General features: G+C 37.1%; 1 protein-coding gene and 1 non-coding gene across 8 annotated transcripts; one reads left to right on the top strand and one right to left on the bottom strand.

Annotated features, from left to right (window-relative positions):
- Positions 1 to 8,014: 8,014 nt before the first annotated feature.
- Positions 8,015 to 212,346, top strand: UBR3 (ubiquitin protein ligase E3 component n-recognin 3). 7 transcript variants are annotated; one of them, XM_027558090.1, is made up of 40 exons: positions 8,019 to 8,618; positions 44,512 to 44,651; positions 47,609 to 47,764; positions 53,323 to 53,466; positions 54,025 to 54,074; positions 65,308 to 65,374; positions 70,779 to 70,909; positions 72,102 to 72,330; positions 78,957 to 79,136; positions 79,705 to 79,838; positions 85,960 to 86,046; positions 91,145 to 91,210; positions 91,302 to 91,391; positions 91,746 to 91,874; positions 92,611 to 92,663; positions 92,765 to 92,898; positions 93,228 to 93,313; positions 97,734 to 97,875; positions 99,846 to 99,942; positions 110,397 to 110,538; positions 113,799 to 113,903; positions 115,274 to 115,447; positions 115,866 to 115,898; positions 117,488 to 117,948; positions 126,424 to 126,512; positions 140,424 to 140,573; positions 147,367 to 147,500; positions 152,587 to 152,697; positions 160,674 to 160,886; positions 162,672 to 162,808; positions 169,185 to 169,270; positions 185,512 to 185,617; positions 188,051 to 188,154; positions 196,799 to 196,923; positions 203,370 to 203,477; positions 203,608 to 203,733; positions 206,532 to 206,711; positions 208,685 to 208,894; positions 209,495 to 209,634; positions 209,934 to 212,346. In XM_027558090.1, exons 1-40 carry the CDS (start codon positions 8,074 to 8,076, stop codon positions 210,049 to 210,051), a joined length of 5,712 nt encoding a protein of 1,903 aa, XP_027413891.1. In that variant the 5' UTR covers positions 8,019 to 8,073; the 3' UTR covers positions 210,052 to 212,346. The 7 variants fall into 7 exon arrangements, with proteins under 7 accessions (XP_027413898.1, XP_027413891.1, XP_027413890.1 ...); XM_027558089.1 differs by having other exon boundaries at positions 47,606 to 47,764; XM_027558091.1 differs by having other exon boundaries at positions 47,606 to 47,764; positions 160,674 to 160,874; positions 209,934 to 212,333.
- Positions 212,347 to 238,454: 26,108 nt separating this feature from the next.
- On the bottom strand, positions 238,455 to 238,562 carry LOC113881547. The gene has a single exon (XR_003508059.1). It is a non-coding gene; the product is annotated as a U6 spliceosomal RNA (small nuclear RNA).
- Positions 238,563 to 247,343: the final 8,781 nt, after the last annotated feature.

Here is a 247,343-nt window from a genome sequence, read left to right as displayed (position 1 = left end):
TGAAGTCTCTCGTTCAATTTTCTATTGGGATGATTCATTTCCTTTTTGATTGGTAGGAATTCAGTATATAGCCTAGAGGCACATCCTTTTTGGGTCAGACATGTTGCAAATATTGTCTCCTACTCTTTAGCTTGCCTTATTACTCTTAGTAGTCTCATTTTATTAACAGCTTTCTTGAGATGTAATTCACATGCCATATAATTCACCAATTTCAAGTGTACAGTTCTGTGGTTTTTGTTATATTATGCTATTACTTTTTAAAAATTATGCTAAGATACATATAACAATTTGCCATTTTAACCATTTTTTAGGGTAAAAATCAGTGGTAATAATTATGTTCATGATGTTCTTTAACCATCCATTTCCAATTTTTTTTTAATCATCCCAAACAGAAAATTCTAACTCTTAACAGTATCTTTAAAGAACAGAAAGTTAAAATTTTGTAACTCATTTTTTTCAGTCTTCTCTTTTGCTGTTAATACTTTTTGTGTCCATTACAAATGTTTTCTCATGTCAAGATCAGAAATAATAATTATAGCAACAGTAATAATGTATTTGTAGATTAGATAACAGTTCATAATACGCTTCCATCGGTCTATAAACTCTGTGGCAGGAGCACTGTGTTCTGTGTGAATGGTGCCCCCTGGAGTTGTGTCATGCCAGGCCATGCCATGGACCATGTCTGTTTTGTTCACAGTACTGTCCTCAACTCTTGCAGAGAGCAACTGGTAGTGTCTCAACAGATATGTGTTGAATATTTTGTTGCATGAATAATGCAATGAATTTGTTGCATGGGTGAAAATCTTACAGTCTTTAGTAGAGGTGCATGGAAGGAAACTTTTCTTTGTTTAAAAAAAGAGGAGGAGGGAATTAGGACAACTTGTAAAGGTAGTAAGTGAAGTGAAGTTGCTCAGTCTTGTCTGACTCTTTGTGACCCCGTGGACTGTAGCCTACCAGGTTTCTCCGTCCATGGGATTTTCCAGGCAAGAATGCTGGAGTGAGTTGCCATTTCCTTCTCCAGGAGATCCTCCCGACCCAGGGATTGAACCCAGGTCTGTAATGGTAGTAAATGATAATAAAAAAGATCACAGAGAGTTGATAAGCATTTATAACCTTGGAAAGACCTGTCTGTAGAGGAGCTAATATAGGTCAAACCCTTTATGTACTGTCATTCTTTTTTCCCCAAAATATTTCTAAAGGATGAGTTGAGAAACTTGTTAAAAATGGCCTTATTTCAATACTAAGCAAATGAGAGAATCACAGTTACCTACAGTTGCAAAGTCTTCAAGGACTCAGTTTTGAAGGAAGGAAGGGAGGGAGGGAGAGAGGAGGGGAAGGGGGTAGAGTGGGTGAAAGAGGAGAAGGGAGAGACAGGCACATGTAGGAACAATGAATGGATGCTCTCCCAGGGTTCTTTTTTATGTCTTGAAAGCTATGAAATGAAGAGTATCATTGCTATTTATAAAATGGGGATAATGATAATTACTTCTCAGGGTTGTCATGAATCTTAAATGTGATCAGCTGGCAGAATTCCTCGTACATAGTTGGCACAGTGTTTCTTATGGTGTGAATTTCAATAATTGTCATTAAAGCTGGTGAACTTGCTGTGCATATATAGAGAAAGTTTGGTGTGTATTAAGATGCTAGGCAGAAATTTAGCAGTTAATACAGTTGTAGGTATCTTGTATGTTTTAATTTCCCAGCAGGTATCTCCTCCTCTTACTTCTGGTGATAAGGGTGGCTTCAGCCTTGAGTGGGCCATGAGTTCTTTCCCAGGGTTTTAAGTGGATCTGGCAAAGAAGAGACCCTTTTTCTCTGTTGTGAGGTTGTGGAGATGTGACCTAGAGCTGGGGACAATGGAGCTAATGCTCACTGAAAACAAATGTGGAGATGCATCCAAATTCACTTTTCCCTTCCTTCCATTGTTTATATGATCTAATATGATGCTTTTTTTGGCTTAAGCTAATTCAAGTTTTTGTCTCTTGAAACCAAGAGAGTCTGGACAAATATGCAAATAACTTTGGAGGGCATTCCCTGGCAGGCCTGTGGTTAGGAGTCTGTGCTTCTACTGCAGGCAGTATGGGTTCTACCCCTGATCAGGGAACTAATATCTCGCATGTAGTGAGGCCAACAAACAAACAACAACACCAAGAACAAAAACCAACTTTGAGAGCCTACATTGATTTAAATTCTCTTTCAAGGGTCCCTAATTTTGGAAGCAACTGTTATTTGTTATTTATAGCCTTTACCTTATGTGTGTGTGGTTTATTTTGATTTGAAAAGCCAGTTTAGAAATATCATAAGATTCTTATTTGCACAAATTAAGATGGGATATATAAATACACGTAGTTTTTAAGATATTATTTTGTGGCTTTTTGTAATGCAGTATGTTGCATTTTTATTCAATGTCTTCTGTAGAGTAACAGCATGATTCAATGTAATCTCATAAGGTATAGCCTTTAAATGTATTTAAATGAGCACAGAGTTTTCAGCTGAATTTCAATTGGCTTTCCCTCAAGGAAATATGATAGTTGTAGGAATTTCTCATGACACAGCACAGTGACTTGAGAGGTAATTTAGAAGAGTTTTTATTTTACACTAATGAGTTGAATAGCAAAGAATAGCAAGAAGAGATAAGAAAGCCTTCCTCAGTGATCAATGCAAAAAAATGGAGGAAAACAACAGAATGGGAAAGACTAGAGATCTCTTCAAGAAAATTAGAGATACCAAGGGAACATTTCATGCAAAGATGGGCTCAATAAAGGACAGAAATGGTATGGACCTAACAGAAGCAGAAGATATTAAGAAGAGGTGGCAAGAATACACAGAGGAACTGTACAAAAAAGATCTTCATGACCAAGATAATCATGATGGTATGATCACTGACCTAGAGCCAGACATCCTGGAATGTGAAGTCAAGTGGGCCTTAGAAAGCATCACTACGAACAAAGCTAGTGGAGGTGATGGAATTCCATTTGAGCTATTTCAAATCCTGAAAGATGATGCTGTGAAAGTGCTGCACTCAATATGCCAGCAAATTTGGAAAACTTAGCAGTGGCCACAGGACTGGAAAAGTTCAGTTTTCATTTCAATCCCAAAGAAAGGAAATGCCAAAGAATGCTCAAACTACCGCACAATTGCACTCATCTCACATGCTAGTAAAGTAATGGTCAAAATTCTCCAAGCCAGGCTTCAGCAATACGTGAACTGTGAACTTCCAGATGTTCAAGCTGGTTTTAGAAAAGGCAGAGGAACCAGAGATGAAATTGCCAACATCCACTGGATCATGGAAAAAGCAAGAGAGTTCCAGAACATCTATTTCTGCTTTATTGACTATGCCAAAGCCTTTGACTGTGTGGATCACAATAAACTGTGGAAAATCCTGAAAGAGATGGGAATACCAGACCACCTGACCTGCCTCTTGAGAAGCCTATATGCAGGTCAGGAAGCAACAGTTAGAATTGGACATGGAACAACAGACTGGTTCCAAATAGGAAAAGGATTACATCAAGGTTGTATATTGTCACCCTGCTTATTTAACTTCTATGCAGAGTGCATCATGAGAAACCTGGACTGGAAGAAGCACAAGTTGGAATCAAGATTGCCGGGAGAAATATCAATAACCTCAGATATGCAGATGACACCACCTTTATGGCAGAAAGTGAAGAGGAGCTAAAGAGCCTTTTGATGAAAGTGAAAGAGGAGAGTGAAAAAGTTGGCTTAAAGCTCAACATTCAGAAAACTAAGATCATGGCATCTGGTCCCATCACTTCATGGGAAATAGATGAGGAAATAATGGAAACAGTGAGAGATACTATTTTGGGGGGCTCCAAAATGACTGCAGATGGTGACTGCAGCAATGAAATTAAAAGACACTTGCTCCTTGGAAGAAAAGTTATGACCAACCTAGATAGCATATTGAAAAGCAGAGACATTACTTTGCCAACAAAGGTCCATCAAGTCAAGGCTATGGTTTTTCCAGTGGTCATGTATGGATGTGAGAGTTGGACTGTGAAGAAAGCTGAGCACCAAAGAATTGATGCTTTTGAAGTGTGGTGTTGGAGAAGACTCTTGAGAGTCCCTTGGACTGCAAGGAGATCCAACCAGTCCATTCTGAAGGAGATCAGCCCTGGGATTTCTTTGGAAAGAATGATGCTGAAGCTGAAACTCCAGTACTTTGGCCACCTCATGCAAAGAGTTGACTCATTGGAAAAGACTCTGATGCTGGGAGGGATTGGCGGCAGGAGGAGAAGGGGACGACAGAGAATGCTGGATGGCATCACCGACTCGATGGACGTGAGTCTGAGTGAACTCCGGGAGTTGGTGATGGACAGGGAGGCCTGGCGTGCTGTGATTCATGGGGTCGCAAAGAGTTGGACACGACTGAGCGACTGAACTGAACTGAACTAAATGAGTTGAAAGAGAAAAATGGCAAACTTTCTGGATCCAAACAATCCAAACCCCAGACATCCTAGGAGAGGCAAAGATTTGAGAGCCTGTCACATTGATTTTGAAAGCTAAAGCAGTAATATAGTTTCCACCTGGACAGAAATTTTATTATTCATCTCAAATAAGAAGTAATATTAATTATATTATGAACTTTTATTGACGTATGATTTCATACCATAAAATCTACCTACTTTTAGAGTAGAAATAAATGATTTTTAGGAAATTCACATAGCTGTGCAACCATCAACATAATCCATCTTTAAAACATTCCTGTCATCCTACAAAGTTATCTTATGTTAACTTGTAATCACTCCGTTTTCTTAACTCCCAGCTTAAGACAACTGTTAGTCTATCTTGTGTCTCTATAAATGTACATTTCTGGACAGTTCAAATAAATGGGACAATACAGTACATATTTTTTGTGTGTCTGATTTCTTTCATTGACATAAGATTTTTGAAATTCATCCAGTATTGTAGCATGCATTTCGTTTCTTTGTATCGTTAAATAGTAACCATTATACGAAAACATCACATTTGGTTTATCCATTTACAAATTGATAGAGCCTTGGATCTCTTTCAGGGTTTTTTTTTTCTTTCTTTCCAACTGTGAATAATACTGCTGTGAGTATTCATCTACAAGTTTTTGTTTGGATATATTTTAAATTCTCTTGGGTAGATTCCTAGAAGTGGAACTGTAGAGTTCTGTGGTAAAGTTATGTTTAACACTGTAAGTACATAACTGCCAAACTGTTTTCCCAAGAAGGTGTACCATTTTACATTCCCATCAGTGTTGTATGAGGAGTCCTATTTTTCTATATCCTTGTCAACATTTGTTATTGTCTCTCTTTCTGATTATTGCCAATTAGTGAGTGTGTGTAGTAATATCTCATAATTTTGACTTGCATTTTCTTAATGAATAATGATGCTTAGAATCTTTTATATGTCTATTTTTAATGTCTATATTTTTTATATGTTACATATATTTTTATGTGTCTGTAATCCCATAACAAATAAATTCAAGGGATTAGATCTGATTGTCCACGTATATATTTTCTTTGGTAAAATGTCTATTCACCTTTTTAGCCCATTTTTCACTTGGGTTATTTCTATTTTTGTTATTACTAGTTATTCTTAATGGTTCTTTGATGTTGAACATATCTGCTATCCTCACAAAGTAGGTGGGAAATCTGGCAAATGTCCAGCTTTCTGTATATGCATGGCAATGTCTATATAACTAAAATAGGGGGTGATGTTTAAACTTTTTTTCATTTGTTTTTGTTACAGAAAAAAAGGAGGCACTGATGACAAGTTCTGGAATTTTGTAGAAATTTCGCAGAGCATGTGGAGACCACTGAGGCATAAAAGGCTTCATTTGCCAGCATGCATCATCATGGTCAAGCAGAACAGGCACCTTTGTTATTCCCCACAGGCAAGCCATCCTGGAGAAATACCAGCACACTTCCTCTACTGCCAGAAACCAAAAACACTGATTAGTGAATAGACACTAGTTCTACCTTCATTTGAAATGTTTTTGGATTTTATTTGGTTTACAATTTGGTGGTTCATAAAGGGAATTATTGAATTATTTGTCACTGTTAAATGATTGTAAAACTGCTTTAGTAATGTAGAGTCTGGTCCAGATGTGTGAAATAGTATGTTTTTGTTATGTGAGATTCATTTATATCTCTGTTTATGAATTGGAAATACTCATTCTACTTCTTTGGATTGCTTCTCCTCGAGTTTTATTCACTCTTGGTTGTCCTTTGTTATATATTCCTAAATTACTTTTAATAATACATCCAGTCCTCTGGAGATGAGCTATGGAAACTTAATAAGCTGTAGTTTTTTGTTCTGGAAGGACTGTTAATGACAATCTCTTTTAAGATTCAGATTTTGCTTGATAGGACAGTGTAGTTTCTGGAGATTTTGATACCTTGGGTCTGGGGTAGAGCCTGGGAATATATTTTGTGGGTAAGAACTTCAGGTGAGTCTTAGGATCAGGAAAGTTTGGGAAGCATTGATATGATAGATAAAGTACGACTTTGGATTCAGATGAACTTGGTTTCTAGTCATATTTAATCGCCGGTTGTGTGTTTTTGGGACACATAAACTACCTCTGTAAGTTTAATTTCTTTATAGGATTATTGAGTTAGTTAAAATAAATAACATACATAAAGAATGGGGCACAATAATTATGCAACAAGTTATCTATTCTAATTATATTCTGTTTAATGACAATCAGATCAGATCAGATCAGTCGCTCAGTCGTGTCCGACTCTTTGCAACCCCATGAATCGCAGCACGCCAGGCCTCCCTGTCCATCACCAACTCCCGGAGTTCACTCAGACTCACGTCCATCAAGTCGGTGATGCCATCCAGCCATCTCATCCTCTGTTGTCTCCTCCTCTTGCCCCCAATCCCTCCCAGCATCAGAGTCTTTTCCAATGAGTCAACTTCGCATGAGGTGGCCAAAGTACTGGAGTTTCAGCTTTAGCATCATTCCTTCCAAAGAAATCCCAGGGCTGATCTCCTTCAGAATGGACTGGTTGGATCTCCTTGCAGTCCAAGGGACTCTCAAGAGTCTTCTCCAATACCACACTTCAAAAGCATCAATTCTTCGGCGCTCAGCCTTCTTCACAGTCCAACTCTCACCAGCCAAATATTTGAACACTTATGGACAATGATGAAGACTCATTCTTTGCCCTCAAAAAACTTACCAATTAGTAGTGCGGTGGGGATGAGGTTTTTTTTACAGTGAAAAGCAATGTTATATCATCAAATAAGTTCAAAACCATTTTCTTTGGAAGAAGGGAAATGAAACAGGCAGACACTGCTAGGAGTGTAGGGTGATTTTATGGGGTGGAGCATGGGTGGCACTAGGAGCAATCCAGGGCAGGGGCAGGAAATAAGAAAGCATCTTTCAGAAAACACTGAAGAGTCCCATTGGTTTCTTTCAAAGAGCAAAATTAGAGTAGCACCAGGAAATAATGATAGAAAGACAGGTTGGAGGTGGACTTTAACAGAAGATTCAAGTAGTGTTTGACTTTTGCTTCCACTAAAGATTTTGAACAGGAGAGATAGTAAGAATATACCCTAGTCCTCTAAAAAATGTATTAGAAGTTTAAACTGATAATAGTGTGAAGGTAGGAATTGATTCGGGGAGGAGGGGAGTTAGTTTTTTTTTTTTCAGTAATAATAGTAAGTCAATAGTAATTAAGGGTTTGATAACAGTGGAAATCTGTATCTCAAAACGAAATAAAGATGCCTAAAATACACCTGTAAGATGCTGTCGTAAATAAAGGGGAAAAAGGTCCATATGAAAGGTTTTCCATATTACTCATATCAAATTTTTAAAAAAGTCGTGTCCCTTCTTTGAGTGGCTTTCAACTACAAGAGAGCCAAAAGGTTGAAGAAAGAAACAAGAGGACTGTCCCAGACTAGAGGGTCGGGAAGCCAGCACCCTAACGGGAGGGGGCGTGTGCATGGGCGGGGATGCAGGCGGAGGTGCGCGGCAGCCCCGGGGTATCGCGAGAGTTGGGCGGACGAGCAATCGCAGCAGTCAATTCCCCCACCCTCCCGGGAGGAGCCGCCGGCCCTGGACTCTCCAAATTCTGAGCTCTCATCATGGCGGCGGCGGCCGCTGCGGCCGTCGGGGGGCCGCAGCCACCCCAAGCCGAGGTGCCTGCTCCCGGGCTGGCCCTGGACAAAGCAGCCACCGCCGCGCACCTGAAAGCGGCCCTCAGCCGGCCGGACAACCGGGCAGGTGCTGAGGAGCTGCAGGCGCTGCTGGAGCGGGTGCTGAGCGCCGAGCGGCCGCTGGCAGCGGCTGCGGACGGCGAGGAGGCGGCGGCGGCCGGCGGCGGGGGCGGTCCGGGGGCGGCCGAGGAGGAGGCTCTGGAGTGGTGTAAGTGCCTTCTGGCGGGCGGCGGAGGCTACGACGAGTTCTGCGCGGCGGTGCGGGCCTACGACCCCGCGGCGCTATGCGGCCTGGTCTGGACTGCCAACTTCGTGGCCTACCGCTGCCGGACGTGCGGCATCTCCCCCTGCATGTCGCTTTGCGCCGAGTGCTTCCACCAGGGTGACCACACCGGACACGACTTCAACATGTTCCGTAGCCAGGCCGGGGGTGCCTGCGACTGCGGAGACAGCAACGTGATGCGGGAGAGTGGGTGAGTGGAGTCTTTCCCGGGGGCGGGGGACACCGCGGGATTGTCCAGGCCGAGTCTGAAGAGGCCTCGGGGAGGGGAAGCTCGGAGCCGACTCCGAGCTGTCAGGAGAAAGAAGTGGGGGAAGGTGCAGCCACATGGGGATGGAAGTGACTGAGCTGTCAGCGGTGAAAAGGGGATGGAGAGGAGGGGAGAGCGGAGAGCGTATTTAGAGAACGAGGCTGGGAATTTCGGGGAAGCCGGGGCGAACGAGTGATTGCGAGAAAAGAGCCAGTGCCTAGAGTAGGAGCGGAGAGAAGAGGAAAGGATACTTGGGAAATCTGGTGTCGAGCTGTCAATTGTGTACTTGCTGGGGAAGGCTTTAAAGCCTCTCGTTTCTTGGGAAGAAACTGATGATGTGATTTGGATTATTTGGGAGAGCGATGATAATGGGGACTAAATTGGGTCGCGGGATGATGAGAGTGGGGGAAGTGGTCTTGCAGCTGCAGAGGAGGACAGCTTGTGGAAAGGGACTTCTGAACTGTCAGTGTGTCAGTGTGAGGGAAGGAGCTCCTGAGCTGATGGGGGTTGAGGGAGGAGGGAAGGGGAGGGGCCTGAATGAAAAGTGACTGTTGAGCTGTCAGTGGAGTATTTGGTGTGCTGGAATGACAGCTAGAATTGAGCTACTGAGCGAGCAGTCAGTTATAGAATACCCTCCATACCAGAACAAGCAAAACACTGAGCGAATTAGGAATCAAGTCCTAGGTCTTCTCTAGTTAAAAGGGCACTTTATTCATGGACTAATACGCGAACCTCTATCTAAAAGGAAACACTCAACAGATGCTTTTTCGATAGGAATGTTGTACCAGGATGTTGGGATTTGCCAAAAGACATTTCAGAGATTGCAGGGAGTTAAAGAGTTGGTACATGTTGTGTCTTGGCTTGGGATATGATGTCTAGGGAAGTCCTGTGAGAAGAAAAAAGCTTAGTCAAAGAGAGCTTTTTGGTTGGGTAGTATCTGAAAGAATGTTAGCAAATCCAGTTATTCAAGTTTTTCGATTTTCAGGTCTTATAATTAATGATAGAGTATTAGAAATGGTCTCTGTTTTCCTTGGAGTAGGTTACTGTTACCTGTAGGTTACTGTTACTGCAAAATGTTTGTATCTATTAGGTACATACATGACCTATGTCTTAAGCAGCTTATGCAAGAGTAGAAAATGGTAAGTTCCTTAAATAGTCTGGGAGTTAGAGGAGGCTTCTGTGCAGAGGGAGTAAGAAAAAGCTTCAGAAAGGAGCTTGCTAATAATGATAATACTTGTAATTCTGCTGCTGCTGACGACAATAGTAATAATTGCAGCTAACATTTGCTAACTTTAGAGTGTATGCCTGACACTTAAAAATACTTTCAAGATTGATAATTAAATAGGTAAAATTTTTTTAGCTAAAAAGCAAAAAAATAAAAATATACACAGTTTAAAGTTTCCCTCTCATCCTGTCTCCTGTCTGTCCAGTTTCTTTCCACTGTTTTTAGTTTCTCTTAGTGTGAAAACAAGAGTGAATATGTATTTTGATTTTTCAGTCTCTTTATATCATATACATTAGTCTATGCATTTGCATTTTTCACTTAAGAGGTCTGTCAGTAAATCAGTGTACTCTGTTAAAAAAATCTGCATAGTGTTTCATGTCATAAATTTGCCATTCTTAGTCATAACTTTTGATGGACATATTGGTTCCAATATGAAATTACAAGCTGATATACCTTCTTTTCACACCTGTGCAAGAATATCAATGGGATAAATAAAGTGAAATTTCCAGATTGCCCCCCCATAAGACTTAGTAGTAAGCAGAGCACGTGACTGTTCTACAACAGCCTCATCAACAGAGTGCTATTAAAATTTTGAATTTTTATCCACCTGTTTGGAAAATAATGATCAAATATTAAAACCTGCTTTACGTGATTAGCTCATTTAATCAATAACTCCAAGACTGTTACTCATTATCCCCATTGTACAGAAGAGGAAAGTGGGGCGCAGGGTTTAAGACACTTGCTCAGGATTATACAAGTAGTTGGCTATGCATCTTGATGCCAGAGCCTGACAGCTTCACCATTCTCTCTATTGCCTTTACAAATAACATTCTTATTGGTACTTCCATTTGTTACTATGTTCCTTTTTTTTTTAATATGCCATTCTTAGTTAGGCCTTTTTTTCTTTTTCTTTTTAAAATCTTACCTGTTAAAAACATTTAAGAGGGATTTCAAAACAGAGGAATTGGAACAGTGCCTTATTGATCCTTAGACATTTTTACTTCTTAGTCAATGTTAACATTTAAGAAACCCGCAGAGTACGTGAAAGTAGGAGATAATATTCTTTCCTGAATTTTAGAACCAAATGGCATAATTAATTATCAGGTTCATTTGGATGAGATGCATATCTGATATCTCATTGTGATGCTTCATTGTGGGAACAGAAATATCTCAGTGAGTTTCTTTCAAGGTACTTGTACAGTTTTAGGGCATCTGGGCTGTAGCCGGTCCATATCTTAATCTCATAGCATTTGCCTTCACTGACATCTTGCAGATTCTTATTTTTCCCCTAATCAGGCAAGCCTCCCTTTATCAGATGATACATGCCTGCGTGCTCAGTCGCTTCAGTTGTGTCTGACTCTTTGTGACCCTATGGACTGTAGCCCACCAGGCTCCTCTGTCCATGGGGTTCTCCAGGCAAGAATATTGGATTGGGTTGTCCTGTTCTTCTCCAGGACGTCTATAGTACTTAAATAATTATTGTCTGTCTAAAATGCATAGCTATTGTCTGTACATGCCAGCCGTTGCCATGCTGTTTCACGATGGGCAAGAGTGAACAATAAACAATATTATGGCCATGTGATTATTCTGAAATTTTTACAACTCTTTGGGTTGGACAGGATAATTCTTCTGGGCTACGTACCTAATTACTGCTTTGAGAGACACAGGATGTTAGCCAGTGGTGCAGGTTGAAAGGCTGCCTCTGGAATCTTTTTAGAACTGGGAATCATTAAAAAATCCCTGGTGGGCAAAGCTGGACTACCCTCACATGGGTGGAATATAACTTTTCTCAAGCTTTTGATGTTTCTTAAAACCTTTTTGGTTGCTAAAGATCGAAGATGTGTTGATTTTAGTGTTGTTTGTTATTTTAATTGTCATAGAAGTTTGTATATCCTATTCAGCAAATTTTAAAGGAAGGATTCTATTGTTCTCTGTATCTTGTTCTTAATAAAAGAGAAGAAACCCTGCTGTGCCTTAATCCTTTCCCCAAGTGTCTGACTGTTTTGGGTAGGATGTTGTATGATTGGAGATGGGAAGAATCAAATATTTGGTCCATCACAACCTGTATTACTGTTTAATTTTCAGATTTATAATTACAGAAATATGCAAGGAGGATTCAGTTTTCTTTGATTAGTAGTAATAAATGTGGCGTATTAACAGGTATACAAATCAAAGGAAGAAAACAGCTGAGAACTCATTTGTAGTAAGAGATTACAAAGCCTATAGAAACTGTGTATTAGTCATTGTGTGTTTGGACTTCCCTGGTGGTCCAGTGGTTAAGACTCAATGCTTCCAAATGCTAGAGGTGTGAGTTTAATCCCTGGTCAGGGAACTAAGATTCCGAGCTTTGCAGCATGTCCAAAAATAAATAAATAAAAATAAATTTAAGTAAAAATTTAAAAGATAAATTTTAAGAATAGTAATGGAAAATATAAAATAATGTTTGACTGGTTTGGGGTTCTGATGTTACAAACCAGAAATTGGAATTTTAAACATTTAGTTTTCAAATTTTGATGCAGAGGATGACCGTTTTCATATTCTATTCTGCATTACAGATTTTTTTTTGCTACCTTCCTTATTTTCCCTCACAGATTCTAAACTCTTTAAAAATTAGAAAATTCGTCTTGCTATTATTAATCAAAGGCTCTTGTGCTTGCTTATTAGGTAGATAGTATGTGTTGAATTAAACTGGATAAACTAGTGACTGTTTTACCTTAAAATTTACCCTGAAGTCACATTGCTTTAGTTATTCAGGAGGTGGCATGGATTATTAAATCCAAAGCATCTTTTTTTTTTTTTTTAGGAGAAGAAATTTTATTTTCAAGGATTCGTGCAACAGTGGTGAATAAAATATTTTATTTCAGCTATAAAAAGCTGACTTCATTCTACCCTGGCATACAGGGTTTATGGTGTGCCAGTTTAAATCTGAGGCAGTACTACTATCTCCATTCTTCTACCCCTAACAGACTCTGTTAAAGGAACAACTTCCTACGATTTTCATTCAAAAATATGACATACCAACCAAAGCATCTTTTTTCGGTGTACTTCAGGAATTGTTATTATTTTTCAATTTCAAAAGTAATACTTACTGGTTATAACATAAAAATAGGTGGATAAAGTAAAAAGTAAAGTTTCCTCTTTCCTCCATCCCACTTCTCAGTGAGAGATTTCCCTTTCTTTTGAGCTTAATTTTAACTAAATTATAACTTAAATTATAATTTAACTTATAACTAAAAAGATTTTAGTTATAATTTATTCAGCGTTTCTAGATGTTTTGTTGTGGGAAGTTTTTAGGTTATTTGGTGTGTGGCAGTGCTAGAAATACTTTGGCCACCTGATGCAAAGAGCTGACTCATTTGAAAAGACCGTGATGCTGGGAAAGATTGAGGGCAGAGGAGAAGGGGCGACAGCGGATGAGATGGTAGGATGGCATGACCAACTCAGTGGACATGGATTTGGTTAGACTCCGGCAGTTGATGATGGACAGGGAGGCCTGGTGTGTGGTTCATGGGGTCGCAAAGAGTCGGACATGACCGAGTAACTGAACTGAACTGAGTGCTAGAAATTGAAGCCGTAGATGTCTGGTTGAATAGTGTTACACTCTCTGTACCTTTCTTTTCCCCCTGAACATACTTATTGAGACTGTCTCTTATTAGTACATGGAGAACAATTTGATTTTCTTTTTAAATTGTATTCTATTGCATTTTGATATTTTTGTATTTTACTGTAATTTATTCAGTCAGTTCACTACTGATAGACATGTAAATTAAGTCTTAGGCTTAATATAAGCGTAACTGAAGTCAGTATTCTTGTATACACGTCTTTGTGTGTGTGTGTGAGTATATGTGTGAAGATAAACTCCCTGAAGTAATATCTCGGTTAATGGAAATGTGCATTTTAAACTTTTGATAGCGCCCTCCAAAGAAATTAATTTACACTCTTACCAATAATGTACAAAAGAGCATGTTTCCCAACATCTTGGCCAGTGTATATAGTGTTAGCAGTTTTTCTGATCTTTGTTAATCTGATAAGTGAGAAATGATATCTTTTTCATCTGTTAGTTATCCCTTCCCCCACTCCCCTTTCCTCCCAGACTGGAGTATTTTGAAGCAAATCTCAGGTATCTTATAATTCAACTTATAAATATTTATGTATTTCAGTAAAGAGATATGAACCCTTAAAAATGAAATAGAACCCAAATGTCCATTGACAGATGAATGGATAAACAAAATGTGGTATATTCAGCCTTTACAAGGAATGACATTCAGACATGAGCTACAATATGGATGAACCTTGAAAATCTTAACGCTAAATGAATAAACCTGATGTAAAAACACAAATATTGTATGATCCTATTTATATGAAGTTCTCGCAATCGTTTAATTACCAAGAGAGAAAGTAGAATGGTGGTTGCCAGGGGCTTGGCAAGATGGAAGTGAGGACTTGTTTAATGGGTAGAGTTTCAGTTTGGGAAGATAAAAATGTTCTTGAGTTGTATGGTGGTAATGGTTGCATAACAATGTGAATATCCTTAATACCACTTAAAATGGTTAAAATGATAAATTTTATGTGTATTTTATCACAAAGGATTGTAGTACTGTTACCACAATTATAGTACCTAAAATATTCATAGTTATTTTTTGATATCTTCAACTATCCAGTGAGTGTTCAGATTTTCCCACTTGTCTCATAAATGATTTCTTAGGGTTGATTTAGGATTAGGATGCAGAGTTCTACTATTGTACTTGGTTTTCATTTCTCTGAAGAATCTTAATTTATACTTTTCTCCACTCCTCCTCTTTTTTCCTTCTTTCAATGTATTAGTTGAAGAAATCAACGTTCTGGGATTTAATGATTGCAGCTCTGTGATATTTAACTTGTTCCTCTGCCCACTATTTCCTGTAAACTGGTAGTTGGATCTAGAGTCTTGATCAAATTTTAGGTTCTGTTTTTGGGGAGGTGGTGCAAGAAAACTTAATAATGGTGTCTTATACTTCCTGTTGAATTGTAGCAGGAGTCACAGAATATCTCCTTGTCCCTTCTTTAGTAAATGCTAGGTTGATCAGTGCGTTCAGGTTTGTCAGCCCAGTCCATACGTCGTCAAGTTCCATATCATGTCAAAGATTTTTGCAGCTATTGACTATCACTGTCTAGACCCATTATTTCATTACAGGCTGCAAAATGGTGATACTCTAATTGTATTATCCTTTCATATATTACTGAGTTCTTTCTAGAATACTCAAAGTTTCAAGGATCAGCTATACTTACTTACATCTGTATCTCTAGACATGTTTTACAGAGATCTTCTACTGAGGGGTGTACTGTGGTCAAACAAACTTGGGAAATACTACATGTTGTATATTCTTGGCTATCTGCAATGTATAACATTAAAAAAAAATCCTGTAGTAAAGAAATCTGTAAATTTGAACAATCACAGTTTCATTGATTAAATCTAGGAAGCTATTATTTTTGAGTCATACCAGTTTGGAAAATTTTGTCCACTTGACTACCCTTCCATGTCTAAAACTGAATCAGCTGTATATATCTCTCCAAAAAAGATTTTCCTTTTCTTTCTTTCTGTTTAAATTAGTTTAATTTCCCCTCCTCGTCAGAAATCCTAGCTATTAGTGGCTTAAACTTTGAAGCATTTATTGTTTTGCATCTTGGGACTAGTTCAGTGTTACAGGGACACAGGCTTTTTATAAACTTTTGTTTCATCACTCAGTTTGTTTATATTTTGTCTTTGTTGTCTCATGGCTGGGGAAAAACAGAGGAATGGATTTTGGGTAGATATCTAACAGTGTCTGCTTGTATCATTATTGATTCTTTCCTTTTCTTCTCCTCACATGCTTGATACTAAGACCTGTTCTTTTGTTTTCTCTTAGATTTGTTCTTTTCATTCTCTGCTGTTACCTTAGGCCAAGCCTTCATGACGTAATAATCTATTCCATGATAATTACTATTTTCCTGCCTGTAATAATTTCACAGTTCAGTCTGACCTTCACTCATATAAAATTCTGCTTCACATATGTCACAACTTTGCTTAAAATAACTTCTCATATTTTATAGGCTAATGTCTGAAGCCTTTAGCCTGGCATCAGTGTTTTCCACAACATGGCCTCTACGTACATTGCCAACTGTACGTCTCCATTGCAGTAGGATCCTCTCTGTTACTTTTTTAAAAATTTTAGTTCACTGTTTGTATTCCTGTCCTTGAAGTCTCAGTTGTATCCTGTGCTGCAAAGTCCGGTTGCAAGTTTTATTTTTACTGTCAAGCTCATGTGTAAGGGCAGCACTCCTATAGCATATGTACAGTGTGAAACCATACTGCAGGATTTGATTTTCTGAATTACAGGTTTTTGTTTTTTTTTTTTCATTTTTAGTTTCTATCCCTACAGATAGCAAACTTTCAATAAAAATTTTATAATGAGGACCTTGCCATATATATCTCTTTTATTTGTGTTTTCTTTGCTCATATTCAGAGTTTTATTTATGTATTTACATGGATTTCTTGTGAAATTTTCTTCCCTGTGAATCTGGAATTTTCTCCATAGCAGTATCCATCTAACTCAAGTCACAAATTCAAACAAAGGAGCACAACATTCCTCCTGTACTGAGAGCTTGAAGGAAGAAGAGTTAAAGAAATCTTTGTTCTCTGTTCTGTGTTCATTGTACTTTTTGTCATTGCTAATTTACTAGAAATAACTGCTTAGTGGAGAAGATTCTACTTGAGCTGAGTGTAATTTCTAGTCATCTTTATTGTTATGAGTTTAACTACAACAGTAGTGTGGAAGTCTGGTTAAATTGTAAATTTTTTCTAATTTGTATTTCATGTTAAAGTCTAAAACTATTTTCAACTATGAAACATTTTCAATATACATCAAAGTATAAAAATATAACAAGTACTTTTGTACTCACCATTTAGATTAATAGAGGTCAACTTTGTTATAGTTGCCTTTTTTCAGTCAAAAAACTGAAGGTCATGCTCTTCTCCCTATATCTTTTCCTCCCTAAGAATTACCATTATCCTGAAATTCCTGTGTCATATGCATGCATGTTTTACTTTTATATTTATTCAATATGTTTTACATTTGCTTAAATGTACTACATTTAAACTATATATATGTTTATAATTCTTTTAGTATGGAAAATTTACATGAATTATTTTATATTAATCCTTCTGCATCTTGCCTTTTTCATTTACCATGTTGCTAAAATAGACTAGTTCATTAATTTCTAATTACTATTATACATTCTATAGTATGCTTAAACCATGGTTTGCTTATCTATTTCTTTGCTGAGGGGACAGTTAGATGCTTTACATTTTTCATTGTTTCCAAAAGGGCTTCAGTGAACATCTTTGTATGTATCTCCTTGTGTAGATATACCAGAATTTTTTTTAGGCCAGAGTCTGAGAAGAGGGATTGCTGGATCATAGGGTGTGCATTCTTCAGCACACCTTACTAGATAGCTGAGAATTGATTTCCATTGTTTTATCCAATTTACTTCCAATTACTCTTCCACCAGGAAATTGAGTTCCCGTTTTTCTGTTTATCAGGAGTTGCTGATATATTAAAAAAATAAAGAATATATTTGAAAAATTTTGCCAATCTGTTGGTTATAAGCAAGCATGTTTTCACATGTTTTTAGGTCATTTAATTTCTTCTTTTGTGAACTGCAGGCTTTTCTCTAGCTGTGGAGAGCAGGGGCCTAGTTACGGTGTGTGAACTTCTCATCGTGGTGGCTTCTCTTGTTACTGAGCACGGATGGGCCCGCACAGCAGCAAGGACCCAGCACAGCTGAAAATAAATAAATAAATAAAATAAAATACAGTTACTATCAATTAGATTAAAAAAGAAAAGAAAATCTATAGGCATTTTTTAAAACAAAGGTAAAGAGGATTGCTTTAAAATACACAAATAATACAGACTAGAGTGGACATTTGTGTGGTTTTCTATTTTAAATATAACAGTGTGTTCCTGTTAGTCCCAAACTCCCAAAATGTTCCCCCCCCCACCCTGTCCCCCACTCTGGTAACCACAGGTTCATTCTCTAAGTCTGTGAATTTATTTTCCTTTTGTTAACAAGTTCATCTGTATTATTTTTCGTTTTCAGTTTGCACAGATAAGTGATATCATATGATATTTGTCTGTCTCTGTCTGACTGACGTCACTTAGTATGATAATGTCCAGGTCCATCTGCGTTGCTGCTGATGGCATTATTTCACTGTTTTCAGTGGCTGAGTAATACTCCATTGTGTGTGCCACATCTTCTTTATCTATTCGTTTGTCAATGGACATTTAGGTTACTTTCATGTCTTGACCACTGTAAATATCTGGCACCATTTATTAAACAATCATTTTTTTCTTCATTGATCTTACTGCCACTATATGACAGCTCTTGTATCAGTTTCCTGTATATGTCTTAAACTCTTGTATTGATATGTCTCTTGTAACAATATCATATGTTTTAATTATTACAACATTAGAATAAATCTCAATATGGTAAGATTTCCCTTATTGTTCTTCAAAAGAATTTTGGCTCTACTTGGTCTCAACTTTTTCATTTCAATATCAGGGTCATCTTGTCAAGTTCTGTGGAAAATTCTGTTAGTTATTTATTGGAATCACATTACATTTTAGGGCACTGCAGAAGGAGGCTCTTACAAGGATATTCATTATACTATTTGTAATAGGAAAAAAATAGACACAATGAGATTAGTAAACTGTGGTTTAATCATGCAGTGGAATTCTTTTCAGTAGAAAACACACTTTGTTAAAAGTAGTATTAAATCTGCCTAACCATGAGAGTAATCCAAATTGTTGTTTCTGTAAGTAAAGTATTCCTCCATAAATTGTGTAGCTTTTGTTATATTTATTCCTGGATAATTTATTTTTGTTTCTACTATAGATAATATCATTTTAAAAATTGCTTTTTCCAATTTCTTTTTTAATGCTTTTTCCTAATATTTTGTATTATAAAAGTATTCAAATGCTATTAATTTTTAAATATTGATCAAACCATCTTTGAAGTCTCTTCTAATAGCTAATCTGTGTATTACAATAATCTGTGTGTATATATATAAAATGTATTTAAGATTTCTTTATTTTTTGGGTGTGGTGGGTCTTCGTTGCTGCACATGGGCTTTCTCTAGCTGTGGTGAGTGGGGCTTCCCTGCAGTGGTGGGCTCCTTACTGCAGGGCTCCTCTGGCCGAGCACCGGCTCTAGGTGCGCACAGGTTTCAGTAGTTGCAGCTCCTGGACTCTGGAGTGGGATCAGTGGTGGTGGCACACAGGCTTAGTTGCTCCGTGGCACGTGGGATCTTCCCAGACCAGGGGTTGAACAGGTGTCCTTTGCATTGTAAAACGGATTCTTAACCACTGGACCACCAGGGAAGCCCCTCGAATAATATTTTAACTGCGTTGAGACTTTTAGTTGACATTTGTTTTCCCTTACACTTTGAATATACTTTTCTGTTGTCTTCTGGTCTCCGTTGCTGAGAGGTTATATTCCATCTGGTTGTTCTTTTGTAATCAATCTGCCTTTTTAATTGGTTGCTTTTAAGGTTTATTTTTTGGTAATCTGTAGTTTCACTGTGATGTGTCTATTTGTCGGGCTGGTTCTAGATGACGATTTGTGCCTCATCAGTTCTGAAAATTCTCGACCATCACCTCCTTGAATTTTGAGTCTCTACTATCTTTATTTTCTGCTTTGGACACCATGTTATGGTATTTGTTGGATCTTCTCATTCTGTCTCCTAAAGAGAGCTCACTCACTTTCTATCCAGTAATCTTTTTTTTTTCCCCCTGAATTGAGGGTAATTTCCTCAGATCTATCTTCTTGGTAATCCCTTCTTCAGTTCTATGTGATCTGCTGTCCAGTGTGTCTATTAAGTTTTTAATTTGAATGAATGGAAATTTCATTTCTAGAAAAATCTTTAAGGAAAATTTTACAGAGAATTTGAGTTTTATCATTCGTCCAGTGTCGATTTTAAAAATTAATTTTTAGTTTGGGGGTTCCAAAGCCGCAAGAATAATATAAATCCCAGACTTGGCATGAAGCCTAGATTTGTGGTTTTGACTTCTTAAGGGAATTTTAAATCTTACCCATTGCTCAGGTAGAGATAATTCTGCTTGTAGGTGATTTTATTGGGAGAGTGGGGACAATTTAATGGAATATATTCTTTAAAGAATCTCGGGAACATCTAACCTATGATAATGGAAAGAATTCCTGGAATGCTGGTTGGCATGAATATATTACTATATTTCTGATTTATTCACTACGATATTTTCATTATCACAAAACTCCAGTTAGCTTATCAGTCATCTCTGAAGAACCCTCATATTTTGACAGGGGACCTTTGATGTTGGTCTTGCTAATTTTCACTTTAGAATTTGTGAGAACATACCAGACTGTAAGGATGTGTTTTGGTTGCTCTTCCCAACGTTTTTGTCTTTTTGGCCTTTGGTAAATCATTTAATTTTCCTAGGCTGTAGTTTTTATCACATGTAAAATAGGGATGGTAGACAGATCAAAACCTGCCTACTTCAATTTTTTTCTTTTAAACTAAATGTAACACTAAACACATAAAATAGAATGGTATTATTCCAATTGATTGCCCAGGACTATGAAACATTGGCGTGCTGTAATAATACTCTATTATGTTAGTGCTCTTATAGATAGAACTGTTAAGCATACCCTTTTATCAAACTGTTGGATTGGAATGCTTGACCAAGGCAGTTGCATATGATTTTGAGGGCATGTTTTTGGAATAGCTTGAATAAAGAATAATTGGCTCAGTGGTAAAGAGTCTGCCTACCAATGCCGGAGACTCAAGAGCCATGGATGGGTTCTATCCCTGCGTTGGTAAGATTCCCTGGAGAAGAAAATGGCAACCCTCTCCAGTATTCTTGTCTGGGAAATCCTGGGGACAAAGAGGAGCCTGGCAGGCTACAGTCTATGGGGTCCCAAAAAGTCAGACTCGACTTAGTGACTAAACAACAACGATAGCAATAAGTTGCACAATTTAAAGTACAATAAGTTTTCACATCAATTTTTTTATGTGTACACACACACATACCTGTAAAACTGTGATCTCAATCAGGATAGTAAACATAGCAACTGCCTGCAAGGTAATGCCTTCCTTCTGCCTTTTTCTGTGCCCCTTCCCTCAGCAACCACTGATCTAGCAACATTCTGTTGCTATAGATTTATTTCCTTTTCTAGAGCTTTATATAAGTGGAATGTGTGTGTGTGTGTGTGTGTGTGTATCTTGTGATGTTAAACCATATTTATAAGTATAAAAAATCATTCACCAATAATACTCATATGGTGGCTTTAAAAAATTTTTTCCCAAAACCTAATTCAGGGCACCATTTTTATTTAAAAATGAAAAAATTAAAAAAAAGTTATTTCATTTTTTGGACCCCTTCAAATAACTTTATTCATACAAACATCATTTAATTTACAAAGCCTCAGCAGGGCACCATTTTTAGATGGCCATTAGGAAAACAGCAATGCATAGAAATTGGTAGCCTTTCTCATTGATAACTTCACCATTTTATTTTTACCTTTTACCCTTGAATTATTCAAAAGCTGATACATTATTGCTTCAGTTATAGGAGAAAAACAGCTATTCTTTCCCCCTTTTCATTATTTTCTTACTTTGATTTCATGTTTATCAGAGCATCCAAAACACTCATTCTCTCTATTGTTAATTCAGCTTATAAGGCATCCTCAAAGACAGGGTAGATTAAGTCATCCTGGCATGGAAATATGTATATACATATATTTGATCTGGTGTTCTACACTCAGCATAACCATTTTAGGTTCATTCATCTTGTTGTATGTCACTAGTTCATTCTTTTATTGCTCAGTAGTATTTGACCATCAGGGTATGACACAATTTGTCTATCTGTTAATCTGTCAATGAACATTTGAGTAGTTTCCAGTTTTTGACTATTACAAATATAGCTGTTATGAAATATTCATATTCAAGTCTTTATGTGAATATTAACCAGTTTTTATATGGATACTTCCCTTTGGTAAATACCTAGGTGTGTTATGAGTGAATCATATGATAGATGTGTGTTTAACTTAAAAATTTTTTTAAACATTTTTATTGTGGTTTTTTATGTATATATATAAAATAAACTTTGACATTTCAATTATTTAAAGTGTATAATTCAGTGGCATTAATTACATGATGTGTAGCTTTTAAAGAAACTTTCAAAATGTTTTCCTATGTGGGTATTCCATTCTGCATTCCTACCAGCAGTATGTGAGTTCCAATTCTTCTGCATCCTTGCAAATGATTGCTGCGGTTAGTCTTTTTAATTTTAGCTGTTCTAATAGTTGTGCATCACTATGAACAAAGCTAGTGGAGGTGATGGAATTCCAGTTGAGTTATTTCACATCCTAAAAGATGATGTTGTGAAAGTGCTGTAGTCAATATGTCAGCAAATTTGCAAAACTCAGCAGTGGCCACAGGACTGGAAAAGGTCAGTTTTCATTCCAGTCCCAAAGAAAGGCAATGCCAAAGAATGCTCAGACTACTGTACAATTGCACTCATCTCACATGCTAGTAAAGTAATGCTCTTCTTCAAGCCAGGCTACAGCACTACGTGAACCATGAACTTCCTGATGTTCAAGCTGGTTTTAGAAAAGGCAGAGGAACCAGAGATCAAATTGCCAACATCCGCTGGATCATCAAAAAAGCAAGAGAGTTCCAGAAAAACATCTATTTCTGCTTCATTGACTATGCCAAAGCCTTTGACTGTGTGGATCACAATAAACTGTGGAAAATTCTTCAAGAGATGGGAATACCAGACTACCTGACCTGCCTCTTGAGAAACTTATATGCAGGTCAGGAAGCAACAGTTAGAACTGGACATGGAACAACAGACTGGTTCCAAATATGGAAAGGAGTATGTCAAGGCTGTATATTGTCACCCTGCTTATTTAACTTATATGCAGAGTACATCATGAGAAACGCTGGGCTGGAAGAAACACAAGCTGGAATCAAGATTGCTGGGAGAAATATCAGTAACCTCAGATATGCAGATGACACCACCCTTATGGCAGAAAGTGAAGAGGAACTAAAAAGCCTCTTGATGAAAGTGAAAGAGGAGAGTGAAAAAGTTGGCCTAAAGCTCAACATTCAGAAAACTAAGATCATGGCATCTGGTCCCATCACTTCATGGCAAATAGATGGGGAAACAGTGGAAACAGTGTCAGACTTTATTTTGGGGGGCTCCAAAATCACTGCAGATGGTGATTGCTGCCATGAAATTAAAAGACACTTACTCTTTGGAAGGAAAGTTATGACCAACCTAGATAGCATATTCAAAAGCAGAGACATTAGTTTGCCAAGAAAGGTCTGTCTAGTCAAGGCTATGGTTTTTCCAGTGGTCATGTATGGATGTGAGAGTTGGACTGTGAAGAAAGCTGAGCGCCGAAGAATTGATGCTTTTGAAGTGTGGTGTTGGAGAAGACTCTTGAGAGTCCCTTGGACTGCAAGGAGATCCAACCAGTCTATTCTGAAGGAGATCAGCCCTGGGATTTCTTTGGAAGGAATGATGCTAAAGCTGAAACTCTAATACTTGGGCCACCTCATGGGAAGAGTTGACTCATTGGAAAAGACTCGGATGCTGGAAGGGATTGGGGGCAGGAGGAGAAGGGGACGACAAAGGATGAGATGGCTGAGTGGCATCACCGACTTGATGGGCGTGAATTTGAGTGAACTCCAGGAGTTGGTGATGGACAGAGAAGCCTGGCGTGCTGCGATTCATGGTGTCGTGAAGAGTTGGACACGACTGAGCGACTGAACTAAGTTCTGGTAGTTCCTTATCTATTGTGGATATAAACCCTTTATCAGATACATGATTTAAAAATATTTTTTCCTGGTTTGTGGCTTTGTTGTTTAGTCACTAAGTCATGTCTGACTCTCATATCTATATTTATGAGTCTCCTAAGTGGACTTTTCCCCCTTTATAAAGGGACTTAGTTTCTTTGAAATCTGCATGAATTTGTGTGTGTTATTTGTGTATATATATATGCACACATATATATGTGTGTGTGTGTGTGTGTGTGTGTGTGTTTGTGGAGGAGAGAGTAAGGAAGAAAGAAAAAGAGAAATCTATTAAATGTGGTCAGAAGATCCCCTGAGATATAGTTTATTTTTTAAACAATAATAGAAAACCTATAAGATAGGTGTTCTTTATCTCTGAAATTATTAACTTAACGTGTTATAGTTTTGTTAATTATATTTCTCATCAGGTATTCAATTATCCATCTTGCAATTTGGTACTCTGAGAGAAAAGTTTATTTTGGTTTGTATAAAACTGAAATTTAACACTGACAGTTAAGGTTAGAAAGAAGGAAGTGATGCCATGGCTTAGATTTATTTGAAGTAATACTGAGTATTACTCAGTATTATGAGTATCTGTATCAGTAAGTCTTAGATTTTTTTATGTTATCAAATTTGCATACACAGGAACTTATATGTAAAGTGTATATATATAATATAAATAATTTTAATGGGAACATTCATGTGGCACTATCTTCATTAAGATATAGATCTTTAAGTATTGATAAATATTTTATATTACTGTAATTTTAATAGAAAATGAATTCAAGTTAGTATGAAATTAAGGTGATGAATTTTTTTTTTTAAGACTAAAAAAGGCTATAGAGAGTTATTAGGATATTAGGCATTGAGATTAGGAACAGGTTAGAGAGGATTAGCCTTAATCCTGATATTAAAATACTATATATAATAGATTCTTAAACCAATATAATTTCTTATTGTCATTTGATTAGAAGGACCATGAAGCCTGGTTTTTCCTCTCTAGCTTTATTGAGGTATAATTCACAAAATTATATAAATTTAAAGTATATAACATGACAATTTGATACATGTATATATTACAAAATGATTATCACAATAAGGTTAGTTAACACATTCATCACCTCATAACCTTTTTTCGTGTGTTAAGAACTTTTAAGAACTACTTTCTTAGAACATTTCAAGTATATAATACAGTAATGTTAACTGTAGTCACCATGCTATGCATTAGATCCCCAGAACTTATTTATCTTATAAGTGGAAGTTTGTACCCCGTGACCAACAATCCGTTTCCCCCATACCAAACCCCTGACAACTACCATTCTACTCTCTGTTTCTGAGTTCAGCTTTTTTAGATTCCACTTACAAGTGAGATCACACAGTATTTGTCTTTCTCTGACTTATCTTCCTTAGCATAAAGCCCTCTAAGTTCATCCATATTTTCACAAATGGCAGGGCTTCCCTCTTTTTATGGCAGAATAACTTTTCCCATTATATATAAATGTATATGTATATATATGTGTGTATATATATCTGTCTCACATTGTTTTTGTCCGTCATCTGTTGGCTGACACTTGTTTCCATGTCTTTGCTGTTGTGATAATGCTACGGTAAACATGGGGTGCAGATATCTCTCTGAGATAGTGACTTAATTTCCTTCAGATATATCCAGAAGTGAGGATTGCTGGATCATATGCTGCTGCTGCTAAGTCGCTTCAGTCGTGTCTGACTCTGTGCGACCCCATAGACGGTAACCCATCAGGCTTCCCCGTCCCTGGGATTCTCCAGGCAAGAACACTGGAGTGGGTTGCCATTTCTTTCTCCAGTGCATGAAAGTGAAAAGTGAAAGTGAAGTTGCTCAGTCGTGTCCGACTCTTAGCGACCCCATGGACTGCAGCCTACCAGGCTCCTCTGTCCATGGGATTTTCCAGGCAAGAGTACTGGAGTGGGGTGCCATTGCCTTCTCCGATCATATGCTAGTTCTGTTTTTAATTTTTGAGAAACCTCATACTGTTTTCCATAATGCTGTAACAGTTTACATTTCTGCCAGTGAATGAGTCCTCTTTTCTTCACATCTGTTTTAACGCTACTTCTCTCTTGTCTTTTTGATAAAAGTCATCCTAACAGATGTGAGGTGATAATCTCATTCTGGTTTTGATTTACAGTTCCCTCATGATTAGTGTCAAACCAGTTAGTCCTAAGGGAAATCAGTCCTGAATATTCACATTGGAAGGACTGATGCTGAAGCTCCAATCCTTTGGCCACCTGATGCGAAGAACTGACTCACTGGAAAAGACCTTGATGCTGGGAAAGATTGAAGGCAGGAGGAGAAAGGGATGACAGAGGATGAGATTGTTGGATGGCATCACTGACTCGATGGACATGAGTTTGAACAAGTTCTGGGCATTGGTGATGGACAGGGAAGCCTGGTGTGCTGCAGTCCATGGGGTTGCAAAGAGTTGGACACGACTGAGCGACGGAACTGAGTAATTAATGATGTTTAGCACCTTTTAATGTACCTGTTTGTATGCCATCTTTGGAAAAACATGTATTCAAGTCCTCTGCTCATTTTAAAGTCAGAATTATTATCTGTTTTTTTGCTATTTAATTGTATGAGTTCTTTATATATTTTGAATATTAACCTTTAATTTGGTTTGCAAGTATTTTCTTCCATTCCTTATGTTGCCTTTTCGTTTTGTTGATTACTTTCTTTGCTGTGCAGAAGAAACTTTTTACTTTGAGATAGTTCCACTTGTTTGTTTTTGTTGCTATATTTTTGGTTTCATATAAAAAAAAATCATTTCCAAAGCCAATGTCAAGAAGTCCCCCCCCCTCAAAGTTTATGATGGCCTACATTTAAGGGTATATAATTTATTTTGAGTTAATTTTTGTGAGTGTCTGCGTTAGGCATCCAGTTTTATTCCTTTGCATGTGAATATCCAGTTTTCCCAGCACCATTTATTGAAGAAATTATCCTTTACCCCTTTGTGTTCTTGGCTCCTGTGTCAGATTTTAGTTGACCAATATGCGTGAGTTTGTTTCTGGAGTTTCTGTTCTGTTTTATTGATCCATGTGTCTGTTTCTATGTCAGTATCATTCTGTTTTGATTACTATAACTGTATAGCACAGTTTGAAATCAGGAAGTGAGATGCCTCCACCTGCCTTTTTTTCTCAAGATTACTTTGGCTATTTGGAATCTTTTGTTGTTCTGAATGAATTTTAGGATTGTATTTCTGTGAAAAATGCCTTTGGAATTTTGATGAGGATTGCATTGAATCTGTAGATTGCTTTGGGTAGTATGGATGTTTTACTATTAATTTTCATCCATGAACTTGGAATATCTATTTATTTGAATTTTCTTCAGTTTCTTTCATTAGTATTTTGTAGCTTTTAGCACACAACTCTTTCATGTCCTTTGTTAAATTTATTCCTGTCTATTTTTTTATTGTTTTTGATGCTATTGTAAATGAGATTTCTTTCTTCATTTCTCTTTCAGGTAGTTTACTGTTAGTGGATAAAAATGCAGTTGATTTTTGTATGTCGATTTGTATCCAGTAACTAGTAGTAGTAGTTTTAACAGTTTTATTTTGGTGTAGTCTTTAGAGTTTTCTAAATATAATGGCATGTCATCTGTGTACAGAGTTTGTTTTATATCTTTCTGATTTGGACACCTTTCATTTCTTCCTGTTGTGCAGTTGCTCTCGTTAAGACTTCCAGTGCATGTTGAATAGAAGTAATGAGACTGAGTATTCTTGTTCTTGGTCTCAGAGGAGGAACTTTCAGCTTTTCACTATTCAATATTATGTTTCTGGACTTGTCATTTATGGCCTTATTTATGTTGAGGTGCATTCCAACTGTACCCAGTTTGTTGAGAACTTTTATCAATGTTTACTGAATTTCGTCAGACGCTGTTTTTGCATCTGTTGAGATTATCATGAATTTAATCCTTCATTTGTTAATGTGGTATATCACATTGACTGTTTTGTGTATATTGAATCATCCGTACATCCCAAGGATAAATCTCACTTGATTCTGGTGTCTAATCTTGTGGTGTACTGTTGAACTTGGTTTGCTAGCATTTTTTTGAGAATTTTTGCATTGCTATTAGGGTAATGCCTCATAAAATGAATTTGGAAGCATTCTTTCCTTAAATACTTGTAAGAATTTGAGAAGGATTGATATTAATTCTTCTTTAACTGTTTGGTAGAATTTGGTAAGAGAATCTTAATCTCTTCTGCTTTTGTTAGGTCCTTACCATTTCTGTCCTTCGTTGTGCTCGTCTTTGCTTGAAATGTTCCTTGGTATCTCCAGTTTACTTGAAGAGATCTTGTCTTTCTCATTTTATTGTTTTCCTCTATTTCTTTGTCTTGTTCACTTAATGCTTTCTTATCTCTCCTTTCTATTCTCTGGAACTCTGCATTCAGTTGGGCATATCTTTCTCTTTTTTCCTTGCCTTTTTCTTCTCTTCTATTCTCAGCTATGTGTAAAGCCTCCTCAGACAACCGTTTTGCCTTCTTGCATGTCTTTTTCTTTGGGATAGTTTTGGTCACTGCCTCCTGTACAGTGTTACAAACCTGCATCCATAGTTATTCAGGCACTCTGTTTACCAGATCTAATCCCTTGAATCTATTCATAACCTCCTCTGTATAATCATAAGGGATTCAATTTAGATCATACCCGAATGATCTAGTGGTTTTCTCTACTTTCTTCAATTTAAGCCTGAAGTTTGCAATAAGGAGCTTATGATCTGAGCCACAGTCAGCTCCAGGTCTTGTTTTTGCTGACTATATAGATCTTCCCTGCAAAGAATATAATCAATCTGATTTTGATATTTTCCATCTGGTTAACAGTTACTAAAATTATGGTTATTTTTAATCCACTCATTTTTTGAACTTTCATATGAGTTGAAAGTGATTTACACACCACTTTTGCAATATTAGAGAATATGACTTTGACTATATATTTACCTTAACTGGTGAATTTTACACATTTATAGGTTTTTTAGGTTATTAGCATCTTTTCATTCCAGTTTAAGAATTCCTTTTAGCATTTTTTTTGTAAGTTACATCTACTGATGATCTCCTTCAGGTTTTGTCTGTGTGTTTGGGAATATCTTTATCTCTCTTTAAATTCTGAAGGCAGTTTTGCTGGGCATAGTTTCTTGGTTGGCAGTTTTTTCTCTCAGTATTTTGAATATCTCACTCTACTTTTTCCTGGCTTGTGAGATTTCTGTTGAGAAATCCCCTTGCAGAAATGGGAACTCCTTTATGTGATGATTCACTTTTCTGTTGCAGCTTTCAGATTTCTCTCTTTGTCTTTGGGTACCTTAATTATAATGTGTCTCAATGTAGCCCTTTTTGGGCTTAACCTATTTAGGAGCTTTAGGGTCTCATGAATCTGAATGTCCATCTATTTCCCCAGCTTGGAAAGTTTTCAGCCATTGTATCTTTAAACTTTTGATCCCCTTCTCTCTCTCTTTTTGTGATTCCCATAATCCACATATTTGTTCTTTGAATGTTGTCCCATTCCTCCTTTTGACTTTCTTCATTAGTTCTCATTTCTTTTTGCACTTCTGACTGGGTAATTTCAGGTGACTTTTCTTCAAGTTCACTGATTTCTTTTGCTTCATTGAAGTCTTCTGTTGAAGTTTTGTCTTAATTTTTTTTAGTTCAGCCATATTGTTCAGCTCTAGGATTTCTGTTTATTTTAAAAAGTGGTTTCCATGTGTTTATTTATTTGGTTGTGTCAGGTGTTAGTTGCAGCACATGGGATCTTCGTTGCATCATGCAGGATCTTTCATTGCAGCACACAGACTCTGTAGTTGTGGCACGTGGGCTCAGTAGGTGTCACATGTGTGGGCTCTCTGTCTGTGGGGCATGGGCAGTGGAGAATGTGGGTTTAGTAGTTATAGCACACAGGCTTAGTTGCTCTGTGGCATGTGGGATCTTGGTTTCTGGACCAGGGATCAAACTTATGTTATCTGCATTGCAAAGAAGATTCTTCACCATTGGACCATCAGTTATGGTTTCCATATCTTTTTTTTTTAAGAATTCTTTCTTTCTTTCTTTTTATTTTTGGTTGCCCTGAGTTTGTTGTGCACAGACTTTCTCTAGTTGTAGTGAGTAGGGGCTACTCTTTCTTGGGGTGCACCGGCTCCTCATTGCCATGGCTTCTCTTGTGGCGGAACGTGGGCTCTGGGCATGTGGGCTTCAGTAGTTGTGGCTCATGGGCTCCTGCATGCTGGCTCAGTAGTTGTGGTGCACAGGCTTAGTTGTCCTGTGGCATGTGGGATCTTCCTGGACCAGGGATTGAACCCATGACCCCTGCAGGTAGATTCTTTACGTTTGGTCCACAGGGATGCCTTCCGTATCTTTTTGAACTCATTTTATTCATGTATTTCTCCTCTGTTTTCACGTAATTGTTTATTTGTATTTTCTATAGTTCACAAAACTTCTTTAAGAGTATTATTTTGAATTTCTTATCATTCAGTTCATAGATCTCCGTTTCTTCAGGGTCCATTATTGGAGCTTTATTAATTTCCTTCAGTGGTATCAGATTTATTTGATTTCTTCGTGATCCTTCTGTCCTTGTGTTGGCATCTGTGCATTTGAGGAGGTGGTCTCCGCCTCTAGTCAACCCAGTTTGGGATTCTGGATGGGCCGATTGGTAGTGTATACTAGCAGGCAGCATTTGCTTTCAGCATGTCTAGTGAGGTAGGACCGCAGTCCTTACTTTGAGGTTGGGAGGGGCCTGCTGGCTCGGTCCTGTGGTTGGATGAATTTACTAGCTAGGCTCCCTGGGTGGGTGGGGCTACTGGCTGGGATTCACGGTCTAGCAGGATCACTGTCTGGGCTCCATAATTGCTTCTAGTTAGGCAGGGTCACAGACTGTTCCCTGGCTGGAAGGTGCAACTGTTTGGTCACTGATTAGGTAGGGTCACAGGCTGGATTGTTAATCACCCCTGATTAAGTGGGTCCCAAGGCTGTGCTCCCTGGCCAGTTGCCAGTCTAGACTTACTGTTGGATCAGACTTTTTGAATTAGCCCTGCTTTTGATATTCTCTTTGTTTCTTAAAACCATTGAAAGCTAAGGGAATTACAATATTTTATTATTTTGGCTGGCTTACATCTTCCAGTTTATCTCTTTTACTTGGACAGCATATGAGAATTCTTTCTTTTAACTGTGGTTTGAGAAAATGTCTTCACAGGTATGGTGGATAAGAGCTCCAGATTAGAAATTAGACTGTCCTGATTCTAACCTGTGGATTACTGGGTCAAATGGTTGTGTGTTTATACCTTTAATAGTCCTCATATTTGGTGTGTTACTTCACACCTTTCCCAACAGTACAGTGAGGATGTCTGTCGCTTTACCACCTGACCAGGGCAGTATATTATCAAATATTTGGTCTTTGCAAATACTATAAGTTTGAAAAAATTGTCCCAGTGTAGTTTTATTTCTTTTTTGGTCCATGTGTTATTTACAGGTGTGTTATTTAATTTCCAGATTTGGGGGACTTTTTTAGATATGTCTGTTACTGATTTCTAGTTTAATGTGTGGCCCGAGAGCATACTTTACATGGTATAAGTTTAAAATGCTTCAATTCCACATAGTTGGTAGGACCCATATATTCTTTTTTGATATTTTCTGCTTGTCAGTATTGCCATGAGTCTTTGGTCTGGACTAATTTCAGTGCTGGCAGTAAGCCTGGCTCCATCGTGTGTTCAGGGAATCATGTCTTAATGAGGGTGTGTAGTAGTCTCACTGCTGTAACATGTTACCACAGACTAGGGGGCTTAGATAACAGAAATTTATTTCTTGAGGCTGGATCAAGATGCTGGCAGGTTTGGGTTTGATTTCACCTGAAGCCTCTCTCTTTGGCTTGCAGATGCCCGCTTTCTCTCTGTGTCTTCATATGGTTTTTCTTCTGTGTACCTGTATTACTGGTGTCTCTTTTTCTTCTTATAAGGACACCAGTCTTATTGGACTAGGGCCCCACCCTATGACTTCATTTAACTTTAATTACCTAGCCAAAGGTCCTATTTCCAAATACAGTCACACTGGAAATTAAGCCTTCAATGTATGAATGTTAGGTGACCTCATTTCAGTTCATAACAGAAGGGGCATGGAGAGTGGGTATATGCATTAGAAATATATGTCTTGTGCTAATTCTGTGCAATGTAGTCAATGTATATGTTGATAAATATACATGATTATTTAAAAATACTGTCTGATGTTTAAGTTGGTTTCTGGGATCTGTTGGATCATAGGAAAAGCAAGAGAGTTCCAGAAAAACATCTATTTCTGCTTTATTGACTATGCCAAAGCCTTTGACTGTGTGGATCACAACAAACTGGAAAATTCTGAAAGAGATGGGGATACCAGACCACCTTACCTGCCTCCTGAAAAATCTGTATATAAGTCAAGAAACAACAGTTAGAACCGGACATGGAACAATGGACTGGTTCCAAATTGGGAAAGGAGTACGTCAGGGCTGTCTATTGTCACCCTGTTTATTTAACTTCTATGCAGAGTACATCATGAGAAATGCTGGGCTGGATGAAGCATAAGCTGGAATCAAGACTGCCGGGAGAAATATCAATAACCTCAGATATGCAGATGAAACCACCCTTATGGCAGAAAGCAAAGAAGAACTAAAAAGTGTCTTGATGAAAGTGAAAGAGGAGAGTGAAAAGACTGGCTTAAAACTCAACATTCAAAAAAGTAAGATCATGGCATCCAGTCCCATCACTTCTTGGCAAATAGATGGGGAAGCAGTGGAAACAGTGGGAGACTTTATGTCCTTGGGCTCCAAAATCACTGTGGACAGTGACTGAAGGCATGAAATTAAAAGACACTTGCTCCTTGGAAGAAAAGTTATGACCAACTTAGACAGCATATTAAAAAGCAGAGACATTACTTTGCCGAGAAAGGTCCGTTTAGTCAAAGCTATGGTTTTTCCAGTAGTCATTCATATATAAATATGAGAGTTAAACCTCAAAGAACGCTGAGCACTGAAGAATTGATGCTTTTGAACTGTGGTATTGGAGAAGACTCTTGAGAGTCCCTTGGACTGCAAGGAGATTAAGTCAGACAATCCTAAAGGAAATCAGTCCTGAATATTCATTGAAAGGACTGGTGCTGAAGCTGAAACTCCAGTACTTGGGCCACCTGTTGCAAGCAGCCGACTCATTGGAAAAGACTCTGATGCTGGGAAAGATTGAAGGCAGGAGGAAAAGGGGACAACAGAGGATGAAATGGTTGGATGGTATCACCGACTCAACGGACATGAGTTGAGCAAGTTCTGGGAGTTGGTGAAGGACAGGGAAGCCTGGTGTGCTGCAGTCTATGGGGTCGCAAAGAGTCGGACACGACTGAGTGCCTGAAATGAACTGAAGTTGGTTATATAATTCTGTGAGTTAATAATATCCATTTGCTTCTTAAAAATCTAAAAAGAAATTTTTGAGACACATTTTATGAGCGGTGAGATGAATGTCCAGCTGCTGTAGGGTGTAGTGTTCTGTTAGGTGTAATTGATTGATAGTATTTTAATAGTTATCTACTGCTCTGTAACAAATCACTTATAAACTGAGCAGTTTAAAATGACAAACATTTATTATCTTATACTTTTTGTGTACTGAGGATTCTGAAGTGGCCTAGGTGTGTGGTTATGGCATTGTGTGTATAGTATCTCTCAAGAGGTTGTAGTTAAGATTGTGACTAGGGTTATAGTCTTCTGAAGGCTTCTTGGGACTGAAGGGTCTACTTCCAAGATGAGTCACTCACATGCCTGTTGATGGGAGGGTAAGTTTTTCAAAATATGGGCTTATCATAGGACTGCTTGTAAAATTTAATTAATTTTATAATGACAATGAATTCTCCTAGACTTTGTCTGAAAAGTTTTTATTTCTAAGTTTTGAAAGTTATTTTATGTTAAGAATTCTGGATTTGCAGGGCTATTTTGTTTTAGCACTTTAAATGTGTTTGTCCATTGTGTTCTAGATTCTGTGATTTCTGATGAAAAGTCTGCTTTTATATACTGGTTGCTTTGTGAGTTCTTAGATCTGTAATATTATGATTTTCAATACATTTGGAAAAAATTTGACCATTCTTCACATATTTGTTCTGTTTCTCTTTCTCCTCTTTTTGGGATTCCAGTGTAAGGCAATATTGCTTGTTTTTAATCCCACTCCTCACTGAGATGCTCTTTTTTCTCAGTCTTCATGAATTATTTTGCATAATTTCTTATTGCTTTGCCAGTAAATTATTAATCTTCTCTTTCTAGTGTCTAATATACTATTATCCCATCAGGTGTATTTCTTTGCTACTAACATTATTTTTCATCTGTAGAAGTTTGATATGGGTCTTATTTATTATCATGGTGTAAGATTTTAGGAGATGCTGTTTCCTGCCCCTAAACTGTCTGGTTATTCAATTATCTCAATACCATTTCTCTGAGTGAGCCAAGTTTTTCTCATAGATTTGAAATCTACCTATGTCATGAATTAAATTCCACATATATTTGATTCCGGAGAAGGCAGTGGCAACCCACTCCAGTACTCTTGCCTGGAAAATCCCATGGACGGAGGAGCCTGGTAGGCTGCAGTACATGGGGTTGCTGAGGGTCGGACACGACTGAGCGACTTCACTTTCACTTTTCACTTTCATGCATTGGAGAAGGAAATGGCAACCCACTCCAGTGTTCTTGCCTGGAGAATCCCAGGGACGGGAGAGCCTGGTGGGCTGCTGTCTATGGGGTCGCACAGAGTTGGACACGATTGAAGCAACTTAGCAGCAGCAGCATATTTGATCCATTTTGGGAGTCACAGTAATTAATATGCCCATTGATAATATCTTTTCATGTGCCAGTGCTGCATTGTTTTCTTTCTGCCTTCAGGCATTCAATTTATAATTTATTTGCTATCTTAAAAGTTAAATATGTGTACATCTTTAATTTTACCTTCAAATCTTCTAATCTTATATGCCTTCTTTAAGTAAATTAGAACTTTTTTGTTGCTCAGGCACTCAGTCCTGTCCGATTCTGTGACCCCATGGAATGCAGCATGCCAGGCTTCCCTGTCCTTCACTATCTCCTGGAGCTTGTTCAAACTCATGTCCATTGAGTCGGTGATGCCATCCAACCATCTCATCCTCTGTCGTCCCCTTCTCCTCCTGCCTTCACTCTTTCCCAGTCTCAGGGTCTTTTCCACTGAGTCAGCTCTTCACATCAGGTGGCCAGAGTATTGGAGCTTCAGCTTGCATCAGTCCTTCCAATGAATATTTAGGGTTGATTTCGTTTAGGATTGACTGATTTGATCTCCTTTCAGTACAAGGGGCTGTCAAGAGTCTTCTCTAGCATCAATTCTTTGGTGCTCAGCGTTTTTTATTGTCCAGCTCTCACATCTGTACATGACTCCCCGAAAAACCATAGCCTTGACTAGATGGACCTTTGTTGGCAAAGTAATGTCTCTGCTTTTTAATAGCTGTCTAGGTTGGTCATAACTTTTCTTTAAAGGAGTGTCTTTTAGTTGCATGCCTTCAGTCACTGTCCACAATGGAGTCCAACAAAATAAAGTCTCTCACTGTTTTCCATTGTTTCCCCATCTATTTGCCGTGAAGTTATGGGACCAGATGCCATGATCTTAGTTTTCTGAATGTTGAGCTTTAAGTCAACTTTTTCACTCTCCTCTTTCACTTTCATCAAGAGGCTCTTTAGTTCTTCTTTGCTTTCTGCCATAAGGGTGGTGTCATCTGCATATCTGAGGTTATTGATATTTTTCCCGATAATTTTTTTTTTAATTTAATTTTTAATTTTTTAAAGTTTATTTTTTATTGAAGGATAATTGCTTTACTGATACCAGTAATCTTGATTCTGGCTTATGCTTCATCCAGCCAAGCATTTCATATGATGTACTCTGCTTATTTATAAATTAAATAAGCAGGGTGACAATATACAACCTTGATGTATTTCTTTCCCAATTAGAACTTATAATTTTCATTAATCTTTTGCTTTTTTAGTACTTTAGGCCCCAGTAAATAATATTAAACCTATCTAGATGGAATTTAAAATGTTTCCTTTTATTTCTTAACTATTCATGTAATATAACAGTTTTAGACATGAGGTTAATCTGTTCTTTACTGAAGCCACGCCTGTGAAAGATGTAGAAATATAGAGATACAAGATACGAACGCATATAGGTGAATTTCTGTCCCAACTCTCTCTTTGTTTATTTTATAGTTTACTTAATTGCATTTATCATTAATGTCTACTCTCTAGAATGTAAACTGCCTAAAGGCTGGACAGCAACACTGTTTTGATTATTCTAACCTTAAAATAAATTAGTACCTGATAAAACTACTCTACTCTCATTACATTTGTTTTACAGAAGATTCTTAGCTTTTAATTTTCCATTGGAACTTTAGAATCACCTTGTTTATTCTTTATTGATATTTTTACTGAGGTCATATTATGTATGTAGATTTGTTGCATACCATATATATCTTTATGATATGACTTTTGTGATCTTCAGGAATCTTTTAGCAGTTTTATTAGATAGGTCATTTAGTGTTTCTGTTACTTCCCTATCTGTAAAGTGAAGAGATTATTTCAGGGGCTTTTAATTTGGGATGCATGTCTTTCTAGGGATCTCTATAAATTGTCGTTGTTTAGTTGCTAAGTTTAGTTGCTAAGTCGTGTCTCTATTTTGTGACCCCATTTATTGTAGCCTGCCAGGCTACTCTGTCTCTGTGATTTTCCAGGCAAGAATACTGGAGTGGGTTGCTGTTTCCTTCTCTAGGAGATATTCCCTCCTTCTCTAGGAGATATTCCCGGTCCAGGAATTCAGCCCGGCATCTCCTGCATTGTCAGGCGGATTCTTTACCACTGAGCTACCAAGAAAGCCCTCTCTATGAATTACCTTAGATTATATGTGAAATTATTCTTTGTATGTGATTTGTGCTGAGTTAGGAACGTAATGTACATGCCACAGTCTAATTTTTAGGGAGCTTATCTCAGATGCTTTTCTAATTTTTGAAATATGTGGTTGAGTTATTTGAGCTGGCTTCTCCTTGGCCTTCTTCCCCCCAGCCAAATCTTAGTAATTTGCAAATGGATGACCAAAATCCTCTGGTCCTTTTCCTTTCTTGCCATCCTATCCCTTTCCCTCTTGTCCTGTTCTGCCCCCTCTCTTTTTTTCAGCGTATAGGAACTCTGTTTTCAGTCATTTAAATTTGGTATTAGGGGAATCAGACGGAGGGTTTCTGGGATGCTGATAATATTTTGTTGCTTGATCTGATTGCTGCTAGCATGGATGTGTTCAGTTTGTGATACTTCATTGAGCTGAACACTTTGCTTTTGGGCAATTTTCTGTCAGTTCAATGAAGATTTTTTAAAAAGTTGAGGTAAAATAAAATTTGGAGATGCTATTTTATCAACTGTTTCCACAGTTCTATTTGACTATCCTATTTATTGCCATAACATCCTGCTTCACTAAGAAATATTTAACCTTTTTACTCATTCAGAACTGTTGGGTTCCTTGAAGAAAAAAATCTGTGACCTGTGAATTGCAAATGCAAACACATTACTTCCTGCCATTTTTCCTTTGGAGCCATACCGATTGTCTAAGAGCCCTCTTTCTATTCACCTGGGGAGAGATCTTTAGAACCTGATTGTATGTAGTCTCATTTGTCATACCTCTTGACAATACGCCCAACCCACAGAGCTTTGTATGCCTAGCCTAGCTCCTTCGTTTCATTTGGTCTGTAGCCCAGATGTCAAGTCTTCAGAAAGGCCTTCCCTGACAAACCCAATTTAAAGGTGCCTAATGGATCCGTTCTATAAATCAGGCTGTGGTATTATTTTGTAGAGCTTATTTTTCATATTAATTTGTTTTTCTATCCTCTGCCTCAACCCGCTTCTCCCCTCGAAAGAAAGTTAGCTGCATGAGAGCAAGGCCTCTATTCCTAAGGCGTAAGTGCCAGGCATATAGTGGTTCTTAAAAAGATGTTTGAAAACTGGAATTATTAAATGAATTCTGTTTTTTCTTTAATTGGATGCCCTTGAAATCATTTTTGGAATTCTACTATTAGATTAAATCTTTGTTTCACCAAACCTTTATTGAGCACTTGCTGTGTAATATGTAAGATGCTTTAGTTCCCCATATTATTTCTCAGACTAAAATGCAAAAACCAGTTTTGTTTGTCAATCTCATAGTTTCTTATTGGAGAAGGAAATGGCAACCCACTCCAGTATTCTTGCCTGGAGAATTCCGTGGACAGAGGAGCCTGGTGGGCTACAGTCCATGGGGTTGCAAAGTCGGACACGACTGAAGTGACTTAGCACACACTCATAGTATCTTATAGTTATTTTTGTAACCTCAGTTTCCAAGTTGCTTAGACCATTCTTGCTGTTCCTTCACCTTTGTTCCAGGTTGAAATGTTATTCCTCAATTGACACTGACCTGACCTGCCTCTTGAGAAACCTGTATGCAGGTCAGGAAGCAACAGTTAGAACTGGACATGGAACAACAGACTGGTTCCAAATAGGAAAAGGAGTACGTCAAGGCTGTATATTGTCACCTTGCTTATTTAACTTCTATGCAGAGTGCATCATGAGAAACATTGGGCTGGAAGAAGCACAAGCTGGAATCAAGATTGCCGGGAGAAATATCAATAACCTCAGATACATAGATGACACCACCCTTATGGCAGAAAGCGAAGAAGAACTAAAGAGCCTCTTGATGAAAGTGAAAGAGGAAAGTGAAAAAGTTGGCTTAAAGCTCAACATTCAGAAAACGAAGATCATGGTATCTGGTCCCATAACTTCATAGCAGATAGATGGGGAAACAGTGGAAACAGTGGCTGACTTTATTTTCCTGGGCTCCAAAATCACTGCAGATGGTGATTGTAGCAATGAAATTAAAAGATGCTTACTCCTTGGAAGGAAAGTTATGGCCAACCTAGACAGCATATTAAAAAGCAGAGACATTACTTTGCCAACAAAGGTCCATCCAGTCAAGGCTGTGGTTTTTCCAGTGGTCATGTATGGATGTGAGAGTTGGACTGTGAAGAAAGCTGAGCGCCAAAGAATTGATGCTTTTGAGCTGTGGTGTTGGAGAAGACTCTTGAGAGTCCGTTGGACTGCAAGGAGATCCAACCAGTCCATTCTAAAGGAGATCAGTCCTGGGTATTCTTTGGAAGGACTGATGTTGAAGCTGAAACTGCAATTCTTGGGCCACCAGATGCAAAGAGCTGACTCATTTGAAAAGACCCTGATGCTGGGAGGGATTGGGGGCAGGAGGAGAAGGGGACGACAGAGGATGAGATGGTTGGCTGGCATTACCGACTCAATGGACATGGGTTTGGGGGAACTCTTGGAGTTGGTGATGTACAGGGAGGCCTGGCGTGCTGCGATTCATGGGTTCGCAAAGAGTCGGACACGACTGAGGGACTGAACTGAACTGAAGTGTTCTTCACTGTCTGTTCAGTAGCTCTTTTGAATTACTTTCTTTTGTAAACAGAAAGCTTTCTGTTTCTACATTCATGCTTATAAGCACTTCAGTTAAATTATATTAGGTTTAGGGGAGAATTTTAAGTTTCTTTGATTTTACTTAGATTTTGTGTACCCCATCTGAAAGAAGTTCTTAAGTTCCTGCTGCTGCTAAGTCACTTAAGTCGTGTCCGACTCCGTGCGACCCCATAGACGGCAGCCCACCAGGCTGCTCTGTCCCTGGGATTCTCCAGGCAAGAACACTGGAGTGGGTTTCCATTTCCTTCTCCAGTGGATGAAAGTGAAAAGTGAAAGTGAAGTTGCTCAGTCGTGTCTGACCCTTAGCGACCCCATGGACTGCAGCCTACCAGGCTCCTCCGTCCATGGGATTTTCCAGGCAAGAGTACTGGAGTGGGGTGCCATTGCTTTCCCCATCTTAAGTTCCTATTTCCCTTTAAATAAAGATTTAGACTTTTAGGTGTAATGAACAGTGAAAGTGAAAAGTGAAAGTTGCTCAGCCCTGTCTGACTCTGCGACCCCATGGACTATCCGGTCCATGAAATTCTCCAGGCCAGAGTACTGGACCAAGTAGCCATTCCCTTCTCCAGGGATCTTCCCAACCCAGGGATTGAACCCAGGTCTTCCATATTGCAGGAGGATTCTTTACCAGCTGTGCTACCAGGGAAGCCCTTAGGGTGTAACTTAATTTTTTTTTTCCAACTTTTTTCATTCTATGATAAATATGGAAATGATATTTGGATGGGAAACAAAAGCAGCTGAGGAGGCTGTTCAGACCCTGCCTACCTATCTGTGTGAGGACTGAGGTAGTCTACCTGTCTCTACACTATAATCTGTTGGCCTGATGTTTTTAAGCTCTGCTTTAAGGGTAGATAAACTTAAGTAGTATGTGAACACTCTGTTTTATTTTTGTATGTTTGTGTATTTTTTTTCTTAAGAAAGAGTTATAACTTTCATTAGATTCTGAAAAGGGTCTATTAGCCAAAAAAGGTTAAGAATGAATGTTCAAATTGTGGAACTAAAGCCAAATGAATGACATACCTTATTGTTCATTTTCGGGGTAGGTTTTTTCCTTTTGATTATACAGTTATACATATATTTATCTTACAGAATTTAAACATTGTAGGTACAATTAATGTAGACAGTAAAAGTATGCTGTATCCCATTTTCAGTTAATTTCTACCAAGTTTGGTGTACATTTCTCTAAGTATTTTTCTTCCTACAGATGTCATTTTCTTTTCTCTTCTTTTTCCAAAATTTTATTTATAAAAGAGGTTATTATATATATATGTACATATATATGTATGGTATGCAATTCTTTTCTCACTTATTTTAGATATAATTCCACTTCAGTACTTGTTGATCTGCCTCATTCTTTATAACAAATTCAGTGTTTTTTATTGATCTACAAAATTTTGGTTAATCTTTATTCTATTACATGAGTAATTCCTAACTTTTTTGCATTGCAAACTGTGGTACAGTGAATATATCTGTAGATATATTTTTGCAAATTTAGAATTATTTCTATCTAATTACAAGAAAGAGAGATGCTCAGCTAAAGTTATGAATACCTAAAGTGTTAATGCTGTGCTGTGCTTATTTGTTACTCATTTGTTGCTCATTTGTGTCTCTTTGCCACCCATAGAATGTAGTTTGCCAGTCTCCTCTGTCCATGGGATTCTCCAGGCAAGATTACTGGAGTGGGTTGACATGCTCTCCTCCAGGGGACCATCCCAACCCAGGGCTTGAACCCAGGTCTCCTGCATTGCAGGCAGATTCTTTACCGTCTGAGCCACCAGGGAAGCCTCAAGTATTAATTGCTATTGCTATTGCTAAGTCACTTCAGTCGTGTCTGACTCTGTGCGACCCCATAGACGGCAGCCCACCAGGCTCCCCGGTCCCTGGGATTCTCCAGGCAAGAACACTGGAGTGGGTTGCCATTTCCTTCTCCAGTGCATGAAAGTGAAAAGTGAAAGTGAAGTTGCTCAGTCGTGTCTGTCCCTCAACGACCCCATGGACTGCAGCCTTCCAGGCTCTTCTGTCCATGGGATTTTCCAGGCAAGAGTACTGGAGTGGGATGCCATTGCCTTCTATTGTTAAAATGTCATCCAAAACTGGATCTATTTACCCTTCCACGTGTATGATAACAAATTTCTGAACATGCTTTCCAACGAGTTAATAAAGTGAATTTTCCCTAATCTGCAAGATGAAAAAACATTTTTATGTTATCAAAAATTTCAACCATACACAAAGTTAAAGATAGAACTTTGAACCTCCATAACCCATCATTGGAGAAGGCAATGGCACCCCACTCCAGTGTTCTTGCCTGGAGAATCCCAGGGACGGAGGAGCCTGATGGGCTGCTGTTTATGGGGTGGCACAGAGTCGGACACGACTGAAGCGACTTAGCAGCAGCAGCAGCAGCAACCCATCATTGGACTCAATGTTTATCAAGATTTTTGACTCGTTTGCCTCCTTTGCCTTTTTTCTGTTTTGCCAAAGTGTTTTGAAACAAATCCCAAACATATTTGATCACCCCCCAGTATGCTTCAGTATTCATCTTTTAAAAAATGCATTTTCTTTCTTAAAAAATTTTTTTAGCCTTTTAGTGGAGAAAATTTCATACAGGTCTAAAAGCAGTGAGTGTCACTTAATTGATAACAATATTTTATTAGGAAAAAACTCCTTTGGTGATGTTTTGTTAAGGACCAATTAAAACTACATTCTTTTTTCTTGATGTCTTAAAAATCTGAAAGTGGTGGTACTTTATTGGCTTTGACACTGGCCCACATTCTGCTTAATAAGTATAATATAACAAAACCCCTTATCAGTCTCCCAGTTTCTACAGTTAACAGCTCAAGCTGGGCTTTGTATACTCCTACTTATTTTCCTTTACACAATCAAATTATTTTGAAGCTAATCTCATACATTGTAGCATTTTATTCATAAACATTTATATAGAGGTATGTAAAAGATAGGACTGTTCTATTCAGTGATAACCACAATGCTGTTGTCATACCTAAACAAAGTTAATTCCTTATTACTGTTAAATATCCATCAACATTTACTTACATAACCACAATGCCATTTATGTTACCTAATAAAATTGTTTAACAAACTAGTACTCAGTTCTTAATTGGACTTCTGTTTTCTAAAAAATGCCTTTTTCAAGTTGGTTTAGGTTAGAATCCGTTCACATGTTACATTTGGCTACTGGGCCTTTCAAGCTCTTTAACTGGTGCTCCTTCTACCTCCTTTTCCTCTCAGCCACTGACAGGTTGCTGTGATCAGTTGCAGTGGAGTCAGTTGTCCTATATAATGTTCTACTTTCATGATTTTTCTATTTGCTTTCTTACGGTGTCATTTAACTTATTTCTTTATCTCTTAGCTCTAGAGACTTCACTACTTAGCTCTAGTGTCATTTAGGTTCAACTTGTTTGGTAAAAACTCTTTGTAAATGGCACTGTGTACTTCAGAAGCATCACAGCATCTGATTTTTTTTTTCCTCTCCTGTGGTGATACTAAGATTGATATGGATGTAACAGTCTGTTCTCTAAGTGGTAAATTTTTCTTTAAGCCTTTCTTTAATGACTCCATTCCATGGGTCAGTTATTTTATAGGTATCACAAAATGGAGATTTTCTAATTGCTCATTTTTTGTTTTAATAAACTTAATTCATTTGATTACTGCAGAACTTGAACATCTTTTCATATGTTTGTTGGTCATTCAGTTTTGTGAATTGCCCATGACCTTGGATGATTTTTTTATGAATTACTTTCTTTTTAACCCATTTTTCAAGAGTTTAAAGATCATAGATATTAATCTTGTATATGTTATAAATGTTTTTTCCAGTTTGTAATTGTTTTCTGCATAGAAACTTTTAATTTGTGTAGCCAATTTTTATCTTTCTTCTATGACTTTTGTTTTTAAATCTTACTTTGACTTTTGTTCTTTGAGATAATATAAGTAATAGTTTATTTTCTTTCTGGTAAATTTTTTCCTGCTTGATTTTTCATCTATGTGGAATATAGTTTGTATATGGTATAGGATAAGGATCAAATTTATTTCCTGCGTGTAATCAATTAGTCCTTTAGCAATTTATTGAAAATCTTCTACCCCCCCACATTAATTGACTTAGGCATTACATAGTCTGTTTCTGGAATCCATTGTGGTTTATTGATAACATAATATCACAGATTTTATTTTGTTTTTATTAAAAAATTCTTTTATTGGAGTATAGTTAACAGCAAAGTGAATCAGTTATATATATATGCATATATCCACTCTTTTTGATTCTTTTCTCATATGGGTCAATATAGAGACATTACACATATTTTAAATTATATTGGATTTGTCCTATGTTTTAAAGTGTAGGTCACTGTCATTAATCATTTTGTAAGACGTTTTACTTATTTTCTTTCACACATATGATTTTCCATTTGAACTTTAGAATTAGTTTGTGATTAGTCCCATTGAAATTTAAATCTAATGTCATTGCGTTTGGTGGGAGAGACTTTTTTTTTTTTTTAAGGGAATGTGGTTTTTCTCTGTTCAGATTTTTTATGTTTTTCAGCTAAAATAGTTTCTCCATCTGTTGTAATAAGTTTCTTTCTAGGTATGTTTTATGTTTAGTGTGTTTATTTTGTGTTTGGTCACAAAATAGCTTATTTATGACTACCCAGATTATAAATATAGTTTACTTCAGTTTTGCTCAAATATACCAGTCATACTTTAAAATTAGTATAAGATCAGAAGAAATGTGCATACTTAAGTGTATATACTTTTCAAATAAACTTTAAGTATTTGTATCACTTATCTACTCATTAATGCAATAAGTTCAAAATAGTTAAGGAATGAAAAATGCAAGTTTTTAAAATAATTCCAAGTTTATAATTCCCAAGTTTGGGAAATAATCAGTTTGTATTTAATGATTTATAAAGAGTGAAAGTAATAAATTAATCCTTGAAACTAATAAATTGCAGTTAAAATGTATAAAGTCAGTAACAAGATTTACTTTTTGTATTCTAGTTGAAATGTAACTGGTATGATGTCTTATTAGGAAGAAATCTTCCTCAGTGCCAATTTTTATTTAAAGACCAGTTAAAACTATATTCTTTTAACTTGGTGCCTTAAAATCATAAAAAGAGTAATACGTTCCTTTTGATATTGGCCCACATTCTTTTTATGGATATTGTAAATAGAATTAATATATTCTTAGCAGATTTGACAGCACCATTAATTTTTTTTTCTTTTTCCTATTACAGGTTTTGCAAAAGGCATCAAATTAAATCAAGTTCAAATATTCCTTGTGTCCCCAAAGACTTACTGATGATGTCTGAATTTGTTCTTCCAAGATTTATTTTTTGTCTTATTCAGTATTTAAGAGAAGGCTATAATGAACCAGGTATGTTTAATCCACTTTTTGTTAGTACTCTTTTTAAGTTCTCAATTAATAAAGTTTAGCACTAACAATGAGGTGAATTTTTTCAGATACCTTTTTTTTTTGGCTTAATGTTTTTTATGTGATAACTATGATATACTAAATAAAGGCACACTAAATATCAATTATATGACTTCATAGATACCTTGTAGTAGGCAGAATGTGGCAATCTCTTTTGCTCGGTTGTAAATGTCTCTGATCAAACTTATTTGGCCTTCTGGAGAAGAGGAAATAATTATTTTATGGGATTGAAGTGATTTAATTTGTGATTATATTGTGATAGAGCAGAATTAAGAAGTCCTGAAAGTGTTTGACTTTAACTTAGATTTTTAGGAGATAAACTATTTCACCAATCTCTTTCCCTCCTCCTTTTTTGTAGAGGTATATATATTTATTCCCTTCTGTATATAACAACTTAGGGAACAAATTGCTTATTCCCATATTGTTGGTAGAATGTATATCTGTGAGCATCCTGATTGTATTGAAAAGAGAAAAGAAACATGCAAATTACCAATATTATTCTTACTTTTTAAGATGTAGTCACAATCTTGATTAATATGCTTTAGTTAAATGTCTCGATTTAGATATCATTTATTAAAGTTCTTAATCTGACATTGTGAATTACAGGTATCAATTAGTGGTATGAACCAAACATTAACTTTTTATGATGTCTTTTGCCTTTCTAGAGATACTTGCATTTTTATCATTTAAAGGACTCCATTTGCATTACTTTTAGAGCTTTTAGATTATTTAATACTGTAAGTAATCTTAAATCCAATTTGAAACTATGGCACACATGTTTATCTTCTCTCTTGCATCTAGAAGTGTGAAGAATTATAGTATCGTCAGCATTTCTAAAACTATTATGTTATTTGCATTGTGAGCAAATGCTTATAGTTCCTCACTTCTACATTTTAAGCAGAATATACAGTCTTTTGTCAAATACTTCTGGTATGCATTAAAATAGAGAAAGGAATATTGTTTTGATTTAGTCCCAAACTGCTTTCTCTTTGGAATGAAGGAACTGGAGACCAGCAGGGTTATTGAAATTTCTTTCCATTTTATTTCACATATGTTAGTTAACAGATTTTTTTGGATATTCACATTTTATGCTGCAAGTGTCCTATTTTAGAAAAATAATAGGTAGAAATCACATTATGCAAATCTTAAAGCTTACCATTAGTTTAATCAAAGAATAATTAATATAAGAGTATATATTATATTTATATTTTCCTTGGTGACACTTAGCAGTTACAAGAGGTGGATGACATGGGTACATAGCTTTGATAATTATGTTACCATTACCCGAAAACATAAAGGAATGAATGGAAGCACTTTTTTTGTTTTAAGATGAATTTTGTGAACTTAGGTTCATGAAGTTTTCCTCTCTGTATTACTGCTTGTACTCAGCATTAATTTCTTATGTCTGTGCAAAAGTAAACTACTGCATTCATTTGTGTATAGATCACTGTTTGAAATTAAAGAGAAAAAAAAAAGATAAAAGAGAGTACTTGAAATCATCTAATGTGAGATAATGGAAGCTGAGATAATTTCATGGTTGGACAGTTACCTGGAGTTCTATTTTCCATTTCACCCTACCATCCTTTCTGTCAGAGCCTGTGTTAGAGCCCCTGGAAATAAAAAACAAATGTTAATTAAATTTCTACTAATAAGTCATTGGGGAGAACAGAAAGAAGAATAATACACAGTATGGTTTTCCACTGAGAAAGTAAGGTTTTTGGCTTGGATTCCATGACTCAGAGTTATCTGGAATTTTATTCACAGATTATCTTTTAACTAGGTTGAGGGTTCCTTGGGGTTAGGAACAACGTCTTACTTAGTTTTGCTTCTCAGTGCTGGTCATAAAGTAGATACTCAATAAATGTTTAAAGAACTTGATATCTCCTTTTTTGGGCACAGAAGCCCCCTGTTAGCTCCCTTATATGCATTCTTCTTTTAACCAGTTATGATTAAGCTCTAAATCTCTCTCTTCATGTCTTTCTTTTAGACCTCAGTTTTTCTAAGACATCTTTTTTTTCTTTTCCTCTTAACTATTCTTTTTAAGTTGCTAGATTTCTAGATTTCTTCTCTTCCCCTCTTACCAGCGTATCTTGCCTGGTATTTTAAAATTGTTTTAGTAAAAACATTCATATTTTTCTAATTAGTTGCTTTGACCTTTAGCTAACATGAGTCTGTATTTTTGGAATATGATAAAGGATGGGTTATTTGCTACACAGATTTTAATTTAGAACTGACATATTTTTGTCCTAATATTCTTATACTATCTGAATATATTTGATTTCTGTCTTGTTTTGTTTTAGAGAGTAATCTTAACTTTTTCTTGAACTCTGTTCATCTAATTTTGAGATGATCTTTTGATTACATGTATATATCTGTTAAGTATAGAACCCTAAGTTGAATGCATTTTACACAGATTAAGTGATTAATACTTTGTGAGTGAGTGAGTGAGTGAGTGAGAAAGTCTCTTAGTCATTTCTAACTCTTTGTGACCCCATGGACTGTGGCCCACCAGGCTCCTCTCTCCATGGAATTCTTTAGGCAAGAATACTGGAGTAGGTTGCCATTTCCTTCTCTAGGGGATCTTCCTGACCCAGGGATTGAACCCATGTCTCCTGCATTGTAGACAGATTCTCTACTGTCTGAGCTACTTGGGACATCTAGTACCTTATGAAGTCATCTCTTTTCTCCATCAGTCTTTTCTTAGAGGACTGAATTCCTAAACAAGTCTGCCCTAGCTAGGTGCTGAGTAGGTGCCTGCTTTCTGAAGAGTTCTTAAATTAACTTTTTGATTATAAAATGCTGTTATCTGAGTTACTGTGTTTTTAAGGGAATAAAATATTATTCTTAGCAAAATATTTTAAAGAAAATTGATTGCTTTTTTTTTTTTTTTTTTTTAGCAGCTGATGTTCCATCAGAGAAAGACCTTAATAAAGTCCTTCAGCTTTTGGAACCTCAAATTTCCTTTTTAGAAGATCTAACTAAAATGGGAGGAGCAATGCGATCTGTTCTTACTCAGGTTTTAACAAACCAACAAAACTACAAAGATCTGACTTCTGGTGAGTAAAATTTCAAAGGGAAGAAAGTTAAAATTTACTTACATTATTATAATAATGAAAAATTATGTATTTTAAAACTTAAAATGTAGATTATTTTAGTAGAATGCTAAAGCTAAAAGTTATTGAGAATACTTCTTATATTATGGATAAAGAAACTGAACCCCAGAAAAATTAAATGACCAATTCAAGACATCACAATTAACTGATTTTGGAGTTGGGACTAGAACCCAGACTTCCCAAGTTTGGTGTGACATATTTGTAATTATACTTTACCTCCCTTTCTCCAAACAATAACAGCCATCATTCTTGTGTCTTCATGTTTGGTATCCCTAAACTTTTGTGTGGGATTTTATAGTGATGTAGAAAAACCCCGGAGTTTATAGTGATGTAGAATTTAAATTATGAAACTTAAAGTTGTTAAATATGTTTGTACTGTAATATAAAATAGTTTTTACATCTTGGTAACTTAGCTCAAATTTGTCGTTTGGTAAATATATCAATTATTTTAAAATCTTATGAATATTTTAAATAATGTTCTTTGTGCTTTTAAATAATGTTCTTTATGAACAGCATGTTTTGAAAATTGAAATTTATCTTCCTTCTTTAGAGTGGTGAAGTTTTTATGTGTATTGTTAATTACATGTTATTTATAGATAGTCTCATCTGATTGGCTTTGGGCTATATATTAGAGCTTGGGTGGGGAAGGTACATAGTAAACCAAATATTCCTATCCCTGCCCTTACAAAACTTATGGTCTAGTGAGGGGAGGTGACATTAACAAAACCTCCATACCAAAAAATTGCTAGCCCTTATGTCATAACATAAAACTGGAAAAAAAATGTGAGGCAGTTGTTTTCAGACATTAGACAACAGGAAACACAAGACTGTAAACCTTTGAGAGAAACAAAAAGCAAGAGGTGGGCCTCACAATTCTCTGAATCTCTCTCTGGGGAAAACTTTCTGACTAACGGGGAGGGCTGGCATTGAAGCAGAGTGTGGTGGTCCAGCTGAGTTAAGGGGGCAGAGGTCACAGTTTAGGGCAGCTGAAGCAGTTGGAGCCTGTGGAATCTTTGGTGCAGAATAGCAAGAATTTGTGGGTCAGATGTATGAGGAACCTGAAAGTGCTTGGCTGAGAACTGAGATACACACATACAGGATGAGACTACCTAAGACTTACTAAAGAGGGCTGTGGGGTTAATGGCAGATAGTGAAGATAAATATAATAGAGATAATGGAAATTAGGCAGTGTTGGGAGACACTGGAGTATCAGCTCAACCGAACTGGAGAGACCTTATTAATAAGCTAGGCATCAAGTTGACACACCAGAAGGCCATATACCTTAGAGTAAGTTCTACTCCAGGTCAGTCTTAATGAAGCCTAGAACCCTGACAGAGTTTGGAGATTATTCCTGCCAATTTACAGGGCTTTTAAAGAATCTTGAAAGTGAAAGTGTGAGTTGTTCTGTTGTGTCCGACTCTTTGCGACCTCATGGACTGTAGTCTGCCAGACTACTCTGTCTATGGAATTTTCCAGGCAAGAATACTTGGGAAAGAAAGGGATTGGGTTGCCATTCCCTTCTCCAGAGAATCTTCTCAACCCAGGGATCAAACCCGGGTCTCCTGCATTATAGGCAGATTTTTTTACCATCTGAGCTACGAGGGAAGCCCAAAGAATATTGGGCTTTCCATAAATTTGCCCCTTCAGTTCAGTTCAGTCTAGTCACTCAGTCATGTCCGATTCTTTGCGACCCTATGGACTGCAGCACTTCAGGCTTCCCTGTCCATCACCAACTCCTGGATCCTACTCAAACTCATGTCCATCACTTCGGTTTTGCCATCCAACCATCTCATCCTCTGTCGTCCCGTTCTCCTCCTATCTTCAGTCTTTCCCAGCATCAGAGTCTTTTCCAGTGAGTCAGTTCTTCTCATCAGGTGGCCAAAGTATTGGAGTTTCAACTTCAACATTAGTTCTTCCAATAAATATTCAGGACTGATTTCCTTTAGGATGGACTGGTTTGATCTTTTTGCAGTCCAAGGGATTTTCAAGAATCTTCTCCAACACCACATTTCAAAAGCATTAGTTCTCCGGTGCTCAGTATTCTTTATAGTCCAACTCTCATTCCGTACATGACTACTGGAAGAACCATAGCTTTGACTAGATGGGCCTTTGTTGGTAAAGTAATGTCTCTGCTTTTTAATATGCTGTCTAGGTTGGTCATAGCTTTTCTTCCAAGGAGCAAAGCATCTTTTAATTTCATGGCTGCAATCACCATCTGCAGTGATTTTGGAGCCCTCCAAAATAAAGTCTGTCACTGTTTCCACTGTTTCTCCATCTATTTGCCATGAATTGATGGGACTGGATGCCACGATCTTAGTTTTCTGAATGTTGAGCTTTAAGCCAACTTTTCCACCCTCTTCTCTTTCACTTTCATTGAGAGGCTCTTTAGTTCTTCTTCACTTTCTGCCATAAGGGTGGTTTCATCTGCATATCTGAGGTTATTGATATTTCTCCTGGCAATCTTGATTTCAGCTTGTGCTTCATCCAGGCTGGCATTTTGCATGATATTCTCTGCATATAAGTTAAATAAGCAGGATGACAGTATATAGCCTTGACGTACTCGTTTCCTGATTTGGAACCAATCTGTTGTTCCATGTCCAGTTCTAACTGTTGCTTCTTGACCTGCATGCAGATTTCTCAGGAGGCAAGTAAGGTGGTCTGGTATTCCCATCTCTTTAAGAATTTTCCACAGTTTGTTTTGACCCACACAGCCAAAGGCTTTGGCGTAATCAGTAAAACAAAAGTAGATGTTTTTCTGGAACTCTTTTGCTTTTTTAATGATCTTGGCAATTTGATCTCTGGTTCCTCTGCCTTTTCTAAATCCAGCTTGACTATCTGGAAGTTCTCGGTTCACGTACTGTTGAAGCCTGGCTTTGCGAGTTTTGAGCATTACTTTGCTAGCGTGTGAGATGAGTGTAATTGTGCAGTAGTTTGAGCATTCTTTGACATTGCCTTTCTTAAGGATTGGAATGAAAACTGACCTTTTCCAGTCCTGTGGCCACTGCTGAGTTTTCCAAATTTGCTAGCATACTGAGTGTAGCACTTTCACAGCATCATCTTTAAGGGTTTGAAATAGCTCAACTGGAATTCCATCACCTCCACTAGCTTTGTTCAAAGTGATGCTTCCTAAGGCCCACTTGACTTCACATTCCAGGATGTCTGGCTCTAGGGGAGTGATCACACCATTGTGGTTATCTGGGTCATGAAAATCTTTTTTGTATAGTTCTTCTGTGTATTCTTGCCACCTCTTCTTAATATCTTCTGCTTCTGTTAGGTCCATGCCATTTCTGTCCTTTATTGTGCTCATCTTTGCATGAAATGTTCCATAGGTTATCTCTAATTTTCTTGAAGAGATCTCTAGTTTTTTTCCATTCTATTGTTTTCCTCTATTTCTTTGCATTGATCACTGAGGAAGGCTTTCTTATCTCTCCTTGCTGTTGTTTGGAACTCTGCATTCAAATGGGTATATCTTTCCTTTTCTCCTTTGGCTTTCTCTTCTCTTATCAGCTCTTTGTAAAGCCTCATCAGACAACCATTTTGCCTTTTTGCATTTCTTTTTCTTGGGGATGGTCTTGATTGCTGCCTCCTGTACAGTGTCACGAACCTCCATCCATAGTTCTTCAGGCACTCTGTCTCTCAGATCTAATCTGTTGAATCTGTTTGTTACTTCCACTGTATAATAGTAAGAGATTTGCCCCTTACAAACTAAAACTGAGTCTTCAGAAATTCTATGTGATCAAGCTGTAAGTCTTGCAGAATTAAAATTAACACTCTTCAAAGGAAGATAGCAGAACCCAGAATCTTTGATAATGTGTCATCAGAATGTCCAATATACAATAAAAACTGTTAGACATACAAAAAAATAAGAAATTGTGCAGTGTAACTAAGAAAAAGGACACTAATAGAAATTGACCTTGAAATGGCCTAGATGTTGGATTTAGTAGATAAAGAGATTAAAAAACTATTACATATATGTTCAAGAAGTTAAAGGAAAATATGTTCAACTTAATTAAGAAATAATTAAAGGAAAGTTTGTGTGCTTTTGGCCACACTGCATGGGATGCGGAATCTTAGTTCCATGACCAGAGAGTGAACCTGCACCCCCTGCAGTGGAAGCAGGGATTCGTAACCACCGGACCACTAGGGAAGTCTCTGAAATATATTTTGTTAATTAAAAGTATTGCAAAAATTTCATTTATTGTTACCGAGATAAACACATGATTTTTATTATTCAGAAGATATTTAGTCATTTCTTATGTAGGACCCTTGAAGTCCTTTATTTTTTATAAACTGTGGTTGTTTTTAATTTTGGACTTGAAGGATAGATGTATTCGTGTCTAATCTGTGCTGAAAGTTTTATTTTCATTTTTGTTTTTTTTTAAATTAGACCAGAGATTGGGCAGAGATTTAAATAAACAAAGCTATTCTAAGTGTTGAGAGTAGCAGAGAGAGGAAATTGAGGAAAGCTCAGCAAATATTAAACAAACTCATTTACTATATATTTTTATAATCAGAGAGATTGAAACCTTAATTAAAGATGTATAGTCTCCGTGTGTGTGTGTGTGTGTGTGTGTGTGTGTGTGTGTGTCTGTTTGCTTAGTCACTCAATTGTGTCTTGACTCTTTGTCACCCTATAGACAGTAGCCCGCCAGGCTTCTCAGATTAAGAGGTGGCAAATGACATGGTAACTTGGCTTTCAGAAAATAATTTTTTCTTTTAAAGAACTTTTAAATGTCAGTATTTTTCTTTTATTATTCTTCTATTCTCCATAATATATTAGGAATCAAAGTAGAAGACAAACTTGGCATTAATATGATCAAATGCTAAATGAAATGTCTAGGATTGTTAATTCTAGAACCTAAACTTCTCAAAATTTTGGAATAAATTTGTTTTAAGTGATACTTCTGTACAAGTTATGCTTTTAATTACTTCAGTGTCATTATAAAAACATTTTATGCTTGGCAAAACAGAAATTAAGAATAGTCTCAGTTATAATATTTGAAAATTCCACTCTTTTTCCCTAGGAAGCCTTTCCAAAAACTTTGCTTTGGGTCTGGTTGCATGGTATTATAAGAGCACAGATTGTGAAACCAAATGGTGAAGTCTGCTGCAGATTTGTCACTTAACCATATTATCTGCCTTTCTGTACAATAAAAGTTCCTTGAAGATAGGAATCATGTTTTATCAATCTTTGAACCCCCTGTGTTTTGTATATAATCTCTGGCATCTTTAAGATGCTCAACTGCTTACTGGATTTCATTATTTGCCATAAACATGCTGTACATAATTAATGCCAAACATGAGTACAGAAATGTCTGATAGCTATTTTATATTATTCATTCTAGGGTTTCCCCTCCAATTAGAATAGTCATCTAAAAAAAAAAAAAAAAAGAATAGTCATCTATTTTATATGTGTATACATTATTTATTGAGGTGGCTGTATTTATGTTTTGAATGGAATATTTTTTTTTTCTGACTTTTAAATGTACTTTAAATATTAGGTCTTGGAGAAAATGCTTGTGCAAGGAAGAGTCATGAAAAATACCTTATAGCTTTGAAGAGCTCTGGACTTACATATCCTGAGGATAAACTTGTATACGGTATACAAGAGCCATCTGCTGGCGCTAGCACTCTGGCAGTTCAAGGTTTGTTTAAATATTTAATTTGAACAATGGTAACTTTTCTGTATTAAAACAAGAAATCCCTCAAGCTTTACTCATTGAAAAAATTTAAGCGCTGTGTCATTTTTTGTAAGGAAAGTAATAAAAGTAGTAAAAATTTGTAAGCAAGAAAGGATAGATTAGTCAAAGAAGATACTTTGTTTTTCTTCAAAGGGATTCAGTTAGTTTATCAAAGGTTCTAGTTTGAACTCATGAAAAATATAGCACTTGCTATTTAGGAGTACCCCAAAACTTTAGTAGTTCAATATTTTAGTAAACCATGGTTTAAAAAGAAAAGAAAGCAATCCTTCTGAAACATTATTTGTCAATATTAAATCTGTGTTTTCACTGGAGGTTTCCTATTGAAATATAAACTGATTGGGCCCAGATTTAAAGATAAATGTTAAATTCCGCCAAGATAACTATTAGAATGAGTTGTCTTAACAAAACTTTAGCTTTTGATATTGTTATGTTTTAAAGTAATTTTAAGGTTAAAGCAATATGTAACAGTTATGAAGGGAAACTTTTTTCTCCTTTCCAAAGGTTTTGCAAGTGCAGCAGGAACATTGGGACAACTAGATTCTTCAGATGAGGTGAGTTAACATTTGAAACATTTAAAAAGTAGTATTTAAAAGTTTTAGAACTACCATACAAATTTGTGGATATTTTGTAGTTGAAATTCTTCATTTTGTAGGTATGGACACTGAAGCCCAGAGTGGAATAACTTAGTCAAGGTCACAGAATTACTTAGTGACAGGATGAGGACTGCAGCTAGATTTTTACTTCTTATTTGTAAATTCATTTCTGTTTTTATAGTTTAGAAATGAGAGCTAGAAAGGCATAGATATTTCTCCTATGAAAATATCCTCAGATTTATCCAAAAATTAGCTAAGTCTAGAATAATTTGCTAGAAGAATATGAAATGTGCTTCTTTTCTAATCTCATAATAAAGTTATATCTTCTATCCCAAGAGTTATTAAAAAAAGCAAAGTACTGAGAAATAGACTGTCAGTTTGAAATGTCAATTTTTATAGTTTATTAATAATATTTCTAATAAATTACATATAACATTCCTGTAGTTTGTTAGTATGTGATTTATAAGGAAAAATTCCTTTTTGATCTATATTTGTTTATAATCTTGATTTTTATAAAACTTAATTTTCATGTTTATTAATTTATACATTTAATGTTGGACATTTTAAAAACTAAATTGTTTTTAAGCATTTACATTTTTTTCCTTTGAAAAAACCCATTTTGATGTGGTAATGTCATATGAACTAAGCCAAATATCTTTCGTTTGAAAGCACGATTTCTTTTATGGATATGTTACAATTGATCTGATGCCTTATAATTTAGTTTTTAGTAGCATATTTCCCCTGTAAGAAGGCTTCCACAAAATGTAGTATTTTGTGGAATCTCATTTAATTAACAATTAACAGGAACTTGTTAATTTTCAACAAATTGGAATAGCCAGAGGTGCCTTAATTGTACATAAGTACATTGTAGCAACACCGCATTTTATGGTAGGGTGCTGGAAGGAGATCCTTCTGTGTGAGTGTGCACCCAGGGTTGGGGGGTGGTGCTTTTGAATTTCTTCTAGAAGTAACTTTGTGAGGGGTATGAGAGGATTTGAAATAGGGCCTTTCTTTGTTCATTACCATTGCTTTTACTCTGTTCTTCTTTAGGCCCTCTCTGTGTTCCTTCTGTTCATTTCTCTTGGATTCTTTGTTTCAGCAACTTCTATGTGTAATATAATTTATATAATCATTTACTCCTTAATTATGATTATATTTCAGTAAATACTTGTTGATGGTGACAACTTCAAAATACTTCATTTTAATTTGCATTCTCATAAAATGCTATTTTTGTGATAGTAGCTGAGACCACCTAGAGTTTGTGAAGTATACTTAATATTTATATTTAAAGACAGTAAGATTTTTTTGATCTTTAAATTGTATTTTATAATTAAACTTTTAGTTTATTTAAAAGTACTTTTTAACTAGCAATAAAACCTATGACCCAGCAGTCCTGCTACTGGGCATATACCCTGAGAAAACCATAATTCAGAAAGACACATGCATCTCAATATTCACAGCAGCGCTATTTGCAATTGCCAGGACATGGAAATGACCTAGATGCCCATCGACTCATCAATGGATAAAGAAGTTGTGGTACATGTATACAATGGACTATTACTTAGCCATAAAAGGGATGAGTGTGAGTCAGTTGAACTGAGGGGGATGAACATAGATCCTGTTATACAAAATGGAGTAAGTCAGAAAGAGGGAAAACAAATATAGTATATGAACACGTATATGGAATTTAGAAAAATGGTACTGATGATCCTGTTTGTAGGGCAGGAATAGAGATGCAGACAGAGAGAATGGACTTGTGGACGCAGCAGGGGAAGGAGAGGGAGGGATGAATGGAGAGAGTAGCACTGACATATATATACTACCATTTAGTAAAACAGAAAAGCTGCTGTATGACACAGGGAGCCCAGCCCGGGGCTCTGCGATCACCTAGTGGGGTGGCATGTGACTGGGGTGGGAGGGGTATATATATGTGTGTATATACACTTACGGCTGATTCACTGTGTGGCAGAAACCAACACAACATTGTAAAACAGTTACCCTCCAATTAAAAAAACAGTACTTTTTATACTTTATGTATTTATCATATTCTTTAAATGGGATGAAAATGGGGTCATTTGGACATCTGAAAACTTAAGAATTTGAAGTAGAGTTTTTCAGCTGGATATAAGTTGAAGGGATACCCACTTTGGTTTTTCTTTAAAAGGAACTTGAGCTTTTGTTAGACAGATCTGAGTTTGAATATTGCCTCATAGTATCGCAATGCTTTCTGCCAGGTTTTAAGCTTCTTAATATGAATTTTCTCATGAAAAAATGGTGATTATTCTAGTGTTAGGATTAAAGGGAATAACATATGTATTACCGCTCATGAACCAGATACAAATTACACTCTTGATAAATGTTTTTTGTCCTAGTGCTTTGTATGTAGAAGGTATTGAAATACTGAAATTTTCAGCTACCATGGGTCATATGATAGACATTTTTGCTTGTCTTTCCAGAGAAAATAAGTTTATTAAAGCATGGATTAAGAGTAATGAAGTTTATCTTTAAACTTTTAAATTGAAAGTTTACTCAAATATTATACACTGTGGTTGTTTTACCAGTATTCTGAAATATGAATAAGCTACAGTTTATCCAGTAATTTTTATAATTTCCAATTTTTTATTATAAGATACAGTGCTTGTATTTCTTTTCGAACAGTTAACTCTCTAAGATACGGAATTGCTTGACTACAGGGTGAAAGTAAAAGTGTTAGTTGTTCAGTTGTGTCTGACTCTTTGGGACTCCATGGACTGTAGTCTGCCAGGTTCCTCTGTCCGTGGGATTTTCCAGGCAAGAATACTGGAGTGTATTGCTTTTTCCAGGGATCTTCCTGACCTGGGGATCAAACCTGGGTCTCTTCCATCTCCTGCATTGGGAGGCAGATTCTTTACCACTAGTGGCATCTGGAAAGCTCCAGACTATAGGGTTGCTGCTGCTGTTAAGTCACTTCAGTCGTGTCCAACTCTGTGCGACCCCATAGACAGCAGCCCATCAGGGTCCACCGTCCCTGGGATTTTCCAGACAAGAACACTGGAGCGGGTTGCCATTTCCTTCTCCAGTGCATGAAAGTGAAAAGTGAAAGTGAAATCCATGGGATTTTCCAGGCAAGAGTACTGGAGTGGGGTGCCATTACCTTCTCCAGACTATAGGGTAGGCATATCTTAAATTGTATTAGGTTATATTTTTTTGTTAAAAAAAGGCACACACACTTATTTAAGATGACAAGTATGGAAAACTACAAAGATAAGACCATTACCCAGGGCCAGACATAGAAAGGTTTTAGTGATAGGAAATTTTCTATTTTAAGACTGCAATCATAATTTTTTTAATCAAAAAATTTCATATATGTTTTATTGACTTACATACTAACAAAGTCAAATCTTGAGCTAGAAATAGAAAAGTTGTGTAATATAACAAGACAAAAATGAGAATCAGAAGGAGGCAATTTGAAGGTTTAAAAAATTATGAATTCTGGAGCATTCCTCTTGCCTAACTTTCTTATAGATGAGGAAGCTGAATTTCAAATAATAAACTGATCCACTGGACAAGTGAATTCCATCTTGTCAGTAGTAGAGTTGCAAATGGATGCTAGGTCTCCTCTCTGCTGGTCTCGAGTTTTTAGTGTAAGGTGGATAAACCCAACCGTTCTTACTATTTCTGTGCAGCAAATTTGTCTTAAACTTTGTTGCTTACAATTACCATTTTTTGTTTTGCTAACAATTTTATGACTCAGAAATTTGGGAATGGCAGCTGGGCGGTTCTCACTTAGGTTATCTCACGAGATTCCTGTTATTTGTTGGCTGAGAAACTGCAGTCATCTGAAGGGTCAGCTGAATTGGAGATATAAGATGCTTGGACGGGGCTACCAGTTGATGCTGGCTCTGCACAGGGAGCTCACCCTGCTGGAGACCATCCAGCAGGGTGGTCTCAAGTTGTTGGGCTTCTCATATAGTTGTGGCTTTTCCCAATGTGAGTAACTCAAGAGCAGCAGCTGCGGAGCCTTTTCTGTGTTAGTCTTGGAATTTTACATACTATTACTTCTACTGCATTCTGTTCCTTATGAGTTGCTAAGGTGGGTTCAATGCAGAAGGAGGTAAATTCCACCTCTCAGAAGGTAGGGATGTCAAAGAATTTATAAACATGTTTCAAAATTTCCACAACCAGGATGTGAAATTTGCCATTCTTTTTCCTGGATTCTCTTGGTAGCCTAGAAATGACTGGTGATTATAGCTAAATACAGTACAGTAATTGATTATGTATTTTCCTGTCTATTTAAGTAGTACTTGTCTGTTGGGAAAAACTATAACATGATAATGAAATACCACTTTAGCCAGAAATGGCAACTGTAGTGTTTTAAAGAAGATCAAAGTTTTCTTTAGTATAATAGTTATATTACTACATCTCAAGAGAATGAAAGCTTATATTTAAAGTTATAAGAGAGTTTTAAAAGAATTGATCTTTACCTTGGTAGAATGAAAAGGGACATATTAAAATTTTACTAGGATTCATTGCAGCTTAAGGAACAGAATATAGTTTTGAATCTGATTAAAATGGAAGCTAACATTATCATAACTTTTCTGCTAATCTCTACTTGGGATCTCTATTGTGCTTTTATTTCTTAATGATAAACATTATTTTATTAGGACCAGTGATTTGGATGGAAAAAGCTTCCTTTTGTGCCTAGGTAATTATAAATAATAAGTAAGTTAATTGAGTTTTAATGTGATATATTTAGAGGGAAAATATAAGAATTTCCACCCTCTTTCTTTTTTTTTTTTCCACCCTCTTTCTTAAAAACTTTATTGTAGTATATTGCTTTACAATTTTATATTATTTTCTGCTGTACAGCAAAGTGAGTCAGCCATGTGTATATGTTATCCCCTCTTTTGGGGATTTACTTCCCATTTAAGGCACCACAGAGCGTTAAGTAGAGTTCCCTGTGCTGTACAACGTGTGCTCAGTTGCTCAGTCATGTCTGACTCTTTGCAACCCCATGGAATGCAGCTTTCCAGGCTTTTGGAAATTTCCAGGCCATGAAATTCTCCAGGCAAGAATACTGGAGTGGGTTCCCATTTCCTACTCCAGGGGATCTTCCCGACCTAGAGATCAAATCCATGTCTCTTGCATTGTAGGCAGATTGTTTGTCTATTGTGCCACCTGCGAAGCCTAATGATGTTTGAAAAAACTGATTTAAAACTATTTTAAATTTGTGTTATAGTTCTTTTCAAAGCATTTTTACATATATAAATGATGAAAATGCAAGCAGTAATTTAATAAGGATGGAATAAATAAAGGAGAAAGTAGATGAAAGGATAAGGAGATGGAAAATGTTAATAGAAGTGTGCCAGAATTGATGCTTTTTAACTGTGGTGTTAGAGAAGACTCTTGAGAGTCTCTTGGACTGCAATGAGATCCAACCAGTCCATTCTAAAGGAGATCAGTCCTGAATATTCATTGGAAGAACTGTTGCTGAAGCTGAAACTCCAATACTTTGGCCACCTGATATTCCGAAGAACTGACTCATTAGAAAAGTCCCTGATTCTGGGAAAGATTGAAGGCTGGAGGAAAAGGGGACGATGGAGGATAAGATGGTTAGATGGCATCACCAAATCAATGGACATGAGTTTGAGCAAGTTCTGGGAGTTGCTGATGGAAAGGGAAGCCTGGTGTGCTGCAGTCCATGGGGTCACAGAGTCAGACATGACTGAGTCACTGAACTGAACTGAGATACAGATGTTCTTGAACAAATATCTATTTTATGCCATTTAAAAATTTCGTTAAAGCTTTTAAAGCCATATTGCATTTTATTTTGCAACTGCAGTCACAAATTATATGTTTGCTTTTAGCATTTATATTTGAAATTTAGTGAAGAGCTGAATATGGCTTAAGGATTGGAATTTCTGCACCCTTACTCTACAGGCCCATAGGGTTATTGAACAAACCCCTTTTGTGATTTCATTCTTACAATTTAGCGAAGTATATGAAAAAGGAGACAGGATGAGAAGAGGGCAATGACATCTCAAAAACTGCTATAGAGAGGGAATTATAACAATTAAGAAAATGTTGTAAGTTAGAATTGGAAGAGATCCTAGGCGTAGTCTAATTCTGCCAATTTGAAAAATGAAGAAACAAGTTTGAAACTCTTTAACAGCAGCAAGATTTTTCCTGTTTAAAGATTTACTTGATGAGCATACTGCTGTCTACTTAATTTTATTCATACAAGTTGTGTCAGATATTTGTCCCTGCTGTCCCTAGAGTAACAGAACATTATGTACTCAGCAGGGCTATTTATACACATGACATTCTTCATACTACTACTTCTTACTTTTTTTTTTTTTTTGGTGTGTGTAGCTAAAATGTAATAGGAGTTTAAAATGTTCTTTGTCTTGAATGAAGCTGAAATAAAATAGAAACACATTTTAACTTTATGAAGTACTTTAAAATGTGAATTTATGTTTATTCATTTTTTGTTTAGATTTGTTCAGTCATCAGATAATTCAGTTCAAAAGAAAATTATCTCCAGTATTATATGTACATGGATGTAATAGAGAGTTTCTTAGAGAAACTAGGACTGTTTAAATCAAGATAACTTTTCAAGGAAAGATTATTTTCACTGAGGCTATTACCATAAGCAGTGTCCATTTATCTATGTGTATTGACCAGATCATTAATCTTTGTGACTTTGATACATTCTAGCTGTTAATACAAATTTAATAAATAAATAAACACATTTTTCCCCCTGTGTAACCATAAAATTTGAATGTCCATTGTTGAAAAATTGACAAATAGAAAAAAGAAAACACTTACCTCCAGCTGTGCTCTCCAGAGATTACCACTATTTGTTAATTTGTTTGTTTGCCTCTAGTCTTCTGTATTTCATACTCTTACATAAGAGAAATGATCACTTAACAAAATAAGTTACTATGTACTTGTTGATAGCTCTAATTATTAGGAATCTCTTCTTAATACCATGTTAAATATTATAATTTTCCCACCTTTCTTCTTGTTTCTCCCTATGGAAACATTTTAATTTTACTTCATTAGGTACCCCTTTAACTTTTTAGCTTTAGTTACACAGTATTCTCTGGTATTCATAGCTCTTTCACCTGTTCATTCCTTTTTAAAATTATGATCTGATTTTGGTACAGAGTCACAAGGATAGCTTATCGTGAAGCATGTTATGGCTTCCTTTAGGCCTAAGGTTTTTTGTTAGCATTTTAGCAGCAGTGCTAAACTGCGGTAGAAGCTCCAGTGGTCAAATGAAACACTCAGGTCCCTCACTCACTTACCCCTTCAGATTTACAGCTGACAAGTTTGAGAGCTCCCTCTCTGCTTTGTATTTGTAAAATTGATTTAAAGCAAACAGTATCATGTTACAGTGGCTTACATAAATGTTTTCATTTTATTTTAGTTTCGCAAGATCTCCTTTGGATTTTATTTTTATAATCTGCTGTGTTAAATGTTTTAGCCTTGTGTATTTTGTATTAACATTGAATATTTTTTTAACCAACTGTGAATTTAAACTTGACTTCTTTTTATGGAGCTCATATTTTTTCATCTGTCCAGTAAATCCATCAAAGAAAGAAAGGTTAATTTGGGTTGAAAAACTACCTGTAAATTTTACAGGCTAGGAGTTTGAATCTGTTTTCTGGGGAGTTGGCAGGGGGCAAGGTGGGGTAAGGGTCTTCTCTGATATTGGACATAGATATCAAACTCAGCTAGGAAGGGAGTCTCCCTGTGTGGGAAACACACATGCAGTGTTGTCTACTTCTCTACTCAGGAACCTAGTTAACAGTTTCTGAGAGTGTTTCTGAGAGCTGTATGAATGCTGTCTCAGTTGAGGTTGTTTATTTCCTCTCTTGTTCACTGGACCCATTATTTTCCCCCAGGGTTCTATACTGTTTTCTCGTGGATAAAAGGCGAAGAACTCTAACTCTCCATCTTGAGTTTGGGGTGGGGTCTTGTTGTCATGATAACTAAATTGTTTTCATTTTCCTTAATGCCTGAATATCCCAGCACTGGAAGTTATTCCTGTTTGTTGAAACTTTTGTTCTTGGTATTTGCCTGGTGGTCCAGTAGTTAAGACGCCATGCTTCCACAGCACGGGCGGGTATTCCATCGCTGGTTGGCGAACTAAGATCCTACATGCTTCGAGGAGCGGCCCAAAAAAATAGAACATGAAATAGATAACACATTCATCCATTATCTTGAGTAGATTGTTGTATTTAGGATTGAAAATCATAATTAGTATTAAAAACATTCATTAGCTTAAAGCTATAATTCATTGTCATCATTGAATAAATAGAAAATTAATATTAGCAAAAAGATGATGAAATTACCTATTACTCTATCACTTAGAGGTGACTTACTCTAATCATATATATTCTAACAGATTTTATATATGGTATATTTTAGAGACTCCATGCTATATATGCTATTCTGTAACCTGCTTTCCTTACTAATGGTAGTTTTAAACATCTGTAACAAAGAGTATATTTTAACATATTTTATTTGTGTGTGGTATCACTACTTAAATGGTTTCATACTCCATATGCTATCCTTCATAACATGCTTTTTTTTTTTCTAATTTATAGTAATAGTTTTTGAACATTTACCTGGTCATAATGAATATGGAACTCTAGTCTTGCTTTTCTTTAAAGAGTATATTTGTGCTATAATTTATTTCCCTAATTCCCTGCTCTGCTGTTGGAAACCAAAGGTTTTTTTTTTTTTTTTTTTTTGCCATTATAAATAACATTGTGATGAGTGTTATGCAGATGGTCCCTATTCACTTGTCTGATTATTTCTTTAAGATAAATTCTTAGAACTGGAATTTCTGTTCCAGTGATAGATACACTTTAACGACTTTCCATATATGTATTGACAAATTGCCATTCAGGAAAATTGTTCTGTTATGTACTCTCTCAAGTGTAGTACAAGACTACACGTTATCCCACCTGTTTAAATGGAGGTGGACTCCCTTCCTAGCTGAGTTTGCTATCTATGATGATGTCAGGCTAATCTTTGTTTCTAGACTTTTGTCTTTGTGCCTTCTTGGAATGACTTTCCTCTCCCTAGCTTGACTAATTTTACTTGTCCTTTAAAGTGTAAGTTTGGAAAATTTTTAAAACTTTGTATTGTCATGGCCACTGCTTGACCAAGGATACACTTTTCATAGGAAGTTTTTATTTGAAATTATGAAATAATCCTAACCTGGAATATAATATTAAGTTTTTTTTTTTTTTTGTCTTCTGCCAGGAGAACAGTTTCATAAATGACTATTAGCTAAAATCTCAAATTTTACAATCTTCTGGGTCTTGTGGCATGGTTTACATTCGTATATCTGTCTTTTATGGCTCCAAATTTCATACTGGCTGAGTTTCTCTTTGGACAAGGTGAGGGTGGCAAAGAAAGAGGGAGTATAGTTTGTTTGACTGTCACTATTGCTGCCGAGTAGATGACCATAGAGGCCTGGCTTTGGTGGGGGTTAACAGAGGGCATATAGAAGTGCTTAGTAAATGCTGAATGACTGAGCTATGAAGTATCTTTCAGAACCTCCAGACTGGTCTTTAGGGCTGATGCTGGACTTGTCAGAAACTTGCAGTTAAGTCTTGGTATGTAGGCCAAGAATACTACAACCAGTGGGTTGAGCCATAGTATAAAGCTGAGGCTTTTCTGCTTTGGAGGTTTGATTTAATTGAGAAAGTGTCTGGGAATTTGTACCATGGTTCTATCCTGCCATCAGCATAATTGGTTAGCATAACAGACAGTATGCCAAATACTACCACACATAGCTTTATAATACTAGTTGGCTCATACATGTTTGGAAAATAGGAAAAAGATGTCAGTATAACATGGAAGTTTTGGTTTCCTATGCAATTTTTCCTGAACTATGCAATAGTTCAGGAGATCTGGGATAATGGGGTACAGTCATGTCCTTTTTCTGGAGAGAAACACACCCTCATCTGCAAAGGGAACAGGAACCTTTTCAGCAACATTTGAAGAAAATTAGAACTGAGCACCTGCACCCATGGCTTCCTGCTTTAGAGGCACATTCCTAGCTTCACTGTTGGCTTCACTACTAGCAGGCTGCTTCCTTTGCTCCTCTTCCCTTTATGTTGTCTCAGTCAGCTAGCTTCCCACTCTGTTGTGGTGGTATGTTGTTAACATCCCATGAGACATGCTCAAATCACTCCAAGATGTTTGCCTGGGCATCCAAATGATCTCCCCAGGTACCAATTATTGCTTTTGTTATTTCTTTGGGTATACACTTTCTTGGTTACAGAATAGGTTGTGAATGGTCTGTCCCTCACTCTTCTATTCCCTATAAGCCTTGTTATTTTTAATGTGAGGATTTTTTTTCAGGAATGGATATATCACATGTGAGCAGAAATACATATATTTTCTTCTTGGATTTTTTTTCCTAGTGAAAGTGAAAGTGAAGTCACTCAGTCATGTCCGACTCTTTGTGACCCCATGGACTGTAGCCTACCAGGCTCCTCAGTCCATGGAATTTTCCAGGCAAGAGTACTAGAGTGGGTTGCCATTTCCTTCTCCAGGGATCTTCCCAACCCAGAGATCGAACCCCAGTCTCCCGCATTGCGGGCAGATGCTTTACCATCTGAGCCACATAATAATTTGTTTTATTAACATTTTTTTGACCATCAACTCCAGCTTCTAACATGCTGTGCTTATTTTTCAGAACTTGATCTCTTGAACTCATTTGTTTGTATTAGACTCTTCAAAACTTTTCTGCTATTCATTGCTTTAACCCCCTTCTCCTTCTCCTCTTCCTTCCTGTGCTAATCTTTTCCCTCCTCCCCTTTAGCTTCTTTGTGCATTTAATATTTTGTTTATAAGTTAGGAAGACTTTTATTTTGGGATTTTGGGGCATTTGAGAGTCTTTCATTAGAGGCACAGATTAAGTTTAAGAACTTTTGCATTTTAATCCTAAGAATTTTCATGATATATTTAATTATAATGCTAATTTTAAATTTAATTTTCAATTAAAAGTTATCAGTATTAAAATACATTTTATTATAGCAAATACATGAGTAAAATTATTGATTAATAATATGTAAGCACACCTGTATTTTATATTTAATATAATTTATAAGCATATTTAAATTTACATAAAACATATAAATTCATGACTAGGACTACAGATAATGCTAATTTTGTTTTTCTCCAGGAGGATCAGGATGGGAGTCAAGGTCTGGGCAAGAGAAAGAGGGTCAAACTAAGCAGTAACACCAAAGGTATTTATATTTTGTTTTTTTTTCTTGTGTTAAAAAATGCTTAATTACTAAGAGCACTTGGTTGGGTGGCCATCAAAGCTCTTTGAAGAGAGTTATGTTATTAGATGTGTTCAATATGGAGAAAGAGTTGTTAGGGGATGATTGTGGGAGACCTCAATAGCAAGCGAAACCCTTACTGTTGGAATTTTTATTCATAGTTTTCTTCATAAAATGAGCGATATTATATTTGAGCCAGAAAAATAGTCTTTTCATTGAATCTTTTAATTTGGATCCAGCGTTTTTGGTATAAAGCTTAAATTTGATTTGTATCTTTTTGTAATCCGGGGTATGCAATTTCTAGAATGAAAAAGGATGAGCAGCATGGAAGTGGTGTGGATATGTATCAGAAAAAGTAACAAGAGTGAAGGAAAATGAGAATGAATGGCACTTAACAAATATTAAGGGCTCAGTAAGGACTCAATATATATTGATGCAAAGGAGAAGTAGATATGCCTGTAGTGAGGGAATAGATTAGTAATATTTATCGAACTTTTGTATATGCTAGACATAGTGCTAATCACAGCATGTGCATTCTGTCATTTAATTCTCACAGTAACCATATGTAGTAGGTTTTATTGTTACTACTGTTTTATGAATGAGGAATGAAGGCATGTTAGGCATAACAGCTAATGAGAGGTAGGTCTTTAATTCAAATTCCAGAGTTTAAATGCTTTATCACTATATTTTCTTGACCCTCCCTAAAAGCTTTTCAAGAGTACTTGTTATTAGTTGGTAGCCTGTGCTCCATTTTTGAAATGGATTTCTAAATCTTAGCATAGTCTTATTTTCTGGGTTAGTATGATCTGTTAGAAAGTCTTCAGAGGTTAAAATATTTTCATGAAAAGATTCTTTTTTCTACTGCCAAGTGTGTCTTTTGGAAAGTTTAAGACTGCTTGGAAAGGTGGAGCAAGCAGACAGTTTTCGTTGAGGCTCATTTTGTAAGTCTGTTCTTAGTTACTCACGTTGCTGCATTCAACTTATGGACTGTTAGCAGAGGGCATGAAATTTGATTTGCTGTCCAGGACTCACGCCTGCAACATGTTCCCCTTTTTCTTAGCCCTGCAGAAAATCTGTAATGCCTGAAAGAAATTAGAAACCCATTTGGCTACCTGGCTCTTTGACTTAACCAGAATTATGCATGTGCTTACCTGAGTCCTTGAGATACATCTGAGTTGGAGGAGATTGTTAGGCATATACTTGAGTTTAAGCTTCAGGGATGTTCAGAAAATACCTCAGAAAACAATGTTAAGAGGTCATTGTTTTCCTTCAGCCTGGTCAGACTCTGGCTTAAGACATTTTTTATGCAGACTTCATGTTGAAGTTTCTTTTATACCTGAATTTTTTTGCATTTGAGATAGATTGTTGTCTCTTCCTTCCTTTACTGGTAAGAAGTAGTAAAGAGATTTAAGACTTGATTAGTTATCATGTTTGGTTTGAGTATGTACATTGAAGAAATGGCTTTTTCAGTTAGTAGAAACTCTTTTCAAGAAGTGATTGTTGCTTTTGAAAATGTCTGAAGTCCAGAGTGGTTTAGTTTTTGTAAGAATTTGATTCAACAGTTTGAAAGCGAGCTGAAAATAAAATATGTAATGATGGACAAGAGGAGAGGCACTGTGCTAACACATCACTGCCTATTTCAAAAGTTCAGTTTTAAGGATGAAAAAGCTTAGGCCTAGAGGACTTCAGCTAACATGGCCAAGATGAGCTGGTGAGTTGCAGAGCCTGGACTGTGCTGCCTAAATTAAAAGCTGTCATTCATTTATACCACATACTAATTCAGAAATTTTGTTTTACAATTTTGCTTGAAGTGGTTTTAGGTGTTGTGAAGCTCATGATAGTTTAATCAAGATTTTAAAGGTAATAATCATACATAACTAATGAAAGCGTTTCTAACCAGATTTCTATAACATAACATATAAAACACATAGCACATGCTTTAAATATCTTGGGAAACTGGTGTCTTTTAAGAATAACAGTGAAGACATTGTGGTTCACCCCCCACCCCCACTTTTATGTCTGAAGATAGAAAAATTGGATTGTACTTAACAGCAGCTATTTTCATTTTAATAGAAGGCACAGCTTTTCTGGGGTATTCGATTATTTTATTTATTAAAACAAAGTTAATATATCTTCAATTTTTAATGCTTGATATACAATTATGGTAGCTTCAGGCTTTTCTTTGGCTAATACAAACTTGCAGAGAGTTATAAGTATGAATTTAAGAATAAATACTACTAGTTTAAAAAAAAGAATAAATACTACTAGTTTTGTTCAGCTTTGTAATTATTTTCAGAAGCACTTACCTGGCAGGGGTATTTTTTTGGTAGTCCGTGAAATTCTCAGTCATGTTGGTACCAAGTGAATTTTGAGAATTAAATTGGCTTCGGCAATCTGTGCTGTAAGTTATATTCTGATTTTTAATTATAATCCTTTTATTCCTGTCACCTAATTCATTTGGCCCCTAATTTTGTTACTTTTTGACTTTGAATCTGTCAGTGTGACCTTTGAATATATTTTACCTCATTTCTTGCAAAACTGGTCATTTCTCTTTTAAATCATTGCTATATCCTGGAAGTGGCAGGAGGAAGAGATTTCTGTTTTACAAGTAGAAAATTGTGTGATTTGAAAAATAAAGAATTTTTATTTCCAAATAAGAGCTGTATATTATAATTGTATTTCTATTTTTAGTCCTTCTGCATATGGCTTATACTGAAGGCTCCACTGAAAGGGAGTTAGATGGGGGGGATTAGCAGATATTTTTGTCTCTGTATAGTTTAAATTATAGTGTTTCTAGATTAATGAAGTTGTTATTCTGAAAATAGTGGTTGTTAATTATTAATGGAAAATTGGATTAAGGTTATATCTGATTTAAGTCTTATTAAACTCAGTGTTTTATGAAAAAATCAAGAGAGTGATTAAATACTGAGGTTACTCTTTTAGACTCATTACCTGAGGAGATAATGATGTTACTGTTTAGTCACTAAGTTGTGTCTGGCTTTTTTGCCACTCCCTGGACTGTAGCCCATCAGGCTCCTCTGTCTATGGGGTTTTCCAGGTAAGAATACTGGAGTGGGTTGCCATTTCCTCCTCCAGAGGATCTTCCTGACCCTGGGATCAAACTTGCCTCTCTTGAGTCTCCTGCATTGGCAGGAGGTTCTTTACCACTGAGCCACCTATGATATGAACGTATTACTCAATAATAGAAGAACTGTAGCACGGGGATAGGATTGGGATAGGGTTAATTAAAAATTCTGCAAGATTACCCTGGAAGACTACTTGACATGTAATTAGTTAGGGCTATACCTGAGTATTTTGATTCATGTGATACTGGTTTTTCAGATCTCTCCTCTAACTCTAGTTCTTGCTTAAGCACTGAACCAGTCCATAGTTGACACTTAATGCCCTTATATAGAGTTGATGATTCAGAGCAGTATCACAGGATAGTTTGCTCTAGTAAAGATTAATAGAATTTTCTAGTTCATTTTGAGGGGTAAAAGAGAACTAAAGTATTAAAAACATTCAATTCAACTTTGCTGTACACCTTGAAACTAACACAGCATTGGTAATCAAATATACTCCAGTGTAAAATTTAAAAAAATTCAGTTCCTCATGTACCAGTTGAGACCTTTCTGTTGATTCAGCAAGGCAAGGAGGCAGAGATAAGCGGGAAAGAGCCTAACCCTCAAGAAGTGGCACTTGGCTTTAGAAATAGGCTTTCCAGGAGATAATTCATTCCCCCTTCGAATACCTTTTAATTCAAAACAGACATCCATTTCCTGTTTCCTCTATGTATGAAGAGGGCATCTTGAGTCCAGTGCAAGTAAACATAGCTAACATTCTATATGTTTTCTGGTATGTTCCTACCAGAAGAGAGTAGATGCTTTTGTATATTAGAGTAAGCAGTGCACTAATGATTATTTTCTCTAGTGAAGTTAACATTTCATTTATGAAGGATAATTTTAAAGAAATAGATAAATTATCCTATAAAGATTTTTCAAAACAAAATTGGAGTTAGTCCTTAGTAGTATGTTTTTAGTTTAAAATTACTACTATTTAAATTATGTGCCATGAATATTGTTCTTGTAAGATAATTATTTTAAATCATAGTAGAAGTTTTAGATAAAGGGCTTATGCTTCAGTTCAGTCACTCAGTCGTGTCTGACTCTTTGTGACCCCATGGACTGCAGCACTCCAGGCGTCCCTGTCCATCACCAACTCCTGGACCTTGCTCAAACTCATGTCCATCGAGTCGGTGATGCCATCCAACTTTCTCATCCTCTGTCATCCCCTTCTCCTCCTGCCTTCAATCTTTCCCAGTATCAGGGTCTTTTCAAATGAGTCAGCTCTTCGCATCAGGTGGCCAAAGTATTGGAGCTTCAGCTTCAGCATCAGTTCTTCCAATGAATATTCTAAAGGACTGATTTCCTTTAGGATTGACTGGTTGGATCTCCTTGCAGTCCAAGGGACTCTCAAGAGTCTTCTCCAACACCACAGTTCAAAAGCATCAATTCTTCGGCTCTCAGCTTTCTTTATGGTCCAACTCTCATATCCATACATGACTACTGGAAAAACCGTAGCTTTGACTAGATGGACCTTTGTTGGCAAAGTAATATCTCTGCTTTTTAATATGCTGTCTAGGTTGGTCTTAGCTTTTCTTCCAAGGAGTAAGTGTCTTTTAATTTCATGGCTGCAGTCACCATCTGCAGTCATTTTGGAGCCCAAGAAAAAAAAGTCTGTCACTGTTTCCATTGTTTCCCCATCTATTTGCCATTAAGTGATGGGACCGGATGCCATGATCTTAGTTTTTGAATGTTGATTTTTAACCCAGCCTTTTCACTTTCTTCTCTTTCACTTTCATCAAGAGGCTCTTGTTCCTGTTCATTTTCTGCCATAAAGGTGGTGTCATCTGCATATCTGAGGTTATTGATATTTCTGCCAGCTTGTGCTTCATCCAGCCTGGCATATTTGATTCCAGCTTGTGCTTCATCCAGCCTGGCATTTTGCATGATGTACTCTGCATATAAGTTAAAATAGCAGGGTGACAATATACAGCTTTGACATACTCCTTTCGCAATTTGGAACCAGTTCATTGTTTCATGTCTGGTTCTTATGTTTAAGGACAAGTAATTATTTTTCTAGTAACTACTTTATGTTGAATTATAAGGACTAAGTAAGTATTTTATTGTACTGTGGATATTATAGAAACAACTTGATATTGTTAGTATTATCATTTCAATTATTGAAAGGATAGCCTTGATTTTTAGGCATATTCAGATGTTTGAGGTTGCTGGGTTGTTATAGTAAGGTTTAAATGAGATGAGCAACTTAAATCATTAGGGTGATAAATTTTATTTTTCTTATGTAGATCAATCCATAATGGATGTTTTGGAACATAAAAGTTTCTTAGAAGAGCTATTGTTTTGGACAATAAAGTATGAATTTCCGCAGAAGATGGTGACTTTCTTACTCAACATGCTTCCAGATCAAGAGTATAAGGTATTTACATTTTTTCCTTCTTTCCTGAACTTTGGTCACCTTTCTTTGCCTTGTCAACATTAAATCTTTTTGATGTATTTCTCAGCTCAGTTGCCAAAAGAGGGCCTACATAAAGCACAGTATTTTAGATCTGAATCAAAGCACTTTTACAGAGTGGGATCCTTAGGGTTACCGTTCTGCATGAGACTTGGTCCAGAGAAATTGCTGGGGAACAAACAAAAGCACAATTACACAAATAAATATGTAGTTAAAAATTATAGTAAATTCTCTAAAGGAGAAAGATGCAACATGCTTTGAGAAAATGTTTAATGGGGACAACTGAATTTAGATTGTGAGATTCAGCATGGGAAAAGCTCAGAGTTAGTAGCTTCTGGCCATAACTGTTAAGACACAATAGTATTGACTCATGTACACATGTAGATGAGTGAAGTCTCTAGTCTCAGAGGGTGTGGACCCACCAGTTACTCTTGTATGGTTATGGCAAAGTTATACAGCCTTGTATCTGAAAAGACAGTGAATCATGGGTTAGCTCTTCTTATGGTTTAAAAAGTAAAGCCTCTTTAGGAGTGACACTTTAATAATGCTGTTTTGTGTGTTTATGTCTCCTTAAGAAAATAATAGATGAAGTGTATATGGTACACAAAAAAGAAAACTTAAATATTGGTTGGCTTTCAGATCAAATAGGAAAAAATATCATTACTTTTGGAGTAGTCACATTGACTCACTTATTGTTTAGTTGTGTAAACAACTTGATGATTTTCAAATGAGACTTTAGATTTTATTGCTAAAGTAGTTAGCACAGGACAAAGACATACTTTGACATTAGTGAATTGATACCTTTGTGCAAAGTGAAGATTTGTGTTTTTAAACCATCTTTGTAATTGCTTTAAAACATTAATAATTTAAAATGCATATTGAATATTTTTTTAGCTATCAAACTATTTTGCAAATTTTCAAAAAAGGGACAAATTTACATTTGTACAGTGACTACCGTCATTGAAATTACTTTTCCAATTGTCTTGGACATTGTCATAAGCTAATCATAGCTTAGTTTTATAAATTTTATACTTTATAATTTATACTTTTTACTTTATACCATTTTATACTTTAAAATGCTAATAATATAATACGTTGAAAATGTGCCAGCAAAATTAAACTGTGTTTTTTTCTTCCTGTTTAAAACATTTTACAGGTTGCTTTTACAAAAACTTTTGTTCAGCATTATGCTTTCATTATGAAGACACTGAAGAAAAGTCATGAATCGGACACTATGTCTAACAGAATTGTGCATATTAGTGTTCAGTTGTTCAGCAATGAAGAGCTAGCCAGACAGGTAACAGAAGAATGTCAGCTGCTGGATATTATGGTCACTGTGCTGTTATACATGATGGAAAGTTGCCTTATTAAAAGTGAGCTACAAGGTAAACTCAGAATTATTTTCACTGGTTTTATAAGTACACTTTGCATAACTAGCCTTAAAAACTCTTTTTATGCTTAAAAGTAGTTTTTAAAAATATTATAAAATAATACATATTTGTTAAAGCTTGAAAAATTTTAGCAAAATTTAAAGAAAAAACTTTAAATACAGTTCTGTTATTCACAAATAACTTGTTAACATCTTGAGATGTTTCATTTCTTTTTGTGAGCTGAGTATTTTTATAGATAAGAATATGTGCTTTAAAATATTCTGTCAAGTATACACATTAAGAACATGATTTTTAATGATTGCAGATAGTAATATCATATGACTTTACTGTAACTTATTTAACCATTTTCTTATTAGGTATATTTCTATTTTTGCAGTCATGAATTTATTATTGTCAGCTTTAGACATTTTATATGTATATACTTTTATAATTTAAAAGTTGAAGTAAATCTTGCCTTTTATATGTTCCTTTAGTGTGATCTGTAATTTTCTTCCTTTATGCCTTTTCATATTGCCATAACATTTCTAGGAATTCCTCCCATTCTTATTTCTTTGTGGTCTTTCATCTTGACTTTACCTTCTCATAATAATTTATATTATTTGAGTATTTGCTATGTACTAGGCACTGTGTTAATATTATTTATACATTGTTTCAATTAAATTTCTGAACAACTCTCTGTGTATGCTCAGTCTTTCAGTCGTGTCCAACTCTGTGACCCCACGGACTGCATTCTGCCAGGTTCCTCTGTCCATGGGATTTTCCAGGCAATATACTGGAGTGGGTTGCCATTTCCTATTCCAGGAACAGCTCTCTAGATTGGTGTTATTATTTTTTCCACTTGAAAGATGAGTAAATTGAGGCTTAGAGAAATTGAGTCATTTGTTGTAGAATATATAGTTAGTAGATGACAGAACCAAGAAGGACTTTGTATCTCCTGATTTCAGAATCTTTGTTCTTAGTCACAGTATAGCCTGGCCAATTTTAATAGGACTTTGTCTTCATTTGTCGGCACTTGGAGCTAAATTTAAAAAATAATAACAAACAATGCATCAAATTTAATCTTAGGACCTTTCCATTCTCTGTGAATGGGAGATCTTACGCTTGAAACCTGCCTTCTACTGTTGTCTCCTTTTGCATACCAACTCCTGTTTTCTCTTTATACTGAAAGTCTGCCTATTCTCAGGTGCAGTACCATAGCCTGAAAATTTGTATAGGGATCAGTGCAGGCATGGTGCCTTCTATGTAATAATAACTACTACTAATAATGATAGCTCCCATCTTTTGAGCACTCACTGTATACCATGGTTTCTTTCCCAGTGCTTTAATATGTTTTATCTAATTTAACCATCAGCAATTCTGGGGAGTAGATACTGTTTTTTCCATTTTATAGGTGAGGCAACTATGAGGCAACTGTGGCTTACGAGTTGAGAAGTCAGTGATCTATGGTTTAGCTGTGAGTGTAAGTCTAGGTGTCTGACTTCAAAACTCATACTCTGCCTCACTATGTACAATAACTCTGACTTCCCGTTGTAAGTATAATGGGAGAATAATATATTATTTACATAAAGCAGTATACTTGCTTACCTTTTTAATGGAAATATTAAAAACTGCTTTGCATTATTTTTCTATCTTTGTGTAGGATGCCCTTTTCTTTATTAGATACTTAGCTGTGTATATTCAGTTCAGTTCGGTCGCTCAGTTGTGTCCAACTCTTTGCAACCCCATGGACTGCAGCACGCCAGCTCCCTGTCCATCAGCTGTGTATATTACTCTTTTTCTTTTTTGAAGTAGTATCTGTCATCATTGAACTGTATCAATGATATTTTTATACATAGAATTATATAATTAGAAAAGGACTTTTCACAAATATAGCATTTTTAATTTATAAACTGACAAACTTGGAAAAATGAAAAGTATCTACTCTTTTCGAAAGAATTGAACCTTTTTTCTTGACTAAGTGGTTTAGCTATGCTTATTATGTACGGCTTGCGTCTTAGAGAAGAATGTTTGGGAAGAGGATGTATATGAGTCTGCCTCCATTTCTTTTTCTAGCCAGCTTTCCTGAGAGAGCTTTTGTATTTGTTTCCTTAACTTTTAGTCACTCGTTAACCCACCTCCATTAGTGTTTGTTTCTGTTCTGTTGCTTCTCCAGAATTGTCCAGGACTCCATTAGCTACATGTCCTACTTTTCCTAGAACTGCTCCAGGTTATGCCTATTATTTTGACATTAATTTTAATACAGTCTTTTTTACTCTCAAAAGTGTTCCAGTTTATAAAATTAATTATATGGTCACCCTTTCTATGACTACATGATAAGGCAGCTAGTGATAAAATGCTGGACCTTATCTTGCTTGATTTTCATTAGCATTTCACACTGTTGATTCTCTGTTGTTTGTGTGGTGTGAAATTATTTTCTGCTTATTCTGTCAATGTTGGTGTTTCTTGGCACTTGGTCTTGCTATCTCTGTGTTTTTTACTTTTCCCGTATTTTCTGAAATTGTATTACATAGTCTTCATTGCTTTCTATGTATACTTTCTTCTATTAGTCTGTCCTGAAAATTCTTATGCAGATTGAATATTCCAAAAGCTAAATAGCTACAAGTAGCATTGCTAAGGTCTTTAAATATAAATGTATTTTTTCTAGCAACAAACTACATAATTTCTAAGCCAAGTCTAACACTATCTTTAGCTCCAATGCTGTTTTTGTTTCCTCTTTCTAAAGTATGTAACATTTCATGGTACATATTTACTGGTTTTCTAAGAACACCATATGTTTTTCTTGTTTTTACATGAAGAGTATTGGAATGAGCTTTAAATATATTGAATTAGCTAGAGATATTACCCAAGTTCTCTATGCTTTTTAGTTTGTAACAGCCTCTGTCTAGCTTTTGTATGCATTGTCATTAGACAGTGTTTGAAAATTTTGTCTATACTGTTAGTAAATGTAGGAGCTGATACAATGAGTATTCACATGGCCACAGCAATAACTGAAGATTAAAAGGAAAAAGCCTCTAGTAGTACTTGACCCCTTCCTTATACTTTTACTTTCTTATACTTTTCCATATCCCTGAAATTTTACAGTTTGTCCTGTGAAATTGTCTGTGTAGAATGGAACTTTAAACCGTGTGTTGCATAACTGTAGTAATGTCTGTAGTTGCTCATAATGCCAGATTGATCATCCTTCCTGAATATTATATTATTTATTGAACTATATTCTTTGGATGTCCGCAGGCACCTCACACACACAATGTCAACACCAAAAACTCATTCTCTGTCTATGAAGTTCTGCTTCTTTCCTATTACCTGTGTGTGTGTGTCTATAAGTTTGTGTGTGTTAGTGCTCAGGTTGCTGTTTTGGCACCACACTAACCATCTACAGAGCTGCCCAACCTAAAACCTAGGAGTCAGTTTTGACTTCTTACTCTTTATAGATATAGTGACCATCACCAGGTCTGTCATTTAAATCCTTTAAATATATTAGAATAACCAGTTCTTTTCATTTCTGCTCTTTATGCCAGTACCGTAGTTCAAGCCATTGCCATCTCTAGACCTTATATTACTAGTCATCAGCACTCTTCTATAATCACTCTCCACACTAAACATCTATTCATGTCCTCTCTTGCTTAAAACCCCCTCTGTGGCTTGCCATTCTCGTCTCATGAACTGCAAACTGCTAAGGCTGATTTATAAGGCCATCTAGACTCACTGGTGCCACTTAACCTCTGCATTCTTTGTCCAGTAGTTCCAATCTTTTTTATACAGCTTCCTCTACCTAGAATACCTTTTCCTCCTCATGTCTAGTTTGTTTGGCTAATCACAATTTCTACATCATTCTGTAGAATGATGTATAATCTCAGTATAAACATCATTTCATCAGGAAACTCTTTTTCCTAAATTGTAGACCAGCTTTATTTGTTCTTAGGACTTCTTGTACTCTTTCTCTTACAGCCCTACCATGCTGTATCTTCTTATATTAATCTCAGCAGAGAAAGAGACTGTATAAAATCTTGATTTACTTTCCACTTTATTTTCAGAGCTTACTAGAATGCTGGACTCTCGGTAGGAACTCAGTAAATATTTGTTGCTGAGTGACTGCAAGGAGATCCAACCAGTCCATTCTAAAGGAGATCAGTCCTGGGTGTTCTTTGGAAGGAATGATGCTGAAGCTGAAACTCCAGTCCTTTGGCCACCTCATGCGAAGAATTGACACTCTGATGCTGGGAGGGATTGGGGGCAGGAGGAGAAGGGGATGACAGAGGATGAGATGGCTGGATGGCATCACTGACTCGATGGACGTGAGTTTGAGTGAACTCCGGGAGTTGGTGATGGACAGGGAGGCCTGGTGTGCTGCGATTCATGGGGTCGCAAAGAGTCAGACACGACTGAGCGACTGAACTGAATATCATCTAACACCGAATCACTGCTGTCCCTGTATCTATATTTGGAAAAGTATCAGTTGGATAAAAATAGAAGTTCTAGTCATTTTGTTTCATTATAGATTCCAAGGTATTTTTCACAAGGACAGTAGTGTATTTAAAGCAGTGTCAGGAAAATAGTGATTTTGATTAATTGTATTTTGCTTGTTCATCCTCTGATTTCAATTAAACAGTGATTCTCAATGTTTATAAAAGTTAAAAAAATCTCGGCATCCCTAAGCACTGTCCCATCAAAATCAACTGCTCACTCACTCATAATGGCTGTAGCTGTCAGAGAACATTTCCAAATCTTCAGTTCAGTCGCTCAGTCGTGTCCGACTCTTTGTGATCCCATGAACTGCAGCATGCCAGGCCTCCCTGTCCATCACCAACTCCTGGAGTTTACTCAAACTCATGTCCATTGAGTCGGTGGTGCCCTCCAGCCGTCTCATCCTCCATCGTCCCCTTCTCTTTCAGCCCTCAATCTTTTCCAGCATCAGGGTCTTTTCAAATGAGTTAGCTCTTCGCATGAGGTGGCCAAAGTACTGGAGTTTCAGCTTCAACATTAGTCCTTCCAAAGAACACCTAGGACTGATCTCCTTTAGGATGGATGAGTTGGATCTCCTTGCAGTCCAAGGGACTCTCAAGAGTCTTCTCCATCACCACAGTTCAAAAGCGTCAATTCTTTGGCGCTCAGCTTTCTTTATAGTCCAACTCTCATATCCATACATGACCACTGGAAAAACCATAGCCTTGACTAGACGGACCTTTGTTGGCAAAGTAATGTCTCTGCTTTTTAATATGCTGTCTAGGTTGGTTATAACTTTCCTTCCAAGGAGTAAGCGTCTTTTAATTTCATGGCTGCAATCACCATCTGCAGTGATTTTGGAGCCCCCCAAAATAAAGTCTGTCACTGTTTCCAAATCTTAGGTGTAGGTAATTTGTAAAACCTCCCTTATCTCCATTTCCTCATTCAGCTATACCCTCTCTCATTCTATTGTGGGTCCTGTTTCATATGTTGTTAAGTTTGAGTTCGGTAAAATAATTTCATGGAATGAAACCTAAATTTAATTTATAGAAATATGGAGTCCAGTAGAAGCCCTCTTCACTGATGAGTTTGACAATAGGGTGGTTAGTTAGAAAGTTGATTAGAGTGAGGAATTGTTTAAAAATGATACATAGATATCTGAAACAGAGGATTTTAACTTAAATCATAAGAATGGTTGTTTGTTCTCCAGTTTTTTCATTTTGGGCAAAGCATTTGTAAGTTATTGTATTCTTTACTGGAATTCTCTTTTATCCTTCTTGTATATACTACATTTGTAAAGCAGGACCTGTGATTTCCATTTTCAGTTTCTTTAAAGTAGAATAAGAACATAAACATTTTTATGAAACAGTCTGAGTTTTGAAAGTCTTCTGTACTCTTATGATTTTTCTCCTCCAAGATTTTCTTAAGCACTTTTATTGTCTTTCAAAAGCTTATGATCCAGCTTTTATAATAGCTCTATTTATGCATTCGCGTTTTATCAGATTATGTACTTGTGATTTAAATTTTATGATTATAATGCAAAGAACAATTAGTATGAACAGAAACAAAACAGACTCTGGATAAGCATATACCTTGGGTCTTGTGTAGTCTGGAATAGGCTCAACTTTGAGCATTCTTTGTATTATGGGTATTAATGTGTTTTACAGTAGGAACCGGGGGCTTGTTTGTCCAGTGAATCAGTTAAGGTGGAATAGGGAAATAGGTCAAGAGAGCTAATACATACATGCTATAACTTCTAATAGTAAAGATTTTATACAAGCCTAATCCTCCCCATCGCTTCCTTCCAATGATGTGTTTAAACTTTGAGGCTTTTTTTTTTTTTAAGGCTTAAGAAGTTTATGTATGTATTTTATAGTTTCATAACTCAATATTGTGTAATATGTTTGACAGGTAATAATAATTGTAATGATGTGCTAAGTGTTATGTTAATGTTTCATTTAATTGCCTTAATATATGTGTTTTTTCCCCATTTTTATAGGTGAGGAAATTGATTCAGAGTTATGTAATATACCTGAAGCCATATAGGTATTAAATGTCAGGTTGGGGTTTGACTTTAGGTGACTCTGATTCTAAAATATATAATCTTTATCATTGATAATCAGGCTATTTTTTTTAAGCTGATTTTTTTTGGGTGTATGTGTTTGTGTCTGTTTTAGATGAAGAAAATAGTTTACACGTTGTAGTGAATTGTGGAGAAGCATTGCTGAAGAATAACACTTATTGGCCTCTTGTCAGTGATTTTATTAATATCCTTTCTCATCAAAGTGTGGCTAAGAGATTTTTGGAGGACCATGGTTTGTTAGTGACATGGATGAACTTTGTATCTTTCTTTCAAGGTATGAATTTCAGTTTTTTTCTTATTTATTTATTTTTAGTTTGCAAAATTACTAATAGTAAACTATCAGACACTAATTAAAAGATAATAAATAGCACATCATTCAGTTACACGTGAAATGTCTCATTTTAATTGATATTTGTAAGTATTAATAAAGTGCTCATGAAACATATCAGAGTTATGAAAAAAGTCAAACTATTATATAGGAAATAGCAGTGTAATTTTAAAAAGCATTTTAAAGCATTAATAAGAAAGATTGTTAACACTTCCATAAAAAGTTCAACCAGTGCCAATTAAAATAGTTTTGAGTTTATTTAATATATTCAATTATATTATATAAGAAAGAGATAATTCACAAAATGTTTTTAAGAAAGTCTAGTTTATAAAGAATTCCGAAAGGACCAGACTATTTTATTTTTAATAATTTATTAATTTCTGTACATATTTTGTCATTTATGCCATTTGGGAACATTAAAATCTGTTTGGTATGAGGAAGTATTTTACTTAATTTTGAGTGTAGGTGTTTGTTTCCATTCAGCATGGTTTATATCTGTTTTAATTTTTGTAAGGTATGAACTTAAATAAGCGAGAACTAAATGAGCATGTGGAGTTTGAATCTCAGACCTACTATGCTGCCTTTGCTGCTGAACTTGAAGCCTGTGCACAGCCAATGTGGGGACTCTTATCACACTGTAAAGTTAGGGTATGTTGAAAATATTTTTGTTAATTTCTGTATTTACCTTTAAAATAATTTTAAGAAGAAGATTTGTGGAAACATTGACTTGTTTACTTGTATGTAATAATATGCAGTGTTTAATTTTGAATTCAGCTCTGTGAAAGTTGACCTAAGACAGTAATTATTATTCTTAGGTAGGTTGGACTTGATTTATGTAAATGAATTATCAGATCTTTCTAGCCTTCCCTTACTGTAAATAGTCTTTGTAGCTTCACATTCATCTTTATTGTTTCATTTTATCCATTATCAGTTAGTTACCTAATGTTTCTTATCTTTCAAGGGATGAGGATAAACTGCAGTAAAGTTTACACTTTTAAGATTCCAAGAACAAAATCAATATACATTTCATGCAATTCCTGTTTGTTTGTGAAAAGAACCTAAGAGTATATAACAACAACATAAATTCTTATAATTGATTAAGAAACGTGAAGTCCCATCTGACTCTTTGAGACCCCATAGACTATAGCCTACTAGGCTTCTCAGTCCATGGAATTTTCCAGGCAAGAGTACCGGAGTGGGTTGCCATTTCCTTCTCCAGGGGATCTTCCCAACCTAGGGATCAAACCCCTGTATCCCGCACTGCAGGCAGGCGCTTTACCGTCTGAGCCACCAGAGAAGCCTGGCTCACTTATAATTGCATGTGTTTTTGTCTTTCTATAAAAATACATATATTTACCTTTGCATTTTAAAGTATTGGTTTGATGGGTCTCCAGGATCCTTGAATAGTTCAGAAAAATGTTATCTCCTGGCCCTATGAAACTAAGGACTTAAGATTTTGCTGTATGGATCGCGTGAAGTCCTACCTGCTAGCCTGTACCAGTAAGCATGCTGCAAAAGATTGTATAGTGCTTTTGGTTCTGCCTCTTTCAACTTAGGTGACTTGGTCAACTCATTTAAAACTATTTGAACTTCTCAGACTTTTTCTTTTAAAAACCTAAAGGGAACAAAACAGAAATGGGACAGCAAAGCCTGCTCTTACTCACAGGGTTATTATGAGACTCTTCTACATATATTCTTTAAATGTATGTGTTTCTTTAAGTGGCTTTCTATTTTCTCTCATGACTCCAGCTTTCTCTTAATACAGATGACTCACAACTTTGTTACAGGCTAGCCAGGTTCAAATTTCCAATAGCTCTGGTTATTCAGTGTAGAATGTCAGAATATTCTGGTATTCTCCTTATAGGTACATGAGTTTTTTCAGGTTCCTAACTAACTTTTTAAAAACATGTGTCTATACTGTGTCCTTTATGTCATTTTATGTATGGTGTTATAAATGATGCAGCTTTCCAATATAGAAACCTCCCCAGCTGTGTTCAAACTATAATCAGATACCGTGAATTCTCTCTTTTGTCCAGAAATGTCTCTCTCTACCACTTCTTTCCTCTGTTTTATTTATGTCAGTATTTAAAAAATCTGGGTTGTTAAGGTAACTTCTTAACTGACTTTTCTGCCTCTAGAGTCTTCCTACTCTAGTCTTTCCTAATATCTAAGTTACTTCTGAGCTCTGTGCTTATTTCTCCTTTGCTTAAAAATCATTCACATTCCTTTCTGTCTACAGGATAGTGTCCATATTTCCTGTAGAGGGATTTAAGAACTTCAACAATTTGTCTTCAATGTATTTGTCATAATTTGCCTTCCTATACCCTATCTACCTCCATACCTTCATTGGTTTGATTACTATTCCTCAGCATGCAGTTCCTTTCTTGATTTCAGTGCTTTTGTTCAAATTAGTCCTTTTTTTTTTTGACATATGCCCTCATTCTTTCTGCTTAGTCCAGTGCTTCTCTTACATGAGAATCATCTGGGAAGCTTAAAAAATATATGTGCCTAAGTGTCACTGCTACAGATTTTGACTTGTTTGGTGTACAGCAGGATCTTAGCAGCAGTTCTAACTGGAATGAAAAGCCATTAGTATTAGCTTTTCAGAGGTTGTATTCAAAGACTCAGCTGACATGTAATCTGCTCATTTTAACTTCTTTCAGATTTATGATTCTAGTCTCTGTTTTTGTAGTACCTCCTTTAATCTCCATTGTAGCATTTATTAAAAAAAAAACCCTGTCATCTAATATGAGATTTGTTTGTTCATTTATTTGAAAAAAAAAAAAGTCTGTTGAACGCTGTTCTATGCCAGATGGTATCTAGATGTTTGGGTTTTGGGTGTCAGACAAATCAAATAGATGTGGTTCTTGCTCTATGGAGCAGTCTAGTAGTGGAGATAGACATTAAGTAAGTAAGCACGTAGACTTGTTTTGTAAGCGTTTGTAAATATTCTACAGAAAAATATCAGGTTACTGTGAGAATGACGAGTGTGGAGACTGATGGATTTGAGGATCAGGGAAGGCCTTTTTGAAGAAAAAATATGAAGAAGCCAGCTATATGAATAAAAGTGGGATTAGGGCTGGTAGTAGGGGAGATGGTATGAAATAACCTACCCCCAATAAGAAAGTAATTGGTCTTTTTAAGGAGTTTGTGGCTGGAGCCAGAGAATAAGATGGGATTGGAGAGATAGGCAGAGAGTAGATTATTAATGCAGGTTCTTATAGATCATGTTAATAAGCCTTGGCTTTAATTTTGAGGAGAAGCCAGTGAATATTTTAAAGTAGGGGTTTGATGTGATCAGACTTGTATTTAAAAGTTCCTTCTGTTTGTTTGGAAAGACTGGATTGAGGAGAGTATGGGGAGCATCAAGACTAGTAGCAAATAGACCAGTTAAGATGCTGTGGTAATATTCTAGAAATTTCAGGTTTGAAATTCAAGATGTATTAAAGGTGCATTTTGAATGTTAAAGATGTATTTTCAAGGTAGAACCAAAAGGGCTGGTGATGGAGTATATGTTATTGATGAGTTAGATAAATTTTTGAGTAGCTATATATGGAGATAATTTTACAGAGGTGAAAAAGATAATAGAAAAGTAGGTTTAAAGTTTTCAGAGTTAGATATGTTAAGTTTGAGATGCCTCTGAAACATCCAAGTGGAAATAGTAAATAAGCAGTTGGATATATGAGTTTTGTACTCAAAGAAGTCTGGGCTGGGATATAACTTTTAGACCCTTGGGAATAAAAATGGCATTTACTGCCAGGGGATGGAATGCAGTCAAGTTGGGAGAAAAGGGAAATGGACTTTGAAGAAAAAGTTAACATTTAAATGTCAGGAAGGGAAAGGAGAAAAAACCAGAAGAGTGCAGCATCATATAAGCCAACAGAAAAGATGCTGCCTTTGGAGAGAGGATTGATCTGATGTTGATATGAAAAGATCAGTATTTTAGGAAGATTATTCTGACAACTGTTTAGGATGCATTTGGATTATAAGACTGAAGCTATGTTTCTGTGATGAAGAGAAATCATTATTTTCAGGCAGTAGTAATTTTTCATTTTTGAAGGCCAGGATTTCATTGTATTTTGGGTCCCTTAATCTAAGAAGTGAAGATGACAGAGAGAAAAATGAGCTCATGTTATCTTGTAATACTTAAGAGAGGAGTTTGTCAGCTAAAGGGACATCTGGGTCCTAGATAAGATGTTCTCTTGTTGAAAGCCTATACTATGCCAGACTTTATTCTTATACTATATTCCTTATGTTATGTTCTTATCTAATCTTCATAGCATCTGTTAAAAGTAGGTAGTATCATCCCTTTTTTTTCAGAGGTTGAACAACTCGTCCACATTTACACAACTACAAGTAGAAGCTTGAGTTTGAAAACAAATCCATCTGATTTCAGAACCAGTGCTTTTTATCACTTTGCTATAATTGTCTCTTAAAGAGGAATGTCCAGAGTTTTTAGCAGCAGTGTTGTGAGGTTTTAGAACTGTAAACTAGAAAAAAAAGTATTTGAAAAGCTGTTTGTTTATATTTTTTAATTATAAAATGTAAAACTAAAGGATTAGCAATAAAAAAGGGAACTTCACCTGATAGCTTACTTTCTTTGTATGATTGCCTTGTATGCTATTTGGTTCTTAAAAGTGCTAAGGGATCATTGAACAAGTTATACTAAATTAATAATAGATAGCTTGGATAAAGGGATGGCACATTTCTAGAATGTCACTAGTTTTTGCTTTCTAAACGGGAACAAATAAGCTGTGAAATTTCCATCTAGTGGCAAGCTTTAGATTACTGCAAGCTAGACACAAGTTGAGTCTGGCCATGACTCTTTGGAGCACTTAACCAGCACTTGTCAGATACAGTGCTAGAGCGTGACGTAGAGCATTGTAAGCACATTGTTTTCATTTGCTTCTTCACAACAGTGACCTGTTTGACAGTGATGGTACCTTTTGTTGACATTGATGCCCTAAAATGTTTTTCTAAAAAACTTTTTATTGAGATAAAATTCTCATAACATGAGGTTCCCCATTTTAATCTTCTTAAACTATACAGTTAAGTAGTTTATAGTATATTCACAAAGTTGTGCTGCTGTCACCACTAATTCCAGAACATTTTTAACCCTGTGCTCCTACCCCCTGCCAAAAAAGAAAACTCAGCCTCTCAGTTCCAACCTTGTCTCATTTCCTGGAAGCCACTAATCTCCTAAATAGTATTCCATAGCATAGGTATATCACACTAATTTGTCCATTCATGGGTTGATTTCAGGTTTTGGCTGCTGTCAGTAATGTTGCTGTGAACATTTGTATAGGTTTTTGTGTAAATACATGTTTTCAACTCTCTTGGGTATATGAGAGTAGACTTGCTTGGTCATGTGGTAACTCTGTGGGCTTCCCTGGTGACTCAGCTGGTAAAGAATCCACCTGCAGTGCGAGAGACCTGGGTTCTATCCCTGGGTTGGGAAGATGCGCTGGAGAAGGGAATGGCTCCCCACTCCAGTATTCTGGCCTGGGGAATTCCATGGACCATATAGTCCATGGGGTCGCAAAGAGTCGGACATGACTGAGCACCTTTCATTTTCACTTTCATGGTAACTCTGTTTAACTTAAAAACGGCTGCACCATTTTATATTTCTACCAGCTATGTATGAGAGTTTGTTGCTCTATATTCTTGCCAACACTTATTTTACATTTAAAAAATTATAACCATCCAAGTAGGTATAAAGTGGTATCTCATTGTGACTTTGATTTGCATTTTCCTAATGACTGATAGTGTTGGCATCTTTTCTTGTGCTTATTCGTCATTTGTAGATCCTCTTTGGAGAAATGTCTATTCAAATCCTTTGCCTACTTTTTTAAAGAGAGGCTATCATGATTTAATTTTCTGTGTAACTTAATACTTTCCCATTTCACTGAATCAATTTCTCCATAAAACATTACAATATTCTTTCGTGTGTGTGTGCTAAGTCACTTCAGTCATGTCCGACTCTTTGCGACCCTATGAACTGTAGCCCGCCAGGCTCCTTTGTCCTAGGGATTCTGTAGGGAAGAATACTGGAACGGGTTGCCATGCCCTCCCCCAAGGGATTTTCCCGACCCTGAGTCGAACTTGAGTCTTTACATTTCTTGCACTGGCAGGCAGGTTCTTTACCACTAGCTCCACCCAGGAAGCCCACAATATTCTTCCACAGTACCCTTATTTTAAGGGGAACATAGTCGTTTGCAAGCTAAGATATTCACAGGCTGTTTATAGAACTCATATGTTCTGCCCTCTTTTTTTATTGTGGCAAAATATGCATAACATAATTTTTCTTTTTTACTGCTTTAACCCATTTTTAGGTATGCAATTCAGTGACATTAAATACATACATTCTTAGTGTTGTGCAACCATCTATTTCTGGAACTTTTATTTTTATCATTCCAAAAGAAACTCCACCCAATAATAACAGTAGGGAACTTACATTTTTAGGATCTCTTGAAATGGAATCCAATTTACATCACATAAATTTATTTCAGCTTTGATTCATTTTCAGGAATATATTATATAGAGGGTGATATATTGTGTTCTTTAATTTTTATGACTATCACTAATTGTTACTATTAGTTTGTGAAATGATGATTTCTTGAAATGGCAAAGGTGGTTATTTTGAAAATATGTATATTTTATTATTTTACATATATATAATACACATAACCATTTTTATACATTGCATATACTTTGAAGTTGAGCATATATATATTTATATACTGTAAATTTATAAAGCTTATTATTTTAGGAAACTCAAGAATATACCCGAAATGTTGTTAGATATTGCCTTGAAGCTCTTCAAGACTGGTTTGATGCTATTAACTTCGTAGATGAGGTATGTATATTTTTGATTATGTAAAAGCATTTAAGAAAAGTGTTAGATCTCATTTAACCTTGAAAATAATGAATGTCTTTTCATGGGATAAGGGAAAGATGTCAGAATAAGCATAAAATCACTAGGCTTTACAAAAGTGGGAAGTAAGAGACCAATCATTTGTTATTTAGGGGATTCTACAGTACATTAACTATTTGCTTATTTCCTAGAGAAGGATATATTTTTAATGTTATTAAATGTATATTTCTCAGGAGTGAATATCAGTTTCTTTCAGGGAGGAAAAAGTGACAGTGCAAATGTGAATAGAATAGAGGAGATTGATGGGAAAGGTACCACAACTTTATTAATTGGTCAGTGTTCTGTGGGCATGAATAAAAGTAATTGTTATTGATAATGAACTGAGAAGAATTAAGAATTAAAGAAAAAAGAATAAAAGATTAAATAGAATTTGGGAATCAAACAATGTGTCTTTTACGATGTTTAAAAGTTTCTTGTTTCTTAAAGTGCTTTGACATACTTGTTTCTGAAAACAACCCTGGTTAAGTAGGGAAGATGTTATTATCCTTTCCTTTTTCATAGATGTAAAATGGAGATACAGAGATATTAAATGACTTGCCTGTAGTTGTATGGCAAACTACTAATAATTCTGGGTCCAGAGCCTACATCTCTCAACTGCTTGTCTGGTAGTATTTCAGCTATACTAGCTGTTGGCAATGGAAAGAGCTTTAGAGTTAGGCATACCTGAGTAAAAATTGTTGCTCTGTCACAAATCAAATAGCTGTGTCTTCTGACAGTGTTTTTGTTTGTTTTAAAGCATTACCGAGTCTCTCTACTCATTTTTTTAAGATAATACTATTAGCCAATGAGGATTGACTAAGAGGCATGGATTTCATATGTGATAAATATTTGTTCTGTCAGCCTGAGAATGGAGGTCAGAAGTTATTGCAATAATCCAGCACAGATGAAGTAAATAATAATTTTTGAACTGAATTAAGACAAATCAAACAATCACTTAGAACACAGGATGGAATAAAATTTTCCAAAAGTGTAGGCCATTTAAGAATCCTGAAATTCTAAATATCATTTATGAGTGTATAGCAGAGGAACATTTATGAGTATATAGCAGAGTAGTTAGAGTCTTCTCTCATGAGAGGAAAGTAGAACATGTGTTCACCCAGCAAATATTTATTGAATGTTTACTATGTTCTAAACACTGGGGATACAGTGATGAAAGGGTTCCTAATTTGAGGAAATAGAAGACAAGTAAATGGCTAATTTGATCAGAACGCTTCTGTATAAAATTCTGACCAGGGTGCTATAGGGGAGAATAGAGTGGAGCATCTCATTTACCCTGAGGGACTCAGGAAAAACTTCCTAGTAGAAATGTCATTTCAGCAAAGTCTTATGGTACGTTAATCCAGTGGGAGCAAGAATATATAGCATTTGAGGCAAAGGGAAAAGCATATACAAAGGCTCTACTTACAGTGTATGAGTTTATATGACAATAGATAAAGCCAAAGAGTCCTAACAAGAGTTGGACAGTTAAAGGAGGTTAAAACTATAGGGAGCCATTAAAAGATGATAAATGGATAAATGATAAATAGGGTTAAAGTAATGTTTCAATAAGACTACCTCCTGGCAGTATGAAGATTTAATATGCATTTAAAAACAGATTTAAGTAGATGTATTAATTAAGCTTCTTTTCAAAACACTTTTAAGGCAGTCTGATTTAAAGGAGGGATACTTTATTATGAGTACAGAGAGATCGTTCAGGGATCTTATGGCATTCTGGACTTCAGGAACTGAGTGGAAAGCTGAACAAGAGCTCTTGTCTCTTGCTTTTCCTTGCTCTTTCTCCCTCATTCTTTTCTTCTCTTTCTGTAGATTGGTTTTTCTGTGCTTTTTTTTGCCTGTGTTGAACATTATCTTCCTATAATTGCCTTATATTGCAGTTTCAGCCATACTCCAAGAATCTCCACAGATGTCTTTAAATCCCAGTTCAGTTTTCAAGTGGGAGAGAACCTCATTGTCCATGATGGGATAGGGATCCCCTGCCCTGATCTAATCAGATGTGACTACTCTAAACTTGACTGTCAGGCTCCAATTCCTGTGTGTATGTATTTGGAAAGTGGGGAGGAAGGGACATTCTGGGAATAAGAGGGAGGTTTGTGAGCTAGGCAGATACCACAAAAAGCTTCTTATAGAGGGTAAGGATAGAAGCAAAGGTTAGCACTGAAATCTGGGCACTAAATGTTGAGAGCCTGAGCTAAGGTTGGTTAGAGGCAATGTGGAAAGAGAGGAAAAAGTAGAGTTAAGAGGTACTTAGAAAATCAAACACACTTTGACGCCTTATCAAGTGGAGGAGATTCGAGAGAATCTACATTTCAGATTTGTATTACTGGGAATTTGCAGAAGAAACACTGAGAAAGATTGAGTTATAGGGCAAAGATGCTGAGTTTGGTCTGGACACAGTGTATTTGTGGTCCCCACAGGTTGTTAATTAAGTGTTGATGTTCAGTAGATACTTGAATGTAGGGTTTGGAGTTCAGGAGTGAGATTTCTGCTGAGATTTAGTAGTCATCTTGTGTTGGCAGCCAAAGCTATAAACTGAACAAAGTGTCTCAAATGAGAAGAGTAGAAAGCTGAGAATGGAATCTGAGGAATACCTCAGTATATTTGGAAGGAGTGTTAAAAGAGTTTTTCAAGTAGCTTATTTGTGACATTGGACAAAGGGAGATTATGGAGTGTAGAACTGCAGAAGAATGTGTGTTTAGCATATGCTCAAGCCTTAAAAGACAAGATAGAGCCTATGGCTTAGCAGTTAATAGAAATGTGTGTTGGGTACTGTGTTCTTTTACTTGATCCTCACAGTTGTCCATCTGCTTATTATCTTCACTTTATGGATGAGGCAGCTTAGGCATAGTGAAGTAACTTGTTCTCAGTTTTATAGCTATAGGTGGCAGAGTCAGGATTTGAATGCATGCAAACCCAGCTTTTAAGAGCCTGCTCTTCACCACTGTTCTTGATGCCTTCAAAGAAAATTGAAGGAGATTCTGATTTAGCTAGTTGGTATATGTTATGTTACTCAAAAGATGATAGTAATATAGGGCAAACTTGTTTGATTTTTATTTTTGATTATGGTGAAATGCACATAAAATTTACCACCTTTTAAACCTTTTTTAAAGTATACAGTTATTCACATTGTTGTGCAACCAACCTCCAGAACTTTGTTTAGTAAAACTGAAACTCTGTTCCTAAGAAACCCAATAATCTCATTTTCCCTTACCCCCAGCCTCTGGCAGCCATCATTGTACTTTGTGTCTCTATGATATTGACTGCTCGGCATACCTAAGTGAAATCATACAGTACATGTATTTTTGTGACTGGTTTATTTCACTTAGCATAATGTCTCGAAGGTTCATCCACATTGCAGCATGTGTCAGAAATTCCTTCCTTTTTCTGGAAGTCAAACATTTATTAGAACAACTTTCTGTAGATGTTTATTCACATGTTAAAGAGGATTTTATTCTCATACTGGTTTTGGAAAAAACTCTTTCATAGATGGTGACATATTTCAAATCTTTATGACTCAATATGATACTATATTAGCATAATTATGAGAATGTTTTGGCTAGATTTTTTTTAACAGGAGAAAACTTTACTAAAAATTTATAGAAGCATTAAAAACAAATGATACCTTTTAATGTTTCATTTTTCTTGTTTAAGAAGGACAACTATTTGTGTTTGCCCTTTAGCAATAGTGTGACCCATGGGAGTCATAGATTTAAAATACACTTTTTATAATATCCACAAGGATATCAAAGATCTTTGACATGTACTGTACTAAGCTTTCCTATAGAGACTGTGTGTTCACCACTGATACGGGGAGCATCTCATCCAGCTAGGTAAGCCGTTTAACTGCACTTCAGGATAGGGCTGTAGTCAGACCCTCAGATAATTCTGAATATAGCAGACTAGCTTCTCAGTTCACTACCTGTTAGCTTTAGGAAGTTATTTAAGTTTTTTAAAATTGAATTTCCCTATTCATAAAATTGAAATATTCAGACCCCATAGAGGTCTCCTAGGATTAAATTAAATATGAATAAAGTGCTTATCAGCACAGTGACCGGCACACTCAGTGAATGTTAGCTGTGATTATTGTTTTTGTTATTATCATCACATTTGTTGTGCATGCATTTGAAGATTCTAAAATGGCCGACTGTAAAGGGAAACATCTTCCATCCCTTGTTCTGTACGAGATGTGTCAGAGGATTGAGTATGTAGTTTGAGTATATAGTTTCTGTCTTTAAGGAACTTGCATTTGGGTCTTTAAATTGGAATAATTTTTTCTACAGTGGGTTTTTAAACTATAACTTCTAGTGGGATCCAGCAATCCCACTGCTGGGCATACACACTGAGGAAACCAGAAGGGAAAGAGACACGTGTACCCCAATGTTCATCGCAGCACTGTTTATAATAGCCAGGACATGGAAGCAACCTAGATGTCCATTAGCAGATGAATGGATAAGAAAGCTGTGGTACATATACACAATGGAGTATTACTCAGCCATTAAAAAGAATACATTTGAATCAGTTCTAATGAGGTGGATGAAACTGGAGCCTATTATACAGAGTGAAGTAAGCCAGAAGGAAAAACATCAATACAGTATACTAACGCATATATATGGAATTTAGAAAGATGGTAACAATAACCCAGTGTACGAGACAGCAAAAGAGACACTGATGTATAGAACAGTCTTTTGGACTCTGTGGGAGAGGGAGAGGGTGGGAAGATTTGGGAGAATGACATTGAAACACGTAAAGTATCATGTATGAAACGAGATGCCAGTCCAGGTTCGATGCACGATACTGGATGCTTGGGGCTAGTGCACTGGGACGACCCAGAGGGATGGTATGGGGAGGGAGGAGGGAGGAGGGAAAAAAAAAAAAAAAAAGAAACTGTAACTTCTAAAATCTTACTTTTTGATAAAAAAAAGTGTAGGCCAGTAAATCAAGGTGAAAGTGTTGTTTTAGCATTTCAAAACCTTCTTTGAATTTGATAAAGTATTATTTGACTTTGGATTTTCTTTCTTTCCAGCCAGCACCTAACCAAGTTACTTTTCATCTGCCACTACATCGTTATTATGCTATGTTTTTGAGTAAGGTAAAAGTTTTCATTAAATACTCTGTTCATCTGTTTTTGAACATTGGGAAATATGTATTCAATTAGTAACTTTTTTTATAACAATTTTTAGGCTGTGAAATGTCAAGAACTAGATTTGGATTCTGTTTTACCAGATCAGGAAATGTTAATGAAACTAATGATTCACCCACTCCAAATTCAGGTATGTATTTAGGCTTTTGGGCTGGCTGGAGTCCCTAGTGGCTCAGACGGTAAAGAATCTGTCTGCAATGCAGGAGATTTCATTTAAGGGTTCAGTGAATATTATTATAAATGTACCCAGGAGTCATCATGGAAACTTAGCTCATATATAAGCTCCAAAAGAAGAAATATATAAAATATAGTGATTATTTTAAAATTATATATTTGAGCTGAATATCCTAAATACTGGACAGAAGATCAGGCTTATGCTATGATTAAGCTGTAAAATATTTTGAAATGATTGTTTATCATAACATGATTTTATAAAGGTTGACTTTAGATGACTTCTTTGTTCAATTAATTTTTGTTTTACTAGGCAAGTCTTGCTGAAATCCATAGCAATATGTGGGTAAGAAATGGTCTGCAGATCAAAGGACAAGCCATGACCTATGTCCAGTCTCATTTCTGTAATTCCATGATTGATCCTGACATTTACCTGTTACAGGTAAGCCAATCTAGTGATGCAGATATTGAACTTAAGAAGTATCTCATTTGTACCTGTGGGATTTTAATTTATAGAGGTGACTAAATGAGGACACAGAGGTCAGTGCTATTGAAAGAATTTTATTACTTAACATTTCCCAAAGGAAGAGAGGCATGCCATGCCACGCAGGACCAAAGGGGAAGCATTAGATTTTTGTCAGGAGACAGAAGGAATGAGGGGCAATCCTAGATCAGAAGCTTTACTGGGGTTTCCATAGGAAAGGCAAGGCAGGGCTATGGAAGTAGTTTAGCATGGCTGGTTTGAATCATCTTGGTGAGCTTTAGGGCATAAAGGCTATCCCCAGCTATCTGGTACCTGCCCTGGCCAAGGGGCCTGGGGGTATATTGGCTTGGTCTGTGAGTTAAATAAAGGGCAAGCGTGACTTGCATATAAAAGACTTGCTTCCAGGTAAGCTGTTGAACAAATGCGATACAGAAAATAAGAGGAATGATAAACACAAGAAATAAAACTGGGGAATTCCCTCATGGTCCAGTGCTTAGGACTTGGTGCTTTCACTGTCAAGGGCCCAGGCTCAATCCCTAGTTGGGGAACTAAGATCCTGCAAGCCATGTGCATACCCAGAGGGGAAAAAAAGGAAGAAAAAAAGAAAAAGAATACTGAATAAATAAATACTGACTACTGAGAAATAAACTTTGTGGGTTTTATTTTTATTTATTTATTTATTGATCTTTTAAAGGTTTGTGCATCTAGACTTGATCCGGATTATTTTATTTCATCTGTCTTTGAAAGGTAAGCATAGTTTTATTAATACAGGTATTAGGAAGTATTTGGAATTTAAGTTAATTTTGTCTTAACTTTAAAAAAATCTGTCTCAAATATTTTTTTAATAGATTTAAGGTAGTGGATTTGTTGACAATGGCTTCACAACATCAAAACACAGTACTTGATGCAGAGCATGAGAGATCCATGTTAGAAGGCGCTCTTACATTTCTTGTGATTCTTTTGAGTCTTCGTTTACATTTAGGTAAAAAGCACTAATACAAATACTTGGGTACCTCCCTTTCCTCCCCTTACCCTGTGGTAGTAACTGGTTATGGAAAAAAAGGAAAGGATGCATTTCAAACTCTTGACACGATATGTTTTACCATTAATACTCCTTTTAGAATATTCTTTGAACCCTTAAGGGAACTGCAAATACGAGGGTAGTTAAACTGCAGTTATATTGGGGCATTGTTTTCTTTGCCCTATGATTTTTGAAGCATCTCATTTTGGTAAAATAACTTAATTGTGTGGTAAGTTGTTTCTTTATAATATATAAATATTCAGATATATTAATTCTGTTTTTAATTTTAGGAATGTCTGATGATGAGATTCTGAGAGCAGAGATGGTAGCCCAGCTGTGTATGAATGACAGAACACACAGTTCATTGCTGGACCTCATATCCTTTCAAGAGTTTAATTTTCTTTTAGTTGCAGGATCTAAATTACAAGTAATATTTATGGATTAAAGATATATCACTTTCTGATTAAAACTTTTTTTTTTTGAGGTTGGAAAATAATTTGGAAAAAAACTCCCAATTTTTTGTTCAATTCTGTGTTCAAGACCAGTGGCGGATTTGCCTCTAATCATCATCTCTCAGGGTGCTCTTGTTAGACTTTGCTTAAGCATCAGGACTGTTTGCTCTGGGCACCCCGGAACCTGACCTTCTAGGATAGCAGTAGTAAAAGGGAGCTGGACACTTGGTAAAAGGCAGCTAGATCTACTGTATTTGTATAACCAGGCTGGAATTCATCATTAAAATTTAGAGTTATGTCTTATAATTATCAGAGTTTTAAACATTCTGAGTATTTTTTCCTGAGAATTCAGTTTTAAACCAAGAGGCTTTGAAGGGCAAAGGCTATTGTCTACAAACTTTAAAACCTTAAGGTTCTCTGTATAGGACTGAGGATTCAGTGAACACTTTATTATTTTTTTAAGGTATTAATAAAGTTTTAGACAAAGGTTATCATGTTATTTAGTGGTAAAATTTGCTTTGTGAATTTTTGACTAAATTTACTTTGTACATTATGATTTTGTTTGAAATAATTGACTAAACTTTTATGAACTGGCTCCTGTTAGAAAGTCTGTTTGATAACCTTGAAGATTTTCTTAAGCAGACAACAACTTGATACTGTTTGATGATTTCATTCAGCCTTTATGTACTGTGTATCAGTGCTGTAAAAGAGCAAAAGAATTCTCCGTAACTTTGAATTTAGAAAATATTATATAGCTTTAATGTGAAACCAGTAGGAAAGAATCTAGGATTTTCTGGTTTTCTTCTTTTTGAAACATTTGCTTAGTATTTTTTCATTCTTATTTTGAGGAGAACATTTTGCGTCTTTTATGAAATAATCTTTGCTCATAAAAATCTGGGCTGATATTTAGTATACTGTCTTTGATTTTCGAAGACGAAGTATATAACATTATTTGCAAATTGTTGAAAATGGAGATTAATTTTAAAAGGTTTTTTTTTTTCATTTCCTGAAACCGTATTCATTTTTGGGGGGAAATATACATCAGAACTTCTTCAGCATATAATTTATTAGTAGGCTATTAATTAAGCTATCTTAAAAATAAGCTATTTTAAAAATTAAGCTGCCTTAAGCTGTTTTAAAAAATTACAGTTAATTATTGAAGTTATTATTGAACTGTTGTGTTATGTAGCCCTCTTGTGGCCAGCTTTATATATTACAGCCGATTCAGTTCAGTTGAGTTCAGTCTCAGTCGTGTCAGATTCTGCGACCCCATGGACTGCAGCACACCAGGCTTCCCTGTCCATCACCAACTCACGGAGATTGCTCAAACTCATGTCAATCGAGTCAATGATGCCATCCTACCATCTCATCCTCTGTCATCCCCTTCTCCTCCTGCCTTCCATCTTTCCTGGCATCAGGGTCTTTTCCATTGAGTCAGTTCTTAGCATCAGGTGGCCAAAGTATTGGAGCTTCAGCTTCAGCATCAGTTCTTCCAGTGAATACTTAGGACTGATTTCCTTTAGGATTGACTTTTTAGATCTCCTTGCAGTCCAAGGGACTCTCAAGAGTCTTCTCCAACTCCACAGTTCAAAAGCATCAATTTTTCCATGCTCAGCTTTCTTTATGGTCCAACTCTTATATCCATACATGACTACTGGGAAAATCATATCTTTGACTAGATGGACCTTTGTTGGCAAAGTAATGTCTCTTTTTTTTAATATACTGTCTAGGTTGGTCATGGCTTTCCTTCCAAGGAGTAAGCGTCTTTTAATTTCATGGCTGCAGTCACTATCTGCAGTTATTTTGGAGCCCCCCAAAAATAAAGTCTGTCACTGTTTCCATTGTTTCCCTATCTGTTTGCCATGAAGTAATGGGACTGGATGCCATGATCATAGTTTTCTGAATGTTGAGCTTTAAGCCAACTTTTTCACTCTCCTCTTTCACTTTCATCAAGAGGTTCTTTAGTTCTTCTTTGCTTTCTGCCATAAGGATGGTGTCATCTGCATATCTGAGGTTATTGATATTTCTCCCACCAATCTTGATTCCAGCTTGTGCTTCATCCAGCCTGGCATGTTGCATGATATTCTCTACATATAAGTTAAATAAGCAGGGTGACAATATACAGCCTTGACGTACTCCTTTCCCTATTTGGAACCAGTCTGTTGTTCCCTGTACTGTTCTGACTTTTGCTTCTTGACCTGCATACGGATTTCTCAGGAGGCAGTAAGGTGGTCTGGTATTCCCGTCTCTTTAAGAATTTTCCACAGTTTATTGTGATCCACACAGTCAAAGGCTTTGGTGTAGTCAGTAAAACAGAAATAGATGTTTTTCTGGAACTCTCTTGCTTTTTCCATGATCCAGCGGATGTTGGCAGTTTGATCTCTGGTTCCACTGCCTTTTCTAAATCCAGCTTGACCCTCTGGAAGTTCACTGTTCACATACTGTTGAAGCCTGGCTTGGAGAATTTTGAGCATTACTTTGCTAGCTTGTGAGATGAATGCAATTGTGTGGTAGTTTGAACGTTCTTTGGCATTGCCTTTCTTGGGGGTTGTTTGGAAAGAAAACTGAGCTTTTCCAGTCCTGTGGCCACTGCTGAGTTTTCCAAATTTGCTGGCATATTGAGTGCAGCACTTTCACAGCATCATCATTTAGGATTTGAAATAGTTCACCTGGAATTCCATCACCTCCACTAGCTTTGTTCATAGTGATGCTTCCTAAGGCCCACTTGACTTTGCTTTCCAGGATGTCTGGTTCTAGTCCAGTGATCACACCATCGTGGTTATCTGGGTCATGAAGATCTTTTTTATATAGTTCTTCTGTGTATTCTTGCCACCTCTTCCTAATCTCTTCTGCTTCTGTTAGGTCCATCCCATTTCTGTCCTTTATCGAGCCCATCTTTGCATGAAATGTTCCCTTGGTATCTCTAATTTTCTTGAAGAGATCTCTAGTTTTTCCTATTCTGTTGTTTTCCTCTATTTCTTTGCATCGATTGCTGAGGAAGGCTTTCTTATCTCTCCTTCCTATTTGGAACTCTGTGTTCAAATGAGTATATCTTTCCTTTTCTCCTTTGCCTTTCGCTTCTCTTCTTTTCACAGCAATTTGTAAGGCCTCCTCAGACAACCATTTTGCCTTTTTGCATTTCTTTTTCTTGGAGATGGTTTTGATCACTGCCTCCTGTACAGTGTCACGAACCTCCATCCCTTGTTCTTCAGGCACTCTATCAGATCTAATCCCTTGAATCTATTTGTCACTTCCACTGTATAATCGTAAGGGATTTGATTTAGGTCATACCTGAATGGTCTAGTGGTTTCCCCCTCTTTCTTCAATTTAAGTCTGAATTTGGCAATAAGGAGTTCATGATCTGAGTCACAGTCAGCTCCTGGTCTTGTTTTTGCTGGCTGTATAGAACTTCTCCATCTTTGGCTGCAAAGGATATAGTCAATCTGATTTTGGTATTGACCATCTGGTGATGTCCATCTATAGAGTTTTCTCTTGTGTTGTAGGAAGAGGGTGTTTGCTGTGACCAGTGTATTCTTTGGGCAAAACTCTGTTAGCCCTTGCCCTGCTTCATTTTGTACTCCAAGGCCAAACTTGCCTGTTACTCGTTATCTCTTGACTTCCTACTTTTGCATTCCAGTCCCCTATAATGCAAAGGACATCTTTTTTGGGTGTTAGTTCTAAAAGGTCTTGTAGGTCGTCATAGAACCGTTGAACTTTAGCTTCTTCAGCATTACTGGTTGGGGCATAGACTTGGATTACTGTGATATTGAATGGTTTGCCTTGGAAACGAACAGGGATCATTCTGTCATTTTTGAGATTGCACCCAAGTACTACATTACAGACTCTTTTGTTGACTATGAGGGCTACTCCACCACTTCTAAGGGATTCTTGCCCGCAGTAGTAGATACAATGGTCATCTGAGTTAAATTCACCCATTCCAGTCCTTTTAAGTTCATTGATTCCTGAGATGTCCACATTCACTCTTGCCATCTCCTGTTTGACCACTTGTAATTTACCTTGATTCATGGACTTAACATTCCAGGTTCGTAGGCAATACTATTCTTTACAGCATTGGACTTTACTTTCATCACCAATCACTTCCACAGTTGAGTGTTGTTTTTGCTTTGGCTCCGTCTCTTCATTCTTTCTCCACTGATCTCCAGTAGCATATTGGGCACCTTCTGACCTGGGGCGTTCATCTTTCAGTGTCCTATCTTTTTGCCTTTTCATACTGTTCTTGGGGTTCTCAAGACAAGAATATTTTAGCAAAGAAAGTTGGAAACTAATACCTTAATAAGATTATAAATCTTAGTTATTAATTTTTTTTCTTGACACATGCATCATATTCCAGAAAATCCAAATCCTAAAAGTGGTATTATTCCTGGAAGTTATAGCTTTGAATCAGTTTTATCAGCGGTAGCTGATTTTAAGGCTCCTGTTTTTGAACCTGGAGGTTCTATGCAACAAGGCATGTATACTCCTAAAGGTACGTTGATATCTATGAATGTATTTTTTCAAATATCAGGTTTTTTTGAAGGTTTGTTGTGTATACTGAAACAAAATGTTTGCCTTTTATTTCCTTAGCTTTGGTTTTCCCCTTCAACTTTCTTAAACATGTATGTTTGTCTTTTTCAGTATACTGTGATACTGGTTCCTTTTATTTAAAAATCTATGATTTATGTTATAGTAAGACTTCTGAGATGAGTCCAAATTATAAAGGAACTTTATCTATGAACACCAGTTTATGTTTGTAAGTGAATGAACTTGAAATTATGACGTAAAATATATACTTAAAAACACTCTGAGTGTATTTGCCCTTTAAATTTGATTTTGAAATAGTTGTCACTACCCTAAGTTTAATTTGAAACAGTTAAAAATCTATATGGAATACTGATAATGTTCTCATATGTTTTAAACCTTTGTAAATACATAGAAACCTTTTCCTTAAATGATTGGTTTTCTAAGGTTTTCCCCCTGGATTTGTAGAGACATGCTTGACAAAAGCCAGAAGCAGGTGAAATTTTGATCCATGATCTTTTCTTCTTCACTTTCACATATTCATTAAATTAAAATTTTGGAGAAAGTAGAGGTTACAGGTTTCTTGCACCCCTGACCCCTGACGCTTGTTGTCTAAGTGAAAAAATGATGTCTACTTTGAAGTTGTAAATAACATGTACTGTGTTTGATAAAAGGCACCAAAATAAGCCTTATCATATGGGAATTTTCAGAGAGTTCACAAAGGTAGCAAGAACAATCCAGAATCTCTGGTTGGAATGTATTCCATTGGAAAAGCACAATATTTCTTTATTGTAGAGAACACTTTGTATCTAAAATTTAGATGAGCTTAGAAGTATAATGATGTTCTTGTATAGTGCTATGCTTATTAATAACGTGTGATGTGAGCGTTGCCTTTGTCAGACTTATTCGTGTTGGGGTCCTTATTAAAATGTAATTTTCTATGCCTAAACCCCAATCTGCTCTCGTCTAAATTTCTGGGAATAGATTCTGGAAATCTGCTTTTTTACCAATCTCTATAGGATGATTGTTACATACAGTACATTTTGAGACTCTGAGGCGGAGCACTGGACATTTGAAATTAGAATCAAGAAATTGAGTGTCACATTCATATATAATACTGAATTGTATCAGCTAGTTGTGTGATGTTGAGAAAGTCAGTTTTTTATCTTTGGATTTGACTTCTTCTTTGTAAAATAAGAGTTGGAATGTATGAGTTGTTTTTAACCTTTTTTTAAAAAAAGTGTTTAAAATAAATTTGTAGTTTTGGGGAATTAAGCCTTAAATGAATTTATTATACAAAAGCAATAAAAGCAGACCTACTCTTGTTAAAATGAGTGTGGGTAGTGGACATAGCTTCTCATTTGTTTTACCATTTCCTTGCTCCAAAAGTTGTTGTTTGGTTGCTAAGTTGTGTCCTACTCCATTATGATCCCATGAACTGTAGCCTGCCAAACTCCTCTGTTCATGGGATTTCCAAGGCAAGAATACTGGAGTGGGTTGCAGTTTCCTTCTGTAAGAGATCTTCTCAATCCAGGGATTGAACCTGTGTCTCCTGCATTGGCAGGCAGATTCTTCACCCTTGAGCCACCAGGGAAGTTCAGTCAAATTAAACTTTACCATCTTTTAAATTTAAGATATACTGAAATGTAATTAGTTATTAGAGACTCAATGGTAAAGAATCACCTGCCATGTAGGAGATTCAGGAGACATGGGTTCGATCTCTGGGGAGATCCCCTAGAGGAAGAAGTGGCAACCCACTCCAGTATTCTTGCCTGGAAAATTCCACGGACAAAGAAGCCTGGCGGGCTACAGTCCATGGGGCTGCAGAAAAGTCAGATACGACTGAGCGACTGAACATGCACGCAGTTAGTCATTAGAGATTGACTTGATTCCTAAGAAGTCATCAGTGTTTTCTTTCTTCTCTCTTTTGAATGATAGCTGAAGTCTGGGATCATGAATTTGACCCCGTCATGGTCATTCTTCGAACAGTTTACCGTAGAGACGTGCAGTCTGCAATGGACAGATACACAGCATTGTAAGTCTGTTATATGGATTAGTATAATAATGAATGTCTTCTGTTTATAAAAAAAATTCAGTTATAGCACAAATGTGATAATGCTCTCATTAAAGTATACTTAAAATCTTTAGAGGAAAGAAATATTTTAAGATTAAAAAAGAATATGGCTGAGATTTATGTTCTCTAGATCTTGATCCAAAATCTGACATTAATCTGATAAAAATAAATTATAGAAAATATTAATAAGCATAAAAAATAAGAAACTTATTTACTTGCTATTTGACCAGTGGATTGCAAAGCTTGATTTTGTGTTGTTCTACTTTTAAACCAGTAGAGGAGGCACAAGTTAAAAGAATAAAATGGTCTCATATCAGAGATGATGGGTAACTACAAAAAGTGTGGTAACATTGCTCTGTTCTTAACAACTGGGAAAATAGCCACAGTAAAAAGAATTTTCTATGTAAATGTTTAACAAAATAGTTAAAATGTTGATAATTGCAGAAAAGTTTTGAGGATATCTTTTTAATGGACAATTCAGTTTTATATATTATTGTTGTAGATTGCTTTTTAATGTATTATTGTATTGGCCAAAAAGTTCATACGAGGGCTTTGCTGCTGGTCACTAGTTGAGAATCTGTCTCCAGTGCAGGAGATGTGGAGATGTAGGTTCGATCCCTAAGTCAGGAAGATCCCCTGGAGGAGGAAATGGCATCCCCCTATGGTATTCTTGCCTGGGTAATCCCATGGACAGAGGAGCCTGGTAGGCTACGGTGCATGGGTTGGCAGAGTTGGACATGACTGAGCAACTAAACAACAGCAACAACAAAAAGTTTGTGCAGGTTCTTCCATAAGAGTTTACAGAAAGACCCGAATCAGTGTTTTGGCCAACCCAGTATTTCCTCCTGTTTTTATTTTTATTTTTTCCTCCTGTTTTTAAACATTAAATGGTTAATGTATTGTTGAGCATTATAGAATATCATCTTTTATTTGTGCTAAGTTCATTTGTGCGCAAACGTTTTGAAAACAAGTTTAAAATGATTTAAATGTATTTGAACTTGAGAAAATATTTGTTCATATAACTATTAAAGTGTAAATATAGATATTGGGTATAATTGAAACTTCTCTTTGCCAAGACTTTGCAGTAATAGATATATGTTGAATTTAAGAACCATCATAGATACATCTGAAGAAAGTTTATAGTGTAGAATTTTAGCATGCTCTTCACTCCCCTACCCCCACCCCAAGAAAGACAAAAACAAAAAACAAAACTTAGTTTGGCATTTCTCTCTACTTTTCTCTAAAACTCTTGGGGAGATAGCCTTAGATTCTCCTTTCTTAGCAACCTCTTTATATAGTTTTTGTATAGTTGTGTAACTATTTGTTTGCTTTTTACAACTATTTTTTTTTTGCTTTTTTTGTTATTACTTGAAGGAAGTTACTTTTGTCTCTCTCTCTTTTATATCTTCAGAATGTATCTCAGTGCTGGCACATAATAGACATTCACAGTATTGTTCATTGAGTAAATAAATTTGAAATTGTTCATGCTGAAAATGAAAGATGGGTGGGAGGAAGCATTTCCATGGAAAACCTAGTCTGGCCTTCATAAATACTGTTTGTTGTCTTAAGTGGGTCTGCCTTTTTTCAGGGGGAGTGCATGGTAGCTTGTCATTGAATATATAAGAATTAAATATATAGTTAATTTTATTATTCTGCTTTACTTTATAATACATAGCAATTTGGACTAGGATTGGCCTGAAGCTTTCCAGGCCTTGAAAGAGTCATTAAATACTTAATGTAATCAGTTTTAAAAGTGAAATTCAATTTGACAATGCACATTTATTGAGTAAGGGCTTCCCAGGTGGCTCTGTGGTAAGGAATTCATATACCAGTGCAGGAGACGCAGGGCATGTGCATTTGAATCTGGGGTTGGGAAGATCCCGTGAAGGAAGAAATGGCTACCTATTCCAGTACTCTTGCCTAGAAAATTCCATGGACACAGGATCCTGGCAGGCTACAGCCACGGGGTCACAAAGAGTCAGACGTGACTGAACGCACACACATGCATTTACTGAGTGCATTATTATATACCAGGTACTCGGTAAAGCAAAGAGAACTGTGGTCTTTTATTTTTCAAATAGAAGATTTTTACTTGAGCTTTGAGAAGTTAATTTCCTTCATTTAGACCAGTGGTTCCCAGTCAGAATGAATTTTGTCCTTCAGGGGACATTTGCCATTGTCTACAGACTTCAGAGGGTTAAAACTGACATGTAGCATAGGCTAAGTCTGGTCCCCACAACTAAGAATTTCTGGCCTCGAATGTCATTAGTGTCAAGGTTGAGAAAGCTGGTTTAAACCTATACTGACATACAAGTAACCTTTTCTGTTTGTAGGTACCTTGTATTTTTGACTTATTTTGTGTTATTAGTTGTTTAGAACCATGTCATATTTTGACTTACAACTGCTTTGCATAGAGAAAACCATATTCTTAGAACTGTTTTTATTAAATTTCCTCTCTCCTATTTTGCTTTATATTTTTTCTCATTCTCTCATTCTCCTCATTTTGCTTTTGAATTCCTGTACAATGCCTTTATAGTTTCTTAGAAATACTTCTGAAATGTTGTGATGTTTCTTGACAGTTTGAAAATCTTTGTTTTAAAGAAGTTTGTCTTAAAGAAGTATTAAAGAAGTATTCTTTCATTTAAAATGAAAGAATAATAACAGAGAAATACACGTTAGCTTCATATTAAAATCATTTTCATGTAAATCTGTGAAATTTTATGCATAAACTATAGTAACCCAATAATATTTTGTATATTTAAAATAAGTATGGATATGAAGAATATGTTTGTTTCTATGTAAAACTTAATTGTTTTGAAATTTATTTTGTATATGAAATATAACATCTCTTTCTTTTATTGATATGTCTTATATGATGGCATAATTGACTGGTTCACTTCTTATTATAACACAACTGGGAAAAGTGTGGGGCTTATTGGCTATTGGTCATTTTCATCTTCTTTTAGTTTTAAGGAACAAAAGTGGTGAAACTGATTTTACTTAGTGTGATCTTTTTTTATTTCAAGAAGGTAATAGAAAGGTGTTTTGAAGAATTGTGGAGAAAATGAGTAGGTAAATTAAGGCTGCTGTGTCTCCAGAATCTATCTGGATACTAGGCACTTTGTAGACAATCAGTAATTGCTAAATGAATGAAAAGTAAGTTTCTTAAATTTTTTTGTGCAGAGAGTTTTAAGTGAAAATAAGCCATTTTCTTTGTGTGATGCTTAGATCTTTGCTGAAAAATTGCTGGAAAAGCCCTTTAAGATCTTCTCTCCAGCTTCTGTAGAAATGTCTTGGGGGCCATCACTAAAGGAGGGAGCTGGGCAATAGCAAGAGGAGGGCTAAAAAAGTGAAGGTGGCTCATCTCACTTTCCTTCAGTTTAGTTCAGTCTCTCAGTCGTGTCCGACTCTTTGCGACCCCATGAATCGCAGCACGCCAGGCCTCCCTGTCTATCACCAACTCCCAGAGTTCACTCAGACTCAACGTCCATCGAGTCAGTGATGCCATCAAGCCATCTCATCCTCTGTTGTCCCCTTCTCCTCCTGCCCCCAATCCCTCCCAGCATCAGAGTCTTTTCCAGTGAGTCAACTCTTCGCATGAGGTGGCCAAAGTACTGGAGTTTCAGCTTTAGCATCATTCCTTCCAAAGAAATCCCAGGGCTGATCTCGTTCAGAATGGACTGGTTAGATCTCCTTGCAGTCCAAGGGACTCTCAAGAGTCTTCTCCAACACCACAGTTCAAAAGCATCAATTCTTCGGCACTCAGCTTTCTTCAGTCCAACTCTCACATCCATACATGACCACAGGAAAAACCATAGCCTTGACTAGACAGACCTTTGTTGGCAAAGTAATGTCTCTGCTTTTGAATATGCTATCTAGATTGGTCATAACTTTCCTTCCAAAGAGTAAGTGTCTTTTAATTTCATGGCTGCAGTCACCATCTGCAGTGATTTTGGAGCCCAGAAAAATAAAGTCTGACACTGTTTCCACTGTTTCCCCATCTATTTCCCATGAAGTGATGGGACTGGATGCCATGATCTTCATTTTCTGAATGTTGAGCTTTAAGCCAACTTTTTCACTCTCCTCTTTCACTTTCATCAAGAGGCTTTTGAGTTCCTCTTCACTTTCTGCCATAAGGGTGGTGTCATCTGCATATCTGAGGTTATTGATATTTCTCCAGGCAATCTTGATTCCAGCTTGTGTTTCTTCCAGCCCAGCGTTTCTCATGATGTACTCTGCATATAAGTTAAATAAGCAGGGTGACAATATATAGCCTTGACGTACTCCTTTTCCTTGTTCCATGTCCAGTTCTAACTGTTGCTTCCTGACCTACATATTTCCTGGCATACAGATTTCTCAAGAGGCAGGTCAGGTGATCTGGTATTTCCATCTCTTTCAGAATTTTCCAGAGTTTATTGTGATCCACACAGTCAAAGGCTTTGGCATAGTCAATAAAGCAGAAATAGATGTTTTTCTGGAATTCTCTTGCTTTTTCCATGATCCAGCCGATGTTGGCAATTTGATCTCTGGTTCCTCTGCCTTTTCTAAAACCAGCTTGAACATCAGGAAGTTCATGGTTCACGTATTGCTGAAGCCTGGCTTGGAGAATTTTGAGCATGACTTTACTAGCTTGTGAGATGAGTGCAATTGTGTGGTAGTTTGAGCATTCTTTGGCATTGTCTTTCTTTGGGATTGGAATGAAAACTGACCTTTTCCAGTCCTGTGGCCACTGCTGAGTTTTCCAAATTTGCTAGCATATTGAGTGCAGCACTTTCACAGCATCATCTTTCAGGATTTGAAATAGCTCAACTGGAATTCACTAGCTTTGTTTGTAGTGATGCTTTCTAAGGCCCACTTGACTTCACATTCCAGGATGTCTGGCTCTAGATGAGTGATCACATCATCGTGATTATCTGGGTCATGAAGATCTTTTTTGTACAGTGATTCTTGCCACCTCTTCTTAATATCTTCTGCTTCTGTTAGGTCCATACCATTTCTGTCCTTTATTGAGCCCATCTTTGCATGAAATGTTCCCTTGGTATCTCTAATTTTCTTGAAGAGATCTCTAGTCTTTCCCATTCTGTTGTTTTCCTCTGTATCTTTGCATTGATCGCTGAGGAAGGCTTTCTTATGTCTTCTTGCTATTCTTTGGAACTCTGCATTCAGATGCTTATATCTTTCCTTTTGTCCTTTGCTTTTCGCTTGTCTTCTTTTCATAGCTATTTGTAAAGCCTCCCCAGACAGCCATTTTGCTTTTTTGCATTTCTTTTCCATGGGAATGGTCTTGATCCCTGTCTCCTGTACAGTGTCACAAACCTCATTCCATAGTTCATTAGGCATTGTATCTATCAGATCTAGTCCCTTAAATCTATTTCTCACTTCCACTGTGTAATCATAAGGGATTTGATTTAGGTCATACCTGAATGGTCTAGTGGTTTTCCCTACTTTCTTCAATTTAAGTCTGAATTTGGTAATAAGGAGTTCATGATCTGAGCCACAGTCAGCTCCTGGTCTTGTTTTTGTTGACTGTGTAGAGCTGCTCCATCTTTGGCTGCAAAGAATATAATCAATCTGATTTCAGTGTTGACCATCTGGTGATGTCCATGTGTAGAGTCTTCTCTTATGTTGTTGGAAGAGGGTGTTTGCTATGACCAGTGCATTTTCTTGGCAAAACTCTATTAGTCTTTGCCCTGCTTCATTCCGTACTCCAAGGCCAAACTTGCCTGTTACTCCAGGTGTTTCTTGACTTCCTACTTTTGCATTCCAGTCCCCTATAATGCAAAGGACATCTTTTTTGGGTGTTCTAAAAGGTCTTGTAGGTCTTCATAGAACCGTTCAACTTCAGCTTCTTCAGCATTACTGGTTGGGGCATAGACTTGGATTACTGTGATATTGAATGGTTTGCCTTGGAAATGAACAGAGATCATTGTGTTGTTTTTGAAATTGCATCCAAGTACTGCATTTCGAACTCTTTTGTTGACCATGATGGCTACTCCATTTCTTCTGAGGGATTCCTGCCCGCAGTAGTAGATATAATGGTCATCTGAGTTAAATTCACCCATTCTAGTCCATTTTAGTTCACTGATTTCTAGAATGTTGACATTCACTCTTGCCATCTCTTGTTTGACCACTTCCAATTTGCCTTGATTCATGGACCTGACATCCCAGTTCCTATGCAATATTGCTCTTTACAGCATCGGACCTTGCTTCTATCACCAGTCACATCCACAGCTGGGTGTTGTTTTTGCTTTGGCTCCATCCCTTCATTCTTTCTGGAGTTATTTCTGCACTGATCTCCAATAGCATATTGGGCACCTACTGACCTGAGGAGTTCCTCTTTCAGTATCCTATCATTTTGTCTTTTCATACTGTTCATGGGGTTCTCAAGACAAGAATACTGAAGTGGTTTGCCATTCCCTTCTCCAATAGACCACATTCTGTCAGATCTCTCCACCATGACCTCCCCGTCTTGGGTTGCCCCAAGGGCGTGGCTTAGTTTCATTGAGTTAGACAAGGCTGTGGTCCTAGTGTGATTAGATTGACTAGTTTTCTGTGAGTATGGTTTCAGTGTGTCTGCCCTCTGATGCCCTCTTGCAACACCTACTATCTTACTTGGGATTCTCTTACCTTGGGCCTGGGATATCTCTTCTTGGCTGCTCCAGCAAAGTGCAGCCGCTGCTCCTTACCTTGGACAAGGGGTATCTCCTCACTGCCGCCCCTTCTGACCTTGAACGTGGAATAGCTCCTCTAGGCCCTCTTGCACCCGCGCAGCCACTGCTCCTTGGACGTGGGGTTGGTCCTCCCGGCTGCCACCCCCTGGCCTCGGTCGTGGGGTTGGTCCTCCTGGCCGCCACCCCTGACCTCAGACGCGGGGTATCTCCTCTTGGCCGCCGCCCCTGGGCTCAGGGGGTGGGTAGCTTCTCTAGGCCGCCGTCCCTGGCCTTGGGCGTGGAGGCATGGGGTAGCTCTTCCCGGCTGCCGCCCCTGACCTCGGACGTGGGGTAGCTCCTCCCGGCCGCCACCCCTGACCTCAGACTTGGGTAGCTCTTCTTGGCCGTTCCTGTGCCCTTGCAGCCTGGCACTCTCGGCCGCTGCCCCTGACCTCGGACGTGGGGTAACTCCTCTTGGCCACCGCCCTTTGGTTACGGGGTCCTCCCGGCTTCTGCCCCTGACCTCGGACGTGGGGTAGCTCCTCTTGGCTGCGCTTAGTGCGCCGGTCGCTTTCCTTACTCCCTTCCAAAATACCCTTTAATGGACAATTCAGCTTTTAAAGTGAAAAATAAAACCCAATAAGAACAAACCAACAGTTGGAAAACCATTTATTCAATTTAGTATTATATTTTATATACGAGGACATTGTGATCCAGAGAAGTTCAGTGAAATATGTTTGTTAATGGCAGTGTTGAAACTATTATCTAGGCCATTTCCAAAAGACAAATGTGGTTTTTATATAGTGGTTATTTTAAATTCAGCTGGAAAGCAAATTTTTTTGAACTCTTAATTTCTGATACTTATGTTGCTTCCCACCTTGAAGGTTAATGGTTGTTGGCCTATGTTTTAAAGTACATTGTATGAGTTTATATGTGTCATTTTTGTCTCAAACTAGTCAGTAATTTGGAGAAGGAAATGGCGACCCACTCCAGTATTCTTGCCTGGAGAATCCCAGGGATGGGGGAGCCTGGTGGGCTGCCGTCTGTGGGGTCGCACAGAGTCGGACATGACTGAAGCGACTTAGCAGCAGCAGCAGTCAGTAATTAGGTGTTGGTTTGAGTCACTTAAAATTTTTTTTCTGTCATGTAGCTTTTTGTTTACATTATTCCATTAATGATTTTGAAAAGAGCAGTCAAATGATGTTACCTGCTGCCTTAAACAAATATATAACCTTTATGTCAGAACACTTTATTAATCTAAACATTGCATATTTAGGGGCCTAGTGCTTAAAGCAAACAAAAGCTAAAAATTGCTTTTCTATGCTAAGTGAAATATAATAATTAAAACATTTTATTATATACTATTGGAATTATTTTAAAAATTATGCTTATATGTAGCCACTATAGTATTATATAGAAACCAGTTTTTTTCCTTTTTTTTTAAGCAATGTAATGACACCCTCTTCTTGAATCATAGATGCAACTTATTTCTCTGGTATGTTAATGGTAATTTTTTTTTTTAAGCAGAGAAGGGTTTATTGCAGGACCAAGCAAAAAGAACAAGAGGCTTCTACTCTAAAAAACCCCAAATCCCTGTATGGTTTTTAGGGAGAAGGTTTTATAGGCAAAATTTGGGGAGAGGGCTACAGGGTATGTGACTTTTTTCTGATTGGTTGGTGGTAAGGTAATAGGGTGGTGCCCCAGAAATCTTGAGCTCATCCCAAAGTCACCATTCTCCACTTGGGTGGTGGCCCCAGTTCCTGGATGTATGGCTGTTGTCTCCATTTCCTTCACGTCCCAGGGATCCTTCTTTTGCTCCATAAAGCAAAAGAACCATGTAACCATGTCTGGCTTACAGACAGGACCCAGGGAGACCAAGTATAGTTCCCGTTGCGTGAAGAGGCATTCTTAGGATATCTATAATTCTGGCTGCTTGTGATGAAGAGCTAGCTCTCAGTGCCTTGGTGGATGTTGTGGATCCTGAGCTTTACTCTGGGGTGATTTGAGCAAGCAGGTTTGTTGCGAAGCCCCTATGTTAGTCTCTTTGAAACTTTTTTGGTTTGTAAGATTTCTCAAAGAAGTATTTTCAAATATTGCCCAGAATATAGTGGTCTGACTGCCGTTATTCGGTAAATGAAATGGAGTCAAAGCCTAAGTATTCTGAATCAAAATGCATTTGATGACTTTAACCGCATGTCCTCCTACCCTAAACCGTGCTTGTGTTTTACCTTCTTCAGAGATGAATTCTCCAGCTAGAATTCTATTGGGATGGGATGAAGCAGTTTCATCCAGTCCTCATTTTAGCCTCCTATCTCCTCAACTCCAGCTTCCTAAGGGCTCAGTGGTAAAGAATCCACCTGCCAGAGCAGGAGACAGAGGAGATGCGGGTTTGATCCCTGTGTTGGGAATATCCCCTGGAGGAGGAAACAGCAACCCCCTCCAGTATTCTTGCTGGGATAATCCCATGGACAGAGAAGCCTGTCGGGCTACATACAATCCGTGGGGTCGCAAAGAGTCAGACGTGACTGAGCACGCAAGCACACGCTCACCTCCCAATTATTGAGGTACCAGGTGCTTCCAGTTTCTGAGCTTTTTAAGGATTCTGCAGAGTAATTGGGGTTGATTTTCAGCCTTCCCCCTTGCCTTCTTGTGATTTGGCTTTCTTAGGTTTACTAGAATCATCCACATTGCCATTTGCTTTCCGATTAACAAAATCTTCGTTCTCTTTCCCTTTTTGGATTTTCCTCATCCTGTGCTTTTCATTAAAAAAAAAATACTGTTACTATTATTGTCATTGGAGTTTTGAGTGAAAGTAAAATTAAATATTTATGTTCATTATGTCATTTTAACTTTGAATGCTGAATGTATGACTTACATTCTCTGGATTACTGGGTGAAATTGAACCTTTAAAAAAAAACTTAATTTCCCTTCATGATTCTTGCATTGAAAGTGGTGTATGGATTATCTTTGATGGCTTTTTGGTTAGATTGTCTAAATTTTATTAGTTCTCAAGTTTTATTTTTTTATATTTGGATCTCTAATCCACCTGGAGTTGATTTTTATAGAGTGAAGTAGTGATTTATTTTTTTTCCCCCTGCAGAAAACCACCTCCAAGACTATTTACTGAAGAATCCATGCTTTTCTCACTGATTTGTAATGCTAATTCTGTCATATACAATTGATCCTCATTATTTTCAAATTCTATATTTTCTAATTTGACTACTTGGTAAATTTATTTGTAAACCTTGAATCAATACTCAGAGCACCTTACTGGTTATTTACAGATTTGTGTGGATGTGCAGAGGGCACCTAGATTCAAGTGGGAAAAAGCAAAACTCTGCCCTCTTGTTTCAGCTCATACTATAGACAAGGGTCCTCTTCATGGTCAGTTCAGTGCTGTGTTTTTGAATTTTTGTCCTTTGGTGATTTTGCTGTTTAGAATGTCTCCCACATGGAGTACCAGAGCACCATGTAGTGTTGCTGAGGGCAAGAAGGCTTTGATGTGCCTTACAGAGAAGATTTGTTGTTAGATAAGCTTTGTTCAGGCTGTTACAGTGCTCTTGGCTGTGAGTTCAATAGTAATGAATCAATAGTATGGTATATCCAGAAAAAGGTAGAGGAAATTTACTGGTCTGTACATAAAGTTATTACAAAAAGTGCTAAAGTAGCATGTATCGTATGTGATTGAAGCTATGGAATCACCATTTAAATCACAGTTTAATCTTGTGTCTATCATCTAATTTTGGCTTTATTTTATTTTTATAGTTTAAAACAGAGTGGAAAATTCCCTGGAAATCCTTGGCCACCCTATAAGAAAAGGACACCACTCCATCCCAGCTATAAAGGTCTCATGAGACTTTTGCACTGTAAAACTTTACACATTGTGCTATTCACTCTGCTTTACAAGGTACAGTAGTAATTTGACTAAGAAGACTAGATTAGAGTTTATTACCATAATTCTTAAATAAAAATGCCAAAAGATAATATGAACATAAAAGTACCATTTATAAAGCAAAGTGTATTTATATATTTAAGATGTATGAGGATATGTCATAATCACATGTATGTGAGTTGTATTCTTGTAATTTCAAATCTAAGTTGGAAAATAACAGAGCTACACCATTTGTTATGGGAAACTATTCATCCTATCAGTTTCAGACAGGAATTATTATACAATTAGATATAAAGAAAAAAAAAACTATTGTTTCTTCTAATTAGAATTTGAAAAATTAAAAATTAACTTAAAAGTAAAAAGTATGCCTGTTAACAAATTTCCAACCACTACATATATATTATTTAAATTATTTAAGAAAATTAATATATTACATTTAGTTAGCAGACATTTTTGTTTTTTTCTTAATGTTTGAGATACAAACAAATACAGCTTTTAGACTTCTATACCTTCTATTCTTTTTAACTCTACCCCATGATCAGTTTTTCATTTTACTTGCAAAAATTACTCCTGTTAAAATTTTAGACATGGGCCTCAAAAAAAACCAATTGAATGGTTTATTTTCATTCATTTCTAAGAAAATTATTCAGTAAAATAATTTAAAATGTTCTTTTTTTTAATTAAAATAGAATATTTTTCTTATTAAAAGGATATTTATAGTTTTGATCTTTTATAGACATTTTTCAATGTTTACTTAGTGCCAGATTTTGTTTCAGATGCTTTGTGTACACATATATACATTATTTTAATACTAGTAGAAATCCCTATGAGTGACAGTTCTATTTTTATTCTCATCTCTCAGATATGTTTTTTTAAACATTTTATTATGTAGTTTTGGTTGCACTGGGTCTTCATTGCTGCATGTGGGCTCTCTCTAGTTGGGGCAAGTGGGGACTGTTGACTGTGGTGTGGGGGCTTCTCATTGTGGGGGCTTCTCTTGTTGCAGAGCACAGGCTCAGTAGTTGTGGCTCATGGGCCTAGCTGCTCCACAGCATGTGGAATCCTCCTGGACCAGGGATCGAACCTGTGCTCCCTGCATTGGCAGGCGGATTCCCATCCTCTATACTACCAGGGAAGACCTCAGATATGTTTTTTGAGTTTTAGAGGTTAAATAACTGAATAAGGTTAAATAAGTGAATAAGTCAGTAAATCTTGATTTAAAAATTAAAGAAGACTACTGCAAATGATTTGTGTCCTTTCAAGTTATATTTTTTCAACATTTTCGTTTGCTTACTATAAGAATAATATTTCCTCAAAAATAGAAAGGCAGTATTTAGTTGTTACAAGATTACTATGACCGAGTTTTTAAAAATCTCAATTTTGTAATATCATTCCTGACTTTATGATAATAGAAGAACCTTTAATTGACACTGCGTTGGCAGGTTAGCTTTCTAAAAATCAGTGTCAGTAAACCATTTCATCTCCTGCCATGTTTAATATTAAAAAACTTTAATATAGAACATGTTAATAAAACTCTCCTGAAACCATCCTCTCTTTTATTGTAGTACCTAAAAAAGTTTTTTTGCTTCCTTAACCTTAAAGTTATACATTTGAAGCTGTAAGATGTAATACCACAGGTTTTCAAGCTAGAATTTATTTGATTTTAGCTAATAATGCTCTATTTATTAAAAGGAGGCAGAGTTGTAACGGTATGCAGTCATTGGAAGTCTGAAATCTGTGTTCTAGTGTTGCTTACGCTAGCTGAGTGTGTGGCTGAACCTTGGTTTCCTCCCTGTAGAGTCTTGGGTTAGAAGGATTACCTCTGTTGCCTGTCAACCTTCAGTCCCGCCTTACTGCTCTCCTGTTCTTCCCACCACCCGTCTACGCCACCTCCCTACTATTTGTTGAACACCAGTTGCTAGATATTATTTGAAGCAGATTAAAGATGTTAATTGTATAATCCTCACAATAATTCTGGGCTATTATTCCAGTTTTAAAGATGAGGAAACTTAAGACCAGATGTTGTTCAAGATCAAATAACTTCAGTATATACAAAATTTGTATAAAAACTCAGGTTTTTAAAAGGTTCTGAAAGTCTGTTCTCCTCACCATTGTGCCAGACAAAATATGAATGGAAAAGTCTTCTCAGTAGTCAGATGGAACATTAGAAAATCAGTGAACTGGAAGTCTTAATTTTTTAGTCACAGTAGATCAGCTCCTAAGTGACTAAGGCTTTTCCAAGCCCTCTCTGCTGTTTGGGCAGTTTCTAGGAGGCTCAGCCTAGACTGGCCTCTCTTTGTTCTCCCTAGTCTCCCCTGCAGCGGACAGTGCCACTCCCCACAGAATCTCTCGTTTGACTGGCTGGCTTTTTTTTTTTTTCTTTTTAATAATGAAGACAACAAGATGGCTACTAGGCTGTTTTTTCCTTACGGTATTTTATGTGTCTTCTGGTTAATAGTTTGTTGCATTATACTGAATGAGTGATTGGTATAGGTTAGCCCACCGAGTCCTGCATAAAATGTGTAAGGCTTGCATAATCCATTTATAAGGTCAGATTTGTCAGTGTTTCCTCAGCGCAACCTGTCTCCTAACCACTTTATTCTTTTTTCCTTTCTTGTATAAACCACGCAGTGCATACACATGTACACAGTGTGTGCACAGAACTGAACACTGAACACTGAGTGCAGAGCACTCAAGCTCAGGACTATAATTTTAGAGACAGATTTTAATAATATTAATGTTCCATAAACAATTATTTTGCTCCCAATTATATACCAGGTGGTGTGCTAAACACATTTGCATGAACTATCCTATTTAACAAACATTTATCTGATATCCTTGTAATCAGGAGAAAAGTGTCAATAACTTAGGATGTAAAATATTCCTGTTAAATTACTTTATTAGATACTGGTATTTTTATAATAATTGTTTTAGTGGATTATTTAATGTGTTAAACTTTAGGTGATCAGTGAACTAATGATTCTGAATATTGCTTAAAATACTGTGTAATCCTGGGAGGGGAACCTGTTTTTTTGGTTTTAGTTTGTCTTTTCACCAAGGTATATGTTTACTTACTTACATATCTGATTATGATATGTATAACACACATATGTATATATGATATGTATAACATATATATATATTATAACATATATATATAAATAACATATATATTATGTTACATTGGTCTATAAGGTTAAAATACTTTTTGATATTTAAGTGAAATATGTTTTATGGAAAAAAGTAATATGGGGCATTTTTTTTCCTTTTTAAAGATTTTGATGGATCATCAAAATCTTTCAGAACATGTACTCTGTATGGTTTTATATCTGATTGAATTAGGACTTGAAAATTCAGCTGAAGAGGAATCAGATGAAGAGGTAAATAGTTTATTATATTTTTAAATGTTAAAGTTGTGATATGCCTTAATAAAAGGTTGCATGTCATCTTGAAGGTATTTATTTTGTCTGAGTATCATATTTAGAAAAAAATCTTCTTAGGAACTTAGAAAGGCCCTTTTAAATCTTCAACTACATATGTTCTTTTAGAGATTTCACTAATATATAAAACTCTCATTTAGAGAATTATTGAATTTGAAGTTTGTAATTCATAATATGTAGATCTAAGAAAAGTTGTTAGTGCATTTTTTGCTGTGCTCAGATGCTCAATTATGTCCAACTCTTTATGACCCTATGGGCTGTAGTGTGCCAGGCTCCTCTGTGCTTGGGATTCTCCCAGCAAGAATACTGGCATGGGGTGCCATTTCCTCCTCTAGGTGATCTTCCCAACCCAGAGATCGAACCTGCATATCCTGTGTTGGCAGGCAGGTTCTTTACCACTAGTGCCATTTTTGTAGTTACTGGTCAGGAAGATCCCCTGAAGAAGGAAATGGAAACCCATTCCAGTATGCTTTCCTGGAAAATCACATGAACAGAGGAGTCTGGCGGACTACAGTCCATGAGGTCAGAAAGAGTGGGACATGACTGAGCAATTGAACTACACACACAGACACTGGTAAATAATTATGTTAGGACTTCAGTCTAGACATTCTAATAATTTCATTAGGGATTTTATTTTTGAATAGCAAATTCTTTCTGTAAAGATTTTAAGTTAATAGAGTAAGATTTGTTGTAAAGAAGAATGTTTACTTGAGAATATAAGTTGTTAATGTGTTTCAGGACTGTATAAGTATCATTTCCTTGAAAGTAATTGTTAGTTACTACAAACTGATTTTACAGTTAATTGATATTTTTCTCATTCTCTCCATACAAAAAGACAACAGCAATAGACAGACAAGTGAAAAGGCTAGGCAGTACTTGGTAGTGTTAAGCTGAGTCAACCTATATTCTTTCATAGATATTAAAAAGATCATTAATATTCCTCTAAGAATAAGTCAGACTTTTGATAGATTTTTCAGACTTCCTTCCACAGTTAGTCCAAATTAGTGTTATTTGACTGTATTATGAGTTATTTTTAATGGGTGATGAAAAGTATCCTGTACTGCATATTTCCAAATTGAAAAATGTATTTTCTTCTGGAGAAGTTTAGCTGACTTCCGTATTAGCATCAAGCAGTTTGTTTTTAAATTTTGTGTTTGCATTTGGTTTTATTCGCACTTCGTAGTTGGTAAATGTGACTTTAAGGGATTAAAGGATATAACAGGCAGTGAACCATTATTTGGGCTTGTTACATCTCCATTGTATCTTGGACCTCACTGACAAGATTTGTATTCATTATGTTTATGTTTCAGGCATCAGCATGTGGACCTGAACGTTGTCATGACAGTTGGTTTCCTGGTAGTAACTTAGTATCGAATATGCGACACTTTATAAATTATGTTAGAGTGAGAGTTCCAGAGACTGCTCCAGAAGTGAAGAGAGACTCACTTGCAAGTACCAGCTCTGATAGCTTGGGATCTTTACAAGTAAGTGTAAAAGTGAGAACAAAAAAGGCAAAGACTTCATTATATTAGGATGTGTCATTTAGATCATCTTATCATATCCTAGGACTTCCCTGGTGGCTCAGTGGTAAAGAATCTGCCTGCAATGCAGGAGATGTGGGTTTAATCCCTGGGTTGGGAAGATCCCCTGAAAAAGGAAATGGCAACCACTCCAGTATGCTTGCCTGGGAAATCCCACGGACAGAGGAGCCTGGCAGGCTGTGGCCTATAGGGTTGAAAAGAGTTGAACATGATTTAGCAACAAAACAACAACAAAAACAGTCATATCCAAAAGAAACATAAATGTGATTATAGATAACTTTAAATTGTCCTTTATATCTAAGCAACTCTGATATATCTAAGCAACTTCTTCCTCACCCATCTTTTTCCTTTAATCTGCCAGAGTTCACGTCGGCCTAAAGTTCTTCAAAGAGAGGTAGATGTATGTGATACTTGCATTAACTAGCAATGTGGCTTTAACTGGAAATGGGGACAAATGCTGAAGTATTGTGTGTGTATGTGTGTGTTTAATTAATATGGTTACAATAAAAAAAAACATTTAATGTTTGTGTGCATTCTTTTTAAAATGCAGTAATTTAGGCTTTATTTTTAAAGAAAATCCACATTATTGAACTTAAAAAATAATACTGCATATTTAATAGTGAGCTTTTCTTAGTAGTGTTGGTATTTTGGGCCAATTATAAGACACACATTTTGTTCTGTTTACATTTAGCATTGTTACTAACATCTTAAAAATGAATGTTTCTGAAATCAAAATAAATTTTATCTTTAGTTGCTGGTGGCATGCCATTCACAACCCCCCTCTTTTTTTTTTTTTGCTTATATGATAGTTAATTAACTGATAAAATAAGCCCACAAAAAGCTTAAACTTCTTATGTTGTGTATTTGGACTCATTTTAAAAATAAGCTCTCTTATTGCATGTAGCTTAATTAATTTATAAAAAGCAGAAATTAAAAATCTTGAAATGACATGGCAGACAACTAAACCTAGATACTTCTAATTCCTACAATCTAGATTTTTGCAAGTAAAGAACATTGAATCGTACATTTCTTATTGAAACGAGTTCATTTGTAGGAACTTTATCTTTGACAGTATGCTTTTTCTGTGAACACCATAAAGAATTTTGAATAAAATATTGCAGTCTGTAAGAGGCAGCTTTTGCCTCTAATGCTGGTGGAGGGAACTTGACAAACAGCTTGGACATTTAAAAAAAAATGTATATTAAGCTCAGAAAAGCTCAGCTGATTGAAACATTGTTTCTATGCTTGCTTTAAAAAATTTAGTGAAATCTATTAAACTGACTTGTATCTTAATTAAAAGATGATTTCTAAGAGCCCTAATGTAGTTTGACTGCTTTAGCAAAAAGGCTATTTTGAAGATAAATTATTGAGAAAAATAGTTTTAAAAAATCTGTTCAAATAAATAGTTATATTAAATATGAAAGATTAATTTTTAATCTTTTATTTCATTTTAGTAACTTAAAGCATTTATGTTAGAAGTAATTTTCAAACTTTTAAAGTTCTTTAAAAATGAAATTAATTAGCAGTTGAGATTCATTAACTTGGAAAAAATTAATTTATAATTTTCTTAAGTGGATGATATTGTGGTCTTCTAGAAGTTAGTCAGGAGTGTAGTATTCTTGATGAATGTCGGATAGCTTTGATTCCTTTAAACTGATGAAAGACTTAGTTTATGATTCCTTTTGAATATGGCTGTAGATACTACTGAAGCTTTGTCTATTTTCCCTGATAGGCTTAGGGGGCTTGCAAAAGAAGTTTACTGTGGATAATCTCCTTTTTCCTCATTGTTGTTTCCAGATTGAGTGGGACTAAGTATATTTGAGAGAAGTTAAGGGACAAATTTACTTAACAAATCTATTAAATAAGTCTTTGGATGAAACTTTGAACATATCCTTTGGAAAATGTAATTAATGCTAATATATTTTAAAACTGACCCTGAATAACCTTCTCTTGATTTTTCTTTCTTTCTCATTTGAATGGTAGAATTCTGGTACAGCTCAGGTTTTCAGCTTAGTAGCAGAGCGCAGAAAGAAGTTTCAAGAGATCATCAATCGCAGTAACAGTGAAGCAAATCAAGTGGTTCGTCCTAAAACTTCAAGTAAATGGTCTGCACCTGGTTCAGCTCCACAGTTAACTACAGCCATTTTGGAAATTAAAGAAAGTATATTGTCTTTGTTAATTAAACTTCACCACAAACTCTCAGGAAAACAAAATTCCTACTATCCTCCTTGGCTTGATGACATAGAAATTTTAATCCAACCAGAAATTCCTAAATATAGTCATGGAGATGGTATAACTGCAGTAGAAAGAATTTTACTAAAAGCTGCATTGCAAAGCAGAATGAACAAACGCATCATTGAAGAGATATGTAGAAAAGTGACCCCTCCTGTACCACCCAAAAAGATTACTGCAGCAGAGAAGAAAACACTGGACAAAGAAGAAAGGTAATTTTTATTTTTAGTGCTTTAAACTAAAGTATGATGCAGTTGAAGATTTTATGTTACCACCCCCACCCCCACTTTTGGTCATCTGAGGCTAGCTGTAATCATAACTGAATAGTTTGTAAGAAGAGGGGAATCAAAGATAGTCAGTGCTTGTACGTTTAGCATGCTTGAATTGGTTGAGTTTCTGTTCAGTGGCTCAGTTGTGTCCGACTCTTTGTGACCCCATGGACTGCAGCAGCGCGCCAGGCTTCCCTATTCATTGTCAGCTCCCGGAGCTTGCTCAGACTCACGTCCATTCAGTCGGTGATGCCATCCAACCATCTCATCCTCTTGTCCCCTTCTCCTCCTGCCCTCAATCTTTCCCAGCATCAGGGTCTTTTCCAATGAGTCAGTTCTTCACATCAGGTGGCCAAAATATTGAAGTTTCAACTTCAGCATCAGCCCTTCCAATGAATATTTCCTTTAAAAAATATTTAGGAAATAAAAAAATTTAGAAGAGGACTGATTTCCTTTAGGATTGACTGGTTTGATCTCCTTGCAGTCCAAGGGAATCTCAGGAGTCTTCTCCAACTTCACAGTTCAAAAGCATCAATTCTTCAGCTCTCAGCTTTCTTTATAATCCCATCTCTCACATCCATACATGACTACTGGAAAAACCATAGCTTTGACTAGATGGACCTTTGTCAGCAAAGTAATGTCTCTGCTTTTTAATATGCTGTCTAGGTTGGTCATAACTTTTCTTCCAAGGAGCAAGCGTCTTTGTATTTCATGGCTGCAGTCACCATCTGCAGTCATTTTGGAGCCCTCCCAAATAATATCTCTCACTGTTTCCATTATTTCCCCATCTATTTGCCATGAAGTGATGGGACCGGATGCCATGATCTTAGTTTTCTGAATGTTGAGTTTTAAACCAACTTTTTCACTCTCCTCTTACTTTCTTCAAGAGGCTCTTTAGTTCTTCTTCACTTTCTGCCATAAGGGTGGTGTCATCTGGGTATCTGAGGTTATTGATACTTCTCCTGACAATCTTGATTCCAGCTTGTGCTTCATCCAGCCTGGGACTGACCCTGACATTAAATTACTACTCTAAACCTGTAGACCCCTTTGGAAAAGTTGCTGTTTTTTCTGTGGGGAACCTAATAATTCTCTTGCTGTTTTTTTTTTTTTTTTTTTAAAGTATTAATTCAACTTTAAGATCTTCCCTGGTAGCTCAGACAGTAAAGTATCTGCCTGCAGTGCAGGAGACCCAGGTTCGATCTCTGGGTTGGGAAGATCCCCTGGAGAAGGGAATAGCAACCCACTCCAGTATTCTTGCTTGGAGAATCCCATGGACAGAGGAGCCTGGCGGGCTATAGTTCATGGGGTCACGAAAAGTCAGGTACAAGTGAGCAACTAAGCATGCATGCGTAAACCTGTAGACCCCTTTGGAAAAGTTGCTGTCTGTTACTACTGTGGGAAATCTAATAATTCTCTTGTTATTTAAAAAAAATATTAATTCAACTTTAAATGATAGTAGAAAATAAAAGAAAAATTTTAATAATCCTTACTTTAACTATGGACATAATGTGATTTTTAATTTTGATTCTGATTGTTTTGTTTTTGCTGTTTGCTCCCTGCATCTGTAATTGTATAACTGGATTTGTTTCTAGCCGCATGAAAGCTTTTAAGTTGCAAATGGTTGCTTAAACTCCTGCTACTGCTGTAGCTTCCTCCAGCTACTATTTGGGGCCCCTGGATCATATATCCTCAATATGAGGATTAGGAAAATATGTTGCCTCACCAATTTAGGGACAACGCCCCTTGTCAGCTCGAAAGTAGTTATGGAATGAGAACGACGCCCCTTTTCCCTAGGCAACATAATTCTCCTAAAAGAAAAGGGGGGAATGAGAGAGTCAGTTCCTAGGCAGGTTGATAGGGAGTCTAGGGGTCCCCAAGGAGAGAGGGGTCTGGAATTCTCAAGGAGGAAGAAAGGACAAACTTTTTTTCTTTCTCCACGTTCTTTAGGATTATATACCAATAATGTATCCTGCCTAAAGACAGTCTTTGGATTCAACTTTCTGTTATCTTAAAATGTTAATTATGGGAGTAGACCTGGTCTTTACAAGGATGTATCTTGCCTGAGGACAGTGTTATCTTAAAATGTAAATTATGGGAGTAGGTCTGATGAGGTCTTTACAACCTCCAGATATTCTTTGGATTATATAACTTCATTGTTAACACTAGCAAGCGGGTACTCTTTTTGCTGCCTTCTGATGCCTATGTCAGAAGCTTTCTCTGTCTCCTTTATACTTTAATAAAACTTTATTACACACACACACACACACAATTTGTTTTGGTTTCTTCTAGTGCTTTCCAGTCTTTCCTATATATGATCACAAATTGTTAAACAAGCAGTGTTTTAAAACTTTGATGGTTTTAGCTTTTGAAGATTTAGGTTGCTTTTAATTTGTTGTTGAATCATATTTATAAAACCTCTCCATTTTTCTTTAGACAGTGTTCTGTTTACCAAGATAAAGGAGGATAGGTGGCTCAGGATTAGCGGTAAAATTGACTTGCTCAGTTTTGTATGTTACTGAGTTTAAGGAAGGCATCCAGGTGAAGATGTTCAGTTGGATACAGGGTTAGAGACTTAGGTGAGAATTCTGAGTTACAGCTACAGATTTAGGCATATAGGTAATAGAGCCTTGTATATGGAAGAATATGGACAATAAAAGATGAGAACACTTAGTATAAAACTCAAGGGAAAAACATAAAAGAGATTAACTGAGGAAGGAGCACCTATAAAGGTGACTCAAAACGGGATGGTTAGAGTGAAATAAGAGGAAAACTGCAGAGAATGGCATTAGAGAGGCATAAGAGGAGGAGATTCAGAAAGGAAGAAAGATTGTTAAATGTTACAAAAGTTTAGGTAAGATTGGCAGTCCCATTTGATTAGTTAGGAGGTCATCCTTTGGTAACTGTAACAGAAGCAGATTTAATCATACATAGGTGTTCTTCATTTTTGCCGTAATTTTGTTACAGATAATTTACAATAAAAGTATACACAAAACTTTTATTACATTAAAAATTTAGGAGAGTTCTTACTTCTCACAGTACTTTATAAATAGAAGTTGTTATATAATAACATAATTTAGGTGAAAGTCCATTAACTTTGAATTGGTAGACACCTAGAATTTAATAGATAAAATTGGAAAGTTAAAAATGAGGCACATTTTTTTTGTTGTTAACTAAGATTAGTCCTCTTCTAAATTGGTCACCTTTTGTTTTGGTTATAGAATAATGTCTATCTATTTTTTCAGGAAGATAAAAACATTCAGTGAATCAAAATTTATTCTATTTGGTTAAAGGCATTTTGTGATTATTATTCATAACATATAGATACTAGAGGACATAGTTCAGATGCTATTTTTTTTTTTTTTTTTTTTACAAAGGCTCTAATGCTTTTGTAATAAATAGTGACCTAAAAATTTAAGGCTTTTTTTGTTATGGGCTTATTTCCTTTGAGCGATGGTAGTATTGACAAGGACTTGAAACTAATTCTGTAGCAGATAGGTAACGATTAAAATGAATCAGTTTGAATCTCGCTATGTGGCTCACATTTTTTTCTCAATTTATTTTGGGTTTGGGGTTAAATGTCACAATAAAGGCAGAATAGTTTATGTACACATAATGATCTATTCCCAGGTACCTCAGCTGTAGACAAACTTGACATCACTTTCATAATAGATTGATGGTAGTTTAATCCCTAAGTCATGTCCCATGGACTATAGCCCACCAGGCTCCTCTGCCCGTGGGATTTCCCAGGCAAGAATACTGGAATGGGTTGCCATTTCCTCCTCCAGGGGATCTTCCCAACCCAGGGATCGAACTCGAGTCTCTTCCATCTCTTGCACTGGCAAACGGATTCTTTACCACTGCACTGCCTGGGAAGCCCTCATAACCGATTAACTCCATAGAAAACTAGGTACAGATAGAAAACTCTAGAAGGTTGTAACCGTATGCAACCTTAGTATGTCCACTTCTTAGGTCATAATGGAAAATTGCTGAGTTGTATGAATGTGCTAGAACTTGTGTCTTTTTGTTAATGGTCTTTATGCACATTTATGTCCAAGTTTAGAAAGGAATAACCTAAATTATGAAAAAATTCACAAGGGAAAAATAACAACACTCCTTTTCTAGAAATCATAGACAACTACTACAGAAATGCATTGTTAAGAACACAATTTAGCCAGTTAGAATGGCTGCGATCCAAAAGTCTACAAGTAATAAATGCTGGAGAGGATGTGGAGAAAAGGGAACCCTCTTAACACTCTTGGTGGGAATGCAGACTAGTACAGCCACTATGGAGAACAGTGTGGAGATTCCTTAAAAAACTGGAAATAGAACTGCCTTATGATCCAGCAATCCCCCTTCTGGGCATACACACTGAGGAAACCAGAAGGGAAAGAGACACGTGTACCCCAATGTTCATCGCAGCACTGTTTATAATAGCCAGGACATGGAAGCAACCTAGATGTCCATCAGCAGATGAATGGATAAGAAAGCTGTGGTACATATACATAATGGAGTATTACTCAGCCATTAAAAAGAATACATTTGAATCAGTTCTAATGAGGTGGATGAAACTGGAGCCTATTATACAGAGTGAAGTAAGCCAGAAAGAAAAACACCAATACAGTATACTAACGCATATATATGGAATTTAGAAAGATGGTAACAATAACCCTGTATACGAGACAGCAAAAGAGACACTGATGTATAAAACAGTCTTTTGGACTCTGTGGGAGAGGGAGAGGGTGGGAAGATTTGGGAGAATGGCATTGAAACATGTATAATATCATATATGAAACGAGTCGCTAGTCCAGGTTCGATGCATGATACTGGATGCTGGGGGCTGGTGCACTGGGACGACCCAGAGGGATTGTATGGGGAGGGAGGAGGGAGGAGGGTTCAGGATGGGGAACATGTGTATGCCTGTGGCGGATTCATTTCGATATATGGCAGAACCAATACAATATTGTAAAGTTTAAAAATAAAATTAAAAAACACAATTTAAAACGATACCCATTTAATTTTCTTATTTCTGTTGAAGTCACCTGGTGTGTCTGAGTCTCTGCTCAGAGTCTCACAGACTAAAGTGACAGACATAAGTATCTATAATTTACAGTAATTCCAGAACAGAAATGAATTTTATTAAAAAATTTTATTTATTTATTTATTTTTGGTTGTGCTGGGTCTTTCATTGCTTTTCTAGTCCAGAGGGTAGGGGCTGCTCTCTAGTTGTGGGTCATGGACTTCACATTGTGGTGGCTCCTCTCGTTGTGGAGCACAGGCTCTGGTACATGGGCTTTAATAGCTGTGACTCGCAGGCCCTGGAGCGAGGGCTCAGTGGCTGTGGCACAGGGGCTTAGTTGCTCTGCGGCATGTGTACTCTTCCAGGACCAGGGATCAAACTCGTGTCACCTGCATTGGCAGGCAGAATCTTATCCACTGTGCCACCAAGGATATCCTCGAAATGAATTTTAATACCAGTGCCAATCAATTTTCTTAGGAAAACCTCAAATATAATTGATTGGCACTGGTATTAAAATTTATTTCTAGGACTTCCGTGGTGTCACAGTGGATAAGATTCTGCTTGCCAGTGCAGGTGAGATGAGTTTGGTATTCAGATTTGTTACTTGAAACAGTATTTTGTGAACTTGTATATTCTAAATGTAAATGTACATGTACATATTTAAAGGTCAACTGTAGAGTGCATAACTCATTGTTTTAATTAAAGAAACGGTGAAACGTACTAGTTTATAAAGGAGTAGTATGAAGACCAAACACATATTCTATCACTGCTGCTGCTGCTGCTGCTGCTGCTGCTGCTAAGTCACTTCAGTCGTGTCCGACTCTGTGCGACCCCATAGATGGCAGCCCACCAGGCTCCACCGTCTCTGGGATTCTCCAGGCAAGAACACTGGAGTGGGTTGTCATTTCCTTCTCCAATGCATGAAAGTGAAAGTGAAGTCACTCAGTAAGTGTCCGACTCCTAGCGACCCCATGGACTGCAGCCTACCAGGCTCCTTTGTCCATGGGATTTTCCAGGCAAAGAGTACTGGAGTGGGGTGCCACTGCCTTCTATCACTGCTATTATTATTTAAATGTTTTTGGAGGTCTCCTAGGTCTTTGAGCATCTATAGTACATTTTTGTTTGTTTCTGTTTTTTCCTTAGTGACAAATTTTAGTCCTTTGATAATGGGTTTAATTTTTAAAACCTTTTTATTTTGAAGAAATCTTAAACTTAAGCAATGTTTCAAGGATAATACAAAGAACTTTCTGGATCATTTCAGAGTAAGTTGTTTTACAGTGGAATGTTTTAGTAATACTTTAGTGCATAGTTTTTAGAAATAAGGGCATTTTCTTATATATTCACAATATACCTTTCAAAATAAAGGAATTAGCATTTTACTTAGTATGATAAAATCCTTAGATCCCAAGTTTTGACAGTTGTTCCAGTAATGTTGGTTATAGCAGAAAGATTCTGTCCAGAATCACTCATCGTATTTTGTTGTTGTATCTCTTTGATTTCCTTCAGTATGGAATAGTCTTCCCCTTTTCCTTTATTTTCTTGACCTTGGCACTTTTGAAAGTTACAGAGCAGTAAGCACTGTAGAATATCCCTCAATTTGGGCTTGTCTACTTTTCCATTATGCTTGGATTTGGATGATACATCTTTGAGAACAATATCAAAAAAGTGTTGCTGGGGAGTTCCCTGGTGGTTTAGTGGTTAGGATTCTCGGCTTTCATTGCTGTGGCCCAGGTTCAGTTCCTGGTTAGGGAACTAAGATAACACAGCCCATGTGGCCCAGCTGAAAAAAAAAAAAAGGCAGAGGGGGAATGTTGCTGTTTTGTTTTGACTGCATCCCATCAAGTTGTCACATGATTTTAATTTGTTTCATGACTACTGATTAACTTTGATCACTTGATTATGGGGGTATCTATTAGACGTCACTGTCAAGTTACTCTTTGTAAATATCCTCCCCTTCCTCACCTTTGTAATTAGTGTGTGTTAATAATTTGTGGAGAGATACTTTGAGATGCTGCAGTATTCTATTCTTCATCATTTCAGTTCATTCATTTATCTGCTTGTATCAGTTTAGAGTTACAGATTTCTATTTTACTTTATGAGCTATAATCTGCTCATTACTCATTTTGATGCTCAGATTGTTTTAGATTTGACCAGTGGGAGTCCCTTCAGGCTGGTTTCTGTATTCTTTGTATTTCTCTCCCCATCATTCTTTGAGCATTTTCTTATTTTCTGGTCTAAGAAGATAGCCCAGGTTCATCTTGCATTTTATATTAGACATTTGTCCAAAGAGTCTTGGTTACTTGTAGTAGAGAATGTTACTTAGAAACCAGTCTATGCACTCATTCTAATGAGCTCATTCACAGACTCTCTTAGTGGGCAAAAAGTGTGTGCACAAGAGTGGGATATAGTGAGGGGAGAGAGAGGTATTAAAAACTATGACTGTGAGTTCTACCTGATAATCCCAATTCTAATCCAACACCATAGGATTTATTCATCTTTTCTCTCTTTTCATAATTACAATCTCTAATCCCACAGTGAGAAACCTGACCACTATAATCCTTTAATAGTATTAATTTTTTTATTAGTTCCCTCATATGTAACCAATTTCTTATAACTTTTCCCTGCATGAATGCCCTCCTTTGCCAGGCTGTTGGGTCTTGACACCCTGTCCTAGGCCACAGGCTTCCTGGGGAAGCCTATCTCCTGTCTTTGTTAGTTTACTTTTTTTTTTTTATACCTAGGTTACGCTCTTTTTTTTTTTTTTGCAGTTAACCTCAGATTAAAATGCTCTTTGGAAGTAGATAAGGGATAATTAATAAATAGAATAAAATTTTATTGATTTTCTTTTACTTCAAACAAAATAAGCCAAATTTGTACTATTGTGTAGTAGAAACTAGAAAACTTCCTGGCTTTTTGTTAATCCTCTTTTAGGAGAGACCTTTTCTTAAGGTAACAGTAAATCTGACTATTTTTACCTTTTAGATTCTATTCATAGCTTAACATAAAAGTTTCTTCTAGCAATGAGCTTGCTATTATTTGTACCTGGGGTTAAATTATGAGTTTTAGCTAAAGCTCTTCTTGGTCTTGCAATGAACTGACATATACTTAGGAAATTGTGTAGTTGGAAAATTTTTTGTCTACTTAAATTATTATTTCACATTTTAAAGTAAATTTTTTCTTTAATTTTTACCTGTTTACACCTAGTGGTTTTCAGACCATTTTAAAGCAGCAGAATCCTTAAAGGACAATAAAACTTTACATGAAATTTAAAACATGGTACAAAAATTTGGTTGTTCTTAACTGTGTGTCAGGGACCCTTTCATACATTATATACTCCTGAAAGATAGTAGATACGTCTTAAGTGTGTCTGGTACTTAATACTTTATTTCTGTTTAATCTAGGCGACAAAAAGCTAGAGAAAGACAGCAGAAATTGCTTGCAGAGTTTGCATCACGACAGAAAAGCTTCATGGAAACTGCCATGGATGTTGGTAAGTCAAAATTTATTCGTTTAGAACACTCATACTTACAGTTATTACCATAGTACTTATCCAGTCCAATCATCCATCAGTTTTTGACATTATAGACAGATGATTTCTGGTCTTTATTTGAACAGTGGAGTAATGGAAGATCAGACCAAGGTGGTCCATTCTGTTGTTGAGTTAGCTGCAGTTGTTAGAAAGTTCTTGATGGTGGTAATACAGTAGTATTCTGCTGCTCTCTTCTCTTAAACTGCCTTTTAGATTTATAAGATTCATCAATACGAACTTACTTATTCTGATTTTTTCCTATGAAATTCTTCTAAGATCCTTAAAATAGTTTTCAGATACTTTGAGTTTCTCTTGCTGTTTATACGTTCACTGTTTCTTAAAATCAGGTGCACCTCTCATTTCCATTAGGATTAGTATTAGCCTTTTACAATGAGAGAGGATGCCATTTTCCTGTGTGATAGTAGATTGCTATGAGTAATCTTTTACAGACGTAGGAGATATAGATTAACTCTCGATTAATCTGTCTTCAGTTAACAGTATACTCCTTTCCCTGATTACTTCTTGCATTTCAGTGATTTCCCTCTCTCTTTTTTTCGATTTTAGACAAAAATGCTGAAATAAAATACAAGAATGTATGTTCAAACATGCAAATACATTCTCATGCACATAAGCACACATAACTGATGTTCAGAAGAGGAGGGTCAGTCCAGATTAAGCATAATGTGTTCTAAACCATCAACAGTGGAGTTTATGTACTTTGATGTAAAGTATACTAAATTCTGTTTGTTGGATTAACCAATAGCAAATCGGTTGACTTTCTTGTATGAAAGATGACAATTTAGTTCATGATACTGCTTTTCCTTTTTCTATGTTTTCTCTTCCTCCTTCTTTCCAAAAATGGATACTTAAAATTTTTTGGTTTTTACACATTAAAGATAATGTCTATTAAGTGTTCTATCTATAGCCAGTTTCTTCATATCTCTTCATATAAAATTAACTAATAAGCACCCCTATCTTTCATTTTTCTTTTCATCATCACTACCTTCTGCTTTTTAGAAGTTACATGTTTTCTTTTTCAACATATCTTTTTATTTATTTATTATTTTCCTTGTGCTGGGGCTTTGTTGCTGTGTGCTGGCTTTTCTCTAGTTGCAGTGAGTGGGGTCTGCATTATGATGCCTAGGCTTTTCAGTGTGATGGCTTATCTTGTGAAGTGTGGGCTGTAGGCACACGGACTTCCGCAGGCAGCCTCAGCAGTTGCGACCTGGCAGGCTCCAGAGCGTGGACTCCGTAGTTCCGTTCACAGACTTAGTTGCTCTGCGGCATGTGAAATCTTCCTGGACCAGGGATCAAACCTAAGTGCCCTACATTAGCAGGTGGATTCTTATCCACTCTACCACCAGGGAAGTCAACTTGTTTTCTTTTAAATTAACATTGCCAACATTTTATTTTGCAGTTGCAGTCAAATCTTCCATTCAAAGATTTATTCTAAATGTTGAAAAACATTCAAGATAACTTTTTGAATGCTGTTGACTTCAGGGCTAAATAATAGCCTGCTGCTGCTAAGTCACATCAGTCATGTCCGACTCTGTGTGACCCCATAGACGGCAGCCCACCAGGCTCCCATCCCTTGGATTCTCCAGGCAAGAACACTGGAGTGGGTTGCCATTTTCTTCTCCAATGCATGAAAGTGAAAAGTGAAAGTAAAGTCACTCAGTTGTGTCTGACTCTTCACTACCCTATGGACTGTAGTCTACCAGGCTTCTCCATCCGTGGGATTTCCCAGGCATGAGTACTGGAGTGGGGTGCCATTGCCTTCGAATAAATAATAGCCTAGTATTCATTTATTTTTTTGGACTCCAGTGACCTGACTCCTAGACCACATTAAGGAGATTGTATTTAGTAAATAGCCTCTTTTCTTACAGTCTTGGAATTGCTTAAACTATATCACCCTTTACTCATTTCTATTTGTTATATTGTCTTTTGTTTTTCCTGAAGTTTCCAACTACCTTTTTTTCTAACTGATATGCCTTTATGATATCCCTGTTATTCTGCCCACTTAATCATACTGTCCTTTGCATAGAATTCTGTTCCAGTCTGGTCCATTTGCTCCGTAGGCATGCTGTACAGCTATTACCTTGGAATTTTCCTCTTACAGGGTTCATCTGGTGTTTCCTGCATCTTATCTCTTTTTGGAGGTCTTGTTTTATTGGAGTGCAAGTATATTGCCAGAAATGCTTGTGCTGGAAGTTAAACTTTCTGATTCTTTTTATTTCCAGATGGGACCCTGGTTTGCTCTCATGCTTGATTGTTCGTTTGGATGAATGTGATACACCTGTTAATACACATTTTTTTTTACACCTGATAAAGGACTACTCCCTTGTCTTTTACCATTAATTTGATAAGAAGTGTGGTGGTAATTCGGAGAAGGCAACGGCAACCCACTCCAGTACTCTTGCCTGGAAAATCCCATAGATGGAGGAGTCTGGTAGGCTGCAGTCCATGGGGTTGCTAAGAGTCGGACACGACTGAGCAACTTGACTTTCACTTTTCACTTTCATGCATTGGAGAAGGAAATGGCAACCCACTCCAGTGTTCTTGTTTGGAGAATCCCAGGGATGGCGGATCTTGGTGGGCTGCTGTCTATGGGGTCTCACAGAGTCGGACATGACTGAAGCGACTTAGCGGCAGCAGCAGTAGCAGTGGTGGTAATTTGATTCTTATTTCTTTGTGAGTTAACATTTTTTTCCCTTTCCTGTGACACTTTTATAACTGTTTGATTCTTAGAGATATGAAGTTTTATGATATGTATCTAGGTGGATCTTTTTCATTCTCCTTAGTACTTTAATGGACCTTTTCAGGCTGAAAACTCGTGTATCAGAAGCTCTGAGAAAAATATTTCCTATGATTTTCTTGACAACTAGTATAGCCACCTTCCAAGATGACCCTCCATGATCCATACTGCCTAGTTTTTATGCCCTGCGTGCTCTCCTCTGATGTTGTGTCAAAATTGGTATTCATGATCACTGGGGCATGGCAGAAGTCATTTCTGAGATTAGGTTATGAAAGATATGGTGCCTTCTATCTTGACTGCTTTTCTGTCTCTCAAATTATGTATTCTGGGGAAAGCCAGCTGCCATGTTGTTAGCAGTCCAGTGGAGAAGCCTATGTAGGTAGGGACTGAGGCCTCTGGCCAACAGTCCTATAAATGAGCCTGGATGTGAATCTGCCAGCCCCATTCAAATTTTTAGATGGTACTGTCCAGCTGTTTGTTTAATAGCAGTCTCAGGAGAAATCCTGAGCCAGAACCATCAAGCTAAATTGCTTGCAGATTCCTGACCCTCAGAAAACTATTGTTTTAGGCCACTGAATTTTGGGTAATTTGTTAAACAGCAGTAGAAAACTATTACAATACTTTTCTCCATATATTTTCTTTATTCTCTTTGATGGGACTCTGATTATTTGGATATTGGATCTCTTAGATTGATGTTTTAGTCTTCTCTGTCTTTTTTATATCTTTTTGCTTTACATGCTTAGAGGTTTCTTTTCTTTAGTATCTTGGTCTTTGTCAGAAGAATTTGTTCTAAAATCTTTCTGAATGTGTTAGCACTCTCTCAATTATCCTTTATCCTTCTGAACTGCTTAGAAATTTAAGTTACTCTTTTATGTTGTTAGTTTCCTTCGTTTGCCTGATAATTCTTGATTCCTCTGGAAAGATCGTCTGTTACCCTGCTGAGGCCTAAATAGGTTTGATCCTAGTAATTCTTTTTAGCCAATGTATGGATGAGGCGGGTTGACTCTCAGACTTAGATCTGGGTGGGAGGATTGCCACCTACTCTGTTTGGGCCCCCAGACGTTAACACTCAATTAGAAAACCCTCTTACTCTCCAAGCAGCATGTTCAGTTCGTTTGGAGAAAGACAGTCATTTTTTTTTCTCCTTAGGGTAAATGCCAAATTACCTGAGTGCTCTATCAGTCAAAGTTGGGGAGGGAATGGGGTGCTGAGTAGTGAAGTTTTGTACATAGACTTCTGATTATTCTGCTTTCAGAATCACTTAATACTTAACTTAAGACTCCTATCCTCTGCCTCACTGACTGATTCTGAGCCCAGATTTGACATTCTTCTAACGGACCTATCAGTTCTTCCTTTCTATAACTTTCTCATAATACATACATGGTTGTAGCTATTACGATTTTCTTGCATTGTCAGCGTGTCTCCATCTCCTCTAATCTTTTAGAAATTTTACTGACATCTCTTATTTGTTGGTTGGTGAAACTCTTTCATGACACCATCATTTTTCTGTATTCTTATGGAAATATTTCTTTATGTATATCTTTGCTTTTATTTCAGTGATTTTTTTAAAAGGAGTGGAGATAAAAGTATGTGCTCAGTCTTCAGTCTTGATTAGCCACTCACTAATATTTGCTATTATAATGTATAAAGTTAAAATTTCTGTTATTATAAAAGCATTAAATTTTTATTATGGAAACTTAGAAAACACATATAATCAAAAATAAAATAATACTATATTTTTACTATCAGATTTCCTAATCTAGGCTATATCCTTACAAATCTTTTTCTGAGTATATTTGTGTGTAAAGGTATTTTTTAGCCAAAATGAATTAATTTCATACATGCTGTTTATTCTTATGAAAAATTTCAAATATACAGAAAAACTGAAGGAATAGTATTACAAATTACCATGTACCATGTCACCTAGTTAACACTTTTCTTAATTTGTTCTTTCACTCACTCTCTTCCTCTACTAGATGAAGTAAGTTATAGACATCATGATACTTTACTCCTAAATACTTCAACATACATGTCCTAGGATTTAGAATATTCTCCTACTCAAGCACAATACACCATATGTAAGCAAATTACTTTTTCTTTCCAAGTAAAGAAAATAGCTTCAAAATACCAACCTGGGTATTATATTAAACAATGAAATTGTTGAATTAAAATTTAAAAAATTTAAAATTGTTTACAGACCATTTTATCCTTTGGTAATTCTACTAAGGGTAATAGTCAAAAGCTCTGTGTTCTGAAGTCACTTGAGAGCAGCATTTTTGGGGGAGTTAATATAACGGTTTGATAAACAGTTTGATTTGTTTCTTTGCAACCTTAGGAGCTAAGACAAAAAGCTTAGTGAATACTGTTTTTAGAAATTGTTTTTATCTGTTGCCTCCCACTCCCAAATGAGATAAAAACAATTTTCTGAGGAATTGATTAAGCAAAGTATCCAGAAAAGGTTAGGTAGTATTGTCTTGAATAGGAGAATGGCCACCTCATTCCCTGAGCAGACGCGAGAGGAGAGGGAAAGCGTGGATGGAGATAGAGGTAAGTTCCTTTAGGGGTAGGGAAAGTGGGAACTTCAGGTGATCACTCAGTTGCTTCAGTTCACAGGGCCAAGTAAAAGGTGAGTCTTGCTGAGTGAAAAGAATACCATCTGAAGTTTGGAGAAGTTGCTAATGAAAGTGGGAGATGTTGCTCATCCAGGCTAAGTATAAAAATTGATAGGCAATGCTTAGGGTCCAGTTACGTTCAAGATCATAAATTCGAATGTCATTAGTCTGCAAAGTTATTGACTTGCTGTCCTAAATCTTACTACTTTTTGGAAGGTTTGATCTTTTTTTGGCAGTAGCCAGGGCACAGGAACAACAATTGAGGGATCAGGCAGACATGATTGCTAGCAAACAGAGGCAATTCACAGAAGCCATCAGGATAAAGGGCTCCGCTCTCTCCTAGTCCCGGTTCTTGCATGCTGCAGTGGTGACAGGTGAGGTAATAGAGATTCATGAGCATTTGGTTTATTTATGTTGATTATGGCCATGCCAGTGGGATTCTGGACCATTCAGATTTGTATATTCCTTTTATTTATAATTCATTCCCTTCCCAGAGAGATCTGTTTGACCCCCTAAAACCTGTTTGAGATCTCATTTTCATACTTTGCTCAAGATAAAAATTGCAGTTATACGTCTCACTGCCTCTGATTACTCTCCCCATTTACATGTGACATATATATTATTATTAACACATGAAGCAGGGTCCACACCTGAGGTAATATTTATCTTTAATATAGACACAATTTAATCTCAGTCCAGTCTTCTGCTTTGTCAGATGCCTTTTGTCTTTTTGCCTTATTTCCCATCTGTGTTACTAATGTAAGCATTCTGTAGTTGTTTCTTTGTTATTTTGGCTTTATTTTTGTGTGTGAGAGATCTTCTCCTAAGATTTCTAGTCTTGTAACTTAGTATTTAAGTATTTCAAACTTATAACATGCAGTACTTTATAAATCCTCAAATCAGTATTGTACATTAGTAGGTAAAAAATTTAAGGACACTTTTCTCTCTGAATGCAACAGATTTCTACTTTGTGATTAGTATTCTTACTTCTCTGTTGATAATTCCTTTTTGCAGTTATCAAGTTTCCTATATGAAAAGACTCAACCTCTGCAGTTCCTTCTCTCCTGATCACTGTCCCCCATTGTTTATTTTTACTCGCCATCTAGGTATAGACGTCATGGGCTTCCCAGGTGGCACAGTAGTAAAGAATCTGCCTGCCAGTGCAGGAGGTGCAAGAGACATGGGTTCAGTCCCTGAGTTGGGAGGATCCTCTGGAGCATGAAGTGGCAACCCACTCCAGTGTTTGTGCCTGGAAAATTCCATGGACAGAGGAACCTGGGGGGTGGTCTATAGTCCATGGAATCACAAAGAGTCGGACATGACCTGAGCACCATTACCACCACATGTGTAGAAGTCAGGATGTTAGACCTTGATTTCATTAAGGTTTATCAGACAGATACGGCCAAAATCCAACATAGTTGTTCAAGGGAGTTTAGATGCTTAATATAGAGTAAGAATGTATTTTGGAAGTTATTTTCTGATCTTGAAGTGAAAGTTGGTCAGTCATGTCTGACTCTTTGCAACCCCATGGACTATACAGTCCATGGAATTCTCTAGGCCAGAACACCGGAGTGGGTAGCCTTTCCTTTCTCCAGGAGATCTTCCCGAGCCAGGAATCGAACTAGCATAGCAAGCAGTTTCTTTACCAACTGAGCTGTGAGGGATCTTAAACATACAACATTTAATCGTACAAACTATACGGTACAGAAAAACATGAAGAAGGATGAATTTTATCCCTAATCTCACCATCTGGAAGACATATGTATTACAGATGATACTGTGTAATACAATTTTTTATCATGTCTTTTTGCTCAACATTTTAGCATAAACATGTTCCTATATTATTATTAAAATTCCTAGTAACTGGTTTTACTTCATTGGAGAGGTAGCATGTAGTGGTTATGATCATGGACTCTGGAGCATTACTGCCAAGTTCATATCACAGCCATTCCATTATCTGGAGTAATTTACTCTCTGCATTGGTTTCCACATAGTTAAAAAGAGATCATTATACTACCTACCTCATAGGGTTGTGGTGAAGATTGAATGTAATGGTATACATTTCAAACATTTAAAACAGAGTGCTTGGTGCATAAGTGTTTTTAAGCATTGGTTATTACTATTATTACTTTTATTCTATAATTTATTTAATCATTTCATCATAATTGAACTTTAGTTTTTTAAAAAATGTAATTATTATAAACATTGTGTACACAAAACCTTTTCTGTATTTGAGTCTGGGTCTAATAGTATGAATTTGGGGGGATGATGATGAGATATATATATATATATATATATATATATATATTTGTATGTTAACTATGTAACCAGCACTGTGCTAAACACATTCTGTGTATTGACTTATTTGTCTTGATAGACACGAGATAGATGGCAGTATTCCATACCTAAATTTAAGTTAAGAAATTTGTCTGAGGTTATACAGTAGTAAATGGTGGAGTCTGGGCTATTGATCAACAAGCTTTGCTTACTCTTTACTATTTCTCATATGTGAAGCAAACTGAGGAGAGTGAAGTCTCTCCCCTACTTACTCCCCCAAGTTGGTAGCCTGGGGACAGAAAGGGACAGTTATGAAAATAGTTGCAAAGTGAAAATTAATAGACTGACGATTGATTGATGAGGCTTAAGGTATAAGATAGAAGGATAATCATTGTGTTTGGCAAGTTTTATTTATTTTTAAATTAGAATGAAAAGAATACTTCTTTTCAAATAACTGAAACAAAAATCCTTGGTGTGACTCTATTAGTCTAGCCTGATTATAAGGTTAGCTCCACTCCAGTCATATGAATCAAAAGTGGTAATGGTATGATTCTCTAAGCAAAAATTTAGTCCTGCTGTTAACAGATGAGATAATAAATACCAAGTAGATAGGCTTCCCTGGTGGCTCAGATGGTAAAGAATCTGCCTGCAGTGCAGGAGACCCAGGTTCTATCCATTCAGTCCCTGGGTTGGGAAGATACCCTGGAGAAGAGAGTGGCTACCCACTCCAATATTCTTGCCTGGGAAATCACATGGACAGAGGAGCCTGGCAGGTTAGAATCCTTGGGGTAGTCACAAGGAGTCCCACATGGCTGAGTGACTAACACTTTCACTTCGGATAGAAATAGTAACTGTCTACAGTACCCATCCTTTAATTGGAAAGTGGGGTAGTCCAAGCTTGAGCTGGCGTGTGTCAGGATTTGGTTGACTTTTATTGTTGTTAGTTATGGAAGGAGCTGTTTGTTTCATTATTTAATAATACAGTTTAATTTGAGGTTTATCCTTTCATTTTTTTTAACAATTTACATAAGAAAAATAGAGGGTTGGGGATATAAATATATATATTGAAATATAAAAATATTTGCATCCCTAGTGTCCCCTTCTTAGGTAGATGATAACATACTATGTACACTTCTTCTGCCTTGCTTTCTTCACTCAACGTTATATCCTGGAGATCCTATCATGTAGCGTATAGAGATATTCTTTATTCTTTTTTCTACCTGTATGGTAGATTCCCACCCCCACCTCCCCCATCAATAGTTTATTCAAATGGTCTTCTATTATTGGACATTTGGGTTATTTCCAGTTTTTTGCAATATAAGTTGTACTGCAGTAAATATTTTGTGGCATGTATCTTTATATATTTTGGTAATATATATGTAAGATACATTTCGATATGTGGGATTGCTGGGTCAGGGTAAACACACATGTAATTTTGCTGCTGCGTTGCTTCAGTCGTGTCCGACTCTGTGCAACCCCATAGACAGCAGCCCACCAGGCTCCCCCGTCCCTGGGATTCTCCAGGCAAGAACACTGGAGTGGGTTGCCATTTCCTTCTCCAATGCATGAAAGTGAAAAGTGAAAGTGAAGTCGCTCAGTCGTATCCGACTCTTAGCGACCCCATGGACTGCAGCCTACCAGGCTCCTCTGTCCATGGGATTTTCCAGGCAAGAGTACTGGGGTGGGGTGCCATTGCCTTGCTACATATTGCCAAATTACCCTTTTAAGGGTTATACCATTTAGTATTCCCATCAACAGTGTGTCAGAACAGCAATTTACCTACATCCTTGTCATTAGAATATGTTGTCAAACTTTTGTATTTTTGCTAATCTTGTTGGTGAAAAGAAATGGTATCTGGTCTAGTTTTAATTAGCATTTCTCTTATTATGAAAAAGGATGCTCTTTACATCTTTAACTGCTTCTTTTTCCCTGACACTTTTTTTTTTTGCTAGTTTAGAGTTTGGTTGTATCATAAACTAGCCTCTTTTATATTCTTATATTTTCTTGGAATCAGGCACGGTTGTAGACTTGCTTTCTTTTAGGTAAGACCAATCTGCTTGTGGCGTTGGAATGCGTATAGTGCACTAGTCCTGTGTATCTATTGCTGTTGCATCTATGTTATTATTTTATAAATTACTATAAACTTTGCTGTGTCACCTTGTGAAGTTCTTATTCTCTCAACTGAATAGAAATGAATTGAATTTATTTTCACTTAAATTAGAAAGCGGATCTTGTTGAATACTTTTGTATGTTGGTTGTTCTGATCATAAATTTGTTCACTTTTAAGGGATAGTGCTGTATCTGTCATTTTAAGTCAGTCATCTGTGATGTGGTGTATTAAAAAATACAACCCACAAATATAAATTATGTTTTGGTTATTTGTTCCATAAATAAAACACGCACTGATATCAAGCCAAAACATTTTAAAATGTATATGCTTAACATATACAAAGCTGTATGAAAGCAAAGCTGATCATTTCTTCCTACCTTCTCTTTTAAACCTCAACCGTTTGGGATAAACCATTATAAATAGGCTTTCTTGCTTCATATGAATACATATAAAAATTATAGAAATGGATTTTGTTTCTATTTGTCTTTCCTGAAATAAAATTTTACTATATATAATGCTATGCAGTTTGCTCTCCCCAGCCCCCTCCTTCTTTTTTTCTCCAAGAGGCAGAGCTTGTGGGATCTTAGTTCCCTAACCACAGATTGAACTGCCACCTGCATCAGAAGCAAGGAGTTTTAACCACTGGATCACCAAGGAAGTCCCATGTTTCCTTTTTAAAATAATTGAAATATAGTTGGTGTACAGAAGCATATTAGTTTCACGTCTGTGTATGTGTGTGCATGCTCAGTCGCTCAGTCATGTCCGGCTCTTTGTGACCCAATGGACTGTAGCCCGCCAGCTTCCTTTGTCAATGGGATTTTCCAGACAAGAATACCGGAGTGGGTTGCCGTTTCCTCTGCCAGGGGATCTTTCTGGCCCAGAGACTGAACCCACATCTCCTGTGTCTCCTGCATTAGCAGGGAGATTCTTTACCACTGAGCCACCTGGGAAGCTCAGTTTCAGGTGTACTACTTAGTAATTTGGTATTTGCATACATTATGAAATGATCATAATGCTACCCAAATGAGACAATCAGCATCCATATAAGCAGTAATTGATCATATTAATATTATATACCATCGATACGATGTTGATGAGAATGGTACTCTACCTTAGTGGTCCTCCTCACTTACAACCATAACCTCAGACTAATCTTGAGAAACGTATCAGGCAAGTTACAGTTGAGGAATGTTATACAGAATACCTGATCAGTACTCCTCAAAACTCTTAAGTTCATCAAAAACAACAGTTTCTTGAGAAACTGCCACAACTAAGAGTAGACTAAGGAGACATGACAACTAAATGTAATACGCTGTTCTGGATGGGATCCTCAAAAAAAAAAAGGGCATTAGGTAGAAACTAAGGAAATCTGAAGAAAATATGGACTTTAATTTATCAGTATTATATCAATAAAATTGCTCAATAATATATCAATATTAGTTCATTGTGACAGTCATATCATGCTAATGTAAGATTTAAGGGGAAACTGGGTGTGAGGTTTATGAAAACTCTTTGTAGTGGCTTCAAAACTTTTCTGCAAAACTAAAATTATATTTAAATGATATATTTTTTAAAAGGAATGAAAAGTCCCTCTCTATACCAAGTTAAAAAAAAAAAAAACCAGAGGAAAGCAAGAATGTTAGTAGTAAAAATGATGACCAGATCAGGACAGTACTGTACATCTTTACCAGAATTAATGATACTGCTCTGCAGGAGTTTTGCAGTTGTGGCCATTGTCACAGGCTTCTTAGCGGAAAGCAGTAGGGCCAGTAGCGTGTTTAGTTTATGAGTAGTAATTCACCTAGTAGGATCCGAGCAAATACTCAGTTGTAGTTAAAAATTAAAGTGTATTATATGTTCCTAAAACCAAGGATCAGTTTATGCAGTAAAGAAGATTCTCTGTGCCTACTCCTAGGCTGCAGACCACACTTTGCCCTGTGATACTTTTTTTTTTAATTGGAAGATAATTGCTTTACAATATTGTGTTTGTCTCTACTGTACATCAACATGAATCAGCCATAGGTATACATACGTCTCCCTCCCTCTTGAATCTCCCTCCCACTTCCCATCCCATCCTACCCCTCTGTGTTGTCACAGAGCACCTGGTTGGAGTTCCCTGCGTCATACAGCAAATTTCCACTGGCTAGCTATTTTATATATGGTACCATATGTAAAATGGTGCTCTCAGTTCATCACCATATTACCATATGGTAATGCTGCTCTCAGTTCATCCCAGCCTCTCCTTCACCCACTGTGTCCGCAAGTCTGTTCTCTCTGTCTGCATCTCCATTGCTGTCCTGCAAATAGATTCCGCATATATGCGTTAATGTACAATATTTGTTTTTCTCTTTCTGACTTACTTCACTCTGTCTAACAGGTCCTAGGTTCATCAACTTCATTAGGACTGACTCAAATATGGTCTTTTTATGGCTGAGTAATATTCCATCGTATATATGTACGATAGCTTCTTTATGCATGAACATGCGTTGTTTCGATGTCCTAGCTACAGGGAACATGTGTCTCTTTCAGTTATGGTTTTCTCAATGTCTGTGCCCTGTAGTGGGATTGTTGGGGTATTTGGTAGTTTTATTTTTAGTTTTTTAAAGAATCTCCATACTGTTCTTCATAGTGGCTGCATCAGTTTACATTCCCACCAACAGTGCAAGAGATTTCCCTTTCCTCCAGATACTTGTGTTTTGCAGTTGTCTGTTCCCAGCGTAGGCATAATGTTTCCAAGCAAAAACATATTTCCCATGGTTCTGAGGGCACTAAATATATCATCCCTACATCATTTTCCCATTCTTTTCTCCTTTCATCCACAAAACTCCATAAACACAAAAACAAAGCATGTTCCAAGAATGATCTGATGGTTGGTTGGGACTGGCCTGAGCTGGTAGGACAACTGGGCTCTGTTCCAGGTGGGCTGTCTCCTTCTCCAGTAGGCAATCCCAGACTTATTCTCAAATAAGTGGTATGATTGAGAGGGAGAGATAGATACTAGGGGAGAGCTACTGAGGGAGAATATACAAGACCACTTTAAGCTTTAGATCTCTTCATTGGCTTATTTAAAATTTCCATTAATTTTGAGCATTATCCAAAGTTCTATTTTAGGTTTCACCCCTTTTCCTCTCAGTCTTAATAAATATCTGATATATGTTTATCTGCATGAATCTTATTAAAACATATATAAACTTGACACCTTTCTTTTTCTATTTTGTCTTTTTTTTTTACATATTTATTTAGATATGCCTCCATCTCTTAAACATGCCGTAAATCATTTCTGCTTCTTTGATCTTCCCAATCTCCTCTACTCCTTTCCTTTGCCACTATGGATGCCTCTATGAATTTTTATCTGAAATGGTTATTGACTCAGTATTTTATTTCTTGCTGTTAATGACATATCACCAAAGGATTGCTGTTATTTTCTATTATAGTTTTGTTTTATTATATGTATGGTCATATAGAAATGTTTATCCTACATAAATACATATTGATAATTATTATCACTAAAATATAATCACTACAATTAAAAGAAAAAAGAAAAAATTTTTTACCCTTTTATCTCCTAGTAAATATTGCCATTTCTTTACAAGAGCTGCCATGTTATTATAAATTTTCCCTCTGAAGTGCTTCAAAGAAAACTAAAGCAAATGACCTCCCCCTTATTTCCTTAAATTATAATATTAAAACAATATTTTTAGATACAAATACCTTTGCATCTGTGTTTTTTGTTTTAATTTTACGTATGATACAACATTAGAAGAGTTGTTTTAGTCGCTAAGTCACATCCAACTCTTTGTGACCCCATGGACTGTAGCACACCAGGCTTCTCTATCCATGGGATTTCCCAGTCAAGAATACTGGAGTAGGTTACTATTTCCTCTTCAAGGAGGTCTTCCCAACCCAGGAATCGGAAGTCTTTCATAACATCCATTCTTTGTAATTTTGTCTTTTATGAGAAAACATTTTATTTTGGTGAGATAATTTTCCCATAGTTTTATTACTATATAATTTATTGATACTAAAGTTCCAAATTATTTGAGCTTGATTTTTTTTCATAATTTTATTAAAGAGAGATTTTCTTTTCAGGAATTAAGATTGCAACTTTTTCTCCTCAGATTCTCCAGAGAGTGATATTCCTATGGAGATCACCACAGCAGAACCTCAAGTTTCTGAGGCAGTATATGATTGTGTTATTTGTGGACAGAGTGGGCCCTCCTCTGAAGACAGACCTACGGGATTGGTTGTCCTGTTACAAGCATCCTCAGGTAAAAATCAAAGTAATTTTTAGTGGGAACATTTTTAGAGATGAAGTATTTGCAGCAGATTAGTAAATCCCTCAAATAAAAGCTAGATTTTTGTTTAGGTATAACTGCAGATCTGTATAGCAAGGATCTTTATAGGTTTTTTTTTAGCAAAGATTCTTAATCTGGTTTATCTCACTTTCTTGGAGTGTTGAAAGAAACATTTAAGAGAGATCTCTCTGTATGTTACATAGTCTTTTTCTTTAGAGTGTGATGGAATCTTACCAATGCTGGGTGGCCAAAAACTGAGTTCATCTTTGTTGGCAACTTGATTGTTCTAATATCTAGAAACATTTAAGTCCAAAAATAGTCAGTTTAAATATTTTAATTATATAAGACATATTCAGGTTGTTTTGCCCTTGTTTCTTGAGCATAGAAGCAGTCACTCTTGTAACAGCCTGCCAATTGACGTTTGCAAATCTTAGAGTTAAAATAATGTTTTTAAAAATTTGAAGGATTTGTCTGAATATTCTCTATTCTCTGCCATACTGAAGTATTTTGAGGTAGTGATAAATATTACACTCCAGTTCCAATGAATGTATCCTTTTTCAATAAGAATATGTGTGAAGTGAAGTAAATAAAAGACTTACATATTTCTCCAGGGCATTTTTTTTCTAGGGTGTTTACTCTGAATTAGTAGAGTAGAAAGAGTTAGATATAAGAAATTCCTCAGAATTCAGATACAGGTTCAGTTCAGTTCAGTTCAGTCCAGTCGCTCAGTCATGTCCGGCTCTTTGCAACCCTGTGGACCAGAGCACGCCAGGCCTCCTTGTCCATCACCAACTCCCAGAGTTTACCCAAACTTCATGTCCATTGAGTCAGTGATGCCATCCAACCATCTAATCCTCTGTCATCTGCTTCAGTCTTTCCCAGCATCAGGGTCTTTTCAAATCAGTCACCTCTTCACATCAGGTAGCTAAAGGATTAGAGTTTCAGTTTCAACATCAGTCCTTCCAATGAACACTCAGGACTGATTTCCTTTAGGATGGACTGGTTGGATCTCCTTGCAGTCCAAGGGACTCTCAAGAGTCTTCTCCAACACCACAGTTCAAAAGCATCAATTCTTTGGTGCTCAGCTTTCTTTATGGTCCAACTCTTACATCCCTACATGACTACTGGAAAAACCATAGGTTTGACTAGATGGACCTTTTGTTGGCAAAGTAATATCTCTGCTTTTTAATAAGCTGTCTAAGTTGGTCATAACTTTTCTCTCAAGGAGTAAGCGTCTTTTAATTTCATGGCTGCAGTCACCATCTGCAATGATCTTGGAGCCCAAAAATATAAAGTCTGTCACTGTTTCCCCATCTGTTTGACATGAAGTGATGGGACCGGATGCCATGATCTTGGTTTTCTGAATGTTGAGCTTTAAGCCAACTTTTTCACTCTCCCCTTTCAATTTCATCAGGAGGCTCTTTAGTTCTTCTTCACTTTCTGCCATAAGGGTGGTGGTATCTGCATATCTGAGGTTATTGATATTTCTCCCGGCAGTCTTGATTCTAGCTTGTGCTTCATCCAGCTGAGCATTTCTCATGATGTCCTCTGCATAGAAGTTAAATAAGCATGGTGACAGTACACAGCCTTGACGTACTCCTTTTCCTATTTGGAACCAGTCTGTTGCTCAATGTCCAGTTCTAACTGGTGCTTCCTGACCTGCATACAGATTTCTCAAGAGGCAGGTCAGGTAGTCTGGTATTCCCATCTTTTTCAGAATTTTCCAGAGTTTATTGTGATCCACACAGTCAAAGCCTTTGGCATAGTCAATAAAGCAGAAATAGATGTTTTTCTAGACCATTCAGGTATGACCTAAATCAAATCCCTTACAATTATACAGTGGAAATAAGAAATAGATTTAAGGGACTAGATGTGATAGACAGAGTGCCTGATGAACTATGGACGGAGGTTCATGACATTGTACAGGAGACAGGGATCAAGACCATCCCCAAGAAAAAGAAATGCAAAAAAGCAAAGTGGCTGTCTGAGGAGGCCTTACAAATAGCTGTGAAGAGAAGAGAAGCCAAAAGCAAAGGAGAAAAGGAAAGATATACCCATTTGAATGCAGAGTTCCAAAAAACAGCAAGGAGAGATAAGAAGGCCTTCCTCAGTGATCAGTGCAAAGAAATAGAGGAAAACAATAGAATGGGAAAGACTAGAGATCTCTTCAAGAAAATTAGATACCAAGGGAACATTTCATGCAAAGATGGGCTCAATAAAGGACAGAAATGATATGGACCTAACAGAAGCAGAAGATATTAAGAAGAGGTGGCAAGAATATGCAGAAGAACTGTACAAAACAGATCTTCACGACCCAAATAGTCACAATGGTGTGATCACTCACCTAGAGCCAGACATCCTGGAATGTGAAGTCAAGTGGGACTTAGGAAGCATCACTACAAACAAAGCTAGTGAATTCCAGTTGAGCTATTTCAGATCCTGAAAGATGATGCTGTGAAAGTGCTGCACTCAATACGCCAGCAAATTTGGAAAACTCAGCAGTGGCCACAGGACTGGAAAAGGTCAGTATTCATTCTAATCCCAAAGAAAGGCAATACCAAAGAATGCTCAAACTACCGCACAATTGCACTCATCTCACAGGCTAGCAAAGTAATGCTCAAAATTCTCCAAGCCAGGCTTCAGCAATAGGTGAACTGTGAACTTCCTGATGTTCAAGCTGGTTTTAGAAAAGGCAGAGGAACCAGAGATCAAATTGCCAACATCCACTGGATCATCGAAAAAGCAAGAGAGTTCCAGAAAAACATCTACTGCTTGACTTAATCTGGCCAAGTTTGTTGCTTTCTTTTAAATATAGAGATAATAGTGACTTTTGAGGATTGTCATGTTGGTTAAGTAATGTAATATAGGTAAAAGGATCTAATATGGTGCCTGGTACATTAGTTTTTTTGTCTTATTACTCTTGTTAAAATTTGAAATTGATCTGTGAAACCCTCACTGAATAAGACAATAGAGCCGTCTAGATGAGAAGTAACTACTATAATTAAAAGGAAATGTGTTGGAGTACTGACCCAATTTCACAGCTGCGTATCTTTTTCTGCTCTTTTAAGGAATTCAGTTTATTAGATTTTTGCCTCTTACTTGTCCCTCTATAACTTCTTCACCAAGTACTGTATAATCATCAACTTAATGTTTTATTTTATTCATGTATTCATTTCACATGTATTTATTGATCATCGCTATTACAATAAGAGCCAAACAAAATAATATCTCTGCCCCAGTGAAGCTTATGTTATTATTTTGGACTGTTATTTGTTCGTTGTTTTATATTTTTAAAGTTGCTTTGACTTGTTACTTCATTTAATTCCCTTATAGCAATTTTTTACACTAAACTAGTTAATATTAGATAATCCCACTGTTCCAGAGCTCTTTTGTGATTTCAAGATAGGAGGAAAAATATAAGAAACTAGTATTAAAAGCTATTAAATCTCAAGAGTGATTTTAATTAGGAATTGTAGCAGGGAAAATCTCTGGCTGTTTCCTTTCTTTCTGAGCCTCACCACCCTCTGACATCCTCTCACCTTTTACCCCTCTTTACTTTTTTCTTCTGAATTCTTTATTTATTTTTTCTCTTCTCTCTTTCTTTTGTCTTTGAATATGGAAAATTTTAACTATGTGGTGATGTAAAGAGACTAGTAAAATGTACCTCCATGTCCCCATCAATTTCTAATGTCTCCGTCAATCTCTAACAGTGATTAACTTGTGACTAATTTTTTCTCCTAGAATTATTTGGAAGCAGATTCCAGGCATCATTTTATTTCATCTATAAGTATTTCACCATATCTGCTGAATAGAAAAGACTTATTTTTTTAAAGACTTATTTTTTAAAACCACAGTCACTCCTGAATAACTTAATTCCTCAATATCATCAACTATCTAGTCAGAGTTCAAAATTCCCCAATTGTTTCTTATTTATTTTATTTTATTTATTTATTTATAGTTGTAGAGACTCCTTATAGTCTTTTATTTAATAGAGTCCCATCTTATCTTTTCCTGTGCCTGTCATTTCCACCCCGCCGCCCACCCCAAATGCACTTTGCTATTTGAAGAAATTGGGTCAATGAACATTTTTTTATTAGTATCTTTAATTAAAGTATAGTTGATTTACAATGTTATGTTAATCTCTGTTGTACAGCAAAATGGTTCAGTTATACACGCACACACACATATATATATACACACACACATTCTTTTTTAAAAAATATTCTTTCTGTTATGCTTTATCATGGGATATTGAATATATAGTTCTTTGTGCTATACAGTAGGACCTTGTTGTTTATCCATTCTATATATGAAAGCTCGTATCTGCTAACCCCAGCCTCCCACTGCAACCCTCCTCAGCTCTCTCCGTTGGCAACCACCAGTCTGTTCTGTTTCTCTTTCATAGATAGGTTCATTTGTGTCATACTTTAGATTCCACATATAAGTAATATATGGTTTTGTCTTTGTCTTTCTGACGTGCTTTACTTAGCACAATAATCTCTGATTGCATCCATAGTGCTGTAAATGGCATTATTTTGTTCTTTTCTATGACTGAGTAGTATTCCTTTGTATATATGTACCGCATCTTATTATCCATTCCTCTGGCGATGAGCATGTAGGTTGCTCCCACATCTTGGCTGTTGTGAACACTGCTGCTGTGAACACAGGGGTGCATGTATCTTTTTGAATGATAGTTTCGTCTGGGTGTATGCCCAGAAGTGGGATTGCTGGGTCATATTGTAATTCTACTTTTAGTTTTCTGAGGACCTTCATAATGTTTTCCACAGTGGTTATAGCAGTATAACTATACTATGTATAGCAGTATACCAGTAACTGTATATAGCACTATATCACCACCTTGTAGGAGAGATCCTTTTCTCCACACCCTTTCCAGCATTTGTTATTTGTAGACTTTTTAATGATGGCCATTCTGACTGGTTTGAGATGGTACCTCACTGCAATTTTGATTTGGATTTCTCTAATAGTTAGGGATCTTGAGCATCTTTTCATGTGCCTGTTGGCCTGTCTTTGAATAAATGTCTGTTTTGGTCTTCTGCCATTTAAAGAATTAAGACTCTTCCTCCTTAGATTTGTCCAAAAGAAAAAAAAAAATGAAAAGAGAGAAGGGAACACTTCTTAGCTCATTCTCTGAGGTCAGCACTACCTTGATACCAAAGCCAGATAAGGATTTCAAAAGAAAAGAAAATGATAGACGTGTATCCCTTATGAATAGAGATGTAAAAGTCCTTAACAAAATCCTAGCTAACCAAGTTTGGCAGTTTATTAAAAGGATTATACATCATGGCTAATTATATTTTAGTTTCTAGCATCTACTTGCTTTTGTCTATTCTTTCTGCTGCTGCTGCTGCTGTTACAAATCTCCCCAGAACTTGGGGCCCACAGCTCTGTGTCTGATATTTCCTTCTCTAAGAATGACTTATTGAGTCTTAATGTGTGGCACTTTATGCCTATACCCCCACTTCCTTTTTGTGTGGTATGTGTTTTACAATTATAAAAATACCTCTTTTCCCACCTTTTCATTTCGACTGACTTTTACATCTACAGAAAAGTTGAAAAGCCTTCACCTATACTCGCTGATGGCTAGCATATTTCCATGTTTATGTTTTCTTTCCCATACTTATCTATACACAGACACACACACACTTGTCAGAGGTAGACATCTTGGACATTTTTATCCCTAAATACTTCAGGATATATCACCTAAGAATAAAGATATTCTTTTATACAAGCTTAGTACCAATCATACTGAATAAATTTAATAAGAATAAAATCAAATATTCTGTGTTCAGAGTCTCCCAATAATATTTTATATACCAGATATATATTTTTCTTGTTCCAAGAGACAAGTGAAGATCATGTGTTGCAGTTAGTTGTCATTTCTTGTTAGTCTCCTTTAATCCGAAACAGTTTCTCCAGGCATTTTAAAAAATTTTGAAGAGTTCAAGTTTATTCTGTAGACTGTCTCTTTTTCTGGATTTATGTGATTGTTTCCCTGTTATTGGGCTTCCCTTGTGGCTTAACTGGTAAAGAATCTGCCTGCAGTGCGGGAGACCTGGGTTTGATCCCTGGGTTGGAGAGATCCCCTGGAGAAGGGAATGGCTATCATCCACTCCAGTATTTCTTGCCTGGAGAATTCCATGGATTGTATAGTCCATGTGGTTGCAAAGAGTCAGACATGACTGAACGACTTTCACTTTTGCTTTCCCTGTTAATAGATTAAAGTTAAACATTTTTGGCAATGGTAGTATTATGATGCTGTTCCTTCCCGTTGCATCACATCAAGAGACTCATAGTGATAGTTTGTTCCATTATTGGTGATGTTAACCAAGTTTAATCACTTGGTTGGTATTCTGACAGTCTAACATTATACCCTTTTACTTCATGTTCCCTGCCTGAATCAATGAACATGTTACCTGTTATTGTCATTATTCTTGAATTTGGCTAGTCAGAATTCCTTTAGGTCCCCGCTCAGTGCTTGAATACCTCTTTCCTCTTTACACACAATTCCAGGCTTACTTTGCCCGTCTCGCCAACCCTGATGTTATTTTAAAAAATAAACATTCACATATTAAAAGTTTATTTACTCTGTAGAAGAAAATTAGGATATCACTTTTTGTAGGTCTTTAAAAATATTGTAATAGTGAAAAAATTAAGAAGCTTATGGTAAATAACTCTGCTTTTCTTGGTGAATAAAGTCCACATGTTAGTTTTTTTTAACAGGCTCTTATCTCTGTTGTTAATATAGTTTTGGGGCAGTGCCGTGACAACATTGAGCCAAAAAAGTTGCCTATCTCTGAAGAGGAGCAGATATACCCCTGGGATACATGTGCAGCAGTTCATGACGTGAGGCTTTCATTATTACAACGTTATTTTAAGGATGTAAGTGTTCTTTTTATTAAATGTTATTTTTGTCTGTAAAATTGATAGATATTTCTCTCCAGAGTTTTATATTTTTCTTCAACCAAATATCTTTCTGACTTGGAATTTGGAACTTTATTAGAAAAAAATTAGTATGTGGATAGTAATAAATAGAAGTCAGTTAACACATAAAAATTTCAGGTTTCAAATATTATGCCTTTGTTTTAAATGTTGTTTATTATAAGATATACAAATTCAGTTCAGTGGAATGATAAGTTTATATTATCATTTTAAACACTTTTATATATTATTTTATATACATTATAAAAACTTTTAGATGTGGCACTTATGTTTTATGAAGATTTTTGCTTCTGTCTTTTTCATTTAAAGATACACAAAAAAGTCTCATGATGCTTTGATATGTAAAGTAGGGGCAGATTTATCATGGCTTCTATGATTTCTTGTTGTGAACTTGGTAGATTTTTTCCCTGGCTCTTCGTACTTTGTGGCTCTAACTCTCAGGTATTCATAAGACTTAGATCAACTCAGTTTATTTAGTAGCGGCAACATTGTTAACTTCTTTGTAAAATTTTGATACCGTTTTTTAAGTTTCCTGAGGGGTTATCATGGAGAAGGCAATGACACCCCACTCCAGTACTCTTGCCTGGAAAATCCCATGGACGGAGGAGCCTGGTAGGCTGCAGTCCATGGGGCCGCTAAGAGTAGGACACGACTGAGCGACTTCACTTTCACTTTTTACTTTCATGCACTGGAGAAGGAAATGGCAACCCACTCCAGTGTTCTTGCCTGGAGAATCCCAGGGACAGGGCAGCCTAGTGGGCTGCCGTCTATGGGGTCACACAGAGTCGGACACGACTGAGGTAACTTAGCAGCAGAGGGGTTATCAAATGGGGATTCCTTTCACCTGTTGTTATTTGACTCTGCTGTATTTTGAGTTAAGTAACATCTGTTAATAACTTAAAATACTTAAAATATAAAATGAAGCATTATTTTTAGTTATATATATATAAACACACACACACACATATAAAAATGTATATTAGTAGATTTCCAAATATAATTCCTTCATGTACATAATGTACTAAGTTAAATGGAAGCAGCTAGTAGGATATGTGGCAGACAGAATAAACAGTAACTGATCTAACGTGGTAAGAGTCAGAGTAGAGTGTGATTCAGTAGTCTGGATAAGGATGTTTCCAGTGGATTCTGGAGGAGATGGAAACCCTAGATAGGGAGGTGTTATGTGGAGTAGAAAGAATTTCAGATGAGGAAAACTGGGGTTTGGTTCTGATTCTGCTGTTTCTTAGCAATGTGAGCGTGACCAAACACTCTAAGTCTCAGTTACCTCATCTGTAAAATAGGGCTCGTAATGGTCTTTCATGCAGTAACCCAAAAGATCATTTTACATGTTATAAAGGTCAGTATAAATGTAAAGTGGTATTTTTAATTTTCAAGTTACCTATTTAGGAGGGCTCGTTAGGCCTTATTAAGCAGTTTGGGTTAGGTAATGAGGATAATGCTTCCATATATTTTCAGAGACTTTAAAATGAAATCATTATTTGGAAATAAGACGTCTTTATGTTTGTATATGTACATGCATACATATATGTATACACAGACACACTTTCATACTTTTTCTTTATTGTTTCTTCAGGTTTTCTGCAGCATGTGTATATATGTATATAGTTTTACTAATTGGAGACCAATTAATATCTTCATTTTGGAGAAAATTGTGCTGAATTCTACTTTTGCAGAAATTTACTGCCAACTTTTTTTAGTTTTTTTTTTTCCTGATGTAATCCTGGTTTTAATGTCAGCATTTTGAATCACTTTAGAGTAAATGAGTAAAGATGAATCCTAAGGCCAAATAGAAAATAAAAATAACTTAGTAGTCAAAATACAACTCAGACCTGAGGACATAATAATTTGAGGGAAGAGGAGATCTAATAAAGGAGAGAAAAAGTAGAGTATCTCTTCTTGCAGTCAGAATAGCTATTCATTTCTAAGAAAGAAAACAAAAAACTTTTTTTTAAAAAAAGCTCTGAACTGATACTTGAACTGGCCTGAATCTGTTTTGTTTTTGTGAGTGATTGTGAGGTTTTATTTCTACATAAGTACTTTTATATACTTCATAATGGCTATTTTACTTATAAATAGTGTGTTTCCTGGACCTCTGGAGGTCTAGGGCCATTTTTCCTTTTGGTTTTATAGTCCCTTCAGGGCTTCCCAGATGGCTCAGTGATAAAGAATCCTCCTGTCAATGCAGGAGATGTAGGTTTGATCCCTGGATCAGAAAGATCCCCTGGAGAAAGAAATGGCAACCCACTCCAGTATTCTTGCCTGGGAAATCCCACAGACAGAGGAGCCTGAAGGGCTACAGTCCATGGGGTCGTAAGAGAATCATATGTGATTTAGTGACTAAACAACAACAGGTGTGAAGGTGTGGAAGTTGCTCAGTCGTGTCCAACGCTTTGTGACCCCATGGACTGTGTAGCCCGCCAGGCTCCTCTGTCCATGGAATTCTCCAGGCAGGAATACTGGAGTGGGTTGCCATTCCCTTCTCCAGGGCATCTAACACATGCTTGGGTATTGTGGATGCTTACTGGATTTCAGTTTTGTAGCCAGACCATGTAAAGAAGAAGAGTTGTTATCAGTAGACACTGTTAGTGATTATAGAATTAAACTGCATAGATTCTTCTCTCTTCATATCAAATGCATGCTTTTTATAAAGTTGACCTGTAGAATTTCAGTCATACAAGATAGTGTGTTTACTAGTGAAGTTGGAAGTGTTATATATGAGAGCTATGACACTCATATATAAATAGAGAAGGAGGGAACCTGAGCTTTGGAGTCAGATAGATCTGGGTTGAACTTGGGCTTTACCACTTTTAACTGAGTGCTCTTGGTCAGCTTGCAGTCCCTTTTTATTAAAAGAAATAAGACTGCTTACTGCATAAAGTTTTAATAAATATTGAGGTGAAGGTTCAATGTTAAACAGTACAGAGGTGGGCACATTGTTGAATGTAGGTCTTTCTGAAATGTAGGTCTCATATTAGTAAATGATCTCTTGCTTTTTTTGACTCTAGCAAATTAAAAAGACATCTAACAGTTACATAGACAAATGACATACTATTTTCAGTTTTAAAACTAACAGCTTATATATTAAAAGGAAAGATTAATTACATTTTATAGTACATTGTCAAAGAGAATAGCTTATTAGCTGCCTACCAGCCATTCTAAAATGATCTAATACCCAAATCTGCTTCTACTTAAAGTGGCTCCAAAACATAAAACAGAGATGAGCAGGTCTCCTGTTGTTTTTCTGATGTGTAACAGTAGAAACCAGCTCACCTGCTGTGAGAATTTGATTTGTGCTGTTGCACATCTTCAAATCGGCTAGAAAGGCATTTCATACTGTGTGATGCTTTTAACTTTCAGATGCTCGTGAAGAGTCTTGATTTAATATTGGAATTCTGTTTACTGTTATTTAAGATGGTTTGGTCATCTAATAGGCTATTTTCCAACATAAAAGTAAAATTTAGTAGTTTGCTTTGTTTTGATGGCTCTCAAATTTTTCATCATGTGCTGTCACTCACGTTAGACCTCGTACCAGTATTGCCCTGACTTGGCCATGTATTTGCTGTAGACTCTAGAGGGTTTCCCTGGTGGCTCAGATGGTAAAAAATCCACCTGCAATCCCTGGGTCAGGAAAATCTCCTGGAAAAGGGAATGGCTACCCACTCCAGTCTTCTGGCCTGGAGAATTCCCTGGACAGAGGAGCCTGGCAGTCTGCAGTCCACGGGGTCGCAAAAAGTTGGACACAACTGAATGACTTTCACTTTCACTAGAGGGTAAACTCAGGGTCAGGCTGAAATGCTGTTTGGCAGAGGCCAAATGAAAATTTAAAGAAACTTGCTTTAGGAGGAAAAGTCTAGACTGTTTATAGGTTGAAAAGAAGGAATTAGCAGAGAAGTTTAAAGAGAAAGAGAAGATGAAAGGAATTAACTTTGAAAATGCATTTCCAAAGTGTATGTAGTTTGTTTATATAATCTGGGTTCCTTTTTGTGTTGTTTATTATATTAGACCCATATAAATGTTTAGGCACTTTTAAAATTCTCATGAGCAGATTTGTACTTTAGAAAGATGTGTGCAAGATGCATCATGGAGACCAGTTAAAATTTATTTAAGAACTCTCTTCCCCACAACAGATCACATAGGCTTGACTGTTACAGTGGGAATAAAGAGAGAGAGGCCAAAATCATGAATTATACAGGAGATAGATTTCATATAGTTTGGGAACTAATTCTGTGGTGTGAAGGAAAGGGTGTGATGTAAATAACTTTTAGCCTTCTGATTTGGTGACTAAACAGATGTAGAGTTTTTAAGCCAAGAGGAAGAGAAAGATTCATAGAGAAAATGAACATTTTTGACACATTGGTTTTATTTTATCTGAAGGACCTCAAATTGGAGATTTCTGGTTGTCAACTGAGTATTTGTATCTGGCATTCAGGCAAGAGACCCAACTTGAAGAATCATTGAATATACTGATTAAGTTCACTCAGGGAGAATAGTTTTAATAAGAGAAAAGCTTTAAGAATTGAACCTTGAGGAATTTAAATATTGAAGGGGCAGATGAAGGGGAAAAAAAAGTCTTAAAAGGAGGCTTAAACCAAATGGTTAAAGAGACAGGAGAGAAACCAAAAGAGAGTGGCATTAGGAGGGAAGAGGGAAATAGGCATTTGAAGAAGGCAGATGTTAAGGTTAGATGTCACAGAGAAATCCAATACCATGTAGAACAGGTAAAATAATCAGTAGCAGTATACTTTATTATATTTTATGAGGTAGAGAAAGGCTAATTCACAGTTTTTCTCTTTTATTACAAGTATAATTATTTGCAAGCTAAAACTATCTTCCAGATTTAAAGATATTGCCTCGGGGTTATCAAGTCAGGTGTTTCTTTATATCACAGAAATACAAAGCCCACATAGGTACAACAAAATGAAATGATTGAGAGGTTTATGTAGATTTGTTTAGGTATGTTTCTGCTTCTTTAAAATTAATTATATTTTGTCTTTTTTTTTTTAAGAGTTCTTGTCTCTTGGCAGTATCAATTGGCTGGGAAGGAGGTGTTTATGTACAAACCTGTGGCCACACATTACATATCGATTGCCATAAATCTTACATGGAATCATTACGGGTAAGTTGATTGAAACATGTTAAATAAAGATGTTTGTGTCTTTCAAGGTATTAAATATTTTTTTACAGCGTATACATCCTAATTCATCTTGGGTGATTATGATTGCCATTTGAACTATTCAGCTTCACAGTTCCTTGACCTCTTCAACTTTAGGGATTTCATTTTTTTATTTCACATTGGCAACTGACTTCCATAACTGTAATTTTAGATTTTGCTACTTTAGCTCTAAAGTAGTAAGCTTTAATATCCTACCATACCATTATGGTATAGCACTTGTCAAAGTCTCTATCTTTACTCTTATTGGTGTGTTTTGCTTCTGACCTCAACATCTCTAGTCCTTTGTTGTTCTGTTGCTAAGCTGTGTCCAACTCTTTGCGACCCCATGTACTGCAGCCTACCTAGTCCTTCCCTGTCCTTCACTGTCTCCTGGAGTTTGTCCTTCTTTCCTTCCCTGTCCTTCACTGTCTCCCGGAGTTTGTCCTTCTCTCCTTCCCTGCCCTTCACTATCTCCCAGAGTTTGCTCAGATTCATGTCCACTGAGTTGGTGATACTATTTAACCACCTCATCCTCTGCTGCCCTCTTCTTTATGCTTTCAGTCTTTCCCAGCATCAGGGTCTTTTCCAGTGAGGGGGTCTCTTCACATCAGATGGCCAAAATACTGGAGCTTCAGCTTCAGCATCAGTCCTTCCCATGAATATTCAGAGTTGATTTCCTTTAGGATTGACTTGGTTTGATCTCTTTGCAGTCCAAGGGACTCGCAAGAGTCTTCTCCAGTACCACAATTTGAAAGCATCTATTCTTTTCGCCCCTTGCATTTGCCTAGTACACTAGCGCTTTCCTCACCTCATTTTCTTGTACTATGTCCATTGTGCTCTTAATACTAGTCATTTAATCCACCTCCTTTGACTTCATACCCAGGTAGCTGGCACTGTTAGAAAAATTGTAAAACTAAGCAGACTAGTACATATACACATCTGTGATTTCTTAAAATAGTGGCTCAGTTAGGGTCATGGACTGTGGATATTACTAATCAACTAATTTACCTGTCTTTGATCAGTTCCCTCTCCTAGTCTCCTTAGCAACTATTCCAAATCTTTGCCTCCTCTATCCCAGACTCTTTGCCTAAATCCCAGGATGCCTTTCCCCTCATCAGAGTCTGTTTCTTCCTGACTTGAGAATTTTTTAAATGATAGCTCATGGTGTGTGGTAGGATAGGAAAGGCCATATAAACTGAGGGAAAAGGGAGGGACTAAAAGAGATAGGAGTTGACAGTCAAAATGTAAGGTGTTTGAATTTACTGTTTTCTGATATGGACAGTTGTTTGTCCTTACAAGATAAGGGTGTATCATGGTAACAGGTGCTAGGATAGAGTAGAGGTCAGAGCCATTGGAGTTGCTGACGTCAAGTAGCTGATGAGGTCATTGAATTATGTAAGATTGGCTGTCTACATGCACACTGAAATTGTATAAGAGGATGGCAAAAGTTGGAGTGAGGAAGAACACGAATCTAGTTACTGAAGTCTTCGGATATTAAGGGCAATGAATGGCAGTAAAAAGGAAGGAAAAGGGGTGATTTCTTTAAATGACCTGAACCACACAGGGAATGCAAGAATAATGATCTTGAGCCAGCACTGGAGGTGAGAAGGGTACTGATGTTTGAGGGATGTGAGAAAATGAGCAGTGCCTTTTTGAGAGGTCTTCTGGGGGTGCTTTAGGAAGGAACCTAGTTTCAGTCAAGACTAGGATGAAGACCTAGCAGTTTAAAAAATTATAGCGACAGAAAAGCTTATCAAAGAATGTCCTTCAATTACTAGTACCTTGTCCCAAACCTTTTAGTACACTCTTCTTGTATATCTTTAAAACTCACCTCACAAGTCTCCTGCTCTGGGAAGCCTTGTTTGTTGGATTTATCACACTGTTGTTGTTTCTATTTGCTTTTACGTTGTCAGTACCTTAAATGAAGATGTCTCTTAACTCTTTTTGCAGTAACATGGTATAGCATTTGACACATGATAGCAGTTTAGTATGTGTTTCTAGAATTGGATTTAAGAAGACATAGTGTTAGATTTTTAAGGTCTTGAAGAAATGAATGTCACAAAGTAAAAAAGGTGGAATTCAGTTTTTTGGCCTAAGTATTTGAGATCCAAGATACAGTGAAATGAATAATACGTTAAACAGTTGGGAAACCTAAGTTCATTTGGATATTGTCATTAACTATCTTTGTGAAAGTCTTTCAGTTGTGTCCAATTCATTGCAACCCCGTGGACTATACAGTCACGGAATTCTCCAGGCCAGAATATTGGAGTGGGTAGCCTATCCCTTCTCCAGGTGTTCTTCCCGACCCAGGAATCAAACTGGGGTCTCTTGCATTGCAGGCAGATTCTTTTACCAGCTGAGCTACCAGGGAAGCCCAAATATCTTTGTAACCGTGGGCAAATAAATTCATTTTTTTCTTTTTTGTATCCTTTTTTCTCATTATTTTTGTCTTGTTAGTAATAATGTTTATATTGTAGCATTCATGCATTTACTTTAGTACGTTAAAAACATTTTAAGATTAAATCATTAGGTTAGTGGCAAAACAAGAGAGACTACTGGAAAAAAGAGTAAGATAGTGGTTAGAACTATAGGATAGCAACGGCCTAAAAGAGCAGAATAGATGAGGGTGGTATCAGTCAAAAGAAGGAAACAAATGTAGCAGCCTGGATTCCTTCCTTAAATTCTGGTTGGCTAGCATATGTTGTAATCTCTCATGAGCAAGAGTTTCCTCCAAGGCATATTTGCATTATGTATGTTTGTTTCAACTAATTTTTCTTCCCCCTCCTATCAGAAACATCTGAAGGATGCTGAATTAATTCCCCTTCTTATCACTTTTCTGAATAGTCTAACTAAATCTTTTCCCTACCTGTTAAACCTAAATAAACCTAATGCATCAAGACCAGTCAGTTTTGTTCAACTGTTAGACACGTTAGAAGGTGTATCACATTTTTTTTTAGACGTGAGTCAGTTCAGTCCCTCAGTCGTATCCAACTCTTTGCAACCCCATGGATTGCAGCACACCTGGCTTCCCTGTCCATCACCAGCTCCTGAAGCCTGCTCAAGCTCATGTCTATCAAGTCGGTGATGCCATCCAACCATCTCATCCTCTGTGGTCCCCTTCTCCTCCCAACTTCAGTCTTTCCCAGCATCAGGGTCTTTTCTAATGAGTCAGTTCTTTGCATCAGGTAGCCCAAGTTCTGGAGCTTCAGCTTCAGCATCAGTCCTTCCAATGAATATTCAGGACTGATTTCCTTTAGGATTGACTGGTTTGATCTCCTTGCAGTTCAAGGGACTCTCAAGAGTCTTCTTCAACACCACAGTTCAAAAGCATCAATTTTTTGGCACTCAGTCTTCTTTATGGTCCAACTCTCACATCCATAAATGACTGCTGGGAAAACCATAGGTTTGACTAGATGGACCTTTGTTGGCAAAGTAATATCTCTGCTTTTTAATATGCTGTCTAGGTTGATCATAGCTTTTCTTCAAAGGAGCAGGCGTCTTTTAATTTCATGGCTGCGGTCACCATCTGCAGTGATTTTGCAGCCCAAAAAATAAAGTCTGTCACTGTTTCCATTATTTCCCCATCTATTTGCCATGAAGTGATAGGACCGGATTCCATGATCTTCGTTTTCTGAATGTTGAGCTTTACGCCAACTTTTTCACTCTCCTCTTTCACTTTCATTAAGAGGCTCTTTAGTTCTTCTTCACTTTCTGCAATAAGGGTGGTGTCGTCTGCATATCTGAGGTTATTGATATTTCTCCTGGCAGTCTTGATTCCAGCTTGTGCTTCATCCAACCTGGCATTTTTAGGCTTCAGATCAGATCAGATCAGATCAGTTGCTCAGTCGTGTCCGACTCTTTGCGACCCCATGAATCGCAGCACGCCAGGCCTCCCTGTCCATCACCAACTCCCGGAGTTCACTCAGACTCACGTCCATCGAGTCAGTGATGCCATCCAGCCATCTCATCCTCTGTCTTCCCCTTCTCCTCATGCCCCCAATCCCTCCCAGCATCAGAGTCTTTTCCAGTGAGTCAACTCTTCGCATGAGGTGGCCAAAGTACTGGAGTTTCAGCTTTAGCATCATTCCTTCCAAAGAACACCCAGGGCTGATCTCCTTCAGAATGGACTGGTTGGATCTCCTTGCAGTCCAAGGGACTCTGAAGAGTCTTCTCCAACACCACAGTTCAAAAGCATCAATTGTTCAGCGCTCAGCCTTCTTCACAGCCCAACTCTCACATCCATACATGACCACAGGAAAAACCATAGCCTTGACTAGACGAACCTTTGTTGGCAAAGTAATGTCCCTGCTTTTGAATATGCTATCTAGGTTGGTCATAACTTTCCTTCAAAGGAGTAAGCGTCTTTTAATTTCATGGCTGCAGTCACCATCTGTAGTGATTTTGGAGCCCAGAAAAATAAAGTCTGACACTGTTTCCCCATCTATTTGCCATGAAGTGATGGGACCGGATGCCATGATCTTTGTTTTCTGAATGTTGAGCTTTAAGCCAACTTTTTCACTCTCCTCTTTCACTTTCATCAAGAGGCTTTTTAGTTCCTCTTCACTTTCTGCCATAAGGGTGGTGTCATCTGCATATCTGAGGTGATTGAGATTTCTCCCGGCAATCTTGATTCCACCTTGTGCTTCTTCCAGTCCAGCGTTTCTCATGATGTACTCTGCATATAAGTTAAATAAACAGGGTGACAGTATACAGCCTTGATGTACTCCTTTTACTATTTGGAACCAGTCTGTTGTTCCATGTTCAGTTCTAACTGTTACTTCCTGACCTGCATGCAGATTTCTCAAGAAGGGGATCAGGTGGTCTGGTATTCCCATCTCTTTCAGAATTTTCCACAGTTTATTGTGATCCACACAGTCACAAGCTTTGGCATAGTCAATAAAGCAGAAATAGATGCTTTTTTGGAACTCTCTTGCTTTTTCCATGATCCAGCAAATGTTGGCAATTTGATCTCTGGTTCCTCTGCCTTTTCTAAAACCAGCTTGAACATCAGGAAGTTCATGGTTCATGTATTGCTGAAGCCTGTCATGGAGAATTTTGAGCATTACTTTACTAGCATGTGAGATGAGTGCAATTGTGTGGTAGTTTGACCATTCTCTGGCATTGCCTTTCTTTGGGATTGGGATGAAAACTGACCTTTTCCAGTCTTGTGGCCACTGCTGAGTTTTCCAAATTTGCTGGCATATTGAGTGCAGCACTTTCACAGCATCATCTTTCAGGATTTGGAATAGCTCAACTGGAATTCCATCACCTCCACTAGCTTTGTTTGTAGTGATGCTTTCCAAGGCCCACTTGACTTCACATTCCAGGATATCTGGCTCTAGGTCAGTGATCACACCATCGTGATTATCTGGGTCATGAAGATCTTTTTTGTACAGTTCTTCTGTGTATTCTTGCCACCTCTTCTTAATATCTTCTGCTTCTGTTAGGTCCATACCATTTCTGTCCTTTGTCGAGCCCATCTTTGCATGAAATGTTCCTTTGGTATCTCTGATTTTTTTGAAGAGATCCCTAGTCTTTCCCATTCTGTTGTTTTCCTCTATTTCTTTGCATTGATCGCTGAAGAAGGCTTTCTTATCTCTTCTTGATTTTCTTTGGAACTCTGCATTCAGATGTTTATATCTTTCCTTTTCTCCTTTGCTTTTTGCTTCTCTTCTTTTCACAGCTATTTGTAAGGCCTCCCCAGACAGCCATTTTGCTTTTTTGCATTTCTTTTCCATGGGAATGGTCTTGATCCCTGTCTTCCTGTACAATGTCACGAACCTCACTCTATAGTTCAAAAGGCACTCTTATCTATCAGATCTAGGCCCTTAAATCTATTTCTCACTTCCACTGTATAATCATAAGGGATTTGATTTAGATCATACCTGAATGGTCTAGTGGTTTTCCCTACTTTCTTCAATGTAAGTCTGAATTTGGCAATAAGAGTTCATGGTCTGAGCCACAGTCAGCTCCTGGTCTTGTTTTTGCTGACTGTATAGAGCTTCTCCATCTTTGGCTGCAAAGAATATAATCAGTCTGATTTCGGTGTTGACCATCTGGTGATGTCCATGTGTAGAGTCTTCTCTCGTGTTGTTGGAAGAGGGTGTTTGTTATGACCAGTGCATTTTCTTGGCAAGACTATTAGTCTTTGCCCTGCTTCATTCCGTACTCCAAGGCCAAATTTGCGTGTTACTCCAGGTGTCCCACTCCAGTACTCTTGCCTGGAAAATCCCATGGACGGGGGAACTGGTGGGCTGTGGTCCATGGGGTCGCTAAGAGTCGGACACGACTGAGCGACTTCACTTTCACTTTTCACTTTCATGCATTGGAGAAGGAAATGGCAACCCACTCCAGTGTTCTTGCCTGGAGAATCCCAGGGAAGGAGGAGCCTGGTGGACTGCCGTCTATGGGGTCGCACAGAGTCGGACACGACTGAAGCGACTTAGCAGCAGCAGCAGCAGCCAGGTGTTTCTTGACTTCCTACTTTTGCATTCCAGTCCCCTATAATGAAAAGGACATCTTTTTGGGGTGTTAGTTCTAAAAGGTCTTGTAGGTCTTCATAGAACTGTTCAACTTCAGCTTCTTCAGCGTTACTGGTTGGGGCATAGACTTGGATTACTGTGGTATTGAATGATTTGCCATGGAAACGAACAGAGATCATTCTGTCGTTTTTGAGATTGCATCCAAGTACTGCATTTCGGACTCTTTTGTTGGCCATGATGGCCACTCCATTTCTTCTGAGGGATTCCTGCCCGCAGTAGTAGATATAATGGTCATCTGAGTTAATTCACCCATTCCAGTCCATTTCAGTTAGCTGATTCCTAGAATATCGACATTCACTCTTGCCATCTCTTGTTTGACCACTTCCAATTTGCCTTGATTCATGGACCTGACATTCCAGGTTCCTATGCAATATTGCTCTTTACAGCATCAGACCTTGCTTCTATCACCAGTCACATCCACAGCTGGGTATTGTTTTTGCTTTGGCTCCATCCCTTCATTCTTTCTGGAGTTATTTCTGCACTGATCTCCAGTAGCATATTGGGCACCTACTGACCTGGGGAGTTTCTCTTTCAGTATCCTATCATTTTGCCTTTTCATACTGTTCATGGGGTTCTCAAGGCAAGAATACTGAAGTGGTTTGCCATTCCCTTCTCCAGTGGACCACATTCTGTCAGATCTCTCCACCATGACCTGCCCGTCTTGGGTTGCCCCACAGGCATGGCTTAGTTTCATTGAGTTAGACAAGGCTGTGGTCCTAGTGTGATTAGATTGACTAGTTTTCTGTGAGTATGGTTTCAGTGTGTCTGCCCTCTGATGCCCTCTTGCAACACCTACCGTCTTCCTTGGGTTTCTCTTACCTTGGGCGTGGGGTATCTCTTCACGGCTGCTCCAGCAAAGCACAGCCATTGCTCCTTACCTTGGACCAGGGGTATCTCCTCACTGCCGCCCTTCCTGACCTTCAATGTGGGATAGCTCCTCTTTTTTTTTTTTTCTTTTTGGGCTTATATACTCTCAGAAGCTTGTCTGTTCTGCTCCAGTGACATGAGCACTGGCTAATCTTTCCAATAGTCACTTATAGATGATGAAAACAGGGCATGGTGTAAGTGGAAGGTGATTCACTCTAATGTGACCTGCTTTTGAGTTATCCTTTATCTTAAATTCACATTTCACATTGATTGGATCATTATTTGAATGTTTCCTCCTGAGAGAAAAGTAGGATACTTGAGCAGTTCATTGGTGATGGCAAGTGTTGCATGATTGCTATGACTGTAAAGAAGTGATTTGATAAGCTCAAGAGTTAAGTGACTTTGTTTTTATGACATGCAGTAGAGATCTTTTTTGTATGGTTTATTTATTTACTCTAAAATGTAGAGATGTTAATTTTGTTTTCTGTAAAAGTATGCATCATATAACTGTATGTTTGTTTCATCTTTTAGAATGACCAGGTTCTTCAGGGCTTCTCAGTGGACAAAGGAGAATTCACATGTCCTCTCTGTAGGCAGTTTGCTAACAGTGTTCTTCCTTGTTATCCTGGAAGCAATGTTGAAAACCACCTTTGGCAGCGTCCTAGTAACAAAAGCATACAAGATCTCATAAAGGAAGTGGAGGAGCTGCAAGGACGTCCGGGAGCTTTCCCAGTAAGCATCAGTGTAAGGCAGAAATATCCTGCTTAACTTAGCTCTGCTTTTCAGCTGTAATTTTTGTTCCATTTCTGTTACTCTGGACCTTCATACATTTAGTAGAAATTGCTTTTAGAGTGTTTCTTTTCCGTTGGTGGTTATTAAAAACAAAAATCAGAGTAATAGAACAAATTATTGCTAAAGGCTATACTTTTCCTTAATATCAGTTGTTATAATTTTAGTATATGCCTTCCAAATCATGAAATTCTATAAGCTTAGATATGGTTATGTTGAAATATTTAAAAATGAAATTAAACGTTATCTATATCTTGCAATGTAAAGCACAGTCTAATCTTTTAAAAATATGTCCATTAGGTATATTAGAATTAAGGTGATATATTTATACACACACACACACTTTGTGTAAGTATAGATTTACACACATATTTCTGTGCATTAGAGAGGTCAAATATTGTGTATATGATCGAAGCATCTACCATAAGTCAGTCTGTTTTACTGTGAAATTTGATATGAGTGAGCCCATCTTTTATCTCTTTCAGTAGGATTTATTTTTTTGATTTAAATTCTTGACTATTTCATTTTTATCACAGATTTATGTTGTGATACCTGAGAGAAGTGAGAGGTATGCACAGTAAATGCAGTAAATTTGTGAAACCTGTGCATATCTGACTTTTTAAACAAATTCATATTTCAAAGCTACTCCCTTTTCTCAATTGAAGACTAAGATTTGCGTCTCTGTGGTTTTTTCTTTTGCAAATCCAAATTTTTATGTGTTTAAAATATGCTTAAAGTAAGGCACATTAGTATTAGTCCTGAAAAAAATGTGCTTAAATGAAAGATTTTTTATAAGCATGGAAACTTCTATGGTTCAGTTCAGTCGCTCAGTCATGTCCGACTCTTTGCAACCCCATGGACTGCAGCACACCAGGCCTCCTGTCCTTCACCAACTCCCAGAGTTTACTCAAACTTATGTCCATTGAGTTGGTGATGCTATCCAATCATCTCATCTTCTGTTGTCCCCTTCTCCTCCCACCTTCAGTCTTTCCCAGCATCAGCGTCTTTTCAAGTGAGTCAGTTCTTCACATCAGGTGGCCAAAGGATTGGAATTTCAGCATCAGTCCTTCCAATGAATATTCAGGACTGATTTCCTTTAGGATGTGTTGGTTGAATCTCCTTGCAGTCCAAGGGACTCTCAAGAGTCTTCTCCAACACCACAGTTCAAAAGCATCAATTCTTTGGCGCTCAGCTTTCTTTATAGTCAACTCTCATATCCATACATGACTACTGGAAAAACCATAGCCTTGACTAGATGGACCTTTGTTGGCAAAGTAATGTCTCTGCTTTTTATTAAGCTAGCTAATTGGTCATAACTTTTCTCTCAACGAGTAAGCATCTTTTAATTTCATGGGTGTGGTCACCATCTGCAGTGATTTTGGAGCCCCCCAAAATAAAGTCAGTCACTGTTTCCCCATCTGTTTGCCATGAAGTGATGGGACCAGATGACATGATCTTAGTTTTCTGAATGTTGAGCTTTAAGCCAACTTTTTCACTCTCCTCTTTCACTTTCATCAAGAGGCTCTTTAAAATGTCTCTAAGATAAGAGAAAATATTTCTTGATCTGTTTTATTTTGGTATACTAAATATATTTTTAGCTGATAGCCTATATTTATCTGTTTTGATTTTTAAACCTTAATTTCATAGTGTGCTTAAACGATAAACACTGTAGTGTTAGACTATTATTAGAGAAAATGAATATACATAAACTTTTTATATATGTTTGTGTTTTTTTTACAGTCAGAAACCAACTTAAGTAAAGAAATGGAATCTGTAATGAAAGATATAAAAAATACCACTCAGAAGAAATACAGAGATTATAGCAAGACTCCAGGCTCACCAGATAATGATTTTCTCTTTATGTATTCTGTTGCTAGGTAGGTATATATAGTATATACTTTTATATTTACTTAGTAATAATAGTTGATTTTATTGTTTTGTCATTCATATTTATATGAAGAAAGATTGCATATTTTTAATGTGGTTGGCATTATGACTAGTTTTAGAACCTCCGAGGAAGTCTATAAAAGTACAGTTTTCATTTCCTTAGGTGTTTTTATTTTAATAATATATTGGTTTAAGTGTTATTAATCATCATAGGGTATGTGAGGAAAAGTATATTATTCACATCTGGGGACAGATACATACCTCAAAGCATGTGACTATTATATATGAAATATGTTGTTAAGAAATCACTGTTCAAGTCCTGTCAAAAAGCAATAATACTAATAACTGAAGAATTATAATATGTTAAGTACTTTTAATTTCTAAAAAAAGAAGTAAGAACAGTAAGAAAAACTTATTTGGTTTGTTTTAAGCTTGTGAAAGATCTAGTAATATTCTGGAAGACTATAGGTTGTTTAGAAAGTCAGATAAAGGAGAAGAAACTCTTGTTTCCTGATCTCTTGATCAGGCATGTTTTAAACCTTTATGAGTAGCTACCAGAGACTCAAGGAAATGGAGGCAAATACTTATCTTTCAGATTAGGTAGAAATAGTCTAATTGACTGAGTAGGTGTTCAGTACCTAAAAAGTAATTCTAAATAGGAACTTTAGAAAACTTAGTTGAATGAAAATAGAGACACATTAAAAAAATAAATAGGAGAGCTGCAAGTACAGTTAAGAACTTGTAAGCATATTCTGCTGGATCTGATATCGTCGACCCTTGAATATCTCTAGAAGCATACTTGGTATTTTGCCGAAGTAATATTGTAATAGGTAAATTTAGAGAAGTAATATGACTTGAGTCATGCAACAAATTAGTGGTAGAGTAGGACTAGAACTCAGGGATAGCGTTCTTTGTTCAGCTTCTATAAGTCATATATACATGCTGTTCATCATGGCAATTCTCTGCTCCACTCCTGAGTAGAGGGTAAGGAAAGAGTGAATGGTCTCTGTACTCTTTTGAACCTAGGAAAAATGGAACCAGATTTAAGAAAATTGCAACGAGTTAGACCTCAAGATAAGAAAACACTAGTTTTTGGTCTAAGAATGCAAATATTGGACAGAGATTGATATAAAGGGATCTGATGGTTGGGAAAGTAACTTTCTAGTCTGCCATTCTTAAGCTGTTGTTGATATTTATCCTGAATGCTTTCAGGAGAGATATAACAGTTAATCTAACATTTTGTCTCTGAAGGGTTACCAATTGCATACTTGCAGTAAAGTATACTTTATGTGAAAACTAAATTGAATGTAATTTAATTTTGCCTGTTTCAAGGTTTTATAAAACTTCTGTATGATATTGTGGTAATAATGTTGTAGAAGACTGGGATGGATGTAGACTTTATGCTCTCTCTATATCTATATATGTATACATATAAACATACACACACATTTATGTTACTTGTATATTCATGCCTTTGATTTTATTAGGACTGATCTTAAAAGAAAATCCTGGTTCAGTGGGAATGATCTGTATGTGGAATTTTGCCATATTATTATAAATCAAATAATTTGATTTAAATTAATTTGGTAGAAATTTTGGAATTCCTATTTCTTGGTTTTAAATATATAAAGTATTTATAGAATATATTTATATAATTTGTAATAGAAATATTTAGAAAGCTTACTGTGATAATGGGAGACTTTTGGAATCAACATATTTTTGTTTTTCTTTTTTATATAGAAGCAGGGACAGATAGCAAATGTTTCCTAAGGCTGCATGTAGAGAAATGTAGAAAATATACTCTCCTATCTCCCTTCCTTCTCTGATCCTTAGTGATAAACTCTAAAGCAACAATATAGTAATTCCAAAAGTGAAAGTATATAACCTTTAAAAACTTTATCCTTTGGTTAAAATTACCCAGGCCGTTGTAGTGTTCTTACAGTGAGATTGCTTGCCCTCTCTAAGTTTTACTTAATCATTAAAAAGAAACACATAAACGAAGTGACTGAAAAATTAACAAATACATGAAGGAACAAAGCATGTTGTATTCTATTTGAATAAGATGTAACTTTTTCAAGGTAGTAAACCAGATCTTTACAGTTATCTTCTGCCTACTGTATAATCTTGGTTCATTAAATACTTATGATTATAGATTATGATCATTTTTATGCCTAAAAGGTAAGCATTGAAATATTTAGCAGATTTAAAATAGTTTAAAAAAATGTTTAGAAATAAAATTAATATCAGTTATTTAACTTTTGAATTAAATGTTGTGATTCTTAAATGTATAGTCATTCTATAGTGTCTGCTACTGCTGCTGCTGCTAAATCGCTTCAGTCGTGTCCGACTCTGTGCGACCCCATAGATGGCAGCCCACCAGGCTCCCCCATCCCTGTGATTCTCCAGGCAAGAACACTGGAGCGGGTTGCCATTTCCTTCTCCAATGCATGAAAGTGAAAAGTGAAAGTGAAGTCGCTCAGTCGTATCCGACTCTTAGCGACCCCATGGACTGCAGCCCACCAGGCTCCTCCGTCCATGGGATTTTCCAGGCAAGAGTACTGGAGTGGGGTGCCATTGCCTTCTCCTCTATAGTGTCTAGTGTGAATGTATTTGTTTTTGACATTTGTAATTTGAATGAGATACAGCCCTAGTTTCCCAGAACTCAATTTCTTCTATCTATATAAGTAATTTTGTTTGCTCTTTGGTGAGCTTAAAGTTTTTGATGTTTAGAAACAAAATATTTCTAGTAGGTAACTAGCATGTAAAGCTTTTTCTTTTAATAATTGTTTTCAAGCTTTATTTTTTTTGGTAGGACAATATGTTTCTCTTTGTTTTAAATTTTATTTGTATGGTAAAGCCTTGGAGGATTTTCTGAGGGCAGCAAGAGAAGAAATTGTTGGAATGGTCTCTTTTTGTCACATTGAAATTAGTCAAAATTACTGTATTCAAATTTTAATGTATTTCTAAGAAGCATTTTGTTGCAGTTATCAGTCATTCAGATGGATTATGGAAAGTTAATTTTGGGGAACAAAGCTTTCTCCATTTCAATGTCAATTTATTATTTCATTATTGAAATAATGAATCACACTAATTTGAGTAATTGATTTTTCTAAAGATTTTGGACCCAAAGTTATATTTAGCTTAGAATTATTAGTGAGTAGTACTTAGCCTGTATATAGTGAGAAACATGGAAAGAAGGTGATATATGAGTAACTGAATGTAGATGGAGAGGTATCTATAAGATCTGAGTGGATGAACTGTTCAGTAGAGTGAATGCACCTTGCTTTATACATTGGTTGTATTGTAAGTTTAAACTTTATAAACTAATTATATTTGAAATAAAAAGAATGATTACTAAAACGCAAATTGTGAATGCTTTTTATTTTTAATGAGTTTGTTTTTAATTGGAAGTATTTAAAAATTTTTATTTTTCTTGGAGTATAGTTGCTTTACAGTGTTGTTAGTTTCTGCTATGTAGCAAAGTGAATCAGCTATATGTTTACATATAAATCCTTTTAAAACAAAAGGAAGGTTCAACAAGATAGAGAATAAATTACAGAGACTAGAGAAGATTATCATTGGTTACATATCAAAACAAAGTGAGGGTCAGTTCCTGGGAATTTTTTGAACACTTTCCTAGGTACCATCAGGGATTTAGAAGCTGTATTTGAAATGGCTCCTGCTCTTCAGGAATTTACAGTTTAGTTGGAGAGACAACTGTTTAAAATGGAATATATTTTGTTTAAAAATATATATCATATTGAGAAAGTGCTACAAAACTTCAAAAGGGAAGATGAGCTGACTGAAATATAAAGTATGTAGAAATGCTTCCTTCCTGTTCCAAGAAAAGGGAGTAGTTCTCCCTAACTCCTGCAGAAGTTAGAGCTTGAGCTGAGTATTTGATAATATAGGCCATGCCATGGTATGGATGAAGATGTTTTCTTCTCTGAGAAACGAAATTACCTGGTCAACTAGTAGGGGCAGGCCCAGGCCTTGAACCCACATTATATGAGTATGTATTTCAGTGTCCCTCTGTGTGTATGTGTTCATACACACATTTATTTTTCAAATTATAGCTCCAAAAATATGTTAGTGCCAAAAACGGGGTAAAAGGGAAAGCATACTTGGAGAAGCAAAAAAAACTGGAGCATAGTTGGAGTTTTTGTACGGGTATGTCTAGGTGGCCACCATGATAGGCTTTAAGCAGTCTTTCTCATTTTTCTTTTAAATACAGAGATTTTCTCTTTTTTTTTTCCTCCCTTCCAAACTAATTTGAATGTGTTTGTGTTAGGAGATATAGAAAGTTGTGTCTGCTTCTCTCCAGGAGCAAAAAGGCTTGAAAAACTTCTGCATCCAATACATCTTTATTTTTATATCATCCATTCAGGATGGCAGAAACAATACTATTTTGATTTTCAGCAGTGAGGGAAGGGCAGACGTGGGGCATGTGACACATTTGTGTATTCTTTTGTCTAGCAAGACTTAAGGGGCCAGTTTTGTTATAAATTAGATAAGGAAAAGCTGATTGCTAGGACTTCTGACATAGTGATTTTTTAAAATTCTACATACTATTCTAACACTTTGGATAGGTATTTTTTGTTTTTAACTCAGAAGAAATGTTGTACAGGAGATCTTACAACCATAATCTGAAGTTAACTAATTACATTTGGCAGTTTTCTTTCAAGTATCCTTTAAAAATAAAATTTCTGGTAACATGTTTATCATCCTTTAAAATATCTTATTTGATGATAGAATAAATAGACTTGTTCTTGTACTTATTTTTTAATGAATACTTTTGCAAATTATGCTGAAATAAAAGTTGACATTCTGGTTCTGACTTTCATTTGTAAGAATTAATTGTGTTTCTGGTTAGCTCTGTTAAAAGTACTAACTAGGAAATCTTAGTTTTTATAAGAGAATATAGCCATTAATTTTTTTCTACAGATTAGGCAACTGAAGATTTGTGAAAACAAAATGTATTGATCTCATTTATATTCCCTTGATGAAGGAACACATGCTGGTCTCCGCTCGCTTTCTGTCCACTAATATGAAATCCTTGTCCCTGCTTCCTTGCTGGTAGGTTTTTAGAAGTTCAGTGAGCAATGCAAATCGCCTGAAGGGTGGAAAATTCCCTTGTCACACAGATGCCCTTATCAGCAGCAACCAGATGGAGCTCTGAGCAGGAACATTATCAATGTTAAATTGCTTTTTCTCCCCCCTGAGTAGAAAGGATTAAAGCATTTCTTTAGAAATGGGTGGCAAATATACAGATTTAGAAATATTAATATTTTTAACAGTTTGCATTTATAAGTTAATACATGAAAATAATGTTTCAAAACACGCTATGTTCAAGATACAGCCAACCATCTCAAAGTGTTTTGTTTTAAATAAAACAGGGTACTATTCTTTCCTGAATTCACTTGTAAAGAGTAAGCTTGAAATGTTGCCTTTTTTTTTTTTTTTTTTTAAGATAAAGGATATCTCACTATTAGTGTCATATACATATCTTGAATATAAACTTGGTTTATTCAGTTTTAGTTGTGGCAAGTAAAGGTGTGTTTAAGTTTGTTAATAATGTAGAAGTAAAAATACACACAATCACTCAATTTTCATTTATTATCAAAATTAATTGGCTATTTTACTGTTACTGCTTTTGAGTAAATCTTTAGATTCTGCATCAGTTTGATTTTTGAAATGTCAATCTACTAATTATTGGTATTCTTTAAGCTAATAGTTGCTAAATATATTGTAATTCCAGATCTATATGAACAATACTATTGTTTAGCAGTGTCAGTAGTTATATATTTTAATAAAACTATAATTTTAGAAGTCTATAAAAGAAACTGCTGTTAATTATATGTGTTGTTCATATCCACTTTGATGTTAGTGATTTTGTTTCTTAATATTGGTTTCTATATGCCATCTAAGCTCCAATGAGTGATAACCATTTCTCTGATAGAAAAAATTGGTATGCCCTTGTGTTTTATATGCCAGTAACCACCTAATCAGAGGCTGACAGAGTACAGATTCTTCAGATTCATATGCAGGTTTTTGAAATGTGTTGCAGTTTTTTTCCTTAAGGCATAGTTTTTAGTATTTGCCAGCAGCTGGGATTTTGCAACAGTTACACTCTGACGTGTGCAATTTTGCAGGTATAAATATGAACATATGAGTAAGGGTAGATAAATTGTTCCCCTTTTTTATTTCTAAGAATCAGATAAAATATGATTGTTACTGATATTGCATAAACCATAATTTTGCAAATAAAGTTGAACAACTTTATTTAGGTTAATTCAGACATGTCAATAAGACAAAAGTATTGCTTTAACCTAATGACCGAGATGCATTTTAATGCTTTGCTTACAGAACCAACTTGGAACTTGAATTAATTCATCGAGGAGGGAATTTATGTTCAGGTGGTGCAAGTACAGCTGGTAAAAGGTCGTGTTTAAGTAAGTATTAAGCAGTGCTAACTTTAAAAAAAATTCTAATTATGTCATGAAAGCACATGCAGGCAAAGTGGTCTTTTAGTGTATTTTCAGATTCTTTTTATGTTTTGTATAATCACTTTTAATAGTGATTCTATGCTTTAAATCATTAATCTTGTACTTAGAAGAATCATGAATATTTAGTTCTTTATATACTGTGATTACTCAGTAAGTAAATGTAATTAATCAGAATTACATTGGTTCAAAATTAAAAATACATTATTCTCAACTATAAATTGTCCTCAAACTTAAATTCTTTTAAAGAATTTTTATGTTGTGTGGACTTAAGAAAACTTTTTATAGACAATTTGTGTCGCCTATGGATTGTAGCTGCTATTAATCAGTAAACAGATTTGTACTGTATTTTGATGTATACAAATATATTAAAATGGTAGATGTTTGCTCTTATTATGAATATGTTAAAATACTAGTAATTATTTAAAAACCAATATAAGTTTTAAAAAATATGTATATTATTTTAGAAAGATACATATGTAATTTTGGAATTATTTCAAAGCAAAGTACTGATCAAAAAATACCTTGCAATTTCTAATAAAAAGATACTAACTTGTGTGAAATTTAAACCAAGTTAATTTTGAAATTCTTACTAGTTGTATTAGATTTTTGTGTTATCACTTTGTACTTAGAAGTTTAAGGTTTTAAAAATTATTGTTTACTAAGTATTTAATCTTTATTAACCCCTTGACATAGGCACTTAAACACTACTTATACCCAGTGATTTAATATGTTTTATAGGGGAAGCTGTTGATAAATCTGAGTACTAGCTTCTAGTCTATTTGAATTTGTAGAAACTATAATTTCGCTTTTATTCTTTCTTGTTAATTTGTTGTTTGGTAGTGGTTGACTTAATAGTTCAGAAACTGTTATATTAGAAAGTGTTTAGTAAAGGAATTTTAGTTTTATGTTCAAAATCTACTTTTTTTCCCCTGAGGTACTTAAATTTATACAGAGGCTTGTAAATGGTGAATTTATCCAGAGTGCTAAAATTAGCACTACTAAAATTAGTAGTAAAATTACTACTAAAATTAGTAGTAAAAGTCTAACAGCATCCACTTCAGTAATCACTGTCAATTTTGTTTTGAATTATTAAGTTGATAGTTACTTCCAGGCTTCTGTTCTTTTTATTTTCTAATTTAGTGAATATGAAATTTCAATGTGACCGTATAGAAGCGGTCATGATGAAGCTTACCCTAAATACAAGTTAATACTGTTTTTAGTTTTCTTCTTTTCCTTATCAATTGTGTTAGCTTCCCTCCCAACTTTATTAAGATATGATTGACAAATAAAACAATTTATGTATTTAGGTTGTACAACATGATGGTTTTGATTTTAGTTTTCATATGACTTATTATTGTGCAGCTACTTATGCATTACTTATCCTATTTATTTGTAAAAGCAGCTCTGTGAATCATGTGTGCAGAAAGTTATATGTTCTATAAAATCACACTATATTGCAAGTATATAAACTTAATGTATTTATTATTTACTCAAGCCTTACTCATACCTAATTTAACACAAGAACATACTGATGGTATTTCATAGATTCCTATGAAATAGTAGATCAAATATCTCATTTTTTCTTCTTCTAGTAGTTCTCTAATGGTATTAGTAAATAAAAATTCTCATTTCTCTGGAGTCTGCTCATAAGTCGATATTTTCCTTTTCCCATTCATTAGTTTCTATCCCATTCATTAGTTTCCCTCTTAAATATATCATTTAAAAAAGTCTTGTCTTTTTTTCATAATATTCTGGTGAAAGAGAAAATGCTCTACTAATTAAGCAAATGATAAAGAAAGTTACACTTTTGGAATAATGTTCCATCACAAATTCCTGATGAAATTGAAGTTTAGTTTAGTCAAAAAAATATTTAATAAATATTATGTGGAATGGTTTGTGTAATGCCTGATATATAATTGGGCTTCCCTGGTGACTCAGATGGTAAAGAATCTTGCCTGCAATATGAGAGACCGGGGTTCAATTCGTGGGTCAGGACAATCCCTGGAGAAGGGAATGGCTACCCATTCCAGTATTCTTGCTGGAGAAACCCATGGACAGAGGAGCCCGGCAGATTACAGTCCATGGGGTTGCAGAGTTGGACACAAGAAAGCAACTAACACAGTGAGAGATAAATATGAATGGAGACACACACACACACACACCACACAGTGAGGGTAGGTGGAGAAGGAGATTGTTCTGTTAACCACAATGAAAGCAGAAAATATTATCAGCAAAATTTATACTGAAAAATCAAATTTTCTTGGAATAATGCTTTCAGCACTTTCATATTCAAATAAGTTTTTTAGTATTGAGCTAAAATGACCAGTACCCAATCAGAGTAAAGGTTCCTAAATACGTATCTGGGAAATTTTCCACAGTAAAAAATGAGCATTATTAATTCACATAGCAATGTACTATGGTATTTTAATAATACTTTACATTTGTACTTTTAAAGTTTATAAAGTACTTTCACATAAATTATTGTCTTTAGAATAATAATGTGAAATAGATGTTATCTCTTTTTCATAGAAAAGGAAACTGAACTTCAGAGTGATTGCATTGCCAAGTCATACAGCGGAAAATGTCAAAGCTTGCAGTTGAACTCAGCTCTCTGACATTAAATTCAATTATGTAAGACATATCTCTTACCCTTAAGTGTCCCAAAGGATGCAGTACCTTTACAAACATTCATCCATGGGCTTAGTCACTGCACACTGTTACTGCACACTGTTGCCTTGGGATCTTTTCAGGCTCTGCCATGCCATCTGTCCTGCTATCTTGCTTATCTTTGCCAGCCTTTCACTCTGAATCTTATTTTGTGTTGGACCACTCCTTTAGACATTTTCTCAAATCCTTATTCCTTCTTTGGATACCATGGGTTCTCCTTTATTTTTCACCAGTTTGCTGGCTGGTTCCCTCTTACTCCTTCCCCCTTGATCCGTGTGGATCACCTCGCACATACAGCTCTGCTCCTGATTCTTAGGTCAGAACTCTGGACCGCCTCTTTATCCACTGGAAGCTCAGGCATTAAGGACCTTGTATTCAACAGATAAAACTGGTTCTAGATAATGTAAGATATAAAGTGTTAAGTTCTAAAGTAGAGTATGGAAAAAGTTCTAGAAAATTTGGAAGTTTGGGATCGTATCTAGCTTGTAAAAATTAGTGAAGCTTTTGATGTTTCTGAACAAGATTTTGAAAAATAAGTGAATTTGGAGTTTTTGTTACAAATTAGTGTATCTACAGATAAGTACCACCAATTTGGTTAGCAGTAGATGTAGGACAAAGCAGATGTAAAATTGAAGGCATAACTTTCTTATTAAGAATAATGTTTTATTAAAATTACGAGGTTAATTTATTCATTCAGGTGATTGGAAAAGAGACATGAAACTCCATAGATTCCAGTGAAGTTCACAGGCTTTCAATACTTTTGTGCCATGATATTCTTAGTGTATTTCTCAAGTAGAAATTGTTAGAACAGTGACTGTGGTGGGGGGTGGGAGGAAGCGACATCATTGATAAATTGTTAATATTGGATAATTTTTAAAATTATCTTTAGTTAGATCAACATTTTCCATATCTTTGGGTTTTAGCTTTCTGCTTATTACTGTAGTTGAAGCTACAGTTCATATCACAAATGGATTTCATGATTTAATAGAAATAAAAATTAAACTTCAGTCAAGAAAGCTTAAGACAAACCCTTGCTTTGACATTTTCATTTGAGGAGCTTTAAATTAATTTTGACATAATATATAATCTTTTCAAGAAATGATGCATACTGTGGGGGACTGCCCCCTGTGTTTGTTATTCCTAGGAAGGAATCCAGCTTGACGGTGTGCATGCAGCATGCAGCTCAAAATAGTTGCTCAAAGATAAATTTTTGGTGAATTCAGAGTTAAAATTATTTTGATGTTAATTTCACCCTGCAGTAATACTCCATAAGGATATTTTTAAATACTATCACAAAATTGCTATTCAGTAGTCTCATCTTATTTTTTAACAGTGGTAAAACCTTGATATCTATGGCTTAGTAAGGTCTTTTTCAGATTGAAAAACTATGAATTCTACAAATAGGTTGAATCACAACTTTTGTTCTATTCTTGTTTGTTACCTCGTAACAAGAAGAAAAATTTGGCCACCAGATTATTATAATGGTCAAAATGCATAAATGAATGTAAAAATGTAGAAATTGCCTTCAGAATCCATTCTTCATGAGTAGGCAGATAGTTTAATGGCAGCCTCATTTAATCTCATGGATTCTGTTCCTCATAGTATCCAACCAGAGAATTGTTGTAAGAACTTAGTTTTACCATAGACTATAAATCTCAACACTACTGTTTCTACTACTTCAATACTACCATTATCAAATTGGGGATGGGGGTGGTTAAGGAGACCGGAAGCAAGATAAAAGTTAATTTTCAGCCTAGTCTTTTCTTTTTTAAGCACCTAATTTATTCTCTTGGCCTGTTAAAAGGTGGGGTTAGAAGGAGAAAATGGGATTTATTCCCAAAGATTGATACAACTTCTTTATTGAAAACTAAATACATTATTAATGTGGGGAGGCCTGGTTAGAGATGTGGTTTAAGATTTTGAGCTAAGAGCCTTAGAGTGATTTCAGCTGTTCTTTAAAGTCTTTCTGCAGGTCCTGTACTTTGTGGTGCAGGTACTAGGCCTTTCTGTGTTAATGGTATGGTTATTTCAGGAACTAAGTACCGCAGATAATCATTTCCACTATCAGGCCATAGGAGTCCTAAGATCTTGCTTGGCTTAGGGCAGGGCAGTTCCTCTTCAGCAGTGCAATTAGAACCCTCTCCCCTGTCCCTCGGGAGAAGACAATGGCACCCCACTCCAGTACTGTTGCCCGGAAAATCCCATGGATGGAGGAGCCTGGTAGGCTGCAGTCATGGGGTCGCTAAGAGTCAGACACGACTGAGTGACTTCACTTTCACTTTCCACTTTCATGCATTGGAGAAGGAAATGGCAACCCACTCCAGGGTTCTTGCCTGGAGAATCCCATGGACAGAGAAGCCTGGTAGGCTGCAGTCCATGGGGTCGCACAGAGTTGGACACGACTGAAGCAACTTGGCAGCAACCCCTGTCCCTCATCTTAAATGGGATGCTTAAATTAGATGTGGATTCATGGAGTATGTCTTCTTTGGTAAGGAAGAGATTAGGAGTCCTAAGAACTGACCTTTTTCTTTACCCTTCATAGGACTACCTATGTGTGGAGGCAGAATTGTGCACCTCTTCATATTGTCCTATGCCATGCTGTAGAGGTGAAGGGGGAGGCTGGTCACCTAAACCTGAAAGTAGGAGAAGAAAATTCCATGAAACTAATGCTATGATGCTTGAGGTAACCAGAGAACAATGGCATAATATGCCTGGGAGTGGAGGCATAGTAACTGCAGGAGAAGAACCCAGCATGAAAAGTCGAAGTACTAAACACAGCCTTTTCTTTTGGTATTTTTGAATTTTCACAAGGGATAATTAAAGCAAAGCTCATCTACTTTAACTTGTAATTGTATATCCCTTTATTAACTAGGAGCAATAGAGATAGAAATAAAGAGGTGGGGGTGGAAAGGAGCAACATAGAATACAGTGTTGGAAGAAACACTGGGTTGGAATTAGAAGATCTGAATTCTAGTCCTGTTTGTTATCTGTTGGACTACAGGAAACTTGCCTGACTTTTTACCTTGCAGTAGAAATGGGGATTATGACACCTGTGCCGACCATCTACCATATCTGTCATGATTAATGACAGATGATATTAAATGCCAAATGTTATTAGATACGTGAGCTAAAGTATTTTATATATGTGTTTGTGTATAATACATACACACATATATATAATTTTATTATTATTGATTTTTTTCTCAATCCTTTAAAATTCCTAACATAACTGCCACTTTATTCCCTGTCTGCCTTGGCTGAATTGCTGAGCGGTGGGGCAGGAAAAGCTGAGTCAGCTCCTGTTACTCAATGGCATGAATTGCCTGTTTCTAAGGAATCAGAGCTACAGATCTTCATCTTCAAGTTGTTCCCAGACCTCACCTGCAAGTTCTCTCAAATTTTCATGGGTAATTTCTCAGGCCTGTGTAAAGGAACCAGGGGAATCTGATTCTTGTTTGAAACATATACCCACACCAATTACATTCATCCCAGGATAAATGGGTCAGAACCATTTCCTCACTTTGATTATTCAGTTACAGAGAAACTGAGATTTATTTTTCATGGTAATATAGAGTCATTTGGCTAGTTAAAATTTTTTTCATTCAGTTCAGTTCAGTTGCTCAGTCGTGTCTGACTCTTTGTGTCCCATGAACTGCAGCGTGGCAGGCCTCCCTGTCCATCACAAACTCCTGGAGTTCACCCAAACCCATGTCCGTTGAGTCGGTGATGCCATCCAACCATCTCGTCCTCTGTCGTCCCCTTCTCCTCCCACCCTCAATCTTTCCCAGCATCAGGGTCTTTTCAAATGAGTCAGCTCTTCGCATCAGGTGGCCAAAGGATTGGAGTTTCAGCTACAGCATCAGTACTTCCAGTGAATATTCAGGACTGATTTCCTTTAGGATGGACTGGTTGGATCTCCTTGCAGTCCAAGGGACTCTCAAGAGTCTTCTCCAACACCATAGTTCAAAAGCATCAATTCTTTGATGCTCAGTGTTCTTTATAGTCCAACTCTCATATCCATACATGACTACTGGAAAACCATAGCCTTAACTAGACAGACCTTTGTTCACAAAGTAATTAATGTCTCTGCTTTTTAATATGCTGTCAAGGTTGGTCATAACTTTCCTTCCAAGGAGTAAGTGTCTTTTAATTTCATGGTTGCAGTCACCATCCACAGTGATTTTGGAGCCCAGAAAAATAAAGTCAGCCACTGTTTCCACTGTTTCCCCATCTATTTGCCATGAAATGATGGGACTGGATGCCATGATCTTCGTTTTCTGAATGTTGAGCTTTAAGCCAACTTTTTCACTCTCCTCTCTAACCTTCATCAAGAGGCTCTTTAGTTCTTCTTCAGTTTCTGCCATAAGGGTGGTGTCATCTACATATCTGAGGTTATTGATATTTCTCTCGGCAATCTTTATTCCAGCCTGTGCTTCCTCCAGCCCAGCGTTTCTCATGATGTACTCTGCATAGAAGTTAAATAAGTAGGGACACAATACACAGCCTTGACGTACTCCTTTTCCTATTTGGAACCAGTCTGTTGTTCCATGTCCAGTTCTAACTGTTGCTTCCTGACCTGCATACAAATTTCTCAAGAGGCAGGTCAGGTGGTCTGGTATTCCCATCTCTTTCAGAATTTTCCAGTTTATTGTGATCCACACAGTCAAAGGCTTTGGCATAGTGAATAAAGCAGAAATAGATGCTTTTTTTTTCTTGACAAGTATTTAAACAGTGATAACTGCAGTGATAGAATGAAAATCTTGAATGATCTAGAAATGCAGGCAGTTAAGTTTACCTTAAGTAAATTTTATCAGTGGTACAATTTTAAACAGAAGCAGTTTATAAAAGTCATTAGGATAACTCTTCCCTTTAATATGTATTTCCATCTTAATTCAGACTTAAATTGAAGAAAGTAGGGAAATCCACTAGACCATTCAGATATGACCTAAATCAATCACTAATACAGTGGAAGTGAGAAATATATTTAAGGAACTAGATCTGATAGATAGAGTACCTGGTGAACTATGGATGGAGGTTCATGACATTGTACAGGAGTCAGGGAGCAAGACCATTCTCAAGAAAAAGAAATGCAAAAGAGCAAAATGGCTGTCGGAGGAGGCCTTACAAATAGCTGTGAAAAGAAGAGAGGCGAAAAGGAAAGATATACCCATTTGAATGCAGAGTTCCAAAGAATAGCAAGGAGAGATAAGAAAGCCTTCCTCGGTGATCAATGCAGAGAAATAGAGGAAACAACAGAATGGGGAACACTGAGATCTCTTCTAGAAAATTAGAGATACCAAAGGAACATTTCATGCAAAATGGGCTCAGTAAAGGACAGAAAAAGTATGGACCCAACAGAAGCAGAAGAGATTAAAGAGAGGTGGCAAAAATACACAGAAGAACTGTACAAAAAAGAACTTCATGACCCAGATAATCACAATGGTGTGATCACTCATCTAGAGCCAGACATCCTGGAAAGTGAAGTCAAGTAGGCCTTAGAAAGCATCACTACGAATAAAGCTAGTGTAGGTGAAGGAATTCTAATTGAGCTATTTTAAATCCTAAAAGATGATGCTGTGAAAGTACTGCACTCAATATGCCAGCAAATTTGGAAAACTCAGCAGTGGCCACAGGATGAGAAAAGATCAGTTTTCATTCTAATCCCTAAGAAAGGCAATGCCAAAGAATGTTCAAACTACTGCACAATTGCACTCATCTCACACGCTAGTAAAGTAATGCTCAATATTCTCCAAGCCAGGCTTCAGCAATACGTGAACCATGAACTTCCAGATGTTACAGCTGGCTTTAGAAAAGGCAGAGGAACCAGAGATCAAATTGTCAGCAAATGCTGGATCATCGAAAAAGCAAGAGAGTTCCAGAAAAACATCTACTTCTGCTTTATTAACTATGCCAAAGCCTTTGACTATGTGGATCAGAATAAACTGTGGAATTCTGAAAGAGATGGGAATACCAGACTACCTGACGTGCCTCTTGAGAAATCTGTATGCAGGTCAGGAAGCAACAGTTAGAACTGGACATGGAACAACAGACTGGTTCCAAATAGGAAAAGGAGTATGTCAAGGCTGTATATTGTGACCCTGCTTATTTAACTTATATGCAGAGTACATCATGAGAAACGCTGGGCTGGAGGAAGCACAAGCTAGAATCAAGATTGCCGAGAGAAATATCAATAACCTCAGATATGCAGACGACACCATTCTTATGGCAGAAAGTGGAGAACTAAAGAGCCTCTTGATGAAAGTGAAAGAGGAGAATGAAAAGTTGGCTTAAAGCTCAACATTTAGAAAACAAAGATGATGGCATCCAGTCCCATCACTTCATGGCAAATAGATGGAGAAACAGTGGAAAACAGTGAGAGACTTTATTTTTGGGGGCTCCAAAATGACTGCAGATGGTGACTGCAGCCATGAAATTAAAAGATGCTTGCTCCTTGGAAGAAAATTTATGACCAACTTAGACAGCATATTAAAAAGCAGAGACATTACTTTGCCAACAAAGGTCCGTCTAGTCAAGGCTGTGGTTTTTCCAGTGGTCATGTATGGATGTGAGAGTTGGACTGTGAAGAAAGCTGAGTGCCGAAGAATTGATGCTTTTGAACTGTGGTGTTGGAGAAGACTCTTGAGAGTCCCTCGGACTGCAAGGAGAGCCAACCAGTTAATCCTAAAGGAAATCAGTCTTGAATATTCATTGGAAGGACTGATGCTGAAGCTGAAACTCCAGTGCTTTGGCCACCTGATGCAAAGAGCTGACTCATTTGAAAAGAACCTCATGCTTGGAAAGATTGAAATGGGAGGAGAAGGGGACGACAGAGGATGAGATGGTTGGATGGCATCACCAACCTAATGGACATGAGTTTGAGTAAACTCTGTCAGTTGGTCATGGACTGGGAGGCCTGGTGTGCTGCAGTCCATGGGGTTGCAAAGAGTTGGACAGGACTGAGCGACTGAACTGAAGTTAACTGTCTTAATGACTAGTATGAGTTATACTAAGAAATAATCTTCCAGTTTAGAATTCTTAGGTGTTTAGAAATAACTCACAGAGACACAGAATTTCCAAGCTGGTGCTGAGCTCTTTGTGTTCAGTTTCCTTAACTGGATACTTCTCAAGTCATAAAAATTGTTTATGGTGTCTTGTGTATATGTATGGTATTCTTAGCCATACATGTGAAGCTCTAATTTTACAGTAAAGTGGAGTTATATTTTTAATTTGTAGATTTTTTTGGTATTATAATCTTACTTTTAATATTGTTAAAGATAGAATAGATTGCTAAATCTTATCTTTTGTTCCAGCTGAGAGTTCTTATAATTAAATCTTTGGTTTTTTCCAAGGACAAACTAGTCTTTCAGTGGTGTTTCCTGTTTTAGTAATGATATGTTTCTCTTGTGATTAAACACATTTCAATACCTTAGACTTGTCTCAGTTGTAAAGAATTTGATTAGGTGTTGCAGAAAATAGAGTTCATTTTCCCAGATGAGTTGTCACAGCAACCAGCATTGTGAAGGAAATAGTGGGAACAAGTAAGTCAACCACTGCTTTAGTAGTCAGAGTTGAGAGGTCACTTCTTTGGGGAAGTGAAATTAGGGCTGATGAATTGGCCTCCTTCTTGCTTAGTAAGCCAGTGTGTCATTACAGCAGAAAAGGGCGTAAGTCCATCATGAATATTATGCTTATATTGTATGATTTTTAAAAACAAAGATTATTGACATATCATGAAATATTCAGTGTACTTAAAAAATCCTGTTAAATGTCAAACACTGTGCTAGCGTGGGAAGTACAAAGAGGAAAAAAAGTAGTTATCTTTTTAGGGAGATTTTACTGTCTAATAGGAGAGGAAAATGTGAAAAAATAATTACAAGGCTGTATTAGAAGTGCTAAAATAGAGGTAACTCAAGTGTAGAGAATGCTTAAAGCAAGGGATGATCACATCTGTCTCAGGTATGTATTAGAGAAGACTTTGCAGAGGAGCCCTTGAACCTGGAAAGATGAATCAGGTTTGCTTGGAGAACCGAAGATGCCATTCTAGGCTGAGAGGACACCTTGTGAAGACACGTGGGGGAATACTTGCTAAAGGAAGGGAGGAAGGAAGTTTAATAAACCTGAAAAAGAAGATAGGGGTTCTCTCTCTTGCAGTGACTTTTAAGGGCTTTCTATGACTCTTCTTTCAGTGGTTCACCAACCAATTACGAGACAATATGAATAGATTTATTGTTTACAGGAATTGGAAGTGGTTGAAACAAAAGACTTGAAGCTAAATGAAGACTTTGTTGAGTTATCTACTTGAGAAATGATACAGGGGGTAGAGTGGAGTAAAAGAGGATGGGTCATAGGAGGCAGAAACAATAGGATTAATTGGTTTATCAATTAAACCAATAGGCCAAGTTTTCCTTGGATGTTTGCATGGGCAGTAATGTCATTCACTCAAATGGAATTGTAAGAGGAAATGAATATCAGAGCTAGGCTGGGCTATATAATCAGTTTAGTTTTGCATGTATAGATTTTTGTGGTGCCTGTCAAACACTGGAAGTGCTAGAGAAATCTGTGAATTGTAAACTTGCAGGTAGAAGTGGAAGTTGAGCTTAAATGAAGTAGTGTATGGAGAATGAGAGGGAAAGAAGGCTAAGAAGAGATCCTTTTCCTTTCTTATGGAGAATGCCCCCTTTTAGGGCTCAGCAGAGGGAGAACACTTACAGGTGACTGAGAAGAAGCTGGGCGAGAACCAAGGAAGCATAGTACCAAAAGCTCAGGGGAGGAGAGAGATGAAGGTTACAAATATATGTTAATATTTGTGTAGAGTGGTGGTTTATGTGGAGACCTAATGTTTCTTATGTAGTTGTAATCTCTAATTTTGGCTGTATTATCTCGTTTATAAATATTAAATTTATTATTTGGAATTCATCCATAGAAACCATATGTGTATGTACGTGTATTTAAGCACACTATCTGCACACTACAGATATGTGTTCCTACTATAACTACTCATCACGTAAAACAGCCCAGAGAGTTGGAATTATCCTCAGTTTACAGATAATAAAACTAGGATAATTTGCCCAAGGACACATGGCCAGTACAGAGCTTGAATTCAAATCTAGGACTTCCTTAGTCCTACTGGACAGTGTTGCCTGTTTATTGAAATCACAGTTCACTTCAGTTCAGTTCAGTCGCTCAGTCATGTCTGACTCTTTGCGACCCCATGAATCACAGCACACCAGGCCTCCCTGTCCATCACCAACTCCCGGAGTTCACCCAAACTCATGTGCATCGAGTCGGTGATGCCATCCAGCCATCTTATCCTCTTTTGTCCCCTTCTCCTCCTGTCCTCAGTCCCTCCCAGCATCAGGGTCTTTTCCAATGAGTCAACTCTTTGCATGAGGTGGCCAAAGTATTGGAGTTTTGGCCTCAGCATCAGTCCTTCCAATGAACATGCAGGACTGGTCTCCTTTAGGATGGACTGGTTGGATCTCCTTGCAGTCCAAGGGACTCGCAAGAGTCTTCTCCAGCACCACAGTTCAAAAGCATCAATTCTTTGGCACTCAGCTTTCTTCACAGTCCAACTCTCACATCCATACATGACCACTGGGAAAACCATAGCCTTGAGTAGGCTGGAAGAAGCACAAGCTGGAATCAAGATTGTCGGGAGAAATGTCAGTAACCTCAGATATGCAGATAACACCACCCTTATGGCAGAAAGTGAAGAGGAACTAAAAAGCCTCTTGATGAAAGAGGAAAGTGAAAAAGTTGACTTAAAGCTCAACATTCAGAAAACGGAGATCATGGCATCTGGTCCATCACATCATGGGAAATAGATGGGGAAACAGTGGAAATAGTGTCAGACTTTATTTTTCTGGGCTCCAAAATGACTGCAGATGGTGATTTCAGCCATGAAATTAAAAGACGCTTACTCCTTGGAAGGAAAGTTATGACCAACCTAGATAACATATTAAAAAGCAGAGATATTACTTTGCCAACAAAGGTCCGTCTAGTCAAGGCTATGGTTTTTCCAGTGGTCAGCACACCTATAAATGAGTGATTTTCTCATTTCTCCACCCTTTTATAAATGTAGGTATAACTTTAGAACTTTAAAATGTGTCATTCCAGAAAAAATTGTCTATTCCTTTTGCTGTTGTTATTCAAAATTTTAATAATATTCTTTCTTGGTATAATTGCTTTTCAACTTTTAAAATCTCATGCACATGTGTGTGCGTGCTCAGTCACTTCAGTCGTGTCTGACTCTGTGACCCCAGAGGTAACCCGCCAGGCTCCTCTGTCTATGGGATTTTCCAGGCAAGATTACTGGAGTGGTTGTCATGCCCTTCTCCAGGGATCTTCCTGACCCAGGGATCAGATGCTTGTCTCCTGCATCTCCTGCATCGCAGGTGGATTCTTTACCACTTGGCTACCAGGGAAGCCTGTCATGAGCATATTTGGTGTTTATTACATTTTTCCATTATTTTTTGGTTTTTAACTTTTTGATATGATCAAAAGTTCTCCTCATCCTACATCTACTAATGTCAATATTTGCTCCCTTGGCAGTGAAGAGCATGGTCTCCTAACCAGTGGACCACCAGGGAATTCTCAAAGATATTTTTATTGCTAAATAAATTTTAGAGTTTACTCTTATTGATATATCTCAGACTGAATTTTGCAAACACAGTGAATTAAATAAACATAGTGAAAAGTATTGATTGGTATTGGCTTGTTCTGCTTCCTATTGAAGTTATCTGCAATTTCCAGGATTGTTTCTGAAAGATAGATGCACCTCCTTAGATATGTTATCATCCTTTAGTTCTCATTAAAGCTAATACCAAAGACTCTTGTCATATATTAATACCTTTAGAAGATGCAACAGGGTTATAATCTCAGTTCTTCATAGGAATGGAAAAGGGATTTGTGTTACAAAAGGAATTTTATACTTTTCTTTTAATCATTAAAACCTCAAGGAGAACTGAAGTGGTAGAAAAAACTAAGAAGTAGGAAATTTTGAAGTTGGATTCCCTGGTGGCTCATATGGTAAAGAATCTGCCGGCGTTGTGGGAAACCCAGGTTTGATCCCTGGGTTGGGAAGATCCCCTGAAGAAGAGAATGGCAACCCACTCCAGTATTCTTGCCTGGGGAATCCCATGGACAGAAGAGCCTATCAGGCTACAAATCCCCTGGATAGAGGAGGGCTACTCCATGGGGTGGCAAAGACGTGTGGCAAAGTCACACGACTGAGTGACTGTCAGTGTCATCAGGAATCTTGAATTCTGTTCTTAGCTTTGCTAATAAATATTTAGGGTGACCTGGCAAGGTACTTCCTTTCTCTGGGCCTACTTCCTCATCTGTAGAATAAGGGACTATGAGAAAATGAAAAGTTTTCTTCTAACGTTTGTGTTTCTTGAATTATGATAAAGTCTAGGAAATTAGACATTTGCAACATTACTTTTATGCTGGCCATGGTTTCAGTGTAAAGCAGGTTAGTAAAATTGCCATGTCTATGCTTTTGATTAAATCAAAGCTTCAAGTTAATTGACTTTTGTCTTGAAAAGAGATAGTAAAAAGAGACCTTTTATTCACTTAAAAACTTAGATAAGAATGCAAAATTCCCCACTTGGCAGCTTGAGTTAATATTTCTGCTAGAGGATTGTTTTTTTAAACACTTCTTGGTTTTAGACACTTTTTAAAAAAATGATGAATTATATATATACTTCATAAAAATCTTATGTAAAATCGAGTTGAAATAAAATAAGAATAACCAGTATATCGTTATCATATTATTTCACTGCTAAAAATGTCTCTAGTTCTTATTGTTATCAATGGAACCAGGTTACTAGAAAAACTGAAAATTTGGGAAACTTGTCTCAAAACAGTGGATAACTATATTATCTACCTTACAGTTTTTATGAAAATAAATTGGGATAAATCTATGTAGGTGATTTAAATAGTGCTTGGCACTAATAAATACTCAGCTAATCTTAACCATTAATAGGATGAAGAAATTTTAAGAGAAGATTTAGACTACACATTGACTTATAGGCAGAAGATGAATAAGAATAAGGTGTTTAAATTCTTGTTTGTTATACAGAGATTAGATTGAAACAGTTGTAGGTACAGTGTTCAGCTCCTCCCCAGCCTCCCATTTCTTCTGCAGTGCCCCACAGAGTGGAACGTTTATTTTGTTCGTCTTATAGCTTCATGTCTTACAGATGATTTCTTCAAACTACTACCCCCACTAATATTACTAATACTTACATGGATGGATCTCAAGTTATTCTAAAGTATAGCTAATTTCTAAGTCACTTGCTCAGAGATACAAAATGTTGTTTAGTTTTGAGTATTTTAATTTAGAGAGTCAGTGACAACAGTATGTTTATGCCATTTGGCTTTTTTCTTTCTCTCTTTAGGAATTAATTCTAATCACATGTCAAAAAGTATTATCTGACTTTCTAGAAAGGGACTGTTGATTTATTTTAATTCAAATATTTTGAGTATTTAAGAGAGTAATTTAGTTCCAGTCCTTGTCATTTATACCAGAAAAAGGACATGTGATATGAAAGCAAAATTTAAAAATTTTTTCCCAAATAATTAAAAAATTGTAAACAATTCTTTTTCTAAATGTTGTAGCAGAATTTTGTCAAAAGTTGAGACTGATAGATTATTGTCATGGTATCTGTCATAGATTATTGTCAGAAGAAATGAAAATAGCAGAATAATTTTTCTAAATATTATTCTCATTTCCATTATTTTTTTCTTCATGTTGAGTCTAAAGATGAAATCACAATTAAATCTAAAAAATATTTAGGAGAAAAAAATTAGGTAAAGGAAGAACTTCACCTAACAGTGGTTTATATGGATGTTATTCTCCATATTACTCAGAGTAGGGTATTGAAGATAGTGAATTTTGGTTAGGAGATCACAGCAGAGAAAACTACAGGTTACCAAGATCAAGGCATAAAGCCAAGGAAAGGTAGATCTCTGACAGAAGATGAGGAAAACAAACCACTTTTGTATTAAGACTGAACATAAAAGAACAGTCCAAGTTCTGAATTTATTTGGATATGTATCTCAGTGAAAGTGAAAGTTGTGTCTGACTCTTTGTGACTATACAGCCCATGGAATTCTCCAGGCCAGAATACTGGAATGGGTAGCCTTTCCTTTCTCCAGGGTCTTCCCAACCCAGGGATCGAACCCAATTCCCCTGCATTGCAGGATTCTTTGCCAGCTGAGCCACAAGGGAAGCCCAAGAATACTGGAGTGGGTAGCGTATCCCCTCTCCAGGGGATCTTCCTGACCCAGAAATTGAACCAGGGTCTCCTGCATTGCAGGTGGATTTTTTACCAACTGAGCAATCAGGGAAGCCCTCAGAGTTTACCTTAAAAGAAAGCATGAAGTTGTTGGTACTTACACTTGGTGAATTATAAGGAAAGGAAACATTTTTTTAAAAATTACTAGAAAATTTGCCTGAATATTGTTCTGGACAAATTGTGTGAACTTTCTAATTACTTTTCCTTCAATTTATTTAGATCAGCTGTTCCATGTATTAGCCTTGCACATGCGACTTTATAGCATTGATTCTGAGTATAATCCTTGGAGAAAGCTCACACAGTTACTAGAAGAGATGAGTTCGCAGTAAGTATTATTGAAAGATTAAATTCAGTTAAAACTTTTTTGAAAATGATTAAGTATAAAAATAAGATTGAAGTTCATTTTAATATGTGAATTTTCCTTATGAGACAAAAATACATGATAAAAATTGAAAACAGTTTATTATATTTTTATACCATTTATGTACTAATTATTATTATTACTATTTATACTATTATACTTTATGTTAAATTTTCATAAAAATTCCTACTAAGTGAGAAAATCTTTTAAAGAATTTCATTGGTTTTTATATAGACAAAACATTCAGAGGCACATGATGGCCGGTTGTTCTTTTCATGTCATAATTGATCAAAGGGTTCAAGTAACCTTAGACTTATTCCTTCATTGTAAAGTTCCCCACAGCCTTTCGCCTTACGATGTTTGAAACCTATGATCAGTCTTGCCTTCATTAGGTACTACAGAATAGTGGTTTAAAAAAAGACACAAAAACCTGCTTTATGATTTATTAGCTAGAAACACACTAGTTTTAGAATCTGCTTTTTAAAAATAACACATGACAACCAAATTCCCACATCATTAAAATTTTTGAAATGATACACCTAATTTATTTACTCCTTATTTACAGAAATACAGAATCTGTACTTTATGCTACCACTTGTGTAATCAGTGGTAAACCATTTCTGAGGGAATTTGAATAATAGGTGAGGAAGTGGTGACCCCTAAATTTTTTTCTTCTTAAGAACTTTGAGCTTGTAAAGAAGAGATGCCAGGGAGACTTAAGAGGCAATAATAGGATTCATAGCATTAATGGAAGTTTATCTTTGGAGAGAAAGACAAGTATTAAAGAGATACTTGTAGAGAATGGAGATATTCAAAGAGCTGTCTTCCTTTGGCAGTCCCATAAGCATCATAGAAGCAGGGATTGTTTACTCACATGTATCCAATGCCTAGCCAACAGTTAAGTAATCGCCATTTTGCTGAATGACGAAGCCTTATAAAAGATTTCAGCAGTTTTTATTTATCCCAAATCTAGTCTGACATGTAGCTTCAGAATTTAGCTGATTCTGAATGCTTAAGATTTACTTTTGTTCTCTGACATGAAAAATTAAACCTGTGATCAAAAAATTTAAGTTTCTAAAGGAGTTTTAATTCTTTTAGAATGAAAAGAGCTACTCTATAATATATTCTGTGTATTTTATTGTATTATACATACCTTCAGTTCAGTTCAGTCGCTCAGTAGTGTCCGACTCTTTGCAACCCCATGAATTGCAGCATGCCAGGCCACCCTGTCCATCACCAACTCCCGGAGTTCACCCAGACTCACGTCCATCAAGTCAGTGATGCCATCCAGCCATCTCATCCTCTGTCATCCCCTTCTCCTCCTGCCTCCAATCCCTCCCAGCATCAGAGTCTTTTCCAATGAGTCAGTTCTTCACATGAGGTGGCCAAAGTATTGGAGTTTCAGCTTTAGCATCAGTCCTTCCAAAGAACACCCTGGACTGATCTTCTTTAGAATGGACTGGTTGGACCTCCTTGCAGTCCAAGGGACTCTCAAGAGTCTTCTCCAACACTTAGGTTTACTGTTTTGTCTTTTATAGTATATTTTAAGTTCTGCTTTGGTTATTATATCTTTTTTTTTAAACTTTGAAAATGTTAAAGCTTTTCTTTGAATTTTATATTAGTCCTAAAGTTGAAACTGGAGAGAGAAGGCAATGGCACCCCACTCCAGTACTCTTGCCTGGAAAATCCCATGGACGGAGGAACTTGGAAGGCTGCAGTCCATGGGGTCGCTGAGGGTCAGACACGACTGAGTGACTTCACTTTCACTTTTCACTTTCATGCATTGGAGAAGAAAATGGCAACCCACTCCAGTGTTCTTGCCTGGAGAATCCCAGGGACTGGGGAGCCTGGTGGGCTGCCGTCTATGGGGTCGCACAGAGTCGGACACGACTGAAGCGACTTAGCAGCAGCAGCAGCAAAGTTGAAACAACTTTTAACAAGAGATATTAACCATGCCTTTTCAATTTAACTTGTTTGTGAATTGATTTTTTTATAACACGAATATTTATTCTTTAATATGAAGTTTGTGATAGCGAGTATCCTAAGTGCCACCCCATTTGTAGTGAAGCTAATTCTCTTAAATTCCATTTAATATTTTGTTTGATTTCTGTAATTTGAGAGATCAGGAAGATTCACAATCAAGTTAATATGTCCCAATTGTTTAAGTTAGTAAGACCTAGTAAATTTTCTAGGTAATTTTTTCCTATTAGGCAGAATCAAAGAAATATGTGCCTAGAATATTATATTTTTAGGCAAAAATGTGGTCCTAACTTTTCTTTTTGAGATTTTTTAGTTGCTTACGAAAGTTTGATTTGTGTTTCACATATATGTGAAATATAAAGTGAGTTAGAAAGAAAATACAATACTGTCTAAAGTGATTATGCATTTTTCTTTTAGACTGGGAAATGAGGAACAACAGCCTGAGGTTCCAATTCTCTATCATGATGTTACATCCCTTTTGCTCATCCAGATCTTAATGATGCCTCAACCCTTACACAAAGGTATGTCTTTACAATTTAATCTTAGATTATATTGTATATATAATGAATATTCTAAAAATTACAGGCATAAATATAACATTCAGTCTGATGGAAATATTCTGAGATAAATAACATTGTAATCATGTATTTCTAAAGATGAGTGAAATAAAGAATTTTTCTTCCTTGTGGGTCTGTTTTTAGCTCTTTAGTCAATATTTAGGTAAAGATATGGGGGTTTGTGAAAAATAGAGCAAACTGTCAGCTTTAATGCCTTTACCTATCTACATGCATAGATATTTTCATATAGGAGTATCATAGAGTTATTAAAAATGTGATGACCCATTATTTTTAATTAGTGTTAATATCATACTATTAATTTTTACGTACTAATTTTTACTAGTATGATATTGATAGCATTCATAATTATTGCTCCCTAGTTGTATGAGTTTTAAGAGTTTTTAATATTTTTTGGATATTAAACCTGTCTGGATATATTATCTTCTTTCATTCAGTAGGCTACCTTTTTTGTTTTATTGGTAATTTCTTTGCTGTGCAAAAGCTTTTTAGTTTGATGGAGTCCCATTTATTTTTGCTTTTGTTTCCCTTGCCCGAGGAGACATATCCAAAAAAATATTGCTAAGAGTAATATCAAAGAATGTACTTGCCTTTGTTTTCTTCTAGAAGTTTTATGGTTTCAGGTCTTACATTTAAATCTTTAATCCATTTTCAAGTTTATTTTTGTATATGGTCAGAGAAGGTGGTCCACTTTAATACTTTGGCATGTAGCTTATTTTCAGTTTTCCCAGCACTGTTTGTTAAAAGAAGCTGTCTTTTCCCCAATCTTATATTCTTGCCTCCTTTGTCATAAGTTAATTAACCATATACATGTGGGTTTATTTCTGGGCAGGGAAGTCAGTTTGTTTACCAGTTTTCAGAAAAATAAGTAGGTTTTTTTTTTCTTTCTTAGCATCCTCCAAAGGTGATTGCTTTTCTGTTTTTTATAATTATTATGAACTAATGAATTTTAGCAAATGAGATGTCTTTTAGTTCTTGTGTAGACTAATAACTGTTTAAACACTTGTGTTTGGTTTTAGTTGGCTTGTGTCCTGATAATATGACCCAAGCAATCTTTGGTAGCTTCTTCAAACTAAGGCATTTTAATCTGTGGTTTAGGTGTTCATTGGAAAAAACACATATTTAAATAAAACACTCACACCATTAGGTGATGTGCACAATTACTGAAAGTATGAAAAAACTCCTTGTAAGTTCAGAATGCTTTTATCCTAGACAAGTAGAGTTGAAATTTAATTTTTATTAAAATAGGCTAATATTTGATTAAATAGAATCTCTATACTTGGTTGAAAATTAATTCTATCTCATATTAGGAAAGTATTTTGAGCTCCAGAGTATTGGAGAATGTTTATTGAAGTGCTGAAATTAGTTGTGTTCCTAGACTTCCTGGAAACCATTCTAGTAAAGATTATTAAGGTAGCCTTTTGTTTTGATCATAGACTTCCATAGTGACTCAGAATATTACATTCACATGATCTTTCTACTTCTGTTATTCCTTGAACATACCATACTGAAGAGGCAACTTTATCATTGCTACACATACCTTAAAAACATACTTGACATTGTCTTTAAGCAGTTAATCTATAGTTTGCACACAGAAATAAAGATTTCTTTCAGGTAATTTCACTGTTTTTGAAATGTCCCTTTTCCTCATTTCAAAAGTCTCAAAATAGCTTTGGTGGCCTAAAATGTTTAAGAAGTGTTTTTTGAATGGATTCAAGACGAAGACTGTTGGAGCTTTTATTCGTTTCTCCACATCCTTCCTTACATTATTAAAAGAGCTTAATTTGGAACTCCCTGCTGCCTAGTGGGCTTTCCTGGTAGCTCAGATGGTAAAGAATCCGCCTGCGATGTGGGAGACCTGGGTTGATCCCTGGGTTGAGAAGATCCCCTGGAGGAGGAAATGGCAACCCTCTCCAGTATTCTTGCCTGGAGAATCCCCATGGGCAGAGGAGCCTGGTGGGTTACAGTCCATGGGGTTGCAAAGAGTCAGACACGACTGAGTGACTAAGCACAGCACAGTGGCCTTCAAGGAATTCATGAATCTCTGAATGATGTAAAAAATTTCTATGTATATGTACATTTTTTATGAGAAGTTCCATAGCTCCTACCATATTTTCAAATGAATCTTGACCTCTAAAACTGAGCTATTTATAAATTCTCCTGAGAACACTTGGTCATAAAGCAAATAAATAGTTCTGTAATAAGGAATGGCAGTAAGAAAATTACTTTTGAGTAGTTGTAGAATCAGATACAGATTTTAATGGGGTGAGAAATGAGAGGGAGATGAGAGAACAGACATAGTGAGCAGAGAGTGATCAAGAGTGAATGTAGGGAGAAAATAGAGGCTGTATGTGGATATAATTCAGAGTTTTTTTTCTTTTTTCTTTTGAGCAGGTTTTGAGCATGTTTAAATGTTTGCCATTTCTCCCTTATTCACTTGATAACACCTGGTGCTCCTTTACTGGGAAGCCATTTTCTTGGCTGTCTCTTTTCCCCTTTCTCAAGTAGCTTGTTCATAGTTCTATTTCAATACTTGTCTCTTTGTCATAATAGTAGATTTTCTTTAATATTACTCTCTTGAGACTATCGATTCCTCCAGGACTTGCACCGTTTTGTGTGTCCCTTGTGCCTGCCTGGTACGTAAGGTACTCAGTAATATGCAGTGAAGGTGCTAAACCTCCAGTTATCTTATTTTCTGGTAAATTGCTTATTTTCTCTTGAAATTCAAGAAAGCGGTTACTTTACTTGAAATCTTTGTATCTTAAATTGTGATCACTTCTGTATAATGTTCTTTAGTAATGTTGGCAGTTTATTAAACCTAAACCTCAATTGCCCTGAAGTATACCCAAGGGAACAGCATTAACTACCTTATTCATTGTTAGATGGATGTGGGATCTTTTCCCAGTTCTGTGTTGATTAAGGCAAAGAAAGTCTTATTAAGCTGTTTGTGTTCATTACTCGTCAGAGGCAAAATAGGCTGAAGCTTATCACACGGAAAACCACATCACAAATTGTTTTTTGTTGTAGACTAGACATTTGAAGAGGATCAGAGCACAATAGTAACTCAGATCATAAAATGGAAGACTAAGAAGATTTGATATTTTCATGGATATGTGCAAAATGCTTTATGGAAGAGTATAATTTTTTTACCAAAAATATTCATGATAATTTTAGGAAAAGACTAAGTGTCTGATACTGTCTTCATTACATCATGTTTATTCTATGGTTTTTCACATTTGGGTTTTATTATTTTATATATACTCTATCTTGTCCTTAAAGAAACTTGGAGCATTTGGTATCACCTTAACTCTAAAACAGTTTATGGAAAGAAACTTTTGCAAACACTGCAGTCCTCTTTGTCTTCTTGTTTATCATCTACCCTAAGCCTGGTACTTGTAGTCAAGCCAGTAAATAAATGGGTGTTAGGTGAATAACTGTACCTTTCCAGGAGAGTATAGTTTCCCTGGATTACTTTTGCAAAACACAGCACAAATACCGTTGGATAGAGTGCATACTCACTAAGTACTTAGTTGTCAGATTTTTAAAAATTTCTTGTGTATTTTTGCCTTACCCACTGAAGAAAATCTGATGTACTCATATTTTGTTGTATCATTCCAGAGTCAAGCTGTCATTTCAGCCTAATGTCCATATTCTTTGAACTATATTACTGTTTCAGGATCTTTATCTTGATGAAAACAATCAGAAATATGAATAAAGATTTACATGTGATGTCTATTTAAAAAGTTGCTTCATTGCCTTCCCTGACGGCACAATGGTTAGGGGACTCGTGCTTCCATGCAGGAGGCATGGGTTTGATTCCTGGCCGGGGCACTAGGACCCCACATGCCACACGGTGTAGCCAAAAGAAAAAAATAAAATTGTATGTTTCAGTTGTTTTTTTTTTTTTTTTTTAACAATGATGAATTGCATTCTGATAACAAAATGATGGCTTCATCTTCTGAAATAGTGTGATGAAATAGATGTGGCAGCTACTTAGTAGTTCAGTTCTCACACCAATTTAAATAAAGAATTCATTTTCATTTGTGATTCTAAGGAAAAATTCACTTTTTAAAGAGTTTCAGGCTTACATTTCTACCTTACCAAACTTATCTCAATGTGATCAGTACGGGCAACTTTAATTATTGAACCCTTGAAAGTGCCTTGTCTCCCCAACCCCTTCCCTTTTTCCTGTCATGCACTATAAAACTTAAAATATGTACCGTTGTTTAAAGTCTGTTTGCATCTAACACATTTTAAATTAATATCAATCTTCCTTTGTTTACTCTCAGGTGGTTTGATAGTGGATTTTTGTTTTTTCTAAAAAAAAATTGAGAATGGATGTCCAGTTCTTTTTTCCTCCATTTTAAATTTTGGTTATTATATTTGAAGGGCTTTGCTCTCTTATTTTCAGAGAGGGCAGTGGCACCCCACTCCAGTACTCTTGCCTGGAGAATCCCATGGACGGAGGAGCCTGGTGGGCTGCAGTCCATGGGGTCGCGAAGGGTTGGACACGACTGAGCGACTTCATGTTCACTTTTCACTTTCCTACATTGGAGAAGGAAATGGCAACCCACTCCAGTATTCTTGCCTGGAGAATCCCAGGGACGGCGGAGCCTGGTGGGCTGCCGTCTATGGCATCGCACAGAGTCGGACACGACTGAAGTGACTTAGTAGCAGCAGCAGCAGCTCTCTGTTTTAACTTTGGAAGATAATAACCTGTTGACTTAATATACACCTCAAATGAGCGATTCCTTTGTTTTTTCCCTAAGTTTCTAAAAGACGTTGATTTCACACATGGCAAGTATTCAGTAAATAAATATTTCTTAAATGAATGAGTGAACATGAGAACTTAAGTTTAATCTGTAACTTTAAACTGCCAGTTTAAATATTTTAGATATGATGATAATCAAGGTAGACAAAATACTAAAAAATGGTACTTTCCTATAACAAGAAGCTAAAATTATGCTGAAAGTGGCTGTTGTTTTAAGTACATCATTTCTTTTAAATTAAAAATTAATTTCTGTAGTTTATAATGAGAAAAAACTATATGTGAGTAGTGTTTCTAGGCAGTATACTTGACTTCCTGGTTAAAATCATTTTGTTTGTGCTTAGTAGACAAATTCTGTTATTAAACATTTAATCATTATGAATTTTTAAAATTTTGATGATACCATCCTTTCCTATTCTTTGATGATTCCAAATATCTCCTGCCAGTCTACAGCTCCCTGGTGAGCTGCACTTGTACACATAATGTTACATATTCCTCAAACATATGTTTGAGGAATGTGTACATATTATACACTTGTATACATATTACACATGTATGTTACATGTGTACACATTCCTCATGTTACGTATTACACATGTTACACATATTACACATGTTACATATTCCTCAAACATATTATATGTTTGAGGAATGTGTACATATTATACACTTGTACACATAATGTTACATATTCCTCAAACTCAACATATATATTAATTCATCTTCTTCCCATCCATGCTTGCTCTCTTCCTCCATTTTCTATTTTAGTCAATACTACTACTGTTGATATTTACCCTTTGTAGAATGAGAGACTATCATTATTTTCTACCTTGAAAGCTGTACTGAATTCTATAATTTCTGTCATTTAAATATTTCTCTAATTCAGCCCATTCTTTTCAACAGCGCCTCTAATTTGACATGTGCTAGAGTGCTTTTGCTATCTGCTAATAGGTATTCTTGCCTCTAGTCTTGTTTTAGTGCCTTTCTCCTAAGAAGCAGCAGTATTTTAAAATTCAAATCTAATATTATCATTGTACTGCTTAAAATTACTTCTCATTGCCCAGTCTAAGTTCTGTAAATAAAAAACTTACAGATACGAAACAAGTAACATAGATAGTAATAATAATAACAGATATTTACTTATTGCCACTGCCAATCCACTGTTTTAAGCTGAACCATCATTTCACTTAACCCCTTTAAAGTAGGTGTTATTATCCACCTACTTTAACAGATGAAAAAGCAGAGTGTTTAACTAACTTGCCTAAGATCAGAAGAGTCAGAATTTAAACCTAAACAATTTAGGCTTCATAGCCGAAATCCATTGTTAACAATGATGTCTTTGGTTTGATATAATTGGGGATTGGGGACTGTGGCAAGTATGCTTGGCCCAAGAGGGCAGTTACTATTTAGCTCCAGATAATTGTCAGCATGTAAGAATGTGGGCCCAATACTGTCAGATCTTCCTATAAGTGGAAATCTGGACTTTTACAAGAAGTGTCCAATGTGTCCAATTTTTAAATGTCAGTAACTAAAAACAAAGCAAGATAAACATCTCTCCAGGTTGCATTCAGACAAGTAGCCTTCAGTTTACAACCTTTGGTCTTCAGCATACAGGTTACATTTCTAGCTTCATCTCTCATGGATCACTACTTACAGTCTAGTTACACTGGGCAGTTTACAGTACTCTTCCTATTGCTCACATCACACGCTGAACATACATATAGCCATCTGTTTCTCTCACTATCCAGACCCTAAGTTCTCATTGTCTGTAACCTGGCATGTGTTAGCTACCTAGGCATTGGGATGTTTAGAAATCTATTTAGAGGTAGCTTATAAGCACAAAGAGCATGAATGGACTCACATAACCATACTATAGGAATTGGAGTCCTAAGGATGATCAGAACCAGGGCTTCAGATGCTGGCAGAGTTCTTGCCATCTTGGATCTACCCTTCTAACTCTGTGGCTCTGCTTCATTCACTTTGGCCTTAGACAGTCTCTGCCGTAGACTAGGAACATGACGCCTGATATTTCCAGACTCACATCTTTACACCTTCCCTTTACCTCCAGTTTAAAAATCCCAAATAAGTACTCTGGCTCAGCTTACATCAAGTTCCCACCCCAACCCATTAGTATTGGTAAGAGACAGCATGTGTGTGTATGTATGCATATGTTTGCAGGCACACTGCACACATACACAGAAACACACACAAATTTCAAATCAGGCAAGATTCTTCCTTAGGGCATGATTTTAAGGTGTCATCTGACTAACTGAAGGCTCCAAAGAGGAAATGTTTTCATTTGTACAGAGACCCAGTGGAAGGATGCTGAATACTTCTTTTTAAAAGATCCGTCTTGCTATAATAAACAAACAAAAAAGATTGCAGGGGGCAGGTCATGCAGATAAACTGCTGTGCAGAAAAGAGTTCAGAAAGGAGAAGGCCTGACTGCTATCCTTTGAAAGACCTGCTTCCAAGGTCAGCCCTTGACTGGTATCTGGGATCTTTGATTTCAGGAGGGTTTCCATCATCCCACTGATAAAACTGGCTCTCTATGCCCAAACTGTACAGACAGTGTAGTTTATGATGAACGTACTTGTTTTCTTCCTGGGAGGTATGTGCCAGGCCGTGGGTACCTCTGTGTGATCAGCTCCCAATAAAAACCTTGGGCAGAGCCTCTTAATGAATTCGCGGGTTTGTATTTCAGACATACTGTCCCAGCACCTTGATGGACACATCCTGTGTTACTCTGCAGGAAGAGGACTCCTGAAAGTTTCCTCTGAACTTCACCCAATATGCCTTTTTCTTTTCCTTTGTATTTTTTGCTGTAATAAATCATAAGACTATCTGCTGTCTTGTGAGTCTTCCTAGTGAATCGTCAAGTCTCAAAGTGGTCTTAGGAACCCCTGACACAACTATTTAGGCTGAAATTAATAGGTGTGGGCAAGAAATGATGGACGCATGGTCCACGGTGTTGGGACTCATTTGAAAGATATTTAAAAAGAATTGATGGGATTTGGTGATTGTTTTACTGTGGGGAGAAAGACATAGGAAAGTATCAAGGATGTCTACAAGTTTCTTAATTTAACAACTGATTAAGTGGTAGTAGCCGTTTACTAGGGTAGTAGCATAATATAATAGGAATAACTGAAGGATTCAAGTTCAGATGTGAGTGGTTATTAGCTTTGTTATCACAAGCACATCTTTTGAAGCTCAGTTAGCCAGCTGAGACTGTTACGAAGATTGAAAGGAGACATTTGAAAAAATTTTTTATGTTATTAGGTGTATATAAATGTTCGTTATGATGGTTAAGTTACCATTTTTTTAAGTACCTAATGTGTGCCAGGCATTTTGTGTATTGTTACCACTATTTTTGCATTGTAACAGTTTTCATTGTTTTAAAATTCAGAGTAGTTAAAATATTGGGATTTTATTCTTTTCTTTTTTACTTTAGAAGGTCTGTATTGTACTACTCATCATATGATATTGGAAGCAGGTAAATTGTTGGTTTTTAGACTCCCAGGCCTGGTTATTAAGCACACGATGTGCAGTAAGGAGATTTGCCAAGATTACAGCATTATTCTGAGGTTGAGACAGAGCACACTTCCCACTGTGCTAAAAGCCTCTTATTTGTATATTATGTAGATGAATAAAGGAAATTTGATTCCATAATTTCAGGTCTGTTGGGTCACAAATACAATACCACATTTTATTGTTGAACAACAGCCAGTTACACATGCAAGGAAAGGCATGTATTTGTGAGGTTATCTTGAGTATAAGATGTCTAGATTTCAAAGAAATAATGATCTTCTCTTTCTCTCATAGACCACTTCACCTGCATTGTGAAGGTGCTTTTTACCCTACTGTATACACAAGGTCTTGTGGCACTTTCAGTTAAATGCAATGAGGAAGATAGGTCAGCCTGGAAACACACAGGAGCCCTCAAAAAGGTTAGTGTCATGTCTAAATTTATCATTTAGTAGTTTGGTGAACTCATTTAAATTGGTGGTATGAATGAATGAGATTAGGTGTTTGAAAAGCAAAGTGAATTGTTAACAGTATTTTAATTGGAGATGGAGCACCGTCAGGTTAAAAAAGTTAAAAATGTTTTCCTTGCAGAGTGAGGTCTTTTTTGTCTATCTATAAACCTTGGCCTTTCCCTTTTTGTATCTGGACAGTTTTGTTTTGCTTTTGCTGCCAGCCTTAAACTTGCAGAAGTTATAAAACGTACATCATCATAGTTGGCAAGTAATAAAATGTATGTAGGCTTAACTGTTTTACTTATCTGTCATCTTTTCTTCTCCTTGCCTCATTCCCAGTCACAATCCAAAGATCACTTTTGACTCACTACTTGTAGATTTAAAAATCCTTCCCTTTTCTTGGGGCTTCCCCTCGGGCTCAGAGGGTAAAGAATCCACCTGCAATGCAGGAGACACAGGAGATGCAAGTTCTATCCCTGGGTCTGGAAGATCCTCTGGAGTTCAGTTCAGTCCAGTCACTCAGTCGTGTCCCACTCTTTGCGACCCCATGGATTCTTGCACGCCAGGCCTCCCTGTCCATCGCCAGCTCCCAGAGTTTACTCAAACTCATGTCCATTGAGTCAGTGATACCATCCAACCATCTTATCCTCTGGCATCCCCTTCTCCTCCTGCCTTCAGTCTTTCCCAGCATCTGGGTCTTTTCCACTGAGTCAGTTCTTCGCATCAGGTAGCCAAAGGATTGGAGTTTCAGTTTCAGCTTTAGCATCAGTCCTTTCAATGAATATTCAGGACTGATTTCCTTTAGGATGTACTGGTTGGATCTCCTTGCAGTCTGAGGACTTTCAAGAGTCTTCTCCAACACCACAGTTCAGAAGGATCAATTCTTCGGCACTCAGCTTTCTTTTAGTCCAACTCTCACATCCATACATGACTACTAGAAAAACCATAGCTTTGACTAGATGGACCTTTGTTGGCAAAGTAATGTCTCTGCTTTTTAAATGCTGTCTAGGTTGGTCATAACTTTTGTTCCAAGGAGCAAGCATCTTTTAATTTCATGGCTGCAGTGACCACCTGCAATCATTTTGGAGCCTCCCAAAATAAAGTCTCTTACTGTTTGTACTGTTTTCCCATCTATTTCCCATGAAGTGATGGGACTGGATGCCATGATCTTAGTTTTTTGAATGTTGAGCTTTAAGCCAACTTTTTCACTCTCCACTTTCACTTTCATCAAGGGGCTTTTTAGTTCCTCTTCACTTGCTGTCATAAGGGTGGTATCATCTGCATATCTGAGGTGATTGATATTTCTCTTGGCAATCTTGATTCCAGCTTGTGCTACATCCAACCTGGCATTTCTCATTTTGAACTCTGCATATAAGTTAAATGAGCAGGGTGACAATATACAGCCTTGATGTACTCCTTTGCTGATTTAGAACCAGTCTGTTGTTCTATGTCCAGTTCTAACCATTGCTTCCTTACTTGCATACAGATTTCTCAGGAGGCAGGTCAGGTGGTCTGGTATTCCCATCTCTTTAAGAATTTCCACAGTTTATTGTGATCCACATAGTCAAAGGCTTTGGCATAGTCAATAAAGCAGAAGTAGATGTTTTTCTGGAACTCTCTTGCTTTTTCGATGATCCAGCGGATGTTGGCAATTTGAACTCTGGCTCCTTTGCCTTTTCTAAATCCAGCTTGAATATCTGGAAGTTCATGGTTCACGTACTGTTGAAGCCTGGCTTGAGGAATTTTGAGCATTAGTTTACTAGTGTGTGAGATGAATGCAGTTGTGCAGTAGTTTGAGCATTCTTTGGCATTGCTTTTGTTTGGGATCCCTCTCCTGGAGTTATACCTTTTTAAAAACTACTTTTTCCCCATGTTTAAGAATTATGTGAACAATTTAGAAAAATTGTGCAAGTTTAGTTAAATGTAAGTATTTTCAATGGCTTGAAGACAAATGAGATGTGTACTGTTGAACCAAAAAACTGAGTGAGTAGTTTGACTTAGACACAGGTGAAATAAGAAGAATGCATGCTCAGTCACTAAGTTCTGTCTCACTCCTGCAACCTACTTCCTTGTTTATTTGGGAAAGTTGGCAGGAAAAAATAATAAGTGTCGTGAAAATTGAAACTTTTCTTTGTTCTGTAGACTCTTTTTTTAAAAAGAAGTATTTTTGGTTGGTTTATAGACTTTTTAGAGAAGTTTTAAATCACATTGAAAAGTTTCTGTTAAAATCATATCTACTGGTATTAAAGAAGAGAAAACCAGTTATAGATACATGAAATATATTCAGTATAACCTTCACTTTTATCACTAGTCTTCCTAAATCATGATGATATATCCAGAAATTTACTGTAGTATCATCATGAAGTTTGTTATATCTTAATTTAGAAATACTGGTTGTTGGACATTGAACCTGAGTATGAGGCTAAGCTTCTGCCACTGAATAGAGATACTACTTTTTTGTTCAAGACATAAAACTCTGAGAACCTCAACCTTCTCATAGGTAAATGAGAAGTTTATAACATATGCTATATAAGGGCCCCTCTGTTTCTAAAATTCTCTTTAAAATTCCTAAATAACAAAATGAGTTTTTGTCTTGTCCTTCAGTGGTTTTTCCTTCTTGCTTCTAGCTGATTCTTGGATAATTTGCCTCCTACAGTTCTTTCTTTCTTCTAAATATTTTTGTTTCCCTAAATGTACTCTAACCTGATATTTTGGATTATTTATATTCAAATCAGATATAACTGGTTTCTATGCTGTGCCATTGTTGAAATTTTTTTCAGTAAGTTTTCTAATCATGAAAAAGTATAAATTTAAACATTTTCTCATATAATTTGGTTCTAAATCTGTTCATCTGACTTTTCTCTAAAATGAGACCTGCTGCTGCTGCTAAGTCGCTTCAGTCGTGTCCAATTCTGTGCGACCCCAGAGACGGCAGCCCACCAGGCTCCCCTGTCCCTGGGATTCTCCAGGCAAGAACACTGGAGCGGGTTGCCATTTCCTTCTCCAATGCATGAAAGTGAAAAGTCAAAGTGAAGTCGCTCAGTCATGTCCGACTCTTAGCGACCCAATGGACTGCAGCCTACCAGGCTCCTCCATCCATGGGATTTTCCAGGCAAGAGTACTGGAGTGGGATGCCATTGCCTTCTCCAAAAATGGGACGTACTGACAGAAAATTAGACAATTGTAAATCTATGATGAAAGGAACATGAAGTAATTTAGGTAACTGTTCTGTCAGTTTTTCTCACTTTGATCATTGTTAACTGTTTTTAAAAATGCTTAATAAAACATTTAATATGAAGCAGATTCTTATCAGAACATAAATTAGAAATTTATAGCTATATAAATTGCTTTTGGTTTGCCACATTATTGGCTTTTCCTACCATAGATCTAAGCATAAATGTACTTTTTAGGTACATAAACATATATCCCACAGTGCTTGCTCAGTTCTTATATTTTACTATTTTAAAAAAATGTACATTTATGCATTTATGCTTAGATCAATGGTAGGAAAAGCCAATAATCCTGTATATCTACAGGATTGTAAATTACAGCAGCAGTAATATTTATGAATAATGAGATATCACTGTGATTTCTGTAATTATTTTGTATTGTTCATTCCTCCTTTAAAAAATTTCCTTCTTTCTTTAGCTCTTCTTTCCTCTTTTAGTCTCTTCTTTCCTTTCTTCATTGAATCTCATTTATTCATCTCATCCTTGTAATTCCTTATCGTCAGGTGTGATAATTCCAATGAAAAACAGACCTAATTTGGTAAATAAAATACATAGCTCCTATGTATTTTTCAAAGAGATTTTAGAGTTAATTTGATAATGAGGTTTAGTTGGGGAAAAAATGATTATTAAAATCAGTATAAATTGTGTTGTTTTGGTTAGTGGAATTTCTGTTAAGAGTATTTATACCAGGATTTCTTAGTCTGGGCTTCTTTCCCTTTGATTTGCTTTTGGGTTTGGGACCATGGCTTCCCTGGTGGCTCAGAGGTTAACGTGTTTGCCCACAATGCGGGAGACTTGGGTTCAATCCCTGGATCAGGAAGAGCCCCTGGAGAAGGAAATGGCAACCCACTCCAGTATTCTTGCCTGGAGAATCCCATGGACGGAGGAGCCTGGTGGGCTACAGTCCATGGGATCGCAAAGAGTCGGACACGACTGAGCGACTTAACTTCACTTTAGGACCATAGCATCTAGCATATATTCAAAGGGCCTGTCACCCCCAAAAGTTAAGAAGCACTGTAATTTAGACAAAGCATCTACCCAGAAAAGCATCTGTTGCATCTCTCAACCCTTAAATTCTCTTCTTAAGTCACATACATTTGCCACTTCTCCCACAGGATTCTTCTTATCATGATCCTAGGTCTTTTATTCATGGTCTCAGAAATCTTCTTCTTAAGCTTTACTTCTTAAAAAATTAAAGCTTTACTTATTAAAGCTTATCTTCTTAGCTTTACCAAAGAGCCTACTCTTTGCTTTATTCAGATATTGCTGACGTAAAATATGATTTCCTAAGACTTCTTATGCATGAAATAAAGTTATTTTCTTACCTAATACTCTTCTAGTGAGAGAGTTTTCAATACAAAACAATGACTACTACATTATATTTGACTTTCTGATCTGATATAGTATTTCTTGTTTGTAAAAAAAATACTTAAAATGATTTTGATAATAATTTAAAAGCTAGTTATCACTCAATAACTTGCTTGGGTGATATGAGTATCATTGTGGGGAATATTTTCCCCCTAAGTAGGAAAGTATTTTACTTGAAAAACATTTCTGTTGTTAGGCTCTATAAATCTTTTACTCAAAGGAGTGTGTTTTGAATTAGACTTTTAGGCTGTCTTGTATATATTCACAACATTAAATATGTCACATTAATTAACAAAACGCAAAATTGTGGTAATATTTTTTTTTAGTTGCTTATTCAAGAGCTACTCTTATTAAATCAATTCTAAAAACATAATATGTTGCTGTTTTGATATCCAGTGGGATATGGATTCTTGCAAATTATATGTAAACTACAAATCACATATTTGGCAAGTGATCAATAATCCTGCTGATTAATTAGGCAAGGGTGAAGTAGGTCACATGATATCAGGATAGCAGTTGCTGCATCAGAGACTTTATAGTTTATCAAGACATGATCATACTACATGGCTGCAACATGGCAGAAAGCAGAGGGGTAATTAAAGATAATGCAAATAATTGATTAAAAAAAGAGAGACATCCAGTCAAGTTCCAAGGTCAAAAACTCCACTACCAAAATCCAAAATAAATCCTATCAGTTAGCCAGCAAGTGTTTATTACTCAGATTTTTGTTATGTAAACGGTGACATAGAAGATATAAAGTATAGTTTCTGACATTTTGGAATTTACAGTCTAATTGAAGAGAGCACAGTAACATGTGAGAAAGGATGTATCGTCAAATGATAAATTCTGTGGTCCTATCAGCGCCTTAAAAATTCAGGTTAAACGTGTATCCCACAGTGCTTGCTGAGTTCTTATATTTTACTATTTTTAAAATGTAGTTAATGAACAGAATAAACAACATCACAACCAAGTTATTACTTTTATTGTAATTTATACTTTACAGTAATTTGCAACACCTTTTAATACTTCAGTGAATGTAAAAAGTACATTTCTTTATGTGAAAAGCATTATTGAAATAAACTTAAATTTATTAATAGCCATTATTTTTCCTTTCTTATAAAAAGTATAGTCATTAAGCTTATTTAATTTGTAGACTGTTATTTAATGTCATTTGTAATTTTGTAATAAACATATGGTCCTGTTTATTTTTATATTAAATTGTTTTAACAAGTTCTACTCGAGGAATTTGAGAGAACTTGTAAAAGAAAATAATTTGGGGTCCATATTATATTTCGTGCATATATGATTTGTATAATTATAACAATTGTATCATTATAATGATAACTTCTGTTAGCTTTTTTCATATCACACCATAAACACTTTTTTATGTAGCTCAAATTTGTTATATTTGCTGCCTATAAAATAGTCTGATATGTCATAATTTAGGTAACTGCTTCCTTTTGTTAGTCATTTCTAATTTTCTACTGTTACAATGCTTTGGTGATTGTCATGGGCATAAAGTTATTTTTTTCCTTTGAGATTATTTCCTTAGGAAAGAATTTCCAGGAATGAGAATTACTGGGACAAAAGATATGACTTAGATATGTTCATTTACACATATATTATGTAACTTATATTCCAAGGAAGTATTGGAATAGCTTTAATACCCTTCCTGATTTCGTCGTGCATCCAGAGGTGTGCTGTTGTACACAGATTTTGAGAAAGTGAACTTTACATGCTTGAGAAAAAGTATTCTTTCTAATGTAAATGTTTTTGTAATTTTCAGTGACTAATGAAATTACTTTTTAATTTTTCCAGAATACTTGTGATGCAGAAAAGTCTTATGAAGTGTTATTGAGCTTTGTGATAAGTGAACTGTCTAAAGGAAAGTTATACCATGAAGAAGGAACTCAGGAGTGTGCAACGGTATGCTCTAAGACCAGATGTAGTGGTTATTTAAAAATTTAGATTTTCTTGACATTATGAACATGACTTTTTAAGCTATGTCTATTACATTAATAGAATGAATTGTTCTGATTTTCTTTTTTAACTTTAGATTATCCCTGTTGCTTGGTCTCCTGAATCCATGGAAAAATACTTACAGGACTTCTGCTTACCATTTCTCAGAATCACCAGCCTTCTTCAGCACCACCTTTTTGGGGAAGATTTACCTAGCTGCCAGGTATAAGTTTGGATAGAGAGTAGGGAACCTTTTTTTTAAAATAATTAACTAATTTAAAAAATATACCGATACAATATTATGCTTATATCAATATCCAGAACTGCCATACAAAGATGAAGGTGAAAGCGTTAGGTCGCTCAGCTGTGTCTAACTCTTTGTGACCCTGTGATCTGTAGCCTGCAGGCTCCTCTGTCCATGGAATTCTCCAGTCAAGAAAACTGTAGTGGGTAACCATTCCCTTCTCCAGGGGATCTTCCCCACTCAGGGATCAAACCCAGGTCTCTTGCATTCCAGGCAGATTTCTTTACTGTCGAGCCACCAGGGAAACCCCCCATACAAGAATATGTTACTCCAACTCAAAGGAGTAGATATTTAGAATATTTACTATTATTGTTACTTTTTTATTTGTTAGTATCCACCATTTTTATGGTAATATTACTAATATTTTATGTTAGAGGAGTTTTTGATTAGATCTGTGATAATAAATCCCAGTACTTGAACAAATGATAGTATTCATATTGATATATTTTTCATATTGATATATTTATTACTAATCATCACTGGCTTTTAATATCCTTTTTGAAGGATATTATGTTGATCAGCAAGCTGATTGTTTAAAGATCTGATGGCATTTATATAATTTTAGAATTTAAAAATATTCAATTTGTAGCCAATTAAAACTTGAATGAATGATCACTGATTTAATCTAGTTTATAAAACTGTGGGTCAGTATGAGTAGGCAAAAAAGTGGAAAAGAAAGTAGGAAACCAGAAGGTAAGTAAATCAAGCTGTGTTTATAGGATTATGACCCTGTCATTATTTGTCATTCATTTTCAGGGAATTTTCTGTGAGAGTTAAATTACTTATCATATTTATGGTCTTTGAAGCCTGCATGCAGTATAGCAGAATTAAGCCGTTGATTATTCCTTCTCTCTTAAATAATTGACTATTGCATTAAATAGTTTAGATTCATTTTTTTTATCAATAGAGCAGGAAGATATAACAGTTATAATATATATGCATGAAACAACAGAACCTCAAATTACATAAAAATTGACAGAATTGAAAGAAGAAATAGACAATCCACAATTACAGCTGCAAGCTTCAATGTTCTTTCTTAGTAATCAATAACAAATAGAAAATCAACTGGGATAAATGAGACTTGAACTATACTATTATTCAACTTGATATAACTGACATCTATAGGATATTTCACCAGACAGTAATAACAGAATGCATATTTTTAAAAATGCACATGGCCCATTCACCTAGAATATACCATATGCCAACCCATAAAGCAAGTAACAATAAATTTAAAAGAATTGAAATCACAAAACAGTTTTCTTACCACACAGAATTAAATTAGAAAATCAATAACAAAGAAATACACAAATCCCCAAGTATGTGAGAATTAAGTAGTATAGTTCTAAATAACTTAAGTATCAAAGTAGAAATCACATGGAAACCAGAGAACATTTAAACTGAGTGAAAATGAAAATGCAGCATAGAAAAATTGTGAAATGCCACTAAAATATTTCTTGGAGAGATACAGCTTCAAATGCTTATATTTGAAAAGAAGAAAGGTCTAAAATCATTTATCTAAATTTTTACTTCATGAAAAAAGGGATAGAGCAAACTAAATCCAAAGCAAGTTTAAAAAAATTACAAAAATCAAAGCAGAAATCAATGACATAGTAGTGAAACAGTAGAGAAAATCAGTGAGTTCAGACAAGATCAGGCACGTTCAGGGTGATATGGCCGTAGACCATCCATGAGTTCAAAATCTGGTTCTTTGCAAAAATCAATAAAATGGATACACGTAAATGTCAGGAGCTCAGCTAAGCTGGGAGAGAGAACTGAGTTGTTAGGTACTGGACGGGATGATTAAAGCTGCAAGCCACAGATGAAAGAGTTAAGCCTTTAAATCAGTTACCATTGATAGTATATGCAAGAGGCTAAAACCAGGGAAAATGCTGATTCCTCATTCATCACCTCATAGAATGAAATGGTGTACCAGTTGAGGGTCAAATGGATCAGCACAGATGTTAAGGGAGTCTCAAACAGAAGGCTCTTTCAGTGTTATGTACTCTGAGGTGGAGAGTGGGTGAGGGGGTTGGGACAGGAGTGGAAAAGTGCTGGGTACTGAGTCAGAGTGGGGAACTGGTGTACTGAGTCAGAGTCAGGGTTTCACCTTTTTCCCTTCATAAGGTGCCCTTGGCAGAAGTGTCAAAGTGACCCCTGCCCGAGGCCTCAGATAAAGAAGCCTAGGAATAAAGGCACCAGGGCTAGGAATGTAACTATGTGAAAGAGCATGACTCACGGGGGGCCTGAGACCATGCCTGCACATCCCTTCAGAGACTGCAGAGCACTATGTATTGTGAATTCCGTGTTTTCACTGTTCTTCTTTATCCACACTGACAGTCTATGTCTTTTTAACCAAAAGTCACTGTCCTTTTGCTCCGTATTAACATTTGACTTCCTAGTGTAGCTAGATTCTATAGACTACCAGAGAGTCTATAGATAACTGACAGTGCTATTTTTAAAATATGTAAATATATAAATGAAGCAGATGCTATGGTACTTAGGAATTAAATTTCAAAGAGAAATATTATGGGAATATTGGCTATAACAGCTTGGAGCCTTTTTCTTTCTTTGCTCCTCTTACTCCCTTTATTTAGTTGAATCAGTTAAGAAAGTTTTCATACTATCCAAAAGTAATTGATGAGAATGACAGAGTATCTGTAGTGGGAAATGCTTATGAGAAATGTCTTGAGAATTTTCTGTTTTATATCTAAAAGGAAGAAGAAGAATTTTCAGTTCTTTCCAGCTGCCTGGGACTTCTGCCAACATTCTACCAAACAGAACATCCATTCATCAGTGCCTCCTGTCTGGATTGGCCAGTTCCGGCATTTGATATTATATCTCAGTGGTGTTTTGAGATAAATTCATTTACTGAAAGACATGCTGAACAAGGAAAGGTATGTAAAAAGAGATACACTCGCTATAGTGGTGATATGCCAATAGGTAAGAGAATACTTAATTCATACTTCCTAATGGTCTAGGGAACCTAGAATGGTCAAAGACATTTAGTTTTTAATTCAGTAGAACTGTTAAGATGTCCCTTGATGGAGGATAGGACACGGTTTCCTTATGACAGTACTAAAACCACAGAAGAATCCAGAATATCAGGGAAACAAAAATTAAAGACCAAAATCTTAGGTCTAATTATGAGAGATGGCACTCCCTGGTTCCCAAATCTGTGTATTCCATCTATAAGGGAGCAGTCACCCTTATGTACTGGTGCTTGTTTAGCTCATATACCTCATTCTGTAGGACCATATACCTCATTCTATAGGTGTTTTCTTCTAGTTGGTACCATCTAAAAATTCATCAGCAAAGAAGTTGATTATTTAAAAGACCAGTGAGTTTTTCAGATGATTGACTACCAGTTAAGATCAATTAATTCATAGACATCCACCTCTTGCCTTACATCTTTCTGTATGAAGAAAATCCTTTGACTAGAGACCATGTGGTGTATGCTGCTGGGCAGTTTACAACCTAATCTAGGTAAGTATCAAGGTCAGTGAGGACAAACTGCTGTTCTTTCCACTGATGCAAGGGTTCCATATTTAATCAGCTCATCACAGAATATGCAGTCTTTGGAGTCAAGAGCTGGGCACTGAGTATGACAAATGCATATTGTAAACACATATGTTGTCCTTATCCTTGCTTCCATGGCCACTTTATCCATGAACTTACTGATAAACACCAAGCTGGATAATTGGTTATTGCATTGATTAAGATGTATTGTGGCTGTTAGTACTGTGAGAAGATCACCAGGTAAACTGCCAACCTGTATACAGTTTCTTAAAATATAGATTCATACTACATTTTATGTGTTTTAAGTGTTAAGGAAGTAGCATTTAGAGAAAACATAAATGCTATTTCCAGTATTTTTGTATAAGTACAAGAACAAAATATCCTATAGGGAAATTTAACTGATTTTTTTTTTCATACTTCCTGACAACATTTATGAAAAGAATTGTAGCCCTAGCACTGACAGATACAAAAGCTCTCAACAGCTTGAGGTGTAAGATTTTTCATCTTCTAGAAAAGAAACTCCAGATGATAAAGTACTGAAATAGAAATGTAAATTATAACCATGATCTTCCCCAAAAGAAAAAGCCAATGAATTGTTTGATCACACTCGGGTCTCCTGCACGGCAGGCGGATTCTTTACCATTTGAGCCACCAAGTGTCCTTTTGCTTATCTAAGAAAGGTCCAAAACTTAGTTTTGAAAAACGTGTAACTGTTTAAAATTATGCATCAAGAATATTAAAAAAAAATACATCTGCATATATTTTCCTTGCATCCTTAGTTATATTTCATATTTTTCTTTTAAAGTAATAAGAAATTTAAATGTTTGAGGGTGCTTAATCTAAAATTTACATCATGTAGTAATTGAAAAAGCGTGAAAGTTTTAGTTGCTCAGTCGTGTCTCACTCTTTGCGACCCATGGACTGTAGCCCGCCAGGCTCCTCTGTCCATGGGATTCTCCAGGCAAGAATATTGGAGTGGGTAGCCATTCACTCTCTTCTCCAGGGTATCTTTCCGACCCAGGGATCAAACCCACATCTCTTTATGTCTCCTGCATTGGCAGACGGGTTCTTTACCCCTGGTGCCACAAAGGGACTTAAATTAAATAGAATATATTAAATAGAGAATGATAATTTTTTTTTTTTTTTTTTGAGAATGGTAATTCTTGAAGGACTATTTTAGTCTTTTGTAAAATGGAAATGGCAAGAGTGTTTATAAAGAAAGAAAAAGCCACATTCTTGGAGACAGATTTCTTAAAAAAAAAAAAGAAAGAAAACAGCCTTTAAAAAACAAATATTTTGTATAAGTAACTTAAATGCATAGGACTGATGAATATTTTGAATAATGTTTTAGGCGTTGCTTATCCAAGAGTCAAAATGGAAATTGCCACACCTTCTACAGTTGCCTGAAAATTATAACACCATTTTCCAGTACTACCACAGAAAAACCTGTAGTGTCTGCACCAAGGTTCCTAAAGACCCTGCCGTTTGCCTTGTTTGTGGTACTTTTGTATGCCTGAAAGGACTTTGCTGCAAGCAACAAAGTTACTGTGAATGTGTATTGGTAAGCAAGAGTAAATAGTCTAAAATTTATGGAAACTCAAATCTCATATCACATGGAAATGTGGTTTGTTTTACATACAATGCAGTGTGTATTACATACAAAAATATGGTCAAACCAACTTCAGATTTAACTATTCTTTGGGTTAAATACATGATACATATAAGGATCTTGATTTTGTTGTTGTTTTACATCCAGTAGAAGGGTAAAAAACAAAACAACAACAAAAAAACCCACTTAAGGTTTTTTATGAGTAAAACCTTTCATAAGTGCAGCTCCAGTTCCTCTCCCTACCCCCCTGTCCTGCCCTTTAATGAAATATATGTTTAGATGTTATGCTGTGGAACAACCGTTAGATATGCTGTTCTAGACACTAGCTTCTGAATTAGATTTAGGTTAGCTCTTAATTGATTTCCTAGATAATCCTTATCCAAATTCTTCCAATGTATTGTTAATAAAGGATTAAGAATGAGATTATAAGTTTAACTTAGATGAAATCTGATTTTAAAAAATTTAAATATTTCTGTATTATTTAGAAGACAATTAGGGCATTATTCATTTTCTTTTCTTGTGAAGTCTATTTACATTTTTTTTATTTTTTAGCATTCTCAGAACTGTGGTGCTGGAACAGGGATTTTCCTTTTGATCAATGCATCAGTGATTATCATCATTCGAGGCCACCGCTTCTGCCTCTGGGGTTCTGTGTATTTGGATGCTCATGGAGAGGAAGACCGAGATCTTAGGTTAGATGTTCATGGATATATTCTCGTGTTTTATTCAGCTTTGGCCAGTAAGAATAATGTGCCATTCCTGGCTTTGTAATTGTGTTGATAATAATAATTATTCTTTATTTTAAGAAATTCTGGCAGTCATTAATTTAGAGCTGTTTCTAATTGGGGGGATATTTTCCCCATATGATGTTAAGGAAATACAAATAAACCAATTTCCTAGGTGAGATTTTTGCCATAGAGTTTTTAAACTGTGTGGGAAAGCTTCATTGTATTATATTATTTTAATGCTTTTTTTTTTCTTTTCATTCTAGGCGAGGCAAGCCTCTCTACATTTGTAAAGAAAGATACAAAGTTCTTGAACAACAGTGGATTTCTCATACTTTTGATCACATCAATAAAAGATGGGGTCCACATTACAATGGGCTGTGACTCACCACCTTGGCATTGCATTATATCATTTTCATTAAGAATTTATCAACAATAAGCTTTAACTTAATTTGGGGGATTAACGCTTTTGCTGAGGGAAAAAAGAAAACATACATTATAAAGCCTTTCCAAAATTAGGTGCTTGGTAATCACATTAATGGTATAATAATTTTTTTTTTAATATCTGGAGAGCATAACAAGTAACAAGTTAAACCATTCTTTAGTGGTCCTTTTTTTGTTTAAGTCCACAATTGATAAGAAGCACAACTTGTTGACAAAATCATTTTAAAATGATTCTCCCAACAGTGCATATCTGCTTTTCATTGATATTTAGAGTGGGTGTGATTTATTTAAAGTTTTACTGCTTCTTTATATCTGTGTGTTTTAATTTGCATCTGCTAAACATAATGCATCCTTTCCCTCTGCCATTCTTGTGTTGATTTGAGATTTTTGCTGTATGTAATTAGAAAAAAATGTAAAACATGATTTATGTGAAATATTGTATAGTAAAAGTTGGTCTAATAGTAGAACTTTACAATTTTTTCTTATTGTGAGGAATCTGTTAAAAGTTTAAGGCTTTGCTGAAAACTTAATTCATTCTCAGGAATTTCATAAATATTCTCCCCAGGTAAATAATTGAAATAGTTGTAAAATAAGTAGATAGCTGCTGTTAATATAATACAGTACATTTAGGGGGGCATTTGTGTGGTTGGGGGAGTCCCTAAAAATCAAAATTTGCCATTTCACTTGGATAAATTACTTGCGGTAATAGCAAATAGATTTTATTATAAAATCAGAAGTTTTAAGAACATACACATGGCAGATTTTGATTCTGTGCATGCCCACCTTTTATTACCAACCAAGTTTTTGTTTAAATGATTGGATTGGAAAAAAGCTCTGACTTCCCCACAAATGGAGCATAGTTTTGGAACTTTCCTTCTCAGCTCAAGAGGTTCATCTGTATTGTATTTGTGCAGTGTAATCATTGTTATTTCTGCTTGGATTCCTAAAAGGGAAAAAAAAAAAAGGCTCAATGGTGATGATCCTCATGAGTGAGCTGTACACCTGCATTCTTGTTTGAGGCTGCTGGGAAAAGCAGTTTATGTTTGTAGGATTTTTAAGTCAGTAAGAATGGAAATGATTGAGCTAAAACCCACTCTGTACTTACAGAAGGAAGATTACAGAAAAGCATGTTATATATTGCTGCCACAATTTTTCTTCCAAATGATTCAATAATTTGATGATTATTTAATATATATAGTACTATCAAGCAATTCCTGGTACTTTGGACTTCCATGGCTTGTTATATAAAATTACATTTTTATGTGTAAAAATAAACTAAAAAACATCTAATGGTAAAATAAAATCACAGATCTGTGTTCTAAAAATTGTTGAATGACATGATATTACAGGATATAAAAATGGACTTTAAATGATGGCCTTGCATTAAAATAGAACAGTAAATATTCAAGTATGTTCAAAAAATCAAAAGATTACCTATGAACCTACAATAAAACACATGGAAATAGCTTGCTATTTTTATATACATTTCCAAAATATTAAGATAACTTTCTGAAAGACTAGAATGATTCTGTTTAATTAAGTAGCTGTCCTTTCCAACACATTGCTACTTTTTAAAATACTGTATCATAAGTTCAGCCTGTCATATTTTTTGCATTGGTCATTATGGATACCAGACCATTTGTAAGTGTGATTGAAGAGCAAAATGCTAATTTACATCTCTAGGAAATACTGTTACAGGATTCATGAACTTGGATAATTCTACAGTTTGAAACTCTGATGCTATATATACATGGTATAATGTATTCAGACTTTGATTACTACATATTTAAAATGGAATGTTTTATGGTTGTGCATATGGATGTGAAGTGAAAATATTAGCCTTAACATTAAATTTTGGGTATTTGATAGTGTTTATTTTGATATTGGTGAATTAGTCACCAGTAAAATTTTAAAAAGCACTTGGTTGAAAATTGTACTTGAATTACATACATGCATGCTGCTAAACTAGAACTTTAATTTTTCCCCCATAACTTTTATAAGTCCCATTTATAAACCTACTTTTAAAAATAACAGGTCCAAGGTAGAGTGATGTGTGTATATTATTCAAGAAAATGTCCTGGTGTGATATCTTGTATGAATGATCATTTAAATACAGTACATTACTGTAGAAGCTAAATCAATCTTTATAATTAAGCAGAAATTACAAAACTAGGAATAATCAACATTGTAAGATATGTTAATAAAAACCTACTGTCACTTGGTTTGTGAAAGGTCCTTAACATGCTTATTCTTACATGTTTTTATTTTTTCAAAGATATTGACAATAATATATGTGAGTGAGCATAAATGAAAAGATCAAAGCATAACATAACTAATAGTTGCTGTAAGGTGGAGTTAATATAAAGCGTTTGCTTTTCCATTAACCTTTTATTTACAGAGCTAGTTCCTGTTCCTTCTTTGTCTCATAACTAATATAAAACCTTTGCTAGGTGCAGTATGTGTTTTTAGAAGCAGGAAATGGGTGAAAGAAAAGGAAATGGATTTTTGGAGAAGCAAATGGATGTGCTGATCTGAAGAACACTGCTGTGGTCCCTTTTGCTCCCTGATAATTCCCAACTAGACTTTAGGAATCTCAAGTGCTTTAGTTCAGTTTAGTCGCTCAGGCATGTCCGTCTCTTTGCGACCCCATTGACGGCAACATGCAAGGCCTCCCTGTCCATCACTGTCTCCCAGAGTTTACTCAAACTCATCTCCTTGAGTCTGTGATGCCATCCAACCATCTCATCCTCTGTCGTCCCCTTCTCCTCCAGCCCTCAATCTTTCCCAGCATCAGGGTCTTTTCCAATGAGTCAGCTCTTATCATCAAGTAGCCAAAGGATTGGAGTTTCAGCTTCAACATCAGTCCTTCCAATGAGTACTCAGGACTGATTTCCTTTAGGAAGAACTGGTTTGATCTCCCAGCAGTCCAAGGGACTCTCAAGAGTCTTCTCCAACACCACAGTTCAAAAGCATCAATTCTTCGGCACTCAGCTTTATTTATAGTCCAACTCTCACATGCATACATGACTACTGGAAAAACCATAGCTTTGGCTAGACAGACCTTTGTTGGCAAAGTAATATCTCTGCTTTTTAATATGCTTTCTAGGTTGGTCATAGCTTTTCTTCCAAGGAGTAAACATCTTTTAATTTCATGGCTGCAGTCACCATCTGCAGTCATTTTGGAGCCCCCCAAAATAAAGTCTCTGTTTGCACTGTTTCCCAGTCTATTTGCCATGAAATGATGGGACCAGATGTCATGATCTTAGTTTTCTGAATATTGAGTTTTCAGCTAACTTTTTCACTCTCCTCTTTCACTTTCATCAAGAGGCTTTTTAGTTCTCCTTCTGCCATAAGGGTGGTGTCATCTGCATATCTGAGGTGATTGATATTTCTCTTGGCAATCTTGATTCCAGCTTGTACTTCATCCAGCACAGCATTTCTCATGATGTACTCTTCATATAAGATATATAAGCAGGGTGACAATATACAGCCTTGACGTACTCCTTTCCCTATTTGCAACCAGTCTGTCGTTCCATGTCCAGTTCTAACTGTTGCTTCCTGACCTGCATACAGGTTTCTCAAGAGGCAGGTCAGGTGGTCTGCTATTCCCATCTCCTTCAGAATTTTCCAGAGTTTGTTGTGATCCACACAGTCAAAGGCTTTGGCATAGTCAATAAAGCAGAAGTAGATGTTTTTCTGGAACTCTCTTGCTTTTTCTATGATCCAGCGGATATTGGCAATTTGATCTCTGGTTCCTCTGCCTTTTCTAAATCCAGCTATAACACCTGGAAGTTCTTGGTTCACGTATTGCTGAAGCCTGGCTTGGAGAATTTTGAGAATTACTTTGCTAGCGTGTGAGATGAGTTTAATTGTGCAGTAGTTTGAGCATTCTTTGGCATTGCCTTTCTTAGGGTTTGGAATGAAAACTGACCTTTTCCAGTCCTGTGGCCACTGCTGAGTTTTCCAAATTTGCTGGCATATTGACTGCAGCACCTTCCAGCATCATCTTTTAGGATTTGAAATAGTTCACCTGGAATTCCATCACCTCCACTAGCTTTGTTCATAGTGATGCTTTCTAAGGCCCACTTGACTTCACATTCCAGGATATCTGGCTCTAGGTGAGTGATCACACCATCGTGATTATCTGGGTCATGAAGATCTGTTTTGTATAATTCTTCTGTGTATTCTTGCCACCTCTTCTTAATATCTTCTGCTTCTGTTAGGTCCATACCATTTCTGTCCTTTATTGAGCCCATCTTTGCATGAAATGTCCCCTTGGTATCTCTAATTTTCTTGAAGAGATCTCAGTCTTTCCTTTTCTATTGTTTTCCTCTATTTCTTTGCACTGATCGCTGAGGAAGGCTTTCTTATCTCTCCTTGCTATTCTTTGGAACTCTGCATTCAAATGGGTATATCTTTCCTTTTTCCTTTGCTTTTGTCTTCTCTTCTTTTCACAGCTACTTGTAAGGCTTCCTCAGACATCCATTTTGCTTTTTTGCATTTTGTGGTCCACTGGAGAAGGGAATGGCAAACCAGTATTCTTGCCTTGAGAACCCCATGAACAGTATGAAAAGGCAAAAAGATAGGACACTGAAAGATGAACTTCCCAGGTCAGTAGGTGCCCAATATGCTACTGGAGATGAGTGGAGAAATAACTCCAGAAAGAATGAAGGGATGGAGCCAAGGCAAAAACAACACCCAGTTGTGAATGTGACTGGTGATAGAAGCAACGTCCGATCCTGTAAAGAGCACTATTGCATAGGAACCTGGAATGTTAGGTCCATGAATCAAGGCAAATTGGGAGTGGTCAAACAGGAGATGGCAAGAGTGAACATCAACATTCTAGGAATCAGCAAACTAAGATGGACTGGAATGGGTGAATTTAATTCAGATGACCATTATATCAACTACTGTGGGCCGGAATCCCTTAGAAGAAATGGAGTATCCCTCATAGTCAACAAAAGAGTCCAAAATGCAGTACTTGGATGCACTCTCAAAAATGACAGAATGATTTCTGTTCATTTCCAAGGCAAACCATTCAATGTCAGGGTAATCCAAGTCTGTTACCCGACCAGTAACGCTGAAGAAGCTGAAGTTGAACAGTTCTATGAAGACCTACAAGACCTTTTAGAACTAACACCCCAAAAAGATGTCCTTTTCGTTGTAGGGGACTGGAATGCAAAAGTAGGAAGTCAAGAAACACTTGGAGTAACAGGCAAGTTTGGCCGTGGAGTACAGAATGAAGCAGGGCAAAGACTAATCGAGTTTTGCCAAGAGAATGCACTGGTCATAGCAAACACCCTCTTCCAACAACACAAGAGAAGACTCTACACATGGACATCACCAGATGGTCAACACCAAAATCAGATCGATTATATTCTTTGCAGCCAAAGATGGAGAAGTTCTATACAGTCAGCAAAAACAAGACCGGGAGCTGACTGTGGCTCAGATCGTGAACTCCTTATTGCCAAATTCAGACTTAAATTGAAAGTGGGGAAACCACTAGACCATTCAGGTATGACCTAAATCAAATCCCTTGTGATTATACAGTGGAAGTGAGAAATAGATTTAAGGGACCAGATCTGATAGACAGAGTGCCTGATGAACTATGGACGGAGGTTCGTGACATTGATTGAGCTGTACCTTGTTTGAATTGACAGTCCTTGCCCCTGCACCTCCATCCTGTAGCTCACCTGTCAGTTATCAGCTAGGAATCCATTTGTGTTCACAAACCTTTTTTCTGTTTTATGTATTTTGATATTTATTGATTTCTGTGACTTAGATGCTGACTGAAACCACCAAAGGCTTGGAGGTTACAATAGTGTTAGAGGAGATGTGGCCCAAGGGTTTCTGTAACAACTCCAGGATAGTAACTGCTGTCAAATTCCTGTTGTTGGCTTGTAGTTGAGGTCATGTTAACAACAACAAATACAGTATTAACCATTAGAATCAAAATACAAAGATATTCACTGGTGGTTATGCCTGACACTTGATGGTTAGTGGGAGTCATCACTAGACTTGTGACTGCCTCAGCCCCATGTACAGCACATAATTCTTTCCTTTAACTTTATGATGTGGCTGGATGATACCAAGTACTACTTCGGTCCTCAGGGGTGAGCTGAATGGCAGCATGATCACTTCTCTATTCGTGGCACTTAAGGCTCTTAATAGTAAGGTATATTAACTGGGGAAGAACTGTGTTTACCATCGTAGTTGGCAGTGCTCAACCAGCAGCAGAATGAAAGTGACTTCAACTGATGCAACACAATGAGAAGTCATCATCGGACATTGTTTAGCCTTTGTGTGGGTTAAATCAATGTAAGATGCAGCCATACCAAAAGTGATGCAGCTGAGCCCAAGATCGGGCTAGAGAAGGGGTCAAGAACACAAATAAAGGCTCAAGGGGAAGGAAAAAGGACAAGAGAAAGGAAAAAGTCCAGAGCAAAGAGGAGTCTGATCAGATTACCTCTCATCAATGCACAGGAGCAGAATAAGAGTTGGTATTGAACAGGTCTAGTGTATTTGGGGTCTTGAGGTAAATGATAAATGTTTAGACATATGGTAGGGGAGAATGGGCTAGAGATAGAGGCACCACAGAAATCATACTGAGGTTCAGTCAGTCGAAGCCATAACATTCAAATGGAGGCAGTTAGAAAGGTTCTTTGACTTTATAGTGGCTCCTGAGATCAATAGGGCTTTCGTCTCATGATCTGTTTATATAGTACATTTTAAGGCAACAGCTACATTCGTCATACATACTAGAAACCATAAAAAAGCATCAAGAACTAAAATGTACATCATACACTTGTATGTGTGTGTGTATTTTACAAAGAGGTGGAAAAATAAACATCGTGTCCAACTCCGTGACGCCGTGGAGTGTAGCCCGCCAGGCTCCTCCATCCATGGGATTCTCCAGCCACGAATACTGGAGTGGGTTGCCATACCCTTCTCCAGAGAATCTTCCCAACCCAGGGATCCAACCCGGTTCTCCTGCATCGCAGAGGTTAAAAGGCCTCTTATTTAAAAAAAAAAAAAATACAATGAGGTTTTTGGTATACATGTGAAGAATGAATTATCATCTGCAAGATGATAGGACCAGATTGAAAAGGAGAAAAGAGGCCAATCGGAAGGAAGGAAAAAAATGTGAAATCCTAGAAGGAAGGATATTTTAAGAGAAACTAATAAACATTAAGTGCTGTGGAGACATTAAGTGACATACAAGCTACAAAAGAACTCATATTTTGGACTAACTGGTATCTTTGATGAGTATAGCTTTGATGAACTGGTGGCTGCAGAAGTCAAGGTGTGGCTTCTGGAGGTGAAGAAATAGAAAACTGACAATGAGGTGAAGGACTAGGACACCATTTCTGACTCCCCAGCACGTCTGCGACCTACCTGTGTCTACAGGATACCTGGTCGTGTTTGCATCAACATTTACTTCCAGTTGGTTTCTGTTTTAATTCAGATGGTGTGTTACTATCTGAGCTTAAAGCATAAAATCAGCAGACCTGGGTTTGAATTACCTCTCTTTATCTCAATATATTTGTTAGGAATGTGCCTTTTTTCTAACAACAAAAAACCCTGGCTAAGCAATGGTTTGAGGAAGGAAAAGGTTTATTAGTTTCAAGTAAAAGGAACTCTGAAGGTAGCAGACCAGGAAGGGGCATCTGCACAAGGAAATTGCTATGGATCTAGGCCCCTCCTGTTTTTCTTTTCTACACTGTTAAGAGTGTGTTATTCAACCTCATTGCTACTGTGAGGTTGAAAGCAAGATAACTGCTAATTTTGTTTTCCAGGCAGGAAAAAAGGCTGAAAGCTTCTCCTGAAGTTTTGTCCTTTGTTTAGCAAGAAAAGTTTTTCCCAACACACTTTTACATATATCTCATTAGTCAGTACTATCAGATGGCCACAACCAAGTGCAAAGAGATCTGGGAAGGGAAATGTTTTAGCTTTTGATCCGCTATGCTAGAGGAATGCAACGGGGAAAAACAGATTGTGCGTGGCTTTTTGATAGCTAGCTGAGTGCCTGCCACACTTTGGTTTCTCATCTGTGCAAGGAAGACAGTAGCTAATACTATGAGTAAATGAACACAGACACTTAATAGATTCTAGTAGTGGCAGGTTAAATGATTCAGACTATATTAGTTGTCTATCGCTGTGTAACAAATTACCCAAAAGATAAATGCAGTAAAACAGTGCTCGTTACATCACAGTTCTGTGAATCGGACACCCAGGAGAAGCTTCGCTGAGTAGTTCTGGCTCAGAGTGTCTTAGGGTTGCAGTTGAGGTGTCAGCCAGGGAAGCAGTACATCCGAGGCTTGCATCATATGGATACTCTAAAGGAATCAAAATTATGTAACCTTCTCTCCAAGCTTCTCTATACATATTTGTTGCTTGCCTAAAATGCAATTTAAGCAATTTCTCCTAAATGTTCTTGCTGCTTTAAAGGAATAGTTGCTTCAAAGAAATTACTTTCTAGTTTTCCACTGTTAATCCAATTAAGCTCTGTAAAGATGCAAACCTATAATCCTCATCTATGATATTATTACCATACAATAACTGCTGTTAAAAAAATTTATCACATAATTTATTTCTTTGTAAGATGATTAAACAGTAGGGTTCTCTCAGATTTGTGGGGAAATTAAACTCTTGGCTCAGTGTCTTTTCTCCTACTTGTAGCTGGGGACACTGATCTTATTTTTTAGAGGAAAATAAGACTGCATGGTAGCTAGCAGGTCTGTCTCCTGTTACACATGTTTTTAAGCATTTTCCCAACCCTCTTTTGTAGGCTCACTGATATTTAGTCTGGGAGGTTGGGGAAATTTTTACAGCACAAAGATATTTTAACACTGGAGTTTCAACAATCCCATAGTTTTTTTTTTACCAACTCCACTAGAGGGCACAGTTGAGCGGGCGCTAGATCAAAACCATGAGTTGCTGGAAAAGGAAGCAAAGCCTGTGAACCAATTATCCTTGTGATGGAGAAAGCATTTGTGAAAAGTATTTGCTCCTGTTGCATATAATCTGAAATGGATGAATAGAGTTGAGTGGGAGTGTCCCCACTGGTCAGAATTTTTGACAAAATAGAAAGATGGGAGAACATTTGAAAATGTGAGTGCAATTTGAACAAATGTCTCTAAGGTGAAGTTGATTGTGTTACTACTATTCATGTTCATTAGCAAGTTACACACACACACACACACACACACACACACACACACTGCCCTCACACACACACACACACACACACACACACACACACACACACACTGCCCTCCTCCCCTGACAGGAATCCTTGTTGATCAGTCTACTTCCTTTTTTTCCTCTCTCTCTGAAAATACTTTCTAAGCGATGTCGGTTTTCAGCCAGTTTGTGGCTCTAGTTATAATCCCTTGGGCTCTTTTAATATACTTTTCTCCCATCGATATTATCCATTTTATCCAAGAAACATTTTAACAGCCTGATGTTCATAAAGCTTCACCTTAGATATTAGGATTGATACAGAGTGGTGAATTCAGCTAATGACTGTGAGAGGACGTTGTGCTTGGCATTTTGTCCACATTATATTAGTTCTTACAGCAACCCTTTTGGACAGACATTATATCCCCATTTTACTGATGAAGAAATTAGGCTGAAAGGCTGATTTATGCACTATCATACAGTCAGTAAAGGTACTGGAATTCAAATGCTAGTTTAAAACTCTGTAGTATTTTGCAATATCAAAAATGATTAAGGTGGCCACTGGCCACAGTGTTAGAAATGTGCATGAACCATATTTCTAGGCAGACTTAAATAATTGTTAAAACGAAGTGCCATGAGAATGCCAAGAAGGATTCATTCCATCTGAGAGATCAAAGAAGGCTCAACTAAGAAGATGGCTTTGAAAGTGGCCCTGAAGGATGCATAGGTTTTTTATTAAACAGGTAAAAGGGATTGGGGCCTTCCAGGCTGATAAGGCACAGCAGAAGCAAAGGCAGGTTAGCTGTAGGGCACACGCTGTATCTGGGGGGTGAAGTCCTTTAAATGCCAAAAGGAGTGTCCCATTAGAAGTGGAGTAGGTGTCTGATTAGGGGAGTGATTTGTTTCATTCGGAGGTTTGAGGGAAAGAGTGCTGTGGCACTGTGGAGGAGGGATTAAATCATTGATTTAGTGGTTCATCTGAGAAATAATCAGGATCTGAGGGAAATGGAAAGAAAACTAAGAAACTGCCAAAAGGTGCTCAAAAGCCCAATCTATTGGATACTGGAGTGAAGGACATGGGAATTGAGTTACTGAGGGTTGTAAACTCTTACATTTTAAAAATTACTTTAATTACTTATTTTTTAAAGTTATTAAATTACTGAGTGGGTAATGATTCTAGGCACAACAATGGGGAGCATGGTGGGGGACACTTTTTGTTGGCACGCAGAGTTGAGTTCAGGCCAGTTCTGGGGTACCATGGAGTTATCTTACGGTTAATTGTCTGCAGCTTGTGATGCAAACCTGGAATGAGTTCTGTGAGGCCATGAGGAGAGGACACAGTGGACAAGGGCTGAGTATTGGGAATACTTCCATTTACAGGGAAATGTGGGTCTGGTTACTGAGGGGTACGTGGTAGTACTTGTTAGATTAGGCAGGTCGATATCACTGACTAAGGGACTAAGGAGCTTGAGGATTGCAACTTGTCTCTTAGTGAATAGGAGGCCAGAGATAAGTGTCTGGGACAGAGTGCGGGAGATGCAGAGTAGAAGGTGAGGAAGATTGTGCAGGAGTTCTGGGGGCAATGGAGCAGGAAATTAAAATCTCTTCCTGCTTAAGAGCTCTGCCTCTCATGGGAGCTACCAGCAAATGTGGGAGGTCCCCAACCAAGATTCTCTGACACACTGGAAATTTTGGCTTATTGACAATTAAGTCTTCTTCCACTTTCTTCACACCCACCTCCCTGGGTGTGCTCCCAGACAAGGCTTTTAATTCACCCTTTATTTACTGTTTTCTTTCTTAAAAGCAATCTCTGACTACAAAGGGTAGCAAGAGGTAGATCTTTGTGGTGATGGAATAGTTCTGTATTTGTAGTAGCAGTTATACAAATCCACATGAGATAAAGTGACACCCACACATTTACCAATGTTTTTTTCCTAGTATTGATATCATACTATTGTTTGGGGTGAGGATATTGGGTTGTCTCTGTACTAGCTTTGCAACTTCTTGTAAATCTCTAATTTTTAAGGCAAGTGATTCTGTTCAGTCCATCTCTCTTTGATATCTTTGTTTTAGACCTATTGACAACAAATTTGAGGCCCTTCTCAATACCCTTTAATTGTGTTTAAGCATCAACCTTGAAGTTTTTTTTTTTTAATTCCTTGGATTCAGTTCCTTCTGCTTCCAGATCTGACTGGCTAGCCTCCAACTCTAATGATAGTCTATCTCCCACCATTATACTTATTTTACTATTTTGAAAAAGAAAAATATACTATCAAAAAGGTATACTTGCATGTGTCCACATATATAAGTTTATAGGACAACGGTTCACCAGTTAAGGGGTTTAACAATGGCTAGATGGGCTTTTTTTTTTTTAACTCACCCGTCCACCATGTTTATATATGTTCTATGTTCTTGTATTCTGTCCAAAAGATCCTTACTCAGACAATCTTCCACCTTTTACTGTAAGAAAATAGAACAGTAACAGAAATAACTGCCTCAAGATGATTCAACCAGTGAATTAGGCCAAAGGCTAAATTAAATTTTTCAGGTCTTTCAACTGTAACTGTTTACTAAATTAGTCACTTAAAAAAAAAGAGCTTACCAATACTTATGATAAGGACCAAGTGAAAACCAGACAGTGCGCCTGAAAGAAGTATCAGACATTTCTATATTCTCTGTGGGGACTGATGATAGGAAGTAGGATAGAGTATTATAGAGGTGTTTCATGTATTTATTTACATTAAAGCAACGTGTATTTATTGAGGGCCTTAAATTCAAGACCCTGTGTTAGCTGTTCCTGGGAAAACAAAGAAGTAAAATGTCCATGTTCTCATGGAGGTTATAGTGTGGTTGGTGAAACATTAATTTTCCTATAAACAGTACTTAGCAATGCAATTATAGTATGAATTACAAATGGCTAGTATAGTAAAAACAGACAACTATAAATGTAGTATAGTAAAAAATAATCTTTAAAAACTTCCTGAGATTGGAGACACTGATGTTGAGGAATATGGACCTTGAAGGAGAAAGGGAACAAGAGATATTTAATACAAGAGAGGAGAGGAAAGTGGAAGACTAATGTTCTCAATCTCCTGGGAGGAAAGAGAAAGTAATTGTTAAAAGCACAGATGTTTCTTCTGCTTACTTTGGAGTTAATTTACTCTTCTTTTTTTAGTTTCCTAGGATGGAAACTTAAATTATCAATTTTAGATCTTTCTTCTTTTCTAATAAAGAGTCAATGCTATAAATTTCTCTCTAAGCACTGCTTTTGCTGTGTCCCAGAAGTTTTGATAAGTTGTGTTTCCATTTTCTTTAGTTCAAAATACTTTAAAATTTCTCTTGAGACTTCTCTGAATAATGTGTTACTTAGAACTGTGTTGTTTAATTTCCACATATTTGGGGATTTTCTGATTGTCTTTCTGTTACTGCTTTCTAGTTTAATTCCCTGGGGTCTGAGGGAAACCTTGTATGATTTCTGGTCTTTCACAATTGTTAAAGTGTGTTTTATGGCCCAGAATGTGGTCTGTCTGGTAAATGTTCCATAGGAGCTTGAGAAGATTGTCTCTTCTGCTGTGGTTGGGTGCAGCAGTCTGAGATGTCAGTTATAGCCAGTTGATCAATGGTGTGGTTGAGTTCAGCTGTGTCCTGACTTTCTGCCGGCTGGTCCTGTCTATATCTGAGAGAGGGGAGTTGAAGTTTCCAGCTGCGATAGTGTGTTTGAACATTTCTCCTTGCAGTTCTACTAGTTTTTTTTTGTTTATCTACTGTTAGGCATGACACATTAAAAATTGTTACATCTTCTTAAAGCATTAACCCCTTTACCATCATATAATGCTCTTCTTTATCCCTGGTCTCTTTCCTTAGTTTTAAAACTGCTCTGTCTGAAAGTAGTATAGCTACTCCTGCTTTCTTTTCATTAGTGTTAGCATGGAATCTTCTCCATCCATTTACCTTTCATCTACACATCCTTATATTTAAGGTGAGTATCTTGTAGACAATATATAGGTAGATGGGTTGTGTTTTCTGATCCAGTCTGACAATCCCTTTTAATTGGTTCATTTAGACCATTGGCATTCAAAATGATTATTGATATAACTGGATTAATATTTACCATATTTGTTACTATTTCTATTTGTTGACCTTGTTCTTTATTCCTATTTTTGTCTTCCATCCTTCCTGCTTTTTGTGGTTTTAATTGAGCATTTGCTATGATTCTATTTTTTTTCCTTTCTTAGTGTATCAGTTATCCTTTTTTAAAAAAATTCTTTAAAAAACGATTGCCCTAGAGTTTGCAGTATACACTTACAATTAATCCAAATGCATTCTCAAATAACACTTACCATTTTATGGGTGGTATGGTACCGTATATTAACAAAATAATCCTAATTCCTTCCTCCCCCCTTTGTACCACTGCTGTCATTCTTCACTTCTATGTAAGTATACAAAAGCCTGTGTGTGTGTAAAATCTAATACACATTGTTGCTATTATTATTTCAAACACTGTTCTGTTAGCTCAATTAAGAAGAAGCATAAAAATTTTAATTTTATCTTCACTTATCCCTTCTTTGAAGTTCATCCTTTCTTTATGTAGGTCTAAGTTTCTGACCTGTGTTATTTTTCTAAAGAACTTTTAACATTTCTGGCAAGGCAGGTTTACTAGACAACAAATTTCTTTTTGTTTGTTTGAGAAAGTATTTCTCCTTCACTGTTGAAAAATAATTTGACAAGATACAGAGTTCTAGGCTGATGGTTTGTTTTTGTGTCTTCCTTTCAACACTAAACATTTCACTCCATTCTCTTCTTGCTTGAATGGTTTCTGAGGAGGAGTCAGAGGTTAATTCTTACCTTTGCTCCTCTATAGGTAAGGGTTTTTTCCCTTCTGGCTTCTTTCAGGATTTTTCCTTTATGTTTAATTTTCTGTAATTTCTGAAGACGACATGCAGTGTAGTTTCTTTGTTTTGTTTGTTTGCATTTGGCATTTATCGTGGTTGGTGTTCTTAAGCTTATTGGATTTGTGGTTTGGAGTCTGATGCTAATTTGAAGAAATCCTCAGTCATTACTGTTTGAGATATTTCCTCCCTTCCTTTCTCTCCTTCTCCCTCTTGTACCCCATTTGTGTGTTTCACCTTTTGTAAACTGTCCCACAGTCCTTGGATGGTCCTGTCTTTTTCCTCGGTCTTTATTCTCTTTGCTTTCTGGCTTTTGAGGATTCTATTGCTATATCCTCTAGCTCAGAGTTTCTTTCCCCAACTGTATCCAGTCTACTAAATGCCTATCAAAAGCCTACTTCATTGCTGTTGTTGTTATTTTTTTTGTTAATCTCTAGCATTTCTTTTTGGTGCTTTCATGTTGTGTGTGTGTTTTCATCTTTTGGTATATCTTATTTTTTTCTTGATAGCCAGACTTAATTGTTTAAAAGAAGTAATGTAAACAGGTGTAAGTAATGCGGCGGTGAGATATTGGGGGAGGGGAAACACTCTACTCCTGTGATTGGGTTTCGGTCTTTCAGCGAGCCTGTGCCTTTCAGCTATGGACTTCACAAGTGTTTCTTTAGGGTTTTTTTTTTTTCCCCCTCCCCCGTCAGGTAGGACATGACGGCATAGAGCTGGCTGGAGTTGGGTATTTCCCTTCCCCTGGTCTTAGACTGTGAAAATACCCCAGCAGATGAGGCTCTGGTAACTAGTCTCACTTGCTGGGGCTTTCCCAGTGGCTCGGCAGGTAAAGAACCGCCTGCAATGCAGGAGACACAGGAGACGCAGGTTCGATCCCTGAGTGAGGAAGATCCCTTGGTGGAGGAAATGACAACCTACTCCAGTATTCTTGCCTGGAGAATCCCATGGGCTGAGGACCCTAGCAGGCTACAACCCAAAGAGTCACAAAGATTCGGAGAGGACTGAACACCTAAGCAGCACACAAAGGACTTGTTAAAGAGGGTACAGTACTCTGGCGCATTTCAAAATAGTTCCTCTTCCTCCCCCTGCCAATCGTATGAGGGATTTTTCTCCTGTAGTTCCGGTGGGAACCAGGTCAAACTTCTGGAGGTAAGTCTCACAGTATTGTGGGCCACCCATAACAAGGTCGCACTGGAGTTTTAACTCTCAGCGTTGTCTTGCACGCTGAGCCTCCAGCACTTGTCGATTGCATTCAGGTTTTCCTGCTCCGGCTCTGGCGCCCGCAGATGTTTCCAATGGTGAGTCTCAGTTTCAGTAAACTGCAGCTCTCCATCTTTGCTCCTCTCTTCAGTCTTGGAGACAGCAGTTTGCCTTATGTCCTCCCCTCTCTTATGGATCCAAGAGAGTTGGTTTTTCGGTCTGTTAGCTTTTTACTTCTTAGGACTGAGTGACTGCTTCAAACTCCTTAATTGTGGAAACGGAAACCAGAAGTCCCAGAGGATAGATTTTTGAATGGAAGAATCTTCTAATTAGCTATTTCATCATGGGTGAGTTATACAGAGTCTCTGGTTTCAGTTTTGTAGTCTATAAAATGAGTGTTTTAAGAGCACGGACTTCTGGGCTCAAAGGGAGGATTAAATAAGTTAGAATGGAGACACTCTTGATGTTTTAGATGCTGCAAATATTTTCCTATATTTGGTTATCTGTTCGTTTCCTTTGAATTCTGCCCATAGTGTTACTTATGGAAGAGAAATACTTAATTTTAATGTCAAAATTATCAACTGTTTACTTTGTGCTTTGTGGAGGACTTATTTAAATCAGTTGAAGGTATTTAAAAGCCTAATAGGAAAAATGGAAAAAAGATATGCATAGGCAATTCACAAAACCAGTTGACCTAAGTGAGTAACATCTCTATGAAAGAAATAACCTCACTGACAATCAAGTAACTACAAACTAACAGCATGATGAGATATTTTTTCTAGACAGATGTTCTGGCAGTACCTTGTTATTTAGTCAATAAGTCGTATCCTTTGCTTTTGCGACTAGGTGGACTGTAGCCCATCAGGCTCCTCTGTCCATGGGAGTTCCCAGGCAAGGACAGTGGACCGGGTTGCCTTTTCCTTCTCCAGGGGATCGTCCCAAACCAGGAATGGAACCTACATCTCCTGCATTTGCAGGCGGATTCTTTACCATAGAGCCATCAGGGAAGCCTAGCAAAGAGCAGTATGCATAATTTATAACCCAACTATACCAACCCTGGATGTTTATTACGGAGAATCATTTTGCAAAGGACATAGGTATAAGGTTTTCAGTGTGGATTTTGTTGTTGTAATCCATCACAGAAGTAGTAGATACAAAGTGAGAAAGCTCTGTAGCAGCCAGAAATAATTATAAGTGTACACCGTTAGGGAGAGCCTTGTTCAAAACCATGGTGTTGGGTAAAAAAATAAATTTCTGATACAATCATTTGTATAATTTAAAAATATATACACTTCAAAATATACAACTTTTCCAGCTTTATTCAGGCATGATTGACATATATTAAAAATTATGTATATATTTATGGTGTACAATGTGGTGTTTTGATATAAGTATACATTGTGAAATGATTAGTGACAGGTGATGTCATTGATGGGTAATAAGGTGAGGGAAATATGGGTGAGAGTGAGGAAAATTTCATGAAGCAAAAAGATTTTATGGAGATATAGTGATCTTTGTAAATTAGGTAAGGTTAAATTAAATCAACATATTTCTCAGATCATTCCTAGTTAATGCCAGATGCAAACTGTAGTTTCAAAATGCAGTTTTACAAATGTCTCAACAACTGCTAGTCCTCTGTATTTTCTCTTTATGTTTATTATTACTATTAAAAATTGATGTTATTGGAAATAAAAGCAAAAACAAACAAATGGGACCTAATTAAAATTAAAAGCTTCTTCACAACAAAGGAAACTATAAGCAAGGTGAAAAGACAGCCTTCAGAATGGGAGAAAATAATAGCAAATGAAGCAACTGACAAACAACTAATCTCAAAAATATACAAGCAACTCCTGCAGCTCAATTCCAGAAAAATAAATGACTCAATCAAAAAATGGGCCAAAGAACTAAATAGACGTATCTCCAAAGAAGACATACAGATGGCTAACAAACACATGAAAAGATGCTCAACATCACTCATTATCAGAGAAATGCAAATCAAAACCACAATGAGGTACCATTTCATGCCAGTCAGAATGGCTGCAATCCAAAAGTCTACAAGCAATAAATGCTGGAGAGGATGTGGAGAAAAGGGAATCCTCTTACACTCTTGGTGGGAATGCAAACTAGTACAGCCACTATGAAGAACAGTGTGGAGATTCCTTAAAAAACTGGAAATAGAACTGCCATATGACCCAGGAATCCCACTGCTGGGAATACACTGAGAAACCAGAATTGAAAGAGACACGTGTACCCCTATCTTCATTGCAGCACTGTTTATAATAGCCAGGACATGGAAGCAACCTAGATGTCCATCAGCAGACGAATGGATAAGAAAGCTGTGGTACATATACACAATGGAGTATTACTCAGTCATTAAAAAGAATACATTTGAATCAGTTCTAATGAGGTGGGTGAAATTGGAGCCTATTATACAGAGTGAAGTAAGCCAGAAAGAAAAACACCAATACAGTATACTAACGCATATATATGGAATTTAGAAAGATGGTAATGATAACCCTGTATGCGAGACAGCAAAAGAGACACAGATGTATAGAACAGTCTTTTGGACTCTGTGGGAGAGGGAGAGGGTGGGATGATTTGGGAGAATGGCATTGACACATGTATATTATCATATGTGAAACGAATCGCCAGTCTAGGTTTGATGCATGATACAGGGTGCTCGGGGCTGGTGCACTGGGATGACCCAGAGGGATGGGATGGGAAGGGAGGTGGGAGGGGGGTTCAGGATGGGGAACACATGTACACCCATGGCTGATTCATGTCAATGTATGGCAAAACCAATACAATATTGTAAAGTAATTAGCCTACAATTAAAATAAATAAATTTATATTTTAAAAAAAGGAATGATAAGAGCAGACATCCTTAACCTTCCCTTGTTCTTGATCTAAGGGGAGAGAATTCAGCCTTCACCACTAGGTATGATGTTAGGCAGAGGTCTTTTTTTGTAGAGATCCTTTAGAAGTTCCTTTCTCTTTCTAGTCTGCTAAAAGTTTTAATAGTGAATAGATGTAAAATTTTGTTACATTCCTTTTCTGCCTCAAATGGTACTGCTTTATGAATGTTGATAGAGTGGATTGCAGTGATTGATTTTTGATTATTAATGCCAGTCTTTTATTTCTAGGATAAATCCCATTTGGTGATGGTGTATTAACATTATTATTTTTTTATATTGCTGAATTTGATTATCTAATATTTCACTGAAGATTTTGCATGTATGTTTATGAGATGTGTTAGTCTCCACTCTTCTTGTACTGTTGTTGGGTTTTGGTATCAGGTAGCTCTCGTGTCATAAAGTAAGTTGGAAAGTATTCCTTCCTCTTCTGTTTTCTGGAATAACATTGTGTAGCGTTTGTGTATATTCTTTAAGTATTTGGTGGAATTTACCAGCGAAACAGTCTGGGCCTGGGAATTTCTTTTTCAGAACATTTTAACCATGGATTGAATTTATTTGTTTTAAGATTACATATGTTATTTATTTCATTTGGGGTGAGTTTTGATAGTTTTTTTTTTAATTGGTTCATTTTATCTAATTTTTAAAATTTTTGAGCACTGAGATTTTCATAGTATTCACTCATTATCCTATCCATGCATTATTGACTCTATAGTGATATACCCTCATTCCTGATATTGGGAATTTGTGTCTTTTGTCTTTTTTTCAGTCTTTCAAGATGTGCAGAAATTTTATTGTTATTTTCAAAGAACTAGATTTTGGTTTTGTGATTTTTCCCCCCTATTCTTTTCCTGATTTCCATTTTATTAATTTCTATTTTTTATTATTTTCTTCCTTCTGTTTCTTTTGGTTTATTTTCCTCCTCTTTTTCTAGTTTATTAAAGTGGAAGCTTTATTTAGATTATTGACTTGACTTTTTCTCTAATGTAAATACTTAATGTTTGGAGATTTTCCTGATCTTTCTTTCTGTTATTGACTTCTAGTTTAATGACATTATTGTCAAACAGCATATATTGTATCAATTCTTTTAAATTTGTTAAGATTTCCTTAATGACCCAGTATATGGTCTATCAGGTAAATGATCTGTATGTACTTGAAAAAACTACACATTCTGCTGTTGTTGTGGGAGAATTCTGTGAACGTCAGTTAGATGTCAGTGGCCAGTGGTGCTTTTCAATCACCACTGGTAATTGGTCAAACCAGCGATTCCATGATCTTGTTGATTTTCTGTGTACTACTTCAGTCAAAAACTGAGGATGGTCAAGTCTCCAGCTACAATTGTGGATTTATACATTTCTTTTTTCAGTTCTTTAGGTTTTGCTTCATGTTTGAAGCTCTATTGCCTGGTGCAAACACGCTTAGAATTGTCTTCTTGGTGAATGATCATTGTATCACTACACAATGTACCTCTTTGTGCCTAGTCATTTTATTTGTTCTGAAGTTTACCTTGTCTACAATTAATATAACCCACTCAGTTTTTTTTTTCTTTTTTGAAAATGTGTGCATGGTAGATCTTGTTTCATCCTTTTAGTTTGAAGTTACTTTCTTGGGTACTGTATATAGTTGGGGCATCTAAAAATTCATTTGGATAACATATTTTTTAACTGGCATATTCAGACCATTTACATTTAATTATTATATTTAGATTTATGTCTGTAATTTTAGAATTTGTTTTCTCTTTGTGCATATATGTTTCTGTTTTCAATCTTGTGAGACTCTAAGACTTATAAAACTGTGAGATAACAGATTTGTGTGATTTGAAGCTGCTACTTTTGTGGTGATCTGTTATGCAGCAATAGAAAACAAATATAGGTCTCTTCCTATGTTGACTAATAGAATACGAAGGAAGTGTGTGACAACCTCCTCACACAGGCACCATAGTAACCCTGTGAAGAGGGTGGCAGGGATAGGAATAGAACCCTCCTGCCAAGAGCCAGCATGATCTTCCAGCTACATGAATGAGCCACATTGGCAGTGGATTCACTAGCCCCAAACAAGTCTTCAGATATCTTTAGCTTTAGCCAACATCTGATCATAACTTCATGAGAGACTCTTGGCCAGAACCACTTAGCCAAGCAACTCCCAAGTTCCTGACCTCAGGAACAGTAAGAGATAATAAATGATTATTGTTTAAGCCAGTAAACTTTGGGGCACTTTTAAATGCAGCGTTAAATAGCTAATACATAGACCTTTTGTGTGTGAGGCACTGTTCTACCTGTTAAGAGTGTGTGTGTGTGTGTGTGTGTGTTAGTCACTCAACCGTGTCTGACTCTTTATGACCCCATGCACTGTAGAGTGACAGGCTCCTCTCCTCATAGAGTTCTCCAGCCAAGAATCCTGGAGTGGGTAGCCCTTCCCTTCTCCAGGGGTCTTCCTGACCCAAGGATCAAACCCAGGTCTCGGGCATTGCAAGCAGGTTCTTTACTGTCTGAGCCACCAGGGAAACCTGTTAAGGGAATAACAGTGAATAAAACCAAGTGCCTGCTGTCATGGAGTTCATATTCTACTTTAAGGGAGGAGATGAAAACTATATAAGTAGATGCATTTAACAAAGTATAAACATATACTTTGTCAGGGGATAAAAGTGAATCAGAAGAAGGTTGAAAAGTGACGCTGAGGTTTCTGTAAGATGGCCAGATAACACACTTCTTTGAAAAGTAGAAATTTGAACAGTGTTCTGAAGTGGGGGATCAAACCACACAGATATTTGGAAAAGAACACTCTAGCAGGCTGGAGAAGGAAATGGCACCCACTCCAGTATTCTTGCCTGGAGAATCCCATGGACAGAGGAGTCAGGCAGGCTCCACAGTCCATGGGGTCACAGAATTTGGATACAACCATCAGGGCCACTCTAGCAGGGGGAACTTCAAATGGAAACACCAGGAGGTGGGAGTGTCCTTAGTGACTATGGTGAATTGCTAAAGATAGGAAGAGTTCTGTGTCTGGTTTTAATTCATATATGTCTAGGATGTTTGAATGAGAGTTGCCAGATACTGGAATCTCTGTAAAAACTGAATATTAGATAAACAACCTTTTTAGTGTAAACATATCTCAAGTAGTGCATGGAGTATGTTTACTAAAAAATTATTAGCTGTTTAGAGCTCAAGTGATTTTAGAGCTGGGAAAGATTGAAGGCAGGAGGAGAAGGGGACAACAGAGGACAAGATGGTTGGATGGCATCACTGACTCGATGGACATGAGTTTGAGCAAACTCTGGGACATGGTGAAGGACAGGGAAGTCTGGTGTGCTGCTGTCCATGGGGTCGCAGAATCAGACATGACTGAGTGACTGAACAACAATAATTAGTTATTTATCTGAAATTCAAATTTAACTAGTTATCCTGTTTTATTTGCTATATCAGGTAACCCTACTTGCAACAAAGAAAAATCTGAAGACAAATGGCTAAAATGATCAGAAGAATGGAAAATACATTTTTTTTTAAATAATGAAGGAATTTGTGTGTCAGAAACAGAAAAGGCAAAAAGGATGCTTCTATCCCCAAATTAAGGCAATTCAATAGGATAGAAAATGCAGAGTACTGGGGACTAGTAAAGCTATCTACTTCCTTTCAATGTTTGAGGGACTGAAAACTAAAACCCATTGAATGTATTCATGTTTTTGAACAAGCATTCTCATAGGTAGCATAAAAGGGTGGTGCCAGATAATATCTGCAGTTTCTTGAGCTTCAAAACTCTGTGATTCAATGAAGGGTTGGAAGTTGTACACTAACTTGTTCTCCACAGAGAATAGAGCAAGAGTTGATGAGTCTTGCAATGACAGAATTGATTAAATGTAAAGAATGGAACTGAAGGGCGATTAAACACTGGAATGTCTGCCTGGGAGGCCGTGGAATCTTGCTTTTTTGTGATCCTTAAAGGGAGACAACAGCTGTTGTGGGTAACAGAGGTCACAGAGGGCCGTCTTGGAGAGGGAGGATTGGACCAGGTGGACTCTTGAGGGTCTAGATCCTGGGAATCGCTGCTTTTTGGCCCAAAGAAGTGGAGGGAAATGATCCTTTACTCCTCTTAGTAGTTGGTACCTCTTCTCTAAGTTCACTGACATTATGCTGAAGTGGTCTTAAAAGTGGAGAAGGCAATGGCAACCCACTCCAGTACTCTTGCCTGGAAAATCCCATGGACGGAGGAACCTGGTGGGCTGCAGTCCCTGGGGTCACAAAGAGTCGGACGAGACTGAGTGACTTCCCTTTCACTTTTCACTTTCATGCATTGGAGAAGGAAATGGCAACCCACTCCAGTGTTCTTGCCTGGAGAATCCCAGGGATGGGGAAGCCTGGTGGGCTGCCGTCTATGGGATCGCATAGAGTCGGACACGACTGAAGTGACTTAGCAGCAGCAGCAGCCTTAAAACAGGCTTTCAAACATGTCTTCTTTATACCTGAATCAGAATTATCCAGAGTGATTTAATTCTAGAATTTAAAAAATACATATTCCTGAGACCCACCCAAGACCTACCTAACCTGAAAGAAAGGCCTTGGAAGATGCATTTTTAACGAGTTCCCCAAGTGGTCCATATGCATACCATAGCTGGAGAACCATGGCCACTGGGGAATGAGAGTCTTCCTTGCTCTGTCTAGAGGCAGACCTTTAATGACTTATATAATCTTACACTGGTGACTGGGGTCCTTGTCCAAGCTTATTTCCTGGAGGGGAGATATATGTGCTAAGAGTGAAACTGGAGAATGGAGATGCTAAAGAATTGAAAGATGGTTTTGGTCAGGTTATTCTAGACCAAGCGAAGGAGTAGAGGAGAGGGAAAGAAACTGGGATTTACTGGACCCTCTTGCCAAACACTTGCATTACAGTGAAAACCTATGTCTTGAAACCATTCTGTCCCTCTTTGTTTTATCTTCCTGAAATCTACCATTTTTTTTTTCTTTTTTTAAAAAAATGGGATGACACCTTTATTAAACCAAAAAGAAGGATGTTTTCCATCCCAGGGGATAGATTGAGGATCCAGAATATCCCAAGCAGCTATGGGCGGACAACCATCCTACTTGAAGTTTCTGAAAAGAACCAATGAAGCTGGTAAAAATAGAGCAAGAGCTTGGGGTCAGCTAAGTAATTTAATATTATAAACGGAATCTGAAGCTGCCCAGAATTCCGAAGTTCCACTCTGACCTTGTATTTCAAGAGTTGTTGGGTAAGAATCCTTGACAGGGAAGAACTATGAAGGGTGGACCCAGAGGATAGCAGACTCTGCTATCCCTGCCAAGGTCACTGGAGATTCTCCTGGAGTGGGGCCCTCCAGTCTTTGTGTAGGTCACATCTCAGCTCTGGGGCACTTTTGGGGTCCTCTCCAGACTTCTGCCAAGCTCTGACTTTCATCTCCCCCTCAACGTTTCTATGTATCTCTATGTCAAGTTCTTCTGTCTTCAGATCACCTCCAGCTGGTTGATGACCCTGTTATTGCAAAAGTGCCCCACACTTCCAACTCCTCTACCTTCTGAGGCTCTTTGGCCTCCTTTCTAGGTTGATGAACCTGGAGAAGGAAATGGCAACCCACTCCACTACTCTTGCCTAGAAAATTCCATGGATGGAGGAGCCTGGTGGGCTATAGTCCATGGGGTCGCAGAGTAGGACACGAATGAGGGACTTCACTCTCACTTTCTAGGTTGATGCAGGGCAGGTAACTGGCTTTCATAGACTTTGTCTCCTCTGCCTTAGACACAGAGCCCCGAACCTGTCTGTGTGTGATGATCGACTTGGGGTCAGGGGGACAGCCAGCTTCTTGCACACTGTGGGTTCTGAAACATGTCAGTGTTCACTGTTTGAACATCTCAACAAGCCATTTCAGCCCAAATGGAATAAACTCACTTCTTAGCCCAGGTCCGCAAAACTTGCCTCAGAGTGCCTGTGGTGATTCCAAACTGATAGTAGACATTTCTTCCAGTAGATTCACACAAAATTAATTATTCCCCCTGGCAGAGCAGCTTGGTTTGATTTGGGTTATTTGATTACAAAAGCCCAGAGGCCAAGTATTTATTTAGAAATATTAGGAATCAGCAGCACAAATGAGATTGAGTTTTTGTGAAAAGTTAAAGATTTCTCATTTAGGGAGGGAGTTCACAAAAGACCCCATTAAGCAAGCCTCACCAGTAATTATTTTGATTTTTCAGGCAAGAGGCAGGCTAATTGTCTGCCATCCATTCCAGAAGGCCTAGAGTCACTTTAAAACCTACCACCCATTTATCTCTGGAGGATTTCCTGCTGTGTCTTTTCTATTAACTAAATGTTCAAACTGAGATCAATATATGAAAATATGAACAAAATGACTGATTATAAATGTGTCTTTTCAAATGGCAAATCATGGGTCTATTACTGATGACACACAACTCTGGAGAAGTGGAAAGGGAGTGAAAGTGATTAAGCAACACTATGATACACATGTTGTTATCCAAGTTTAATAGAAGAAGCAGCCGGAACTCAAAGCAGGTAGGTAACTTTCCCAAAGTCACACAGTGAGTTGGTGGCAGAGCTGGGATCCCATGGATTAAATGAATGTAGTTTCCATAAGTGGAGAAGGCAATGGCACCCCACTCCAGTACTCTTGCTTGGGAAATTCCATGGATGGAGGAGCCTGGTAGGCTGCAGTCCATGGCGCCGTGAAGAGTCGGACATGACTGAGCGACTTCACTTTCACTTCTCTTTCATGCATTGGAGAAGGAAATGCAACCCACTCTAGTGTTCTTGCCTGGAGAATCCCAGGGACAGAGGAGGCTGGTGGGCTGCCGTCTATGGGGTTGCACAGAGTCGGACACAACTGACACAACTTAGCAGCAGCAGCAGCAGCAGCAGTTTTCATAAGCCAGTCCAGAGGTTAGAAAAAAAAGAAAAGCAGCATTGAATTGGGATTGTTGGAGGTTGACTGTGAAGAGCCAGGATGATGTAGTTGTAACCATGTGATATCTTAGGGATAGAATCCATTAATCAAGTGTACACTATGAGGCCAATGTTGAAGCTGGTGTAGATGGCTTGGCTTGAGTCTAAATATGTACTCACCTAGGCATTTGGACTTGTCTCACTAGTGGTGCTTCTGAGACCCATATATAGAAGCACACAGCATGTGACCCTGTAACAGAGTCCTTGGGGGAAGAGGCTACAATCAAACTCTAGGTCAGGAAGTCTGCAGCAGCCTTGGTGCCTAACACTTCAGAAATGCCAGAAAGGTTCCTCTCTGTGAGAGTAGACAACTCTCAGAGACATTGGCAGCTTCGGTGCAGACAGCTCACCTGACTCCCACTCCTTGCAGTTTCCTTCAGATGTGTTCAGAGGGCTCCCACTCGCAGTACTGTCATGCCGCACACAGAGCACTGACCTAGGCTGCTTCTTCCTCTCCTGATGCTGGAGGGCGGTGCCATTGGCCCCAGATCGCCCAGACTTCTGCTCCCGCCCCTCCATTCCTGTGTGTGATGGCCTCTGTCACTTCTACCCAGGGGTCTCCTAGCAGTCACAGTGCTGGGGTGGGGTGAATCCCCCTCGCCCTCTCTTATGTTCCCAGATCTCCAGGCTGCCTGTTTCTTAAAGAACTTTCAGAGACTGTGCTAGTTTATTGATCCTCCTTCAGTCCTGTGGGCTCCTTTTTGGAACCCCGCTGGGCCTGTGCCTTTCATCAACCCCTCAGAATTGGAGTGTCTAATATTCCATTATTAAAGTGCTGATTTCAAGGCCTTACCCTGGAGACTGATTTGGTAGGTCTGGAGTTTGGGGCCTGGATGCTGTGTCTTCAATCTACTACTCATGGATTCTGCATTGGAGTGGGGTTGAGAAAAAGTGGTATTGGAACCATGGTGCTCCCCTGCCTTGGTCATCACGTTCACCTGACTGGCTGGATGCCAAGCTCTGCTGGGCAGGGATGGTGGCTCATTCACATCCACACTGTAGTGTTGAATCCAGGGCCTGGCACACAGTACAAAGTCAGTAGATAGCTGGGGCATGAAAGAGTTGGAGGTGCTGTGTGAGTGGACTTTGCTTTATCAAGTTAAAGAACCAACTCCCAACAGGCAAATGATGGCCGGGCACCAAGAATTTAGGTCCCAAATCAGAATCCACATGTGGCTCAGGTGAATGTCTCTGAAATGGTAACATAGAGGCTATCAGGCACCTCCAGAAAGGTGGGTGACAGAGCCAGGCTGGGTGATGACCAGGATGCAAGGACAGAGGTGTTGCCCTCTCTCCCACCCCGACTCTGCTTTCTTCATACCTTCCAGATTTCTTAGAGGGAAGTCAATTCCTTAAAGGCGTGTTTTACTTTTTGAAGGATTTTTGGAGGCCAAAAAGTTTGACCTAAATGGAGGAATTGGTTATTTCTCTGAGTAGAGATTAGGTTTTGATGGTAAAATCGTCTACCCTGCACAGCACTTTGATCAAATAAAGCACATGTGGGTCACGTCCTCATCAAACAATGGACAAAGCCCTGAGCAGACTGTGGCTTTAGTCCTGGAAGCCCCTCGGAGCAAATGCCATGGGTTTAGGAGCTCTCTTGATGAGCTTTCTCCCGCTGAGGGACACTTCCCACCCTGCAGAACCCATGTCTCTAGGACCACAGCAACACCCTGCCCCCAACCGCCCACCCCGGCCCTGTGCTCTGACTCAGTGGAGCCTTTGTATTAATAACTGCAGCTGGCAGCGTTACAGAGTCAGGGGAGAAAACCGTCCTTATAACACTACTACCTCGTGGTTGCTGCTCTCTGACTGCACTTGAGCTTCCACATGCCTAGCATTTGGCCTGTACTGCCAGAGACGGGGGAGCCTGGTGGGCTGCCGTCTATGGGGTCGCACAGAGTCAGACACGACTGAAGCGACTTAGCAGCAGCAGCAGCAGCCTCACTTGTACCATGTAACAAGCCTTTGAGGACTCTTGCTCTACAGAGAAGAAAACTGAGCCTGAGTGGTGGGGGTGGGGGGCGCGGGGCAGAGGAACGTGCCTCGGGAATCACAGCTGGTAGTCCCCTAGGTGCCCAAGCCACACTCAGTCTCTGTGCTATGCTCATCTCTACTTTTTGGCTCCCCAAACGGAATTTAAAATTAATCTGTGTTTTCGCTGATCATGACTGCAGGACATTGTTTATTTTCTGAACTGGACTGGGATGAGGTTGTGTCTTCCTGTGTTGGTTTTGATGCTTTTCCTCATGGTGGCCCCCTGTCCTTCAAAGTGGTAGCCATCATCAAACACTTGCTTCAGAATTATAGGTAAATTCAAATGCTTCCCAGCTCAGGAGCCTCTATCTATAAGCCTAAATGGCTTCACACAGAGTTACCTCATGTCCTATTTTTTCTCATTCACAGGGTTCAGACCCTAAGAATATTAAGAATCAGAAGTACAGCAGCTGTATTTTTGAGCTTTTTGTTTGGGAATAATTTCAAACTTACAAAAAAGGATGCAAAAATAGAAAAATAATACAAGAGCACCTGTATTGTCATCATTGTACTCCACTTACTTTATTATTTGCGTGTTTCTCCCCATTCCATATATATATGTATATGAAAGAAAGTGAAAGTTGCTCAGTCGTGTCCAACTCTGTGACTCCATGGACTATACAGTCTATGGAATTCTCCAGGCGAGAATACTGGAGTGGGTAGTCTTTCCTTTCTCCAAGGGATCTTCCCAACCCAGGGATCGAACCCAGGGCTCCTGCATTGTAGGTGGATTCTTTACCAGCTGAGCCACAAGGGAAGCTCATATGTATGTGCACACACACATATATACATGTATAATGGTTAAGAAAAAAAATTATATATAACATGTAGATAATATGCATCTCTATATCTATTATAATAATATATTTTTTTCTTAGCAGTTTGAAAATAAGTTACCAGCTTCATGGCCCTTTACCCCTGAGTGTGAATTTCCTAAGAATGACAGTGTTCTACAACATAACAATAATACTTGGCAAAGTACATTTATCTAATTTCCCTCCCATATATCAATTTTGTTAGGTGACTTATCAGTGTCTTTCCAAGAATCCCCCCTTCCAGTACAGGATCCAGTGCAAAGTCAGGTCTTGGATTTTGTTGTCCTGCCTTTTACCTCCTTTAATTTGGCTTTTATGATGTCAATCCCCACTTTCCCATCACATGCACATTTTTTTTTTCCTTCAGGTATCTGTGTGTCATCTTTGTGCAGGGGCAGTGTTGATCTTTTTTCATATTGTTTCAATTTTAGTGTATTTGCTGCCAAAGTGAGCACCCCACACCATTTTGTTTCGAGGGCATGTTTCTCATTGTATGCATGCTTGTATGTGTTTCATGCTGGTTAGACTGAGGTTTTGCAACCTCAGCCCAATTACTGCCCAGCGATGGGAGTCCTGTCCAGGTATTTGGAGCCGCATGAAGATGTGATCTTCCCCACACAGATGATATTAAGTTGGACCTGGTCAAGGTGTTGTACAGTTTCTTTATCCTGGCTGCTTTCTGGGTCTTTTTCCCCTTGCCACTAATAAGCAATGTGTGGGGAGTCACTTTAAGACTATGTAATTAATATTCCAACAGCAGCTATTGTGAGGGGACTTCTCTGTGAGTTACAGGCGTGACCCCTTTTCATCCCAGGGATGCTCCTCCTGCCTCTTGTGACCATAAACCCATCTTCTCTTGGCTCAAAGCCCTCTTAGGCACACCGTATCAGAAGCGGGATCAAATCTGTGGCCTTTAATGCTGTGAGTAGGAAGCTGTGGATAGAACTGCAGCAGAGAAAAAAAGGAAAGAATTGTTAATTAGGGAATCTGTGGCGAGGGGAAAACTGCCTCCAGAACTAGGAAAAGGAAAAATGGACTGGAGGGGCTGGGAGATCAGGGAAGTTACAATCACTGAGCCATAATAGTGAAGTTTGGCCTGGTTTTGTAAAACTGAGCCCCTGTCCTCCCACACTCTGGGGTCAGTAGCCCAGGATCCTGTTTTTGTGGAGTTCACAGTTGGGAGTGGCATCCTGGACCATCTGAGGAAAGATGGCTTCTAGAGCCGGCTAGCAGCTGCCAAGGCTTCTAAAAAGACCACAAATCCAACAGCCTCATAACAAAGAAGAGCCCTGGAGGAGTCATTTGAACTCATTTGGCCCCCAGCTATGCACAGCCATTCCAGGACCAAGTGGATGCCAACGTGCTGGAAACGCAAAACCGTCTAACCATTCATGGAGAAATTCTACCAGGGCCCAGGGAGGTCAGGTTTTCATTCAGCTCTCTGCAAAACAAAGAAGTAAATAATAGTCTTCATTATTAAATTCTATTGTGTGATCTCCAAACACGCTTAAGAGGGGCCCGTTTGATTAGTGGGTCCCTGAAGAAGAGCTGCCAGGAAGCAGTGTGAAGGTTCTCCCTCCAGCTGGGGAGGCACCCAGGTGGATGATGATGCAAAGACACTTTTCCATCTGTCCATTAATCCATCCATTCATTCTCTTAATGAATAGTTCCTGAGTGACTACCATATACCTAGAGATCCAGGGCACTGAGCTGGAGTTGGAGAGGGGAGGAAACTCTTTAACAATGAAAGGAGAAGTAGCTCTGTCCTGGTTGGGTGAATAGAGGAAATCTTGACTTTTCCTGTCATTAAGAAAATGTTTAACCTCTAATGATATTTATAAATACAGAATCTACTGAAAGAAAATAATTTTTTTCCTCTTACTCCAGAGAAAGGAAAGAAACACAAGCTGATCATTCATTTGAATCAACCATTAAGTCTGTGAGGTGTGGGGCTGCTAAAAGGTGGTAATTTGCTTTGCAGGCAGGTTTTGTAACTGGGAAACATCACAGCACCCAGAGTGTTTCAATGCCTTTCTATGCCCTCTGTCTTGAGCTTTTGGAAAATAGGTCAAGTGAGCCAGAAGCTGCCCGGAGAGAAAAGCCTGGAAAAAAGCTCATAAGCCAATCTCTCTAGGGAGCAGAGAGTGGGAACTTGAGATGCGGGTTACAGGGACAGAAATCCCAGCCACCCTGGGGAATCCCCCATAGACTAGAGAGGGTGCTGAGGGATGAACGGCTATCTTGTGACTGAATATCTGGGGGGAATGGAAGCAGTAGGGCCCTTCTCTGAGCCATTGCACAGACTCCTGGGAACAGTTGAGATTTCTGCTGTTTAAGGAATGAAATGATTGGAAACTCACTCACCCATTGAAAATGCTCCCTAGGATGATACTGAAGGGTTGGGTAGGGGTTTCTCTGGGCACAGAGAAATTCCGAGGCTGGGTGGTATGCAGCAGGGAGAGGTGCCATGAAAGAAGCCCCCTTAGGAGCCATTTCTGCAGGATGAGAGTGTGGTGTGTGACAGCTGCATGTTCCCAGTGGGGAATTGGCTCACTTGAAGACAAACCTAGGAGGACAAAGGTTCTTCTTCCAGTTGAAACCTAAGGCTGGGGCAAGACCATGTGCTTTTATAATTCTTTGTAAGGAATGAGGAAATCATTGTGAAATAACCTTTTGACTGTGTCTGGCCTTTCTGTCTCTGATCATAACAACTGACAAGCTTTTCTGGGAGATATTTCAATTACTTGCTTATCCAAGTGACTGGTTATATTTCTAACCAAGCTGATGCCCAAGACTAGACAGAAGGAAGCATACCTGAAGCCTAGTCTCCATGGTGGAAATCTACCACAGGTCACCTTCACCAATATAGGACTTGGCCAAGAATCACAAAGTAAGAAGAACAAAGCAAGCCAATAAAACATCTGAGGTTCCAAAGTTGATGTCGCAAGATGTTCCATTGATTTATTTATACTGTACCTATTTTCAAAAAAGTGCCTCAGAGCAAGTGTAGATTACTCATATGTGAAATCTCTCAGGGCCCCATTCTGAATCCACTTACATGAACTTTATAAAGTAATTCTCATAAGTTGTCTTAGCTGTCAGGTATAAAAAGCAACAGATAGTTAAATGTGGAAGAAACTACTATAGATAGGTAAAATGATAAGAACAGGAAATGAGTGTCAACAATAGAGGAGCCAGAAAAACTACTATAAGAATCCAAATAATTCAAAACTATCTATCTAGATCCACTTAGCGTAAAGTTAAAGAACCCTTAGAATCTTAAATCTACTTTAGACTGGACCATTTATTGATGTTTTTATGAGTGACTCTAAAGGTAAAATTATGTTCGTTATGTAACAGAGCACATAGCTATTGCTGTGTGCCATTACTCCGCCCTCTAGTATTAAGCAACAGGTCCCACTCAGCCATTGGCTGGCAGTGCAGTGGGCCCCTCCCACAAGCTCCCAGCCGTCACTGAGTGACATTAGTGCGGGATGCAGTCAATGGTTGGGGGAGTGGTGGTCGTCCGGTGGAGAATGAGTTATGAGGCAGATCCTGGCCTTCTCCCTGGGGCCTCCAGCTCACCGGGCCTTGGGCCAGCAGGTGAGCTGGAGGGGCCCAGGGAACAGGCTGGGGCTGTGCCCCGCAGGGCTCAGGAGGCCTCCTCAGGGCCACGCACTGGCCAGGTCCGAGTGGTGAGGCAGCGGTGAACCTCTTCCCCATCCCTGTCTCTGCAACATATTGGACCATCTGCCTGGGTCAGTCTGTGGGACCTGCTACCCACCCTGCACCACCGTTTGGGCAGCCTGAGGAGTCTCAGGGCCAGTTAGGTCCTGGGTGCCTGGCTGCCTCAGCAATGACAGCTGGGCAGGGTCTGGGGATCTGGCCCTGAGGGAACTGTCAATTGAGATCTGCCTCTTCTTAGTCAGGACCTGGACTTAGAGGGGGAAAGTTGTGCCTTGGGACCTTGCCCTTTCTTGTCAGAGCAGAGAATAGCATTCATTTGGTAGAGATTTACAGGAAGATTGTGACCTGACCATGACCTGACACCAAGAAGTTTGCAACAACTAACCATGGCACAACCCTACCTCACCTTTCCTACAAAAGGTCTTTGCTGGCAGCTTTTGGGAAGTTCAGGGGTTTTCGTCATGAGCCACCTGTATCCTTGCATGGCCCTGCAACAAATCTTTCTTTGTTCCATACTCTGATGTTTTGGTATTGTTTGGCCTCACTGTGTCTTGGGCACAGACTTGCAATTTGGTGACAACTACATCTTGTTTAGGAAGTTGGAATATATTTCATAAGAAGATTCTTGTCTCATATTACTAAAATTCTAAAATTTTTTGATCAAATAATTAAACTTTCAAGTATTGGAGCACTTAGTCATCTTGAATGACTCATGGTGGGAGGTTCAGAGAAGCCCAGGTAGCACAGTTGCATCTTTAAACACAGGTGTGTTTAGGGTTTAAATCAGTTGCCTTTTGATACAAGTTATACTTCTCATCTTGAAAGATGTAATTTGGGACTTCACACAGACCTTTACAAATGGCACTAATGTGACTCATACAGCGGTGAATCAGAACCACAGGACCAATTTTTCACTTGGAATCCATGAGATTACAAACAAAGGACTGAACAGATGTGTTGCCTCCCCAAATTAAAAAAAAAAAAAAAAGGTTTAGAAATGTAATTCACCATGTTTGATCTGCTAGAACCATGTAATTTTGTGATTTGGTGGGTATTTTCTGGACCCCTGGAACTGGCTGGGTGTAGGCACTGTGGCCACTGGTTTTTGGATGCTGAGAATACATTCTCCTTATGTGGAGGGAATCTTGATGGAGAATGAGCTCTACTTCTCATATAAAAAGTCAGAGAGGCCCAGGTATCTTTTCTAGCTCCAACAGGGTGTGGGCATGAGACTCAGGATTGAACCAGAATTGGCCTTGGCTTTTGAATCCAGAGAGTGCTAACCATTGATGATGTTTACACTATTTTAAAGATAGGCAGAAGTATCAGGGTAGGGTGGAATGACTGCCCCTGGACAAAAGCAAGGCTTTTTTGTAGGATAGTCTGTGTGTGTGTGTGTGTGTGAGAGAGAGAGAGAGAGAGAGAGAGAAAGGGAAGTACCCTAGTGTCATACTTTGAGGTATGGGTGATAATGAACCAAGGAGAGTGGAAACAGAATCTGAAACTGCCCTGACATTTATAAACTAGAGTGAGACAGACATGGCCTGGATCCAGTGATGCAAAAAGTAAACATAATATTGCTAATTATAGTAATAAAATAACTTTAAAAAAGTATTTCAGAGATCAAATCCATGTTGCTCGAGGGTCACCTGTATATAAACACAGAGAATTCTGCATTTTGGTTTCTTATATAAAAATCTTGTATTTGGTTTTCTATATCAGTTTATATTTTAAAAAATCTTTTGTTGTAGTTGCTATACAATGTTGTGTTAAATAACTTAAATTTTTTGAATACTTAATATATTGTAAGTACTGTGCTAAGGCGTTAGATAAATTCTCATTTAATGCTGATTGTTACCATATATGGCAAAGTGAAAGTCGCTCAGTCGTGTCTGACTCTCTGTGATCCCATGGACGGTAGCCTACCAGGCTCCTTAGGCATGGAATTGTCTAGGCCAAAATATTGGAGTGGGTAGCCATTCCCTTCTCCAGGGGATGAGAACCCTTCCAAACCCAGGTCTTCTGCATTGTGGGCAAATTCTTTACCATCTGAGCCACCAGGAAAGCCCACCATAAATGGCGGGTCCTGTTCATATCCTCATTTTACACCATTAGGCATGACTGCTATGTTGCCAAACCAGGGGTCATGTTTAAGTCCTTATCTTGATTTCTAGTGGCTTAGACCATATTTACCTCTTCCTCTTTTTGAACGTTGCCCTACTTTTTCCCCTCGGACACTACAGTGTATTATTTTGGTTATCTCACACTCTGGCCGTTACGCTATTTCTTTTGTGACCTACTCTTCCTCTAGTCTCATCTATTATATTATATTCCATCCTAAGCCATCACACTCTCTATAGCTAGTCCGTAAATTATAGCACCACCTATATATTGATACTGCTGCTAAGTTGCTTCAGTCGTGTCCGACTCTGTGTGACCCCATAGATGGCAGCCCACCAGGCTCCCCCGTCCCTGGGATTCTCCAGGCAAGAACACTGGAGGGGGTTGCCATTTCCTTCTCCAATATATTGATAATATTTAAATAAAAATAAGTGTAATAACTAACATGTATAGAGTGGCTTCTGTGTTCTAGGTTACTTTCTAAGTGTTGTATGTGATAACTTTTGTAGTACTCAACACTCTGAAGCAGGTCCTATTAACATCCTGGTTTTATAGATGAAGAAACTTTTTATCATCCTAGTTTTATAGGTGAAGAAACTCAAGTACACAGGCTTGTCAAGGTCACAGTGGTAGTCAGTGGTGGAGGCAGAATTCCACCCCAAGTGGTTTACCTCAAGAACCTGAGTATGGGGGGCCCTCTTTAAGAAAAAGAATACAAAATGCCAATTTAAAAAATAAAGTAGGAAAGTGAATATTTATTGAGAATGAGAAAAGAAATCACAGCAGTTGAAAATCTTAAAGAGATGACAGAAGCTTCCACTTTTGGCTAAGATGGAGTAACAGGAACCATATTTACTGATACAACCAACACCACCACCAAAAAAAGTGGGCAAATATATGAAACAGTGATTTTCAAGACACTGAATGTCAAGCAGCAAAGGACAATGATTCCTAAGGAATGCGAAACAAATGAAATACACCTTACAATCTCCCTTACTTCATTTATGGGCTGTAGTGTAAAGAAGTGGAGAAGGCAATGGCACCCCACTCCAGTACTCTTGCCTGGAAAATCCCATGGATGGAGGAGCCTGGAGCAGTCCATGGGGTTGCTAGGAGTCAGACACGACTGAGCGACTTCCCTTTCACTTTCACTTTCATGCATTGGAGAAGGAAATGGCAATCCACTCCAGTGTTCTTGCCTGGAGAATCCCAGGGATGGGGAGCCTGGTGGGCTGCCGTCTCTGGGGTCGCACAGAGTTGGACACGACTGAAGCGACTTAGCAGCAGCAGCAGCAGCAGTGTAAAGAAGGAAATTCATGTGTAACTTGTTGGACTACCTGAATTGGGATGTTGAGCTGAGAGTCTGAGGAATAGATAGCTAGAGTTCATTAAACAGAGTACTAGAGAAGAAAGAGCTGCAGAGAGAGAGAATTCCAAAGATCTGTGGAGGCTTCCATGTAAATATTTCACAGAGCACTCATCAATGCATGTGTGTGAGGAACTATACCTATCGTTTGTACAAGGTCAAGAATAATGCCACTTCCCACCTCTTAGACTGGAAACCTCCACAATTCTTGAAACATAGGGTAGAATTCTCAGAAGTATATTGCCTCAGCGTAAGAAATAATTAGCTTTAGACTAAAGACTGGTTTGCTCCCACCAAAAAAAAAAAAAAAAAACCCTTAAAAACAAGGTGAGAAAGAATCAAACTATTTCTTAGTAAATTAAAGCTTTTTTCTTTGATCCCGGGAAAGAAGTCGAAAATATTTACAACACAAAAATACCCAAAAGCCAACAAGAAAAATGCATAATGACTGGCATCCAATAAAAAAAATCACCAGGTATGCAAATAAGCAGGAAGATATGACCATAATAAGGAGAAACAACAAGCTGAATCCAACTAGAACTCACACAGATGTTGGAATTTTTAGGCAAGGGCATAAGAACAGCTATTATAACTGTATTACACATGTTTAAGGTAAATAGGAGCTTGCAAGTTAAAAAATACAAATTAAATCTCTAGATGAAATAGATGAAAAGTATTGAAGGCTGAGGAACAGAGTAGCTTCTATGGGGGGAAGAAGGTGAGAGCAGTCAGAGGGGAAATAGAACGGTGGGGCGTCCAGGTCGTGTAGGAATGGAGCTCTTACTCAGGGAAGGATGGAAAGACGGGCCCCAAATCCATTGCTGGTGTCCTTACAAGAGGAGGATTAGACACAGAGGATCCAGAGACATAGAGAAGAAGGCAGTGAGAAGACAGAAGCAGAGATTGCGGTGATACGTCTATTAGACCAAAGGATACCGAGGATGGCCAGCAACCACCAGGATCTAGGAGAGAGGTATGTGGTATCCACGTTCTCCCTCAAGAGTCTATCGAAGTAAGGGACCCCACTGACACCTTGATTTCAGAGTTCTGGCCTCCCAAACTGTTGAGACAGTAAATTTCTATTGTTTCAACATGCCAAGCTTGTGGCAGTTTGTTTCAGCAGCCCTAGCAGTGTTCTTGCCTGGAGAATCCCAGGGACGGGGGAGCCTGGTGGGCTGCCATCTCTGGGGTCACACAGAGTTGGACACGACTGAAGTGACTTTGCAGCAGCAGCTAACTGATACAATCATGATGGCTTCTGTGTGGAGAATTAACTCTGGAGAAAGTGAAAGAATCCACTTGGGAGGCTATTGTGATGATCCAGGTGAGACCCAGAGGTGCTCAGACCAGAACAGTGGCAGTGCAGTGAGGAGAAGCTGTGAAGTCATGGAGATTTTTGACAGGTAGAGCTGGGAGGATTTGGTGGCAGGTTGGGGGTGGGGTATGAGAGAAAGAAGCTTTGTGTTAAGGTGACAGAGGCTAAGTAGCCAAAGAGGTGGTCTGTGCTGATTAAGTTCGTGTTTCCCTGCAGACTGCCCTTCAGCTTTTGCCAGCACGGTCCATGTTAAGCTCTGCTGGCAAGGGGTGCCAGAGGACACTAGAAGGCTGGTGTGGGGCGGAGTCCATTCGCGGCAATGACACCACAGTGGTAGCTGGTTCCAGTTTCTCACTTTTCTTCATGCTCCCAGAGCCAACTTCACTGGGCCCCTCAGAGGTCACTGAATCTGCTGGCTATGGCTCCCGCCTCAGAGGTCCAGCTGTGTGCCCCTCCTCACAGACTGTGGGTTCAGATGAACCCAACACTTCTGTCTGTGCCCTCAGTTGAGGGTGGGTGGCTGCTTCCTACACTGACCTCTTCTACCTTCTGCCTTTTCAGTTCCCCAGTACCTGGTTAACAGTGATTTATATTAAACTCTGTTAAAATAACTGATGGGACTTCCAGGGTGGTCCAGTGGTTAGGATTGTGCTTCCACTGCAAGGGGGAATGGGTTCTATCCCTGGTCTGGGAACTAAGATCCCTCATGCCACATAGCCCTGTGAAAACAAGAACAAGAACACGGCT

The sequence above is a fragment of the Bos indicus x Bos taurus genome, chromosome 2, assembly GCF_003369695.1.
Source record: "Bos indicus x Bos taurus breed Angus x Brahman F1 hybrid chromosome 2, Bos_hybrid_MaternalHap_v2.0, whole genome shotgun sequence".
Lineage (NCBI taxonomy): Eukaryota > Metazoa > Chordata > Mammalia > Artiodactyla > Bovidae > Bos > Bos indicus x Bos taurus.
The sequence above is the reverse complement of the archived record's forward strand: the minus strand, read 5'-3'. Positions and strand labels throughout refer to the sequence as shown.

What these genes read in the sequence shown, in the direction of transcription:
- UBR3 (XM_027558089.1), top strand. Translation starts at nt 8,074, where the DNA reads ATGGCGGCGGCGGCCGCTGCGGCCGTCGGGGGGCCGCAGCCACCCCAA. An exon ending in GCCTCAACCCTTACACAAAG is followed by an intron (nt 188,155 to 196,798) that starts GTATGTCTTTAC and finishes TTTCTCTCATAG; the next exon opens with ACCACTTCACCTGCATTGTG. An exon ending in ACACAGGAGCCCTCAAAAAG is followed by an intron (nt 196,924 to 203,369) that starts GTTAGTGTCATG and finishes TAATTTTTCCAG; the next exon opens with AATACTTGTGATGCAGAAAA.